We start from the raw sequence: 288,358 nt of genomic DNA, 5'->3' as shown, positions 1-288,358 counted from the left end.
AGCATGTATACCAGCCTTAGCTCATGGAGGAACCAGCAGGTCATGGTGCTACACAAACAACCCACTCTTTTCAATGCACACCTTGTAATGCTTTATTTCTCCCATTGGTGTGTCGCAGAGGAATTAGACACTTGTTGTGAGGTTTTACAACAAAGTATCATTTATTGATAGGGCTTACATCAGTTGGAGACCTTGTAATTATCTTAATTAAAAAAACAAACAAACATGGACAAACCAGAAGACAAACAAATAAGAAAAATAGACAGTGCTCCTTCTAGGAATAGTAAATATTAGAAACAACAAATGGTTGCCAGTGTCAGCTCACCTGGTGCTCCGGTAACCTCCACCGAGGTGTTACTGTCACACTATAGAAGCTAAAATAACCTTCATGTAACACAAGGCTCTGTTTAAACAAACATCCGGTAATGGAGAGCGCTAGATAATGACCCCAAGGGCTCACAGTAGTCTTGATATGTGTTAAATATAAAAAAAAACAACAACCCCCCCCCCCCCTGGCACTTAGGGCGGCTTCCCATGGACATATTTGCGTGTTTAGTTGCATGTGCAATACGCCAAGAATCAGACGCATTGATTTTAATGGGTTCATTCCAACTTCCATTTTTGCATACGCATTCAGCATGCACGAAAAAAACTTGCACCATGCTCTCTTTTAGTGCGCATTTGCACATCAAAGGCCCCATAGGAGTGCGCACCCGATACCCATCTAATTGCTCCTTACACTGCGCAATTTTGTGGGAAAAAAGAACACATTTGGAACTAATTGGGCTATGCAGCCTTTTAAAACACAGGGTGGGTGTTTTCTGTGCCCATATAAAGAGAGCGACATTCACAACGCAAATACGTCGCGTTAAGGTGTGCGTTTTTGTGCATACGGCCATGGGAAGCCGTCCTTAGGCTAACTTCACACAGGTGAGTGCGATATGGGGCCATAAATCCCCCATATCACGCTCCACACCATGAGAAATCCCAGAGGATGTGAGGTTTTTCATGTGAAAACAGCTTTGCAAAACTTCAAGGAAGAAGGGAACTGCCCGCCACGGCTGACAGGTGCGGCAGGAGAATGCAGAGTTTCTTTCATTGTTTTTATGGGAGATCTCGCATTGTGTGCACCCAGCACATGGTGCAATGCTGCCCACGCCCCATTGAAAGCAATAGGCGCTGCAATACCAGAGCACGCACAAGATTTGTTTCCCACATAGCATTGCATCGCATCCATGAGGGTAGCTGAGTGTACTCATCCCCGTCCTCTGCGATGTCCCATGGCGATCTAGTCCAGAAAGGACCTGACGCCGCCTTTTGCATCACGCTGGATACTGAAGGTAGCTGGGAGGCAGGAGATATCACCGGGGACCGCGGAGACCAGTCGCATGTGTGAAAGTCGAGGATTGCCCAGGAAATTTCAAATCTCCCTGCTCCTGGCTACCAAAGATAGCCGAAAGCCTGGAGATGCCACGGGGGGCTGTGGTGAGCGGTCCCTAGTCACATGATTGCCGTTATCCAATGGATAATGGCAATCACGTACAAGTTAAAAAAAGTTGAAATTTCATCTCCCCTCACCAATGCAATTGGTGAAAGGAGATGAAACGTCTTGCCAGAGGACTCTGCATTTGAACCCTAAAGTGCTCCTCCTCAATTGACCTTCCCCGGTTTCTGCGCATGCACCCGCCAGCAAAATGCCAGAAACATGTACAGGAGCCGGGGAGGGCCCGGGAAATTTAAAATCTCCTTACTCCTGGCTACCAAAGGTCACCAAGAGCCTGGAGCAGTGACTGGTGGCCTCGTTAAGAGGTCCCTGGTCGTGTGATAAAAAGGTAGCAATCTACCATTAGGCCGCTATCACAAGAACAAATGGGAATTGCGGATTCTGCATGCGTTTGATATGCGGTAATATGGATCAAATGCATTGGATTAAACAATTCCGCTCACAGTAGCGAGGCGGAATTGCATAATCACTCGCAGAAAACAGAATGCAGCATGTTCTATTTTACCGCGGCTATCTGCAACATAGATTTCATTGTGCTCCATGATCGCAGATACACCCACAGCCCATACGCAACTACAGTTATACACAGTACATTACACGGCTGTACACAGGGCCACGGCCGGACTCACAGCTGGAATCTGCTGCGGGCATCTGCAAGTGGATTCCACTTACGGCTGTGTGAGACCGGCGTTATTCAGCAAGCTAGCTGTAATACGTAATTTACAAGAAGCCCCGGCAATGGTCGCCTTCCTGCAGTGTCAGGAGCAGCTTGTTGAGCGCTTTTTGTGTGAGACCGTCGTACCTCAGCAAGCTTACAAAGCTTTACAGGGCGCCACCTTTTACAACTCATCCCTGCCGCTGAGGTCAAGAAATATCCCTCAAAAAGCATGGGTGGAGGAGGGATGCCTGATTTTATTGCCCTCTGTGCCCATCTCAACCAGCCTCCATAATTACCTGTCTTCAGAAATACCACACAGTTTACTATATCACTTTTATCTAAGACCCAGGAAATGCCAAAAGGGTCGTTGAGGGGGGATTCATTTTAGGGAGTCAATTTTTTTTCTACACAGGTGAGCAATGAGGCCTGGAATTTATTCAGTTGTGCCCTGAAATCCAGAAATGGGTGTACCCTCCATTATAGGCCTAGCTATGTGTTCTATAAGTAGATTGGGGCTACAATGGGTATGTTTCTGAACACGGGACAAATAAGGCTATCCATTTTGGGGTGAAAGTCTTCATTCATATGTGTGCTGTACAAAAAAAGCTGTTTTTAAATTGACACAATTGCCTAAAAATGAAAATCGTAATTTTTTCCTTCTGCTTTGCTTAGATTCATTCAAAAACTTAGGAGTCAAAATACGCAGTACACCCCTAGATGAATTCATTAAGGGGTCTAGTTTTCAAAATGGGGTAATTTGTGGGGATTCTCTGTCGTTTTGGCCACTCAAGGGCTCTACAAGTGTGCTATGGGGCCTAAAATGCCTTCAAGCCCAATGTCTGTTCTGAAAGCCACTGGCTGCTCCTTTCATTTTGTGCCCATTGTGCATATGGACATAAGATTAGGGCCACAATGTGTATGTTTCTAAACATGGGACAAAGAAGGATATCCATTTTGGAGTGTAAATCCTCATTTTCATGTGCATTATAGAAAAAAAACCTGCCTTTAAAATGACATACTTGCAAAAATATGAAATTTTAATTTTTCTCCTCTAAATTGCATTAACTCCTGAAAAAAAACTCTTCCGTTAAAATACTCATGACACCCCTCATTGAATACATTAAGGGGTGTAGTTTTTTAAAATAGGGTCATTTGTGGGGGTATTTATCATTCTGACACCGATAAGCCTTTACAATCTTGGCTTGGTGCAGGAAAACAAACTGTTCCTCAAAATGTTAATAATAAATGTTAATGTTGTACGTCATCTAAATGGTTAAAAAAAAAGAAAGTTTTTCAAATGTGCATTCAGAATAAAGTAAACAGATGGAAATATATATCTTATCAAAAATGTGTGCAATATGTTTGCACATATTTAAGATATTACAATTGAAAATGTGAAAAAATGACAATTTTTTCAAAATGTTCCCAATTTTGACGCTTTTAATAAATATACACAAATTCTATCGGTCTATTTTTACCACGTAAATGAAGTACAACATGTGGCAAATGTCAGAATCACTGGGATATGCAAAACCTTAACATAGTTATTCTATGTTAAAGTGACACATCAGATTTTCAAAATTTGGCTTGGTCATTAAGGCGCAAACAGGCTTGGTCACTAAGGAGTTAAAGGGAGTGTTCTTGAATTTTTTCTATTTGCTTGCCATGTTAAAAAATTCTAAATGAGGCTACACTTACCTGTTTCTTGTACCTGGGGCTCCAGCGCCACCCCTCTGTTCTCCCTGTAAGGCTGCCTGTCCACGGGCGCTGCCCGTGGAGGAGCCAGCTGACGGTTCTCCGCACTGAGCCTATCTGACAGATAGGCTGACCGCGGAGAATCGTGGCAAATTGCAGCATGCTGCGATTTGCTGCCCGCAAGCGGAGAATCGCTATGATTCTCCGCTCGTGGACAGGGAGGCTGCGCTTTTCATAGCAACACTAGGTAAAGCGTTCACTGCGTTCCCCGCGGCCGGATTATCGCCGTGGGGAATGCAATGAAAAATCGTCCGTGGACAGGCAGCCTAGGTGGTCCGTTTACAAGCTGCAGTCAGACCGCTTACAGAATATCACAGGTTGCTGCAGCCAATCACAGACCTTAGTGGTCAAACCCAAAGGGTGGTTCTTTTTGGCCCCCACAATACTATAATGGAGTGCAATGATGATTGCCATGGTAGCCCTGGACCTAGTGAACCCTCCCAAGGCTGCCATATTTTCATATCTTTACGTTTATTAAGCCCTGTCTGACTTTGCAGCTTATAATTAGACCTAGCGGGATCTAGGAAAGGATTCTTTAAAACATTTCTTTTTTATTGATTTTATTCAAAAAAATCTATTGTTTTTTTATGTTATCCCTGCAAATTGTCTATATACAGAACTCAAATAATAATCTTATAGAAACTGACCATTACATGGTTATTATCAAAAGTTTCATCTAAATTCTGAAGCAGTCTGTACAACTGGGCTTATGGTCCGAAAGGGTGCATCTTTCATTGGTTTAACAACCAGGTCACTGGCAACTCAATGGACCCTGGGGTCCTCGGTCATTCACGTCCAGAACGTTGACTACTCAAATGGTCTCTCAGCAACTCTGTTTCTCTATAGTGTCCTCATCGGCGTACACCAGCCGCTGACTATCACGGCTCTCTCTGTAACACATGGGGGCGTTCACCATTTCTTGACTTTCTGTGACCCACTTGCACTTTCAACTTTTCTTCATCTGTACAGAAGCTGCTGCGCAGACCTTTACAGCAGCCACTCTGTCACTATTTTCTGGGTCAGAAAATAGTAGGGAGGGAGTCTCCCTTTTTCCTCTCACAAATACACGTCAATCTTCACCCTTTTTAAGACTGCTTCCCAGCATGGGGATACAACCGTTGATGCTGCTCTCCAAGTCTCTTTCCAACCCCACCCTCTCCTACTCCCACTGAAAACCTGAGCGGTCGTCGCTGTAGCCTTGGGTCTTAGCTATAATGTATACATGCATGTTAAATTTAATTTTTTTTGCAGTACAAGAACCTATGTAACTTAATGTTTTCTCTGTACAGAAGTTGAGTAATACAAATGTTTGTGCTGCTGCCCTCTAGTGTCAGTTTTATGTAATCACATGTGTTTCAGCACCCTCTTGTAGAGATTTACTTATTTGTATGATGATGCTGTAACTGTAATCGTTTAAACTGGGTGATGTCAGCCCCCTATAGAGCCCAATCTACCATTACACTCAACAGGTACATTAATTTCCCAGCAGCACAAGGTATATACTGCTGCAGAGTAAATACACAAATTAAATAGGAAAGGGGGTTAAAAAAATATGTTCTCAATTTAAAAGCTGTGGAAACCTTCATGCATGAAATATTAATATACACATATCTTACTAAGTTCCTAAAGGAAAAAAAATAATGCACTTAATTGGAGGTTTTTGCATTGAATTTTCCTTCTCATACATTTAGAAAGCATCATACTTACTTTGCAGATGCAGGCTCTCCTACATTCAGGTTTCTGTCTGGGGAGCATTTTCAGCACTGATCAGCTGGTCTTTCTACTGAATGTACACAAGGTCAGCTCCATCTCCTTTCTTTCAGAGACCGTATAGCATAATTACACCAACTCAATTATCTTTCCTACCTCATCCTTCCTCTCAGTAGCTGCTGATCCATTCCCCTCAATGTTGATAAATGTAGAAAATTTCCCCAAAGTGAATTACAACTCACTGAAATAGTAGCTTTCTCTGTTCTCTGTTCTCTGTCCTCCTGATGTCCTTCAACATGCCCCCACAGCATGTTATATACAAAATTATATACTATGTAAATCTATTTTGACTTTTACTGGTTGCAGAGGAAATGTGCTCTGCAATTCTCATTTTGAGTTTCCTGGAAGTGCACATAATGTAACTGGCACAAATTACATAAAAATTAATAAATTTCATTTAATTTCAGGTGGAATTGCAGTTGATGAACCAGTGTATAACATATTTGGGATTTGTTTGTACAATCTCTCTGTACAGGTTACATCCTCTACGTCCACAACAAAAGCAGCCCTTTAAATTTAACCAATTAAGATTTGATATGTTGTGAGTACTATGTGTTAGTTTATTGTTAATTGTGGGTGCCTTTTTTGCCACAAATTTAATGCCGCTGTTTAGGATATGTGCAAGGGAATTGTTTAGTCTCAAAATGTGTAGATCATTATGTACAATCTTGGCAATAGCAGAAAAATTTCTAGAGTAAGGGGTGGAGAAAACCAGAGATGGATTATTCTTCAATGCAGTACTATTGTGTGACAAATAAAAATCCCTCAGTAACCCCATTGTAGGAACCTGTTAGTAATACCGTAGTTTTGGCTTCCTGTATATAATTGGATTGTTGTGAACACGCCCTTTAGCTCTGATAAATTCCCTAATTGGTAGATTGGAAATCACATGTTTTGGATGACAGCTTCTGGAATGTAACATAGAGTTGCCCGAGATGGCTTTCTTACACAGCTTGGTCTAGAAACTCAGTTTCTTGCCCATGTTGTGCGAATGTAAAGAGCAGGTTGTCCATGTTGTCATTTAGACAATGGAAGAAGACCTGGAATCCCAAATCATGATCATATCGTCTATATATCTTCCATACCACACAATGTTATCCAAAAAAAAAACATTGCAAGAAAAATATAGAAAACGGTCTTCTCACCATGCCATGTATAAATTAGCCAGAGACGGTGAAAAGGCCAAGCCCATAGGGCACCCACATATTTGTAAGTATGGGGCTTCTGAGCCCTATACTACTTTCCTAATAGACAAGGTCCTTTTAAGATTCCTGCCTACTTTTATGCCTAAAGTACCCTTCTTCCTAAATATAAACTAGGTTGTAACACTTCCAGCCTTTCGCCCTGATTCCTCTTCTGAAGGAGAGGAAAGGCTTTGCACTCTAGATTTATGAAGAAACCTTAAAGGGGTTGTCCCGTGGCAGCAAGTGGGGTTATACACTTCTGTATGGCCATATTAATGCACTTTGTAATATACATCGTGCATTAAATATTGGCCATACAGAAGTTATACACTTACCCCCTCCAGTGCTGGCGTCCCCTTCTCCATGGCGCCGACCAAAGCCGCCTTCTGCCTGGATTAGACGTGCTTGCGCTGTCTGCCCTCTTCTGTCTGGCTCCGGCGTGCTCGCGCCGCAGAGGTCTTCTGCGCATGCGCAGAAGACCTGTGCGGCGCGAGCATGCCGGAGCGGCCCCTTCAGCGCAAGCGCGTCTAATCCAGGGAGAAGGCAACTTTGGTCGGCGCCATGGAGAAGGGGACGCCAGCACCGGAGGGGGTAAGTATATAACTTCTGTATGGCCAATATTTAATGCACGGTGCATATTACAAAGTGCATTAATATGGCCATATAGAAGTGCTTAACCCCACTTGCTATCGCGGGACAACCCCTTTAAAGTTTATCTGGATCTTAGGATATTAGGCTGGATGAGAATCTCTTGATTCTGTTCTCTACTAAGAATAAGGGCCACAAGGGATCAAATTCTACACTAAGCGGATGGATTAAGGAGACCATCCGGATGCCATATGAGGCACAATGCCTAGAGCCACCCACCTTTGTTATAGCAGACTCAACACGTGTTCTGTCAACGATGTGGGCAGAAAGAAGCTTAGTTCCTTTGGAGAACATTTGCAAGGCAGTGTGAAGTTCACATCAGACTATTGTAATCATTATGGACTAAAAGTTGTTTTTCTGAAGGAGAGACCTTTGGTTGCTCAATGTTAAATGCAGTTCTGCAAGAGGCCCTTCCATGGGGGTTGATAGTTGCTAAATCTCCATCATTTCTGCTGCTGGGGAATGTAAGGAAAGCATTGATTATACTTATTAATTTGTTTTCCCTTAAGGTCTTTTTACAAGATAATTTTTCAAAGGACTGAAAGATTTAAAGATTTAGCCATCTATTTGCATAAAGATTTAATGGCTTTAATGTCCATTAACATTTTATCATCTTTATTTGCAAATAAATAGAACTCCATAAAATTTATTGCTACAATAAAAAGTGCACGATGCCCATGTTTACATGTAACGATTATCGCTCATTTTCGGCTGTTTGGATGAATTTTGAGCAATAACCGTTGCGTGTAAAAGGGCCTTTAGTCCCAACAGTGGCACAAGTTTCCCACCCTCTATTTTGTTATTGCACTAAATGGGTAGAGGGGTACTGCCCCTATATAGGAGTTGGAGACAGGGCTTGCCATTAGTTTATTGTTTATGTCATTAAAAATTCTATCTGTCCTGTCAGTTTACAGGGGCACCTTACCCTTTATTTGTGCTGCTGTTGGGACTAAGGGAAAATAGATTAACAATAGAGATAAGCGAACGTACTCGGTAAGGGCGATTTCGCAATCGAGCACCGCGATTTTCGAGTACTTCACTACTCGGGTGAAAAGTACTCGGCTGCGCTGTGAGGCGGGGGGGTTGCAGAGGGGAGTGGGGGGTAGCAGCGGGGAACAGGGGGGAGCCCTCTCTCTCTCTCCCCCCCACTCCCCGCTGCAACCCCCCGCTCACCCACAGCGCACCCGAGTACTTTTCACCCGAGTAGTGAAGTACTCGAAAATCGCGGTGCTCGATTGCGAAATCGCCCTTACCGAGTACGTTCGCTCATCTCTAATTAACAAGTATAATCAACGCTTGTCTGCTTACTGATCCAAGATAATTTTGGGAAAGGCAATGCTCCTATCATATTGTACAAAAATATCCATTTTAAATCCAAAATCTGATGTTGGGTTAATTCTAGAGATGAGCGAACGTACTCGGTTCGGGTGTTTTTGGACTCAAGCACCGCTTTTTCCGAGTAACTGACTACTCGGACGAAAAGATTCGGGGGACGCCCGGGGGGGGGGGGGGGAGGGGAGCGGGGGGTAGCAGTGGGGAGCAGGGGGGAGCTCTCTCCCCCCCCCCCACTCCCCTCTGCAACCCCCGGCGCCCCCCGAATCTTTTCGTCCGAGTAGTCAGTTACTCGAAAAAAGCGGTGCTCGAGTCCAAAAACACCCGAACCGAGTACGCTCGCTCATCTCTGGTTATTTCTAGAGATGAGCGAGCACCAAAATGCTCGGGTGCTCGTTACTCGGGACGAACTTTTCGCGATGCTCGAGGGTTCGTTTCGAGTAACGAACCCCATTGAAGTCAATGGGCTACCCGAGCATTTTTGTATTTCGCCGATGCTCGCTAAGGTTTCCTTGTGTGAAAATCTGGGCAATTCAAGAAAGTGATGGGAACGACACAGCAACGGATAGGGCAGGTGAGGGGCTACATGTTGGGCTGCATCTCAAGTTCACAGGTCCCACTATTAAGCCACAATACCGGCAAGAGTGGGCCCCCCCCCTCCCAACAACTTTTACTTCTGAAAAGCCCTCATTAGCATGGCATACCTTAGCTAAGCACCACACTACCTCCAACAAAGCACAATCACTGCCTGCATGACACTCCACTGCCACTTCTCCTGGGTTACATGCTGACCAACCGCCCCCCCTCCCCCCCACAGCGCACACCAAAGTGTCCCTGCGCAGCCTTCAGCTGCCCTCATGCCACACCACCCTCATGTCTATTTAGAAGTGCGTCTGCCATGAGGAGGAACCGCAGGCACACACTGCAGAGGGTTGGCACGGCTAGGCAGCGACCCTCTTTAAAAGGGGCGGGGCGATAGCCCACAATGCTGTACAGAAGCAATGAGAAATAGAATCCTGTGCCACCGTCATCAGGAGCTGCACACGTGGGCATAGCAATGGGGAACCTATGTGCCACACACTATTCATTCTGTCAAGGTGTCTCTGCATGCCCCAGTCAGACCGGGCTTTTTAATTCATAGACACAGGCAGGTACAACTCCCTATTGTGAAGTCCCTGTCGACCGACAGCATGGGTGGCTCCCTGGAACCCACCGGCGATACACAAAAATATCCCATTGCATTGCCCAACACAGCTGAGGTAGTAATGACGTGCTTAATGCAGGTGGGCTTCGGCCCACACTGCATGCCCCAGTCAGACTGGGGTTCTTTACAAGTGGACACATGCAGTTACAACTCCGTGTGGACCCACAGCATGGGTGGGTCCCAGGAAGCCACCGGCGGTACATAAATATATCCCATTGCATTGCCCATCACAGCTGAGGTAATGTCATGTTTAATGCAAGTGGGCTTCGGCCCACACTGCATGCCCCAGTCAGACTGGGGCTCTTTAGAAGTGGACACATGTAGTTACAACTCCGTGTGGACCCACGGCATGGGTGGCTCCCTGGAACCCAGCGGCGGTACATAAATATATCCCATTGCAGTGCCCAACACAGCTGATGTTACGTCAGCTGTAATGCAGGTGGGCAAAAAATTAATTGGATTACACTGTAGGCGAGGGCCCACAAAAATTGGTGTACCAACAGTACTAATGTACCTCAGAAAAATTGCCCATGCCCAACCAAGAGGGCAGGTGAAACCCATTAATCGCTTTGGTTAATGTGGCTTAAGTGGTAACTAGGCCTGGAGGCAGCCCAGTTTAACGAAAAATTGGTTCAAGTTAAAGTTTCAACGCTTTTAAGAGCATTGAAACGTATAAAAATTGTTTAGAAAAATTATATGAGTGAGCCTTGTGGCCCTAAGAAAAATTGCCCGTTCGGCGTGATTACGTGAGGTTTCAGGAGGAGGAGCAGGAGGAGGAGGAGGAATATTATACACAGATTGATGAAGCAGAAATGTCCCCGTTTTGGATGATGAGAGAGAACGATGCTTCCATCCGCGGGTGCATAATACGTATTGCTTAGGTATCGCTGCTGTCCGCTGGTGCAGAAGAGAAGTCTGGGGAAATCCAGGCTTTGTTCATCTTGATGAGTGTAAGCCTGTCGGCACTGTCGGTTGACAGGTAGGTACGCTTATCCGTGATGATTCCCCCAGCCACACTAAACACACTCTCTGACAAGACGCTAGCCGCAGGACAAGCAAGCACCTCCAGGGCATACAGCGCAAGTTCAGGCCACGTGTCCAGCTTCGACACCTAGTAGTTGTAGGGGGCAGAGGCGTCACGGAGGACGGTCGTGCGATCGGCTACGTACTCCCTCACCATCCTTTTACAGTGCTCCCGCCGACTCAGCCGTGAAAGGGGAGCGGTGACACAGTCTTGCTGGGGAGCCATAAAGCTGGCAAAGGCCTTGGAGAATGTTCCCCTGCCTGCGCTGTACATGCTGCATGATCTCTGCGCCTCCCCTGCTACCTGGCCCTCGGAACTGCGCCTTCTGCCACTAGCGCTGTCGGATGGGAAGTTTACCATCAGTTTGTCCACCAGCGCCCTGTGGTATTGCATCATTCTCGAACCCCTTTCCTCTTCGGGAATGAGAGTGCAAAGGCTCTCCTTATACCGTGGGTCGAGCAGTGTGTACACCCAGTAATCCGTAGTGGCCAGAATGCGTGTAACGCGAGGGTCACGAGAAAGGCATCCTAACATGAAGTCAGCCATGTGTGCCAGGGTACCTGTACGCAACACATGGCTGTCTTCACTAGGAAGATCACTTTCAGGATCCTCCTCCTCCTCCTCTTCCTCCTCCTCAGCCCATACACGCTGAAAGGATGACAGGCAAGCAGCATGGGTACCGTCAGCAGTGGGCCAAGCTGTCTCTTCCCCCTCCTCCTCATCCTCCTCATGCTCCTCCTCCTCCTCCTGAACGCGCTGAGATATAGACAGGAGGGTGCTCTGACTATCCAGCGACATACTGTCTTCCCCCGGCTCTGTTTCCGAGCGCAAAGCGTCTGCCTTTATGCTTTGCAGGGAACTTCTCAAGATGCATAGCAGAGGAATGGTGACGCTAATGATTGCAGCATCGCCGCTCACCACCTGGGTAGACTCCTCAAATTTTCCAAGGACCTGGCAGATGGCTGCCAACCAGGGCCACTCTTCTGTAAATAATTGAGGAGGCTGACTCACACTGCGCCGCGCAAGTTGTAGTTGGTATTCCACTATAGCTGTACGCTGCTCATAGAGTCTGGCCAACATGTGGAGCGTAGAGTTCCACTGTGTGGGCACGTCGCACAGCAGTCGGTGCACTGGCAGATTAAACCGATGTTGCAGTGTCCGCAGGGTGGCAGCGTGCGTGTGGGATTTGCGGAAATGTGCACAGAGCTGGCGCACCTTTCCGAGCAGGTATGACAAGTGGGGGTAGCTTTTCAGAAAGCGCTGAACCACCAAATTAAAGACATGGGCCAGGCATGGCACGTGCGTGAGGCTGCCGAGCTGCAGAGCCGCCACCAGCTTACGGCCGTTGTCACACACGACCATGCCCGGTTGGAGGCTCAGCGGCGCAAGCCAGCGGTCGGTCTGCTCTGTCAGACCCTGCAGCAGTTCGTGGGCCATGTGCCTCTTCTCTCCTAAGCTGAGTAGTTTCAGCACGGCCTGTTGACGCTTGCCCACCGCTGTGCTGCCACGCCGCGTTACACCGACTGCTGGCGACGTGCTGCTGACACATCTTGATTGCGAGACAGAGGTTGCGTTGGAGGAGGAGGAGGAGGAAGGTGCTTTAGTGGAGGAAGCATACACCGCCGCAGATACCACCACCGAGCTGTGGCCCGCAATTCTGGGGGTGGGTAGGACGTGAGCGGTCCCAGGCTCTGACTCTGTCCCAGCCTCCACTAAATTCACCCAATGTGCCGTCAGGGAGATATAGTGGCCCTGCCCGCCTGTGCTTGTCCACGTGTCTGTTGTTAAGTGGACCTTGGGAGTAACCGCGTTGGTGAGGGCGCGTACAATGTTGCGGGAGACGTGGTCGTGCAGGCCTGGGACGGCACATCGGGAAAAGTAGTGGCGACTGGGAACTGAGTAGCGCGGGGCCGCCGCCGCCATCATGCTTTTGAAAGCCTCCGTTTCCACAAGCCTATACGGCAGCATCTCTAGGCTGATCAATTTTGCAATGTGCACGTTTAACGCTTGAGCGTGCGGGTGCGTGGCGGCGTACTTGCGCGTGCGCTCAAACTGTGGCGCTAGCGACGTCTGGACGCTACGCTGAGAGACATTGCTGGATGGGGCCGAGGACAGCGGAGGTGAGGGTGTGGGTGCAGGCCAGGAGACGGTAGTGCCTGTGTCCTCAGAGGGGGGTTGGATCTCAGTGGCAGGTTGGGGCACAGGGGGAGAGGCAGTGGTGCAAACCGGAGGCGGTGAACGGGCATCGTCCCACCTTGTGGGGTGCTTGGCCATCATATGCCTGCGCATGCTGTTGGTGGTGCCTCCCCAGCTGATCTTGGCGCGACAAAGGTTGCACACCACTGTTCGTCGGTCGTCAGGCGTCTCTGTGAAAAACTGCCACACCGTAGAGCACCTTGACCTGTGCAGGGTGGCATGGCGCGAGGGGGCGCTTTGGGAAACAGTTGGTGGATTATTCGGTCTGGCCCTGCCTCTACCCCTGGCCACCACACTGGCTCGGCCTGTGCCCACACCCTGACTTGGGCCTCCGCGTCCTCGCCCGCGTCCACGTCCTATAGGCCTACCCCTACCCCTCAGCATGGTGTATTACCAGTGATTTGATTTCCCAGGCAGAAAAGAAAGTGGCGCAAGCCTGCAGCCAAAATACAATTTTTTCCCTTGTTTTTCAAAGGACAAGCCACACTGCGTGTATTCAATGAATACTACTAAGTTTAATAACTGTGTTGCGGCCCTGCAAAAGTGTCACAGAACTTTACTGTTGCAGAGTTATTAACTGTGGCAGAGCAGGTATTTCCCAGGCAGGAAAGAAATTGGCGCAAGGCTGCACTCAACCGTAGCTGGTTGCGTCTGATTTTTTTACGTTCTCCACGCAGCACACACGTACCCAGAGCCCTTAGGACTGACAGAGGCAGGGCAAATATACTTTTTTCCCTTTTGTTTAAAAGGAAAGGCCCACTGTGCCTATTCAATGACTAATATAACTGTGTTGCGGCGGTGCAAAAGTGTCACAGAACTTTACTGTTGCAGAGTTATTAACTGTGGCAGAGCAGGTATTTCCCAGGCAGGAAAGAAATTGGCGCAAGGCTGCACTCAACCGTAGCTGGTTGCGTCTGATTTTTCTACGTTCTCCACGCAGCACACACGTACCCAGAGCCCTTAGGACTGACAGAGGCAGGGCAAATATACTTTTTTCCCTTTTGTTTAAAAGGAAAGGCCCACTGTGCCTATTCAATGACTAATATAACTGTGTTGCAGCCCTGCAAAAGTGTCACAGAACTTTACTGTTGCAGAGTTATTAACTGTGGCAGAGCAGGTATTTCCCAGGCAGGAAAGAAATTGGCGCAAGGCTGCACTCAACCGTAGCTGGTTGCGTCTGATTTTTCTACGTTCTCCACGCAGCACACACGTACCCAGAGCCCTTAGGACTGACAGAGGCAGGGCAAATATAATTTTTTTCCTTTTGTTTAAAAGGAAAGGCCCACTGTGCCTATTCAATGACTAATAACTGTGTTGTGGCCCTGCCTACACAATTCTGTGCCTGTAGTATCAATGCAGGGTGCAATGCTCTGCACCGCCGATTTTGAGAAGAAAAAAAAAAAGCAACACAGCTAACAGCAACCTGCACAGTACTCCACACAGTTAAATGTGGCCCTAGAAAAGACCGTTGAGGTTCTTGAAGGCTACACTCACTCCTAACACTCTCCCTGCCTAAGCACCACTTTTGTCCCTAATGCTGGGTGCAATGCTCTGCACTGCCGATTTTGAGGAAAAAAAAAAATTTCTCCACTGCTAACAGCAGCCTGCACACACGTAGATGTGGCCCTAAGAAGGACCGTTGGGGTTCTTGAAGCCTACACTCACTACAAACACTCTCCCTACAGCAACTCCAATAGAACAGCACTTTCCCTCAGCTAACTCACAAGGCATGTGTGGCGAGCCGCGGGAGGGGCCGACTTTTATACTCGGGTGACATCTGATCGCCCCAGCCACTCACAGCAGGGGGGTGGTATAGGGCTTGAACGTCACAGGGGGAAGTTGTAATGCCTTCCCTGTCTTTCAATTGGCCAGAAAAGCGCGCTAACGTCTCAGAGAGGAAACTGAAAGTAACCGGAACACCGCGTGGTACTCGTTACGAGTAACGAGCATCCCGAACACCCTAATATTCGCACGAATATCAAGCTCGGACGAGTACGTTCGCTCATCTCTAGTTATTTCCTAATCTGTTATTCATGTTGTGATTACAAAGTTGCCATTTATGATCTTGTTTTGTTGGTCACTAGTTTATACGCCCACTCTTTTTCCTCTGTAGTTTACTGTCCCTTACAATCACCGTGCGGATGATGCCAGTAAAAACAACTCTGGTGCCAGATCTTGTCCTCACTTATCTTGCATCATCTACTCTGGTAAATAAAAGAGTATGATGACATTTATACAAGATGGGCTTGTAAAGTCACATAAATCTTCCCATGATGTCCCAATGCATACATGTTCTAAGCATACTTATTTATCAGATATAGTACACGAATGCATTTTTTATAGTAATGTCACTCAATGTCACTTGGAACCTGTATTTTTAAATAGCTAATAGATAGCTTCATAACCATACATTCATCTCCATACCAAACTATAGTTAAAGGGATTGTCTGAGATTCAGCTTCTTTATAAAACATAAGAAAGAGCTCATACTCTCCTCTACCTGCACTCCACTCATCACCTGCTGGGGCTTCATGCTGACGTATTGTATACAGGCTGCAATCAGCCTGTGACATCTTATAAACCAGCTGCTGCAGCCAATGACAAAGCTGAGGGATGATCACTGATCCCTGTTATTGGCTGCAGCAGCCTGTTTACGAGACAGCTCAGGCAGGTGATGAGTGGAGTGCAGGTAGAGGGAAGTATGAGCTGTTTATTATATTCTTTACACAAGGGCTACCAAGTCTTATAAAGAAGCTGAGTCTTGGGCAACCCCTTTATGGATAGTTGTGATGATTACTGGAGCCAGAATCAAATCCTTATACTTAAAGGGGCTGTCAACTTTGGACAATCTATTTTTGTTAGAAGCATTTCCCTATGCTAATGTGATCACAAGGTGAAACCAGCCATTAGCCAGCTGGAATTTGTGGCAAGCAGCAGGTGTCCAATTTCCTTCAGAGCTACCATAGGGTAACTGAAGTATAAAGGCCCATTTACACGGAGCGATGATCGCTCAAAGATCGCTAAAAGACAGTGTGAGTGACAGCTTTGAGCCATCATTTTACATAAACTATTAAGTAGCTACTCAGCTACTTAAAGGGGTTGTCTCGTGAAATCAAGTGGGGTTCAGCACTTCTGTATGGCCATATTAATGCACTTTGTAATATACATCGTGCATTAATTATGAGCCATACAGAAGTTATTCACTTACCTGCTCCGTTGCTAGCGTCTCCGTCGCCATGGATCCGTCTAAATTCGCTGTCTTCTGGCGCTTTTAGACGCGCTTGCGCAGTCCGGTCTTCTCCCTGGTGAATGGGGCCGCTCGTGCCGGAGAGCTGGTCCTCGTAGCTCCTCCCCGTCACGTGTGCCGATTCCAGCCAATCAGGAGGCTGGAATCGGCAATGGACCGCACAGAGCCCACGGTGCACCATGGGAGAAGACCCGCGGTGCATCGTGGGTGAAGATCCCGGCGGCCATCTTGGTAAAGGAAGAAAGAAGTCGCCGCAGCGCGGGGATTCGGGTAAGTAATAAACTTTTTTTTTTAACCCATCCCTTGGGTTTGTCTCGCGCCGAACGGGGGGCCTATTGAATAAAAAAAAAAACGTTTCGGCGTGAGACAACCTCTTTAATAGCAATTAAGTGTGCAAATGAAGCCTATAGCTGAAAACAGTTAATAGCCCGAGGGCTCTTATCTGCATTCAGTTCCTTTGTTCTCTGGCGAGAAACAATGCTATCAGCACTACCCGTGGAGAACGACTGATAAGACTGAACAACAATTTTTAGGTTGGCCTGAACTTAACAATCATCTAGCAGTGCATGAAAACTGCATGATGGCGGTGCTTTTAGACGCAACAATAATCGCTTAAACGATTGCTTTTTAGCGATTTTTGAGCGATCATCGCTCCGTGTAAATGGGCCTTAAATGGGCATCTTTCAGACAAACTTATTTTAACTCCATATTTGGTCCGTGTTTTGCTTACCATAATACGGAGCTCATCTAAATCTGCGTATCTATTCACATGGTTTTCTGTTTCACGACCAAAACGCACTGTGACCTATTTCTTACCTCCGGATTAGTATTATTTTCCATTGACAAATACTGATCAGTTTTTGCCCGATAGAAAATACTGTGACCGTGTATTTCCTGATGTTAGTTGCACCCGAGGTTCTCAGGTGCAATTCGCATACATGGTAAGTATGTATCTGGCCTAAGTAGAAGGAAACAATATTATTTTGATGGGTCTATTAATGCCTTTATTTTTGCTGTGTTTAGTACTCACTTAGCTCATTAAGGAGTGTAAACTTTTGAGCCGCATGTAATTGGATGGATCATTCCAAGTCTTGGTCTTTGAAGGGTCATGGAATATCGGAGCTGAGACCCCCTGCTGTATGGCAACAAGATTATTTTCCTGTTGTGACAAAGATATTTTAATCTTTTAAGAGTGTTAAGAAGAGCAAGTGACTCATACCCAAGGTAAGCAGCATCAAGTGTTACAGACATCTGCCTTGTTAAATTTGGACCCATGTTACACAGAGAGAACTTTATCAAATGCAATAACATCTTGTATCTCCAGTTATAAAGTAACCAAAAGCAGCAATCAATGCAGTCTTATATGCTGATTAACCTACATGTGCATATTCTTATTGGCAGGTAATTTTCACGGTTATTATATTTATATTTACTATGAATCAATGTTAACTCTTTCCAATCCACTGTCTGACGTCTAAAGACATTCTGATTGAAGGCTGTACAACTCCGATGTCAGAAGACGTCCGGCAGGGTATTCTTACTGTAGATTACTGGACGCTCAGTTGTCAGGAACCTCTCCAGCATGTCCCATACCGCAGTACTGGCTCTAGCCAGCAGATGGCGCCATTGTATAATGGCAGAAAGAGAAAGCCCCCTAGGAAACCCTGAATCCAAAATTGGATTGCAAAGGGTGAAAGCCTCCAAACAGCACTACTACTATTAACATCTTAGCTATTGCCAGTCATTTGTTAATAAATCAGTGGTCAATTATGAAAATCTAATAGAGTTGACCTCCACAACAGTAGTGGGGATTTTTTAAGCCCCGGCCAGAAGATGAAGAGGTAAAGCAGTGTCGGGACCCCGGGAGAAGTTGCGGCGGCACCCTGGACAGCGGAGAGCGCTTTTAAGGTGATGCTTATGTTTTTTTTAAATTTTTTTCTTTCAGCCAGGGCTTAGATTTGGCTTTGACAGTAGGATTTCCTACTGCCAAAGTTGCATTGCACCGCACGAAAATCGTGTTTTCGTGCGATGCGATGCAACAGAGAAAAGGCTCTATAGAGAAACATGGGTTGCAAAACCTCATGACTTGCGGGCATATCGCCGGACCCGTGAGGTTTTTGTGGCAGGTTTTTGCATGCTACAAAACATTGCATGTATGAAGGAACCCATAGGAAAGCATGGGCTTCTCATACATGCAATTTGTAGCATTGTAGCAACGTGCCTTTGTCGCCTGCGTGAAAGAGGCCTTAAGCTAGAAAAATCTTTCATTGCAGGAAAAAAATTGGTAGCGGGTTTCTTTCTTATCCTTGGAGAGCAGTGTTCATTTTGTCACTGCATTTTTTTGTATTAAAGCTTAAAATTTTAATAAGCTTGGTGCTTGTTGTTTTGAAAAGCAGAGCACAGCAATAGTAGTGGCCAGGCTGGGCGTTAGGCGTGCATGCACGCCTGAGGCCTTGGCCACCCGATATTAGGTAACAAATAGACTAGCAAGTGCCAGCCACCTCTGTTTGATAGTGTATTACCCTGATAGCGGATTGGCCTATTACCCTTGCAACCAGCTGTAAACAAGCATCCTGGAAAAGGGATATCTGGGGAATAGGCCAGTTTTGAAATAATAAACTTATGGGTGAGCACATTATTTTGATATTTTAAACACCATGAAAAGGGATTTTCAACATGGGAATACCCTTTTAAGCTTTCAGTGGTGTTAATACTTTGACTGCTGGAGAGCAGTGTATGAATGCCTTTGGGGAACTTCTGGCCTCACATTCCAGGAGTGGTAGCAGCAAGAATCGGAGGGTGTAGGGACTGTGTTAGGGTGTGATTTAGACCGGATGAACACGTCCGGATTTGCATTGCGGAATCTGGAGCGGGCGTTCACCTATGGATTCCGCAGCAAATACCACCTATAGCATGCTATGGAAAAGCACTTTTTCCTGCACATGAGCGGAAATCAATTGCAATTTTTCGTTTGTGGAGGAAAATATTACAGCATGCTCTATTTTTGTGCGGACTCTCCATGGACAGTTTCCATTGAACTCAATGGAAGCGGTCCGACCCGCGGCCCTTTTACCTAGTGACGGCACGAGTGAAACAGGGATTTAAAAAAAAACAAAAAAAAACTGTACTGCGTACAGTGAGCCGTGCAGACCATCCGCAGTACAGGAAAAGAAAGAAGCAGATCCATGTGGATGCTAGCCGAGCACGAGGTCGAATTCAGCTGTGGGATCCCACATTTGGAATTTGACCCATTCGCCGGCCTTATGCTGAGTTTGCAACCTGAGTGGAAGGTGACTGACAGACTGAGTTTGAGTGAGTGAGATAGATGACCGCTTGCAGTTGCACTCACTTCATGTACTGGGGAAACGTATATGTGACAGTTTCCCATTCAGGATCCTCCTCTATTATTGAGAATAGGGAGGGCTACAAAGATTAATTCTCATTCTGGAGGACTCATCAGTATCTCTCCTTTATACAAACAGCTCATAGATTGAATTACTGCTAGGAAGGTGCAACAGAAAATTGAGTCAGTAAATACAGGCACAGCTCCACCTGAATTCAATGGGAACAGTATCTGCATTACCAACTTGGGCTGCTGCAATGTGTAAAGAGCTTTCTGCTTTTTGCTCCATATTGGTGCTGTGCCAGTTCGCACCATGCCAATGGTCATATTGGATTGCAAAATGGTTGTTATAAGGCCCTCGTTTTCCCGATAGGTGATTGTCTTAGTCATGTATGCATATATTCTGTGGGTATACTATAAATGTCTTTGATTAGAATTCCTGTCCAAGTCAATTTATACAACTGTAGAAAAACCTTTAGATCAAACACAACCTGGTTTTGATACTGTACATTTGCTACTACCGTGTTTCCCTGAAAATAAGACCCTTTCATATAAATTTTTGCCCCAAGAGAGTCACTAGGTCTTATTTTCGGGGATGTCTTATTACACTTACCGCTGCTCTAGACAGTTCTGATGCACTGCCCAAAATCCTCGGCTGGTCATACAGCATCACTTCCTGGTTTTGGGATTCATAAATGCCGCCTACAAGAAACAATGGCTGTGATTGGTTCTTCGACAGCTGCTCAGCCAATCAATGCAGCACTGGATGTGATTGGTTTATCCAGTGCTGCATTAATTGTCTGAGTATCGGTGGCAGAACCAGTCAGCAGTCATTGAGTTGTGGAGGCGGGATTTATGAATTGGCTGAGCCGCGGCTAATCCCATCCATCGCATTGGTTCATCCAGCACTGCATTGATTAGCTGAGTAGTGGTCAAAGAACCAATCACAGCCATCGCTTCCTGGAGGTGGGATTTATGAATACTATAACCAGAAGTGATGTTGTATGAGCAACTGAAGACTGTGGGAACCGCGCCAAACCTCTACAGAGCAGCAGGAGAGACCTGGACCGAGCCTGCCAGGTAATGTATCCTTTTTTTTAATGTAGTGTAACTAGGGCTTATTTTTGGGATGGGGCTTAAAATTTAAGCATCCTCCCAAAATTATCCTAGGGCTTATTTTCAGGGCGGTCTTATTTTGGGGCAAACGGGGTATTAATTTTTGCCAAAGCCGAGGAAGATCCAGCCAGAAAGGGAAGCATGCTGTTTGTTGAATCCAATTCTAGACTATGCAAAATAAAATGTGTTAAGAAAACTTGGTGTACTACAGCAGTTGGTTTGGGATCCTGTCCTTAATCTGCTCTGTTTTACATATAAACTCTAGGAAAGTAAGCAGAATATATTTTAGACTAGAACTGATACGGTCCCAATAAAAGAGGATGCTATTTTAATTAAAAGCAATTTTGCAAAGGCCAGATATGCTGTGTGCCAGGATAAGTTAGTTCTTGACCTTGAGTGTATTAAGAGTAAATATCTCTGGCAGATCAGTGGGTGTAATTTCTCAGCACACTGCACATTCATGAGGTGTTAAATGCCTTTCTGGAGAGAACTAGACTTCATGGGGCAGGAGTTAGCATGACATAGAATTAAGCATTAGACATGGAGAATTAGTGTGAATAAAAATAAGAAGATCCACCTTTGAAACACTGGATTACACGGGAAAAGGAATATTCTAAAACAAGTAAAATCACTCAGGATTTAATGAAAGCAGACCTTTCACCATTTTAGGGGCCACTAAACCACTAGCATGCTGTTATGTAGCTGGAATTTAGCTTGCTAATGATGCAAGTGCAATGAAACGAGATGTACTGTCTTCGGTTTCAAATGTGCAATGCACTTATGGCTAATGCTGTGGCAGATAAGTAAGTTCAGACTACTTTTTCTATGTAATCCCCAGACTTTAACCGAGACATCTTAAGAAAACTAAACCCCAGCTGCACAATGGCATGCTAGTGATTTAGTGGCCCCTAAGGTGGTGAAAAAATGTCAAATGTTGCTCTATATAGTGTTAATCAGTAAAAAGAAATATGTGATTGCATTCCCTTAAAAGAGAATGTATCGCCTTATTTAACCAGGTATAACCAGATATTGACATATTTTTATCTTATCAGTTTTTATACTCACTTGAAAACAAAATCCTTACCCTAGAAGGAGTTGTCAGAAGCTAATTAAACTTTATATGTGTGATTGTAACGCTGTTAAGTAATTACAATATCAGAGCAAAAGGATAATTTATTGTGGAAAACTGAACACTTGGAGTGAGAGTCTAATATCCTGTTGGGCCATTCCTAGCTTGGATACAAGATGTGATACAGGTGGGCATGGAGGCATACAGGTTCCATATGGTATCTTGCAGCATATCAGTCCATATTTCCTGTAACTGAGCCTCTAGATTGTGCAAACTCGTAGGCTGTTGAAGTTGGCATTCCAAGTGGTCTCATACAGGTTCTATTGGCGATAAATCTGATGACCGGGCAGCCCACAGAAGTGTGACAATGTTGTTGGGACATTCCTGTAACACCCTTGTTGTGTGCGCAGAGCATTATCCTGATGGGAAATGCCTCTTGGAAGCCGCCATGAGAGGAACACATGTGGTTGTGGGATGTCCTGAACATACCGCTGAGCTGTTATTGTCCCTCGTACCACTACTAGAGGTGACAGAATGTTGTATGTGATGGCCCCCAAATCTATCACACTAACAGTGGGGGTAGTGTGCTGCTCCACAGCAAAGGCAGGATTGAGGCGCTCACCCCTAGGTCTCCAGACACAAACACAGCCGTCACCAATGCCCAAACTAAACCTGGATTCATTGCTGAAGACAACCCAGTTCCACTTCGTAGGCATCCAGTTTTGTTGTTTATGTCATCACTGCAAACAGATATGAAGGTGGGTGTCAAAGGCAGTATATGTAATGGGTGCTGTGAGACCAAACATCCTTTAACCAAGCATCTGAAAATGGTTCTGACAGACACAGGGGCCTGTAACGATGGTGCCACCTGTCACTGGATGATGGACAACGAAACAGTTGGAGCTGCTTATGCTTATCATAGATCAGATGATCTTCTCTATTGGTGGTCTGTTGAGCATCCTGAGCCTGGATCGGCTTGTGTGTGTGCCCTCATACATCTACTGGTCCCAACACCTTCTAACAGTCTGGTCAGAACAGCACAGGTGGTAGGCAATTTGTTGATACGACCATCCAGCTTCTTCCATTCCAATAATTCTCCCCTCTCAAACTCTGGTAACTGGGCTGAATCTCTTCGATTGCATCATAGAGGCATCTAGTGGCCAACAAGCTCTACACAAGCGGGAAAAGAGGTCCACTACACAAGGAGCCTCTGAGAGCCTTTTTATAGGCCAAGTGTGCAGTCACTTTTAGGGCCTCAGGTGGCAAGACTGTTCATCTAATCACATCACAACGCTAATTATTTGTATATCTGCCTGAGATGTAACTGCATGCTGAATTTTACAGCAAACTGAAAACTCCTTGATTCTTTTTGACCAACAGGGTATTTTATGATAGTAGATTATGATTTTTTAAATTCTATTTCCTGTACATGATTAGGGGTTGGCTGTTTGCCTGTACCTCTTTTACATTACTAGATTGACCCGATGTTTGCTACGCGAACATAAAATATTTCAAAAGTGGTGGTTGTAAACGTCTAAATCTGCTTTGTTAGGTGATTATTTAGAGTGTCACTTTGTATTTGGAGCAGATATCTAATATAAAAAAGCCTACAGGTCTCTTTCTGTTTGTCTGTCTTTCTCTCTGTTTGTCTGTCTTTCTGTCTGTCTGTCTCACTCTCTATCTGCCTCTATCTCTCTGTCGCTTTCATTGTCTCTCTCTCTCTGCCTGTTTCTGTCTGTCTGTCTCTCTCTCTTTCTGTCTCGGTATCGCTCTGTCTTTCTGTTTCTTTCATTCTCTGTCTCTCTATCGCTCTCTTTCTACCCCTGTCAGGGGTGACCTAAATTGTGCCAAAAATTGCAACAAAGTGCCGCAAATTGCACCTAAATTTTGGCACAATGTTTTAACGTAAGTAAGTCAACTAATAGGTGGTCTAAATTTAGACTAGACAGTCTTAAAATTTGTCAGATTTATCATTCAGCAGAGCCACTATGATAAATCTGGTGCATTTTAAGGATGTGCTCCCATGGGGTGGGAATGCTGCAAATTTTAGCATGAGCAAACTACATGGCAAATTTTGCACTCTTTCTGCATCCAAAATAAAGTCCACACCATTGGTGCGGAGTTTGACTCAAAATAAGCTGAGTTTCCACAGCTGATCTCAGCAGATACAGCGCTCCCTACACCTACCAATTCTTCATGCTGTCAGCGCGGCCCTTATCCAGCAAGTAGTAATAGTATTAGTAAATAAGCCCCATTGTCTGCAATGACAATGCTCTAGGCATACCATGTGACCTGTGCAGAGGTCATTGTACTGGAAAGGAGAGGAGCTGAGCTTTATCTATCACCTATTAGGGCTCCTACCCACTTGCGTTTTTTAAACGCAATTGTCAGCGGGACTTTCTAATGTTAAAAACGCATCGCAAGTTCGAGCTTTGTGATTTCTGTGTGATGCATTTTTAACATTAGAAAGTCCCATTGACAATCGCGTTAAAAAAAACGCAGCGATATTGCAGCGTGAAAAAAACGCAAGTGGGTAAGAGCCCTTATTAACGCATGATAAGTGCCCATCCAGTGCTGACTTTTATGCTGGTTGAACAATTTTCTGGATAAATCGTCTCGTGTAACGCAACCTATGTCACATTTATAGATAGCTAAATTAACAACACACAAACAGTAAGGGAGAAAAAGTAAGTGTACCTCTCTGTTAAAGGGACCTGTCACCAGCTACATGAACTTTGACTCACAGCTGAGACGGATGATCAGCTGATGAGCGGGGGGCCTGAGCAGTGGGGCCCCCCTCATCCATCAACTACTGATGACCTATCTGAAGAATAGGTCATCAGTGGAAAAGAGGGCAGACAACCCCTTTAATTACTACTCAAAGAGCAAATTGACAAAGCTGTTCTTCTTAAGAAAGATTGGTTAGTGTGAACTACGCCTTGATCCAAACTACTTTCAGAAAATATGTTATATTGATAAATGAAGCTGTTAATGCCTATAAAATGATTGCTGAAGACCTGGGTGTCATGTTCATCACGGACTGCTAACAAACCCCTGAGTCAGGACTGACGTGTTTGCTTGCTACACAGGTGGCTAGACGCAGGAGCAGACAGAAACACTCTGAACTCCACCGACTGAAGGCACCTCGCAAAGGAATACCCATCCCGAAAGGGACGACCCCAATACTTCCACGAGGACAGGTCCAAGGTCAGAGGGGAACCAGAGTACAGTAAAGCAGGAACTGACAACAAATAAAAGACGATAACACAGAATGCAAGACAGAGAGAAACACAGGACAAATCAGAACACAGGAGGCAGACAGACAGGAGAACTGAGCAAGCTTACTTGATCAAGAACACTGAAATATAACCGGCCACTCCCAGCCAGGAAGAGCTTATATAGGGAAAAGGGATAAGCTGATTGTCTGACAGAATAGTCAATCACCAGCCACTACCTCAGCTAACAGCTTTAGGACTAGTGATGAGCGAGCATACTGGCTAAGGTTCGGGTGCTGGCAGCGGGCAGGGAGCTGCGGGGGAGAGCGAGGAGGAACGGAGGGGAGATCTCTCTCTCCCTCTGTCCCCTCCCCCACTCCCCTTGCTGACTGCCGCTACTCACCGTTCCCCCGCGCCGGCACCCGAACCTTTTCTCTCGAGCGAGCAGGTACTCGCTAAGGGCAATGCTCGCTCGAGTAATTGCCCTTAGTGAGTATGCTCACTCATCTCTATTTAGGACTAATTAACCTGAACTAGTAAGCACAGGAGATATTAGCCCTAGCTAGTCAGGATAGAACCCACAATAGCAGAGGTTTGCAGGTAGCCACTTGACAGTGTGCTGATGTAACTTGACACTAGGTGTACTTAGTCCACAGTTAGAGAAATTAGCTACAAAAAGAGAAAATTCAATATGGTTGAAATCCTTCCTAAGGCTGCATTCAGACGAACGTATATCGGCTCGGTTTTCACGCCGAGCCGATATACGTTGTCTCTCTCTGCAGAGGAGGGAGGAAGGAAGAGCCAGGAGCAGGAACTGAGCTCCCGCCCCCTCTCTGCCTCCTCTCCGCCCCTCTGCAGTGCTTAACCCCACTTGCTATCGCGGGATAACCCCTTTAAGTATATATTGGTAACATCCGTTTCTCCTGTCCATGTGCATAACTGTTACCATTCGGCAGCTGCGGGTCCTCCCAGGGTGGCAGGGAGCTGGGTCCCGCGGTCGGGGTGCATCCCCCCGGCTGGCTGTCCGGCTGCCGGGGGCGCGGTTGGCTGGTCGGCGCAGTGCGCACACTCGTGGGTCCAGGCGGCGACGTGCGCATGCACGCCTGTGAGTGCAGCTCCATGCACAAGCCCCTCTCTATGGGATTCTGCTGGGAGGTAGTCGCCTCCCTCCCTGGCCGGAGGCTTCTGTTTATAAGGCTGGCAGTAAGGTCCATTCACCGCCAGTTATTGGTTTCTGTTCAGTGTACCAGCATCCTGCCTCTGTCAGTCTCCTGTTTGTCAGCTTTTGCTATTTCTGCCCGGTTATCCCATCTGCCTCGGTCTGCGGGCATTTCCTGTTGGTTTTCTTCATCTGCCCTTCTTGTCGGTATTCTACCATCTGTTCCATCTTGGTACGCCAGTCCCCCCTCTCAGTCCCTAGTGAGAGCTGGGACCGCCGCCCAGTTGCCTGCCCAGGGTTAGCCAGGAGTGGAGGCAAGTAGGCAGGGACAGGGGTTGCAGGTAAGTTCTAGGGCAACCCAGGCTGGCGTATTATCTGGTAGGATACTGTAACAATAACCTTACATTTATCAACATGAACTTCATTTGCCATTTTCTGCCCAAGCCCCCCGCTTATCTAGGTCCGTTTGTAGCAGTACATTGTCCTCCGTTGTAACGGGTGACCCCCAAGTTGAACTTTCAAGGGCCATGTCTATGCCACAGGCTAGCTTTAAACCCATCTTTAAATCTCTTTGCTGTCAACCAACATTCTTGAATTGAGAGTATAGTAATTGCTTTGGGTTATGGTAATTGGACAGTCACGCAGCATGGCCAGTCCAGCGAAGTTGATGGTGAAGGATCATTGCTTTAATGCTGGTGGTCTTTGCTTCTTGCAGAACGCTGATATTTGTCCATCTGTCTTACCAAGAAATTTGTAGGACTTTTTGAAGGCAACACTGATGGAATCATTCCAGGAGTTGAGAGTGACATTTGTACATGGTCCACGTTGTGCAGGTATATAACAAGATTGGAAGGACAGTAGCTTTATAAACAAGCATCTTGGTATCCCTACAAATGTTCCAATCCTCAAACATCCTCTGCTTCATTTGAAAAAAAGCTGCACTAGCAGAGCTCAGACGGTGTAGGCATCAATGTTAGCTTTTGTGGAGAAGTGGCTGCCAAGGTAGCGGAAATGGTCAACATTTTCCAGGTTTACACTATTAAGCTGTAGTTTTTGCATTGCAGAAGAACTGGTTGGTGCCTGCTGATAGAGCACTTTGGTTTTGTCGATGTTCAGTGAGAGGCCAAGCTTTTCGTGTGCTTCTGCAAAGATGTTTAAAGTAGCTTGTAGATCATCTTCTGAATGAACACAGACTACGTTATCATCAGCATATTGGAGTTCTATAACAAAGGTTGTTGTGACCTTGGTTTGACGTTTAGTCTGTTAACGTTAAATAATTTACCAACTGTCCGATAGATGATTTTCATGCCAGTGGGAAGCTTCCCATCAACAAGGAGCAGTATCATAGCTATAAAGATGGAAAATAAATTTGGGGCAATAACAAAACCCTGTTTGATGCCTGACTCCAGCTTAAATGGGTCACTTAGGGAGTCATTGCTGTCCAAGACCGTTGCCATCATGTCATCATGGAGGAGCTGCAGGATGTTCACGAATTTATTAGGGCATCCAATTTTTTGGAGGATGGTCCAAAGAGTATTGCGATTCACTGTGTTAAATGCGTTTGCGAGGTCAATGAAAGCCATGTACAATGGTTTGGTTTTGTTCCCTGCATTTTTCTTAGAGCTGTCATGCCATGAAGATCATATCCACTGTTCCTTTGGAAGGGCAGAAGCCATTCTGGGATTCCAGGAGGATGTCTTCTGAAATGGGTAGAAGATGGTTTGCAAGGCTTCTTGCAAGGATTTTCCTGCAGAAGACTTTAACATGCGATGCTTTGATCGCTCCTGCAGTATAACGTAATGCAATTTAACAAGCAGTCTATCATCCCCACGGGGATGACTTGATAGGCAGTCTGGTAAGGCAGCCTTGGGGCCTTTCATTAGGCCCCCGGCTGCCATGACACATGCACGGCTCACCTGATTTCACCACGGGGGGGCCGTGCAGGACCTCCGAACATCATTCGGGGCATTTAAATGGTTAATAGCCGCGATCGGCAGAACAGCCGATAGCGGCTATTGCCTGCGGGTGTCAGCTGTTATGACCAGCTGACGCCCGCACTGTATGAAGAGAGGTTCCCGCGCAACCTCTCTTCATAATACCCCGCCGCTCCATAATATACCAGTACGTCATGGAGCAGGAAGGGGTTAAAGTCCGCCAGGATTTTCTCAGTCGCCCACATTCTTTCAGCTGGTGTCCTGAGGTCCATTCTCTTTTAAGATTTCAGCAGGGATCCCATCAGGACCGCTGGCTTTGTTATTTTTTATTTGGCTGATGGCTTTGCTGACTTCTTCCAAGTTAGGCGGTGCTGCAAGCTCATCCCTGACTTGTTGTTGCGGGATTTGCAAGAGAGCCTCTTCAGTAACATTAGAACTGCTGGTTAAGGAGGTTATGATCATGCTCTTTCCAATGTAGTGCAATTAATTTTTTGTCCTTTAGAACCTTGGTTCCATCTGATGAACGTAGAGAGTGTATGCCATGATTTATTGCACCATCGATGACCTTTGTGGCTTTAAAGAAACCCCGTGCATCATGCTTATATGCAAAATGTTGAATTTCTTTTTTTCTATCCACCAGATGTTCTTGAGTTCTTTGGTCCTTCTTTAGACTTCAGCTTTTGCACTAGTGTAGATCTTTTTCTTAGCAACACAGTTGGTGTTTCTTTGCCATATTTGGAAGTCTTTCCTTTTCTTATCGATTAGTTGTTGGATCTCATTATCAGTCTTAATGTTTCCTAGTTTTGTATCCAGTGATTCCTTCACAGGCTGTAATAATGGTGATCTTCAGTTTTTTCCAATGTTATTTAACATTTTTAGGGTATTCCATGGGTAGATGATCCTTCAGTGTTGTTTGGAAAAGGGTTCGTTTAGAGGGCTCTTGATGGGCTTAGGTGTTCATTTCACATCTTATTTTTCCTCTTTGAAGTCTGCGTTTGGGGGCAATCTCGATGGCCATCATAGATGGAATTACCCTGTGGTCTGTCCAGCAAAAATCAGTGCCTGTCACGGCTCTTGTGAGAAGTACATTCCAGTGGTCTCTGGCACATATAATTTCATAGTCTAAGAGGTGCCAATGCTTTGACTGGGGGTGCTTCCATGATGTATTTAACTTGTTTTTGTGGCGGAAGAGTGTGTTGGTGATAACAAGGTTATATTCCACACATTTACTAAGAATTAGGATGCCATTCAAGTTGCTGTTTTCAACTCTATTTCTCCTATAATCCCTTGCCACAGGTTGAAGTCTCATCCAGCTCTTGCATTAAAATCACCCAGGAGGATAATTTTGTCTGCCTTGAGTATCTCCAATAGGATGGTGTCCAACTGACAGCAAAAGTTTTCTTTGAGGTCTTCGTCAGCATCTAAGGTTGGTGCATAAGTGCTTATGATAGTTGCCTGCTAGTTTTTCGCGAGATTAATTTGAAGAGTTGAGAGTTGTTTGTTGATGCCAATGGGTGCTTCAGACAGATACTTCATCAGGTCATTTTTAATTGCAAAGCCAACTCCGTGTATTCGTCACTCTTGTTCAGGCAGGCCCTTTCAAAAGAAGGTATAGCCTCCCTTTTCTTCCTTCAGCTGGCCCTCTCCCTCTCTCCGGGTGTCATGGAGTGCTGCTATATCGATGTTAAAACACCTTGGCTCCATTGCTACAATAGCAGTCCAGCACTTAGGGAGTTCATTGTCTACATTGTCCAATAGTGTCTAAATGTTCCATGTCCCAAAGTTCCCTTGGGTGGTGACCCATCTGGATGAGGTAGTCCAGTCCAGGAAGAGAGAGGCAGCATATGTTTAGGACACCTTTTCTAGCCCTCTCCCCATGTGGGGTGAGCAGAGTGGGTCCTAAATAGGGCTGCTTAGTCATGGATACAGCTGCTGAACTGCTCAGCTACCTTGGTCCCCAAGATAGAATGACTGAATCCATATCTACTGCCCATGTGTCAGTCTGTGACTAGGAGGTTCCAGATTTCACAGTCCTGCTCCCGTTGCCACTCGCTGATTGCCATGGGACTTTTTCATTTTCTCGGAAGACTTCTGTGTGTGAATTTGATTTATGTGTGGCAATCAGTGCACACCTGATGAACACACAGTTTTCACAGAATGAGGAAGAATAATGAAGACTGTGTGTGTGTTCCACAACAACACAAATATCAAATAGAAACACAAAATATCCCTAGCCATCCTCATAGACAGGCAAAACAAGAACTTTCTTAAACAGTAAACTCCACAAATACACCTTCTCTAGATACTCCACCAGATCCCATACAATACCATCTGCCCAAACACCTAAAAACCAAATTTTAGATGCTCAAACCAACTCCCTGAAATTACCAGGTGTGTCCACAGCTAATCTTAGAGCACTGGATGATGACAGGAATTCCAAAATATGCATTACTAAATTTCCAACAAATTCTCTTGAGAAATCTACCATTATTCCCAATGTTACCTCAGTTCATGCAACCATTATGTATGACATCCCAGCTCACCAAACTACACCCCAACAGCCTACTCCTATTTTGGGAACAAACAGGGGAAATTCTTCTTCTATTTCCCATTCTCCCAAAATACCCACTCAGCAATGTTTCTTTTTTTAGAACAAAGTGGGAAATCACTCCTCACCCAAAAAAAGGCAAAGACCAATGCAGCCTCCCAGAAAATCCTGACCAGTACGATACTCAATATCAATCATAAGCTATTTGTCTGAATATGTTGACCATCAATTGCAGTGCTTTGTCACCTATCTACCATCTTATCTAAAAGATACTGGATACCTCCTAACTATGGTCAAAGACATCACATGGAGGAGTTCCTACTTTTGGGCCTCCCTTGAAGTCAAAACATTTTATACCAACATCCCTCATGAGAAGGGAGTGCTGTCAGCTAAGCATTTCCTGAACCAAGACCCTTTGATGCCTACTCATTAAAGAAGCTTTATTTCAGATGCCATTAATTTTAATTAATAATTATTTTATTTAGAATAATAATTTTCATTTACAGACCAGAGGGACCGCAATAGGGACAACATTTGTGCCTAATTATGCAAATCTCTATATGGGTGCTTTTGAGGGAGATATTACTGACCTACACATTAGATTTTATAAGAGATTCATTGGTGACATTTTTATTATATGGAATGGTCCAGAATCAGACCTCCAAGATTTTATTACTGATCTTAATGTAAACAATTGGGGTTTGCCGTTTTTAGCGAATATCAATGGTAGTGAAATGGTCTTTTTGAATCAATAATTATATATATTTTATGGCCAGATATATACAGAAACCCATTTTAATGCTGTTGATGTGAAAAGTTACTTGGATTTTTCAAGTTGTCATGCAAAAAAATGGATATTAAATATTTAAACATTGTTTTAAGGAAAGGAGATATTCAAAAGAGTTAGTACATTCAGCCCTTTTGAGAGCCCAATCACAAGACCAGTGGGCCTGCAGAGGTCTGGAACTATTAAGGATTATTACTCCAGGACACTGTTTGTCACTTGCTGCAATACCCTACACTCCTTCTTAAAAACTGTTATCTTGAGACATTGGAAGATTTTACATGGGCACCCTCTTCTAATAAGTAACATTGCTACCCACCCCCAAGTAGTCTTTTTGAGAAATAGAACCCATAGAAACATCCTAGCTCCCTCCCGCCTTCACCAAAATAATACCCTACTACTGATGAGAACTCAGCCCACCTTGAGTGGACCGAATAAAGGCTTGTTTTGATGTGGAGTATGCAACTGTTAATGCTGTTTAAAGATTTGTCATGACAGGATAGAAATCTTTGTAGAAAATGAGAATGGCTTCAAATATGTGGGTCACCCAATAAAAGCCCTTAGAAGTAGAGCAAATAAACATTGCTCCAACATTGCAAATATTTTTTTACATATTAGGGTCTCTAAACACTTTTTAAACTATCACAACAACGATGCCTCCTTGATAAGCCTGACCTCGAAATCCCCTATGGTGAATTATCCAAACTATGCACAAAAGAGATGTTTTGGATTTTCCGCTTGACACTCTGACTCCAAAAGGGCTTGAGTGAAGTGCTTGAACATGTATACCCTTTCCATTTTCCTCCTTGCTCTTCTGATCAACAGTCTCTCTGGTGTATTAGATTCATAGTTGATATTCTCATATCACATTTTCAGGACATTTGTTTCAATGGCTGTTTTTATTCCTAATTTTATTTATTTTGTATTTCACACTCCACATGTTAGATTGTATACTGTATACTTAATATTTTACATTTCACAATGGCTACACAAGACACCTCTCTGTATAAGTGTTCGAATTTCAATTAACTTTTATTGATTATCTTAACCCCTTAGTGACGGAGCTTTTTTGCTTTTTTCCATTTTTGTTTTTTCCTACTCCCATTAAAAAAAATCGTAGCTCCTTTATTTATCAATCAACGTTGCTGTATGTGGGCTTGTTTTTTGCGGGATGAGTTGTATTTTTCAATGGCACTATTTATTGTACCATATAATGTACTGAAAAACTTTTTAAAAATTCTTAGCGGAGAGAAATGGAAAAAAAAAACGACATTCCACCATCTTTCGGTGCGTCCTGTTTCTACAGCGCACAAACTGCAACAAAAACGACCTGATATTTTTATTCTATGGGTCAGTATGATTACTACGATACCAAACTTATATAGTTTTTTTTTGCTGTAGTACTTGTATTTTTTTTTAAGATATTTAATTTTATTCAATTATTTTCTGCGGTCATTTTGTGCGCGCAATAACTTTTTTATTTTTCTGTCGACGTAGTTGTGCAAGGGCTCAATTTTTGTGGGATGTCCTGTAGTTTCCGATAGTATCAATTTGGAATACATATAACTTTTTGATCTCTTTTTATTGCATTTTTTTTCTGGAAGACAGGGTAACTAAAAAAGTGTATTTCTGGCATTCTTTATTTTTTTTTTCGGACGACGTTCACCGTGCAGGAAAAATAATGCACTACTTTGATAGATCGTACTTTTACGGACGCGGCGATACCAAATCCATATTTTTATTTTATGATTTAGATTTTGTTAGTAATTGATATGGCAAAAGGGGGGTGATTTAAACTTTTATAACTTTTTTTTTTTTTACAATTTAAAAAACTTTATTGATCTTTTTTCTTACTTTACTTTGAAGTCCCCCTGGGGGACTTTAACATGCGATGCTTTGATCACTCCTGCAGTATGACGTAATGCTATAGCATTACGTCATACTGCTTTTTTACAGGCAGTCTATCAAGCCACCCTGTGTGGATGGCTTGATAGGCAGTCTGCTAAGGCAGCCCTGGGGCCATTCATTAGGGCCCCGGCTGCCATGACACCTGCACGGCTCCCCTGATCTCACCGCGGGGGGGCCGTGCGGGACCCCCAAACAGCGTTCGGGGGATTTAAATGCCGCTGTCAGAATTGACAGCGACATTTAAAGGGTTAATAGCCGCGATCGGCCGAGCGCGGCTATTGCCCGCGGGTGTCAGCTGTAATAAACAGCTGGCGCCCGCGCTGTATGGAGGGAGATAGCGGCGCTACCTCCCTCCATACACTTCCTGCAACAGCAGGACGTAGTTTTAAGATAGCGCCGTCACTAAGGGGTTAATCTTCACTTTTAGTTTTATTATATTCTTATTTTCTTATATTATATTATAACATATTTTATTATTTTTAGGACTCTACTGTTTATATAATTCTGACATAACTATGTGTTTTAATAGTGTTACATTTTAGCATTTATTTTGATTGTATTTATTTTAGACACATATGGAATGAACAGAAACTTTGTGACCCAACTGAAACAATTTAGTATTTCCCGCTAAAATCAGTGCCTGTACACTAAATGTTATCCTTGTCATCATGACTACGGACACTTCCTGTCCCGGAGGAGCGTTGCACATTGTGGGGGAAATTACCCAGGACCCCAGCTTTTGTGATATTATTCTAGGTTCCGGTAGTTCATTATACATAATTTCCAGCAGGTAGGGTCCGTGCACTTCTGGTGGCCATATTCTTCTGGCTGCATGCTGTGATGCTCATAGGCCCAACGGCTCAAAAAACTTTCGATCGCACGTTTTAGCATGTATACAAACTTTCAGTCATTCTTTATATGTATGTGTACTGGTAACATGATCCATTTCATTATGTTTTGTGCTTGAGAAAATATGTCTTATGCCCCTAATTTTTTAAAACTATATCAATGCCCCTGGGATTGCTAGGGATCAGAGATGTGGCTCTTGCACACCACCTTCTAAATTGATTGAAGAATTGTGTTGCTGGTACAATATTTCAGCATTTGGGGTGTCCCACTTTTAAGTTTTGCCAAGGGTAACACTTCCTCTAAAACTGTCCCTGGTTGGAATCTTGAAAGAAGAATTTTCCGTATTATCACTTCTTATAGAGCATTTGATTCCCCCCCTAAATAGTGATAAAAGATAAGGAACCAGTTATTACATCAGGGGCAGAATGAATAAGCCACATATGGACAGTGATATGATCCATTCCCATGCAGAATATAATTGTTATTCTTCATACAAGACAAAAGTCCTAGTCACCTTGGGCATAGTCTGAAGGGCAATTTCTAAAACATGTCTAGTTCTTAATTTTAGACACTTAGTCTGTTCAAAAACAGTTTGAAAGAACCCTTGCTTTGTTGCATGGAGCCCACAAGACGTTTGCAATTATTGGAAATGGTAAAATGTGACATCCTTTGTTTGCAACAGAGAGTATGAAAAGTGATCAAGAGGAGATTAGGGTTTGACTTTGCTTCTACATGACCGGAGATATCTAATTCATAGGTCTAAAATGGGCAGCGCAATGGCTCAGTGGTTATCACTGTTGCGTTATAGTAGTAAGGTCGTGAATTTGAACTCTACCATTGCAACATTTGAGTAGAGTGTGCAATTTATTTCCATATTTGTGTTGGTTCCTCTGAGTAGTTTGGTTCTTCTCACAGTCTAAACACACTGATTGATTTCCTATGAAATTTGCCTTACATTGTTAGTACCACAGTAGACAAGGACTGGTAGTAGTAGATGTTGTTGAGGCTTCCTGGCTGCAAATAGGAAGTGGGGCCAAGGGGGCATCAAGACCTCAGCCCCAGTTCATGAGATTGTGCCTTTCGTACATGCCTCCTGTCATTCGTGGCTGGGTACAGATAATGGACTGCCTCTGTTCTGTTACTGCAGAAGTTCCTTTGGGACTTCTCTGTCAGGAATCGCTCGGTGTTCCTTGTCATTGCAGAAGTTCCCTTGGGAGTCATCTGTCAGGAGTCCCTCAATACTAAATGCCCCCTTCTTCTCTCCCCTGCTTCAATATTGCCTGTGCTGTATGGACTGATAGGCCAACAGACAGATGTTTCCCCCTTGACAGCCAATCAGCCATAATGGAAGTGTATTTATTTTGAGCCTGCCTCTACATGGATGCTGGTTATTTTCCTGCCTGAGGTGTTTTGTGTGGCAGAGGTTGTCTGCAGCTATGTACCTGTGATGATACTTTTACTGTGAGGTTTATTGACCTTTGCTTAGCACGGTTATATATATAGATAGCATCTCCATCTACTATATATCCTTTCTTATCCTCCAACTAGGGACAGATCCCCTAGGATCCAGGCATGGGGCCTTCCCTATCAGGACGATCACCCTGCTTTTAGGCAGGGCCTGCAAAGGCAAAGCTGTTTAGGGAGAATGTTTCCACTCCTATATTGGTGTTTCCCACATGTTGGTGTCTTATTTCATGTATATGTTGGTCCACTGCGAACATTAATCATCTCAAGGTTTGATGTGTTGGTGACCTCCATGAGGGTCGTCATACTAATGCCTACACGAACTTAACAGATGTGTTCTATGTATTGCCCTACAGAATATTATGGAGTAAATAAATAACAATAAAGCTGTAGTACAATGACGGATTTTCCAAGAAGTAACGATACAGGAGCCGAAAAAGTGGCAACCAGTATACATTTCAATTTCCCAAGTTTAGGCCTTCTCAATGGATGTAAATAGTGTGATAGAACATTCACTTTAATTTATGTGCATCCTGGGCAACAGCTGAGTAAGAAATGAAAGAGAGAGAGGTTACACCAGGGTTGTCGACTGTCCATAAATCCCTAAAGAGTCTGCAAAATAGGGGACTTTTTTTCACTGTCTGTAATAGAAAATTGATTTATCTGTGCATTTTTTCGAAGCTGGAGGATCTTGTGCATATTATTGCGATTGCAGTGATGATCATTTTACGGCTTACAGTAAATGCTGCTATTGTTTTGGTATTAGTGTCTGGACATATACCACTCATAAACTTTATGATTCCTTATGCTTTTCGAATGTGTCTCTAAAAATGTCGTGTGTTCATGATTTTTGGAAACATTGTTGAGAAATAAGAACAACCCTGCACCATACCAAACTGAATGTGTCTGCCTGGTCATTCATGGCTGATGCAATTCTCTTCATTAGAATCATTGAAAGTTATATTTTCTCATTATCCTGTCAGGGATACCTTGAAATGTCCTTTAGTAGTATTAATGTTTATTTCTTAAGATTCAGTTTCTTTATTTGCTCGAGATCAATGAGATACTGTGAGTTGTAGGTGCTTAAGCAGGGATAACAAGTGGCTCTTGAAATGTAATTGGACACTTGAGTTACTGTGTGACAACAATATCATCTTTCTTAAGAGACATCGATAGCTTTAATCACATTAGGAAGACAGTGATGTATACCCCAGCTCAGTTTTAGCTGCCTTCATGTAACTGACTACCCTATAAAAGACAGAATCTTGTATGTGGATAAAATGCTTTAAACAAGAAGCAAAGTACACAACTTTATGAAATGTGAATACTGGGAAGAAGCCACCGCCTGATGGCTTGGCCACCATTGCTAGGGGTATTGAGGAAAGCAACTGAAGCTTACTGGATATATTATGTAACACAGCTAATTAGTGTATGCATTTCTTTATTTATGGGTATACTATAAACCTATGGTAAATTATGCTTTTTAAATGATTCTTCTATACTTTGTAACAATAAGGTATAGTAGAAACTAAGGGCAGGCTTTTTCTACTATGTTAATTTTTTATACCCAACACAGTGCTTATTGTTTTTTTTACCGCAACCAAAAATTTGTGGCTGGAGAGAATTGCAGCTCTTTATATCGCATTTCCGTATTTTTCCTCCCCCTGCAGTAATTATCACTACACTGTAACGCCTCGGGCTCCTTCACGCGGGTTTATATGCGCACGCAATACACTGAAAACAGAGCCCATTGATTTTAATGTGTTTATTCACAAGCCTGTATTTTGTGAGCGCAATTGGGTTGCGCAAAAAAGAAAAAAAAGCGCAAGAAAAGAACACACATGGCATTCATAAGAAATTTGGCTGGGAGCATTGGTGCGTACTTTTTTGCGCATAACTTTTGGACGCAAAAAGTACAGTAAAAAAACGCGGTTGCGCACATAAATATGTAACTTTCATTCCTCAAAAAAGCACACAAATACACTTATGCTTGTGTGAAGGGGCCTACAGACACATGACTATAGTATAACTCCATTTTCAATTAAACTATAATAGACTTCGTATTGCCCTCTTCTACATTTCTTCATACCTAATCAATTGAACATTTAGTGTCTCTCATTCACACACCAACTCCTCATCTTGCTTTCTGTCAGTGTCTCCGATAGCTCATAGAATCCCATAGCTTTTGGTACTACTGTTACGCTGTGGACATTCAATCCTACCTCTTTGACCCAGATGTTACCTCTTTGCTATCCAAAGTTGAGGAGTGTCTAACAGCTATATTGTTCTTCTTCCTCCCCTGGTTTCAACATGGACAAAACTTAACTCATCATTATCTTTCCCCTATCTCACTCAAAATACCCACTGGACCTATCAATCAAGTCAATGGCTTCACACTTTCCCCAGTCTTGCAAGGCAACTTCCTTAGTATAATCTTTGATTCTGCCTTGCCTTCAAAGTTCACATACAAGTCTTCACCACCTCGTACTGCCTTCAAGTCAAAAACATCTCTCAAACATGTTTTTTCCTCAACTCCAAGTCAACAAAAAATACTAGTGTATGCCTTCATCATCTCCTGCTTATCCTACTGCAACACCCTTCTCTGCCCCTTCAATCCATCCTCAACATCCCTTCTATACATCTCTAACCTAATTTTCCAATACCTCATCACTCGTAGTCTCTAGTTCTTCCAAGACTTCTTTCTTTGATCTCTTCATCTGCTCCTCACAAAACAATCTCCATGATCTAGACCTAACTACCCAAAATGATCAGACTCTCCTCCTCTTATGAACCCATCAAAAATAAACTGAAACATCCCCCTCTTCCGAAAAGTCTACAACCTACAATAACGTTGCTACACTATACTACCTTGTTTCCTGAAAATAAGCCCTAGAATAATTTTTCAGGATTTTTGAGGATGCTTAACCCCTTAGTGACGAAGCCTGTTTGCGCCTTAGTGACGGAGCCAAATTTTGAAAATCTGACATGTGTCACTTAACATAGCATAACTCTGTAAAAGCTTTACATATCCAAGTGATTGTTTTTTCACCACATGTTGTACTTCATATAGGTGGAAAAATAGACTGATAGTATTTATGAATATTTATTAAAAGTGCCCATACTGGGAAAATGTTGAAAAAATTGTCATTTTTTTCACATTTTCAACTGTAATTACACAAATATGAGCAAACATACTGTAAAATTTTTGCTGAGGTATATATTTCCATCAGTTTACTTTATTCTGGATGCACATTTGAAAAACTTTTTATGTTTTTTTAACCATTTAGGAGACATACAAATTTAACATTACTTTTCAGCATTTTGAGGAACACTTTGTTTTCTTACACCAAGCCAAGATTGGAAAGGCTCATGAGTGTCAGAATAATAGATATCCCCACAAATGACCCTATTTTAAAAACCACACCCCTTAATGTATTGACTGAGGGGTGTCGTGAGTATTTTCACTCCACAGTTTTTTTTCAGGAATTAATTCAATTTAGAGGAGAAAAAGTAAAATTTCATATTTTTGCAAATATGTCATTTTAAAGACATATTTTTTTCCTATAGTTTACATGAAAATGAGGATTTACACACTAAAATGGATCCCCCTGTTTGTCCTGTGTTCAGATATATACCCCTTGTGGCCCTAATCCTATATCTGAGTGCACAACGGGGCCCAAAATGAAAGGAGTAGTCAGTGTCTTTCAGAACAGAAATTTTGCTTGAAGTCCTTTTAGGCCCCATTGCCCACTTGTAGAGCTCTTGAGCGCCCAAAACCATAGAGAACTCCCACAAATGACCCCATTTTGAAAACTAAACCCCTTAACAAATTTATTTAGGGGTGTACTGTATATTTTGACCCCACAGTTTTTGAATGAATTCAAGCAAAGCAAAAGGAAAAAAAATGTGATTTTCGTTTTTTTGGCAATTCAGTCATTTTAAAAACAGCTTTTTTTGTACAGCACACATATAAATGAAGACTTGCACCCCAAAATGGATACCCCTGTTTCTCCCGTCTTCAGAGACATAGCCATTGTGGCCCTAATCTTATGTCTGGATGCACAACGGGGCCCAAAATGAAAGGAGTAATCGGTGGCTTTCAGAACATAGATTTTGCTTGAAGTTCTTTTAGGCCCCATTGCCCACTTGTAGAGCTCTTGAGCGCCCAAAACCATAGAGAACCCCCATAAATGACCCCATTTTGAAAACTAAACCTCTTAACGAATTTATTTAGGGATGTACTGTATATTTCGACCCCACAGTTTTTGAATGAATTCAAGCAAAGCAAAAGGAAAAAATTGTGATTTTCGTTTTTTTTGGCAATTCTGTCATTTTAAAAACAGCTTTCTTTGTACAGCACACATATAAATGAAGACTTGCACCCCAAAATGGATACCCCTGTTTCTCCCGTGTTCAGAGACATACCCATTGTGGCCCTAATCTTATGTCTGGATGCACAACGGGGCCCAAAATGAAAGGAGTAATCGGTGGCTTTCAGAACATAGATTTTGCTTGAAGTCCTTTTAGGCCCCATTGCCCACTTGTAGAGCTCTTGAGCGCCCAAAACCATATAAAACCCCCACAAATGACCCCATTTTGAAAACTAGACCCCTTATCGAATTTATCTAGGGGTGTACTGCATATTTTGACCCCACAGTTTTTGAATGAATTCAAGCAAAGCAAAAGGAAAAAATTGTGTTTTTTTTCCCCGTTTTTTGGGGGAATTCTGTCATTTTAAAAACAGCTTTTTTTTGTACAACACACATATGAATGAAGACTTGCACCCGAAAATGGATTCCCCTGTTTGTCCTGTTTTTAGAAATATATCCATTGTGGCCCTAATCTTATGTCTGGATGCACAACGGGGCCCAAAATGAAAGGAGTAGTCGGTGGCTTTTAGAACATAAATTTTGCTTAAAGGCCTTTTAGGCCCCATTGCCCACTTGTAGAGCTCTAGAGCGGCCAAAACTATTGAGAACCCCCACAAATGACCGCATTTTGAAAATTAGACCCCTTAACGCGTTCATCTAGGAGTGTACTGTGTATTTTAACCCTACAATTTTTGAATAGATCTAAGCAAAGCAGTAGGAAAAAATTAAGATTTTCATTTTTTGGGCAATTGCGTCAATTTAAAAACAGGTTTTTTTGTACAGCACACATATAAATGAAGACTTTCACCCCAAAATGGATACTCCTGTTTTCCCGTGTTCAGAAACATACCCATTGTGGCCCTAATCTACTTACAGGACACATGGCTAGGCCTACAATGAAATGGATACCCGTTGGATTTCAGGGTACAAGTAAATAAATTCCAGGCCCAATTGCCCACTTATAGAGCCATTGAGCGACCAAAACGATATGTAACCCCCTCAAATGACCCCATTTTGAAAACTAGACCCCTTAACAAATTCATCTAGGGGTGGACTGTGTATTTTGACCCCACAGTATTTGAATGAATCTAAGCAAAGCAGAAGGAAAAAATTACAATTTTCAATTTTTTTGGCATTTTTTTAAATTTAAAAACAGTTTTTTTGTACAGTGTACATAGGAATGGAGGCGTTCACCCCAAAATGGATACCCCCGTTTGTCCTGTGTTTAGAAACATACCCATTGTGGCCCTAATCTACTTACAGGACCCATGGCATACGCATTACAGGTAGCAGTCTGAATAACGCCAGGCTCACACAGCCATAGGTGGAATCCGTTTGCGGAGGCCCGCAGCGGATCCCAGCTGTGACCCTGCATATGGCCGCGTAATCTACTGCGCATAACTGCGTACTTACACGAGCGGTCATGCGCAGTACACCTTTTTTTTGTTTGTATTTCCGTCGCCTAGCGATAATGCGGGTACCCACAGCCCGTACACAATGTAGTTACGTATGGGCTGCCGGTATATCCGCGACCATGGAGCACAATAGGCTCTATGTTGCGGATATCCGCAGTAAAATAGAACCTGCTGCGATCTCTTTTCTGCGAGAGGATTACACAATTCCAACCCACTAATGTGAGCAGAATTGTGTGATCCAATGTGATTTATCTGCGTATTACCGCGGATCAGATGCATGCGGAATCCGTAATTCCTATCCGGTCATGTGATACCGACCAAAGGTAGATCGCTACTTTTTTTTTTCGTGACCAGGGACCGCTCAACAAGGCCACCTGTTACTGCTCCAGGCTCTCGGCGACCATTGGTCGCTGAGAGCAAGGAGATTTTAAATTTTCTGGGCTCCTCGCCTCCTGCGCATGTGTCCGGTGTTTTGCCGGCAATCGCATGTGCAGAATTCGGGAAGGTTCATGAAGGAGGATTGCGTCGGGGTTCAAATACGGAGGCCTCCGGTAAAAAGTTTCATCTCCTCTCACCGATCGCATCGGTGAGGGGAGATGAAACTTCAAATTTTTTTTTTACTTTTACGTGACTGCCATTATCCATTGGTTAAGGGCGAACACGTGACCAGAAACCGCTCACTGCGGCCCCCTGTGAAATCTCCGGGTTCTTGGCTCAGTTTTGTAGCCAGGAGCAGGGAGAATTTAAATTATCCTAGCAATCTACAGCTTTTGCGCATGAGTCCGCCATTTTGACGACGGGCGTGTGCGCAGAAGCTGGGGTAAGGTCCACGGATAAATCCGGGGGCCTTATGTACGTACTTTCATCCTCCCTCACGGATATGATCTGTGGGGGGAGATAAAATGTAAGCTTTTTTAACTTTATTTAAACTTTTTAAAACGTTTTTACACTTTTTTTTACTTTACATGATCACTGTTATCCATTGGATAACAGTGATCACATGCTGGGTGACATCCCTCTGCTCCTGGCTACACATGGCAGCCAGGAGCAGAGGCATTTTGAATTTCCCGGGGCTCGAGCCCCTCTGTGGACGCGCCCGTTGGGCGCATGCGCAGAAAGGGACATCGGGTCCTGGGACACCGGGACATCGGGGAGGACCGAGGTGAGTATTTTCACCTCCCCTCATGGAACTTTTTGTAACTTTTATGCGATCGGCGCTATCGATTGGATAGCGCCGATCGCATTGCCGAGGGGGACTGCCCACAGCCTGGGATGACAGCTCCATACTGTCGGCTACCTGCAGGCACTGACAGCATGGAGCTGTCACGTCCAGAGCCTGAGGGGCATTAATCCTAAGAGGACGCATAATACTGGGTCCTCAAGACAGACATTCAGTAGCATTTCTGCCACGTGTAAACATACCATAAGTCAGCTTGAGGTATGCTGCGGTGTGCAGAGTGGCCCAGTAGTAAAAGTGACCCTCACAGTGGCCCCAGTAGTAATAGTGTCCCCTATATCAGCCTCAGTAGTAATAGTGACTCCTCCCACAGTGGTTTCAGTAGTAATAGAGTCCCATATATCGGCCCCAATAGTAATAGCACCTCCCTGAGACCGATATACTTATCTCCTCCTTTTTTTCAAAGAGCTACTGCTCCTTTGCCTGGATGATTCCTCCCTTTGCCTCTCCTGCAGAACCAAGAAGGAGAGGTTAGGTGAGGAGGAACCTGGGTGCACACGCTGCTATCAGTTTGTGCGCCTGCAGCAGTGCCACACACTGAGTGATTACACTTTCATGGTAATCAGAAAGTGGGACAAGAGCAGGACAAAAGGCTGACCCACTTAAGGAACCTGGGGACAGTGGGACACAGGGTCCCAAAGCGGGAATATCCCGCCTGGTCACCTTATAATAAGTAATGGGCATTTTTGACATTACAATACCATTACATATAAAATTCTGCAGAATATTTGCACCTTTGTAAGCCCACTTTAGCTTAATGTGTCTTACTTCAAAGGAAACTATCTCAAATCATTATCTGTCTTTCATTTGAGGCTTATTTCTGTACATACATAAAGGGTCAATGGCTCATAGGTTTTCAGTAGCAAGACATTTTTTCTGTGCTCAGTTGTTTAAGTGTCATAGGTTCATGGAAAAATACTGGGTATCACTGCAAGAGTCAGGACTGCTGCCAAAACGTGGAGAGCGGCTAAAGCTGTATTGCATCATGAATTGTGGTTTATTAGGACCAGGATGATGAATTTACTTTCTAGTGTTGCTGACCAGAGATAAGCAAAATAAAAGGATCAGCATAACCTATCCATCGTATTGTGAAAAAGTACTTACTGCTCTCCAGAGTTTTTCCAGAGGGTGTCCCACTCTCTGAAGGCCTGGAAAAATCAGCTATAACTCCAAGACTAATGTACACATTCTAATGAAATTTAGTCAAAATATAGTTTACTTAATGAAAATCAGGGCCCCCTCCTAACATGCTCATAACATGTGCTGGAAGTGCCTCCCGTTTGCGACTAGGCATGCCAAAACTCCATATTGCTGAACGTTCTGGTAAGCATCACTGCTGCAATTTCTTGCTTGATGTTCCTGGATGGTTCATGGCTTATTCCAGTAAACTTTTCCTTTTAGGAGGCCCCACAAGAAAAAGTCTGGTGTGGTCAAAGCTGGTGACCGCATGGCCAAAGTCCCATATAGAAATTATTCAATCCAGGAATTAAAAAAGAACATGATTCAAGAAATAGCTGCAGTGATGCTTACCAGAATGTTCAGCAATATGGAGCATGGGGTTCAGGTTTGCTTGACACATTCCATTTTTTCCTAATCTTCTTTTAATTTCTGATTGTAGAATTTTATATTCCATTGACTATACATGACTATAGGGGTGACCATGCTGCCTGAGCTACATTTAACAGTATTTAGAAATATGCTGCTTTACAGCAGCTTCATGGGCCGTTCACACAATGGACAGGAGGGGACCCATTGACTTGTATGGCAGACAGTTCTAGGCATGTTCTGTGACCTGTGTGAAGGTCATTGTGGATGAAGGTGTAGAAAATAGTCGCAGCTGATCACCTATTGTGAATGGTGAATCCTGAGGTGTTACCTTTCAGTGTAATCTTACTTGTGATGTTGATAGATCAGGAAGTATCAGCCTATTATTAGGCTATGTGCTGAAATGCAGGATTTTAGGATCTTTTTTTATATAGATTGTGACCGAAACCAAAAAGAATCACCAAAGATTACCCAGGAACGGTTAGGGCCCAGTATAACTTTACTTATAATAAACTTTAGCAAACAATTCTTCACAGAAATGCAGGTACAATTCTTCACAGTGAAAGTAGAACAGAGCTCAGAGATTAGGGAGGATACACAGGATGACACCAGTCCTAAAGTCCGCGTTATCTGTCAGCACTCTGGATGAGGAAAGGGGGTAGGGGTCACTCCGCAGACACTCTGGCAGCAGTTATTTACTTAAAGGCTTAGCTCTGACACCCCGCACGGGATACCTAACTTTGGACGGCCGCGCAGGAACACCTTTGCGGTTTAAATTTGGTACCTCTTTGATGAATCTCTCTATACATAATTACTTAGAAATGCTCTCTCTTACAGGTTTTTGGGACTCACTCCACTCACATCCAGATTCCAATCGCCACGGGATATTTTTCCTCTTCCTCCATCTTCACCACAAGGAAGCTGAAGGTGCTTCCATGTGGCTCTGTGTTAGAACTCTCTCAGTAGACAAGATGGAAGACCACCCTTCCCACTCTCAATCACTCCTATTTATACCGTCCCTAATACCACATGACATGACAAACTGATACATGTACCTGCAGGCAAGGATTTTATTGAAATTAACCTCTCAAGCACCGCAGCTGTGCAACACGCATACTGGATATGACAGAACAAGCTTTGCACAGTGCATCCACATAGGACAAACATGTATGATATTTATGGAGGAGACCAGGATGGTGTTCTGGGACATTACATAGCTGTCTCTTCAGTTCTTAAACTGAATACTATTGGCATTTGTACTTACTATATTTAAAGAAAAAAACTGCATTAATAATACTATTGTAATTGAACTTTTACTATCTGAATATATAAAGTTTCGATAAAAAAGGGACTAAAAAAAAAATGTTTAACTCAATAAATTTAATTTATATAATAGGTCATTTTCTGATGATACCTTCCCTTTAATGTGTGCATTAATGACATTCCTTTATCTTTAACCCTCTGAGCATCATTCCATATCCAAACATTCTTACTTTTTCCAATTCACCCACTAACTGGAGGCTTAAAGCTAGCTTTATTTCACTTCACTTTGGATTCTTCTAGTTGAAAAATGCTGTACATTAGACAGTAATCTGTTAATATTTTTAGGCCTGAGAAAACTACTTGAAGAATGCTTCAGTTATCTCTAAACAGAATCTAAAAAGACTAAATGGCCCTTTAATTAAAAATATCGCATTACATTTACCTAGACCAAAGGCAATTGTGGATTTTGTGTACAAACATCTGGGGAAAATATGGTAAAATAGTAGATGACCTAAAGCAAAAGTATATTCCTTTGATGCAAAAATCTATATAGCATGTATATAAATAGGCTTTTATGATGACAGGTAAATAAAATCCCCAACGTACAGAATAAATCGTTGTTGGATTCAATTTTAATGAATGTTTTCACATAGAAATGTTGTTGACATCTTGAACATACATCTCTTAGGTTCTCAGACTCAAATGTCTTCACACCTTCTATATTTTATCACATCCCATCACTGTGATGATTTATGTCATGTGATTCCATGTCAATTACTGGCTGTGAGCACAACCAGTGAAGTTAATTTTACAGACAGATTGTAAGGCGATGACATAAATGGATCCTTTTTAACCCTATTGGGAAGGGCAAGGTGTGAGAAGATGTTGCATGGCTTACACCTCCTCATGGTGGTATCTTATGTCGTCTGGCATCTGATTAAAATATATGACAAGTGTAAGAAGTGAAATGACACTTCTGGAAACCCTTTGAGTTAGGCTCCTTTTTCACGGAACGAGAATTTGTTCACACGAGAGAACAATGATGGAGTTTGTTCGTTCGCTTGTGCAGCCTGTTCGGAATTGCCTTTGTAAATTGTTGAGTCATTTACATTTTTTGGTACCAGTGAATGTGAATGACTAAACGATTGCTGTTCACACGCAACGACGTCCGAATGAGCAAACAATTATGTTTATGCCTGCATTCTGTGTAAAAGGGCCCTTAAAGATCTATTCTGGGACTTTAACTGTTGATGATCTGTCCCTGGGATAGGTCATCAGTAATTGATCAACATGGGTCTGTGCCTCGGGATTAGTTGATTGTTCAGCCCGCTGTCAGTGCATTAGGCCGGATGTTGTCATTGCTAGAAAGTGCCAAAAATGTAATAGCCAACTTCACTTCCATTAAAGTCAATAGGAGTGGATGCCTCCTATTACAATTTTTGGCTCCTTATTGCGATCAGGACTGGACTTTTGGCTCTGACCGCAGTGAGGATCTAGAAGTGTAATAGGAGACATCTGCTCCATTGATTTCAATGGGAGTGAGGCCAGCTATTACACTTTCACCGCTGACCAGCAGCGATGATATACAGCTCACTGCACTGACAGTGAGCCAAATGATCAACTGATCGGTCGGAATCCTGAGTGGCAGACACAGTTGCTCAACTATTAATGGAGTTTCCTGAGGATAGGTCATTAATAGCTAAAGTCCTGGAATATCACTTTAAATTAACACTGCTCAGATCCACTGTCAGTATCATAGGACATACATCCACAGTGCCACACACTTGTTTGGCTTTGGACCAAATCCTGAGTTAACACTTGAGGTACCCCGGTATTTTCCTTTTACCCGACCAATCAGGATGTGGGCTTCACTGTGAGGTTACTCAGAAAGTGGTCCCAGTAATGTGGCAGCTGATGCTACTTTGGACTGAGCCTCAGTACCTGAGGATGTGAACAGGAGCATAATCAGACAATCTGGGTCAAGGCAGGACGCACATTTCAGCAAGAGGAACAAGCTAGAGGTCGAGCCACAGAGAACAGGTACATCATGAAAAAGGTAGGCTAGAGGCAGGACAGACAGCAGACAGAAATGTTGTTAGTATAACAGGCTAGGGTCAGGAGTGGAAACTGGAATGTAGTCAGGGATAGCAAAAGTCAGAAACCAGGGGATCAGATCAACTAGTAGTATCATGAGTGAGACTAGAAGGACTATAATAATTCAGGTACCTTCCACAGGGGAAGAAACGATTCTGAAGGCCCATCCTCTATCTATAGCATATAGAATAGGTACACATCCACTTTTAATTGTATCACAAACTTGCAAGAATTATTGTCACTAAAAGCTAGGTTATTTGCAAAGGAATCCATAAGTGTAGACCCTAGTGGCAAGTGATTGGCTCCAAAGTCAACTCCACATGGGCTTATCTTCTAATTTTCCATTGGAATCCATTATCATGTCTATTGTGTTTTCATGACCTTAAAACACAGTTTATGAAAAACAAACTATTGTTACATTACCATAAGAGATCGCCATTTAGGATTAAAGATGAATGCTTTTTGGACCTTACAACAATAGAACAGAGCCTTTAAAAAAGCAAAAAAACTATTACAGGGTGTGGAAAATTGGGGGTCACTTGCCTACAGGAGCGCTGTTAGAGATGAGCGAGCACACTCATCCGAGCTTGATGCTCGTTCGAGCATTAGGGCGTTCGAGATGCTCGTTACTCGAGACGAGCACCACGCGGTACTCGAGTCAATTGCATTTGCTTCCCCGCATGTTTAGCGCCATTTTTTAGCCAATAGACATGCGGGGAAGGCATTACCACTTCCTGCTGTGAGGTGCCAGCCCTATCCCACCCCACAGTAGTGAGTGGCTGGGCCGATCAGGTGACCGCCGAGTACTTAAACTGGTCCCGCCCGCGACTCGCCTCAGACGCATGCTGGCAGAGGTTAGGGAAAGTGCTGCTGCTGATATAGGGAAAGTGTTAGAGTAGGATCCAGTCAAGAACCCCAACGGTCCTTCTTAGGGCTACTCACTCTTCACAGTGTGCATTACTGTTGTGGCTGGCTGGGAGCAGTAGTGCACCAATTTTTTTTTAAGCATCTCGGGCTGTGCAGGCCATTTCAGCTATAGCGTTCTTAGTCTGCAGTGTATTATGCAGAGTTTAGGGAAAGAGCTGCTGCTGATATAGGGAAAGTGTTAGAGTAGGATCCTGTCTTCAAGAACCCCAACAGTCCTTCTTAAGGATACATCTGACCGTGTGCATTATACTTGTGGCTTGCTGGGAGTTGTAGTGCATCCATTTTTGTATTACGCATCTAGGCCAGTTCCCAGCCTGTCAGTAATAGCGTTCTCAGGCTGCAGTGCCGTACAACCAGCTCTCAGCGTAAAACTGCTCTCTAACATCTCCTAGCCTACTGCAAGCGACTTCATTTATACCGTTCTGTGTCTGCAGTGCACTAGACACAGAGTGTTGGGGCACAGCCACTTTTATAGGGAAAGTTATATACTATAGAGTCCTGATCCTCCGTGCAATAACCCCAAAGCTCCTTCTTAGGGCTACATCTGACCGCATGCTTTATACTTGTGGCTTGCTGGGAGTAGTAGTGCATCAATTTTTGTATTATGCATCTAGGCCAATTCCCAGCCTGTCAGTAATAGCGTTCTCAGGCTGCAGTGCCATACAACCAGCTCTCAGCGTGAAACTGCTCTCTAACATCTCCTAGACTACTGCAAGCGACTTCATTTATACCGTTCTGTGTCTGCAGTGCATTAGACACTTGTCTCACCGCTAAACAGTACTGTAATATTTCCTGGGCCACTGCAGAGTATTTCAGCTCTGCCGCTGTGCAGAGCATCTCACAATACCCTTTGCTTGGTGGGGTTGAGATAGCCGCAGTTACCAGCACTATCCACATTCTTTAGAGTCTTCTCCCACTCCACACAGCCTCTATTATCTACAAGTCTCTGCGAGCAGTAAATTACCCCTAGGTATCAGCGCAAGACAGCGGGTTCCTTTTTTCAAGTCACAGCATAGAGCCTCCGCTATCTACAATTCTCTGTGTGCGGTGAATTAAGGCCCAGGTGTCAGTTCTGTACAGTGGGGTAATTTATTTGGGCCCTGCTCTATTCTTAATCTGCCATGATGAGGAGTAGGGGTAAGATTCGAGGACGTGGACGTCCAAGTGAGGGTGTGGGCACAGGCCGAGTTCCTGGTCATGGTGAATAATAGCTGGCTGCTGCGGGATTAGGAGAGAGGCAAGTTTCTGGGCTCCCCAGCTTCATATCACAATTTACGGGTCCGCGTAGTAGACCTTTATTACAAACAGAGCAGTGTGAGCAGGTCCTGTTGTGGATGGCAGAAAATGCATCCAGCAATGTATCGACCACCCAGTCTTCTACGCAGTCCACTACTCCTGGCCTAGGGACTGTAACTTTGAATCCTCTGCCTGCTCCTCCTCCTTCCTCCCAGCCTCCTCACTCCATGAAAATGACATATTCTGATGAGCAGGCAGACTCCCAGGAACTGTTCTCGGGTCCCTGCCATGAGTGGGAAAAAAAGGTTCCTCTCTCACCTGAGGAGTTTGTCGTGACCGATGCCCAACCTTTGGAAAGTTCCCGGAGTCCTGGTGATGAGGCTGGGGACTTCCGGCTACTGTTTCAAGAGCTTTTTGTGGATGAGGAGGTGAGACACAGTTGTCTATCAGTGAGGTAGTAGTAAGGGCAGTAAGTCCGAGGGAGGAGCGCACAGAGGATTCGGAGGAAGAGCTGCTGGACGATGAGGTGACTGACCCCACCTGGTTTGCTAAGCCTACTGAGGACAGGGCTTCAGAGGGGGAGGAAAGTGCAGCATCAGGACAGGTTGGAAGAGGCAGTGGAGTGGCCAGGGGTAGAGGCAGGGCCAGAGCGAAGAATCCCCCAACTATTTCCCAAAGCACCCCCTTGCGGCAAGCCTCCGTGCAGAGGGCCAGGTGTTCAAAGGTGTGCAACCTGTGTCGCACCAAGATCAGCCGGGGAGCCACCACTACCAGCCTCACCAGCATGCACAGGCATATGATGGCCAAGCACCCCAAAAGGTGGGACGAAGGGCATTCACCGCCTCCGGGTCATACCACTGCCTCTTCCCCTGTGCCCCAACCTGCCACACAGATCCAATCCCCCTCTCAGGACACAGGCACGAGTGCCTCCCGGCCTGCACCCACACCCTCACCTCCACCGTCCTCCACTCCATCCAGCAATGTCTCTCAGTGCAGCGTTCAGCTGTCGCTAACACAAGCGATGGAGAGAAAGCACAAATACGCCACCACCCACCCGCACGCACAAGCTTTAAACATGCACATTGCCAAATTAATCAGCCTCGAGATGCTGCCGTACAGGCTTGTGGAAATGGAAGCTTTCAAAAATATGATGGCGGTGGCGGTCCCACGCTACTCGGTCCCCAGTCGCCACTATTTTTCCCGGTGTGCCATCCCAGCCCTACACCAGCACGTCTCCTGCAACATAAATTGTGCCCTCACCAACGCGGTTACTGGGAAGGTCCACTTAACCACGGACACATGGACAAGTACTGGCGGGTAGGGCCACTATATCTCCCTGACGGCACATTGGGTGAATTTGGTGGAGGCTGAGACTGAGTCAGAGCCTGGGACCGCTCACGTCCTACCCACACCCAGAATAGCGGGTACTATCTCGGTGCTGGTATCTGCGGCGATTTATGCCACCTGGGCTGTAGAGGAGGAGGAGGAGGATCCTGAAAGTCATCTTCCTAGTGAGGACAGCGATGTGTTGCGTACTGGTACCCTGGCACACATGGCTGACCATGTTAGGCTGCCTTTCCCGTGACCCTCGTGTTAGACGCATTCTGGCCAACACGGATTACTGGGTGTACACCCTTCTCGACCCACGGTATAATGAGAACCTTTCCACTCTCATTCCCAAAGAGGAAAGGGATACAAGAGTGATGCAATACCACAGGGCCCTAGTGGAAAAAGTGATGCTAAAGATTCCATCTGACAGCGCTAGTGGCAGAAGACGCAGTTCCGAGGGCCAAGTAGCAGGGGAGGCGCAGGGATCAGGCAGCATGTCCAGCGTAGGCAGGGGAACACTCTCCAAGGCCTTTGCCAGCTTTATGGCTCCCCAGCAAGACTGTGTCACCACTCCCCATTCAAGGCTGAGTCGGAGGGAGCACTGTAAAAAGATGGTGAGGGAGTACGTAGCCGATCGTACCACCGTCCTCCGTAATGTCTCTGCTCCATGCAACTATTGGGTGTCAAAGCTGGACACGTAGCACGAACTTGTGCTGTACGCCCTGGAGGTTCTGGCCTGCCCTGCCGCTAGCGTCTTGTCAGAGAGGGTGTTTAGTGCAGCTGGGGGAATCATGATGGATAAGCATACCTGCCTGTCAACTGCCAGTGCCAACATGCTTACACTCATAAAGATGAACAAAGGCTGGATTTCCCCAGACTTCTCTTCTCTACCAGCGGAAAACAGCGGAACCTAATAATTATTTTCGCTGCAACAGGAGAAAAAAGCATTCTCTATCACCAGAAAAAAAGGGGAATTAGCTTTGTCAATCACTCTCGGATATTATTACTCCTCCTCCTCCTACTCCTCCTCCTAAAACAGCATGTCATCACGCTGAACTGCCAATTTTTCTGCAGGCCAAAAGGCTCTGTTTATACTTCTTTTAAAAGTTTCAAAAGTATTGATACTTTAACAGAAATCAATTTTTTCACAGGGCTGCCTCCAGGCTCTGTTACAAATTAAGCAACAGCGAGCTATATCTTTAAAAAATGTTTATGGTTTTCACCTGCCCTCGCTGTTGAGCAATTTTTTGGGGGTGCACTTGTACTCTTGGTACACCAATTTTTCTGGCCCTCGCCTATACTGTTATCTAACTAATTTTTCCGGCCTTCGCCTACACTCATGGTACACCAATGTTTCAGGGGTTCGCCTATACTCTTGCTACAGAAATGTTACAGGGGTCTGCCTATACCTTTGCTACAGAAATGTTACTGGGGTCTGCCTATACTTTTGCTACAGAAATATTACTGGGGTCCGCCTATACTTTTACTACAGAAATGTTACTGGGGTCTGCCTATACTTCTGCTACAGAAATGTTACAGGGGTCTGCCTATACTTCTGCTACAGGAATGTTACAGGGGTCTGCCTATACATCTGCTACAGAAATGTTACAGGGGTCTGCCTATACTTCTGCTACAGAAATGTTGCAGGGGTCTGCCTATACTTCTGCTACAGGAATATTACAGGGGTCTGCCTATACTTCTGCTACAAAAATGTTACAGGGGTCTGCCTATACTTCTGCTACAGAAATGTTACAGGGGTCTGCCTATACTTCTGCTACAGAAATGTTACAGGGGTCTGCCTATACTTCTGCTACAGGAATGTTACTGGGGTCTGCCTATACTTCTGCTACGGGAATGTTATTGGGGTCCGCCTATACTTTTACTACAGGAATGTTACTGGGGTCTGCCTATACTTCTGCTACAGGAATGTTACTGGGGTCTGCCTATACGTCTGCTACAGAAATGTTACTGGGGTCTGCCTATACTTCTGCTACAGGAATGTTACAGGGGTCTGCCTATACATCTACTACAGGAACGTTATAAGGGTCTGCCTATACTTCTACTACAGGAACGTTACTGGGGTCCGCCTATACTCTTGCTACAGAAATGTTAGAGGGGTCTGCCTATACTGTGGGTGCACAAAGACTTCCCATCGCGGTGTTTTACCTATCTGGCACAAATACACTGACTGACTAGTGTAGAAATGTGGGCCAAGGTCCTTGGTGGGGTGAAACTGCCATGTATGGGCGCTGTGAATTCTTTAGGCGTAATACCATCTTTAAGTTCCTTAGGCTCGCCTATGCTGTGGGTGCACAAAGACTTCCCATTGCAGTGTTTTACCGGTCTGGCACAAATGCATTGACTGACTAGGGTAGAAATGTGGGCCGAGGTCCTTGGCGGGGAGGAACTCTGCCATAGACGAGCCCAAGGAACTCGAAGACTCCCCATTGCGGTGTTGAGCTATGTGACACCTACACAGAATAAATTGTGTGGGGACACATGGATTTCCCATTGTTATGTAACTCGCGGCACCTTGGGTCACACAAGGTGGAGACTGGGACCGAGCCTGACCCTGGGCCCGCTCAAGTGCTTCCCACACATTGCTGCATTGTGGAGATGTGTGGAAGTGCTGGCACCTGAGTCCCCTTTATGCCCACGTTTGCGGCTCCTGACAATTTTGTGACGGAGGTGGCACGGGAGTGGAATGATGATTGAACGTCAATTTATCATCAATTCTCAACAGCATTGTGGGCTATCGCCCACACTTTCAAAGGGGGTCGCTGCCTAGCCCTGCCAACCCTCTGCAGTGTGTGCCTCCGGTTCCTCCTCATCCAGTACGCACTTAAAAATAGACATGAGGGTTGTGTGGCTATGAAGTGAGTGTGTGGCATGAGGGCAGCTGAACTCTGCGCAGGGAAACTTTTGTGTGTGCTGTGGATGCGGGGTCGTGCAGGGGGGGGGGGGTTGGACAGCAATGCCAGCATGTAACCGAGGAGAAGAGGCAGTGGTGTCACCCGCAGGCAGTGATTGTCCTTGGTTGTAGGTAGTGTGGTGCTTGGTTAAAGTGTGCCAGCACGTGTGCCTTGCTAGTGAGGGTTTGTCCCAAGTAAATTTTTAGGGGGGTGACGCCAGACTCTTGCCCCCATTTTGGCTTAATAGTGAGACCCTGGAGCCTCAGATGAAGCCATGCAGGCTGCCCATGCCCTTCCCTATCCGTTTTGTGTGGTGTTTCCATGACTTTCTGATGTTTTCTGGTGTTTGACAAGTCATCAGCTATGCGGAGCATCGGTCCCATACAAAAATGCTCGAGTTGCCCATTGACGTCATGGGGGTTCATTACTCGAAACAAGCTCTCGAGCATTACGAAAAGTTCAACTTGAGCAACGAGCACCCAAGCATTTTGGTGCTGGCTCATCTCTAATTGCTGTCCTTTCCCTCTGGAATGAGCACCACACATATAAAAAAACTCTTGGGGGACGTGGATTCTCTGGCATCTGCCTGCATTTATTCCCTATATACAGCAAAGTTCATTACAGCAACAAAGTCCATTTGTCTGTACCCCACCAGGGTGAGAGTCTAGGGTCGTCCTCCCTGTCAGACTCCAGGCCTACACTATGGGGAATGAGTCTAGGGTCGTTCTCCCTGTCAGACTCTAAGTCTCCACTGGTCCACAATGGACCTCTTGCTGCCCTTTCAGCCCTGCTGAGATATTGACTTCCCCCTGAGTGTGGCAGGAACTGATCCTTTTATCTTAATTCCTGCCACACCCACAGGTGTTTTCTCTCTCTGAGGCACCATAATGCCTGTCTATAGCTACAGGCTATTCTGTGTTCTACACTCCTACAATGATTACATATTGTACAGCCTGAGGCTAGGCCCACACAAGTGTAAGATTACCGCGTGTGATATGTGGTAATTCACAGGCAATCAAATACATTGCCTTACGCTGTTTCGCTCATATTTGCGTGTAAGAATTGGGTAATATGTGATTGCAAAAAAGAATGCAGCATGTTCTATTTTGCTGTGGATTACATGTGACAGCACCCATTGTTCTCTATGGGCGCCTAATAAACTCTGCCCATAGACAATTACATTGCGAAGTAACAGCGTGGGAAATTTAAACAAAAAAAAAAAGAAGATTGTGCATGACAGGGTATGTGAGATACGCTGTCATGCGCAGTACAATATTGCTGCCATGCACAGCGATAAGTTGGCTCACCACATTGGTAAAACCCAGTGTGACTAACACAGGGTTTTACATATATAGCCGAGTGAACCTGGCCTAACAAAAAATAAGACAAACACTATTATGACATCAAAATAAAATAATAAAACCTAGAAATAAAGACAATCACTATTGTGATATCATCATAAAAGAACGAAGATTGCAAACATTTGCAGCCCCTTCAAATTGAGACTGATGTGATCTCATCAGTATAGCCAGAGAATAAAGACAAACGTTATTGTGCTAGTATAGCAATAGGAAATAATAGTGTGAAATTGTCACAATAGAACCTAACTTATTAATGAAGACATAGGCTGCAGTGATATCAGTAACACAGAACACAATCCAAAAATAAAAATAGATACTGTGGTGTAAATCCGCCAGTCTACTCCATGAAAGGCAGGTGGTAGTGGGCAGGCTGGCTGTCTCTGATTCTCAGACAGGGTGTGGCTGCCTACTACTCTGCAGCTTGCAACTACTGGCCACTTCTCTTAATGTGAACCCCTTAGAGGCCTGTTTTGGGACTTAAGGATCAATTGATTTTCATCATCACATTGCAGGAGACATAGCTCGTTGACATAGCCATATGATGGCTTGTTTTTAGTGGGATGAGTTGAATTTTTAATGGCATCCCTCTGGGGTACATATAATGTGTTGTATAACTTTTACTACATTGTTGTGGGGTGGCAGATGGATTAAGTGTGCAGAAATGTCACCACTGTTTTGGGGGTTTATTTTTATAGTGTCCACTATTTGGTAAAAATAACATGATAATTTTCTTATTTGGAGCAGCATGATTACTGCGATACCAAGTTTAGGCCACCTTCACACAGGCAGATTTTTGCTGCGGAATTCACACCGGGCATCCGCACTGCAGATTCACAGCAAATGCTATGGAAAAATGCTTTTTCCTGCACATTTACAGAAACCAATTGCAATTTCCACAAGCAGAAGAAAAATCGCAACATGCTCCACTTTTGCTGGGATTCTGCGTGGATGACTTCCATTAACCCCTTAGTGACCGGGCTTTTTTGCTTTTTTCCATTTTTGTTTTTTTCTACTCCCTTTTAAAAAATCGTAGCTCTTTTATTTATCCATCGACGTCGCTGTATGAGGGCTTGTTTTTTGCGGGACGAGTTGTATTTTTCAATGGCACTATTTATTTTACCATATAATGTACTGAAAAACTTTTTTAAAATTCTTAGCGGAGAGAAATGGAAAAAAAACGACATTCCACCATCTTTCGGTGCGTCCTGTTTCTACGACGCACAAACTGCAACAAAAATGACCTGATATTTTTATTCTATGGGTCAGTACGATTACTACAATACCAAACTTATATGGTATTGTTTTTGCTGTAGTACTTGTATTTTTTTTTTAAGATATTTAATTTTTTTCAATTATTTTCTGCGGTCATTTTGTGCGCGCGATAACTTTTTAATTTTTCCGTCGACGTAGTTGAGCAAGGGCTCATTTTTTGCGGGAGTTTCCGATAGTATCAATTTGGAATACATACGACTTTTTGATCACTTTTTATTGCGTTTTTTCTGGGAGACAGGGTAAGTAAAAAAATGCATTTTTGGCGTTCTTTATTTTTTTTTCCGGACGACGTTCATCGTGCAGAAAAAATAACACACTACTTTGATAGATCGGACTTTTACGGACGCGGCGATATCAAATTCATATTTTTATTTTATGATTTAGATTTTTTAATAATAGATATGGCAAAAGGGGGGTGATTTAAACTTTTATAACTTTTTTTTTTTTACAATTTAAAAAACTTTATTGATCTTTTTTTTTTTACTTTACTTTGAAGTCCCCCTGGGGGACTTTAACATGCGATGCTTTCCGTCATACTGCTTTTTTACAGGCAGTCTATGAAGCCACCCTTTGTGGATGGCTTGATAGGCAGTCTGCTAAGGCAGCCCCGGGGCCATTCATTAGGCCCCCGGCTGCCATGACACCTGCACGGATCCCCTGATCTCACCACGGGGGGGGGGGGGGGGGCGTGTGGGATTTAAATGCCGCTGTCAGAATTGACAGCGGCATTTATAGGGTTAATAGCCGCGATCGGCCGAACGGCTAAGCGCAGCTATTGCCCGCGGGTATTAGCTGTAATAAACAGCTGACGCCCGCGCTGTATGGAGGGAGATAGCGGCGCTACCTCCCTCCATACACGTCCTGCAGCTGCAGGACGTAAAAACACTATAGGGTGGTCACTAAGGGGTTAAAGTCAATTATAGCTGTGCATCCCGCAGCCTGTCCACAATTAACATTGCAAACAGGTAGCGGATTCTGCGTCATCTCCTTGTGACAGCGCAGGGAAAAAAAATAATTACTCCGCATGTCTGACAGAAAGCCACCACCCTCGGGTGTTGATCCATCCGCAGTACAGATGAAGAGGCGAAATGACAGGTACGTGCGGACACTGCTGCTGTCAGGGTTGGTTTCCACAGCGGGCTCCCGCATGCGGAATCCAGCTCTGCAGTGTGCAAGCGGCCTTATAGAGCTTTTTTTATTTACTACTTTTGCACAATAAAAACATGTTTTTAAAGAAAAACTATTGAATTTGTATAGATTTATTTTAAGACCTACAGCATTTTTCTTCCGGTAATGGAGCTCTGTGAGGGCTTGTTTTTTGTAGGTAGAATTGTAGTTTTTATTGACACCATTTTGGGGGAGATGTGACCTTTGGATTGCTTTTTATTACATTTTCCAGAATACAAACAAAAGAAAAATAGCAATTCCGGCATTAAACTATTTCTACAATGTTCACCATAGAGATGAATAACAAAATGTTTTCCTTGTCTGTGTTGTTACGAACACAGTAACACCTATAATGTGTTTGTTTTTAAAATATGTTTTTGTATTTTATCCATTACAAACTGTTTTTGTGAGGAAAAATAATTTTTTTTAAACTGGATTTTTAAAAATTTAATTTAAACCTTATTGAATTTTTTTACATTATTTTTTAGTCTTTGAAGGGGACTTGAAGAAGCAATTTCTACAATAGTACACTGTATTACTTAATGTAGTGCATTCTACTAAGCCTATGCCAGCAGCCTATTAGATTCCACAGGAGGCGGGGCCTGATAGGCTGAGTTATAGAGCAGACATTGAAGCCTTTGTTAGGCTTCCAGCTGCCATGATATCCCATTGGTACTTTGTGATAGCATTGCAGGTTGCCGATGTGCTTACATGCTGCATTTGCTATCGATTGTGGCATATAAGGGGTTAAGCTGTCAGGATCTGAGGTTTCTCAACATCTGGTGGTTAGAGTGGGAGCCGGGCTGTCAGTAGTCAGCCAAACCACAGCATTAGGGCTTATTTACACGAGCGTATATCGGCCGGCGTTTTGCCGGCCGGCCAATATACGCTTCCATCTGATCGGCTCTCTGCTTCTCTCCTCCCCTCTGGATGGTTTGCAATGGGAGTGGGCAGGAGGGGTGCGGAGCTGAGCTCCCGCCCCTTGTCCATACCCAACAATTGGAGTGGACGGGGCAAAGCAGAGCTCAGCTCCGCCCTGTCCCACCCCCTCCCATTGAAAACACCGGAGTGGAAGAGAGAGGCAGAGAGTCGTTTAGGGGAAGGGAGGAGGGGAACTGCTTAGATGTAACCGTATATCGGCCGGACGTGACAACTCCGGCTGATATACGCTTGTGGGAATAGGCTCTTAAAAAGATGTGTGAGCAGGTTTAACGCCTATTAGTGAGGTCAGTAAAAAGGCGTACTGTGGTCTCTAATGGGTTATGGCCCTTCTGCAGAAAATGATTATTATTCAAAAAATAATTTAAACAAGCAAAATGAACGATAAACGTTCAGTGTAAATGCAGCCAACGATTGAACAATAAATTGCTTGCTTTTCATCATTAATTCTATGCAGGCATAAAAATAATCATTGACTCGTTCACTAATCATTTGGTTTAAATACTGATCGTTCAGTCCCTCTTAGGGCTTATTCACTTGGGCGTATATCGGCGGGCCTGCATGTCGGTGGCGGCAGCTGCATTGACTTCTAAGGACAATGCAAGCTGCAGGAAAAGGGAGGTGGGAAGGAGTTTAGCAGCGTGACTGCTAAACTCTGTCCCCCTTCTCTTCTCTTCTCCGCCCCTTGCCACTGTTTGCAATGAGAGGGTGGGACGAGGGTGGAGCTAAGCTCCACTCCACCCTTCCTACTGCAAACAGCGGCAAGGGGCGGAGAGGGGCAGGAGCTCAGCACACTAGCTGCTGCCCCATCCCGCCTCCTCCCCTTGCAGAGAGCCGGCGAGGGGGAGGGAATAAGAAGACAACTCGACGGCATATACACCGCCCTGTGCATCACATGGTTGCGTATATCGTCCGTCCGTTGTCACAGCCAGCCAATATACGCTCGTGTGAATATGCCCTTATACAGAGAATGTGAATGACTGAATGATTTCTTGTTTGATCAAGCCAACGATGTATTTGCCTGTATAAATATCTGCCTGTATAAACAGGTGAACAAGCAAACTCTGACATCACTCGCTTGTTCAAATGATAAATCGTTTGGTGTAAACGTACTTTACTTAACCCCTTAATGATACGGCCCTTTTTTTTCCATTTGCCTTTTTCCCTCCCCCCTTTTAAAACTTATAACTCCTTTATTTATCCATCGATGTCGCTGTATGAAGGCTTGTTTTTTACGGAACGAGTTGTATTTTTTAATAACACTATTTAATGTACCATATAATGTACTGAAAAACTTTAAAAAAATTCCAAGTAGAGTAATATGAAAAAAAAAACGACATTGCGACATCTTTCAGTGAGTCGTTTCTACGACACATAAACTGCAATGAAAATGACATGATAACTGTATTCTATGGGTCAGTACGATTACTACGATACCAAACTTGTATAGTTTTTTTTGCTGTACTACTGTTATTTTTTTTAATGACATTTAATTTTTTTTAATTATTTTCTGCCGCCATCTTCTGCACGCAATAACTTTTAAATTTTTGGTCAACGTAGTTGTGCAAGGGCTCATTTTTTGCAAGATGTCCTGTAGGTTACATTGGTATCATGTCAGAATACATACGACTTTTTGATCACTTTTTATTGCATTTTTTCTGGGAGACAGGGTGACTGAAAAAGTGCATTTTTGGTGTTCTTTATTTTTTTTTTCGGACGACGTTCACTGTGCGGGGTAAATAATGCACTACTTTGTTGGATCTGACTTTTACGGATGCGGCAATACCATATATGTATTTTTGTTTTATGATTTAGATTTTTTTCTTATAGATATGGCAATTACAATAAGTAAAACTTTATTGATCTGATTTTTACTTTTTTTATCCCCCTTAGGGGACCACAACATGCGATGCTTTGATCGCTCCTGCAGTATGATGTTATGCCATAGCATTACATCACACTGCAATCTGATAGGCAGTCTGTCAAGCCACCCCACCCCATTGTTTGATTGCTCAAAATTCGTTCCATTTGAATGGTATTTTAAGCAGCTTTTGAGAGGCTGCACAATGGGGTTTGTTTGCCTTGCGTACATAATGAGTACTCTGTTTATTCATTATGTACTCTGCCAGGAGGAGACAGTGAAATCCTGCCAGCCAGCTAACCATCTCCTAAACACACGTCCAGCTGAGCAAACAACTAGTGAAGGAAATACGGATGATTAAAAGCCATTATCTGTATGTGTCATTTTATTTAAAAATGTTCAATGTTCACTCAGTTGTGTGGTTATTTAAGCGATAATCATTGCGTGTAAAAGGGCCTTTAGTTAGTAAACTAGCTGAACCACAAAATGAGATGACTTTTCCACCAGTGGCATAATGTGAGCAGCTTTTTTTCTTTCCCAATGTTTGGCATGATAATTGTTTACTGCATTAAAGTATTTAATCAGCTTATCTCAAGCAGCTAAAGCGTAGAGACTTTGAGTTCCTTTGAGATGACCAATGGACCAATGAATACCAAGGGTGGTGATGATATTTGTCTGCTTCCATGCCTAGCCTTCATCTCTGCACCACCTGTTACCTGATTTCTTCCTGTAATCAGGATGACATTTGACTCTTTTTACAGAGGCATTGATATGTGGCATCTATTTACTCCCATGAGGACCATGAACCCAATGGAAATGTCTTACAAGAACATCATATAATCTGCCAGAAACTGCTATGATTTTTGGATGGACCCCATTGACTATAATTGAGCCTGCAGCGTTTTTTTCTTCCGGTAATTCCAACTGGAGCTGCGGCTAAACCTCCGACCAGAAGCTCCAGCGTAGATGTGAAACCAGCCTTACTGTCATTTTTATATATTTTATCAGTAAGCTGTAACCTGCTCTTTGTCAGCTATTGCACCCATCTCTTTCTCCAATAAAGGCAAGTGGCTCAAATACGTTTTTCACTTTGAGAAACCTTTCACACAGGACGGAATAGGCCACAAAACGCACATGGCATATTCCACACCAAAATCTGCAGGCTACCTGTGGATTTTGATGTGGAAATGAAAATGGCTTAAAACCTGCCTGCAATTCTGCATCAAAATCTGCGGATTACAGTGTGGAATTCCTGAGCTGCGGATTTGGCTGCGCCCTGTGACGTAATTCCCTCCTATGTGAAAGGTCCCTTAGAGTCGGCCCTGTAAAGTGAAAAGATTTAGTTTAATAATCATGCAATAATTTGCAATATCAAGTCTTTCCAAAGCATGTATTGAAAGATGAAACGCTGTATGGCATAACATGCAAATACTTTCCTGCTTGACTCAGTTGCAAAAACATCGCAGAGCTTCCAACAGCCTTGGTTACATAACTGTTTACGCGGTGTTGAATCATTAGTGCTGTTAGATGGGAATAATCTTCTATGTCAGATGACTCTGTAAACCCACTATTGCAGCATCATCAAAAGCTTTATTCTGAGGCCTCGTTCTGTAATCTTCATATGGATTTCTTATGACTTTAATATGGCAATATAAAACTTGTTTCCAAAACACCCCCTCGTCAGCACATTACAGACGAAAATATGATGCCCCCTTTCACACTCTCCCTATCTGTTTGCAGACAGGCTGTGCCAGACAGCAAATTAATGAAGTCTGCATGGCCACTATGAATAATTGCCTATGAAGGCGTGCCCACGGCACTTCTTCATTGGCTGCATGTCAAAATGCGATATAATGTCATACTGTGGTATTGTATATTGTATGAGTATTCAAATGGTTGCAAGTTCAAGTCGCCAATGGGGACCAAAGAAATGTAAAAATAAATTGAACATTTTTTTTAAATTATTGAAAAAAATTAAGGAAGTAGAAGTTTAAAAAAAAAAGCTTTTCCAATATTATTAATAATAAAAAAATAAAAGCATATTTGGTATCGGCACATCCATAAAAGTCTGATCTATCAAAGTAACAGTGAACATCCTTCATGGTGAACATCATCAGAAAAAAAGAAACAATGCCAAAATTAAGCTTTTTTGGTCATGCCGTCTTCAAGAAAAAATGTAATAAAAATAAATAAATGTAATCAAAAAGTCACACAAACTCCAAAATGGTAGCAATAGAAGCTACAGGATGTCTTGTGAAAAATGAGCTCTCATACAACTATAAAAACAGGAAAATAAAATAAGTTATGGCTGTTAGACTATTGCAACAGAAAATAATTACACTTTTTAAAAGTAGTACAGTAAAAGTAAAACTATATGAATTAATTTGGCATCACCGCAATTGTATTGTCCCACAGAATAAAGCTATCATGTTATTTTTGCTGCAATGTTACGCTATAGAAACAAGACCCCACAAAAGATGGTAGAATTGCATTTTTTTCCATTTCACTCCAGTAAATTATGTGGTACTTTAAATGGTATCATTGAAAAATACAATTAGTCCCACAAAAAACAAGTTCTCATGTAACTATGAAAAAAAAATGAAAATAATAATAAAAAAAGGACTGTGTCCTTGACCCTAAAAAGGCCGAGATTTTTTTATACCTTAGGGCTCAGTCAGACAGGCGATTTTATGTGAGCAAAAATGCATGCCTAAAAAAAGTTACATGATTGAAGAGGGCGCCACCCAGAAAAAATGCACTTGGCTGTATTTTTGCGCACATAAAGTGCGCTTCCCGCTATCAGAGGCAGCTCTCAGCTATTGAATGACAGCTGAGAGCTACCTCTGATTGGTCAAAGCGCTCAGCCAATCAGAGGCAGCCCTTTCAGCAGGCAGGGATTTTAAATCCATGTCTGCTGAAAGCACTTCAGAACAGTGCAGGGGGAAGACAGGTCTGGATGCGCCTGATCCCCGACATTTGCAAAGAGGTGAGTATATATATTTTTTTATTTTTTACACATTTTAGGAATAATTTTCAGGGAAGGGCTTATATTTAAAGCCCTTCCCCGAAAATCACTGCAGGGCTTGCAGGCAGCCCATTGCTTTCAGTGGAGCCAGCTGTAGCGCCGGCTCCATAGAATTCAATGGGAAAATATCGGGCTCCTGTGCCACAGCTGTGCCAGAGGATTACAATCTTCACTGTATGTTCTCAATTGGGTCAGCTGTCACATCCAGGGGTTCATATCCAAAAAAGACGGATGCCGCAGTTACCTGCGTTTGAAAATCCGCTGCCCTATATTTACCGCTGCGCATTTTTGTGCGCAGGTAAATATCGGGCATATGACTGCTGTCATTGAAAATAATTGGTTCTTAATACATGCGGATAGCGAACGCAGGTAACATGCACACATAAAAACGTCCATCCGACTGAGCCCTTAAAAGGCCAAAACAGTCATTTTGATCTTTAATGTATATCAGTTTTCTTTTAGGGTATAATCACTGAGGGCTCGGTCAGGTGAGCGTATATCTGGACGCTTTTTCTCGCGGAAAAAAAAAGCACAGCGTGCGAAAAAAAATCTGCATGATTACGTCCATTGCCACCCATATGTTCTGTCTTTGGTAGGTGAGGATTCTTGCCCACACATGGAAAAACACGTGGATATCCGTTTGTCTGACTGAGCCCTGAGAAAAAATTCTGTCAAGTTATTATCTTTATTTTGAAAAGTAAATGTATTACAATTTATATCAAATGTTTTAAAACATTAAATTAATGTATAATTAAATTACAAGCAAGCAAACTGAAGTATAAGATGGAAATGTTGAGATGGAAATGTTAACATAAAATTCCGGATTGCATTTTTCGTTGTAGTTAAAATTATTTGGTATTGTTACAAGAAAGATCATTACAAAATTTCATGCAAGAAGAGGTACAACAAAAGTTTACACAGGTGTAATATGCTAGCGCAAAAAAGAACGCAACATGGGCGACGTGTATACGCTCTGTTGTGAAATGATAGTGCGGGAAATATAAACAAAAACAAATGGTGGATTGCATATGACAGTGTGTGTGAGATACGCTGTCATGCGTAGTACAATATCGCTGACCTATACAGCAATAGGCCGAGTCACAACCGGCTGCACACTTAGGGCGGACACCCACTGGAGATATTTTCTATCTTGCGCTGCGAGAGCAAGTGAAAACACTCGCCTCGCAGCGCAAGAAAGACACCAGAATGAGACCGGGATATTGCCAGTCTTTTCAATGGGGCCAGCGGCAGCAGAGCTAGCCCCATTGAAAAGATATGGAGAATACCGCAGAAGTAAAGCATGCTATCCCATTGCTTTCAATGGGATCAGCGCTGCTGCCGGTCCCATTGAAAGCAGTGGTGTTTGGCATACCCTGCAGTATGATTTTCGAGAAAGGGCTTGAAATATGAATGAATAGCTAAGCATTATCTGTAATTGGCTGAGCTCTCAGCCAATAGCTAAGCACTAGTTGTTATTGGCTGAACGCTCAGCCAATCAGCACAGCCCTTTCCGGAGCAGGGATTTTTAAATCCCCGTCTGCTGAAAGTGCTGGATAGCAGTGTCGGGGAGCCAGCCGAAGGTCTCGTGTGAGCGGCGGATAGATGAGTACTTTTTAAAAAACTTTTTAACCACTTATGGATGATTTTCAGGGAAGGGCTTATATTTTTTTTTAAAAATCATACTGCAGGGTTTGCCAGAAACCACTGCTTTCAATGGGACCGGCAGCAGCGCCGATCCCATTGAAAGCAATGGAATAGCATGCTGCACTATCCCCGGTCCCCACGGGGATAAAGGAAACTCCTGCCACAGCTGTAACAGCTGTGGCAGAAGTCTGCTGTATTCTCCATATCTTTTTAATGGGGCTAGCGCTGTTGCCACTGGCCCCATTGAAAAGACTGGCGATATCCCAGCGTCATCCGTTTTTTTTTCTCGCACTGTGAAGCAAGAGTTTTCACTTGTTCTCGCAGCGCAGTGGAGAAAAAAATGCCAGTGGATATCTGCCCTTAGAGGGAGAAAGTTGTTCATCTACAGTTAGATGACATCCAGGGTTGTAAAAGACTTCACAATTTTCTATGAACGGATTCCAAACAGAGGATATTAGTGCAAATTTGTCTCCCAACCACCAGGAACCCAGCAATCCCAAGAACAGTGCACCCCAGATGCCTCATGTTAATGGAAGGGTGATGCACATATAAGTCCACAACACCATTCACTTCTATGAGATGCAGGGAGATTGATTCACTTGCTTATCTTCCTTTGTCTCATAGAACCAAATAAAGCAGTGGTTACACATGTCCACTTCCTCCTAACTCGAAGTGTGCTGTTCTTAGGATCACTGGAGATGCCGGCAGTCAGGCCCCAGTGATCAGAATTTTACCAGAGTAATACTATGGATAAAGAGATAGATGTTTTTAGTGGGAGAACCCCTTCAAGTAACTATAATTGTTCTCATTATTCATGAATTTGGGAGAGCTTAGGGCCCTTTTACATGCAACAATTATTGCTCAAAATTCATTTAAACAGCTGAAAGGGAGTAATAATCGTTACATGAAAACACGGGCAGTCATGCAGTATTCGTTCAATTGTCATTTAGCACTGCTTTTTAGCCGGCATAAAAACCATTGTTTGATCGCTCAAAATTCATTCCATATGAATTGATTTTTGAGCAGCTTTTGAATGGGTTTGTTTGCCTTGCATACATAATGAGTACACTGTTTACTCATTATGTACTCTGCCAGGAAAAGGCAATGGAATCCTGCCTGTCATGCGCAGTCCAATATCGCTGTCATATGCAGCAATATGCCAGGTCACCGCCGGCTGCACACTTAGAGAGAAAAAGTTGTTCATCTACAATTAGATAACGTCCAGGGTTGTAACAAACTTCACAATTTTCTATGAACTGATTCCAAACAGAGGATATTAGTGGAAATTTGTCTGCTAATACTCTGTTGGGTCTCTTTGCCCGTAAACCAAATCATATGTATCTCATGATCTCTCTAAATCTGTTTCTGGACCCTGCAGCAGAAAAAATGTAGGGCCCCACAATCTATCCCACAAGAAACCTACATCTCTGCTGTGCAGTCCATAAACTGCATGTCCATTGAGTAAACTAATAAATGCCTTTAGCTCATCTACAGTTATCAACCAATTTTGAACTTTCGCTCACCTGACTGCCAACAAGCACTAACTTACACAAATGCAATAATATTGCATATCTGGAAAACATAATGTTGAAGCGCTCTAGAGGTTCAATAAATGGTATTTGTTCAGTAAAACAGAACACAAGAATAACATTTTTTACTTATGTTTGGGGGTTTCTGAGATCAAGTCTCCTAGCTAAATCCTAGATGTGCCTTGAATCCGTCACTTTTTTAAGTCCAAGATCATAGGTTCTGGATTGGACACTGTTATTATTATTATTATTAATAATAATCCTTTCCAATTCCATTCGTATCCTGGTTTTCCTAGGGGGCTTACTCTTTTTCTGCCATTATACAACGGCGCTATCTGCTGGCCAAAGCCAGTACTGCATAAGGTGACACGTTCAATAGGCCCCAACAGCAGAGAGGCTGGCAATATACAGTAAGAGAACCCTGACGGACGTCTTCCAACATCGGAGCTGTACAGCCTTAAATCATAATGTCTTTAGACATCCGACAGTGGATTGGAAAGGGTTAATACTAGAGATGAGCCAGCCCAGGGTCAGGCTCGGTCCCAGCCTCCACCTTGTGTGACCCAAGGTGCCGTAAGTTACATAGCAATGGGAAATCCATGTGTCCCCACACAATTCATTCTGTGTAGATGTCAGATAGCTCAACACCGCATGGGGAAGTCTTTGAGTTTCTTGGGCTCGCCTATGCTGTCAGTGTACAAAGATGGTATTACACAGGAATAAATCAGAGTGCCCAAACATGGGAGAGTTTCACCCTGCCAAGGACCTTGGCCTCGGCCCACATTTCTGCCCTAGTCAGTCAGTGTATTTGTGCCAGATAGGTAAAACACGGCAAAGGGAAGTCTTTGTGCACCCATAGTATAGGCAGACCCCTATAACATTTCTGTAGCAGAAGTATAGACAGACGCCTGTAACATTCCTGTAGCAAAGGTATAGGCAGACCCCAGTAACATTTCTGTAGCAAAGGTATAGGCAGACCCCAGTAACATTTCTGTAGCAAAGGTATAGGCAGACCCCAGTAACATTTCTGTAGCAGAAGAATAGGCAGACCCCTGTAACATTCCTGTAGCAGAAGTATAGGAAGACCCCTGTAACATTCCTGTAGTAAAAGTATAGGTGGACGCCAGTAACATTTCTGTAGCAAAGGTATAGGCGGACCCCAGTAACATTTCTGTAGCAAAAGTATAGGCAGACCCCTGTAACATCCCTGTAGCAGAAGTATAGGCAGACCCCTGTAACATTTCTGTAGCAGAAGTATAGGCAGACCCCTGTAACATTCCTGTAGTAAAAGTATAGGCGGACCCCAGTCACATTTCTGTAGCAAAGGTATAGGCAGACCCCAGTAACATTTCTGTAGCAAAAGTATAGGCAGACCCCTGTAACATTTCTGTAGCAGAAGTATAGGCAGACCCCTGTAACATTTCTGTAGCAGAAGTATAGGCAGACCCCTGTAACATTTCTGTAGCAAGAGTATAGGCGAACCTCTGAAACATTGGTATACCATGAGTGTAGGCTCAGGCTGGAAAAATTAGTTAGATAACAGTATAGGCGAGGGCTAGAACAATTGGTGTACCAGGAGTACAAGTGTACCCCTGAAAAATTGCTCAACCGCGAGTAAGGTGAAACCCATAAACATTTTTTAAAGATACAGCTCGCTGTTGCTTAATTTGTAACAGAGCCTGGAGGCAGCCCTGAAAAAAAATTGGTTTCTGTTAAAGTATCAATACTTTTGAAACTTTTAAAAATTGTAAAAAAATTATAAACAGAGCCATTTTGGCCGCAGAAAAATTGGCAGTTCAGCGTGATGACATGCTGTTTTAGGAGGAGGAGTAGAAGGAGGAGGAATAATAATCTCCAAGAGTGATTGACAAAGCTAATTCCCCCTTTTTTTCCATTGATAGAGAATGCTTTTTTCTCCGATTGCAGCGAAAAGAATCATTAGGTTCCGCTGCTCTCCGCTGGTGGAGAAGAGAAGTCTGGGGAAATCTAGCCTTTGTTCATCTTTATGAATGTAAGCATGTCGGCACTGGCAGTTAACAGGCGGGTACGCTTATCCATGATGATTCCCTCAGCTGCACTAAACACCCTCTTTGACAAGACGTTAGCGGCAGGGCAGGACAGCACCTCCAGGCCATACAGCGCAAGTTCGTGCCACGTGTCCAGCTTTGACACCCAATAGTTGTATGGAGAAGAGGCATCACGGAGGATGGTGGTACGATCGGCTACGTACTCCCTCACCATCTTTTTACAGTGCTCCCTCCGACTCAGCCTTGACTGGGGAGTGGTGACACAGTCTTGCTGGGGAGCCATAAAGCTGGCAAAGGCCTTAGAGAGTGTTCCCCTGCCTGCGCTGGACAAGCTGCCTGATCCCGTGCGTCCCCTACTACTTGGCCCTCAGAACCGCATCTTCTGCCACTAGCGCTGTCAAATGGGAACTTTAGCATCACTTTTTCCACCAGGGCCCTGTGGTATTGCATCACTCTCGTACCCCTTTCCTCTTCAGGAATGAGAGTGGAAAGGTTCTACTTATACCTTGGGTCTAAAAGGGTGTACACCCAGTAATCCATGTGGGCCAGAATGCGTCTAATGTGAGGGTCATGGGAAAGGCAGCCTATCATGAAGACAGCCATGTGTGCCAGGGTACCAGTACGAAACACATCGCTGTCCTCACTATGAAGATGACTTTCAGGATCCTCTTCCTCTACAGCCCATACACACTGAACAGATGAGAGGCAAGCAGCATGGGTACCCTCTGCAATGTGCCCAGCTGTCTCTTCCCCCTCCTCCTCCTGCCTCCCCCTCCTCCTCCTCCTCCTCCTCCAAAATGCGCTGAGATATAGACATGAGGGTGGTCTGGCTATCAAATGACATACTGTCATCCCCGTCTCCTGTTCCAACTGCAAAGAGTCGGCCTTTATGCTTTGCAGCGAACTTCTCAGCAGGCAAAGCAGCGGGATGGTAACGCTAATGATTGCCGCATCTCCGCTCACCATCTGGGTAGACTCCTCAAAGTTTCTGAGGACCTGGCAGATATCTGCCATCCATGCCCACTCCTCAGTAAAGAATTGGGGAGGCTGGCTACCACTACGTCACCCATGTTGCAGGTGGTATTCCACTATTGCTCTACGCTGCTCGTACAGCCTGGCCAACATGTGCAGCGTAGAATTCCAGGTGTGGGCACGTCGCACAGCAGTCGGTGCTCTGGCAGTTGAAACCGATGTTGCAGGGTCCTCAAGGTGGCAGTGTCCGTGGTGGACTTGCGGAAATGTGCGCAGACGCGGTGCACCTTGCCGAGCAGGTCAGATAAGTGGGGGTAGTTTTTCAGAAACCGCTGAACCACCAGATTGAAGACGTGGGCCAGGCATGGCACGGGTGTGAGGCTGCTGAGCTGCACAGCCGCCACCAGGTTACGGCCATTGTCACACACGACCATGCCCGGTTGGAGGCTCAGCGGCGAAAGCCAGAGGTCGGTTTGCTCTGTCAGACCCTGCAACAGCTCAGGGGCCGTGTGCCTCTTGTCACCTAAGCTGATTAGTTTCAACACGGCTTGCTGACACTTGCCCACCGCTGTGCTGCTGCGCGCTACTGACTGCTGGTGACGTGCTCACACTTCTTAATTGAGAGGTAGAGGTGGCGGAGGAGGGGGAGGGTTTGGAGGAGGTGGCATAAAACGCCGCAGATACCAGCACCGAGGTAGGACCCGCTATTCTGGGTGGGTAGGATGGGAGCAGTCCCAGCCTCCACCAAAGTCACCCAATGTGCCGTCAGGGAGATATAGTGGCCCTGCCCGCCAGTACTTGTCCACGTGTCCGTGGGTAAGTGGACCTTTCCTGTAACCGCGTTGGTGAGGGCACGATTTATGTTGCGGGAGACGTGCTGGTGTAGGGCTGGGACAGCACACCGGGAAAAAGAGTGGCGACTGGGACCGAGTAACGTGGGACCGCCGCCGCTATCACGTTTTTGAAAGCCTCTGTTTCCACAAGCCTATACGGCAGCATCTCCAGGCTAATTAATTTGGCAATGTTCACGTTTAAAGCTTGTGCGTGCGGGTGGGTGGCGGCGAATTTGCACTTTCACTCCAACGCTTGTGTTAGTGACAGCTGAACGCTGTGAGAGATTGCTGGATGGAGTGGAGGACGATGGAGGTGAGGGTGTGGGTGCAGGCCGGGAGGCGCTCGTGCCTGTGTCCTGGGAGGGGGATTGGATCTGTGTGGCAGGTTGGGGCACAGGGGAAGAGGCAGTGGTGTGACCCGGAGGCGGTGAATGGCCTTTGTCCCACCTTGTGGGGTGCTTGGCCATCATATGCCTGCGCATGCTGGTGGTGGTGAGGCTGGTAGTGGTGACTCCCCGGCTGATCTTGGTGCGACACAGGTTGCACACCACTGTTCATCCGCGCTCTCACTAAAAAAATCCACACCTTAGAACACCTAGCATGGACGCTTGCCACGAGGGGGTGCTTTGGGAAACAGTTGGGGGATTCTTCACTCTGGCCCTGCCTCTACCCCTGGCCACTCCACTGCCTCGTCCAACCTGTCCTGCCACTGCACTTGCCTCCCCCTCTGAAGACCTGTCCTCAGTTGGCTAATCACAAAAGGTGGGGTCAGTCACCTCATCGCCCAGCTGCTCTTCCTCCGAATCCTCTGTGCGCTCCTCCCTCGGACTTACTGCCCTTACTACTATCTCACTGACAGACAACTGTGTCTTATCATCATACTCACCCACAAAAAGCTCTTGAGACAGTTGCCGGAAGTCCCCAGCTTCATCACCAGGACTCCGGGAACTTTCCAAAGGTTGGGCATCGGTCACGACAAACTCCTCAGGTGAGAGAGGAACCATTTTTTCCCACTCATGGCAAGGACCCGAGAACAGTTCCTGGGAGTCTGCCTGCTCATCAGAATATGTCATTTTCATGGAGTGAGGAGGCTGGGAGGAAGGAGGAGCAGCAGCCAGAGGATTCAGCGTTGCAGTCCCTAGGCTGGGAGTAGTGGACTGCGTAGAAGACTGGATGGTCGATACATTGCTGGACGCATTTTCTTCACTCCACGACAGGAACTGCTCACACTGCTCTGTTTGTAATAAAGGTCTACCACGCGGACCCGTAAATTGTGATATAAAGCTGGGGACCCAAGAAACTTGCCTCTCTCCTAATCCCGCAGCAGCCGGCTGTGATTCACCATGACCAGGAACTCGGCCTGTGCCCACACCCTCACATGGACGTCCGCGTCCACGTCCATGTCCTTGACCCTCACCCCTACTCCTCATCATGGCGGATTAAGAATAGAGCAGGGCCCAAATAAATTACCCCACTGTGCAGCACTGACAACTGGGCCTTAATTCACTGCACAGAGAGACTTGTATTGGGTGTCAAAGCTGCACAAGTTCGTGCCACGTGTCCAGCTTTGACACCCAATAGTTGTATGGAGAAGAGGCATCACGGAGGATGGTGGTACGATCGACTACGTACTCCCTCACCATCTTTTTACAATGCTCCCTCCGACTCAGCCTTGACTGGGGAGTGGTGACACAGTCTTGCTGGGGAGCCATAAAGCTGGCAAAGACCTTAGAGAGTGTTCCCCTGCCTGCGCTGGACAAGCTGCCTGAACCCATGCGTCCCCTACTACTTGGCCCTCAGAACTGCATCTTCTGCCACTAGCGCTGTCAAATGGGAACTTTAACATCACTTTTTCCACCAGGGCCCTGTGGTATTGCATCACTCTCGTACCCCTTTCCTCTTCAGGAATGAGAGTGGAAAGGTTCTACTTATACCTTGGGTCTAGAAGGGTGTACACCCAGTAATCCGTGTTGGCCAGAATGCGTCTAACGTGAGGGTCATGGGAAAGGCAGCCTAACATGAAGTCAGCCATGTGTGCCAGGGTACCAGTACAAAACACATCGCTGTCCTCACTATGAAGATGACTTTCAGGATCCTCCTCCTCTACAGCCCATACACACTGAACAGATGAGAGGCAAGCAGCATGGGTACCCTCTGCAATGTGCCCAGCTGTCTCTTCACCCTCCTCCTCCTGCTCCCCCCCCTCCTCCTCCTCAGACCCAAGAAACTTGCCTCTCTCCTAATCCCACAGCAGCCGGCTGTGATTCACCATGACCAGGAACTCGGCCTGTGCCCACACCCTCACTTGGACGTCCACGTCCATGTCCTCGACCCTCACCCCTACTCCTCATCATGGCGGATTAAGAATAGAGCAGGGCCCAAATAAATTACCCCACTGTACAACACTGACAACTGGGCCTTAATTCACCGCACAGAGAGACTTGTAGATAGCGGAGGCTCTATGCTGTGACTTCAAAAAAATTAACCCGCTGTCTTGCGCTGATACCTAGGGGTAATTTACTGCTCGCAGAGACTTGTAGATAATAGAGGCTGTGTGGAGTGGGAGAAGACTCTAAAGCCAGTGGATAGTGCTGGTAACTGTGGCTATCTCAACCCCACCAAGGAAAGGGTATTGTGAGATGCTCTGCACAGCGGCAGAGCTGAAATACTTTGCAGTGGCCCAGGTAATATTACAGTACTGTTAAGCAGTGAGACCTCTGTCTAATGCACTGCAGACACAGAACGGTATAACTGAAGTCGTTCGAAGTAGGCTATGAAATATTTGAGTGCAGTTTCACGGTGAGAGCTGGTTGTACGGCACTGCAGCCTGAGAAAACTATTATTGAAAGGCTGGGAACAGGCCTAGATGCGTAATACAAAAATGGATGCACTACAACTCCCAGCAAGCCACAAGTATAATGCACACGGTCAGATGTAGCCCTAAGAAGGACCATTGGGGTTCTTGAAGACAGGATCTTACTCTAACACTTTCACTATATCAGCAGCAGCTCTTTCCCTAAACTCTGCTTAATACACTGCAGACTGAGAACGCTATAGATCAGGGGTGTCAAACTCATTTTCACCAAGGGCTACATCAGCCTTATGGTTGCCTTCAAAGGGCCGATTCTAATTGTTAAGACGCACACTATTATACACATATACGCACAGACACACACTACTAAACACATATATGCACAGACACACACTACTAAACACATATATGCACAGACACACACTACTAAACACATATATGCACAGACGCACACTATTATACACAAATGCACAGACGCACACTATTATACACATATGCGGACAGACGCACACTATTATTACACATATCCACACAGATGCACACTATTATATACATATGCGCACAGACACACATTATATATATATATATATATATATATATATATATATATACACATACACACACACGAACACTTCTGTATACACATTTTTACACTTACTCGCATCCAATGTGGTCCCACTGGCAAGTATACTGGCTGCTCTCTTCTTGGGGCCCTCCTGCATACTTGGGCCCCTGATGTCTCCCCAGGCCTGCAGCCATGCATAGAGTTAGGGCCGGTGAGCGGAGGTCAGTGCTGACCAGGCTCTTACTCTGCATCTGCTCCTCCTCATTGTTGCTCTCCTTGCTGCAGAGATCATGTTCTCTGCACTCTTCTTCCCTCCTCCGCGGCTGTTGTCAGTCTGCTATAGGCACTCCTCTATTACTGTCTGCACTAGACAGAACAAGCCGAAAGAAGATCGCCTACTGACAGCAGCACGAGGGTAAGGGAAGTTTGTGCACAGCCGGTGGGCCACAGAAAATGAGGTGGCGGGCCGGATTTGGCCCGCGGGCCTTGTGTTTGACACCTGTGCTATAGATGAAATGGCCTGCACAGCCCGAGATGAAAAAAAAAAGGTGCACTACTGCTCCCAGCCAGCCACAACAGTAATGCACACGGTCAGATGTAGCCCTAAGAAGGATCGTTGGGGTTCTTGAAGACAGGACCTACGCTAACACTATCCCTGAATAAGCAGCAGCACTTTCCATAACCTCTGCCAGCGTGTGTCTGAGGCGAGCAGCGGGCGGGACCACTTTAAGTACACGTCGGTCACCTGATCTCGCCAGCCACTCACTGCAGGGGGGTGGGATAGGGCTGGCACGTCACAGCAGGAAGTGGTAATGCCTTCCCCCACATGTCTATTGGCTAGAAAATGACGCTACACATGCGGGGAAGAAAATGCAATTGACTCAAGTACCGCGTGGTGTTCGACTCGAGTAACGAGCATCTCGAGTCGAACACCCTTGTGATCTTGGACGTCATTATAACAGTGACAAATTCAAGGCACATTTAGGATTTAGAGGGATTCTTCATCTCAGAACCCCCCCCCCCCCCCCCCCCCGAAAGTAAGTACAAATGCCATTATTGTGTTCTGTTTTACTGAACAAATGCCTTCTATTGAACCTCTAAAATGCTGGAAACTTTGTTCTCTTTTAATTCTGTTTATTCCACAAAAGTAGTGGATGAAGGCAGTGCTGTGGATATCATCTATCTGGATTTCAGTAAAGCCTCTGATACAGTTCCACATAAAGAGCTCATAGATACGTTATTGAAAATTGAACTTAAGCCTTTGATAGTCCAGTGGATTTACAGTTGGTTGAAAGATAGATATCAGAGTGTTGTCAACGGTGTGTTCTGAACAGGGATGAGTTACAAGTGGTGATCTCAAGGATCTTTTCTGGGTCCCATTACTTTTAATATGCTCTTAAGTGACATAGGAGAACGTTTAATAGGTAAGATTTGTCTGTTTGCTGATGACTCAAAAAGTGTGTTATAGGCTTGATACTCCTTGTGGTGTCTTGAACATAGAGAACGATTTAGCTTTACTGCATAAAAGGTTAAAACAATGGAAACTGCAGTTAATGTTTCCATGTGTAAAACAACTTGGGGAAAGGTAATACTCGGACTGAGTATTGTTCTGGCTGTTCTGTGTTATCAAGAACTACACAAGAGAAGGATTTAGGGGTTCTGGTTTCTGACAAGCTCAAAATGAGTCAACAGTGCGGTCAGGCAGCAAAGAAAGCAAGCAGGATGCTCAGCTGCAAAGGTGTAACCAGTAGAGTGATTGTGATCCTGCTGTATAGAGCTCTGCTGAGATGACATCTGGAATACTGTGTTCAGTTCTGGAGACCTCATTTTCAGAAAGACATTGATAAAATAGAACGAGTCCAAAGATGGGATACAAAACTAGTGGAAGGTCTCAAGAACAAAACTTATCAGGAAAGACTTAAAAAGTCTATCCTGTAGGAAATGCCGCCCCATTGAAAGCAGTAGGATGCAGGCAACCCTCGCTGGGATTTTCGGGGAAGGACTTTAAACATAATCCCTTCCCTGAAAGTAACCCCTAGCTGCTGAAAAAAAAAATTACCTAGCAGTTCTCTCGGGACTCCAGTGCGTCTTCTTCCCGGCACGCTTCTGAATCATTTTTTCTTGACGGGGATTTAAAAATCCCTGTCTCCTGAAAGCACTGCCTCTGATTGGCTGAGCACTGTGACCAATCAAAGGCAGCACTCAGCCATTTATTTCATGCACTGCAAATACTACTTTTTTCCACATGATGTTCTCTCCTAAACTCCAAATGTTTTTTTACACATGATTCTGGCAATTTTTGACTATTCAGTTCCTTTGCTGCACTGTGAATTTTTTTCTCCAGTAGACTTCTTCTTTTAATAGTAAACCTTTGCTCCAGTTCAACTTAGCTCACTCAATATGATTGTTGCCATCTGTGTAACATCACTCATAAGTGTCTTAGTTGTGGAGTATTTTCAGGGATGATTAGCTGCAGTGGTAACATGTCTTGTTGGGCTATTATCACTCTTCAACTAAAAGTGAATACCAATGGGGGACCCAGCACTGGTGGGCTGAGAGTAGTAGGGGATCGGGAGAGGTGAACTTGGCTTTTTAGTCTTATTCCACTATTCTGAGCCTGTTTGAAAAAATATTTTCCTCCCTGCATAGCCTCTTTAAATGTGGGGGTAATGGTTATTATGTTTTCACTGTCACCTTGTTTAAACAGGCATTTATGAGAGACTGTTTATTCTGAATGGAGGCAGGTGGCCAGAAGAGATTTCCGGTGTGCTTTGCCTCCATTTAGTGAGTGATCATCACTCCTATGTGAAAGGAAATGGCAGGCAGATGTCAACTTAGACTTTATTTTTTTATAACATTAAATAATTAAACAAAAAAAAGGAAAACAGCATTTAGATTAATGGATTTAATTTTTTAGTAATAGATATGTAAGAGTCCTATATGAGACTTTCAGGGCCAGAGTCTGTACTAATCTTGATATCTCAAAGCCCTTTTCTCTGGGAATGGGTACAAGCCAGGGGTGCCTTCTATCCCTGTTTTTGTTTGAAGTGGCCATTGAACTCTTGGTGGTACGTGTTTGGCATGTTATCATACTGTATATAGGATGTGCAAAAAAGGAGCACCATCATGCCTTGTCACACTGCATTGCTTCTGTCATCATAGGACAATGTGTTGCTATATGTCTGGGGTTATAATATTTCCAGCAGACAATTGGGTTTTGGAGCTTTGTTCTAGTTCCTCCTTCTTATCACTTTACATTTGATTTGCTCCTGCTCTCTCTCAGACTTAAATATGCTCTTACTGAAATCAGACTGGTCCTTGGGGTTCCAGGGAGATTATTTTGCTTTTAGCAGCTCCAGGGAAGAGATTGGTATATCTACCCATAAGGTTTATCAAGTTATTGGTATTCTGTGGATCTCTTCGGGCCACCCAACACTGTACTCGTACAATCCACAACAACTCTTTCGATGGTGAAGATGACTGGTGGCAACCACTGCATCAAGTAGAACAAGTCAAGCATCTATGACCTTGGAGGTCTATCTTTGCAGAAAGTCCATTGTTGTATCCACTGCACCTGGACCTCTAGACTGACCCCCAGATGAGCAAGTATTTCAGCTTTTAATTTGCTGTAGTCCTTGGAATCCAGCAAGGGGAAATCACAATATGCTTTTTGTGGCTCCCCTGTCAAATGTTGAGCTAGCACTTCACTGATCCAGAGACAATGTTTCTGTCTGCAATTTTTTCAAAGACAGTTAAATATGATTCCACATTATCCTCAGTCATCTTCTCTAGCACAGTCTGCACTGTTGTTCTCACATTAGTACCAGATCTTTGCTCAGCTACAGACACAACTCGCTGCACAGTCACTGCTTTAGTAAGTGAAGTAATTTGCTTAGTTGTAAGACAGTTAGTCTCTTCATGCATCCTCTGCTATTGCAAATTGGACTGCACCAGCTGTTTAATCAGCTACTCCATTACAACATTTCTTTTTGCTGCTTTCAATCAGGACACTCTCTAGTTTGAAGTTTGCAGTTCTTCATGTAGTAGCCTCCAAAAATGTACTGCCCGCATCCTCCACCTTAATGTAAATGGAGCCCTCCATACAGTCTGTTAGGCAAGCAAACAAGCACACATCAGTAGAAGTAAAAGTTTATTTGTCCAGAGTTTATTGTTCATGAAAATACACATGAATAGACTTGCTTTAGCACCAAAAATCAGAACTTAAATATCCTTCAGTTTAGACTTTAACATAAGAAACTCAGCTTTCCAGGTTTAGCTCAGCCCAGCTTCCACATCACAGGGTTCTGTTCAGGGTTATGACTCTCACTGATCTTGCATCTTAGAGAAACACACACTCTCCTGCTCTTAGTCTATTTTCACACCTGGGGCTCTTGGTTTAGGTAAGAAACACCTGGAATGGAATATGAGAATGATCTCCATGTCTGAGTTCTTTATCACTCCTAAATTCCAGAGTCAAACTTCAGTTAAAAAAAAACAACCCAGTGATAAAGCCACTGACCGTGGAACTTCTGCAGAACCTATATCACTGAGACAAGAAGCCTCAGTGACACATACCTGCCATCCACTAATTAGCTACCTGACTATTCATGATATGTACAATTTAGGATGACAATTTTCTACTTGTAGATGCTTTTCTAAAATTAAAATAATTTGTAATAACACAGAAATTGCCTTCAAAACCTTGCTGGCATCTTCCACACTGGCACAAGACATTAGTAACAACTGTGACCTTTGTGGTACAACACTGCTATACGTATGCGAGAGCCAAGCCGAAGTAATGTAATTTGATATTGTCTGTCATAGACCCAAGATCAATTTCTTCTTGGCAAATCGTATAAGTAATTAGGCCAATAAATAGTAATATGTTTTATCAGAGTGGAGATATTAACTTACTGCTGTTTCTAAACAAATAAGAACTGTAATAAGTCTGCACTAGAGAGCAGAGACAGATCTAAATTAGCAAGTGGCTGTACTACGCAGATAAAGTAATAAGTACCGTCTAGGAATGCTAATGCTACGTGATTCATCTCTGAATACAGTGCAAACATCCAAGCTAAAAATATTTGTCCACTGTGAGAAGTGAAGAACAAAGATCTCAGATGAGTAATATAGCTGAAACTGTTATATAAAGGATATATATTTAAAGAGGTTGTACCATGAATAAATATGAATTTAACCTGTTGAATCATGGAAAACACTCCCCTGGTGTTCTTTTGATTCCATCTCAGAAAGTCTAACAAACGTATCCAGTGGTGGTCACACATGCTCAGTAGCTCAGTCCTGGATCTTTTTGTACATAGGCAATGCAGTGGTTTCTACTATTGTTAGAGCCTCTTGTGATACGGATGTCAGGTACTGGGTCCGGGCAGGGGGCAGTCCCTAATACTACCTGCAACTCCTGTCCCTACCTGCTTGCCCCCTTGGGCTAAGCCCCAGGGTAACAACTGGGCGGCGGTCCCTTCACTTACTAGGGAAGCGGGCACAGGACCGAATACAGAGAACACAGGAACAAAACGAACACAGAGGAGAGTCAGACAGTCCGAGTTGGCAACAGGAGGGTACGTGGTACAGAAGGGTCAGGCGAAGTCAAAGTCTGGGTCAAACAAATAGTCAAAACAGGAAGGCAGGCAATTCCAAAAGATGTGAGTGCAGCAGAGACCTAACTAACACTGGCACAGCAGAAAGACAAAAAGGCATTTAAATGCTGTCAGGGCTCCCGCCCCAGCAGCTGATTAGGGCATGGAGCCTGACAGCAACAGAATAAACTCACTGAGGCGCACGCAGCTCGCCCCAGGCCTGAAGGACAGGCGGAGACCAGGGACGCACACCTGGTCATCATGGTGACAAGGACGCGGTGCAGGGTGGCACCCGCCATGTTCCTAGCAACGTGTCGGCCGGGGGAAGTTACCAGGATCGGGGTTTCCCTGCGCCGCACAGCAGCAGCCTGGGTGACAGGAGTGGCGGCATGGACACAGAGGCCCTATGAGCTGCTGGTCCTGACAGTACCCCCCTTTCTATGGGGGAACACCGGACCTCCATGGCTCAGAGCAGGCTTGAAGGGGAAGGCCATGTGGAACAGTTGTACCAAACGTGGCGCATACACATCCCTAGTAGGAATCCACGTTTGGTCCTCTGGGCCAAAACCCTTCCAGTGCACCAAGCATTGCAATGCGCCTCTAACTCGACGGGCATCAATCAACCTTTCTACCTCGTACTCCAGTTTCCCCTGTACTAGTGTAGGAGAGGGCGGGTTCTGGGCGTGCAGAACTAGGGTTACTTATTTCTTCAGCAAACCCTTGTGAAAGACATCATGAATCTTCCATGATCGAGGAAGGGACAATCTGTAAGCCACAGAATTAACAACCTGAGAGATGGTAAATGGACCGACAAACCGGGTAGCCAGCTTTAAGGAAGGAACCTTCAGTTTCAAGTTTTTCGAAGCCAGTAACACCTGCTCCCCAACTACGAAGGGTGCAGAAATAGTGCACTTCTTATTAGCCTGATCAGGAAGTCTTACCTGGGAACTCTGAAGGTTCTTATGAACCTAGGCCCAAACCGTGCACAGTTCGTTGATGGCTGCATCCGCAGATGGAGTGTCTGAAACCGAGGGAGCAGAGAAAGTAAATCGGGGATGGAACCCATAATAACAAAAAAATGGCGAGACATGAGATGATGAATTGACATGATTATTAATGGCAAATTCAGTGAGAGGTAAGAAGTTAACCCGCCGGTACTGTTAATCTGAAACTAAAAGCTGTAAGTATTGAATTAATTCTTGATTAATTTGCTAAGTTTGACCGTTAGACTCAGGATGAAAAGCCAAAGAAAAAGACAAATCGATATTAAGGTTCCTGCAGAAAGCCCACCAGAAGCGAGCGACAAACTGTACTCCTCTATCCGAGACCACATCCTCTGGAAACCCATGTAACTAAACAACCTCCTTAACCCATTCCCGCTGCAGGGCGTAAGTTTACGTCCTGGCAGGCTGGTACTTCCTGGAACAGGACGTAAACTTACGTCCTGGAGATAGCGCGGGATCACATATGATCCCGCGCTATCCCGCAGTGCGAGCCAGCTATCAGTCACAGCCGTCGACTCGCTGCAACAGCAGGGGGGCATCGGAGATGCGCCCCCCGCTGTTAACCCCTTCCCTGCCGCGATCTAAGTAGATCGCGGCAGGGAAAGAGTTCACAGAGGGAGTGCGCTCCCTCTGTGTCTCCGGACGGCTCGCGCGATGTTATTGCGAGAGCCCGGCCTGTCGCCATGGTAACAGAATGCCAGACACTGGTGTCCTGTATTGCCTATGTCTATGATCGCTGTATAAGTGATAAGGCATGGCAGAGCAGTAGCTCGGCCATGCCTTATGACAGCGATCATCAGGGCAGTGGTCAAAGTCCCCCAGGGGGACACAAACAGTGTAAAAAAACAAAGATTTAAAAAAATGAATAAAAAAAATGTAAAAAAAGGGTAAAAAAATCCCATTTTTTTAATGCTTTTTCTCAGATTAGCATAAAAAAGGTAAAAAAAACCCAAACCCCACATACTTGGTATTGTCGCGTCCGTAACGATGTGTACAATAAAATGCACATGCTTTTGACTGTGCACGGAAAAAAAGCAAAAAAAAATGCAATAAAAGTGATCAAAAAAGCCGTATGTACCCCAAAATGGTACCAGTAAAAACTACAGCTCGTCTCGCAAAAAATAAGCCCTCACAGAGCTCCGTACATCAAAAATAAAAAAGTTACAGGACTTTGAATGCAGCGATTTAGAAAAAAAAAAGATTTCCAAAAAAAGGGTTTTTATTGTACAAAAGTGGAAAAACCAAAAAAAAAAATGTAAGAATTTTGGTATCATTGTAACCGTACCGACCCGCAGAAAAAATGGAATGTCTCATTTAGGGCGCCTACCCACTTGCGTTGCCGATTTTCGCGCGTGAAAAACGCGGCGTTTTTTGCGCGTTTTTTGCAGCCCTCCATTGACAATCATGGGTGCATTAAGAGAAAAATAAGGAGACATATGCAACTGACAGTTCCTATGTGAAAAAACCCCACGAAACGGAAAAAAAAACCCAGATGGACAAGAACACATTCTATACTAATTGCTCTTGAGAAAAAACGCAAAACATCACAGGAAAATAAAATCGCAAGTGGGTAGGCACCCTTATGCTGCATGATTAACGCTGTAAAAAAAAATTTAAAAAATCTATGGCAGAATTGATGCGTTTTCTCTCCCAGCTATCATAAAAAAAATAATTAAAGGTTTACAATATAGTTAATGTACCCAAAAATGACGCCGATAAAAACTACAGTTTTCCACGTAAAAAACAAGCCCTCATACGGCCTTGTCGACGGAAAAATAAAAAAGTTATGGCTTTTGATAAACGGAGAAGAAAGTCCGCCAAAAATTGTTGCGTCCTTAAGCCCAAAATAGGCCATGTCATGAAGGGGTTAATAAACATCTCAGATAATAATTTGGCGTTAGGTAGCTTGCACAGAGGAACGAAGTGTGACATTTTAGAGAACCGATCCACAATGACCCAAATGACCGTATTTCCCTGTGATGGCGGCAAATCAGTTATGAAGTCCATGGACAGATGTGAGCAAGGCCTGGATGGAATGGGCAAGAGGAGAAGAGGCCCCTCAGGATATCTCCTGACACTCTTCCTCCTGGCGCAAACCGGACAAGCAGTCACAAATGCCCGCACATCCTTAGCCATATGAGGCCATCAATAAATTCTGGAAAGTAGTTCCTGAGTTCCCTGGATACTGGGGTGACCAGCTAGGACCAAGGCATGTGTCTCCTCTAACACCTTCAACCTCAAAGGTAAGGGAACAAACAGTTTGCCTTTCGGTAGGGCTTCAGGGGCAGATTGCTGAGCAGCATGAATCAGAGGTGAGAGGTCAGAGGAGACTGCCGTGAGAACCACCCCGGGGTAGAGGATAGTCTTAGACTCAGTAGGTTCTGGGAAACTGAAACTCCTCGACAATGCATCAGCCTTAACATTTTTCGAGCCGGGTCAGAGAGTAACTAGAAAGTTAAAGCGTGAAAAGAACAAGGCCCAACGGGCTTGTTGAGCATTCAACCTCTTAGTTAAGTCTAAATAAATAAGATTCTTATGGTCTGTGAGCACCGTGATCTGGTGGCGAGCCCCTTCCAAGAAATGCCTGCACTCTTCAAAATCCCACTTAATAGCAAGTAATTACCGGTTGCCTATATTGTAGTTCTGTTCCGTAGATGAGAACTTTCTAGAAAAATAGGCACACGGTCTAAGATTCATGAGTGTGGAGGTACCTTTGGATAGTACCGCTGCCACTCCAAACTCAGAGGCATCTACTTCCACCACAAATGGACAGAAAAGGTCTAGTTGGAAGAGGGCGAGCGCTAAAGAAAAAGCAGCCTTTAGGGCAGCGAACGCCACTAGCGCATCGGAAGACCAGGTACTCACATCCACCCCCTTTCGGGTGACATCCGTTAAAGCCTTAGCCACTACAGAGAAGTTCTTAATGAACTTGCAATAGTAGTTTGCGAACTCAAGGAAGTATTGCAGAGCTTTCGTGGTTACTGGCTGAGCCCACTCCATGACGGCCTTCACCTTCCCAGGATGGTGTAATAATATACCCTAAGAACGATATCTTCTGAACACTGAAAACACATTTTTCGATTTTAGTGAATAATTTGTTTGCCCTTAAGCGAGTCAGCATGGTCTGAACATGTGCACGGTGTTTTCCCAGTCGGAGGAGAAAATCAGAATGTCGTCCAGGTATACTACGATGAAGACGCCCATGATGTCCTGAAAAACGGAATTTATGTACCATTGAAAAATAGTGGTGCGTTACATAAACCAAAGGGCATTACAAGGTACTCAAAGTGGCCCATCGGCGTATTAAATGCCGTCTTCCACTCATCCCCTTCCCAAATATAAATGTGATTGTAAGCTCCCCTCAGGTCAAGTTGAGAAAACCACTGACCCCCGGCCACCTGGTTGAGGAGGTCAGGAATGAGCGGAAGTGCATATTAATTTCTGACAGTTATCTTATTTAGCTCTCTGTAGTCAATACAGGGTCTGAGATCCCCGTCCTTCTTCTCGACAAAGAAAAACCCGCCACCCACTGGAGACTCTGAGGGTCAGATGTGCCCCTTGGCCAAACTGTCCTGGATATAGTCCTTCATGGACTCCCTCTCCGGGACTGTAACGTTGTAGATGCGGCCCTTAGGACGTTTGGCACCAGGTATCAAATCAATCTTACAGTCCCATTCCCTATGAGGAGGCAAAACTTAAAGGGGTTCTGACATGAATAATGTTTTTATGCTTTAGCAGCCATTGTTCCCTGGTCTGCCTAATGGACACAGGGAACCCACGATTTAATGGCTGTTAAAGCATAAAAACATGATACTTACCTTGTCTCCTGTTGTTGTAGACATCAGGGGGGGGGGGGGGGTCATCTCCCGGCAGGCGCTATTCTTCTGCTTTTTCCTCCACGAGCCGCACCACTCCGGGATCGCGCGCATGCGCAGTGGAGAGGTGCCCTCTGACAGGAGTCAGGACAGGCTGCGTCTCCACTGCGCACGCACAGAATCTTGGAGTTCAGCCAGGACGGACGGGCCGCCCACAGCAAGCACTGCTTGTGACGTGCTTGCTGTGGGCGGCCCGTCCGTTCATCTCGGAAGTGGCTGACGGACATGCCACAGAAAAAGATGCCGGCTGGAAGGGACATGCCTGGCGATCGGTCCTGGCCAGCAAGGTGAGTACAATTTTTTTAGTCAGAACCCCTTTCAGATAATTGTTTAGAGAAGACGTCAGAAAACTCAGAGAGGTAATCTGGTAACTCAATCCCCTCGCAGGTGGAGATATCCACCTCCACTGGACGCATAATTAAGGAGACATGATTGCCATGGGTTCAGCGGAGGGAGGAGAAACGGTCGGGCTTTCCGAGGAGGTGGATGGACAGACCGAACTGGTCTGAGTGGATTGTCTGGCCCTTAGGGGGCAATCAGCCTGAATTGCTAGAGACATGGCTTGCTCCAGGGTCTTGGGCTCAGGCTGCCCTACCAATAGGACCTTAAGGGCCTCCGGCAGGCCGTCCAAGAATAAATCCTTGAGAGCGGCATCATTCCACTTGGATTCAGGGCAGTCCTGATCCTGGTTAGTAGTTTAGAAACCTCGAAGGCCACCCAGTCGTGTTTGTCATTAAGTTGGCCTAGGGTAGAAAAGAAGGTGTTAAGAGATTGTCGTGTGAGAGAGTCAGATGGCAATGAGAAGGCCAAATTTTGAAGATCTCCCCTCAGGCAGGTAATCACGATTCCCACTCTCTGGTACTCAGTGCCGGAGGAGTGGGGTCGAAGGTTAAAAAATAGCTTGCAGCCCTCTCTGAACGCAAAAAACTGGCTTCTCTCCCTGGAAAAAAAATCAGGAAGCGTAGCCTGTGGTTCCGACACAGTCCTTAGAACGGGAGGGGGTGGCACAGAGCCTGTAGACACCGCCTGTTCCTCAAGCTGTAGATGGGTGGTTAGGTCCTGAACCAGGTTCGTCAGGGCCTGGACCTGGTTAGCTAAGGCCACCATGGCCTCCATAGATGGAGTCAAAGTTGCCAGTCAGATGCAAGGGTCTGACCTTCTTTCGGCCAGTGTTACTGTCAGGGACTGCGTCCGGGCAGTGGGGCAGTCCCTAATACTACCCGCAACCCCTGTCCCTACCTGCTTGGCCCCCTGGGCTGTGCCCCAGGGTGACAACTGAGCGGCGGTCCCTGCACTTACTAGGGAAGCGGGCATGGGAGCGAATACAGACAATACAGGAACAAAACTAACACAGAGGAGAGTCAGACAGTCCGAGTCGGCAACAGTTACATGGTACAGAAGGGTCAGGCGAGGGTGAAGTCTGGGTCAAAAGACGTGAGTGCAGCAGAGACCTAACTAACACTGGCACAGCAGAAAGACACAGAGGCGTTTAAATGCTGTCAGGGCTTCCGCCCCAGCAGCTGATTGGGGCATGGAGCCTGACAGCAACAGAATAGACTCACCGAGGCGCTGGGGAGCCCGTCCTCAGCCCTGCAGGAAGGCGGAACCCAATGACACCCACCTGGTCATCATGGTTAGAAAGAGGCGGCACAGGCGGCACCCGCCGCATCCCTAGCCACGCAGTGGCGAGGAAGAATGCGGTGGCTGAGAGAAGTTACCAGGACCGGGGTTCCCCTGCGCCGCACAGCAGCAGACTGGGTGACAGGGCCGGCGGCGCGGACACGGAGGCCCCTGAGCCGCTGGTCCTGACAGCAGAGTGTTAAGGCAGCAGAAATGCAGTCCTATGCTCTCGCTCAAGACCTAAAGTTTGCGAGTTCAATCCCCCATTGTACAGATAGCTGGCTTGAGGCCTTACACCCTTCCGAGGTTGGTAAAATGAGTACCCAGCTTGGTGGGGGGTAATAAATAAATTATTTGAAAGCACTGCGGAATAAGTTGGTGCGATACAAGACTTATTTTATTTGTATAGAGCTGCAAATTAATCAATGCACTGGAAGTGGCTTTTTTTATCAGCACTCAAAACATTACATAGACTTTCTAAGAGCGAATCAAAAGAACAGAAAGGGACACCATAACAAGTATGAAACAGCAACATCTACACAAGTGCCTTTTTTAACTATTCCTTTTGAAAACGTGTCATATTTTGTGTGATTTAACAGCTTTTGACAATAGTAGCAGCTTTTGTTTCAGGACTTCTGTTACCCCTCTTGTTAAAAACAAGCAACTGGGTGCCAGAACACTCCTTCTGGTCCTGGGTTGGACTAGTCAACTAGAGTATCAAAGAATCCCCCAGTAGGCCCAGGCTCTGGAATAATAACAACGGTTGTTTAAATCAAAAAGATAACTATACTCCAGCAGATGATAACCCTATTTGGAGGCAATCTTTTGACATTAGGGTCTAGTTCATAAATAACCTTAATACCTCATAAATACCTCCTTTCTCATCATTAGTTCAGGGTACTGCTCCCTCCCTCCTCTTGTAGCCTTGGCTCTTCAAGTTGGCTGCTGTGCATAAACATAAGCCTATCACAAGCTCTCCAGGAAGTTGGTGCAGGAAGAACGATTTATATTACAGCAAGGGTAGAATAATTATACAGAACATATACTAAAGCAACAGTCAGAAAAAGAAGATCATTCCATAATTACCCACATGTAATGAGCAAGCTAGTAAGGCAAGTCTGGAGATGTAAATGCTGTATATTGAAAAGGATAACACTAAAAGGATAAACAAAACTGGAGATAAACTTTAAAGCTTCCTAAAGGATAAGTGTTTATTATGGACTATTTCATTGTACCTATACAAAACTATTCAGAATCAATAAGACTGATGGGTTAGTTATTGGGAGGAAAAAAAAAAAAAAAAAAAAATATATATATATATATATATATATATATATATATATATCTGGTGTGGATTGTTTCAGAGATATAAATGAGCAAGTAATAGCTGCACTGTGCATCCCCCTCACAACTCCCCTTCTCCCTGTGTACTTGTACCAGCAGCTGATCCTTCTATCTTACTTATAGTGAGACTTTTCATGAACAGGGTCTGGTCCTGTCTCTCCTGTTGCTTGATACTATTATGGCTTGGATATAATTCCCTACTATCCAATCAAGTTTTAGGGTAGTTTATGGAACGACTTAGGAATTTGGCAAGTAGTTACAGGGGTCAGGTGACATTTATCAAGGTCTCTGGGGAGAGCAAGCACTCACTTTAAAGAGACAAGGAGAAGCCTCGAGAGGGAGTTTGTCTCTGGACCCAAGACAACTGTGAACTAACCATGCCTGAACCAGCAAAACCTGGTAGGACACTCTCATCTGCATGCACTGATGTCTGACTGGAGAGAGCTGAAGAAGGAATAGAATATTTCAGGATGCTGTAAATAAATATCTGCCCGCAGAGAGCAACCTAACATCTTGATTTACTGCAAAATGCAACATCTAGTTAGTAGTTAGGGTTAGCTATAGTGCGGGTTTGCTCCAACAAACCTGGATGTAGCAGATTATTTTTGGATTAGTATTATAAATTAGGTTGCTGATTACACCTTAGATTATAGTTTCTGTTAATATAATATATATGAGGGCCGTTTTTCCAAAATGAGTCAGGTGGCAAGGAATTGTTTTGCAGAAAAACAAAAAAAATGTAACTTATTTACAAAAAAAAGTGCTATAATGAAATAAGGCAGCACAGCAGCTCATTTTGTTAATACGTGTGTTTTATTATTAATATTAAAGTCACAGATGCTGTAGTTGGTTTACCATATTCATAGTTCATGGGTTATTTTTCATCCTGCAGTCACAGGCGATTTCTTCATCAGCTTCCACCTCGTTTTTATCATCACAGCATTAAATAAAATTGTTATACAACGGGAAATAACTGACTTTGCTTAAATATCGCCTTGTAGACATGTAAACAGAAGCAAAGGAATTGGTACTCTATCATTAGGTGCAAGGTCTTAAAAACGGACTTGACTCATTTATATATGAAGAAGTGAAGGACTGTATAGATTTCATATACATAACATATAATCGGGATTCATTGGTTTCCTTTATTTATACTAGAGCTCTATATAGACCATTTTTTATAGTAAAGCTCTATATAGATTCTCATTTTGTAAAATATACCATATACAATATTTACCAGTGCAAGCTTCTGATACATGGTGTGCCAAAAAGATGACACGCACCAGACAACATCTATCTGACCACATTTACCCCAAATTTATTATGTCACATGGCATTTTGATACATTTGGCATAGTTTATGGAATGTAATTTATTCATACATCTTAACAAATGTATATAATATTATATATATAGAGGATATTTAGTGCTCAGGACAACTTTAAGCCATGTATCCAAAGTTAAAGGCCACTTATTAAAGGTATAAACCCATATATTATGAGTTTACCATATATGTAAGAACGTGCCTACTCCTATTGTACTATAGTGTATATCGCATCAGCATTTTTTTCAATAGTGAATAAAAATCTCTACTGTGAACTGCAGACGTAGCAAATCAATTATTCTATTAAGAATAAAAAGGTTAAAACTTGAATAAAATCTAATAAAAACAGCACTAAGTGTTCTTCTTGAATGCACATGCAATGTAAATCCATTTTATTACATTTGATATAATTAATTTGTAGCTGATTTAGTGGATTCTGGGAATTCCCAATATAAATTACATACGTGGAATACATATTTTACAACAACGTAAAAACTTAAATTGGGGACATCTGTTAATTATACTCTACTTCTAATTTTTTTTTTACTTTTTGGAACTGTGATCAACTCACCAACTTCCAAACTACAAAAAAATGATGGAATAGGTAGCATTTTGTCTGCAGATAGCAGATCTGTATTTAGTGATGGGATAGTAAAGATAGTTGCTTTCAGTATGTAATCTTCCATCAAACATTCATAGAGTATTAATATCTGTACATGATTGATGGGTGCTAAGAACCTGAAACTGAAACCGTTCATAAAGCCAGTGCCGCCTTTGGTATTTTGGTCTGATGTGATATTTTTCCAGAACTGGTCTCCAAGTTCTAACATGATCAAACAAACTGTCTTTTTTTAAATGTAACACAGCACTAAGCAGCGCACATGGTCTGTTATATGCAGCCACATTATCCAGTATACAGTCATTGAGGGAAAAAAACCTAATTCGAAAGAGAGCCCAATAATACTGCTGCTTAAGTATTGGACTAACTATAATCCCAGCTGGCGCATAATGTGCATATCAGTCTGCTAATGCGCTTATACAGATATTGATGGTAAGAATGAGTTAGAATGAATACTTTGCATAATTTCTGACCATTTTTATGTAAATTATACATAAATCTGTCAGGTTGGAACAACTATGTCCCCTCCAACAAGCCCCAACTACTTTTTTCCAAAAGTGGCATAAAAGTAAAGACACAAATTTTTGCACAATTAAGGGTTTACACCAAAATTTGCAACTTTTTTCATTTGATAATCCCCCTTTTTTGTACGTCAAAGCATTGGCCAAATTAGAGAGCTTATGGATGCCCCTCCAGCATGCAGCACCTTCTATAGGGCACATGTCTCAGCAACTCCCTAAGTAGTCACCTATCTTGTGCATATTCAGCTTGCTCACCTTCTCTTCTGCAGACGTGCAAATGACACAATTCATCTCCATCATTTTCATCCATTCACTGTGCAGAGGATGGTGGCTGCCTATCTATCCTCAGTGCTGGAGAATGAGTACGAGAATTTGGTATGCAATTTTTATTTTTAAATTGCTATGTCTAGGCACTCGCTTAATTATTGTCTGTAGAGATGAGCGAACGTACTCGCTAAGGCAAACTACTCGAGCGAGTAGTGCCTTATGCCAGTACCTGCCCGCCCGTCTCAAAAGATTCGGGTGCGGGAGGGGGGGGGAGCGGTGGAGGGAGGCGGGGAGGAACGGGAGGGAAGATCTCTCTCTCACTCTCTCCCCCCCTTTACCCCCTGCTCACTCCCGCAACTCCCCACTCTCCCCCGCCGGCACCCGAATCTTTTGAGATGAGCGGGCAGGTACTCGCATAAGGCACTACTCGCTCGAGTAGTTTGCCTCAGCGAGTACGCTCGCTCATCTCTACTGTATAATTAGACATACACCTGCCTGGCATACCTCTCGACAAAAAGTAGGCTGCGTTGTTGAGCTCTAATGCACAGACTGGACTCCTCCACCCAGTCAAATTGCATGAAAAAGCACATGTGCGTTTTGAAAAAATGTCACTGACCCTCAGAATGCCAGAAAAGAAAAAAAACACCAACCAAAGGTGTTGCATGTCATACATTTTATACTTTACTATAAGTTTTAAGGTAACATCTGAATGGAAAATAGTACTGTTCAAGCATTGCTAAAACACAACAAAAAAACTGTTCTTGAAACTGTGTCTGTGTGCCATTTCTGTCTTCTTTTTCTTGGGTAACAATTAGTGACTACTATTGTCAGCTAACGCTCATGGGGATCACAACCTCACCCCATTGCTTGGCTACCACACTTGTGTTACATTGTCTAGGGTTAGAAAAACATGGTTGCTTTTTTCAAAAACAGCACCACACCTGTCCGTAGGTTGAGGCTTTCTACAGCATCTCAGGTTCATTGAAGCAGATGGGGTTAAGCTGCCATATTTCAAACAACCTGTAGACAGGTGTGAAATTGTTTTTGGAAGACAGTAGGCATGTTTCTCTAATTCTGGACAACCTCTTTACAGTGGGAGTGAAAAAAAATGGTTCAAAGCGCAATGACTCAAAAAAATGGGGATGATAGTAAGATATGAAGATTTTATTATATGAGGAGTTAAACCAGCAGAACAAACGCGTTTCAAGGAACCTAAAAACTCACCATAGACATCCAGGATGTTATGCCCCAGCAATTACTGAAGAAGAGGCTTTTGCTTGAAATGCGTTGGGCCTGCTGGTCTTCATATCTTACCATCATCCCCATTTTTTGCAGATGTTGTGCCTTGAGTCATTTTTCTTTCACTACCATTGTGTACTTCTTGTCCTGTCTTGTACAGGTACACATCTGGCCAGTAGCACCTCCTATGTACACTTGTACCACTATTCATCAACGAACTGTACGCATCATCCATGGAGTAGCTCCACCAATTTCCTTTCACCCTAAAGTGGCTCGGTAGTCTTCATTCAGAAATAAAATCTATGATTGTCTTGACCTTAGGTCTCTGTTTTTAATTCTAAACCCCTCTTTCAAATTCGATAGGTTGGACTCTCTTAATATCCAATGTTCCCTCAGAAGTTGAGCCAATAATTGTACTTTTTGGTTTGGATGACCCTACTGTTGCAGTGAAATGTGCTTCATATAACTCAAAGGAAAAACATCTTGCACAACTGGAATTTCCTACCCAAAAATATAATATAGAAAAGGAGAGACATGTATATTGCAATTATAAATAGGATGTTACACTGCAGATAACAGCATGATGAAAGAAAAAGTACCGTAGAGTGTTATTGTTAATGATATGATCTCATAGCATCAACATTAGAAAATATTCTTTCCATCACATGAGCAGATCAATTACCCACTTTGGAATGACAATTGTCCTCGAACATATCTGAGGGCTCTTCGGTTACAATAATTATGGCACTAAGAAGAGACACATTCTCCTGCAAGGACGTGAATACGGTTCTCTACATACTTGACTCAGTACATTGGTGATTGACATTAACAATGTCAGTTAGCCATTGACAATCTGTAATGGAAGCTCTCATAAAGCCAGGACACTAACTGATAACTTTAACTAGATATATAGGGTGATCTTGGGATGCTCAAGACACTGGAATTTCAAGGTAACATACTGTAAAATTGCACATCACGTACAACCTACATCTTGTACAACCCTACATAATAACGGTTCGTTCAATCACTTAGGCAAAATCCCAAAACTGATTAAAGGACATTGCATGTAACCAAGATGCATGACTTCATGATTCTATAGATCAAAATTACTTCTGCTTTTTTGTATCTTGTCAGAATTTCATACATTTCCTAGGACAAATTCTACAGAATATTAGTTGAGTACTAATTGCCTCCATAACATCCATCAACATGCCTTGCAATGGGGGGTGTCCATTTTTGTTCATATAGAGCTCAAGTGTTTGGAAATGCACCTCCTAAGCTCCTGAACATTTAACAAATATATATGTTAGGGCAGGGGCATCTTACTCCATATATAACGACTGTGCTGCCTGCCACATGTTATTTCATAAATTTTGCTGTCCACTAAATTGACAAATGTAGAGTGGACAGAAAGAGCATCTCCCACAGGGATGAGAGCCAGTACATTTGAACTGGGGTAGTTGTCTATGTAGGGCAAAAGGACTGAAAAACAGGCTACGCACTAGATGATCACATAAATTCTGACCTCTTCTGAATGTAATGCTTGGGTAGTGGGGAATAGCCCCTTCTAGATTCGAATCTGAGGTTAAAATTGGCCAATATGTCTTCATGAGCTATACGACCTGATGAGTATAGTCGATGTAGGTTCCTTTATAACGGATCACTTATTTTAATTGTGCTGGGTTACTCCTGGTCATAAGTAACCATGAACGATCCTCAGTTTTAGCTCTTTTATATGCTTCCATTAAACATTTAACCTTGATGAAATCTTGAAATTTATGGTTAAGAAAGCATTGACCCTGACTACAGTTCCTTGTTCATAAACTATAATATACAAATATAAGTTCTGTATGTACATTAAATACTTACTTTTATGTATTGACATGGTTTATGGATTAGTCTACTAGCAATATCATACATTTAACCCTTTCCAATCTACTGTCTGACGTCTAAAGACATTGTGATTTAAGGCTGTACCGCTCCGATGTTGGAAGACGTTCGTCTGGGTTCTCTTACTGTATATTGCCAGCCTCTCTGCTGTCGGAGCCTATCCAACGTGTCACCTCATGCAGTACTGGCTTTAGCCAGCATATAGCGCCGTTGTATAACGGCAGAAAAAGAGTAAGCCCCCTAGGAAAACCAGGATACTAATTGGATTGGAAAGGGTTAAAGTCCATTTAAGTCCTAAAAATTCGGACATGTTCCCCAAGTAATCCACCATATAACACTTTCAGAAGTCCCAACCACAGGCAAAGATATGGGGAGATTTTTGGTGTGGTGTTCACACTGTAGATCTACATTATATGTGTCTATTGTCACTAGTGACTTTTTAACTTTACTAAAAATACTGCTCTGTAGAGTTAAAGGGATTATGTCATTAAGACAACCCCTTTCCATAGGCCCTAATTGAGCATTTAGACATCACGCAGGGGTTTCCTGCTTGGGAACCCTCTCTCCTCATAAGACAGACTGGTTCTAGCCTGTCCATGGTATATGGTTGGCCATTCATTTCAAGGCAGATGTGAATCCTGTAGAGAAAATGCATAGTCGGATAGACTCTTCCCAGGCAATAACACCTGATGACCAAGAGTTCCTGGAGCAGGACTTGCATCAATCACCTAATAACTTGGTGGCTGTATTTTGAGTAGAGGAGGTCTTCATGAGACAACCCCTTTAAATAAATGTAGTTTTAACTCACTGACCCTGTTAAACCAGGGACATTTTTGGCAACCACAGTGCTCCTTCCATGTCACAGGCCGACACCGTAATAGCTAAAACAGCCCTACAGGGTGAAGATCCATCAAACAACTCCCTATATCTTAGCTTGCTGAAACACTGTCAACATAATAACCTGTGTGTGTGCGGGGGAATGGATGTTGGGTTTAAGTGAAATCACACGTGAGGTTTAAGGCTTGAGTTAGACTTTAATAGGCTACAATGTAGCAGATCATTAGTTATCTGCCAGGCATACTATTTATGTTCAATAGGGTTATTGATATGTGTTAATGGTCTTAACATTTCCAAGTTATTGAATGCCAATGGCTCATTAAGCATGCACAGTGAGAACATGTTCTAATAATGAATTACAGATCTGTTACACAGCCTTTAGCAGCCGAGACGGACATAAACTACCATGTAAGTAATAGTAGTTATATATCTTGCAGACTATCACTTCTCTCTGGGCTAACTAGCTGAAGACAGAACTATCATATCCTGTAGTGTACAATTATACGGAATGGAATAACTTATACAAGATAAATGTTCCCTGTCCCCAGCTCAGTCTATCACTTAACCTGGATTGTGTAGAACAGTGTTCCCCAACTCCAGTCCTCGGAGCCCCCAACAGGTCATGTTTTTAGGATTTCCTCAGTGTTGCACAGGTGATGTAATTATTGTTGGTGCCTCAGACATTGCCACAGGTGTTCTTACCATAGGATATCCTAAAAACATGACCTGTTGGTGGTCCCTGAGGACTGGAGTTGGGGACCCCTGGTGTAGGTAGTGCTATACTTTAGGTAATATGGTAGGAAAAACAATTTGGATATACCTATACTTTTGCAATTGACTAAATCCTTCTAGTTGTGATGACTTTCTGAATGAAAGGACTGTGAATTAATGCATTTTCTTTGAAGTTGCTGTTCAGTTTCTGAAAAAAGGTTGTCTTTTCTTCCCATAAATAGCGCCATTCTTGTCCCTTTAATGTTTTGAAATTTGGGACTCATAGGTTAAAAAGGCAAGCATGTTCATCTTTTGCTGCTCATACTTAGGGATGCACTGGGGCTTCCATCTTGAAATTCTTGGGTATCCCAGCAGTCGGACCTCTGCTGATGAGCAGCTTATCCCCTATAGCAGGCCTGCACAACATAGGACCCGTGGGCCACAAGCGCCCCTGCAGAGGACTCTGACATGACTATAGCTACAAATTGAGCCACTAAAAACCTATCTGTGGCCCCAAGAGGTTTGCCGATTTTAATTTTGGCCCCTACCTACTGCTAAGTTGTGCAGTCCTGATCTTATACTGTAGGTAGGGGATGACTTACTGTGGTGGGAATACACCTTTAAGTTCTGGACTGGTTGATATGCACCCAATAATACTTACCGTAGAAATAACCTTGCTTAAGGGCCCTTGTACATGGAACGATTATTGCTCAAAAAAATTGGGGCAGTGCTTCAGGTGGAGTAACCAGAACAGTGTAGCATAAGGATGTGGCCCTCTCCAGAAGCCCCGCCCACTCCCCCTTAGGTCTGAACAGGCATTCTTCCATCCTAGGATGGGTTATCATAGTTTGCATGGACGGCAGACCTTTTATGCCATTCTTGTACCACCCCTTTAAAATGTATTGCTTAACCTGAATGGAGAAAATCTGCACACATCCTGAGAAATCTGTTGATGGGCGCTGTTTATTGCAATGGTCTCCGAAGTGCACCAGTTTGTATAGGTCAGTAGCTTAAAATGTTGCATGACATAAGAAAGAAGAAATTGCTTTTTTCTGTATTAATAAGTGACGCAGCTCATACCCATAGCCTATGTCTTTGTATTATAACTTAGCTGCCTTGAACTGAATGGGCTAAGCTACAATATCAGACAGTTTTTGGAGAAGGCCCATCTTTCTAATCCTATTCAACCCGTTTGAATGTCACGAAATTAAGTTATTATTTTTTTGCTGTGATAGAAGACGTGTCGAATGTCATATCACACTCCAAGTAAATGTGCTATGTCATAATATAGCCAAGTGCCCTTTATACAGAATGCTAATGGATCTCTGCACATTATGGAGGTAATCATTATAGTAGCACAACTGTAATATATTAGCCTAACTGTATGGCAACATATCAAATATCACTTATACATGGAAGAGTTGAAATTCCTAGGTGGTAATCGCAGCTGAATATTAAATTTTATCTCCCATGGGCGCAATTTATTAAATGTGCTTTACTTATTTTGTAGGCTGGTTGTAAAGTCGGGTTACTTTCAAAAGTATTTCTGTGTCCAGATGGTTGGGGGCTGTACAGAATTTCAGCAGGGGCTGCAAATAGCCCCCTACTTACAGACTATACACCCCTGCTTTATGTTATAAGGACAGGTTAACTATGATATGAAAATACTGTAGAAGTAGTGAAAAGGAGGGAGAGCGGGTCAAAGTTAATAGATTACAAAAAGTATATATATATATATACAGAATTGATCATCATAGTTGAATTTCTCTTCTACTTGTCCTTAGAAAGTGTAGAAGGTTAGTAGCTACACATCATGTGCTGTTTTAGTAGGCTGGTGTTAAAAGATGTGTTCCCAGATGGCAAGCAGCTGTGTGACTACTACATGGATGTTCCGAGGTGCAGACGTGACCTTCTGTGCTTATAGCTTTTACAGACGCCATGGCATATTACCCAAAGACAGTTAAAGGTTAATTAGGCTGTAATTTTTTTGTCATGGTAAATGTAAGAGAAGGTTTATAATGATCTCCATTTGTGACATAATTGATAGTCAGATAGATAGATAGATATGAGATAGATAGATGGATAGATAGATATGAGATAGATAGATATTAGATAGATATGAGATAGATATTAGATAGATAGATATTAGATAGATAGATAGAAAGATATGTGATATGAATAGATAGATAGATATTAGATAGATATGAGATAGTTATGAGGTAGATAGATTGGTAATGTTATTGGGTTATATTCTGTGTTTTGTTACTTATAGTCAATCACCTACTTGACCATTTATGATGTAATATTATCTTATGAGTAAACTTTGTATCCTTTGAGTAGCCTCAATTTTCATTAAACCTGCAGTTGTCCTAAGCTTGGTACCTTACAAAGTAGATATCCCCAAATGACACTACACTTGAGTATAAGTCCATAATTAGTGGTGCAGATATTGTGGGGTTTTTAATTAATAGTGAATAAAATGGTAGGATATTTGTCAAAGATTCTCGTCTGCTTTGCTATGTTAAAATAAGGTTCCGATTACATCCCGTAGTTTGGGTACATTTTAGGCTCCGTTTACACTTATTTCTGCTTGTTCTGCACAGGCGTTCTGTCATAGATGTCGGAAAAAATAGCTCATCAGGCTGCATTATTTTTCCAGTACAATGATGTAATCCCTGGATGGAACCAAACAGAACCCGTTATAGTCAATGGGTTCCATCAGGTGCTGCTGGGATCTGGGCTTTTGACAGATCCAACAACCATTTTATTTTCTTTCTTTTGTTTCATAATATAAAAGAAGAAGAGAAATATGAATATAATCTAACAAATTTTACTCAGATCAACCCTTTAACTACCGGAGTTCAGACATTATATTTGCCATAGAGGCTGGGCATGGTTTTGCTATAGTGGCATTGTGGAAAAGGGTCCTACAATGTTATAGGGGTCACCTACAGCTGCTACTTAATGCATGCATATTTGTACAGCTGCAGTTAAGGCTGGCTGTCTAAGGGCGATGCGGTATCCCTCGTCGAAGCTCTGCCACGGGAGCTGCTGCCGAATTTCCGCTGGTCAGCCCTATCTAATAGATAGGCTGACTGCGATGATTCTCCGCTCGTGTTTCTAGTCTAAGAATCACACCAGAAATGGGCTGCAATTTGAGTAAATAGAAACCATTCAGCACATGTGTATTTCCAGAGATGGTTACATCGCTTTATCTACATTACTTAAAGGGATTATCCAGGCAGCGGCCACCAGGATGCGACTGGGTTATAGTGTAAGTGCTGTTCTGACCCTTCTGTAGCGGCCAGCGCTCATAATTGCAAGCACACCTCTCATTGAAATCAATGGGACCCTAGCCTGCAATTACAAGTGCAGCTTCCATTGATTTCAATGAGAACTGCGCTTGTGTAGTGGCCCAGAGTTAGTAGGGCTCCTCCATCAACGTCTTGTCTGTGGCATGCATTTAATTTATGTGTATTGGATGGTTGCGGGACTGAGAGGGTTAATGTCTGGTAGGTCTAGTCCTGTCTGGTAAATGTATCGTTTTGTGTGTATCATTTGTGATCATGTAATCATGCTATGTATATGTGTTTGCAAGAGTGCAATTGAAGTTAGTCCAATACGGGAGTTGAATAAGTCAGTTGAATAAGGGAGTCCACTAAGGCAGTCTGGTAAGGGACTCCATTAAGGGAGTCTATTAAGGGAGTCTAGTGAGTGAAGTCAGTCAGAAAAGGAGAGAAGTCTGGCAGAGAGTCTGTGAGATCGGCGGGTGTGTGGAGAAGTATGGAAGAAGCCGAGAGACTTCTTTACACTCAGCCTGCCCGCTATACAGGGGTCGGAGCAGTGCTTCCGCTCCGACTCCGGTGTACCCCATTGGCTGCTACTGGTATAACCCCTTTAAGATCTCCATCCAGCAGAGCCTTGTCCAGCGTTCTTGTACCAATATATACTATACACACAAAGATGTCAACAGCTGTCTCAAGTCTTGAATATCTCAAATAGAAGAATTAGGGTGCCAATAGAGGACTCACAAAGAAACGCATGTACTACAGTAATACTGTATGGGAAATGCCTGGAATCCAAGTGCTTCAGAGTTTTCTTACATTATATGAACGGTGTGAGGTAAACAGTGGGTGTGTTGTGGGAAGCGACGGAAGTTAATATATCTCCTCATCTGCTGGCTCAGCACTAAGATGAATTTGAGAAGCATGTATTATGAGGCTTTATGCCCAAGACGTCTTTATACGAATATCTTCCTCATCAGGCTGGCCATGATGGCCAAGGTTTATAATCTAAGTCTATAAATAAGACTGAGATATCCCAGTTCAAGGGCCCACTGATGTTAATTACGGACATGTCTCTATAATAAAACGTGGAATTTGCTTGTTGCTTCTTGTTAGCGTGAGGTTACAAGGCTGCATTCGCATGATTTTATAGGGACGTGGCCGGGATACTCGTACAGTGATCTAGATTATATCAGATTACTAATGAATATTCAACAATATTGAAATCATCAGTACTTTTTGATGATCAGAAGCTTGATGATTCTGCGTTAAAAATGGAGGTGAAAAATGCTTATTTACTACTCTAGTGACCAGGACGTTATTATTTCAGGACTGGGTCATATTTATTGGACTTAGTGGTCACTACGACGGTCTAATCCAGATGATAATAGCAGGCTATTAAGTGTACCTGACCTAATTCCATCACAAAAACTACCTTTAGTCGTCATGTCCACGGGCGGGTCAGATTCCACATGTGGGAGCCTGCAGTGGAATCCCACCCTGCCCGAGGGCTCTGCGTACCTGTACTGCGGATGTGTGCCAGCACGCCAGTGCACATGCGCAATACAGTTTATTTTTTGAACTACTGCTTTCCGCGGATTGACATTGTGAGCGGGCCGCGGATCGGAGGACTTCCACTGACTTCAATGGAATCCGTCTGCACGGAATCTGTGCTAAAATGGAGCATGCTGCAATTTATTTTACACGTGCGGAATTTGGAAAACAAATCTGCATGTGTAAATTGAAGTGCGGATGCCCATGCTTCCCTATAGGCGGCTTCAACTGCGGATCTTCCGCGTGGGTGCCCTGTGTGGATTCCGCAAATTAAATCTGCTCGTGGACATGAGACCTTATCAATCTCCAAGTGTGTAACAGGATTACAGTGGGCACACTATTTGCCCCCCTTTGATTTTACAAGTGTAGAAATATTCAAACCACATTGTCTTAGGCTGGTGTCACATGAGGATAAGCAGGGGCGTAACTATAGAGGGTGCAGGGGATGCGGTTGCATCCGGGCCCAGGAGCCTTAGGGGGCCCATAAGGCCTCTCCTCTCCATATAGGGAGCTCAATACTATGAATAAGGCATTATAGTTGGGGGCCCTGTTACAGGTTTTGCATTGGGGCCCAGAAGCTTCAGGTTATGTCTCTGTGGAGCATGGTTTAGGTATGGGTACGGGTGCAGAAACAGATAGGGGGGGGGCAGCTCACGTTTTGCATCAGGGCCCCTGAGCCTTTAGTTACGCCCCTGAGGATAAGCACATTTACACAGGCATTTGTGCCATGTATTTCCATGTGTGTGTTTTACGGTACTTTTTTCATGCGCAAAAAAGCATGCAACCATGCTCCCATTCATTGAAATGAGTAATGAAGTTAATTAGTTCACTATGTGCTTTTTATGTATGTAAATGTGCAGGAAAATAGAGCATACTACATATTTATTGCGTGAATGAAATGCACATTCAAAATACGCTGACGTGACAAACCTATTGAACTCAATGGGTTCTATTCACTGTATAATGCTCACGTAAATTTTCTGCGTGCACAACAGTGCGCAAATATATTCACGTGACACAGGCCTTTGGCCCCTCAAGAACAGCGGGCCTCGGCATCATGCAGTTTTTTATGATGTTCATACACACTATGATTTTCTCTTTATTTGCATCCCATCCCCTAGTTCAAGTAGCATCATCCCAACGTAGCCCAGAGCTGGGGGTCATATTCTGTGACTACTTTTTGCTCCATGGGTAGAGTCTCTCCGTGCTGTTCTCTCCTATCTGAATTATTGTCTGTGACCACTGATTGGTTCAGTGAACAGACTCCTTGATCACTGAGAGAGTAAGTGATGTCATTAGCTGGACAGATGCAGGCAGGGTATCATTTGGGGCAGAAAGGGGCGTTATACAGGAAAATTAATGCAATCAGTATTTTATCAGTTTAAAAACTTCAAAAATTGCCTGATTGAGAAAACCTATTTTGAAATAAATTGTTGGGAAATTCTGAGTTACTAGAAGGATTTCCCATTCAGGACCTTTATCTATAATCCATAGTGGAGCGCAACTACAAAGAGTGTCTTGTGCTTGGTAAGAATTAGAATATGTACATTCCATAGTCAGACCTTTGACTTGAGGATGACTGTGTAATGCTTATCTCTCTTTTGGTGGCACGTACGTGAAATTGAACACTTGCTGGCACATTCCCCCATGGATTACAAGTGATCACTAAAGGTCTCAGCAGCACAACACATATAAGATCAACTTACGGTTGGGAGACCATTCTAAAAAAAAAGTGGACAACCCCTTTGAAAAAAATGTAACACTTTAAAGGGTTGTTTTTCCAAATACAGTACCATTCCTGTCCATGGATTGTGTCTGTTATTCACTTAAATGGAGCTGATCTGCAAAAGTAGTGCTGTTTCCTGAAAAAAGCAGACCTTCTTCTGTATATTTATTTATCTTTGTTAATTTTTGTGGGAGCAAGAAATCTTCGAAGAGGTAATCTTTTATCACTATCGTTACTTTCAGCTTGGCATCTTTTTTCTTAGGCTGGCCATATACTAGTGATTTTGGAAGGATAAAAAGGGCAATTTAGACCATTTTTTGCTGACCATAGTCACACAAATGAATTACAGATGCCAACCAGAGACACTACAACAAATAGTGGAAGCACACCTTCCTATCTGCAGAACATGGTACACTTCTCAAGGTTGCAACCCTCCAGGACTCCACTGTAATTAAAGTAAAGTAAAGGATAGGGCAACAAGAGTGCTAAAAAATTGTAAAACAGAAAGGTAGATACCAATTGCGACAATTCTGCAACCTTGTTTTCAAGGGGCACAAGAACCACACAAAGAAGTGGGTATGGATATCAAAATTGGACAGTATGTCTCTATGGAGAGAAGTAGGTAAGGTAAAGGCTACGGGTGCAAGCACCAAGTCATGACTAACTCTTAGAGTGACGTTTTCTTGGCAGACTGTTTTTGCGGGGTGGTTTACCATTGCCTTCCCCAGTCATCTTTTACTCTCACCCCCTCCCCCCTTCCAGCAAGCTGGGTACTCATTTTACCGACCTCAGAAGGATGGAAGGCTGAGTCAACCCTGAGCCAGCTGCCTGACCCAAGTGGGGATTGAACCGGCAACCTTCAGGTCGTGAGCTAGGGCTTAGGACTGCATTTCTGTGGCATTAACACTCTGTGCCATACGAGGCTCTTAGAGAGAAGTAAACGGGCCAATTAAGGATATAAATATATATAGAAACAGGAAACGCCAAATGCAGGGAAAGAAGGAAAGCGGTTAAATAGGCTGAGGGAGGATGGGCAAAAGACAAGATGTAGAGTATGACAGTAGAAACACAAGAACAACATAAAAGTGTGTATACAAAGTATATATTTGCCAACCAGAGGTAGACATCTGTCGAAAAGTTGATGTGCAGTGTTGGATTTTTTAGGTTGTTAAGGTTCTGCGGTTATAAAGTTGTTCATGCTGGACAGATCATTGCGGATATTGATGATTGATGTGTTACTTTAACTTATATACGGATGGATAGTATGTTTTCTCAGTAGGTCGAAATCCGTAATAAAGGCTGGGTAGGTGGAAGTGACAGGAGGAAGCAGATTGATGGAAGTACACATCTTGTCTGAAAGTAATACTGGAGTGTGTGTTAATCTGAGACCCTGCCAGGCTGTTTTGTTTTCAGCTTGTTTTCATCTTGAATCTGCTGATCTATCACTTAACGGCTTCTCTTAAAATTTCTCTCCTTCATTGCCAGCGATCAGATGGATCTGCTGGACTAAGTGAGAGCATGTTTTCAAAAGGTTCTCCAGCTAATAAAAGACCATAAAAAGTGGGTAGTTAATTATGCTGAAAGTAGTCTTTCAACATTCATTAATGTCAGTGCTGCTGACCAGGAATCTTTAAGAGCAATAATCACACATAACACCAAGCAGAAAATATAGAATTTACTACTTTTTTGTTGTTTTTCATATTTGACTTGTTTCAGAGTGACTTTTATTTCTGTTGAAGCTAAATGACAATCTAGTAACACAATTACAACTCCAAATGGAGTTATCAACCAGAACTGGAGACAGAACTTGTATAGTCATAATCATGCAGTGAGACATACCTTGAGACATTACTACCAAATAGCCAAGGAGATTTGGCATTCAAGCCTCCAGTTAAAGCATGGTGGCATAACTTATGGGATCTATATGATGATTGCTTTGGCAGTCACCATACTGCCTTTAAAACAGACATAAACATAGAATCATAGAATGGCAGAGTTAGAAGGGACCTCCAGGGTCATCGGGTCCAACCCCCTGCTCAGTGCAGGATTCACTAAATCATCCGAGACAGATATTTGTACAGCCTTTGTTTGAACACTTCCATTGAAGGAGAACTCACCACCTCCCGTGGTAACCTGTTCCACTCATTGATCACCCTCACTGTCAGAAAGTTTTTTCTAATATCTGTGCCTTCCCCCTTTTAGTTTCATGCCATTGCTTCTAGTCTTTCCTTGTGCAAATGAGATTAGGGCTGATCCCTCTGCACTGTGACAGCCCTTCAGATATTTGTAGACCGCTATTAAGTCTCCTCTCAGCCTTCTTTTTTGCAGGCTAAACATTCCCAGATCCTTTAACTGTTCCTCATAGGACATGATTTGCAGACCGCTCACCATCTTGGTAACTCTTCTCTGAACTTGCTCCAGTTTGTCTATGTCTTTTTTAAAGTCGGGTGCCCAGAACTGGACACAGTATTCCAGATGAGGTCTGACCATGGCCGAGTAGAGGGGATAATGACCTCACGTGATCTAGACTTTATGCTTCACTTAATACATCCCAAAATTGTTTGCCTTTTTTGCTACTTCATCAGACTGTTGACTCATGTTCAGTCTGTGATCTATTAGTATACGCAAGTCTTTTTCGCATGTGCTGCTGCTTAACTCAATTCCTCCAATTCTGTATGTGCTTTTTTCATTTTTCCTGCCCAGATGTAGGATTTTGCATTTCTCCTTGCTAAATACCATTCTGTTAGCCGCCCCCCACTGTTCAAGCTTTTCTAGATCTTTTTAAATCCTCTTTCTTTTTTCTCTAGTGTTAGCCATCGCTTTTAGATTTGTGTCATTGGCAAACTTGATAAGTTTTCCCTCAATTCCCTAATCTAGATCATTAAAAAATGTTGAACAACACTGGGCCTAGGGCAGAGCCTTGTGGTACCCCACTTGATACATTCTTCCACTTGGATGTGCAGCCATTTATGACCATTCTTTGAGTATGATCACTCAGCCAGTTGTGAATCCACCTAACAGTTGCCTTGTCAATCCCATATTTTGTCATTTTTTTCAATAAGTATGGTATGAGATACTTTGTCAAATGCTTTACTAAGGTCACGATAAACTATATCCACCGCATTTGCCTGATTAACCCAGTTGGTGATTCTCACATAGAAGGAAATTCAATTAGTCTTGCATGACTTGTTTGTTACAAACCCATGCTGGCTCTCGTTAATTACTCCATTCTCATCCAAATACTTGCATACATGCTGTTTAATAATTTGCTCAAAGATTTTTCCAAGTATGTCTATTCTCCTGGGAATGTCTGTGAGACCCCCCCCCCCCCCCCCAAAAAAAAACAGAAACCCTATAGAGTGCTACCATTGATGTTTCAGTATTAACAGCAAAGACAGGTCTTTGTCCTTGATGCTTGTATGCGGTAGTAGTGGGTGCATATTTACATACTAATGGTGTCATGACAGCTCTTTGACCACTTCTAGGGATAAAAAGGGGAACAGCGGCTGGCACCTTTAGTTTTCTGATAATCAGTAGTCATGTGAATTAGTTATGCTACAAGCGTACTACTTTAATGAATGATAGCGTGGCCTATATTTTAAGGGGCTGGGACATACTGTATGGGTGCTCCTACACGGGATGATCTGTTGGGCAACTGATGCCTGATAGGTCGCCCCAGTGATAATTGTTCCTGTGCTTTTACACAGGAACACGCATCACTGAATGAATGGATGTAGTGTGGGCCAGAGATCGTTCCGGCTGGCCAGCCTTCATTTACAGTAAGCAAGCAGTCGTTCATAAGTGAACGACTGCCTGTTTACATGAAAAATACATTATTTAGTTTTCTGCATGCAGAAACTGAGCAACAGACAATTCAACAGCTTTTCATTCGTGCTTCAGTTGGTGCATGTATTTACACCGAACCATTATCATTCAGATTCTTGCTGGATCGTGGGAACCCAAAGGATAATTGTTCCATCTAAAAGCACCTTATGTCTAAAAAATTTTAAAGAGGGCACTGTAACTACTATAAAACCTTAAGTACTTTTAATAATAAAGAAGAATAGTGTTGAGTGAACCAAAACAGTAGAACCCTGTTTCAGGTCAAGCTGTGCTAAAAGTTTGGTTTGGTGCACACTCGAATTTTGGGAAATTCCTCTCAGCCAAAGCACTAGAAGGAGATGAAGACTTCTTCTTCATCTCTTTCCTTTTTTTCAATCTTTTTCCTCGTCCTCCTCTTCCTTTCCCTGCATCCTCTACAACTTCCTTTTCTTCTTCTTTCATCTTCTTCTTGCTATTCCTTTTCCCTCTTCCTCTTCTTATTCATTTTTCTATTCCTTTTCCTTACTCCTCTTCCTTTTTCTTTTCTTTTTCTTCTTCCTAGCATATTCCTTTTCCCCTTTGTTCTCTTACTATTCCTTTTATCTTTCTTTTCCTCTGGCTTTTTTCTTTTTTTCATATTTTTCCTCCTCTTCTTTTTCATCTTCTTTTCTCTTCTTCCTCATTTCTCTTCCTATTCCTCTTCCGTTCCTTCTTCCTTTTTGCTGTTCCTTCTTCTTTCTTTTACACAGGGCTTGTATGGCTCATACACAGTGTTACACACTTGTTTGGGCGGCATTTGATTCGAATTGAGTTCAAACTAATTTGAATAAAACCAAACTTCCTGACGAAATTTGGCTTACTGCCCAAACCAACATTTTCTAAAGCTCGCTCAACATTAAAGAAGGGCAATGATAAAATCTAAGGCTGCTTTATGGCTCAGTTGGGGATTTCCATCTCTCTGCTCTGTCTTTAGAGTAAAAAAAATTGTAATGAAATTTGAAAAAAATCGATTCGTTTTTTTCCCCCATTGATTTCAGTAGGGTTTCAAAAAGCAGAAGGGCTTCCGTTTGCTTATATTCTGTCAGGTTTCTGTATTTTTGGATGGAGTGTTACTTTTCTATCTTCCAAAAAATGGAAACTTGATGGAATGGAAGCAAATGGAAGCCTTTCTTTTTGCTTTCCATTTTTTTTTCAAACTCCATAAAGATCAATTTTTTCTATTTTACATCAGTTCCAATCTTCCAAAAATGAAACAGGGAGATGAAAAGTCTAAACTGAGCCTTAACACAGGTGTGAAAGCAGCCTAACTAGTATATTGAAAAATGCTGTATGCAAGAAATAATTTGGGTTGTTTTTTTCAAACTGTTTTATCTCTTTTATGTAGCCGCTAAAAAGGGAGCTGGGCCAGCAAAGAAACCTGCGAAGCCTGCTGCAAAACCAGCTGCGGCACCTGCTCCAACTGAAGAACCAAAAGAAGAGGCACCGCCAGCTGAGGCTCCACCTGCTGAGGCTCCACCAGCTGAAGCTCCACCGGCTGAGGCTCCTGCTCCTGCGCAGTCCCCAGTTCCAGAAGAGGAGCAAAAGGGTAAGATAGAACATATGAAATTCATGCTAATATCATTAGTGGAACTGAGCAAATAAATTAAATCATTTGGACTGTATGGAAATTTTATATACATTGCACTATATTTCCAGATTGATCCTGAACTTTTTAGCCATAACATCAGACCGACTTTTTCCCATTCTTGTTTTTATCACTATAAAGCTTTGAACAGTATATAAAGCTTTGCTGCATGTAGACTAATTCTCTGAGATATGATAGAAGTCGCTAAAATTGAAGGATTGTGATAGTACAAACAAAGGTTTTTAATCTATATGACTTTAGAGTAGCACATTAAAATAATTGTTCTAAGACCAACTTTATAACCTATGTACAGAATAGGTATTAAATGTCTGATCGCTGCAAGTTCTCAATGCCGACATAGAAGACGGACATAACCAAGCGAGCGCTATACTCGGCTAACTCCATTAGTCCCTTAGAATTTAAATGGAGCAGCAGCAATTGCTTTATTCAAAGTCCTCCTGACTCAATGGTAAGCAGCATAAGGGGGAACACTGTTCTAGTGATTGTGAGGGTCCACAGTGGTAGGGTCCTCAGTGATCATAGATTTATTATCTCACCTACGGCTCCTTTACCCTTTGCAATCCAATTTTCGATTCAGGGTTTCCTAGGGGGTTTTCTCTTTCTACCATTATACAATGGCGCCATCTGCTGGCTAGAGCCAGTACTGCGATATGTGACATGCTGGAGAGGCCCCTGACAACAGAGCAGCCAGTAATCTACAGTAAGAATACCCTGCCGGACGTCTTCTGACATTGGAGCTGTACAGCTTTCAATCAGAATGTCTTCAGTTGTCAGACAGTAGATTGGAAAGGGTTAAGATTGTCCTTTGAAAGTCATCTAAACTAAAACTTTTCAGTCTAATTATTTTTAGCATATAATATTTTGCAAATATTTTATATACGGTGAAAGATGCCATGATAGCTTTAGATCAGGAATGTTGTGAGGCTTTACGGAGACCTAAGGTACCTCATGATTTCAATAGAACATCTTCTGCTGCCCTAAATCTAACACTTGCTGCTAGGTAGCTCCAATATTGTGCTTGCTGTACCCTTGCTGCACCCAGTACTGTGCCTTCCCAGTGTTTTATACAATTTGCTTACTGCCGTTGTCTCCAATATAGTGTCTATTGCCTTCCCAATACTGTGTCTGCTGTTTTGTCTCAATTTTGTGTCTACTGTACTGGCTTCTAAATACTGTGCCTGCTGTTGTATCCCCCGAATTCTTTACCGGCTGTTGTACCCCCCAAATTCTTTACCTGTTGTTGTACGCCCCCCCAAAACTGTGCGTGCTTCTGTACCTGCTGCCATGCCTCCATGTGTCTGTTGCTAAGCCCCTGAATATTGGACCTACTCCTGTGCCTGTCAGTGCTATGGAGTAGGTCTATACTGTCTGTCCCATGTACTTACCTAGAAATGTTCTCACACTGTCCAGCGATCCAAGAAGTAATGATTGATACTTTCTACTCTTGAAATTGTGAAGTAAAACACTTTTTATACAATCCAATGGCATTTGCATCCTAAAGATGTAATTGAATGTGGTGATTACTGGCACATCTGGGGCACTGGGCGAAATCTCTGGACCAAGTGCTCCTGATGCATAAATGTCAGTGCTTCAGACTATAACTCCTGATCACAGAGGATAAAATAGTCCAAAATCCTAAAGCTAGGCTTTCTTTCATTAAAGACAAAGATTCAGTTCGCTGCCCTAGTGTTGCCTCCAAACACTCTGATTGGCACCCAACATCAGGGGCATATGCCACACCTAGCTAAACCTCTTCAGGGAGTGTACTGTTGCCTAGTATTAGACAGTCTTCCATAGAAAACAGGCAAAGAAAGACTAGCGATCTCATTCACTAGTTTCTTATGTCTACTTTATACTGCAAAAATGGGAAAAATCTCACACTTTATTAGATAAGTATAAACTTTTTGATGTTTAGACTACATAGAATATAAAATGAAACTGCCATCCCCTTAATTTAATATCATTAGAAAGCTTTCTAAAGAAAATCTCCATGAAGCAGCACTATTTATTTCATTTATCTATATTGCTACTAATGTAAAGAAATGTATTGGTCTATTTGGAAGGTACTCTGTGAGTAAATTGTAGCCATGAGTGTGGCACCACTATGGGGATTACACGTTTTACTTAAAGGAGATGTGCGAGTAATAGAATGTCTGTTCAAGTAGCTCCCCATGGTCTAACATAACGAGCATATACTCAACTCTCCCCGATCCCGTTGTGTTCCACGCCGGTACTCAATCCTCCAGGTCTGTGTTTTTTTACAGGCTGCAGTCCCGCCTTATTTACGGGACATCACAGGCGCTGCAGCCAAAAATAGAGCTCATTGATCAAGCACTAAGCTCTGTTATTGGCTACCACACCTGTGACATCCTGCAAGAAGGCCGGGGAAGCCTGTAAACGTGATGTCAAAGGGGAGACCTTGAATGACGGTGCAGGACATAACGGGAGCGGGAAAAGGGGAGTATATGCTTATTTGTTATGTTAGAGCATGGGGACCTGCTTGTACAGACATTCTATAACTCGGACAACCTCTGTAATGTTCAAGTAATTTTGTAATTATTCATATTGATAAAATAAGTGCCTCTTCTCGCTGGGAAACACAATTTAATTTCTTTACCTTGCACAACTATTAGGGTCAATGTTATAGGAAGAGATTTAACCTATTAGCATGTTTTGAGGTACGAGAGGAAACCAAAGACCTTAGAGGAAAATGTAGAGAGAATATACAAACTATAAATATTATCCCGGTCAGATTTGAACAAAGTAACCAAAAGTTGACCTTCCAAATTTTTGTGCCTGCAAAAAGATCCAACAGCACAGATTGACCAATATTTTAGCTTCAAGTTAAGAAACTGTCACAGAATAAGGCCCCATTCAAACAGCAGTACTCTCGTCAGTACTTTGCATCAGTATTTGTAAGCCGAATCCAGGAGTGGGTCCAAATACAGAAGTGGTGCAAATCTTTCTAGTATATTTTTCCTCTCTGCAGTTTCCATTACTGGTTTTAGCTCACAGATACTGATGCAAAATATTGACCAGATATTGTACATAAAGAATGTCCTTTGTCCCCTAGACTTTTATATGTAGTATGGAGCGTCGGTCTTAAAATTCCTGTTAGGTATAATAGGAATCACATGACAAGACTCTATACGGTTTTATAATGCCCAACATCACTCTTGCAACCTGATGTTAACTGACGGAGGGTCAACCATGGACTCAATTGCCTCCGCACCCCAATCCTTACCCCACAAATCTCTTATTTATAATACCTAATTCCACTGCAGATTATTCCTGAATACAGCTGATAAAATATCCGTTATTACAATCTTGAACCTTATATCAGTCCTGATTAATATGATCTCTAGTTTATAACTGGAGGCAGTTTTTCAAGAAAGCTAATAGCATTTAAACATCTACTGATAATTATGTGAGATATTTGTTTTTACATCTGAATATCTTATTGTAGGCAGTTTTGATGTTGTTTTCATTGAAATCCATTTGTTCTATCTGATTGCACAGCTACTGCATGTTGTGTGTATTGTGTCTTTTTTGTTTTTCAGAGTATGTTCCGTAAAAGTTTGTCCTTGTCTTTTTGTTTTTGCAGTGGTGTGTCATTTTGTCTTTTTTTGGTTATATGGTTTGTGTCTTTTGTAAGTATCATGTCACAAAATGAACCACATTAAAGCCTTCCTCTACTGCCATGGCACTAGTGCAATAAGTATCGTTTACTGTATTTCATCCCTGCCCTCGTCCGGTTCAAACTGTGCTTAGCAACCACTTGACTTTATGTCTGGTTGACTAATATTCCAGTAAATGCAACTACACAAAGTATTCACAGATATGATCACAGTAACTTATGTCTGCTATATAATGGACCGTTGGACTGTTCATACTACGCAGACTTTTTAAAGTCCCTTCCGCTCACAGGAAATATGAAAAGCGGAGGCTTACTTATAAGGAATGCAGAGATAGCAGTCACATTCATGCATTGGTGTTTGAGAAGACCCGAAAACCTTTTTTTTTTGCAATCTATGAAGATTAAATAAATGGCATATGGCAGACTATAGACCTTGTTACAGATTTTGCATCGAAGTCCAAAATCTTCAAGTTATGCCTCAGGTCAGACTGATTTGGAATTAAGACAAGAGGAACAAGGTATGGGAAAAAGAAAGGAAGCTATGAACTATCTGTTTATGAAGAGAGCAGTGTGGAAGAGACATCCAAGAAGAACAATACAGATATTTTATCAATATCATGATGTTTTGTTTAGTTGTGACCAATTTTCATCTGGAAGGTAGACCCTGGACCTGGAGTCATGCAGTCATTTTGAGATGGGCATTATGAAGCTGAAGCCAAGAGATGTACAAGTGCCAAACCATACAACGTGTGCACCCTGAATCTACATCTAGCATTATAACCACAATCTCCATCTAAAGTGACAAGGATATCATGGAGGTGTTGTTCTATGTGTTTTTGCAATGGTATCCCGTATAATTTCTATATGTTGATTTATTTTCATTATATGAACAGTAAATGTCTGTAATTGTGATGTTAGTAATAAGAGTCTTCTAACCTTTCTAAAAACACTCAGGCTGTATTCTACTGAACTCGTTACTGATTTTACTATACTCCTCATTTATAGTTGATGTCCTAGGGATGATCTTATATTCCATACATATTGGGGGAGATTTACTATGCTTAATGCTCTAGAATACAAGCTTTGTACCACATTTATGTATTGTCTTTTAGACACTTTCTGTGCCTCAAAGGGCATGGCCTAGCTGAAAAGCGTGTGGTACAATGGAAAAAAAAGCCATGGCTTAAATGTGCCAGTGTGCTCCAAAACTGTGAACATTTTTACCCAAAATTTTGGCACAAAGTGAGCAGCCAAGTGCCTAGATACTTTCCAAATTTGGGATCCAAAATTAACCATTGTGACAAATTTGGCAAATTTTTGGATCACCTAACCATTATGCCATACCATCACAAACATCACCATCTGACTCCCATTGTAAAAAGCCTAATTACCACATAACCTATGTCTCTAATTGGCATCCCTTTGAAAAGCATAATCAATTACACATTCCAGAACAGTAAACAAAACGTATACCAATGTGTGCTGCTCGAAAATATTCCAAAAAGGACATATTCTCAATACTTTCAGCATTTACACTAGAATCATTTCCTGTTGCATGCGATATACATACAGCCATACAATACAAGTGATGTGAACAAAGTCTTAGTTTCTTATGCAATGTTCAATATTGAAGCTCCATTTAGTTCAAGATGCCCAGCTACCAGACTTCCTGTCTGAGTGACCACCATCTGAATACTAAAATGTTTAGACTCTATTTGCTGTACAATAGAATGCCTATCCATGTTACCCATGCTTGTTTTGATCCCTCTCACTGGGACTAAGCATTATGAAAAGTTTGTGAAATATAGCAATCACTGAATATATTGGCCTTTAAAAATTTACATGTATTGTAAAGGTATCCAAAATGAAGGCAAGTCAATGCCCCAAAATAACATATATTATCATACTAGCCTCTCGTTACAGAAAGTATTCTTATGCAGATTAGAATCATATCTGTAATCTGTATCGCTGGTGGCTTGCCAACTTGGGTCTAGGCAAAAGTGCCATGCAGACATCACCTGATCCGATGGATTGCTATTTGAGAAGATGATATTTCTTGAACTGGCTTTGTTCCCATATACTAGTGGGGAATATGCTTAACTCACATCAATAGGTTGCATAAAAGAGCAACTACAAGGAGTGTCTCTCATTGGAGGATCCAGCACATCCTTGCATTGCATAGATAACCCACTGATTTCAATGGGCATCAGGTACTGTTGCATTTCCCTTATGGTGGCACTGAAGTGAAGTTTATTTTTGTTGTCAGGGTCACCTTTAGATTACAGCTGCTCACCGAGATCCTAAAAATGTTACATTCCGTGATCAATTTGTTTTAAACTAGCCATTTTGATTAAAGAGGATTGTCCAAAAAGGACAATGTACAGTAGGTGAAAATAGAGATTTGTCCTTATAGGGGTTGTCCCATCAGACACAACACTTTTCAGCACTCTAATCAGCCTGGGTTCCCATTTCCAGTAAACTAGTAGTACATGATGGTCATTTTGATGAATCGCTGCCCCTATAATACAAGGCTCCAAGTCCACCAGAACAAGAGCCACCCTATAAGAGTGGCTCTCTGTTTATGGCAAATTGCGGGACCCAGGTCTATGATGTTCATAGGCACAAACCCTCTATGGCTTAAGCCTCATCTCATGTGGTGAAAATATGTTTCTGTTATACAAGATTGCCTATCCACTATCTTTGTAGCACAACTAGTTTACTGTATTGTACTGATAAGAGAGTGGAACTGAAAGTTACTTAAGACCCATTATTATATTACGCTGCTCACACATAGTAGGTCATTTTCTTCCATTCATGGGTCAAGGCATTGATCTTATATAGTAATTGGATTATTAAGCTCTACAGAGCAAAAATATTGTTTTGGCCTCAATATAATGATTCTTGGCTGGAAAAAGACACACACAGCTTGATTGGAAATATTGATCAACACCCTCAAACTATGTGAGACATATCCAATGGCCAAGTCTGCTATCACTTTAGAATAAATCATGTACGATATGTAAATAAATGGATGTTGTGTCAGTGTGATATGTAATATTGGATATAGGAGCATGTTATTGTCATTGTACATGTTTGTATACTCTCTGTGGAATTCTGTGTTGTCCGTATAGTCTGTCTATATTAGACTGGCATTGCTTTGTGATCTGTTACGTATGTTGAGTTATAAAGAATACTCTACATGTGGTGTGTACATTTTCATGCATGTAAGTGTTGACTGTACTATATGTATTGTCCCAGATGTTTGTAGTTGGTTTTTGTATGTTTTTGCATGTTCCGTTTTTCCATTCATCATCTGACATCGAAGAATCGAGCTGTTACCAATTTTGGAGTTACAGCTGAAGAGCCATTTTGCATGTGGCATGGAAGACCCGGGTTGGAGACTCATCATGTCAGAAAACCACTGACTTTTCATTGCATCACAGCAATGAAGCATTGTTTGCAAAGTTTCTTGTTCATGGTTGGTGTAGCGCACGGTACACAACTGGGTGAATAATGCCTATCTATTCTTTACATTTTTTCTGAGCATACATTTTAATTTTTTGACTTTCAGAGTATTTTGATGAAGATTTGGCACAGGATGGTAAGTCTTCAACATTTAGAGATATAAGCAGTCATCAGAATAGATATACGACACATCACTATGAGTTGAAGAAAACCAAGATACTTTTAATCCATTAAAGAAGACTGGATTAGTCACATCTCAATCTGAAATGTTTTTGAAATCAACAGGTGAAGACAAAGTAGTTTATCACAGCATGAAATGCATGATGGGTTATGATACACGGCTGAGCAACTATTTTCCAATGGTTGTAATAGGAACACTGGAACACATAGAACATCAGAGTACCAGAATTATTTATCATCGATCGGTGGGGCATGCTGTCTACATGACTTTTTGTTTGATGACTATGTGTTTGGCTGGTTCAGCCTCCATATACAATAGAGCAAGTAGTATTTGTTGATTTTCCTTTTTTATGAGTGTCCATTTTCATTTAATTTACAGAGGACTACTTTGAAGACACATCTCATTATGGTAAGTTCTTCAAATCTGGACGACGAACGACAGAGAAAAGAGAAAATGTTCGTCTTGCATGAGTGTCATTCAAAGGAACTTAAAAAGAATAGAAATACCCAATAATGCGTCCTAAATACCAATAGTCACAACATTTAGTTAGGACTTTGACTAAGAACTCCTAATAAAAAAGTTGAAATACAGTAGAAGAAAACGTAATCTGTTGCCAAGTTAAAAATTGAATCACTGTTTTATTAATATGGATTTGCCTTAATATTTATTTCTATTGGTCCTTGGATAATGTCTTAAATGAAGATCACATCTACTTTTGATGAACCACCATGAAGAACATTTTAAAGATTTTGGGGTAGACCTTTGATACTAATATTTTTATCATGCTGTTTAAAGAATTTATAATTCTCCCCTATCAACTATTTTGTGCCCATAAATATACCACTCTGTTTCCATTAGCATCAGGACTTCAGTTTTTAACCGAAGCGAATCTTGGCCGACCTTATTGACTAATAGGATCAACTGGTATTAGCTCTTTCAACCTACTTAATAAGTCATTAAAATGTAGCTCTTTAAATACTACGTTTTCACAAACAGTATTGTACGTACAACTTCTGTGTCCTTTAGATCTCTTCTGTAAATCTAATATATTATTTTACATCAACCTCCCTATGAAGAGTGCTTATATTTCACTAGCCAATTTGCTGTTTCTCTTTTCACTTTTTCCTCCAGTGTGAAAAACTCCAGTTGCTCAAAAAAGTTAATATCAGCTAACAGCAATACATTATATTGGATAGTTTGTATCTTTGCTTAGCACTTTGAGTGCACAAAGGTGTAACGTTCATAATGGAACAGTCAAGGTGCTGCTTTCTGCCAATCCACTTTGTAGTGTGGTAATGGTCTGTCTCTGTGTAGCCCAACTCATTACCTGTAAAACAATCAATGAACCATGCATAGATATTTCATATACACCCAGGATAACCCAGATCACAACCACAAATCAGCATATGATGATTACTTGGATATCTCCATGTAAATACTTATTATCTGCTGTGGTTAGTAAGCTATGAAGCATTGTTTAGCTCGATCTTTGTCAATAGAGACGTGTACTGTATATCCTATTGCATTCAAAGCACTAACTAGATGAAAATCAGGATCATTTAGTCTACTTGTTGGCAACAACCAAAGACTTTATCATACAAGGTAAACATTAAAAACAAACCATAATCTGAAGCAAAGGAAGAAATGAGAATATTGGGCAAAAAAATGCTACATATAGCATAAGGTGAGTATATAGCCATTTAAAATGCTTACATTAGTGCATTATTTGACTTCAAGCATGTCTTTTCTGTTTTGATTAAAGATGCTCCGGAAGCAGATGTTGACTTATCTACTTTGGAAGGATTATTTGTGAAGAAACCACACAATATAACAGTGCAAACAGGTAGGTACAAAGAACAATTTCTATTGTTATATGCACCGAGTCTACTTCCTGGGTACCTTAAAAGTGTTTGAAAGGTTTAATGAAGAAAGTCAAAATATGCTTTCTGTGAAATTTTAAAATTTTAAGTTGAAGCCTGGAGAAAAAACAGCACAAAGAAAATTAAGCCTTGTGTCCATGGGCGGGTCGGATTCTGTATGCGGGAGCCCGCAGCGGAATCCTACCCTGCTTGTGGCTGAGAACACATAATTAATTACCCATCTGGACCCAGTGTAGTCTCCGTCGTCCCATCCGGATCTTCTTACTTTTTCACTGCAGATGCATGCGGAAGTGCTGTCCGGAACGCCACGCATATGCGCAGTACTTTTTTTTTCTCTAAACTCTTGCTTTCCTGCGCTATCTGCGGCCCGTCCGTATTGTCAGCTACAGGGGGTCGGCGCATCGGACGGCTTCCATTTACTTCAATGGAAGCCATCCATGCGGGATCCGCAGCAAAATGGAGCATGCTGCGATCTGTTTTTTGGATCGAAAGGTCTGCAGAACAAATCCGCATGCTTTAATGCATTTGCGGACGCCCATGTATTCCGGGCGGCTTGATTTGCGGATCTTCCACATGGGTGAGCCAATGCAGATTCCACAAATCAGATCCGCCCATGGACATTGGGCCTTATAGTTAGGGAGCATGTTGTTTTGGAAAAGTTATTCACTAATCTCTTTTCACAGCGCTGACAATGCTGTGACTTCCAGCTTGCGCTCGCTGGTCCGGGTTGATGTCAGCACAGCAGCCACAAACCATTTGAAGCGCCAGGCGGTGCGTGTGCAGTTTCATTCTGCGCTGGTCACCGAGGCAGTTACATCTCCCTCTGCTGCCTGCGCTGATGGGCTGGCTGGGTTGTCTTTCAGTCCAGTCAGCATATCAGCTTACATGTTAAGGTATTTAAACCGGTCCGTTAGTACAATGGCTGCTGACTATACATCTAGTATAGTGGCCATTTTACTGTGCTAGTTAATCCTGTGTCTCAGGTTCAGAGATCCTGTGTTCAGTATATTAGATACAGCCAGCTTAGTATCTTCAGCTATTAAGTCTCTGTGGTGTAGTGTTTAGTATCAGGTATCGTCAGTACGCCTCGGACTGCTTTTTGGTCTCTCTCCCACAGTGGTGTCAACCTTTTCGGGACAGGTGCTCAACTTGAAGACCGTTCCAGTTTGGGTGCTTCTGGCAAACTAATTAGTGTATTTCTCCCATCCCTGCCGCATTCTATTATAGTACTCTTAGGTAGCTCTGAAAAACACTGATCATTGATTTGACTCTCAGAGGTGACATCACAATAGTAAAGAAGATAAAAAGCATTATTGGAAATTGACACAAATAAATATAATTTCAAGTTGAAAATGAAATCGACCTGCTTACTAATACTTTATACAACGGTGTATAGCGAAACTAGTGAAGTACCATGTTAGGGCTCAGTCACACGGGCGCATCTGGGCGCCAATGCGCCCGTGTTACTGCACGAAAAAGACGGCCGCACTGCATTGCGGACGACTCTCCGCACCGCCGGAAGAAAGAACACATGACCGGCTCCATTGCCGGTCATGTGTTCTTTCTTCTGGCAGTGGGGAGAGTCGTCCGCACCTGCAGTGCGGCCGTCTTTTTCGTGCAGTAACACGGGCGCATCGGCGCCCGGATGCGCCCGTGTGACTGAGCCCTAAGCCAGAAAAATGTATGTGATGCTAAACAATCTTGTATAAGAAGCTAAAAGTATTATAGTCAAAAAAGTATCACCTTAATAATTCTTTTTGTCTTTTTTTATACAACAATATACAATGGGAGAAGATCTCGAAAACATCCCTAAATTGTTACTACATTTGTTCCTTAGCATACACTAGTAATGGGTTTTAGTATAACCACTAAATATTGACAATATTGTATGAAAATATCGTATGTTAACACCATAATTCTATGGAAAACCGGTGATTTGTTCTGATGTCATCTCAAAGTAGAAAAAATTGGTGGACTAAACTCAAATAAGCAGAATAATAATAATAAAGCAAGTCCTTACATGTAATATTCAAAAGGAGCAACTGCAAAACTGTTCTTGCTCTTTTTGTAATGCTGAAAAAGTTAATCAAAGCAGTTTGTACTTTCACCAAGAATATCTAACAATAGAAATAGACTAAATAGACAGCTAGTTTGAAGTCATTTGGGGCACTAGTCTAAACTGGAGATGTTCACTGGTAGCTCCATATCCCCCATTCTCAATTATCTTGTTGAGTGAAGGGAGAAAGTTGTAACAGCGGCTGGCAGATCACTTTTTCTCACCTTGCGTAACAGGGAAGGAGGCAGCTAGTTAATATTTAGTAGCTCACCTGATACCCTGCAGGAGGATATGGATGTGCCTGCACCTCTGGCACCTTTCCTGCAGGGGAAGGTCAGGGGTGCTTGTGTGGGCTGCTGGTCATCTCCACTGTTCTTTCCCTTACACCACTTATACTGTTCTTTCACTATGGTCAGACTGTCAGAGGCTCCTGGGAGGCAACAGGTTGGGAAATTTTGGGGCAAAAGATATTGAAACTCTGCTCCTGCCTGGTATTTAGCAGCAAAAGGAGGAGGTTGAGCAGAGAACATGGACTTACTGACTGCTGGAGTGGCCTTTTAACTGAATACTGCTGTGGACTCCTCCAACTTTGGTGCTTTATCTAGAATATTCTCTACCATAGCAACTATACCCCTAACTATGATAGTTTGAAAAAGTTATATACTCTAGAGTGTTTTTTGAAATCAGTCTTTTGAAAAGTTTGCAAGTAACTACTGAGCACATTGAGTTCATCAATATTTCTGGGATGCCTTGCATGCACAGTGTTAGGGTGTGCTACTGGGATCTGTTGTTCTACATGGCTTTCCAGCAGTGCAGACCCATGGGTGGTTATTGGTTGAGCTGGCTGGGTGTGGATTTCTCCAGCGAGCCAGTCATTACCCATCTGCTGCTCATATATATTAGCTCCTCTGCTAGCGCCTGCTGGGCTTTCCTCTATTTGTTTAGTGTGGTCAGTGTAAACAGTGTCCTGTTTCTGCGTGTCTGTGCAGGTTGCTGAACATGATGTGTGGACAGTCCTGTTCAGGGTGCATGGTGTTCGGCGTTGTATGCAAATCCCTGGCATGTTGGCGTGAGCTGTGTTCAGTCGTACCGTGTTTTGTTTGTTTCTAGGTCTAGGTAGGTCCCCAGGTTCCAGCACGAGGCCGTCCCTGTTTGGGATGATCGCCCCGCATGCAAGCAGGTTTCATGTGGACATTGCCTTGTCAGAGTAGGGATCTGCAAGACAAAGAGGACCCTTGAAGTTGGCTCGCGGGCTTAGGTGTCTTGGTCAAAATACGAACCAATACCTCGTAATCCATCTTTTGTGTGCATGGCAGTCTTTGGTTTATGCCTATCTGCGAGTATATAGTCCTTCTCAGCCCTGCAGTTCTGTCTGAGTTTTTGGTGACTGCGAAGTATGTTTCTTAGTGTCCAAATTCTGTCTGATTCAATATGCCATCTAAATTCTGTTTGAATTCCTGAGTTTGGTCATTTGAATGACATGGCAGAATGTACATGTTTAAGGTGTGAGGTATCTGTGTCGTTTGGGCCCCTCCTCTGTGTGTGCGTTGTGTCTGTCCATGAGTCCAGTTTTCCGTGTTCCGTTTGAGTTCCTGAGTTCTTGTGTGAACTGGACTTAACAGAATGTACACGTATAAAGCTATACAAAGCAGAGAAGAAATGATTCAGTTTAGATAACACTAATTAAAGATGGATATAGAAAGAAGAATTGTATTAGGATAAGAAGGATATAGAACAAAGGACTGTATTAAGAGAAGAAAGATATAAAGGCAAGGATTATATATACGGAAGGTTAGAGACTGAAGATTACAGGAAGGATAGAGAAAGAGGAACTATTATACAAAGAAAAGAAAGTAAATCGAATAGTTTGGCAACAGATCTGTGTGTTGTGCCTTGTTTTATTCCCTCTCCTTATCTGTCATACGTGTACATCTGTATTAGGCCCATATGGATAAGTCCCCTTCCACATTTTGTTAGTCTGTTGTGTATGTCTGCTTGTGAAACTTGTTGTCTTTTGCTTGGTGTTTCTTGTGCGCATTAGCACAGTATTTCTGGTTCGGAACTAGCGTGTCATGATGATCCGCCTTGTCTTTTGCAGCAGACCCCTGTGTGTTTGGTACTGGTATCTCTGTAGGCCTCTTTAAGGGGAAGCTACTATTACGGTTTGCTGGCTGGGATCTGTGATTCTACATGGGTTTCCAGCAGTGCAGCCCCCACAGATGGGGGTTGATTGAGCTGGCTGGGTGTGGATTCCTTCCTCCAGCCAGCCAGTCCCCCGGGTCTCAAGCCCTTGTGTGTTGGGTGCCTGTGCGCTTGTCCTTAAGAAGTTAGACTTGATAGGAAATTCTATGTAGAAGATGGGGAGCTGGGATAAGCCTGTGCGGGATTGAAAAGAAAGAGCCATACTTTTTCTACATGCGCTGTGAATGATTATTCAAAACAGCCTGATAGAACTGTGTTATTAGTTTAGTCACCATGTGTTTGCCTTTAATGGCTCTCTCCCACGAGCGTATGTGTAATACGCTGCATTGGTTCACCACCCTGGGAGCCAAGGGTGAGCCGGCTATCACTGTGCAGTGTCATTTTCTTTCTTTTTTTTAGAAAATTCCCCGCTCTGTCTCATAGCAGCATTGCATATGGATTGCGTATGGACTGCATTACATACGCTATCCATAGAAAACAATGGGTCTGTTCATGCATGATGTTCGGTAAAATATAGCATGCCGCAATCTTTTTCATGAGCGTATCTACATGTAATGATTACACATTTATGTGAATGGATCAAAGAAAATCAGTGTACTTTCATTGACTTCATTTACAGCATAATACGCTTGCATGCATCGCTTGCGTAATGTACGATGAAATAAAGACCCGTGTGACTGAGCCCTAATTGTGACCAAGGCTGGGATCACATTTGCCTTGGAACCTCCAGAGGTTTTGTCACAGATCTGACATACAATATCAGAAAAAAAAGCACTGTATGCAGAGCTTTTTCTTCTGGTAACATGCCGGTTGGTGAGAAGAAACTGAATGGACCGCATTATAGTCAATGGGGTTCATTCAACCCTGTTCGGTTTCCTCATAGGACAGACCTGTTCGGCTTGGGGATTTCCCCCTTCCAGCTCCTGAATAGAATAGGAAAATGGAATCCCCGCCACAGATGTGAAGGCAACCTTAAACAAGAACCAGACCACATTTTACTGGTAATCAATGCAGGCATTCAGGTGTTTCCAAAGGGTTCACATTCTTTTTCTTGCAACTGTAATTGTAGGTGTGTTCATCATTGTACTCTTGGATTAGTCTCAGAGTAACCTGTGACATAGCAGAGTGAATCATGTGACCTTCTGGAGTGCAGAGTGTTCATGCTCCAGCAGATGCAATGATATACAGCCTGAGCAGCAGCCAGATCACACATCATGTGACCAGAAATGTAAAGAAAATGGATCCTAGACAAAAAGCACTTATTGCAACCATTTTATCCATTAATACCTACAATCTGAAGGAGTTAATGAGTAATCAGGTCAGTGGTGACATTGGTGTGATTGACATTGAATTAAAACAGAAGACAAGTGTGTATACATTAATAAGTACTGTGAGAAAACAAAGCCACACTTTCAGGACGATATGTTTTAGGTAAGTAGGAAATTTCAGTAATAAAGGCTTTTTTGGTAAATAAAAAAACTTTGATTATGACAGGCACAGGAATAAAGATACAGTACAACCTGAAGTGCATGAAGATACAAGACAGCAGGGATGTTCAATGCACAGAAGTAGTCTGATCACAATACGGGGCCATTTCATAGTGCTGAACAATTACAAGGACCAGACAATTAAACCAATTCAAGAACTAAAAACAGACAGGGCAAATGTAAAACAGAAGACATGTGTTTGGTATCGCCACAACCATTTTCTAAACAATTGTTACAAGGCTTGTATAAAGAGTCTAACATTGACTTACACGAAACTGCCTTCCAATATGTGGTGCTGCAGAGGTATTGTTCCATCGCCCTTATTTGCTCATCCATAATAATTCATACAATGAATCGATCATACTTTTTTATTCTGCAAAGCAAACACTGAAAAATCAAATGCAAAAATACTGTTTTTGTTCCTTTCACATAATAAGAAAAATAAAAAATAAAGGTGTAAAGGGTGATCAAAAAGTCATGTACCCCAAAGTGGTACCAATTAAAATTAACAAGACCTCATATGGCGATGTTGATGGAAAAATAAAAAGCTTACAGCTTTGAAGGAATGAAAATCACCCAAAAATAATCATCTTGATCCTCAGGGCTTATTTACATGAGCGTATATCGGCTGGCGTTTTCACGGTCAGCCAATATACGTTTTGATCTGAGCAGTACCCCCGTTCCCTCCCACTCACCAGCTCTGTGCCTCTCTACTCCCCTCCGAGTGGTTTGCAATAGGAGCAGGTGGGCCAGGGGTGGAGCTAGGCGCCCAACCCCTCACCGCCCCTTGTCCACAGTCAGCAGTGGGAGTGGGTGGGACAGAGCTGAGCTTAGCTCCGCCCCCATCTGCATCCATTGCAAACGCCGGAGAAGAGGAGATAGGCAGAGAGCTGGTGAGGGGAAAGGAAGGGGGGAACTGCTCAGATGCAAGCGTATATCAGCCGACTGTGAAAACGCTGGCCAATATACGCTCGTGTAAATAAGCCCTCAAGGTGTTAACTTTTATACATGCGACTAAAGAATCATCACACTAAGAACGGGTCTTATACTTTCTTGACTTCTACATCATTGTTGTTTCTGCATCCATTGCTATGCTGCACAATTGTTTGTGCAGGATGAATTGAATCCGAGTATGCCTTGTGGAGTGTGCTCCATTAACGATGAACAGCCAGAGCACGTGCTCTGTAAATGCTTCTGGCAATGAGGAACAGCCAGAGCATGTGTTCTGCATTCTGAGCATGCTCAAAGTACAATGATAGATATGCCTTGTATTGCATACATTAGGTAAAACATTAATAATAATAATAATAATCTTTATTTGTATAGCGCCAACATATTCCGCAGCGCTTACATAGAGAGGGGGGAATACAGAAAGACAAAATACAAACATTACAGAACCACGGTTACATATAGTAATCAGTTGATGGAAACAATAGGGGGGAGGGTCCTGCTCCAACGAGCTTACATACTACAAGTAATGGGGTGATACAGAGGGTAAAGGGGCTGGAGATGTGCACAGTATGGCGAGGTGGAGAGTGAGCGATGCTATACACATAGACAATGGTCAGACATTTAGCCGTGTGACGGCAGAAACGGTGTGACTGCAGGAGCGGTTTATGATGGCTAGCAGGGATTGCAGTCAGTAGGTCAGGGAGCATGTTATCAGGCGGAGTACAGAGAGGTTTGTTTAGGGAATGCGGTATGCCTCCCTGAAGAGGTGCGTTTTTAGAGCACGCCTGAAATTCTGCGAGTCCTGGATTGCTCGGGTAGCTTTTGGTAGTGCGTTCCAGAGGATCGGTGCTGCTCTGGAGAGCATTATCGGTGCAACATTAGAAGAAGAAAACCACTACATTTTTTTATCGTAATTTCTTTTAACCTCTGTTTTTTTCACAATTTTTGCACAGGGAAAGATATTGCTATACAGATCACCGTAAACGGTACCAGACTTACTGCAAAGCCAATAGTGAAATGGTTTAAAGGAAAATGGCTAGAACTGGGAAGCAAAAGTGGAACTCGATACAAGTTCGAGGAAAGTTTGGATGAAGCCAAAAAGGTACGATTGCCTTTTCTCTCCCACAAAGGAATATTGCTGATTATAAAGTAATACATTCGCTTTAAGTAACCAATAAACGGAGAGCCCGCCCTCGAATATCATTTGGCTTTTCTTACATCTGAATAGGATCTAAATTCTAGGATGATTATAAGTATTCTCTAATTATGCATGTTGCCCCGTGAGCGTTTTATTCTGCGGCGTTTCAGAATACCCTTCGAAGTTTGATTCAGAGCTGACTCCAAGTCTAGGGGGCGCTCTGTGCTGTCCTCTCCGAGGTCACTGCATGAAGAACGATAACTCTATACACATAAGGGGGGAAAGCTGTCAGTCTTCATGCAGTGAGCAGGGAAAGGCCAATTGTGAATACAATATAGTTTTATGAGGTTTCCAAATCATTGCATTGTTTTTCTTAACATTTATTTACATTTAACACAGCTTCCCAACTTTTTGGGGATTGGGGGTTGTATAATTTTGGCATTGTTGCAATTGTTCTGGCCTGCAAAAAATATATCATGTCATTTATACCACAAGGTGAAGATCATAGGGAAAAAAATGGCAAAATTGATGTTTTTCCACCCCTTACACAATACATTAACTATTTCAAAAGCGAGTAAATTCACCTCTGATATCTACGGAATATACAAAAAATGTCAGGCTCTATAATGGGAACGCTCTCAGTATTGCTCAAAACATCATCATGCGTAACCATTTCAATATATCTTGCACCCTCTAGTGGCAAAAACTTTGTAAAGCAGTTGTTTGCTCAGAGTGTTCTGAAGTTTAGTAAGTAAGGACACCCTTCACACAGGCGTATGCACGAAATAGACATATATCACCTCCAATGAGTATAATTCATTATAGTTCTCCAGTTTGTCCCCAAAAAATTATTAGCAGCCTGCGATTTTTTAAAATAATTTCTCCAGAAAAAAGAAAAAATGAGATTGTACAAAGCTGAAAAACGGTAGCGTGCACGATCCCTTAATGGTACAGTGTTTACTCATGTTTTCTGTGGCATTTTTTGTAGCTGCTCTTCAGCCAATTCAAAGTCTACAATGAGATATGAAAAAGTTGACATACACAACCGTTTGGTGATTTTGTAGCATTTTTGAGATCATTGCATTTTTTATCAACATGCAGCATGCTCTCGGGGGTTCGTGGTTTTTCTAGCATTTCTCTCAGTTTGCTTCTTCGCAGCACTTCAAAAAAACCATAAAGTGCTTAAAAGGCATAGCTTTTTTAACATAAATTTTAAAATGCAGAAAAAACTATATATTTAGGAGTTTTAGGCCACCTTTACACTTGGCGTCTTCACTGCGGTCTTTCTGCAGCGGAAAGTTCACACCAAATCCACAGTGGCCAAATATGCACCTAAATGCGTTTTAGTGCAACGTATTTGGGCAGTGACGACTTTGATTTGTGCGTGTATCTGCGCAGAGTACTGTAGTTTTTAGTGCACGCAGGGCATGTTCATATGCATGCGTGACACTTCCCCACCCTGATTTAAAAGGCTATTTAACCTAATGAGGTCCAAATGTGTTTTTTTCCCCTGTGTATGCATATGTCCCTGCGTATTGCATGCTCATTTGCGCACCTCTCATAGACTTCTATGGGGCCCTTTGCTGCACAAATATACCGGAAAATAGAGCAGGTCCTATTTTTTGTGCCCTCAAAACAAGAAATTGAGACTGAACCTATTGAAATCAATGTCCATCTGATGAGGCCCTTATGGGAAGGCCTGGTGATTCCTTCTCTTTTGTTATACTGTGTATTTTTATGTTTCCGCTTTCATTGTAACAATCTTCTATTTATTATACACCGTGTCTCCTGTCGGGCGTTACATTGTAACGTTATATTTATGTTCTCTTGTAAATACGCTGGCAATAGCAGTCCCAGTTGTAGGGAAAATAGAGACTGATCTGGTTTTCTCTAGTGATTGCAGGAACTCTAGATGGCCATACACATGACAAACAGTAGCCGTTAGTTCAATGCTCATATGAGCATGCATGACTGTTCTGAATGGGGAGAGAGGAGGGTCCTTTTGCATGGACTGATAAATCGTTCAGGTTCCTGCATCCAGCTGGTACTTGAATGATTATTGTTCCGTGTAAACACATGCACTAACTGGATGACGAATAAATATGTGTTCACTTCTGATTCGTCATTCAGTCTCTGCATGCAAAAAACTGAAGGACAGATCAGCCCATGTAAATATGTAGTCTTTCACTTATGGAGGACTGCCTGTGTATTGTGAATGGAGGTGGGCACGCTGAAATGATTCCCGACCCGCTCCTCCTCCATTCACTGAGCTATTCTCATTCCTGTGTAAAAACATAAGAATGATTAGCGTTGGGATGACCTGTCAGACATTAATATTGCACACTTGTACTGCAAGCTCGCTATAACATCATGCATTTTTGTTAGCCATTAAAGGGTATCATATCTACAAGGTTACTTGGTTTCTCTTACAGAGAACAATCACATTTTGCTCTACTGGCTAACACGGTTTATTTTTGTATCACGCCTCAGTTAAGTACTAGAGATGAGCGAACGCGTTCGTCCGAGCTTGCTATTCGTGCGAATATTAGGGTGTTCGGGATGTTCGTTATTCGTAACGAACACCATGCGGTGTTCTGGTAAATTAAACTTTCTTCCCTGAGACGTTAGCGCTTTTTTTTGGCCAATATAAAGACAGGGAAGGCATTACAACTTCCCCCTGCAACGTTTAAGCCCTATACCACCCCCCTGCTGTGAGTGGCTGGGGAGATAAGGTGTCCGCCTGATATGAAAGTCTGCCCCTCCCGCTGCTCGCTATGGATGCATTCTATATGCGCTCAATGGGGCCAGCGGCAGCAGCGCTGACCCCATTGAGAACATATAGAAGACAAATCCTTCTTCTCTGGCACAGCTGTAACAGCTGTAGCAGAGAAGAACGATGTTTGCCCATTGAATTCAATGGAACCGGCAATACAGCCGACTCCACTGAATGCAATGGGCTGCCGGCGATCGCAGGATGAATGGTCGGAAAGGGGTTAAATATATAACCCCTTTCCTGCAATTCATCCAGAAATGTGTTACACTAAAAATATATACCGGCGTATAAGGCGACCGGGCGTATAAGACGACCCCCCAACTGTCACCTTATACGCCGGCAATACAGTGGAGCAAAGAATAAAAAGCATTACTTACGTTTTTAGATGATCTGCGGCGCTCCTGCAGGCTGTCACTCCCTCCTGGTCCACGGCAGACAAGCTTTCTCCACGAAAGACTTTAAATCCCTGCCTCCAGAAGCACATGTGCCTTCAGCCAATCACAGCCAATGACAATGATGTCATTGAATGGCTGTGATTGGCTGTGTTTCTGGAGGCGGGGATTTCAAGCCTTGAAATCCCCGCCTCCAGAAACACAGCCAATCACAGCCATTCAATGACATCATTGTCATTGGCTGTGATTGGCTGAAGGCACATGTGCTTCTGGAGGCAGGGATTTAAAGTCTTTCGTGGAGAAAGCTTGTCTGCCGTGGACCAGGAGGGAGTGACAGCCTGCAGGAGCGCCGCAGATCATCTAAAAACGTAAGTAATGCTTTTTATTCTTTGCTCCACTGTATTGCCGGCGTATAAGGTGACAGTTGGGGGGTCGTCTTATACGCCCGGTCGCCTTATACGCCGGTATATATTTTTAGTGTAACACATTTCTGGATGAATTGCAGGAAAGGGGTTATATATTTAACCCCTTTCCGACCATTCATCCTGCGATCGCCGGCAGCCCATTGCATTCAGTGGAGTCGGCTGTATTGCCGGTTCCATTGAATTCAATGGGCAAACATCGTTCTTCTCTGCTACAGCTGTTACAGCTGTGCCAGAGGAGGACGATCTTTATGCTGACAGTGGGGGGGGGGGGGCACTCTTGCCGCTATTGTGGCTTAATAGTGGGACCTGTGAACTTGAGATGCAGCCCACCATGTAGCCCCTCGCCTGCCCTATCCGTCACTGTGTCATTCCCATCACTTTCCTGAATTGCCCAGATTTTCACACATGAAAACCTTAGCGAGCATCGGCGAAATACAAAAATGTTCCGGTCGCCCATTGACTTCAATGGGGTTCGTTGTTCGAAACGAACCCTCGAGCATCACGGGAAGTTCGTTACGAATAACGAACACCCGAACATTTTGGTGTTCGCTCATCTCTATTAAGTACTTTTTTACTTAATGGGGACACCCCTTTAAATTCAAGGGTTCAATTACTTTCTCTCATCTGCACTATTGTGCTCAATAAAAGGCATGAACTGTTGTGTTGCCCGTCGTGATTGGCCAGGCCATAAAATCGCCCCAACTTTTGCAAAATGGGATTGGGACAACCCAACCCGATTTTTAGCAGAAAATTGTGCAGATGCCTCTTCAATGAATGTGGCTCAGTGGTTAGAACTGTAGCCTTGCAGTGCTGGAGTCCTAGGTTCAAATCTCGTCAAGAACAGCATCTAAACTCCAGCACTTTGAGCCTGTATTGCTAACAACTAAGGCCAACACACTTGTTCTTTCATCACCAGAGGAGTAGAAGAACAAGAAATAATATACACAAAGAGAACATAAAACCCAACACAAATGTTGACCTTGGACAGATTTGAACCTTGAACTCCCAGCAAGGCAGCAGTGCTAACAACTGAGCCACTACACTTGTGTGTTCTTCTCCAGAGGAGGATTATTATTACTGCACTTCTATTGATCTGTCTATGAGCCAGCATACATCAGTGATGTAGAGGATGAAAACACTCACGATCAATTGCAACCAGTAGCAAAATATCCAGATATATACTTAGGCTCTGTCCAATAGGGGCTCACAATCTATGTTTGTCTATCAGTATGTTTTTTTTGAGTGTTGGAAGAAGCCAGTGTACCCAGCACAGCTCATTGACTTTTCTCTCTGGCTCCTGCACCAGCACTAAGGGGAACAGGAAACCCTTCTTTTTATACTCAGCCATGTAGAGCTGTTATCCACGTCAATCAGAGGCAGTGGACTTGTTCATAGGGAATACTGGGGGCAGCAAGCACAGTCCAGGTATACCCACTTAACTGTAACTATCCTATGTCGTATGCAAACCAAAGGTTAACAAACTTGATTTATGGAGGCATATAGAGCTAATGGGTACACATTACGAAGGGGTTATTCATGAGTAATATAGTCAAGCCTCTAGTTTTGTTGGGAATTCGTCTGAAAGCAATCGGCCAAACTTGAAACCAATGAAACTAGAGGCAATTATTTACATAGGAATAAATGTAAACCAAATGAATTCATTCTAGACATTCCAATTTTCAGGGGGAGCCTTGAACTAGAAGCTCTCCTGTGAAAATAAGCCATAGCTACACTATATGAAAACAAAAAAAAATACTCACCTCGTAGGCAGCTCCCCCGTCCCTCTCGCGGCTCTCCAGGCACTCCAGCAGGCTTCCATGTCAGCTTCAGCACTCAAACACCATTCTCTTCCTGATGTCTGTTGAATACCCCGCCTCCAGGAAGAGAATGCTATGATTGGCTCAGGACCGCAACCTGAGCCATTCACAGCCGGCGCTTGACGAGCCAATCACAGCCATTCAATGAATGACATCATTGAATGGCTGTGATTGGCTCATCAATTGCTGGCTGTGATTGGCTGAGCCATGGCACTCCTGAGCCAATTACAGCATTCTCTTCCTGGAGGCGGGTTTTTTAACGCACGTTACCAGGAAGAAAATGGTGTTTCAATGCTGAAGCCAACACAGAAGCCTGCCAGAGCGCTTGTAGAGCCGCGAGAGGGATGGGGACACCACCTGCAAGGCAAAGTGGGGCGTTGGCAAAACCAGAAGCAGCCAGCAAAACTCGAGGCGAAATCCTGGCTAGAAGAATCGGCAAAACTTGAAATAGGCGAAAGGAGAAGACAATGAAAGTAGAGGTTTGACTGAACTAACAGTTTACAAGAGATAAACCTAGTTACAGGTTCTCTTTAAATAAATGGGGCATATCAGCATTACCAGGCAGAGCCACTACCATGGAGGGCTGAAGTCAGCTGATTGGTAGGAGTGCTTGAATTTAGGCCCCTATCAATCTGACATTGATGAAATATGCTAATGATAAGCAATCAGTTTTGGAGACCTAAATAGATAACTCTTCTAATTTAGCTTTCAGAGTAGGCATTTGCATGAGGGACAGGATCAATTTGTAACAATATATAAATTGCTGAAACATAAAATAGTCTCAGATGCTATCAATTGTAAATTCCTTTTAAAATACAAGAGGCGCTTCCCTTGCTGGTGAGAAAAAAAAGTTCAATCTCCAGAGACAACAAGGCTTCTTTACTGCAAGAGTGGTGAAGCTGTAGAATAGTCGAATTCAGGAGCCGTTCACAGTAGAAACATTTGAAGGCTTCAAGAAAGGCTTAAATGGGTATTCCCACCTGAGATTTCATTGCATATCCACAGCATATGGCATGAAAGTTTGATAGATGTGGCTCCCACCTCTGGGACCTACGCTCACTGCCCAGTCCGACTGAATGTGGTGGCTGGAAGTGGTAGAGACTTACGGAAACATCTGAGTGGGCAATTATGTGTTGTTTCAGTAATTCTTATAGAAATGAATGGAAATCACACAAATAGTAGTACAGCGAGCTATGTTATCCACAGCACCTGAGTTACAGAAACAGTTTCGCTACACTGTTGTCCTAACTATCATTGACTTCTGTGGAAGTTATTAAAACAGCATGTCGCGGGCAATGTGGCTATTTATGTATGTCCTTACCACCGTCAGCCGCTGCATTTAGCTGGTCCGGGGAAAGTGGAATAAATGTGGTGCCAGAGACAAAACCTGCTTCTATCAGAAGTTCATGGCATACCTTGCCGATATGCCATGCAAAGCTCAGATGGCAATACCCCTTCAAGTGAATTCTTGAAACAAAATAACATAATATTTATATAACTATATACCATGCTTGTATGAATGTTGATCTGGTTGCCACATGAATTCTGATTTTGTTTTTCTTTTTGGAGTAGATTGGCTTATGTGTACAGTAGGTTTTCATTGCTTCAACCTGGGGAGTAACTATAGGGGATGCGGTTGCTCCCCGGGCCCAGGAGCCTTAGGGGCTCATAAGGCCTCTCTTCCCCATATAGGGAGCCCAGTACTATGAATAAAGCATTGTATTTGGGGGCCCTGTTACAGATTTTGCATTGGGGCCCAGAAGCTTGAACTTACGCCTCTGCTTCGATCAATAGGGTTAAAGGGGTTGTCCCGCGCCTAAACAGTAAAATTTTTTTTTTGCCCAGTCCCCCAGGTACTCCAAAGAAATACTGCTGCCATGTGTTATTTAAAAAAAAAAAAATCTCTTACCTGAATCCCCGTTCAGCATCTTTAAAAAGTCTTCTGTTCAAGATGGCGCCGCTGGTCTTCTCCCACGGTGCACCGCGGGTCTTCTCCCATGGTGCACCATGGATGTTCTTCTGCAGTCTGCGTTGCACTGCCGATTACAGCCACCCCATTGGCTGATCGGCACCACGTGACGGAGGCGGAGCTACGTGATGACGTGGAGAAGAGGGAGGAGCCAGGATGCAGCTCGTGAGCCCGGGCCATCCAGAAGAGGAATCGTCTCTGCGCAAGTGCGACTGTTCCTGCGACCAGAGGAGAAGTTTGGTCGGCGCCATGGAAACGGGGACGCCAGCACAGGGGGGGACCCCCTGTAGGTAAGTAAATAACTTCTGTATAGCCAATATTTAATGCACGATGTATATTACAAAGTGCATTAATATGGCCATACAGAAGTGTTTAACCCCACTTGCTTTCGCGGGACAACCCCTTTAAGTAAAGTTTTAAGATTTGCGCTTCTCCTTTTTTCACCCACATTGTTCTTCCACTCCTTGTTGAACTTCGTGAACATATGTCAGAATACGTAACAATAAGTAACACTTGCTTTGTAAATATATGGATGTTATGGAATAAAATTATGGGTTATGATTGTCCTCAAGCTTTGCTATGGGGATTTTCTCAAAACACCACAGAAAGCATGTAGAACAATATCAAGAACAAGACCAGCTCCTCTACTCAGGACCTTATATCTAGAGTGCTGGGGAATAACCGAGGTATGAAACTTAGAAATGTAATATTGCATACTATGTTTCTACAGCTATACAATTTTGTACTGAAAATTTTCAAAGCAGTCAAGGCTGATAATGGAACTTACCGATGTGAAGTAAGCTCCCCCGACACCCGTGAAAACTGCACCTTTACTGTTGCAGTTGAAGGTAAGAATATACTTTAATAGTGATATTTCATAAGACTACTATTTACAGATATATAAGACATGCATTTGTAACTACCTTGCTTCCCCGAAAATAAGCCAGTGTCTTATATTAATTTTTGCTCCAAAAGATTTCACTTTTTTACATGTATAGCTGCCTGGACACTATTTAAATTGACATTTTTTTTATTAATTGTAACTTGGGCTTAATTTTGGAGCAGGGCTTATATTTCAAGCATTCTCAAAAATCCTGAAAAATCATGCTAGGGCTTATTTTCAGAGGGAATGTCCTTTTTTCAGGAAAACAGGGTAATAGGGGTTTCAGATGCTACTAAAGCTGCTATATGATACAGTGCCAGAATACAGCAAGGTCTCAGTATCAACTCATTGCAGGTTATTAGGCTGAGCTGGATGGACTTATCTTCATTTTTCAGGCTTTTTTTGCTTTTTAGGTAGTTACTTTTATGTGATTCCACAAAACATTAGAGTGTATGTTTATAAATTCAAATCTATAGGTTATATACATGAATATAGTTTGCAGCCTTAGGTCTTAGTCACACGGGCGTTTTTTCACGCGATTTGCGCATCGCATGACGGATGCGCATGCGCAAATCGCGTGACCGGCGCCGAAAAATCGGCCCAAAAATCGCCCGAAAATCTGCTCCTAGCCGCGTTTCATTAGAAATGGGCCGGAGCTGTCCAGCGCATTGCATTCAATGGAGACGGCAATACAGCGGCTCCATTGAATGCAAGCGCTGCGGGCGAGTGTGGGATGAATTGTCGGGAAGGGGTTAAATATATAACCCCTTCCCTGCAATGCATCCTGAAAAGTGAAAAAATAAAAAAAATGTATGTACTTACCTGCTCCCGGCAGCTGTAGATCCCGGCGGCCGGCCTACAGTGGGTGTGAAGGGGGTGTGACTCAGGCTTGCCCCTGATTGGCTCAGCACTGAGCCAATCAGAAGCAAGTCTCAGTCACACCCATTCATGAATTCATGAATGGGTGTGACTGAGATCAGCCTCTGATTGGCTCAGGCTGAGCCAATCAGGGGCAAGCCTGAGTCACACCCCCTTCACACCCACTGCAGGACGGCCGCGGGGATCTCAGGCTGCCGGGAGCAGGTGAGTACATCCTTTTTTTTTATTTTTTCACTTTTCAGGATGCATTGCAGGGAAGAGGTTATATATTTAACCCCTTCCCGACAATTAACCCCGCGCACGCCGGCAGCCCATTGCTTTCAATGGAGCGGCTGTATTGCCGCTCCATTGAATTCAATGGGCAAACATCGTTCTTCTCTGCCACAGCTGTTCCAGCTGTGGCAGAGAAGAATGATTTGTCTTCTATATGTTCTCAATGGGGTCGGCGCTGCTGCCGCCGGTCCCATTGAGCGCATATAGAGAAGAGAACAGGAATCGCAGATCGCAGATAGGTGCGATCTGCGATTTCTGTTCTCTAATTTATCGGACGAGCGCATAAAAAGCGCTCATGTGTCCGATACCATTGCAAAGCAATGGTTTTAAAAAATCGCCGGACGCATGCGCATGCGCAAATCGCGGCAATAAACGCCCGTGTGACTGAGCCCTTACAAACTGTTACTATGTATATTTGAAAGGACGCCAAGAAGAAAAATGTTCATATACGCTAAATTCATACAAATATAAGCCTTTATTAAGTGTCAAAAGTTTAAAAACATTTTGACTTCCTATGCACGGGTGAGCGTGATATAAGGCCGCGAAACTCGGTCCGCGCTCGTGAACCTGCGATGTACATGTGGATGCGAAGCATTATTCTGGCAAAAACGCATCTGATCACTTCTGTGAGGTTTTGATCCTCCGGCACGGCTTTCAGACGCAACAAAGGATCAGCAAGTGTTTTCCATTGTTTTCATTGGGAAACCTCACATTGCACTCTCGTGTACATCGCATGCCATGCAATGTGTTTTCCCGTCCCATTGAAAACAATGGATGATGTGTTCCAAGGAACACACAAAGATAGTGCATGTTGCGATTTTTTAAGGAATGGAGTTCATATTCGTGCGAGATTTGTGCGTCTTGCAATACATAAATCTTGTGCGTCTTTCTCGGCCGTGTGAAAGTGGCCTTTGGTTGAAGTTTTCTGTTGCACTTTATCTGTTTTTAAGGCCACTTTCACAAGCTGAGAAAACCGCATTAGGTGCGAGATGCACAAATCTCGCACGAATATAAACCTCATTCTTTTGAATGGAGTCACACACATTTCATGGGTTAAGTATTGCTTTCATTCTTAATAATTCATTTGCAGTTGCATTTCATTAGCATTCTGGTTTTCTACCAGGTGATGCATTATATTTTGTGATGTTCTATTTTAGTTATATGGAGTTTGTTACAATGTTATAGGAATCCTTGTTAAGGTGAACTCTTTTTAAATGTTTTTAACCTTTTGCTAGTTAGTAAAGGCTTAGATTTGTATAAATTTAGCATTTGTGCACATTTTTCTTTTTTGATATTCTTATTATCTTGTGCTGCCAGTATACAATAGATTATGTGATCTCTATTATTATAGTAATTCTTATATAGAATTATAGTAGAAACGGAATAGAAATATACCCCACAGGTGATACACCAAAACAGAATTCCCACTTGATAGAAGGGGCAGGAAAATTAAATAAGAAACCACCAGGTGCATGGTATCAGAGTATGCCACATTATAATCCACAATCAAGCAAAAGAATAGATGAAAGCAATCCTAGTCGTATCCAAAGGTATTTAAATTATCTGCCTCCAACAGAGCTTTAACCCTTTCCAATTCAATTTGTATCCTGGTTTTCCTAGGGGACTTACTCTTTTTCTGCTGTTATACAACGGCACTATCTGCTGGCTAAAGCCAGTACTGCATGAGGTGACACGTTGGATAGACTCCGACAGCAGAGAGGCTGGCAATATACAGTAAGAGAACCTCGACGGACGTCTTCCAACATTGGAGCTGTACAACCTTAAATCATAATGTCTTCAGAGGTCAGACAGTGGATTGGAAAGGGTTAAGCAGTCACTCTGGTCAGACATACCTCATGTAGCACACCACATAAAAAAGAAAAACTAGGACAGAAAAAGTGGAAACGTGATGGACCCATTATCATTATATATAAATATAATAAAATAGAAATAAAAATCCAGGACAGGGCTGCTTAGGAGGGTGAAAATACCAATGACCTAGAGAAATATACCAAATAAATTAGCTAATCACTTAAGTGAAGAGAAGCCCATTAGAAGAACATATATGACTAACCCACTGAGTATCTAAGAAAGTAAAGAGGAATTTTCAGTAGAAGGTCAATAGTCTGGAGTTACTAGATACAGGCAATTATCCAATATATAGGTATATGAAACATTCACAATTAAACATGTACAGCTCATATGAACAACTTGATGCGTTTCAGGGATGTTACATTATCCCCTTTATCAAGAGTATTTTCTTGGATACTGAGGGGGTTAGCCATATACGTCCTTCTAATGGATGCACTCTCACTTAAATGAGCACCTAATTTGTTTGGTATATTTCTGTAGGTCATTGGTATGTTCACCCTCCTGAGCACCCCTGCCCTGGCTTTTGATTTTTATATTGAACTAGCTGATATACCCGACTTTGTCCAAGTTAATTTGGTACAGGTATTTATTTACCTGTTGTTCACACGGAAAATTTTATGAAGTCGTGGTTACTTAATAGAAACTAAGGAATAAAATATGCATACACATAGCGGAGCGTTAGATTCTCCTCAGACTGCATGTACCGATGTCCCTCTGCAGAATGTGCCACCCCTCTCACTCTCCTCACTTTTCACCCTTAAAGGTAACACCCCATTTATTCAAATTTACCCCCAGACTGGATGTTGCAGCTCCTTCTTAGCCTTAAAGGCATGCTCCATCCCTGCAGTCCATGGCTTCCTTATGTACTTTACAGCCTTTCAGTATATGCAAACAGAGGTCAGTTAGCTTCTCCTCAGCATATACACGTAGAGGTGAGGTAGATTCTGCTCAGTATACAAATAATTTCCGCAGGCTTTTTGGTTTCTGGGAAAAGAACTATCTCATGAATATTGAAGTTGGGATATTAGGTACATTACATAGGGGGACACTTACTTTTGCATTTGGAATTGAATAATCAAGTTGCGACCGCTTTACTTTTCCTATTTAGGACCTAAACAAAGCTTGTGCCAAATATCAGGTTTTTACGACACTGCAAAGTTAGAGAACTAGATTAGGTACATAACATTGGGAATAGATGATAATGGGTCCATCAGGTTTTTTCTTTATAATGAATACTACAGCAGACTACACAGTTTTGCCATCAGGAGCATCAAAAATGTGAAAAGTCTCAGACTCATTTGTTCCTATGTCTAAAAATGACATAATGGGACACTGAAGGTAGAATCTATTGCAATATAAAATTGACTGTATATTGATCCTCTTTATACATCACATGGCCAGGCATTTTACATAGGGTGCCTTTGTAGCCATTCCTGTTATGACATTTTTTAATGTAAGAAACCTCATCTTTTATTGCAGATGCCGGTGATGATGGAAACATTTTGAAAGCTTTTAAGAGGGCGTAAGTTTCCAGTGGTTTCTTATATTCATTCTTATCTATCCCAAGTAACAGCAATGTATAAAGGAGTTGTTGTAACTCTTTACCTCTACTACCACTTTATTTCAACATTTTTATCTTGTAACTGTCTGTATCGCTAACATTTTTTTTTTTTTTGATGTATTCACTTTTAGACCAAGTGGAGAAGGAAAACGAAGTCAAGATGCCGGGGAACTTGATTTCAGCTCTATCCTCAAGAAAACGTAACTAAAAATTAATATGTATTAACCCCCAAAGTATGTAGGAATATAAGGTTGTTAGAGCACTCCATAGAGTGGAAGGGAATTGTATTATTGGCAATTAGCAAATATAAAAATATCATCAGATTGACTCTGATTCATACAGTAATGTTATATTAGAGAAATCCAGCAGAAACATATATAAAAGCACAGTTCAAAATGGATAGGTCATCAATAGTAGCGTATTTTACCTGGAAAACCTCTTTAAAAGACTTGTGGTGGACTTTAAGTTTTTGGCCTCTTTAACAGTTGCTATTCCCGTTACCTAATGTTTGAAACCGTAAAAAAATTATAACTCTTTTAAAGTCTCAGTAGTTTACTTTCAGAACTAAGAGGTTCTCTTATGAAGTCAATTCCTGTCAGTATGTCCAAAGGGCAAATGGACATTATAAGTCAGGTTTTCCATTCTATGAGAGTGACTTCTTCTCTGGTGAACATCAAGGTCATGCACACATTTTGGGGCATTTTTTTTTTACTTAAATGCCCCAAATTTGGGCTAAAAATCATTATTGCAAAAGTGTTTCATGAAACATTTTGCACCGTTTGGTTTCTACAGCGTCTATATATCACTGTATACAGTAGCTGCCAACAGACTTTCCCTACAGATTTGTCAGTGTGCTGGACTGGCAGCCTGGTTTTCAGCCCTTATCACTGCTCCCCTGAGCATTCTTATCGGCTGAATTATGACCAGAACAAAGATAAAATTGCTTGAGATCATAAATTAACTGATAAGAACGTTCAGGAGAAGAGAGCAGAGGGAAACTAAAGCCCCATTTACGCACAACGATTATCGCTCAAAATTTGTTCAAATAATGGCATATGAGCGATCATCGTTGCGTGTAAATGCTACCATCATTTACTTTTCAGCTGAATAATGATTCTAAGGTGAGCTTAAAATTCATCCATTAGCCGGAGAGTAAATAACACAGACCGCATGCTGTGTTCTGCATGGGAGTTGGAGATTACATTGTATTCAGCCAACAGTCCATGCGAGAACAAAGGAGCTGTGTGCAGAGCTCAGACCGCCTGCTGTGTTCAGCAAACAGCTCCCAGAGGCTCATTTACATACAAATGAAGCTGATCAAGTGCTAATAGACATTAGTGTCCATTAGCACTTCATGCCAAATGATCGCTAAAACTGTCATTCTTTTAATCGTTTGAAAAATTGCCTTTGCGTGTAAATGGGCTTTAAGAGCCTTATTACATTGGCTGATAATCGCTCAGATTCTCTCTGGATCGTGGGAATCTGAACGATAATCTTTCAGTGTAAATGCTGCCAGCATCTGAATAATGTATAACAACGCTGGTCTACATCAGATTTGCTGACCGCATGATAATATTTGATCTTTGTAGATTTCTATGTGCTGAATTCAAATATCACATTAATTTATTCTAGTCAGGTCCAGTTTTCCCAGAAATCGCTGATATTGTTTTTGATAAACAGACTGTTCATTATGTGTCTATTGAACATGTACAACATATCTATATGATTGACATATGAAATAAATGAGCTAGAACAGTGTTTTTCAACTCCGGTCCTCTCTGCCCCCCAACAAGTCATGTATTCAGGATTTCCTCAGTGTTGCACAGTTGATGTAATTATTATCAGTGCCTTAGACATTGCCACAGGAGTTCTTACTATAGGATATCCTGAAAACATGACCTGTTAGGGTGTCTTTAGGACTTGAGTTGGGAAACACTGAGCTAGAATTATAAGGCTGAATCAGGCCTCGGTCACACGGACGTTTTTTGGTCCGATTTGCAGATGCGCTTGCAATCTGCAGATATGTAGACCCAATGCATTGCAATGGGAGCGGGCACATGTCCGTTTTTAATATGGATGTGCGATAAATTATAGGACACAATGATTCGCAGAACGCGCCTATCTGCGTTCTGCGCAAATCGGTGTTCTATATATGTGCTCAATGGGGCCGGCGGCAGCAGCGCCGACCCTATTGAGAACATATACTAAAGATCGTTCTCCTCTTCCACAGCTGTAACAGCTGTGGCAGAGAAGAACGATGTTCGCCCATTAAATTCAATGGAGCCGGCAATACAGCTGGCTCCATTGAAAGCAATGGGCTGCCGGCAAGCGCTGTATGAATTTTCGGGGAAGGGCTTAAAATATAAGCCCTTCCCTGAAAACCATCCTGGAAATGTGTAAAAATACAAAAGAAAGTATACTCACCTTTTTGCTGCAGCCGGAGTTCAGCCGCGTCTGGCCGGCAGTTCACCTGAACTGCTTTCTGTAGTATTCAGTATGCAGGAATTTAAAATCCCCGCCTGCTGAATGGGCTGCCTCTGATTTGTCACAGCCCTCAGCCAATCAGAGGCAGCTCTCTCTCACCAATTCATGAATTCATGAATGGGTGAGTGAGTGCTGCCTCTGATTGGCTGAGCGCAGGGACCAATCAGATGCAGCTCTCAGCTATTGAATGACAATTTTAATACTACAATACTGAATACTACAGAAAGCAGTTCAGGAGGACTGCCGGCCAGATGCGGCTGAACTCCGGCTGCAGCAAAAAGGTGAGTATACATTTTTTTTTACTTTTACACATTTTCAGGGTGCTTTTCAGGGAAGGGCTTATATTTTAAGCCATTCCCCGAAAATTCATCCCGCGCTTGCCGGCAGCCCACTGCTTTCATTGGAGCCGGCTCTATTGCCGGCTCCATTGAATTCATTGGGCGAACATCGTACTCCTCTGCCACAGCTGTGGCAGAGGATAGCGGGCAGCGCTTGTTTGATCGGGCCCTTTCGCTGAAAACGCTGCTAGGTGCAGATTTTTCGGTGAATTGTCGGCCTCGGTCACGCGATTTGCGGATGCGCATCTGTTATGCGATCCGCAAATCGCACGAAAAAATGCCTGTGTGACTGAGTCCTCGAAGAGATATCCATCATTGATCCTTTCAAACTAAATTAAATAAATGGAGAGCTAGAACTGATAATTAGTGTTGAACTCTTTTATGATTCCTACATATGAATAAAGGAGATGTTATACATTATTCCTATTGCAATATAATTACTTCAATAGAAAGTTAACATCCAATTAACTCAATAGGTAGTTATTCTTGTGAAAGAAGATGCCAGGTAAGAATACAATAAACTGGACAATATAAATAGTCCTACAAAGTAGAAGCCTGTAGATTTAGGTCACAGCCTGCATTGAGTGTCAACATGAAAGAGATACCAAGTGTACCCAGAAGAAATCAGAGGTAAATGCTTTGCAACACTTTTCGCTTTACATGACTAGATACCATATACTATGTTTTATGGTTATAAGCTCATTGCTACACAAAAAAATGCCCCCAAAGGTGTTTATAGCCTTTAAGCCATCAATTTATTACATGGAATATGCAATACTGCATTGATTTAGGTTTTGGCCAGATGGCTTACCCAGCAAAATTATCTGTTTGTGAGAAGAGCCATAAATAGAGCCACTCGTGTTCTTAAATAGTGTTTAATATTCCAGTTTATGGGTCCACTGCATAGAACCTTCTATTAGCTAGAGAAGATAGAGCCACTTTTTCAGTGGTTGAGTTCATGTATTACATGATTGACCATTCATGTGATTGGTGGCCATTTAATACTATGTGTATAACTTGGCCCACTACTTCCCCAGGGATTTCTGAAACCATGCCCATAGCGAGTCTTGCCAACGTAATCTAAAAAGCAGTTAATAAAACTGATTCTTTAATACCTGTTTTTGTCTATTTTTATGTTAGTCAAAAAGAAAAGAAAGAAAAAGAGGTAGCGGTTAAAAAACCAGTGGTTAAAAAAACTGAAGAAGATGACCCTATGGCAAATATCCCTCCACATGTCTTGGAAATCTTGAGGAATGCAAAACCAAGCGAGTATGAAAAAATTGCCTTCCAGCATGGTATTACTGATCTCAGAGGAATGCTGAAACATCTCAAGAAAAAGAGAGTTGAAGTAGCAAAACCCGACGGTATGTGTGAAGTTTGCTTCTGAGTGTGGGGATATTATTGCTGTATTTGCTTCTTGTTAAAAAATTATAAACTAAGCTAATTCCAATGTCTGTTACCCAATGAAATCATAAAACTTATAACTAGAGATAAGCGAGCGTACTCGTCCGAGCTTGATGCTCGTTCGAGTATTAGGGTACTCGAGATGCTCATTACTCGAGACGAGCACCACGCGGTGTTCGAGTCACTTCCATTTTCTTCCCAGAAAAGTTTGCGCCATTTTCTGGCTAATAGAAAGACAGGGAAGGCATTACAACTTCCTCCTGTGAAGTTCCAGCCCTATTCCACCCCCCTGCAGTGAGTGGCTGCGGAGATCAGGTGACACCCGAGTATGTAAACTGGGGCCGGCCGCGGCTCGCCACAGATGCACGCTGAGAGACATTAGGGAAAGTGCCGTCCTGCTGTAGCTGCTATAGGGAGAGTGTTAGGCTGTTATCTTTGTCTTCAGGAACCCCAATGGTCCTTCTTAGGGCCACATCTGACCGTGTGCAGTACTGTTGAGGCTGCTTTTAGCAGTTTTGCACATTTTTTTTTTTTTGTATATCGGGCGTGCAGACGATAGCGTCCTCAGTCTGCAGTCATTTTACTGAGTATAGGGGCAGTACTGGTGAGGCAGGGACAGTGGTACAGGGAAAGAGATATGCTGGCTATATAGGCAGTGGGCTTTTTCAAAAAAATTGGAAAAAAAAATCTTTGGGCTGCCTGTGACCGTGTTCAGTTTACTGCGTGTCTGCTGGGGGTAGTAGTCGCTCATTAATACCCTAGACTGCTACTACTACTGAAATGGAACTAATACTGTGCTCCCCCTATACTGCTGCTTTGGAATTGTTACTGGGGCCTGTCTTGACTGCTACTATTACTGAAATGGGCGGTTGGGCAGCATGTTACCCAGGAGAAGTGGCAGCGGAGTGTCATGCAGGCAGTGATTGTGCTTTGTTGGAGGTAGTGTGGTGCTTAGCTAAGGTATGCCTTGCTAATGAGGGTTTTTCAGAAGTAAAAATTGTTGGGGGGGGGGGGGGGGCAATCTTGCCGCTATTGTGGCTTAATAGTGGGACCTGGGAACTTGAGATGCAGCCCAACATGTAGCCCCTCGCCTGCCCTATCCGTTTCTGTGTCGTTCCCATCACTTTCTTGAATTTCCCAGATTTTCACAAATGAAAACCTTAGCGGAGCATAGGTCCCATACAAAAATGCTCGGGTCGCCCATTGACTTCAATGGGGTTCATTACTCGAAACAAACCCTCGAGCATCGCGGGAAGTTCGACTCGAGTAACGAGCACCCGAGCATTTTGGTGCTCGCTCATCTCTACTTATAACCCTTTTAAAGTCTTCAGTAGTTATGAAGAAAATTCCGGTCAGTATACTCAAAGGGCAAATGGACATTGCAGGTCAGCTTTCCCATTCTGTAGAGTGACTTCTTCTCTGGTGAACATCAAGGTCATGGACACATTTTGGGACAATGTTTGGGGCATTAATAGATAATAACTATAATATTCCATTCCCTTGACAATATACTGTATGTCCTAGTGACTTTGTGGTTCCTTTGCAAAGTGGTTTCACATTCATGGTAGAATCTCCTCAAGCGCCCAAGTATACCTTAAGGGTCTTATAGGTATCTGGTGTTAAACATCATGAAAATGTTTTTCTTATATATTAGAATTGTAATGATATATTTCATAGATCAGTCTTTAATTTACTGATCTTTTTTTTACTTAGGTTTTATTTATTGACTCATGTACCAAACCATGTTGTATTCTGTAAATATATGGGTTTGGATATGCACAGGAGCTAAAACAATTTTTTAAATATTTGCAATATCTTAACATGATTGACTGAAATTCTTGTTTAATTCTGCAGCTTTTACGAGGAAGCTTGATAACTGCTATACTGTAGACAAACATCAGAAGCTTAAAATGCATGTTGAGCTCTCAAACCCTGATCTTACAGTGAAATGGATGAAAAATGGGCAAGTGATAAAACCCAGTGCCAAGTAAGTGAAAATAAATCAAATTGATTTGGGAACGTTTTGTGAAATGTTTGCATTAATTTTTCTTCGGCCCTGCATATAGTATAGTCTTCAAATGCCTTCAGGGTACATCCATCTCAATGGAAAAATTAGCAGCAGATTCAACGCAGAATTTGTGGGGAAGTCCGTGGTAGATTCCTGACAAAATCTGCATGAATTACATATGGATTTTGCTGTGCATTCTTCTGCATATTTCAGCCCATGAAATCTGCAATGATAATCCACGTTTTAAATTAATATGCTGTGGATGGGTTTCCTATATGACACATATGTAGTTGACCCTAATTTTATATACAGGGGATTCCCATTATGTGCACAACACCCTGATTGTAGACCTCTCCAAACCTTGTCCATGTGCAATTACGCTGTGCTGCGCTGAGCGAGTTTGTGCGTACATTTGTGTAACGCTGCCCTAATACTTATATTCTTCCTATTCGCAGATATGTGTTTGAGAATATTGGCTTGAAGAGAATTCTCACTATCAATAAATGTTCTCTGGCCGATGATGCAGAATATGCTTGTGTAGTTGGTGATGAGAGATGTACTACAGAGCTTATGGTTCAAGGTAAATTAAATCTCAAACATGTACATATTTATGCAAAGCAATTTCATGTCTTTACTCCTTTAAGGACAAAACAGGATGTGTTCCCTCCCAAGAAATTTTCTTTGTCCCCCTCCCCCCTTGGTATTCTGACTTATTTGTGATAAAGAAAAACATACAGCAAACCTGTACCCAAGGGGTTTGCATCCCACGGCAATAAATCTTTAAGAGTCATGGAGTCATTAGGTGATCACAGGCAATTAGAGATGAGCGAGCACCAAAATGCTCGGGTGCTCGTTGCTCAAGACTAGCTTTCCGCGATACTCGAGGGTTCGTTTCGAGTAACGAACCCCATTGAAGTCAATGGGCGACTCGAGCATTTTTGTATATCGCCGATGCTCGCTAAGGTTTTCATTTGTGCAAATCTTCAAAACCTACGAAAGTGATGGAAACGACACAGAAACGGATAGGGCAGGCGAGGGGCAACATGCTGGGCTGCATCTCAGGTTCCCAGGTCTCACTATTAAGCCACAATAGCGGTAAGAGTACCCCCCCCCCCCCCCAACAAATTTTACTTCGGACAAACCCTCATTAGCAAGGCACACCTTAGCTAAGCACCACACTACCTCCAACTAAGCACAAGCACTGCCTGCGGGACACACCCTTGCCTCTTCTCCTGGGTTACATGCTGCCCAACCCCCCCGCACGACCCTGCGTCCGCAGCGCACACAAAAGTGTCCCTGCGCAGCCTTCAGCTGCCCTCATGCCACACGCTCACTTCATAGCTACACCACCCTCAAGTCTATTTCCAAAGCTGAGGTTACGTGAGAGGAAATACATATTGGCTGCGGCCCACAGGCCATGCCCTAGACATTCGTGGTTTTTTAAAAAGTAACAGGCAGGTACAACTCCGCTATGGCAAGTCTGTGTGCACCCACAGCATGGGTGGCTAGCAGGAACACACAGACGGTACATCAAGAAATCCCATTGCAGTGCCCCGGATAGCTGAGGTTACATGAGAGGAAATACATGTTGGCCTCGGCCCACAATCCATGCCCTAGTCTGTCGGGGGTTTTTTTGGGGGCCAGATAGGTAGAACACCGCGATGGGAAGACTTAGTGCACCCGTAGTATACACAGACCCCTGTAATATTCCTGTAGCAAAGGTATAAGCTGAGCCCAGTAACAGTTATATGGCAGAAGTCTAGGGAGACCCCAGTAACATTTCTGTAGTAACAGTATAGACAGACCCCAGTAACATTTCATTAGCAGAAGTATAGGCAGACCCCTGTAACATTTATGTGGCAGAAGTATAGGCAGACCCCAGTATCAGTTTTGTAGCAGCAGTATAGGCAGACCCCAGCACCATTTCTGTAGTAGAAGTATAGGCAGCCCCCTATAAAATTTACGTGGCAGCAGTATAGGCAGACCCCAGTAACATTTTTGTAGCAGAAGTATACGCAGACCCCTGTAACATTTCTGTAGTAACACTATAGACAGATTGCAGTAACATTTCTGTAGCAGAAGTATAGGCAGACCCCTGTAACATTAACGTGGCAGCAGTATTGGCAGATCCCAGTAACATCCTTGTGGCAGCAGTATAGGCAAACCCCTGTAAAATTAACGTGGCAGCAGTATAGATAGACCCCAGTAACATCCTTGTGGCAGCAGTATAGGAAGACCCCTGTAACTTTCTTGTAGCAGAAGTATAGGCAGGCAGACCCCAGTAAAATTTCTGTAGTAATAGTATAGGCCAACCTCTGAAACATTGGGATACCACTACGCCCATGTTGGAGTTGGTATTCCACTATTGCTCTACCAGTCGGCTGAATGCTTCAGCTAGGAATAATGGAATAGGACCCCGGTTCTATTTTGTTGGTTTTCGGAACTGGGGCCATGATTAAGAGGGACGACCGGGGGCATTCGTATTGTGCCGCTAGAGGTGAAATTCTTGGACCGGCGCAAGACGGACCAAAGCGAAAGCATTTGCCAAGAATGTTCTCATTGTTGGAGGAGGAGGAGGGGGAGGGTTTAGAGGAGATGGCATAGACCGCAGCAGATACCAGAACCGAGGAAGGACCCTCAATGCTGGGTGTGGTTAGGACGTGTGCGGTCCCAGGCTCAGCCTTGGTCCCAGCCTCCACCAAATTCACCCAATGTGCCGTCAGGGAGATATAGTGGCCCTGCCCACCAGTACTTGTCCACGTGTCCATGGTTAAGTGGACCTTCCCAGTAACCGCGCTGGTGAGGGCACAATTGATGTTGGGGGAGACGTGTTGGTGTAGGGCTGGGACGGCACACCAGGAAAAATAGTGGCAACTGGGGACCAAGTAGCGTGGGACCGCCGCCGCCATAATGTTTTTGAAAGCCTCTGTTTCCACAAGCCTGTACGGCAGCACCTCCCGGCTGATCAATTTGGCAATGTGCACATTTAAAGCTTGAGCGTGCGGGTGCGTGGCGGCATATTTGCGCTTGCACTCCAACACTTGCGCTAGCGACAGCTGGACGCTGCGCTGAGAGACATTACTGGATGGGGCCGAGGACAGCGGAGGTGAGGGTATGGGTGCAGGCCGCGAGGCGCTTGTGCCTGTGTCCTGAGAGGGGTGTTGGATCTGAGTGGCTGGTTGGGGCACAGGGGGAGAGGCAGTGGTGCGAGCCGGAGGTGGTGAACGGCCTTTGTCCCACCTTGTGGGGTGCTTGGCCATCATATGCCTGCGCATGCTGGTGGTGGTGAGGCTGGTAGTGGTGGCGACACAGGTTGCACACCACTGTTCGTCGGTCATCCGCGCTCCCACTGAAAAACATCCACACCTTTGAAGACCTAGGCCTCTGCAGGGTGGCTTGGCGTGAGGGGGTGCTTTGGGAAACAGTTGAGGGAGTCTTCGCTCTGGCCCTGCCTCTACCCCTGCCCACCCCACTGCCTCTTCCAACCTGTCCTGCTGCTGCACTTGCCTCCCCCTCTGAAGACCTGTCCTCAGTTGGCTTAGCAAACCAGGTGGGGTCAGTCACCTCATTGTCCAGCGGCTCTTCCTCCGAATCCTCTGTGTGCTCCTCCCTCGGACTTACTGCCCTTGCTACTACCTCACAGATAGACAACTGTGTCTCATCGTCATCGACCTTCTCACCCACTGAAAGCTCTTGAGACAGTTGCCGGAAGTCCCCAGCCTCATCACCCGGACCCCGGGAGCTTTACAAAGGTTGGGCATTGGTCACTACAAACTCCTCAGGTGGGAGAGGAACCATTTTTTCCCAATCAAGGCAGGGGGCCGAGAACAGTTCCTGGGAGTCTGCCTGCTCATCAGAATGTGTCATTTTCATGGAGTGAGGAGTCTGGGAGGAAGGAGCAGCAGCAGCCAGAGGATTCAGAGTTGCAGCAGTGGATGGCGTAGAAGACTGGGTGGTCGATACATCGCTGGATGCATTTTCTGCTATCCACGACAGGACCTGCTCACACTGCTCATTTTGTAATAAAGGTCTACCATGTGGACCCATAAATTGTGATATGAAGCTGGGGACCCCAGAAACTTGCCTCTCTCCTAATCCCGCAGCAGCCGGCTGTGATTCACCTGGACCAGGAACTCGGCCTGTGCCCACACCCTCACTTGGACCTCCGCGTCCTCGTCCGCGTCCATGGCCACATCCTCTAGGCTGGTCTACCCCTCAGCATGGTGTTTTTCGAATACAGCAGACACAGAGCGGTGTAAAAAATTAGGCAATTATTGGCCTGCACTTGGAGGCTGATAGCGGTAATGTAACGCACACTGTAGGCTGAAAAAAGTATATGCTAGGCTGCAGAAAGGCCTAGCTGGCTAATAGTGAGCCACTACAACTCCCAGCAGCCACGCAGTAAACTGCACACGCTCACAGGTAGCCCTAAGGAAGATTTTTTTTCAGCTTTTCTTTTTGAAAAAGCCAACAGCCTAGATAGTGTGTATATGTCTTTCCCTCTATCAGTGGCTGTGGCCATACGCTGTGCGTGAAGTTGACGGGACACACAGAGCGGTGTAAAAAATTAGGCAATTATTGGCCTGCACTTCGAGACTGACAGCAGTTCTGTTACGCACACTGCAGGCCCAAAATATTATACGCTGGCCTTCAGCAAGGCCTAGCTGGCTAATAATGAGCCACTACAACTCCCAGCAGCCACAACAGTAATACACATGGTCACAGGTAGCCCTAAGCAGGAGCTTTTTTGGGGTACTCGTTGACAGGATTCTACACTAGCACTGTCCCTGCCGCCTCAGTACTGCCCCTATACTCTGTATAATTGGCTGCAGACTGAGAAAGCAATAGTCTGCAGAGCCCTAGATGAAAAAAAAAAATTGTGCAAAACTGCTCCCAGCAGTCACAACAGTAATGCACGCGGTAAGATGTGGCCCTAAGAAGGACCGTTGGGGTTCTTGAAGATGCTAACAACCTAACACTCTCCCTATAGCAGGAACAGCACTCTCCCTAATCTCTGCCAGTGTGTGTCTGAGGCGAGCAGCGGGCGGGACTGATTTAAATACTCGGCGGTCACTTGATCTCACCAGCCACTCACTACAGGGGGGTGGGATAGGGCTGGAACGTCACAGGAGGAAGTTGTAATGCCTTCCCTGCATGTCTATTGGCCAGAAAATGGCACAAAACATGCAGGGAAGGAAATGGAATTGACTCGAGTACCGCGTGGTGCTCGTCTCGAGTAACGAGCATCTCGAGTACCCTAATAATCGAGCGAGCATCAAGCTCGGACGAGTACGTTCGCTCATCTCTACAGGCAATATATATTTAATTATGTAAAATAAAACATTACTTTTAATAGGTTCATTTTTAAGTATGTTCTCATGTGTCATTAGTACAAAGCTACTTAAGCAGAGCACTCACCCTTACAAGAGTGACCCCACTATCCAACCTCACTTTACCAATTCCTATTATTCCTTATAATCGATAAGTATAGGAGAGGGGGAGAAAAATGAAAAGCAACTATAGGGTGGTGATAATGGTCCTGTAGCTGCCCTAATCAGGGGACCACAGGGAGTAATCTATCAAAGTCTGGAATATATGTAAAACAGATTTCATATAGCAAGAAGGTTAAAATTAATAGAAAATATAGAAACGTAACCAGGTTCCAACACATTTCCCTAAGTACTTTTGTGGGTTCATCAGGTAACCAAAAAGGGAACAACCAGGATTCAAAAATCATCCCCGACAGATGTCTGTCCAGTCTTTGTTTAAAGACCTCCATTGAAGTAGAACTCACCACCTCCCGTGGTAACCTGCTCCACTCATTCATCACCCTCACAATCAAAAAGTTTCTAATATCTAATCTTTGTCTCCTCCCTTTCAGTTTAATCCCATTGCTTCTAGTCTTTCCTTGTGCAGATGAGAATAGGACTGATCCCTCTGCACTGTGACAGCCCTTCAGATATTTGTAGACAGCTGTTAAGTCTCCTCTCAGCCTTCTTTTTTTGCAAGGTAAACATTCCCAGATCCTTTAACCGTTCTCTATAGATCTAGATCATGTTCTGCAGCTCTCTACCCATCTCTGTAGTTCTTCTCTGTGCTTGCTCCAGTTTATCAACGCCTTTTTAAAATTGGAGTGCCCAGATCTGCAGACAATATTCTAGATGAGGTCTCATCAAGGAACAGTAAAGGGGTATAATTACTTACCGTGATCTAGTCTCTATGCTTCTCTATACATCCCAGAATTGTGTTTGCCTTTTTGGCTGCTGCATCACATTGTTAATTCATGTTCAGTCTGTGATCTATTAGTATACCCGAGTCTTTTTCACATGTGCTGCTGCTTAGCCCAATTCCTCCCATTCAGTATGTGCTTTTTTCATTTTTCTTTCCCAGATGTACGGCTCTCCCTGTTAAATACTGTTCTATTAGTCACTGCCCACTGTTCTAGCTTGTCTCGGTTTTTTTTTTTAATCCAATCTCTTCTCTTGTTTTAGCAATTCCTTCTAGCTTTGTGTCATTGGCAAATTTGATCAGTTTCTCCTCCATTACCTCATCTAGATCATTTCTAAAAATGTTGAACAACATTGGTACCCCACTTGTGACATTTTTCTAATTGGATGTGCAGTTATCTATGACCACTCTTTCGTGATGCCAATGACAACATAGTTCTCTTACAGTGTTAGGAGTTCCAATTCTCCTTGTTTATTTCCCCTGCTCTCTGCATTTGTGTAGAAACATTTTAGTTTGTGATCGATGTCTCTTACTCCTCTACTTTTCTCTAAAAGCACAAATAATTGATTGTATTCATTAGTGCTCTTTCCCACAAGCACATATCGGCCGGACATTTTCACGACCGGACGATATGTGCTGTGATCTGATGTATTGGATTCCAATGCATCAGATCACATGGGCGTATTCCTGTGATTTAAAAACACCCGGCCAAGCCAATGTAGCGCTGGGCGTTTTTACATCGGGCCAAAAAGATAGTCCTGGAACTATATTTTGGGCCTGAATATGTCGGCCGCTGCATGGGCTCCTATGGGAGTCCATGGCAGCGGCCATAGGTGGGAGGGAGTTTAGCAGCATAACTGCTAAACTCCCTCTCTCTCTTCTCCTTCCCCCATGCAGGCTCACCTCTCGTCACCTCCCCGCTCATTCTGTACAATGGGAGGTGGCAGGATGGGGCGGAGCTAAGCGCCGGATCCCCCCTGTCTCCTCCCATTGATGGCTATGGACAAGGGGCGAGACATGGGTGCAGCTAAGCATCCGCCCTCTCTCCGCCCCTTGTCCATAGCCATCAGTTGGAGGAGGCAGAGCGGACCGTCGCTTAGCTCCGCCCCATCCCACCCCCTCCCATTGCAAAGAACGAGCTGGGAGGAGACGAGAGGTGAGCCTGCGATGGGGAGGGAGGGGAAATGGGTGATGGCCTGGTGAGCTCGGTGCATATGCGCTAGCCTCAACAGGCCTTATGAACGGGCGCACAAACGTTTGATTTGTGCACCCGTTCACCAGTTTTTTTCTCCCCCAACGTAGCGTATACCGTCCACCCGTGAAAACAGCGGCCGATACACGCTCATGAGAATAAAGCCTTAGTTGTACATTTTTGTCTGGCCTTTCACTTGCCTTCCCATATTGTTCTAGTTTAAAGCTCTACTGATGACTGTACCAAGGCACCTGCCAAATATATCTTTTCCTGTATTTGTAAGTTACAACCCATCTCCAGCAAAGAGTCCATCATATAGGCAAATCACTCCATGGTCTAGAAATCCGAATTCTTGAAGACGACATATATATTGTTGGGAATTGTTCCCTAATTGGTTCCTTGATGAACGCATAAATTACTGGGGGAAACATTTTGGAACCTGGTTTACTGTCTATATATTTTATTATTTTTACCTTGCTGTGCAATATGCGCTCTGTTTTACACTTTTTCCAGACTTTCAGAGATTATTGCCTATGGCCTCTTTATCAGAACAGCTGTTTTTTGTTTTCCTCTGCACTTCTATATTTATCTATTAACCCTTGTAGGGAACAATAGGTGGCTTGTAGGGTGAGGTGGGAGGTCTGAGTTGCCCATGTCAGGGCGAATGCTCCACTTAGGTAGCTTTGTATTAGGAACACTCAGGACATTCTTTCCTCTATCTTTCAATGAATCTATTAAAGGTTAAAGGGAATCTGTCACCTTGGAACAGCACCACAAACATAACATAAAAGTTATGGTGCTCTTCCGGGAGAAAATGGGGAACTGAGGTATGTATTTTTAATTCTCAACTGCTCCCCGATTCCCATGATGTCCGCCACTGAAGTACACATGCAGTCTAAAAATCTGATTTGTTTCAGACCTCTATGTGCACTTTGTCTTATAGACGTCTATACTGTGCATGATCTTTAAAGTGGGACACTGCAGGAACTGGGGAAATGATGAGTATGAAAATACATCTTCCAGCTCTCCATGCATTATTTAGTTTGTGGTGATGTTCCGAGGTGAAAGGTTCCCTTTAAGTTTTATTATTCATAATTAAAGGTATATTGCCTGTGAACACTTATTTTTGACATGGAAATGTGGATAGGATTGCAGACATAAATGATGCATATATAAAAAAGTTGAAAAACAATTGAATTGACTAATTTACTAAAGATCTTAGACGTCTTCAGCAGGATTTGATGGTATAATGCTGCAGAGCAAGCAGACAAGAAAAACCTGAGATCTTAGAAACTACAGGGCTTTAAGTGAAAGGTTTTGGCATTAGGAGATTACTAGCCCTATCCTTTACAAGAACTGAATTTTCACTTTTTTGAAAAATACACTTTAAAGAAATGACAAAAAAACAATATATGGAGACCATCTGTCCATCATCATAGTACCCAACCACTATGTAGAACATGTTGTGAGTGTTAAAAGTTTTGTTTTTTCCTTTGCTTCCTTAGAGCCCCCTGTGACAATTGATAAACCCCTTGAGGACCAACAAGTATTTGTAGGTGATAAAGTGGAATTAGAAGTGGAAGTTTCAGAAGAAGGGGCCCATGTTGTTTGGTAATTCTCAGATTTTATTTTCCTTTTTACAACTTGCTTGACAAACTGTAAGTGTATCTCTGATGTATTGAAATCGCTTTGTGATTTCTGAAGGACGAAAGATGGTGTAGAGCTGACTCGTGATGAAATGACCAAGTATCGTTTCAGAAAAGATGGCAGAAAACACATTTTGATCATTAATGAAGCCAATAAGGAAGACACTGGACGATATGGAGTGGAAACTACTGGTGGACAATGTGAAGCAGACCTTGTAGTAGAAGGTAGTATTAAGCAGAACACCTCAGTTTATGAATTCTTGATTGTATTTGTTTCTAAGCTAAAGCTCATTTATGTTATACTTGCAGATAAGAAGCTAGAAGTTCTGCAGGGAATTGCTGACTTGACAGTGAAAGCAGCTGAACAAGCTGTCTTTAAGTGTGAAGTTTCTGATGAGAAAGTGACTGGCAGATGGCTTAAAAATGGAGTGGAAATCCGACCCAGCAAACGCTACACAATGACCCACAAGGGCAGGTAAAAAGCTCTTTGTACTTAATAACATTTTATTTACACTTATGTTCATTATGTCACCAAATTTAAGCATTTGCCCCCAATTTAGCCCAGAACCAAGTCTCATTTTGTAAGGGGGTCAGAAAAGTTAACTATCCGAAGTAAGGAAAGTTATCATGGTTAAGAATAATATGTTTTCGCCATGAAATAGTGAATAGATACTGCAGTGAGGGATAAGTAATGTATAGCTGCAGGGAATTGGTTATAAGAATGTAAATAATAAATGATATTTATTGTATAGATGATATATGATTAGATAGAGTGTAAAAGGACAAAGCTAGTAGTACTATTAATTACTGGGCAAATGCTATATTTGCTGGAATATTTGCCCGGGCAGCTTTAGTATGAGAGTAATATGTAGATACATGACAGATATTTGTAAGATAATTAATGATGTAATCTCAGTGTATAGCAATTATGCTTAATAGTGTAACATAGAGATTGTAATAATATTTGTCATGGTGTGTGTGGATCAGTGTGGGAAGCCCTGAACCCAGTCACAATGACAATTGGTGAATACTCTGCAGCCAGTCATCATGCTAGGTGGAGCGTGTGCGCGTGTGAGTGAATCAGAGAACATGCAGTGCCACGCAGGGTATAGCCTGAGTGAGATATGAAAGCTAGGGTATAGCATTCACGTGGGTCTTGTTGTTATTGTTGAGGAGAGTGTCATGACTAATGTGGATGTGCTGCGGAGCTAGTGTTGTGCTGCCACAGAAGAAAAGTGCACCAAGATAAGTAAGTGGGCAAAGCAAGATTGGAAGCCTGTTTGAGGGGTTAAAGAACCTCCCGTCTGGAACAGAGGGGGATCTGGACAGTCAAAAGTGGCCTGGTTTAGCATTTCAGCTCTTTTTCATTCACTTTAATGGGAGAGAGTTGCAATACCGAGGTGGCCCACTGCTGAATGGACAACATTATGAGCTTTCTGGACAGCTGACAACAGCTCTTATGAGCTGATTGGTATGGATCACGAGTGGAAGACCCATGGCAGTCTGCTATGAACGACCTATCTTAAGTATAGGTAATCGATAGTGTTTACCAGGAAAGTCCCTTTAAAGAATATTTTAAAACAATTACCAGTAGAATGGAGCCATGCTTTGTAAAGATTGATTTCCTCTCTCCAGTCCAAAAAGGGAATTTTATCTGATCAACAAGTTCATTATTATGTCCCTACAGAATCCATAAATTGGTGATTGATGATGTCAGACCAGAAGATGAAGCTGACTATACTTTTGTTCCTGATGGATATGCATTATCTCTTTCTGCCAAACTCAACTTCCTTGGTAAAGTAATACATTACATCAATAGAAGCCATTTTTAAAATCCTTTAAATTTACATTTTGTAATTCTTATATTGTCATAGTATAGGTTGCTAAGGAGTTTATGATGAAAATTAAAGTAAAAAAAAATACATTTTTGATCAAATTATCAATTTGTATTACTAATATTAATCTGAAAATATCATAAAGACAGTCAATATTTAAACCATTACACAAATATGTATATTTTTCTTTTTATTCCAGAGGTCAAAATTGAATATGTTCCACTGAAAGGTAAGACCTTTACAAAAATACTGCATTCTCTTTGATGTAGTATAGACATGTAGAGATGAAGAATAGGTACCTGCAGGAAAATAAGAATCCATAGTAAGGTTCATTTGGCTTTAACTCTGGTCTGGTCTTCTTCGCTCTAAGAACTCAAAGTGAGAATATCTTAGCTTATTTAAAGGAAAAAAGGCTTACAAAATAACATACAGTATATACCTTCCTAACATGTAAATATTGATGTTTAGGCTCTGTTCACATCTGCCATAAAGGAAGACACAATGCTGTTCCTGATTTGTCATATGACTGACTTCAAAGGCACACAACAGACTCTATTGAATTATAATGGGTTTAGTTTCAGTACTATTATCCTTCCTACAACGTTTGACAACAAGAATATTTACTTTTGCTACCAAAGGGGATGAACTGCCAACAATGGTAGAGTGAACATGGTCTTAACCAGGACCCACAAAAACCCTCCAAGATTGTTAGGTTTCAAAATATCAATCAACAAAACTAGTTGAAAGTTAGGTCAGTAAAATAATGCCATGTCCTCCAATTATTTTAGTTACAGGGCATACAACTGTTTTGCCCATTGTGTATATGGCTATTCACTGAGGCAGTCAACGTCTATATGACTATTTAACTTAGACCCTTCACAGTTATAGACAATTAAAATACAAAACTTTATTAAACTTGATTAAAATAATTACTAGGTCAACAAAAGTAGACAAACAGAAAAAGAGACCCCAAGCATATATCCCTCACAGCTCACTGTATTGGTGGAGCCGGATAGGTCACTATTCGTGTAGGGATATTGCTTGTATCGGCTTGCCTCGTGCAGATTTGTTGTGGCAACCAAAAGTCAATGGATACTTTAGACTGGATTTATCTAGACAGAAAGGGTTGGTGTATGAAGTCCACAACAACTCTGTTATTTGAAAAAATGAAGCAAGTCAGATAAATAGTAAAATTCCTTCTGATCCAAAAACTGCCAGTAAGGAAGCAGAGATTAACTAATACTCTGCTCAAAGGGTGTGAGGTAGCCAGACTAGCAGACAGGCCTGTCTGGTTACTCAAAAAAACTAGTTCAAATCATTCTCTCATCTCTGTATGCCTACTACTGCGCATGTTCGTGATGACGTATGAGCTGTGACACACACGCCCACTGTGAGGTTTTAGCAAATAAGTCGGGTACAATCACGGAGTGGTTATTATACCTTCTCCCCGCACGATCGGACTACATCTAGGGTAGACGTCAGGCATAATCACGGCATTGCAGCTATTATAATCACGTGACCACTCTCATGACGTGCAATGTTTTTGCCTGTGCCTGTGCTTTGTCATGAGATGAAGGATAGCCTTTTGTGCGCAGGCGCTTTACGCCCACTGGGTTAGACAACAGCATAGTCATGTGACATGTAGTCATGTTATCACTCCCTCATTCCTTTCATAATGTCGCATATTTTAATTGTCTATAACTGTGAAAAGTCTTGTGTATATGGCTAAATTTAAAGAGATTGTATCATAATGACTGTAAAGGCCCTTTTACACACAAAGATAATCTTTCAAACGACTAAAAGATTGAAAGATTTAGCAATCAATTTGCATAAAGTGTTAATGGCCATTAACACTTTATCATCTTCATTTGCATATAAAAGTGCCTCCATGAGTTGTTTGCAGAGCCCAGCGTGTGTTCAAACAGCTGATGGCATATTCCATTGTTCTCCTTGAGTTTGCCCGCAGATTGCATTGTTCTCTCCTGGCTAGTGTAAACATGCCATGGGGAGAACAGCCTGCAGTCTATTGAAAGATAAATTTGCTTTCTTTATCTCTCAGTGGATGAAGGATGGATTTAAAATTAACCTTAAAATCATTGCCCAAACGAAAAGTGCAGGACGCCCGCATTCACATGTAACAATTACCACTCATTTTCGACCGTTTGAACAAAGTTTGAGCGATAATCGTTTTGTGTAAAAGGGCCTTAACAAATACATCTGCTTTTGCTGTTTTCACTTTGGCAAATGACAATATAATCCTAATTTCCCCAGCACTAATTGATGACATCCCTGGTTACCTCGGACAGTGAAAGCATTAATCGTACCATCCCTAGTGGTCAAGAGCAGTAAATAAATGAGTGGTCTAGAGTAGTTTAGTACACTGCCTGCTCTGAAAGTGGCAAGACTCCTTCCCTTTACTACTCTATTTGTGAATTTAGACTGTTCAGAAACAAAAATGTAATGGGAACTCCTCTTTACAAATGATCACAGAACATAAAGGCGGTACAGATGACTCTACTTCTTTCACAATTGTTTAACAAACACTTGATAGTTATAAGCAACACTGGGTGGCACAACATACTTGGTGGACTGGACCATAAGGAACATTAGAATTTGTGCTTGAAAAAGGGGCATTGTGAGCTCTGAAACAGGTTGCATTATACACATCTAACGTTCAAGTCAGACCTTTATATGTTTTGTTGGAAAAATAAAAACATGTCTTTTTGGAACATTCTTTTCTGGATTGTTCCATTCCATTTACAACAATGACAGAACCTTTACAAGCGCAGAGATCTCTCCTTTTTCCACATTCTATTCCTATTGCTCTTTCACTCACATCTTTCATGGTGCAGGCTCATTAAAGTCCCTAGCTGCATTCCAATTACTGGAAGTCCTATGGGTTGTAAGTAGAGATGAGCGAGCATACATGCTAAGGACAATTACTCGATTGAGCATTGCCCTTAGCAAGTACCTGCCCGCTCGGAAAAAAAGATTCAGCTGCCGGCGGCGGGCAGGGAGCTGCAGGGAAGAGCGTGAAGGAACGGAGGGGAGATCTCTCTCTCCCTCTCTCCCCCCGCTACCGCCTGCTCACCGTCGCAACTCACCTGTCACCTGCGCAGGCAGCCAAACCTTTTCTTCCGAGCGGGGAGATACTCGCTAAGGACAATGCTCGCTCGAGCAATTGTCCTTAGCGAGTATGCTCGCTCATCTCTAGTTGTAAGGCACTCGGAAGCACTACAATGGACGGGGATTCAGGTGCTAGCGGGTAAGGACCCCTACCAGGGTCTTCCCCGCGGGCACAAGATAAGTTCCCTTCCTGTATACTTACGTGTTCACAATCATTTGCACACTCACCCATTCTGTTATAGGCGCTGTCCCAAACCATACACTAATTTAGTGATTGCAGAACTCAACAATTTTTATCATTCATTCACAAAAGAGAATAATATGGCAATTTACGAATTCTAAAGAATAACACACACAATGTTTTAAAGCATACCTGAGGTTTCAGAAATTTTCCAAAAGCAGCCATGGTTCTCATTGACCGCCGCTTTACTGCTGTTTGCAACTAGTTTGACCTCTATTACTTCACCTTTCTATACATATTTTTCTGCTGCTTTCTGTTTGCAATCCGCAGATGGGGGGCACGTCCTAAGTCAACTATTCTGCCAGTACTGTACTGGCCAGCACTTCTTCCTCCACACTTCCCATACTGCCTTGTATAGTCCTGCTCCAAACAGCTACAAGGCAGTATATGAATGCCCACCCCTCTGTGGCATGTAATAACTAAAATGGTCCCCATGTTACTAAACAAGCCAAATGCCTAATGACAGGTAGTGGATTGCAAAGGTGCTGGAATGGAGACCCCTAATGGCAGCCACTTCAAACTTGGTTTGGATTGGTAAAACAAAAATATTTAATGCAAGTATATTATAAACTTGATGATACACACATAGGCTTTTAGATGAGCATAAGTTGTGTTAATAGTTAGTGTCCATTTAAATAATGGATGCGTGTTTCTATGGCTTCCAAATAACCATGTCCGTATTTTCTCAAGAACCACCCAAAATCCATCTTGACTGTTCTGGAGGAGCACCTCTTAACACCATAATAGTTGTGGCTGGAAACAAGTTACGTTTTGATGTCCCAATAACTGGAGAACCTGCACCAACTGTCACTTGGTTTCAGGAAGATAAGGTAAGATCCCATTGCTTGTGTGTATAACTAGTAGATGAGGAAAGTTATTGGGAACCTTAGTTTTCCACTGCTTGCTCTAAGACAATATTTATTAACAAGCTCGACTAATATTACTAGCAGGATAGGTTTTGAAGTTAGCTATTATATATAATATAGGAAGGAGCTTTTTACTAGAAAAAAAGATACAATTTTCCCACTTCTATGATTCAGCCAGAAGGAAAAGTATTAAATATTTTGCCTCTTGTATAGGCCAAATATTTTACATGTCCAATTGTAGATATTAAGCAGTGAGAGATACTTTATTATAAGGAGCTAAAACTTGTATTAAAGGGGTTGTCTCATGAAAGCAAGTGGGTCTATACACTTCTGTATGGCCATATTAATGCACTTTGTAATGTACATCGTGCATTAATTATGAGCCATACAGAAGTTATTCACTTACCTTCCCTGCGCTGGCGTCCCCGTCCCCATGGATCCGTCTAAAATCGCCTCTTCTGGCGATTTTAGACGCGCTTGCGCTGTGTGATCTTCTTGTGAATGGGGCCGCTAGTGCCGGAGAGCTGGTCCTCGTAGCTCCGCCCCGTCACGTGTGCCGATTCCAGCCAATCAGGAGGCTGGAATCGGCAATGGACCGCACAGAGCCCACGGTGCACCATGGAAGACCCGCGGTGCATCGTGGGTGAAGATCCCGGCGGCCATCTTAGTAAGGTAAGTAAGAAGTCGCCGCAGAGCAGGGATTCGGGTAAGTACTATATTTTTTTTTTTTAACCCATCCCTTGTGTTTGTCTCGCGCCGAACGGGGGGCCTATTGAAAAAAAACAAAACCCGTTTCGGCGTAAGACAACTCCTTTAAGGTAAAGCTGAAAAAGAGAGAGCCGATGTCTATACTGACACAAGTATAAAAAGACATCAAGAAAACTCACTAACATAAGAAGGCCCAAATCCTCATTCCACTGCATAAACCGCATAAAACTACGTCAATGAGATAGAATAACACCTAGGTATCAAACCTTATCCTTCAGAGATTATAGCATTATATATCTAAGAGGCTCTTTGTTAGTTCTGAAATGACCTCATCCTCATCTCATATTGCACTAGGCAGATACAAGTTCAGTACTCCAGCCATTACACTAGAAGCTATTGAGCCATCCTTGTTGAAAAAATCCTCCTAGAATGCTTTTCCTATGCGTTTCAGCAGCCCTATTCATCGCTTCCTCCTCCGGGGCATTAATAATTTAACATAAGAAGATAAGAGGACAGATAAAATAATAAACACACCCAGCCTTGATGGTAGATTGGGTGTCAGATTATAACAATTCGAGGCCTCACTGGATGCTGAGTTATATAGTTCATAACTAGAGATGAGCGAGTATACTCGCTAAAGGCAATTGCTTGAGCGAGCATTGCCTTTAGCGAGTACCTGCCCGCTCGAGACGGACGGTTTGGGTGTCGGCAGCGGGCAGGGAGCTGCGGGGGAGAGCTGGGCAGAAAGGAGGGGAGATCTCTCTCTCCCTCTCTCCCCCCCGCTCCCTCCTGCTGACTGCCGCTACTCACCGCTCCCCCGCACCGGCACCCGAACCTTCTGTCTCGAGCTATTGCCTTTAGCGAGTATACTCGCTCATCTCTATTCATAACCACGCCTCCATCCTAGACCTAACCTACTTGCTCCAGTTGCATTGGAGTGAATCAGTGAATTTATAGGCTATCATAGGAGAAGTGGGCAGATCTCTTTTTTTTTCTGTGATTCTTTATTATAAGAAGAGTTTAACTGAGATGGAAAATTTGGTTAAACCCATCTGCAATACATTTTTAAAAAGGTTGCTTCAGGTTTGACGACTGTACAGCGAGTTTAGTTTGTCATACGTACACACTACTGTATTTTTGATCATATATGGCACTATTATATAATATGTGTATATAATATGAAAACTGCCAAGCAAAATTGCATTTGTATTATAAAGAATTTTGCTCCAAAGACAACACTCTTGTGATGTTAAGAGATAGACAATAGCAATAAAATGTTTGTGGGTAAAGCACCACACAACTTTTGGTGATATAAAAATGGTATGCTCAGATTTTCACATGGATCACAAGCATGACCCTACAGTAATTGGCTATGATCTGTCATGACAAAACCCACTGTTTTGGTGGGAGATACTACTGAAGAATGAAATAAATAACTGATTTGTAAAACTAATTACTGTTATATATTTTCTACTAATATTTAAATATATTCTAATTTTCTACAGGAGTTTACTGAAATCGATGGAAGAGTGCGTATTGAGCCAAAACCTGATTTAAGCAGCTTTGTCATAGAAGGAGCAAAACGAGAGGATGAAGGCAACTATAAAATTGTTGTGACCAATCCTTCTGGAGAAGATCAAGCCTTGCTATATGTCAAAGTTGTAGGTAAGTAAAGACACACTGTAATGTTACTCTTACATTAAGGTATTATTACATTGCCAAATAGTTATTTATAATCCTTAAATACTAAAAGTCACCAAAAATGGACTACTGGATTGAAATCTTATTAAAAAATGTAACAATCGAAAGAAAAATTGAGATTTGACTTGATGTTGATCCAGAGGAAGGCAAAAAAACTAAATCTGGTAGAAGACAATTTTTCTCATTTTAGGGGAAGAAAATCCTTCCCAAACTCCAATCTGGCAATTAGAATAAATCCCAAGATCACTGATCCTATTGAAGCAATCAGTGACCATAACATTTAATATTTTAATGCTCAAGAAAGACATCTAGGACCCTCTTGAACTGTTTTAGCGAGTTTGCCATCACCCCGTTCCTCAGGCAGAGAGTTCCATAGTCTCACTGTTCTGCAAGTAAAGAAACCCTTCTATGTTGGTGTAGAAACCTTATTTCCTCTAGACATAAAGAATGCCTCTCTGTTACAGTCACAGTCCTGGGTATAAATAGATGATGTGAGAGATCTCTATAATGTCGTCTGATATATTTATACATAGTTATTAGGTCGCCCCTCAGTTGTATTTTTTCTAAAAGAAATAACCCCGATTTCGATAATCTCTCTGGGTATTGTAGTCCACCCGTTCCATTTTTAACTTAGTTGCCCGTCTTTGAACCCACTTAAGCTCTGATATGTCCTTCTTGAGTACCAGTGCCCCAAACTGAACACAATATTCCATATCTGACCAGTGATTTATAAAGAGGAAGAACAATGTTCTGGTCCTGTGCTCCTAGACTTCTTTTTATGCTCCCCATGATCCTATTTGCCTTGGCAGCAGCTGCCTGACACTACTTGTTCAAGTTGAGTTTACAGTTAATTAAAATCTGCAAGTCCTTTTCTATCTCGGTTTTTCCCAATGTTGTCCCATTTAGTGTGTAATAGTGACATGTATTTCACTGCCCATGTGCATAACCTTACATTTATCCGTGTTAAATCTCATTTGCCACTTTTGTGCCCAAGCACTCAGCTTATCCAAATCCATTTGCAACTGTATACTGCTCTATCTTGTGTTAATTACTTTGCATAGTTTTGTACGATCAGCAAATATTGATATTTTACTGTAAAATTCCTCCACTACATCATTAATAAATATATTAAATAGAATAAGACCAAATACCAACCCTTGTGGTACCCCACTAGTAACGAGGACCCAATCAGAGTATGTGCCATTTATAACCACCTTCTGCTTTCTATCACTGACCAGTTACTTACCCACTTACACACATTCTCCCTCAGACCAAGCATTCTCATTTTATATACCAACTTTTTATGAGGCACAGTATCAAACGCTTTGGAAAATTCAAGATCTACAAGATCCAATAAATCTCCCTGGTCCAGTCTAGAACTTACATCCTCATAGAAGCTGATTAGATTGGTTTGACAGGAACGACCCCCCAAAACCCATACTGATACGGTGTTTTACAGCTATTTTCATTGAGGTCTTCCACGATACCATTTCTTAGAAACACTTCAAACATGTTACCCACAATAGAAGTAAGACTTACCAGCCTGTAATTTCCAGGTTCACTTTTTGACTCCTTTTTGAATATTGGCACCATGTTTGCTATGCGCCAATCCATTGGAACAGACAGCGTCACTAAAGAGTCCTTAAATATAAGAAACAAGGGTCTATCTATCTCATTACTTAATTCCCTTAGTACTCAGGGGTGTATGCCATTGGAACTCAGCGATTTGTCTATTTTATTCTTTTTAAGGCTGCTCTGCATGTCTTCCCTCGGCCTCTCCTGTCCCCCAGCTAGCTGCTTGATCACCCTCCCCCTTGACTTTTGCCCCAAACTCCTTTCCAGGTTGTCAGTGGATCTCAGTGTTGCAAGCTGCGCATTTAGATCCAGGATCTGGGCTTCCAAATTTGCAACACGCTCACATCTCGTACAGTAGTGTGTACCCATGACCAGCTGGTCAAGGACTTCATACACGGCACAAGATGTACACTGAATGGCATTGTCAATCATGAAGGTTATTATAAATGGGGATGGCGCAGGTACAAATCAAGTGATATATTTCTTTTTTATTTCAGATGTTCCTGATCCTCCAGAAAATATAACTATTGTTGGTGTTGGGGAGGACTGGGCTGATGTTGTCTGGGAGCCTCCAAAATATAATGGTGGACAAGACATCCTAGGTAAGAAGTTTGAATATTTCACTACTGTATATCAGTTCAAGCACATCTTTAAGAAGAGATGAATGATGATAATCACGAATAAAAAAAAGTTCACACTAAAAAGCTATCATTCACGGTAAAGATTAATTGCATTGTATTGATCACCACCTGAAGACCAATATGTTATTAGGTTGTCAAAGATGAACAGTTTCAATAGTTCAGCTGTAATGTGTGTCTTCACGGGAACAAAGAAGTAGTGCAATCTAAACTACTTTTTCATGTGGTAAATGTATTTTCTTAAAGGGGTTGTCCCATGAAAAATATTATTAAATCCAGCCCATAATTATAAACGTTTTTGTATTTACACTTTCTATCCCCAGATGTACCAGGACTGATGTTAGAATAGCGCCACCTGCTGCTTCTATTCTGTGTCCACAAGGTGGTCACACATGTATAGTCCTGCTTCTGTCTCTTCTTCACTAGGTATGTGGAGGGATCCCTAATGTGATGAGCAGCTGCTTCTGAAGTTGCTTGGTCTTCTTTGATGTGAGAAGAGAGGTTTAGCAAGTGATAAGTGAGACAAATGTACTGCAGAGAAGCAGTGTGAGTGTGACCACCTTGAAACATTTACTGAGTTCGGACAGAGAAAGGCTCTTCAACAGAAACAGCAGGCAGTACTATTTTAACATTGGTTCTTGTATATCTGGGGAAAGAAATGTTTTAGGGGAAATCCAAAAAATGTTTACAATTAGGAGCTGCATTTAACTATAAACAATGTTTCTCAGAGGACAACTTCTTTAAAACTGCTGTACCACCATTAAGACTGCCTGTCCACGGCGATAATCCAGCTGCGGGGAAGGCAATGCACTCTTTCCATAGCGTTGCTATGGAAAGCGCAGCCCCCCTGTCCCCAGGCGGAGAACCATATCGATTCTCCACTCGCGGGCGGCAAATCGAAGCATGCTGTGAATTGGCGTGATTCTTTGCAGTCAGCCTATCTGTCAGATTGGCTGACAGCGGAGATCCATCTGCTGGCTCCTGCTTCCGTGCGGCGGCTCCTGTGGCGGAGATCCGCGCAGGATACCGCAATGCCTGTGGACAGGAAGCCTTAAAAGGGATTATACCAAGATATCAAGTTTTCCCTCTATCCACAGGACAGGGCATAACTTGCTGATCGGTGGGAGTCTCACCGCTGTGACCATCGCAGATCTTGAAAATGGGGGTTCCGTATACCCTGTCAGGAGGAGACGGAATGGAGCACTGGTTGCACAAGTAAACTGGCTCTCAATTTAGTTTAAATGGGACTGACGAATTACCCGAGTGGCAAGTCCTTGGGTAAATCCGCTAGCCCATTGAAATGAATGGAGTGCCGACCACGTATACTCAGCCAATGCTCGATTCATTCTGACATCACTGCGGGGGTAAAAATGACCTTTGCAGTGACAGGCAGAGGGAGGCACAAAACCCTTGTTCTTGAGATCGATGAGGGTCTCCGCAGTGAGACCCTCACTAATCAGCAAATTATACCCTATGCAGTGATAGGGGATAGCTTGAAATCTTGGTACAACCCATTTAAATATCATATTTATTGTATATATTAAAAAGTATACATCTCTATAGATCAAAAAAAGTGAACAATGTTTTCCAAGCTGTATGCAATTTGCACATCCTTCTAATGAGCTGAGTTCTTGTGCATGCACATGCTCAATCGCTCTCCCCACAGCCAGTTTCATTACAAAACAGCCAATAGAAATGGCTTTTTACTCTTTTTGCCACGGAAGAAGCAGAGTCTCTGCACTAACATAGTTGAAAACACTACTTCTGCAGGGGAGTAAAAGGGATGTATTGTCAGTTGCCAGAGGGAGAAGGAGGCTGATTCAGGCCAGAGCCTGATCTCAGCTGCATAGATTAACAGAAGCAAGCAAACAAATTATGAAAAGGACTTTTTTTCAATGCTAGAAGCACTGTAAATAGCTATAAAACATCTTTTAGGACTTTTGGTATGAAGATGATTCATGAGATAACCCATGTGTTTTTTATTACATTCTTTAGGATATCTTATAGAAAGAAAAAAGAAAGGCAGCCAGCGTTGGATGAAGATGAACTTTGAAGTCTTCAATGACATTAAATATCAATCAACAAATATGATTGAAGGAGTCTTGTATGAAATTAGAATCTTTGCTGTCAATGCCATTGGCATTTCTAGAGAAGCCAATACAACCCAGCCATTCATGCCTATTGGTAAGTAAGGACTTTTTTTAACTTCATGTTGGCAGGTTCAGTCTGGCATTCCTTGAGGCCCCCAGAACACATAAATCTTAGGTCTTGATCTACACAAAACATGATCATATCTGCTTTTAATTGTATCATGATCTTTTTTGTTATCCTCACACACATAGAATAATATATATTTTCGATAAGGTCAAACCCATGAGAGAGAAACCCTAGTGGGGAGTGATTGTCCCCGAAGTCAGTTCCAATGGGGTTGTCTTTTACTAGACCTCTGAAGCTTATTATAAAACACAGGCCCTCTTGATGCTCTCCTGGTGCCCTGGTGTGTCAATCTGACACTATCGGCAGGTACCCTTTAGGGCTATCAGAATTCATGTAAAACTATAAGGGACAATTAAAAGCCACCATTTGAAAAATGTACACTTATTTCTAATTTTAAAGATAAACCAATAATAAACAGTACTATCTTTCAGCTCCAACCAGTGAACCTCTACACTTGACGGTTGAGGATGTTACAGACACAACCTGCACTTTGAAATGGAGACCACCAGATCGTATTGGAGCTGGAGGAATTGATGGTTATCTCATTGAGTACTGCATAGAGGGAAGTAAGTATGAGTAACATTTTCAATATATGACAGGCTCTTAGCTTAGCTATAGGGGTGGGGAGATGGTAGCAGTGGTATTATAAATGGGAGGTGAGATGCCCTGTTACAGAATTTGCATGGAGATTAGAAGCCTCTGATACTCTGATTTACTGTATAAGGAAGAATTATGCTTAAACTTAATAGTCACAAGTGTTTATAGAAATTCTAAAACATTCCAGAAATCTTTTAGAATGAATTGTTGTAATTATTCTATTAATTATTGCAATCATACTATATTTTTATAATGCTACTAGAAATATAATTATTTATCATATTATATCTTTGATATTTTCTGTAAAATGAGTGACTATCATATTTTCCTATTATTGACTACTTTATTAACAATCTACATTTATTTTAGCTGACAAGTGGATTGAGAGCAACGTGGAGCTTGTGGAAAGATGTGGGTACACTGCGAAGGGCCTTCCCACTGGGGAAAAACTTTTCTTTCGAGTGGTAGCTGTCAATATAGCAGGCAAGAGTGAACCAGCAGTTCTTGGCCAGGCAGTTACAATCCGGGAGATTGTGCGTAAGTTGCTTTTTATGAATTCGATGAAATGGTCTTAAATCTGTCTAATGAGAGTTACAAAAACACTGCAGGAAAAACTGATACACTCACACAAGCGCAACTCTCTCCATTCACTCATATGAGAGTTACAGAAACAGTTGAGCTGCTGTGCTCAGCTGTTTCCATAACCCCCTTATAAGTGAAGGGAGAGAGCCATAGACATATGCAGCCATCTCTCCATTTGTTCTTCATTCTCTGCCTGGATGGGCAGACCAGCAGATCTGGGGTCGGAGACCCCTGTTTTCCATACAGATGCAGATCCTAGATATGGACCCACATATTTCAGACATTTATGGCATATCTTGTGCTTATGCCAAAAATATTAAATTTTGAAGCACCCCTTTAACTCTCACATGCCTGATTAAAAGAATTTTTCAGCATTTTTGTATGAAACTATTTTCAAGTGATGTAAAAAGCAAGCAAATAAACCCATATAAGTCAAATTATTATCATATCTGTTAAATACAGGATCGATAGACATATTAATGATATGCAAATGATGGAAAAATGGAAACAGAGTATTCAAAGCATCTCAGTTTATTCAGTATTGAGTATGAGTACCACACGCAGAAATACCCACACTTACATGCCTTGGCATGCTATTAGTGAGGTTATTAATGTTTGTCTGAGCTATGTTCTGCCATTGTGAATGCGCTGCTAGCAGCTCCTATGAAATTGTCGACCAATGACGTCTCAGATGTGCTCGATGGAAGACAAGTCTAGACACACTGCAGGCCATAGTAGCATGTTTAGGCCATGCAGGCTGCTCACAGTTGCATGAGCAACATGTGGCCTGGCATTGTCCTGTTAAAAAATGACTCTGAGAACACTTCAGAGAAATGGCCATACTACTGCTTCCATGACCAAATCAACATAACACTGAGTTGTTAGTGTACCTGGAATGAGGGGTCCAGCTACTGTACATTATGCCACACCACAACCTCCAGAGTTTGACCAGTGTGACATTCCTTCTTGAAGGTCTCCTCATGGCGTTGCCCATATAGTTTTTGCCGACCAATCTCCAGCTATTGTTGCATCCGAGACAAAAGCAAAATTAATCACTGAAGGATACACCTCCATTCCAACCATTGTCGTCTTGCTCTGCACCATGCTAGCATCTGAGAGCGATGGCGTGAGGTTAATGGAACACCTGTCACCGGATGTCTGGCTTGTGGCCCAGTGTCATGTAAATGCCTTCTGGCGGCTTATGTAGACACTGTTTGATCCCCTAGGCTTGGGATGTGACCTCCAACTTCACTCACAGAATAGAATAAATTCTTACACGCCGTTCTTCTAATCTGTCAATTCATCCTTGCAGAGGTTCCCCTCTGTGCACCTCTTGCTGTCATTGGAGTACATCATTATGTTCCCAATCACTGGGACACGCAACATTGAACAGTGCTGACATCTTGGCCTACGCGCATAGCGATCTGTCAGAGTGATAAACCAAGGTCTTTCAGTTCAAGCATTATGTCTCAATTTGCAACATGTAGCAAAAGTCGGCATATCGATGAACAGGAGGCATCACACAATCATACCACAAGACTTTTTTCGATTTTTGAGGTTTTCATGTGGTTGAAAAAACTTGCTTTTGATTGGCCTTTTATACCATTGAAGCTTCTCCCACATGTCACAGATTGAAGTTAGGTGCTTCAAAATGTGATCATTTCTATGCTTTAGAAACATCTCCAGCTTTCTTGATTTGCATAACCTCACAACTTGTCCTTCTTGGTATTTCAATTTCAATGTTGAGGATAGCATATGAAGCCTCTTTGTTATTCCAGACATAAGATGAGGGGGCAGTGTCAACTTATCAAAACTATTTAATAGCATTGCTGTAACAACATGTGTGCCGTAACAGTGAATTTTAAGAACATCCAATTCCAGCTACTTATGTAAAAATATGATGTACTATGAAAACTTAAAAAAAAAAAACAGCCAATCTAAGTAGGGGTTTGGTTCCTTTGGGGAGGCTCCCAACTTGAATAATAAGTACATGTACATACATTATTTAGAATAAGCTACTCATTAGTCACATACATTTTACTTTATATTGACAATTGATCACTTGATGATTTTTTGGGGCATTAAAGCATTTTCTCTTAAATTTTGTGTCTCATGGGCATCCTGTTGATAAAATATCTAAATAGTCTCCATTTGGAATATTCTTTGATTTTTCATTACAGAATCACCAAAGATTCGATTACCAAGACAACTACGGCAAACGTTTATTAAGAAAGTTGGAGAACAGGTCAACCTTGTTATCCCCTTCCAGGTATGATGAATTGATCAGTGAGCAGAATGTAGTTAAGATGTGTGATGCCACACTGAAATTCCAATGGCCTAATGTTATGTACAGGTGCATTGTTTCTCTGAAGAGAACAAACTTACACTATGACCAAAAGTATGTGGACACCCTAATTAAGTTCAGGTGTTTCAGTCACACCTGTTGCAAACAGGTACATGACATCAAGCACATAGCCATGGACTCTAAAGACAAATAGTAATAGTACTATGGGTCATTCTGAGGAGCACAGTAACGTTAAAAGTGGTAGTGTCATAGGATGTCAGGTGTGCCACAAGCTGGGCTAAATTTCTGAGCTTCCAGTTTTTCTCCAGTTAACTGTAAGTGCCATTATTATGAAGCTGAGGTATCTAAGAGTAGCAGCCACAAAGTGGTAGACCATACAATCTCACAGAGTGGGGCCACTGAGTGCCGAAGTGCATGTTGTGCAAAATACATCTATCCTCTGTTGCATCTTCAGTTTCAAACTGACTCTGGAAGTGTCATCAACACAAGAATTGTAGTGTAAGAGCAAAGGATGGCAGCAGAATATGGTGCAAATTCATGCACCCATAAGGATGCTTCTTTATTCCTCAGATATCATAGACAGAAAGCGACATTTCGACCCTTCACATGGGTCTTTGTCTGCTGATTCTCTAAGATTTGAAATCAACACAAGAATTGTGTCACTGTATGGAGCCTCATGAAATGGGTTTCCAAACCTATGATAATTATGCACAATGCCAAGTGTCTGTGGGAATGGCGTAAAACATGGCTTCACTGGAGTCTGGAACAGTGAAAATGTGCTCTGTAGAGTGTTGAATCACATTCCCTATCGAGCAGTGTGATGGAATACAGCATTAAGGTCTGTTAGATGCATGAAGAGCGCTATGTAATTAATTTATTGTGCCTACTGTATAATTTGGTGGAAGAGGGATAATAGTCTCGGGCTGTTTTCAGCATTTACCTCCTTATTTCCGATTCCAATTAACAATTTTAGACAATTGCATGCATCCAACTTTGTATCAACAGTTTGGGGAAGGCCCCTTGCTATTCCAGCCTGACAGTGTCTGGTTTGACAAGTTTAGTTGGATTAACTCGAGTTGTTGAAAGGAGCCCTGACCTCAACCCCGCTGAACACCTATTGAACAAATCAAAATGCCAATTGTGAGACCAGACCTTGTTTAACGTCAGTACCTGACCTCACAAATGCTCTCTCCCATAAATGGGCACAAATTCCCACAAACACATTCCAACGTTTTCTGGATGGGGGGCCCAACTCCATATTAACGCTCAGGGTTTTGGAATGGAATGTTCGCCAAACAGATATTGCAGGTGTGATGTCCAGGTGTTCACAAACTTGTGTCCTAATAGTAGAGGAATGCCATTTTTGTGCAAATTTGAATACACTAGTAGTGTTAATTTGCTAAATTTATCAGAATGGAAAAATGTGTTAAAATTTAAGGATGTCTTAATTTAGGGCTTTTTCTCACTCATTCTTACAATTGTGTCTAGTTCAGAAATATCCTTTGGTCATGTAGTATGCACAGCATGTTTGAGAGCCACAGTCTTGTGAAGGTCATTGTAAAAATGTTTATCCTTATTTTTCAAGGTTAAATTTCAAGTATGTTTTGATCTTATCATAATATCCAACCTATTTTCAGTTTCTTCAGAGATGTTTGACAGTGGTTTCCAGAATTTGTTGATATTGTTACTTTCGGCAGGAATTCTCTTGCCCTATTGTCATCTCCTCTCTACTAGTTTGCTGTTGGGGTAATTGCTATGCTATCTCAGGATTATTTCGAGAGGAGCATCTGATTGGCTAGCCCGTCTTTCTTGACTTCTGCAATGTGTTGCTGGCTATAGCGTAAATTACTGTATGTGCATTTAAATCTAGTATCCCTTCTTTGCTTCTAGTATCTTGTTCCAAGTCTAGTTTTGTTTCTAGTCAATCAGCTGTCCAGTTTTTTATAATTTATCTTTACTCTAAGTCCTGGGGGTATCTGAGTACTGAGAAACACTGTTGGCACCCAGGAAAGTTAAAAATCTTTGTACATTTAAAAAAAAAAGGAAAACTAAAAATTTGCATTATTATTAGTATTTACAGTCTGAACTCAGTACTTAGTTGAAATACCTTTGGCAGTGATTACAGCCTCCGGTCTTCTTGGGTATGTTGCCAAAAGGTTTGCACACCAGGATTTGGGGATTTTCTGCCATTCTTCTGTGCAGATCCTCTTAAGCCCTGTCAGGTTGGATGGGGGCTGTCTGGCATTCTCCAGTACTAAAGTGTTTTCTTTATTTTTACAAGGTGCAGGAGCTCTCAGAGCCCTGGGTGTGAGCAGTGATTACAACAGTATTGCAGGACAACAGATTGAGTGGTGATGGCATCTAGTAGTGTATAACTGAGATGTCAATGGGATGAACTGAGCGAGCAGCGCTGAGATCTCCCTTATGCGCATGCTCACCAAGGGCTGCTACATGCAGACTCAGTGAGAGGAATAACGGAAAATACTGGAGGTACTGCGCCTACTCAAACAAGGTGCAAAAAGCTACTGGAGGATGTCTAGAATGGCAGCAGTACGTAAATAGAGGCATTGGATACTAGTGAAAAGTGGAGAAAAAGTAAAAAATAGTACACTTTTGCAACCTATTTTGGAAGGTTAATATTTTGACATGTACTACACACCAATGTAATCTTGGAAATACCCCTTTAAATTCTTGATTAATTTGTTACACTGTAATGCCTGTTTTTATTTATCCATGTACGCTCTTAATTGTAAAGTGCCACAGAATAAGCTAGCGCTATGTAAATTAAGATTATTATGTCCACATTTGGAATTGAGAATCAATGCTACTGTCCCCTCACTCTACTCCCAGCTATTCATTGCATTTGGACAGTGTTATAGTAAAATGTATTTAGAGATGAAAAAAAACTGAAAAGATTAACGTATATGGGGGAATATGAAAATGCAATTTCTGGAGCTCTAAGATTGTAGGTTGCTGTGTCATAAATGCAGAGAACCATTAATACTTCTGTTATCACAGGGAAAACCTAGACCAGTAGTCACCTGGACAAAAGATGGCCAACCACTGGATCCAAGGCAAGTCAGCATCAGAACTTCCGAGTCAGACACTATTATATTTATACGATCATCGGAACGACCTCATTCAGGAAAATATGACCTCTCTGTGCAAATTGAGAACATGGTTGATTGTGCAACAGTGAACATTCGTATTGTGGGTGAGTACATCCGCCTTATACCATTAAATTATCTTGAAGCCTGTTCACAATAGCATATTCCCTCTGTTCATAGATAGTCTCTTCTATATATTATTCTCGGTAGAGATATCCTGTATTCCAGCTCCTTGTGTTATGGTTACCACTTAATATTTTTAAAAGACTTTATGGAGGATACTATTGAAGATACTGATCTTGCTTTAACAAAGACCCAATTCACACAGCTATATGTGTGTTATACTCAAGAAACTTGGGTGCTATGCCTATTGGACAGTATACAGACACTCGATCATGCACTATATGATCTCCATGGATCCTGAAATTGCATATTCTATTCTTGTCCATGGATGAAAGTGGGACATGTAGCAATTTTTTTTACCAGTGTGAAAAATTATCTATCTGAATCGCCTCATGGTCAATAATGGGACTATGTGCTGTCTGTGAAATACACCCACAGCACATCGCCCGGAAATACAGTGGTGTGAATGGGACTAAACCTGGAGAAAAAGTAGGCTAAAATATAACCATAAATATGTGCTATTGTGTCTTCTATAATCTATGCAGTATATATTTTTAAATAGTATATGTCATGTCCAACCTGAGTGTAATTCACACCACACCCAGGACAACCACAAATAGCAGAGGAGTACACACTAATGGACAATGAAACAAACTTAACAGTAAATGGGACTTGCGAGCAGACATTCAACAATGACTGACAAATGCCAAAACACTTACCTAGAATACCAACACGCATAAGCAGATTAAATAGTACATACGAGCTATTGGTTTGTATTTTTGCCAAGATACTTAAGCTGACAAGCCCACGACAAGGGTCCTCGTTGTCTCATGAGTCCACACTCTAACAAGACAACCGAACCCCAGGAGTCCTGCCTACAAGTGGGACAATCATCTTAATAGGGATGGCCCCACGTTAGAACCTAGGAGCATGGCTCGCCATAACTGCTAAACGGCATACAAGCAGAGCAAGAGACTGTTCACACTAAGAGACGAGGGAATTACAACCAAGGGAATCCCACCTAGAACCTCATGCCTGCAGCAACACCAAGCAAAACATGCAAGACTCCAAACACCAGGGTTTGAGAGAAGTAAAGAGAAAGCTAAATGACCAGCTCCCTCTAGCAAGAAGTGCTGGCATTTATGTGCAGCACACCGGTGGGGATTGGCTCACTGAAGCCATACACACCCAGCCAGCTCAATTACCCCACACCTGTGAAACTGTGCTCCTGGAAACCCATAGAACTACAGGTCCCAAGAGCACAACATGACAGTATATATGTCATGATATACTAGAACTTTCCTAACAGTAACGTATGTATTAAATACTGGTGATCCCATTATTATACATTGAGGTTCTAGGTCATCACCCAAAATGGCTACATGCCTTACATATTATTAACCATTCAATTATACCCCTTCTTCCCATAGAGACAAATCCCTAATAGAATTATTATTTATTAGATTTTCAAAGTATTGTATTGTGTGAAAGGCCTCTCTATTTTACACTGTTGCAGTAATCCCCTCTCATATTACTGAGGCAGAAAGCTTTCATAAAAACTCTGGTTTAAGTGATTTACTTGTACATTGTACATAAAATGTATCAAAAGGGGCATCTTGGGCAAGGTAGCACAGACAAGAAACTAATGTGCAATGTATTTTAGTTTTTCCCTTCTCTCTGCTGGCTTCTGTCATGTGCATTTTCTGTCTACTTAGCAGGCAGTCTTTTCCGACTATGCCAGGTACTGCCTATCACCTTGCCTCCCCCAGATTCAACCTCACCTTTGTGTTAGGCTGCATTCATAGCCATCTTGCACCATGTGCGGCCTGTGAGTTGTAGGTTAGACACCCTTGATCTAGGCCATTCTGACCAAGCTGTTAGAAGATGGTAGAAGCAGTGGTTATGAAAAGGTATGCACACACAATGGACAAGCTCCGGACAGCCCAAACAGACCACCAATGGAGAGGATTGTCTGATCCGCTGACAGACATGAGCAGCTCCAACTGTTTCATTGTCCACTATCCATACACAAGTGGCACCTTCATTACAGAACCCTTTCACAACCTGAATCATTTCCAGTCACTTAGCCGAAGGAAATTTGGTTAGATGGCGCTTATTACGTGTCCTGCCATTAACACCCCACCACAGTTATCTTTGTTTCAGGGCTTTGATGAACAAGAAACCTAGACTGCCATGGGCTGAAACTTCATTATTTTTAGCAAGTAATCCAGGTTCTGTGTGGAAGCCTATGATGGTCATGTTCGAGCATGGAGGCCACTTGATAAGCACCTCAATCTTGCCTTTGCTGTAGAGCAACATACTGCCCCAACTGGTTGCCGCACTTTCTTGGCCTTACTGGTCGGCAAATTTATCGCCATTCAAGCATTCATGGTACCAGCTGGGATACCAGCTTTGGTAGCCTACAAGTGTGCAGAGTGTAAACACTCAGTTGCAACATCTGTGAGCAAATGTGCTGCATGATAACAACGTAAGCCTCCATACCCAACTGTATCTCATCATGTATTCAGGCTAGAGGCTGCCCATAGGTTACTAGAGCCTGCTTTGAATTCTACAGTTTTCCCCAATAAACTTATACTTTTCCTCTAATATTGTTATTCGATATACTGAATGAGTGACAGATTGAATGTCAAAATTGACCCTACAGGAAATGGAATTGTCGTAAAACAAATTCTCAACACAGTACAGACACATATATCATTATAACTACAGAAGAAAGCACTTAAAAAAAAAAAGAAAACATTATAAGAAAAAGAACAGGGCAAAAGTAAAATATTGTACACAAATTATAAGTTTTTATTTCGGGCTAACACTGTATATCCCATTCTGCTGACAATACTGTATGTTATATGTGGAAAGGTATCTTAGTTTCAAGAGCAACTTATACGTATTGGCTTCTTGTTGTTGCTGACTGGGACTGGGTTGTGTCAATGTCAGAGGCACTAATTCCTCTTTTGGCACACACTATGGTCAAGGGTCTCTTAACCTTTTTCGGCCAGGAATCCAGAGTATATCTGGAAGGCATTTGTGGTTTATATCCCTTGTTTACAGGCAATTAGGTTTTATTTAAATATTAGACTTATAAATGTTATATTTTATAGGCAGAAATATAATAGTGAGAAATGTGGGTACAAATAGAGGTGAACAAAACTGATGGAGTATTGGGAACAACTTGTTTAGTAAGTCCTACTAACTTTCTATATGGCCCCCCCAGAAGGACACTATGCTGTATGTGAGTGATCTCGGGGTGCTTACTTTTTATAGTAATCTATAATGCCCTCGGAGTTTGTTAGAATATCTGCTAGATCTGCTGATTTCCATTTGTTCCGGAACAAAACATCTCTGGTATTGCTGAATATATTTCAGTCTAAATGTATGCAGACGGTCTGACTAGCATGTTCATGTCTGTCTTCATATTGCTGACTGATGTAAGAACAACTTTTAAAGTTCACAGGGGAAGAATATCTGTAAAGATCAGGTTTCCTTATCTGAACTATATTTAACTAATCCTAGTGGATGATATCCAGTTATGGTTGCCTAACCCCAGCTCCAGCAAGCTGTAGAATGTGTGAGGTTTATTTTAATACATCCCAATTCAGATTTTAAAACGTACATTTACCAGCCTTTAGTTCTGAAAACGATCTTATGCGTCCGGGAGGAGTGATGTTTCCAGTGTGGTCCATTATGTATGTTGAGTTATTGGTATAGATTTTATTACTTTGTTTGCAATGTAAATTAGTGTAAGATGTGGATTTCATAGGTGGAAAAAGCTCATGCACATGTGTTACATGGTCAACCATTCCACGTGTAATACTACATCTTGCCTGCAGCGGCCACTGTAGGAAAATGTATGGCCAGTTACAACTTTCTTCTTCAATATCAATTCATCATCAAGCGTTTCATATGTCAGACCTTCAAGGATCAGCTGATCACCCAGCCAACGTCATCTTGATGAGACAACCCCTTTAATATAGCCAGATGCACAGCTTGAATACTTGTGGCCCCAATGACAAATTTGTACCAGGATCTATCACGTCACATACCATTTTGTGCAATGACTTAACACTGTATAGAATTGCCCTACGTATAAAAGTGAAGTATTAATCCTTGTGGCAAGATATCTCTTACCTTACCTTCAAGAAGCACCGTCATCTCTCATCTGACCTTTTACAACAGTGTTGCTCTCTCATGAAGTAGAGGGTCCTTTGGGACCTTCAGATGCCATGGCTCTGGTGCAACTCTAGTCTCCTCATTTTTCCATTAAACACCTAATAGAAATATAGCCAATAAAAATATTAAATGGCATAAACCTGATGATCATGCTGTAGATAAAATTAACTTAGGTGTCGTTCGTACTTACTGGAGCCACCTTCGTGTTTAGATTGTGTTGTTGTTGTTAGCCATTGAGTCGTTAACGATCCTCAGCGACCCTAAAGGCTCCCTCCCTCCATTTTTTCCGGTTTTGCAGTGCTTCTTTCAGTTGGCTGATTTCCATGCGAGTATCAGCTTTGACAGTATCAAGCTTAGATTGTACAGCATGTATTTTGGTGGATTGAAACATTATGCCATTAGAATATTTATTTTCTTCTTGCAGTTTAAACCTTTAAAGGGGATGTGTCATTAGAAAATGACCTATTATAGAAATTACATTTTTGTGTTCCATATTTTTTTAAAGAATTTTTGGTGATTTTCTTTTTACTTTTTGGTTACAATCTGATTTAAAAAGAAAATCCAAAAATCCTGCATTTTTCACACTTACCACAGAGCCTAATAATAGGCTGATGCTTCCTGATCTGTAGATACAGCTTTGCAGCAATAATCTCACTAACATCACAGGCAGGATTACACTGAAAGAGACACCTGTATGTAGATAACACAGGATCTATCATTCAGAATTGGCAAGAAACTGTCTACTCTCCTCCCTGCAAAATGACCTCTGCCCAGGTCACAGAACATGCCTAGAACAGTCTCCGATGCAAGTCAATGGGTCCACTCTATTTACTTGCCCAAGCTGCTCTAAAGCATAACTCTAAATACTGTTAAATTTAGCTTGGGAAAGATGGCCACCCCATAGTCATCTATAGGCAGCAGAACAAAAAAAATTTAGAATCAGAAAATAAAAGCAGATTCGAAAAATGGAAAATGTTTCTCTACCTGGTTTTAATTAATACAAATATTCCCTTTATTGACCAGGATTGCTGTTTCTTTGGTGCAGATCCATACTAAAATCTGCAGCATATGTTGCTCTGCAGATTTTGGTGTGGATCCACATCAAAATCTACGTCAAAATCTGCACCAATTAATGCAGATTTAGACATGGCACATGTTTAACCCTTTCCATTGAAGGGGTGAAGTCTGCTGCAGAGCTGCATGAAAATCTGCATTAAAATCTCCATCAGTCCCAAACAGGTCCACACAGGACCTCAGGCAAGCAGCCCTTCAGCTTCACTGAGCTATCACTTCGCCTCTGAGTCTAGCAGGAACTGCCTCATTTGTAACTCACCTCCTGCCACACCCATAGTGTTAACCCTCTGGTTTCTTTTTGCAGGTATCAGAATGCCTGTCTAGTAGCCTCTGCAGGCCATTCTGATACTACATTCCTACAAAGCTTACAGTGAAAGTTTGTACTGTGAAGTCAGAAAGGGCTAAAATTACATTTTCAACTTTAAAAGATTAAGATTCAATTGATTATATAATTGGTTTATGTCCATTATATGATTAAAGGGTTTATCCTATGGGTAAAAGGGTAAAAATGGCTTATATATGAGAGTCTGACTTCACAATAATCAGCATAAAAATTATGCAGTGTTTTTTTGGCCTCTTATGTATGAGAGGTAATGCTACGTTTATGTTAATGCAGTTTACACTCAATAAAAATGTATTTAAAAAATAATAATAACCCAGTGTTTGCTGCTGCACTATTGATCCATCTCCTCAGTGACTATCATGAGGGTAAGCTGCAGCACTGGTCACAGCCACATGGATGAAAGGGGGTGCTATCATTGATACTACAATGAAGGAATCTTGTCTCTCAGTCCTTTCTGCTGACCCTGGGTGTTGGATACCCACTGATCACACATTGTTGGCCTATTCTAATATTCCAGAAAAGCTCTCTCACAGGAATTATGCTGTACTTGCTGTAGCACAGGTATCAATTGAAGTCATATTACTAATGCTACTGATTTCACTCTCCACATATGTCTGTGTTACACAGATAAACCTGGTCCTCCACAAGCTGTGACAGTCAAAGAGGTTTGGGGATTTAACGCTCTGATAGAATGGCAGCCACCCAAGGACAGTGGAAACTCAGAAATTACAGGTTACACTGTTCAAAAAGCTGACAAAAAGGCGATGGTGAGATGGTTTTCATTTTTTAATATTGTGAAGTTTGGATATTGATATCAGTCCCTTTCTGCCTATGCCATCCTCATTGAACCCCATAGCGTGGGCATAAGTAGAGGGGGTGCAGAGGGTGCGGTCGCACCTGAGCCCTGGAGGGCCCATAAAGTCTCTTTTCCCCATACTTCAAACCAATACTATCAATGAAGCTTTATAGTTGGGGGCCCAGTTCCAGATTTTGCACTGGGGCTCAGCAGCTTCAAGTTACGCCTCTGCCCCCATAGTATTGTAGTTATGTATCAAGGAACTAATGCAAATGTTATTATATTTCTTTTTTCTCTTTCCAGGAATGGTTCACTGTATATGAACACAATCGCCAGCCACGCTGCACAGTCTCTGACCTGATCATGGGAAATGAATATTTCTTTAGAATATTCAGCGAGAACATTGTTGGCCTGAGCGATTCTCCAGGCGTTTCTAAGAACACAGCCGTCATAGAGAAAACTGGTGGGTACAATATAAGAGACAATGTGGAATATTTAGCAAATTTAATTATGGCCATCATTGTTCTTCTTGGTAAATTGTTAAAGCTCATGGAGTGATAGTTGTGACCCATTGCCGTCCTATTCACGCGCTAATAATGTCACACCTGTTAAACCAGCATGCATTCATTAAAAGTCCAGCATGCAGTACAATATAGATATTTTATTATAACATACTCCATCTATTTCTACAGAAAAATATGAATAATGGGACTACAAGTATAGGCTAGCAAATATGATACTGACCTATGGAAGGAAGCGTTTTAAAGAAGTTGTACTTTTTGTTAGAAGGGTCTCCCAAGAAGACCCAAAGGAGGAATGCATACATAATGTCCATTGAAATTAGTGGGAAGTCTGTGTAATGAATGGATGTGCATTGTTCTCCAGAGCAAGAGAAACTCCATATAGCTGCTCTTTGTTCTGGATGAGGGTCGTCTATTAAAGGGGATGGCTAATCACAGACAACCCCTTGTAGATAAAAGTATAAGAGCTGCCATAATGATCAGCTGATTGCAATTAGGTCTAGCTCCTAATGGAGAATATTTGGTTGGTTGTATATCTGCCCCATAGCAGTTGCTGTAGGGAAAAATAGTGTTATACAGTGGCCCCATTTAGATGAGCTGCTCTCCGCTCTATAGATGCCCATACACATTAGATGATAGTCAGCTGCACGACCAACTGAGTATCAAATTTGTATGGGGCGGTCCCGACCTGGTGTTCAAATGGGAGTCTGGCAATGGCTTACTCACCTCTCCCTATTGAGAGTATGCATGTAAATGAAGAAGTTGGAAGGAATAGCTGTTGGTCAATGAGCATTCGGCCCGCAGGTTTCTAAGGTGTATAGATAGCATTATTCAAAGAAGAGGTCCCTCCTTTATGATGTCCATAAGGGCATGTGGATAGGGTTTGGCATGACCCTTTAAACTATAGTTTCTCTAATAAGGTATTTGAAAATGGGTTTTGTAAACCAGACAACTTCTTTACTATTTTAATGTGCAGATTTGTGTTCAAATGTTTCCACTACTTAAGGAGTTCAAACTGTTAAAACTTACTAGTAGATATATCAGAGTCATGTAGTCCGAGAGCTGAATTGTAAACTCGAGTACACATTAAATTTTTCTTACTGTTCTTCAAAGGTTTAATCTACAAACCCCGTGATTACAACGAAATGGATGTAAACGAGGCTCCTAAGTTCCTTACTCCTCTCATAGACCGTGTCGTAGTGGCTGGATATAGCACAGCCTTGAATTGTGCTGTAAGAGGTCATCCAAAGGTACGCAGCTGTCTCTTGTGAAAACCCTACTGTAGACGTTTGTACAGTAAAGAACACTAAACTAATTCAGTTCTCCATACTGTAAATGAGAAACTAAGCTTTTATGAGATGCAGCAGAACCTAATTTTTAAAGGTGTTATCCCACTTCTAGCTGTTTTTGCTGCAAGAAGTAGAAAGGTCTGTATGTTCTGTTAGGGTCCAGGTTGGTACTACAGCTGAGTCCATAACACTTCTATAGGACTCAGCCTGCAGTAACAACCCCAGGCACTATGCAATGTACGGACTTGGTTGTCCCACTTCTAGCAAAACAGCTAGAAGTGGGACAGCCCCTGTAAGAGCTATACCCTTTAAATTAATCATCTGTATTTATTTTAGCCTAGAGTTATTTGGATGAAAAATAAAATGGAGATTAGAGATGATCCCAAATTCCTTATGAAACATAATCAAGGAGTCCTCACTTTGAACATCCGCAAGCCGAGCCCCTTTGATGGTGGAACCTACACTTGCAAAGCTGTCAATGAGTTGGGAGAAGCTCAGGTGGACTGCAAACTGGAAGTTAGAGGTAATATTTTGTAGTTTGATTTGGAAATGCAGCACTAGAGATGAGGAGTTAAACACTGATCAGTTCCACCTCAACATGACTCTCAGGCTACAGAATCTGCGTCACGAGGTGACTCATCTATAATGAATGTTACAGCTGGAAATAGTACAGAATCAGTAGCTGAAGTTCTGAGCACAACAGTGTACATATAAACTACATGGTCAAAATAACATTGTATCAAGATGTGGAATTTGTTTCAGCACTTGGCAGTCATCTTCTCTGGGCTTGTGGAGACTACCCCGTTTCCCTGAAAATAAGCCCTACCCTGATTTTTCAGGATTTTCAGGGGCAGCTTGATATATAAGCCTGAAAATAAGCCCTTCCTGCGTTATATAAAAAAAGCAATACATTACCTAGCAGGCTCTGTCCGCATCCCTCCCGCTGGATCCTGGAGCTTTGGCAGGCTTCCTGCAGTCCTCGGTCGCCCATAGAAGATTGATTCATAAATCCCGCCTCAAGTAAGCGATGGCTCTGATTGTTTCTTGATCGCTGCTCAGCCAAGCAATGCAGCGCTCAATGAACCAATGCGATGGCTGTGATTGGTTCATCCAGCACTGCATTGATTGGCTGGGCAGCACTCGAGAACAAATCACAGCCATTGCGTTGTGGAAGCGGGATTTATGAATTGGCCAATCAATGCCGTGGCTCAGCCAATTCATAAATCCCGCCTCTACAACGCGATGATTGGTCGGCGAGCGCTGCTCAACATTGATTGGGTCATTTATAAAGCGAACTTCTGTAGGCGACCGAGGACTGCTGAAGCTCTGGAGAGCAGAGGAAAGGACACGGACTGAGCCTTCTATGTAAGTATAATAAGTATGAATATAAGGCAGGGTCTTATTTTTGGGGAAACACAGTACTATGTTGATGTTAATCTGTCAATATTGCTGCTTCCTAGCAACATTTAGGGCTCCTCCACAAGAGCGTATTGGATGAGGGGGTGAATTCCGCACAGGAAATTGGTACGGGTTTGGAGGCAGGCTGATCTTAAGGTTTAGGAAGTGGACTAATGTAATAATAGAATATGTAGACTATATTACCCGCAGAGATGATGATTCAATTTGAGGTTAATCAGTTTGGAAAAAAGACGGCTTATGGGTGACCAATCACTACTGTATGTTGAAATATAACTAAGATCAATACAGACATTGTCTAATCATTTTTTTTATGTTCAAGACTGTATCCGTAACCAGAGGGCTTCCTCTACATTGGATATGGCATGTCTGAAAAAATGATATTAGGGACATTGTTCTCCCCCAGAAGCACCATTCCCTCTAGAGCTATTTACAGTGATGAATCATTTAATTAATCTGTAATGTTTGTTTTCTCTCTTGTTCCCTCAGTTCCCCAATAAATACATCTTGGTCTTTCTGACGAGAAGTTAAATATAGTAAGTAGCACATATGATCTCACACTTGGTGTAACTAACATGGGGCCTCCATACAACTGCTTGTAATGTTCATGTGTTTCTATTATCCTACAGCTTTTCTTCTCAAAGCAGTTGTACCTAGTGTTTTATCTCTTTTGTTTTCAAGTCCACAAGGTTTTCCCCTTGGATGGAGAGAGGGAAAACAATAGTAGTTAAAAGGAAATTAATTTCTTTGATATGGGCATTTATTATTACAGTTCCACTCAACAGGACTTTTGAAAGCAATTAGGTAGTCCAAACACATTAGGTAGCTGTCTGCTTGTTTGTCCGCCAGCTATCTCACCCAACACCCCCATACATAGGCACACTCAGCTTGGCAAAGCATGCGTGCGTTGTCTGGCAGCGCCTTTCCCCCCTTTCTACATTTTCAACTCTGGCAGTGGCTTATCTTCTGAAAAAAATTGATGAGATGGTTGAAGTCCAGCTGCTTGGTTGTTGTCTCCACTGAGATCTGTCATCAGAGGAGAGTCAGGAGGCCACTATTAGATGATTTGTTACATCTGCTGAAATTGGTGAATTTGACCCTATGTATAAGTAATAGGTATCACCACATTTATGCCCAATGTCCACGGGTGGATTTGAATTGTGGAATCAGCACGGGGCACCCGCATGGAAGATCCGCAGTTCAAGCCGCCCATGGGGAACCATGGGTGTCCGCACTTGAATTTACACATGTGGATTTGTTTTCGGGATTTCGCATGCGGAAAACAAATCACAGCATGCTCCATTTTAGTGCCATGTCTGTGCGGACAGCTTCTATTGAAGTCAATGGAAGCTGGATGGGCTGCGAATTCCACAGCAAATCAGGAGTCTGAAAAAAAAAAGTATTGCGCATGTGCGCTGGCGTGCTGGTGGGCGCGTCCGCACACACCCGCACTACAGAAAAAAAGAAGACCCCGACAGGTAAGCAGAGTCCTCGGCCGTGGCCAGGGTTGGATTATGCTGCGGGCTTACGCATGCAGAATCCGACACGCCTATGGACGTGAGGCCTTAAAGGAAATGTATACTCAGAAAATGACCTATTATGTAAATCAGATTTTTGTGTTGAACATATTTGTAAGCATTTTCTTTTGTTCAATTTCGAAAAATTCAAAAACCGTGCATTTTCCACACTGATCACAGAGCCTAAGCCCCGCCTCACCCTGGACGACTGTCATGTGCGTAAGCGCCTGACAGCCGATCCAATGACTATCGCTCCTGTGCTTTACACAGGAGCTGTATTCATCCAAGTGAATGGAGGTGGAACAGTTTGGGGATCATTCTGGACGTTGCTCAAACATTGAGTGGCTCTTGTTTACACTCAGCGGAAAAGGAACGACTAGTGACAACAGAGAAACTTCTTGCTTCACAGTTGCCATCTTACTAACAACACAGACAGGATTACAATGAAACGTAAACACCTATATGTAAGATAACCCAGGATCCACCATTCACCATAGTTGGCGAACTGTGATTATCTTAACTCCCCATGCAAAATGACCTTGAGCACAGGTCACAGAGCATGTCTAGAACAGTTTCCCATACAAGTCAAAGGGTCAGCTCCAGTTCATTGTGGGCCTTCTGTTAGAAAATAGTCTTTGCATTGCCTTGTATTGTGTGGTAGCCATTTTTCTGTCTAGGTTGTGTATCTGGAAATGTTATGCATGCCTTTAAAGCTTACTGTTCATTAATATGTTTCTTTACATTTTTGTCTCCAGTATTTGTAATAGGAAGAATAGCACAGTCTGCAATACTATTCTTGCTATTAAAAATATTAGAACCCAATTTATAGACCCAATTATGAATCAATGCATCCAGATATATTGGAAAATTAATTCAGCATAGACCTCTTGTTTCTGAATAGAAAACAAGGTGCAAAAACAGAACTTAGGAGGGTTTCACATGGCTCAATATGAGTCAGTTAATGAGTGCCAATTAACGAGATTGATACTCGCTTAAATGACCTTTGTACGGGCTAATGCCGACTGTATGACGGAGGAATGATTATTAAAACGGTTGTTTGCACCCCCCCCCCCCCCCCCATACACTTTGATCAGCACAATCCCTGTTTACATCTCTTACTCATTTTGCTTTTTTATGCATTGCAACTCAGGGCTTGGAGTTCCGTGCCGAGCTTTAACTTCAGAATCATGAGGAAAAGAAGAAAAAGTGTCGTCTCCATCGTCTCTTGTCCAGTCGTGTCATTTACGTTATATCATTGCTGTTGTAGTTTGTGTATTTTTACTTGAGAACCTCTTGTGATTGGCCAAGAAAATGCTTCTCTGTTCTATCAACTGGTCATCGGGGTTTCGTTTCTTGTAACAATCTGTCGCTTAGCCGGTCTGCTGCTCTCATATAACACATATGCAGCAGCTTTGATTTGAAGCTGTTTTCTGTGTATCTGTTTGCATCTCCCTGTACTTATGACATGTACTGTTATACAGATAGTTCATAGATCAACCAGCCAACTACAGCCAACAAGAGGCAAAGATTACTATGAAGAGTATAAGAGAATATCAGTACAGGATATGTTATATGTACTGTACCATATGTTTGACAAAAAATTCAATTTAAGCTAGGAGAAAGGGCATGTGTTTTAAGGAAGAAGAAGGTGAATATATATTTGTACTACTTAGACTTGCAATGAAAACGTTGTGTTACTCATCTGATCTGTGTAGGGTAGTGGTCATAAAATGTCTAATGAGTGGGCTGAGATAGGATGAAGACTTGGCAAACACTTGGTGCAAATGTCACTATAGAGTCAAACCATTATACTAGGTCTAGGAAATGATCTAACTGACCATTTAGACCATTAAAGCTATCAAGTCTATCAACCCCTTTGACAGACGCCAAGATTGTCAGTCTAGGTTTTTTATTGCGTTTTTCTCGGGTATATCAAGTTCTTCCTAGCTTATGAGGCTGGAGAAGTTACCAAGTGTATATTTAAATACCCTATGAAAACCAATGTACCAAATTAATTTTGACATTTATTGGATATGAGGTATAAGGCGTTAAAACGTAAACCAGGAGATGATTCTGGATGAGTATTTTGGGATGTAATAATAGGTGGACACTTGGAGAAATACTGGTTTAGGGGGAGGGCAAATCAACTGTCTCCAACAAACGCTCAACTAGTTAAAGGGGTTATCCGGTTTTGAAAAACACATTTGCAAATATGCTATTAGGAAATTCTGATTTTAAAGGATACTGCGTGATGCTTATCTGAAGAGGACAACCCTTTTAACTACTGTATTCAGGAGTTTAATCTATCATTATGAAGACATTGGATGAGAATAAAAAGTTTTGTCCTAACATATTGAATGTAAAAGTACGGTATAATTAAGTTATCGACTGATTATTCTTGTGAAGATCTGGATAAGGTTAATATATTAAAGTATTATAGCAACACACTGTATATAAAGTAATTAAAATGCTTGGCTAATCTGAGAGTCTTTGCACTTTTGATAAATATTCTCCATTCATGCTGTATGTAACAAGATGACTTCTTCTGGTTCGGCATATCTTAGGAAGTGACCCCATTTTAAGTGTTTTGTGTTCAAGATCACAACATTCAAGGGCAACAGGGTTAATAGTTTGTGTCTTTTTGACTTGTGTGGAACAAGGAACATAGTTAAGAATCCATAAATGGTATCTGCAACCATATTATGAAAGCAATTATTTCCTCTCTCAACTCCATGGAGCTCTAAATAGAGTTATGATTTAGTCTGGATGCCTAGGCTGATTGTAGTTTCATTATTTAGCACTGTTCAGAACTTGGTAGCATTGTTTGGTTTCCATTGTGTGTTGTGGCATCAATGAATGTAAGAACTATTGCCTAATATTGCAACATTTTGAACATAATTGTAGTGTTTGTTTGCTTGCGATCATTATGCTATCTGGTGGGAATCACCGTCTATTAATGATGAAAGTTGTGGAAACTTTTGCTGAGATCTGGTCTGCAATTTCTCAGATGGAGTAACAATAGTGTTTTAATTCAGCATTATTATTGTTATCTGTTAAACAAAATGTAGCATTATTATTGTTATCTGTGAAATAAAAATTGAAAAATGAAGTCTGGACTGTTTACTTACGTCAGATTTAGGGGGCATGCAAAGGCAATTATGGAAGAAAAAATATAATGGGAAAATTTGGTTGAAGCATTTTGTGTACAATACAAGCAATAGGAACAATTATTTCTTCCTTCTCACAGAGCTTAAAAGTAAATGAAAATGTCACACATGGAAAATTGGAACAATATCTCTACACTGCCACCTATTGGAAGGCAACATTCCTGCAAGTCAATGTCAGACTTTTTAAACAATCCTTAGTTTGTTCCATCTTTCATTGGCATATTTCCCAGAGAAGCATGGATGGCCTTATAAGTCTCCTCACACCTTATAGGTGCTCTTCTTAAGGCTGGATTTACACAGGCGTCTGAGTTTTTACGTTCGCCTGCCTGCGATGTAAAAAGGCGTGAATGGGCCCACACATCTAACGTTTGTGCACCCGTTCAGATGGTCCTGGCCTGGCGCATATACGCCGAAGCTACAATGCTGTTGGGTGGGGGGAGACAGTTTAGCTCTGCTAAGCTGTCTCCCCCCTTCCCTCCCCCTCGCCGTCTCTTGGCAAGGGGAGGAGCGGGGCGGGAGTTAGTGTGATAAGTTCCTGCCCTCTCTCCGCCCCTTGTTGCAGCCAGCAATGGGAGGAAGTGGGATGGGGCGGAGCTAAGCTCTACCCTGTACCGCCCCTTCCCATTGCAAACAGCTTTCAAGGGGCGGAGAAGAGCAGGGAAGGGGGTTGGAAGTTTAGCAGTCCCATTGCTAAACTCCCTCCCACCTCCCTTCTCTGGCAGCTGTCATAGGCTCCCATAGGAGTCTATGCAACCGCCGCTCGCATAAAAGCGTCCGGCCGAAATGCACTATCTTGGCCAGCTTGGCGCTTTTACGTAGTGGAAATACGCCCGTGTGCACTGATGCATTGTAAACCAATGTATCAGAGGGCAGCGTATATCGGCTGTGTGAATTCAGCCTAAAGAGAAATGATACCCTTCCTGACCCCCATGAGGACTGGAGCACACTAGTCCTTTTAATAGGTGTTTGGTGCCCTCCTTTAATCCTAAGGACCCTATTGCACCTTTTCAAATTTCTCCATCTGAGAAATTTGTAATTGAACTCCCTTAAATCAAAGCTTCTACATCATGAGGATTATGTCTGAGACTTCCGGTGCTGGAGAGCACCAAGTCCTCTTTGAAATTCAAAAACATTGGGAGCCTATGCTTAATGCCCTCATCAGCTCTTGACATCTCTAAAAGAGAGACATAACATTACAGCATTTTCCACTTCAAAATCATGAATTACTGATATTGCTGTTCTACAAAATCAGTTGCTATTAGAAAATCTTTCGTTTCGCTTACATCCACTGGCATGAGGAACATAGGGTCTTTCAAAAACAGAGGCATTGCCAGTGACACCCAGTAGATGGCACATCCATAAGAAAGGTAAGTGAACGGTGGAGTTATCCATTGTGACATATATATGGCTGGAAGACATTACCACAGGCTTGCTGTGAGAATACATCATATTACCAGTTAATTATTGTTATTGAGAGAATTAAAGAAAATTTGGAACAATTTAGAAGACATTTAGTATATAAAGCAAGCTAGTGTGATACAAATTTTTTTACATGTCCTATGCAATGTGATTTTCTCATGGATTTTACTAATATATGTATCTCAAATTCCTCACCACAGACGTGGCCAAAGCTATACAGATTGCTCAAGGCCAGTTAGTAGCAAAAAGCACTTTTTATTCACGAGTAAAAATAACAAAATAGTTGCAAATATTGTCAGGAAAGATATAAATATATAGAATACTGTACAAAAGTTTTAGACAGGTGTGGTAACAATATTGTGAAGTAAGAATGCTTTCAAAATTAAAAGTGTCAATTAACAAAACGCAAATTAAATAAACAAATTAATATTTGGTGCATCAATCTTTCTAGATACACTTACACACAGTTTTTGAAGGAACTCAGCAGGGAGTTTGTTCTAAACATCTTGGAGAACTAACTACAGATCTTCTGTGTTTGCAGGCTTGCTTAAATGCTTCTGTCTCTTTGTGGTATCCCTGACAGACTGAATGATGTTGAGATCTTTGGGGACTATATCATCACTTCCAGGACTCGTTGTTCTTATTTACAATGAGAATAGTTCTTAATGACATTGGCTGCATGTTTGGGGTTGTTGTCCTGCTGCAGAATAAATTTGGAGCCAATCAGACGCCTCCCTGATGGTATTGCATGATGGATATTTGCCTGTACTTTTCAGCATTGAGGACACCTTTAATCCTGACCAAATTCCCAACTTCATTTGGTGAAATGCAGCCAAAAACTTGCAAGGAACCTCAACCTTGTTTTACTGTTGGCTGCAGACACTCCTTATTGTACGGCTCTCCAGCCCTTCAGCAAGCAAACGACCTTCTGTTACAGCTAAAGATTTGAAATTATGACTAATCCGTCCAGAGTATCTGCTGCCATTTTTCTGCACCTCAATTTCTATGTTTTCATGCATAGTTGAGTCTCTTGGCCTTGTTTCTATGTTGAAAGAATAGCTTTTTGGCTACAATTCTTCCATGAAGACCACTTCTCGCCAAACTTCTCTGAACAGTAGATGGATATACCTGGTCCAACTGGTTTCTGTCAGTTCTGAGCTAATGGCACTGCTGGACATCTGATTTCGAAGGGAATAAAGCATGATGTGTCTTTCATTTGCTGCACGAAGTTTCCTTGGCCGACCATTGCATCTTTGGTGCTCAACACTGCCAATTTCTTTGTGCTTCTTCAAAAGAGCTTGAACAGCACATCATGAGACCCCAGTCTGCTTTGAAATCTTTGCCTGGGAGATGCCTTGCTGATACAGTATAGCCACCTTGTGTCTTGTTGCTGTGCTGAGTCTTGTCATAGGTGTAGGACCTATAACTGAAAATTGTCTTCCACAACCTCACCTTTACAAGAGAGTTTGGCTGTTCCTCACCCAGTTTTAAGCCTCCTACCCAGCTGTTTATGTTTCAGTTAATGACTGTATTTAAACCTATATATAAAAATAATGATCATTATCCCCAGTTTGGTATAATTGGTAAATCCTACATCTGACAATAATCCTACAAAATCCCTTACTTTATACAAGCATATCTAGAAGAATTGATGCTGTTTTAAAGGCAAAGGTTGGTCATGCCAAATATTGATTCAATTGAGATTTCACTTTTGTTCATTCACTTAGCATTTAAATTGACAAAAATAAGCTATTAACACTATTTCTGAAAGCATTCTTATTGTGCAGCAATTTTTCCACACTTTCCTAAAACATTTGCACAGTACTGTGCATGTATATAAAAAAAGCCCTTTTGAAATGTTGTTATACATGGGGCAGATATTTACTAAACCTATCTAAAGTTAGGCAGTGTAAACTTAGACTAGACAGTCTAAAAATATGCCACATTACTCATTCATGGTGGCCCATGGTGGATGATAAATTTGGTGCATTTTTGTCTAACTTTACACCATCTATTCATTAGATTACTTTATGGTAACACTTTGATGCAATTTTGGCATATGCTATCACATTTAATTCATGCCCTTTCCAGCTAAACCACACCCATTTTGAGAAGGGTCACATCCCCTTGTCGCATGAGGTGCAGAAAGTGCCTAAAACATGATAAACATGGAGCCAGAATTTACAGTAGCTTAGACAATCTCCTCCATTGGTTAAATTCCACATGTTCTTACAAATATTTATCTAGTTTTTAATATCTATTGCCAAAACTTTTGAAAATTGGGGTGACCAGTTGACATTGCCAGATCAGGCACACATTGTCTCCTGCAGTAGCCACTACAGGGCAAGCACATTACTATACTGTGCCAAAATGAATGGGTGACCATGCAATAAAACACATGGCCAGACTGGGCTCACCAGCAGGATGCACTCTTATTTAGAATTCCTCCACAATGGCTAGTAGTGGGGTGCTTGAGAGGGTTCCCCCTCTATGACATCAATATGTTCAATTATAGACTTACTGTATAGAACGTGGTTGTTCTGCTGAACCAACCCTTATAAAGCCATGTTTTGGATATTGGATAAACTTTTCTTTAACTTTCTAATATCTGAATCAATAATTCCTATTTTCGTAGTTAAATGTCTTCCTTTTGAATTTGCTGTGTATTTTGAATTTTGCATGAAGTCCTAACTCGTATGCCATTAAATGGTGACTGCATTGAAAAAATATTCTGAAGTTATAAAAATATCATTTTTTTTTATTACGAACTATTTCAAGAGTTTTAACAAAACTTTATCAATAAACAGAGTCAAGCATCAAACACAAGACTTAACAAATTTAAAACAGTCACTACTGTATATAAATGGTAAAGTACAAAATGCACTTCGAAATTCTGAATTATAATTAAAATATCTGGTTTTAACATTTTTCTCTTTCTGGTGTTTCTTCTACTCTTAAACCTAATTCCTACTCTATAATTTCACATTACAGAAGTGTGGCACAATGATTTCATGCAATCATTGTATATCCAGTGAGTAAACAGTTAATCTGCTGAATAGCTGACCCTATCTTCAGCTCCTAACATGATATCTCTCCTACCCTCCGCCAAAGAGCTATCACTGCTTGCAGCTGTTCTTCACTGTTCGTGGGCTGCTAGGATAACTACACCGACGGAACATTTAAATCCCCCTGTAATCATATTACGCTCATTGCAACTTTTTATACTTTTGCACTATAAATTGAATACCTGGAAAATTAAAAAAATGTGTAGCTTCATCTGATGACTCATTAACCCCTCACTCACCTTGTGTCATCATAAATATAACAAATGCTCAAAAAATGTAGAATAAGAACAAAAATACAGATTGGTGGAGTCTGACATGTTTGCCGGAGTGTGGATAAATATGACAAAGGTAGGAGTCATAGAAACATAGAAAAACGACATCAGAAAAACACCACATCACTATCTAGTCTGCCATTATATTGGCATTAGCTGCTACTTTGTAGAAAGTGTACTGTAGGTCATTTAGGGTTATACTATAGAGAAGGCAAAGGGACATCTGCCCATTGGCCTCCACCATCAACACCCTCCGCATCCGGGTTACTTTGGTATTTTCTAGACAAGACTCATGAATTTGAAAAGCTTTCGGGAATCTTAAAGCAATGTAAAGCTTATAATTTAGCAAAAAAAAATTATGCACATTGTACTAATATTGTTTGGAGTGCTGATGCCCCCTCTAACTGCATCTGTTTGTGTATTAAAAAGTTTGCCAAGTGGTCTCCACTAACCTTATTCCGACTCTGTGTGGAAAAGGAGCCCAAACAAACTATACGATAAAAACTTTTTATTGAACTTTTCATTAGCTTTATGTTGTTACATTGTTGTGCTAGCATGAGGAAAAAGTGTTGGAGAGGTAAATGATATGAGTTGCTACAATGTCAAAATCACACAGTGAGGGTGGCTTCACACGAATGTGTTTTTGTGCATGCTTACGCCCGCATGAAAACACGCGTCTATTACAACCAATGCATTCCCTATGGTGTGTGCACATGTCTGTGTTTTACAGGTGTGCGCCTGTAAAGATAGGACATGCACGCACCATAGGGAATGCACGCATTGCCTTCAATGAAGCTGCGGCTGCTGCCGGCGGCTCCATTAAAGGGAATGGTCTGCCGTCACCCCTTGTTTTTCAGGGAAGAGCTTTATATATAATGTCTTCCCTGAAAAACAACCATTTTAGTGTAAAAAAGAAAAGAAAAATACTTACCTGTCCACCGCTGCTGTGTTCCCCGCGGGGATGAAGAACAGATCTGCCACAGGCGTCAGATGTTTCCTTCATCCCCGCAGGGAATAAAGAATTCCCTACCGCAGCCGTCACAAATGACAGCTGTGCTAGAGAATCCAGCTGCTGGCACCCATTAATTGTTTTTCAGGGAAGGGCTTTAAATATAAGTTCTTCCCTGAAAAACAAGGCAAACTACTGTCCCGGGCTCAGCAATGAAGTTCTTTCAGCAGCCAGGGAATTAAAATCCTTGTCTGCTGAAAGAGCTGCTTCTGATTGGCTGAGGGGCTCAGCCAATCACAGGCAGCTCTTTCTGAATGAAAGTTTCCTCACTCAGAGGTAATATACAAAATCCATGCAGAAGTAGTCATTTGTCAGAAACGAACCCAGCACTACAGTGCAATAGTACTAATCACTGAGCAACCATGTTGCTCACAAATCAGTTATGTTCTCTCTAAGAACTACTACAGGGCAATTCAAAAAGAATGGTGTAAAAGTAAAGCTGATTTATTCATACATGAATAACATGAAAAGATAGAAGAACTCTTCAAGTGTTTAATGCACCTTACCTAAAGTGACCAGATTTTCCCAGGGTCAAAGCGGGACAGAGGGGTGTGACCAGGGGATGGGGCTTATCACAACCTATTATTTTACCTACGTCGTTATAAAAAGTACAGGGCAATTTAAAAAAGACAGGGAGAAAATTCCGCAGCATTTCTGCATCCCCAAAACAATCAAAATCCATACCATTGCTGCAGATTTCTAGTCAAAATGGTTTTTTGATGTGCAATTGTTGCAGAATTTGCGCTGGAAATTTCTGCGGCAGACATTCCACAGTATTTACACCCCATGTAAACATACCCTAAGTCAGCTTGAGGTATGCTGCCATATGCAGAGTGGCCTCAGAAGTAATAGTGTCTTCCACAGTGGCCCCAGAATAAATACTACCGGTATTACTACTGGGGCTAATATAGGGGACTATATCCCTCATACAGCTCCCTTTGGTCTACTGACATACCAGGACTGAACTATCCAGGCCACATTACAGGCTATCATAGGGCAGCAATTTGCTGCTACACTGGTCACTAGTTCCTCCATGCCTGACGCTCAACTTAGTCCCTCTCAGAATCAGCTATAGTTTCACCCCAGAGCTGGTGTCTTCTACATTGCCCTATCCTCCTTGCCCCCTTCCTCTCCCCCCCTCCACACACACAGAAGGGCTGAGGTTTCTCACAACCCACACAGACCTTCCAGAGCTGTAGATACTTTTAAGCCTCTATTGCCTTAGTAACTCTCAGCTTTTGCCACACAGTGTCACTTATTTCCCCTGCCACCTCACTGTCTTTGCTCCGGTGGCCATACACTAGACTTTCTACGCCATACTACACCAGCGCCTTTACCCTCGGGAAAGTCTACAGAACTGCAGGAATGCCCACCGAATCTCTCCATTGTAGACAAACCGTGACATCCTGCAGCCTGTGGACATCCTTATAATTGACAAGCACAGGTCTAAAAGGTACATAAGCCAATAAAAGGTCTACCAGGGCAGCCCCTTATATCCACTTCAATTGCCCCTCCTATCAACATTCAGGCACTTCATTTTCAGCTTCCCAATTGAAACGCTAACATCAGCATCAGACTCCTTCGCCAGAGCAGCACCTCCTTCTGTCAGCTGACAACTGCAGTACCACCATCCTTCCTGGCAGCTACCCTGACTGGACATGGCTGCGTACAATGGTCTGCCAGCCCATGCATCCTTGGACCTCAAGATGTGGAACCGGTGAAAGTACATCACAAAATATTTATATGCACGACATTCACGGTACAAATATATACAAGGCAACAGCAACACAATGAACCAATGCCTTAAAGTGCTATAAATAATCTCAAGGGGGGGGGGGGGAATATAATGTTTACTCTTCCATAAGAGTTGAGGAAGTTAAGTGCATGGATGGTATCAATCACATCATCAGGTTTCTGCAGGTTCTTCACCATCATATGATTTAGGGCTGATTAACACAGGCAATAAAAGCGCATGTGTTCTGTGTATTTGCACGACGCGCTGAACTCGGGCGATGTATTAACCCATTCTTTCCAGTGGGTTCATTTAAATGGGTATTTTTCCTCTCGCATTGCTGTGAGATGGAAAAACTAAAGCATAATTCATTTTTCAAGATCACTGAAAACTCGCCCATAATTTGCTACAGATTAATTAAAAATTGCATCGCACTCACATAAAACTCAAATTGACATGTGAGTTTCATGAGACTGTGATGCAGTTTTTATTTGTTTCCCATTGAAACAACATGCGATTTTCACACTCATGAAAATCGTATCTACCGCAATGAGAATTTCTCATGAAAACGCATCGCACTCGGATAGAAATCACAGATTTAAGAGTATGATATCGATCCAGGAAACTCAGACTGATATCATATTCGCCCTTTAACTAGAGATAGCATGACTCCCCAAACACACCAGTACAGATACCACAATTAATTAAAAAAAAGGTTATGATTAGTGATGAGTGAGCATACTCGCTAAGGGCGATTGCTCGTGCCTTAGCCAGTACCTGCCCGCTCGAGAGAAAAGGTTCGGGTGCCCCCCCCACTGACTGCCGCAACTCACCGCTCCCCCGCGCCGGCACCCGAACCTTTTCGGGTGGGCAGGTACTTGCTAAGGCACGAGCAATCGCCCTTAGCGAGTATGCTCGCTCATCTCTAGTTATGATTAGAGATGAGCGAACGTACTCGGTAAGGCCGATTTCGCAATCGAGCACCGCGATTTTCGAGTACTTCACTACTCGGGTGAAAAGATTCGGGGGTCGCCGGGGGGCGTGGCGTGGCGTGGTGGAGCGGGGGGTAGCAGTGCGGAACAGGGGGGAGCTCTCTCTCTCTCCCTCTCTCTCCCTCTCCCCCCCACTCCCCTCTGCAACCCCCCGCTCACCCACGGCGCCCCCCGAATCTTTTCACCCGAGTAGTGAAGTACTCGAAAATCGCAGTGCTCGATTGTGAAATTGGCCTTACCGAGTACGTTCGCTCATCTCTAGTTATGATGCATTTTATTTTATATAAACTGACTTCCTCATATTTATCCATTATTGAATCCTGACTTTTACATTTTCAAACTAGAGGATAATCCAATAGCTACTAAAAATGTGAAGCCCCTCACTCCAGAAGAGATGATTTAAGGGGGCTGTGTAGATTAGAGAACTTTTTTCAAATACCTATTAGGCCGCTTTCAGACAAGTGTAACAAGTCCCTTATATGGATCCATATTACAGATGACATTACAACCGTATGGCATCACAATTTCATCACTATTTGATCTGTTTTTGCCTCTGTGTATTTTATTCTCTACTGGCCAAATACTCATCCGTATTTTTACAACAAAGAAAAAGATAGCAATACGGACAAAAGACACAAAAATAGGCCATGTTGCGTTTGTAAAAGATGGCAATAAATATATCGCCGTGTGAATAGATATATAGACTTAGGTTAGCTCAGTATAACAGTCCACAAAACATGGATCAAATTCAGAGCTAAAATACACTCATCTGAAAATGGCCTTCAAGGGAATGTATCATCAGAAAATGTCCTATTATATAAATCACATTTTTGCATTAAACATATTTATAAGAATTTTTGGTGATTTTTTAAAAAGTTTCAGCAACAAACCTGGTTTAAAAAAAAAAATCCTAATATCTAGCATTCTTCACACTGACCACAAAGCCTAATAATAGACCGATACTTCCTGATATCTGTAGAGAAAACTTTGCAGCAGTGATCTCCCTAGTGGCCCTTTTACATGGGACGATGATCGTTCAGAATTGTTCAAACTCCCACGGGAATTTGAATGATAGTTGGCCCAGGTAAATGCATGCAGCAACTGAACAACTGAACGAGAGTTGTTCAGCCATTCAGTTTCTGCACGCAGAAAATTGAACGACACGCCATTCAGTGTAAACTGCTTACAGTGAATAGAGGCCAGCAGGGGGAGAATGCTTCCCGGCCTGCTCCACTTCCATTACGGCAGCACTGTTAGCAAAGCCAGCGATACCTGTTCCTGTGTAACAGCACAGGAGCGAGCATTTCTGGGATGAGTGTTGGCATCGTTTGCCTGACAGTTTGTCCCGTATAAAAGGACCTTAACATCACAGACAAGATTAAATTAAAAAGCAATTCATTGATTAGATTCCTAAAACTTAACTTTTATTAATAATTAACTAAAAAAATATATTCGGGCTCACAAACACACAACCATGTGAAAAAGGAACGAAAACAAAAAATACCACCCGTATCTGGATGTCACAGCTTTATAATTGCTGTGAAACCACCGGATTGTACACTGTAGGATCAACAGACAGAACTACACAAGTAACTTGTGTGCTGTCTATTAGACTATGTTGTCCCTTGTATACCAGTAGGGTGCGGAATACAAGAGGAATAAGCAGTAGATCAGAGGACCTGTGTCTTTAATATAGACACCTGGTTCTTGTATCTCTGTATGTCTTGTAGTATCCTATCCCCAATGTTGCCTTTGATATATTCAGAGGGTAACAGAGCTCATGTTGGAGGTTTTTCGTCTGCTCACATCTAGGCAACTGGGGGATTACAAAAATCTTTTATCCTGCTGTTATCTTGGTACTAGGGATAGACCACTACAGTGTCATGGTGGTTTAGCACTGTTTCAACTGCACTGATGATTCTACCTTGTTCAGATTCAACATAGATTCTAGGTTCTCAGTTCAGGTTCTAGGTTCAAGTTCTAGGTTCTAGATTTAGTTTTTATTTTTTAATTGAGAAGTAACACCTATATGTAAATAACATAGAATCCCCCATTCACAATAGATAATCAACTGTGACTATCTACTCTCCCTTCTGTACAATGACCTCTGCAGAGGTCACAGAACATGCTTAGAACAGTCTCCCATACAAGTCAATGTGTCCCCTCCTGTCCATTGTGTGACTGGCCCATGAAGCTGCTGTAAAGCATCTCTAAATACTGTTAACTGTAGCTCAGAATATATGGCCGCCTCCGTAGTCATGTATAGACAACAGAATTAAAAAAATCTATAATAATCTATAACGACTTTGTTCCCCATAAGAAGTGCCATGGCTTTACTGCCAGTCAGTGGCAATGCCATATTCTTGTGGAGCTCTACCCATGACAGATATTTTGGATAATTTTGCACCTTCCATAAATAATGAGAAGCAATGAGAGAGGGTCCTGCACACCGGGGCTTACATGAGACTAATGACAGGAAGATGAAGTACAAGTACTAAGAGGTTAGAATAGTACTGAATAACGAGACTAGTGCTAGTAATTGCAGGTACAGCTCTCACTGATTTTAATGGGAGTTGTGCTTGCATTTACCAGTGCCGGTCACTATATAATCTGACCAATCTGCTTTCGCTCAGTATGTTACATCGCTGACGACAGACCCCAAAACAGCTGATTGGCTGGGGTCCCGAGTGGCAGAACCTAGCTGGTCAACTATTGATGATCTATCCTGAGGATAGGTCATCAATAGAAATTGTCCAGAAAACCCCTTTTAGAATGAGATGTATTCTTTGATAGCATCTGCTTCTATGGAAGGACGTTTACAGTAAATATTGTTTATGTGCATCTAAATCATATTCAATTAACTTTTCTCACCATGTAAAGTAGTTTATAGACAAGTAATAACCTGGAATAGAGCCGATGTTTCTTAATAGGAGAAAAAGAAACGGTTGTGGGCGTCATTCTGCTGCATCTCCATTAGAGGGCAGCATATCTCAAGTGTACAATCACACCATGTAATGCGCACGTTTACTGTGTGCTATGTTTGGGTGGTTTCACATCTGCGTTTGAGGTTTTGCTTTTCTGCTCCATCCGGGGAGCAGGAAAGGTGAATCTCTGTGGACAAACGGACGGAATCTCTGGACGGAACTGAGAAGCACTGGACGGACCCTATATAATAGGGGCTGTCTGCATTCCGACCAGCTGGTCAGCTTTTATTCTGATATTATGAGATGGATCTGCGTTGGAATCTCCAGCTGGAGGTTCCCATGCAGATGTGAGACCGGCCTTATGTACAGTATTTCACCACAAGGTGCCTTAATTTAAAAATAAAACTTTTACATCTTGGTCAGCGGATTTAATGATCAGTTCAGTAGATCAGCCAACGTCTGGTCAAAAATAATTTCTGAATGGAGGAAACAAAATGTCTAACATAAGTTATCTGAAGAAATAAACAACATTTATTCTTTTTTTTCTACTTTTATGTTACTGTCCAATACTACATATTGACATGTGAAACTTAGAGAGGAGGGTGTTTGGCTGACATGTGCCAGGGCGTCACGAACAAGCTATTCTGCTTTGACCAAAGTACAGTATGCCTTTTTACTGCAGTCACTAATTGGGCTTTATTCTGGTGCATACAGCTTTTTACAGCACTGCATCAAGGGTTCTAACAGCAGGGACTGAAGAAACCGCTGATCCCCGCTGTTTAACCCTTTACATGCCACAGTCAATACAACCACAGAATATAACAGGCTTACAGAGGGAGGGTCTCCCTCTGTCATTTATTGGTATATTATTACTAGAGATGAGCGAGCACCAAAATGCTCGGGTGCTCGTTACTCAGGACGAAAATTTCGCGATGCTCGAGGATTCGTTTCGAGTAACGAACCCCATTGAAGTCAATGGGCGACTCGAGCATTTTTGTATTTCGACGATGCTCGCTAAGGTTTCCATTTGTGAAAATCTGGGCAATTCAAGAAAGTGATGGGAACGACACAGCAACGGATAGGGCAGGGGAGGGGCTACATGTTGGGCTGCATCTCAAGTTCCCAGGTCCCACTATTAAGCCACAATAGCGGCAAGAGTGCCCCCCCCAACAATTTTTACTTCTAAAAAGCCCTCATTAGCAATGCATACCTTAGCTAAGCACCACACTACCTCCAACAAAGCACAATCACTGCCTGCATGACATTCCGCTGCCACTTCTCCTGGGTTACATGCTGCCCAACCCTGCACGACCCAGTGTCCACAGCGCACACCAAATTGTCCCTGCGCAGCCTTCAGCTGCACTCATGCCACACCACCATCATGTCTATTTATAAGTGCGTCTGCCATGAGGAGGAACCGCAGGCACACACTGCAGAGGGTTGGCACGGCTAGGCAGTGACCCTCTTTAAAAGGGGTGGGGCGATAGCCCACAATGCTGTACAGAAGCAATGAGAAATCCAATCCTGTGCCACCTCCATCAGGAGCTGCACACGTGGGCATAGCAATGGGGAACCTATGTGCCACACACTATTCATTCTGTCAAGGTGTCTGCATGCCCCAGTCAGACCGTGATTTTTTATAAATAGTCACAGGCAGGTACAACTCCGCAATGGGAATTCCGTGTGCACCCACAGCATGGGTGGCTCCCTGGAACCCACCGGCTGTACATAAATGTATCCCATTGCAGTGCCCTGGACAGCAGAGCTAACGTCAGATTAAATGCAGGTGGGCTTCGGCCCACACTGCATGCCCCAACCTGACCGGGGTTTTTAATTCATAGACACAGGCAGGTACAACTCCCTATTGTGAAGTCCCTGTGGACCGACAGCATGGGTGGGTGCCAGGAAGCCACCGGCGGTACATACATATATCCCATTGCAGTGCCCAGCACAGCTGAGGTAATGTCATGTTTAATGCAGGTGGGCTTCGGCCCACACTGCATGCCCCAATCAGACTGGGGTTCTTTAGAAGTGGACACATGCAGTTACAACTCCGTGTGGACCGACAGCATGGGTGGGTGCCAGGAAGCCACCGGTGGTACATAAATATATCCCATTGCAGTGCCCAGCACAGTTGAGGTAATGTCATGTGTAATGCAGGTGGGCTTCGGCCCACACTGCATGCCCCAGTCAGACTGGGGTTCTTTAGAAGTGGACACATGCAGTTACAACTCCGTGTGGACCGACAGCATGGGTGGCTCCCTGGAACCCACCGGCGGTACATAAATATATCCCATTGCAGTGCCCAGCACAGCTGAGGTAATGTCATGTTTAATGCAGGTGGGCTTCGGCCCACACTGCATGCCCCAGTCAGACTGGGGTTCTTTAGAAGTGGACACATGCAGTTACAACTCCGTGTGGACCGACAGCATGGGTGGCTCCCTGGAACCCACCGGCGGTACATAAATATATCCCATTGCAGTGCCCAGCACAGCTGAGGTAATGTCATGTTTAATGCAGGTGGGCTTCGGCCCACACTGCATGCCCCAGTCAGACCGGGGTTTTTAATACATAGACACAGGCAGGTAAAACTCCCTAATGTAAAGTCCGTGTGGACCGATACCATGGGTGGCTCCCTGGAACCCACTGGCGGTACAAAAATATATCCCATTGCAGTGCCCTGGACAGCAGAGCTAATGTCTGATTAAATACAGGTGGGTTTCGGCCCAAACTGCATGCCGCAGTCAGGCTCGAGTTTTTTATAAGTATACACAGGCAGGTACATCTCCGTAATGGGAAGTCCATGTGGACCGACAGCATGGGTGGGTGCCAGGAAGCCACCGGCGGTACATAAATATATCCCATGGCAGTGCCCAGCACAGCTGATGTAATGTCAGCTTTAATGCAGGTGGGCAAAAAATTAATTGGATTACACTGTAGGCGAGGGCCCCCAAAAATTGGTGTACCAACAGTACTAATGTACCTCAGAAAAATTGCCCATGCCCAACCAAGAGGGCAGGTGAAACCCATTAATCGCTTTGGTTAATGTGGCTTAATTTGTAACTAGGCCTGTAGGCAGCCCAGTTAAAATAAAAATTGGTTCAGGTGCAAGTTTCAACGCTTTAATGAGCATTGAAACTTATAAAAATTGTTTACAAAAATTATATGACTGAGCCTTGTGGGCCTAAGAAAAATTGCCCGTTCGGCGTGATTACGTGAGGTTTCAGGAGGAGGAGCAGGAGGAGGAGGATGAATATAATACACAGATTGATGAAGCTAAAAGGTCCCCGTTTTTTATGGTGATAGAGAACGATGCTTCCATCCGCAGGTGCAGCCTACATATTGTTTAGGTATCGCTGCTGTCCGCTGGTGGAGACGAAAAGTCTGGGGAAATCCAGGCTTTGTTCATCTTTATGAGTGTAAGCCTGTCGGCACTGTCGGTTGACAGGCGGGTACGCTTATCCGTGATGATTTCCCCAGCCGCACTAAACACCCTCTCTGACAAGACGCTAGCCGCAGGACAAGCAAGCACCTCCAGGGCATACAGTGCGAGTTCAGGCCACGTGTCCAGCTTCAACACCCAGTAGTTGTAGGGGGCAGAGGCGTCACGGAGCACGGTCGTGCGATTGGCTACGTACTCCCTCACCATCCTTTTACAGTGCTCTCGCCGACTCAGCCTTGACTGGGGAGCGGTGACACAGTCTTGCTGGGGAGCCATAAAGCTGTCAAAGGCCTTAGGGAGTGTTCCCCTGCCTGTGCTGTACATGCTGCCTGATCTCCGCGCCTCCCCTGCTACCTGGCCCTCGGAACTGCGCCTTCTGCCACTAGCGCAGTCGGATGGGAATTTTACCATCAGCTTGTCCGCCAGGGTCCTGTGGTATAGCATCACTCTCGAACCCCTTTCCTCTTCGGATATGAGAGTGGAAAGGTACTTCTTATACCGTGGGTCGAGCAGTGTGTACACCCAGTAATCCGTAATGGCCAGAATGCGTGTAACGCGAGGGTCACGAGAAAGGCATCCTAACATGAAGTCAGCCATGTGTGCCAGGGTACCTGTACGCAACACATGGCTGTCCTCACTAGGAAGATCACTTTCAGGATCCTCCTCCTCCTCATCCTCAGGCCATACACGCTGAAAGGATGACAGGCAAGCAGCATGGGTACCCTCAGCAGTGGGCCAAGCTGTCTCTTCCCCCTCCTCCTCATGCTCCTCCACCTCCTCCTCCTCAACGCGCTGAGATATAGACAGGAGGGTGCTCTGACTATCCAGCGTCATACTGTCTTCCCCCACCTCCGTTTCTGAGCGCAAAGCGTCTGCCTTTATGCTTTGCAGGGAACTTCTCAAGAGGCATAGCAGAGGAATGGTGACGCTAATGATTGCAGCATCGCCGCTCACCATCTGGATAGACTCCTCAAAGTTTCCAAGGACCTGGCAGATGTCTGCCAACCAGGCCCACTCTTCTGTAAAGAATTGAGGAGGCTGACTCCCACTGCGCCGCCCATGTTGGAGTTGGTATTCCACTATAGCTCTACGCTGCTCATAGAGCCTGGCCAACATATGGAGCGTAGAGTTCCACCGTGTGGGCACGTCGCACAGCAGTCGGTGCACTGGCAGATTAAACCGATGTTGCAGGGTGCGCAGGGTGGCAGCGTCCGTGTGGGACTTGCGGAAATGTGCGCAGAGCCGGCGCACCTTTCCGAGCAGGTCTGACAAGCGTGGGTAGCTTTTCAGAAAGCGCTGAACCACCAAATTAAAGACGTGGGCCAGGCATGGCACGTGCGTGAGGCTGCCGAGCTGCAGAGCCGCCACCAGGTTATGGCCGTTGTCACACACGACCATGCCTGGTTGGAGGCTCAGCGGCGCAAGCCAGCCGTCGGTCTGCTCTGTCAGACCCTGCAGCAGTTCGTGGGCCGTGTGCCTCTTCTCTCCTAAGCTGAGTAGTTTCAGCACGGCCTGCTGACGCTTGCCCACCGCTGTGCTGCCACGCCGCGCGACACAGACTGCTGGCGACGTGCTGCTGCTGACACATCTTGATTGCGAGACAGAGGTTGCATAGGAGGAGGAGGGTGGTTTTGTGGAGGAAGCATATACCGCCGCAGATACCACCACCGAGCTGGGGCCCGCAATTCTGGGGGTGGGTAGGACGTGAGCGGTCCCAGGCTCTGACTCTGTCCCAGCCTCCACTAAATTCACCCAATGTGCCGTCAGGGAGATATAGTGGTGCTGCCCGCCTGTGCTTGTCCACGTGTCCGTTGTTAAGTGGACCTTGGCAGTAACCGCGTTGGTGAGGGCGCGTACAATGTTGCGGGAGACATGGTCGTGCAGGGCTGGGACGGCACATCGGGAAAAGTAGTGGCGACTGGGAACCGAGTAGGGCAGGGCCTCCGCCGCCGCCATCATGCTTTTGAAAGCCTCCGTTTCCACAAGCCTATACGGCAGCATCTCCAGGCTGATCAATTTGGCTATGTGCACGTTTAACGCTTGAGCGTGCGGATGCGTGGCGGCGTACTTGCGTTTGCGCTCCAACACTTGCGCTAGCGATGGCTGGACGGTGCGCTGAGAGACATTGGTGGATGGGGCCGAGGACAGCGGAGGTGAGGGTGTGGGTGCAGGCCAGGAGACGATAGTGCCTGTGTCCTGAGAGGGGGGTTGGATCTCAGTGGCAGGTTGGGGCACAGGGGGAGAGGCAGTGGTACAAACCGGAGGCGGTGAACGGCCTGCGTCCCACCTTGTGGGGTGCTTGGCCATCATATGTCTGCGCATGCTGGTGGTGGTGAGGCTGGTGGTGGTGGCTCCCCGGCTGATCTTGGCGCGACAAAGGTTGCACACCACTGTTCGTCGGTCGTCTGCACTCTCAGTGAAAAACTGCTAGACCTTTGAGCACCTCGGCCTCTGCAGGGTGGCATGGCGCGAGGGGGCGCTTTGGGAAACAGTTGGTGGATTATTCGGTCTGGCCCTGCCTCTACCCCTGGCCACCGCACTGCCTCTTGCAACCTGCCCTGCTGCTGCCCTTGCCTCCCCCTCTAAAGACCTGTCCTCCGTAGGCGTAGCAAACCAGGTGGGGTCAGTCACCTCATCGTCCTGCTGCTCTTCCTCCGAATCCTCTGTGTGCTCCTCCCTCGGACTTACTCCAATTACTACTACCTGAGTGATAGACAACTGTGTCTCATCGTCATCGTCCTCCTCACCCACTGAAAGCTCTTGAGACAGTTGCCGGAAGTCCCCAGCCTCATCCCCCGGACCCTGGGAACTTTCCAAAGGTTGGGCATCGGTCACGACAAACTCCTCCGGTGGGAGAGGAACCATTGCTGCCCATTCTGGGCAGGGGCCCGAGAACAGTTCCTGGGAGTCTGCCTGCTCCTCAGAATGTGTCATTGTAATGGAGTGAGGGGGCTGGGAGGAAGGAGGAGCAGCAGCCAGAGGATTCAGAGTTGCAGCAGTGAACGGCGTAGAAGTCTGGGTGGTCGATAGATTGCTGGATGCACTTTCTGCCATCCACGACAGGACCTGCTCACACTGCTCATTTTCTAATAAAGGTCTACCGCGTGGACCCATTAATTGTGAGATGAATGTGGGGACGCCAGAAACGTGCCTCTCTCCTAATCCCGCAGCAGTCGGCTGCGATACACCTGGATCAGGAGCTCAGCCTGTGCCCACACCCTGACTTGGGCCTCCGCGTCCTCGCCCGCGTCCACGTCCTCTAGGCCTACCCCTACCCCTCAGCATGGTGTATTACCAGTAGTGCAGAAACAGAACTCTGTAATTAAATGTGCCGCTTATTGGCCTGTGGTTGGAGGCTGACTTCGCTTACGGAACGCACAGCAGAGCCAGGAAAGAATTTTGCGCAAGCCTGCTGTAACACTTAGCTGGCTGCGTATTAATTAGGACTGCTACCCCGAGCAGAGATGCAGTACACTGAGGACGGTCACAGGCAGCCCAAATAGATTTTTTTCCCCAAATTTTTTGGAAAAAGCCCACTGCCTATATAGACAGTATATCTCTTTCACCTTTTTCACTGTCCCTGCCTCAGCACTACTGGCCCTATACTATGTAAAATTACTGCAGACTGTTTCCCTCTGGACAGGATGACAGCAGTGATGTAACGGGCAACGCAGAGCCAGGAAAGAATTTTGCGCAAGCCTGCTGTAACACTTAGCTGGCTGCGTATTAATTAGGACTACTACCCCCAGCAGAGACGCAGTACACTGAGGGCGGTCACAGGCAGCCCAAATAGATTTTTTTTCCCAAATTATTTGGAAAAAGCTCACTGCCTATATAGACAGTATATCTTTTTCACCTTTTTCACTATCCCTGCCTCACCACTACTGGCCCTATACTATGTAAAATTACTGCAGACTGAGGACGCAATGCTCTGCACGGCCGATATACAAAAAAAAAAAAAAAAGTGCAACACTGCTAAAAGCAGCCTCAACAGTACTGCACACGGTCAGATGTGGCCCTAAGAAGGACCGTTGGGGTTCTTGAAGCCTAAAATCACTCCTAACACTCTCCCTATAGCAGCTCCAGCATCAGCAGCACTTTCCCTGAGCTATGTCAGAATGCATATGTGGCGAGCCGCGGGAGGGGCCGATTTATATACTCGGGTGACACCTGATCTCACCAGCCACTCACTGCAGGGGGGTGGTATAGGGCTTGAACGTCGCAGGGGGAAGTTGTAATGCCTTCCCTGTCTTTCTATTGGCCAGAAAAGCGCGCTAACGTCTCAGAGATGAAAGTGAAAGTAACTCGAACATCGCGTGGTGCTCGTCTCTAGTAACGAGCATCTCGAACACGCTAATACTCGAACGAGTATCAAGCTCGGACGAGTACATTCGCTCATCTCTAATTATTACCAATGAATGACAGGAGCAATCAAACCATCGCATGTTCATGTCCCCTCTGGGAACTAAGAAAAAAAGTAAAAAGAAGATCAATAAACTTTTACTAATTATTAAAAAAAATATAAAAGTAAAAAAAAAAAAAACTTTTGCCATATTTATAATAAAAGAATCTAAATAATAAAAGAAAAATACATATTTGGTATCACTGCGTGTAAAAGTCTGATCTATGAAGGTAATGCATTATTTACCCTGCATGATGAACATCGTCAGAAAAAAAAACCCGTCAGAATTGCGCTTTTTTTTGGTCACCTTGTCTCCAAGAAATAATGTAATGAAAAGCAATCAAAAAGTCGTATGTATTGCAGAATGGTACCAACGGAAACTACAGGATGTCCCACACAACTATGGCGACGAAAAAAGTAAAAAAAGTTATAGCTGTCAGTAAATGGCAGCAGAAAATAATTAAAAAAAATTAAATATCTTTGAAAAAAAATAAAACTAGTACAGCAAAAAAAAAAAAAAGATATAAATTCGGTATTGTAGTATTCGTACTGACCCATAGAATAAAGTTATCATATAATTTTTGTAGCAGTGTGTACGCTGTAGAAATAAGATGTACCCAAAGACGGTGGAATTTAGGTTTTTTTCCATTTCACTCCACTAAGAATTTTTTAAAAGTTTTTCAGTACATTATATGGTATATTATATAGTCCCATTGATAAATACTAGAGATGAGCGAACGCGTTCGTCCGAGCTTGATATTCGTGCGAATATTAGGGTGTTCGGGATGTTCGTTATTCGTAACGAACACCATGCGGTGTTCTGGTTACTTTCACTTCCTTCCCTGAGACGTTTGCGCGCTTTTCTGGCCAATTGAAAGACAGGGAAGGCATTACAACTTCCCCCTGCAACCTTTAAGCCCTATACCACCCCCCTGCTGTGAGTGGCTGGCGAGATCAGGTGTTCGCCTAATATAAAAGTCGGCCCCTCCCGCGGCTCGCCTCAGATGCGGTGTGAGTTAGATGAGGGACAGTGCTGTTTATACCGGAGCTGCTGTAGGGAAAGAATTGGTAGTTAGTGTAGGCTTCAAGACCCCCCAAAGGTCCTTATTAGGGCCACTGATAGCTGTGTGTTGGCTGCTGTTAGCAGTGGCATTTTTTTTTTTCTCAAAATCGCCTCTGCAGACCGTTGCACCTGGCATTAGGGACAGAAGTGCTGCATAGGCAGGGAGAGTGTTAGGAGTGAGTGTAGCCTTCAAGAACCTCAACGGTCCTTTCTAGGGCCATATTTATCCGTGTGCAGTACTGTCCAGGCTGCTGTTGGCTGTGCTGCATTTTTTTGGGGCTTCTCAAAATCGCCTCTGCAGAGCATTCCACCCTCCATTGATACTGCAGGGAAAGAATTGTATAGGCAGGGCCACAACACAGTTATTATTCATAGAATATACGCAGTGCTGCCTTTTGGTGGGAAAAAACTGAAAACAAATCTATTTGTCCAGCCTCTGTCCGTCCTAACGCCTGTGGACACGTGTGAGCTGCGTGAAAAACATTGCTAAATCATACGCACCCAGCTACGCTTTACTGCTGGCTTCGCCATTTGCTTTCCTTAATTGGGAAAAAAAATACCTGCTCTGCCAGAGTTATAATAACTCTGCTACCCTCACGTTCTGTGACACATAAGCAGGGACACAGCACAGTTATTACACTTCTCATGTTCATTGAATATACGCAGTGCTGCCTTTTGGTGGGAAAAAACTGAAAACAAATCTATTTGTCCAGCCTCTGTCCGTCCTAACGCCTGTGGACACGTGTGAGCTGCGTGAAAAACATTGCTAAATCATACGCACCCAGCTACGCTTTACTGCTGGCTTCGCCATTTGCTTTCCTTAATTGGGAAAAAAAATTCCTGCTCTGCCAGAGTTATAATAACTCTGCTACCCTCACGTTCTGTGACACATAAGCAGGGACACAGCACAGTTATTACACTTCTCATGTTCATTGAATATACGCAGTGCTGCCTTTTGGTGGGAAAAAACTGAAAACAAATCTATTTGTCCAGCCTCTGTCCGTCCTTACGGGCGGTGGAGACGTGTGAGCTGCGTGAAGAACAGTGCTAAATCATACGCACCCAGCTACGCTTTACTGCTGGCTTCGCCATTTGCTTTCCTTAATTGGGAAAAAAAATACCTGCTCTGCCAGAGTTATAATAACTCTGCTACCCTCACGTTCTGTGACACATAAGCAGGGACACAGCACAGTTATTAAACTTAGATTATTCATTCACTAGAGGCAGTGGGGCCTTTCGTTTTCCAAAAAGGGCAAAAATTATATTTGGCCTGCAGTCTTGCGCCAATTTATTTCCTGCCTGTGAAATCAAATCACTGGTAATACAGCATGCTGAGGGGTAGGGGTAGGCCTAGAGGACGTGGACGCGGCCGAGGACGCGGAGGGCCAAGTCAGGGTGTGGGCACAGGCCGAGCTCCTGATCCCGGTGTGTCGCAGCCGACTGCTGCGCGATTAGGAGAGAGGCACGTTTCTGGCGTCCCCACATTCATCGCCCAATTAATGGGTCCACACGGGAGACGGTTATTAGAAAATGAGCAGTGTGAGCAGGTCCTGTCCTGGATGGCAGAAAGTGCTTCGAGCAACCTATCGTCAACACGCAGTTCTGCGCCGTCCACTGCTGCAAATCCGAATCCTCTGTCTGCTGCTCCTCCTTCCTCCCAGCCTCCTCACTCCACTACAATGACACCTGCTCAGGAGCGGGAACACTCCCAGGAACTGTTCTCGGGCCCCTGCTCAGATTGGGCAGCAGCGGTTCCTCTCCCACCAGAGGAGTTTATAGTCACTGATGCCCAACCATTCGAAAGTTCCCGGGGTCCGGGGGATGAGGCTGGGGACTTCCGCCAACTGTCTCAACAACTTTCTGTGGGTGAGGAGGACGATGACGATCATACACAGTTGTCTTGCAGTGAGGTAGTAGTAAGGGCAGTAAGTCCGAGGGAGCAGCGCACAGAGGATTCGGAGGAAGAGCAGCAGGACGATGAGGTGACTGACCCCACCTGGTGTGCAACGCTTACTCAGGAGGACAGGTCTTCAGAGGGGGAGTCAAGGGCATCAGCAGGGCAGGTTGCAAGAGGCAGTGCGGTGGCCAGGGCCAGGGGTAGAGGCAGGGCCAGACCGAATAATCCACCAAGTGTTTCCCAAAGCGCCCCCTCGCGCCATGCCACCCTGCAGAGGCCAAGGTGCTCTAAGGTCTGGCAGTTTTTCACAGAGACGCCTGACGACCGACGAACAGTGGTGTGCAACCTTTGTTGCGCAAAGCTCAGCCGGGGAGCCAACACCAACAGCCTCACCACCACCACCATGCGCAGGCATATGATGGCCAAGCACCCCACAAGGTGGGACGAAGGCCGTTCACCGCCTCCGGTTTGCACCCCTGCCTCTCCCCCTGTGCCCCAACCTGCCACTGAGATGCAACCCCCCTCTCAGGACACAGGCACGACCGTCTCATGGCCTGCACCCACACCCTCACCTCCGCTGTCCTCGGCCCCATCCACCAATGTCTCGCACCGCACAGTCCAGCCGTCGCTAGCGCAACTGTTGGAGCGCAAGCGCAAGTACGCCGCCACGCACCCGCACGCTCAAACGTTAACCGTCCGCATCGCAAAATTCATCAGCCTTGAGATGCTGCCGTATAGGGTTGTGGAAACGGAGTCCTTCAAAAGTATCATGGAGGCGGCGGCCCCGCGCTACTCAGTTCCCAGTCGCCACTACTTTTCCCGATGTGCCGTCCCAGCCCTGCACGACCACGTCTCCCGCAACATTGTACGCGCCCTCACCAACGCGGTTACTGCCACGGTCCACTTAACTACAGACACGTGGACAAGCACAGGCGGGCAGGGCCACTACATCTCCCTGACGGCACATTGGGTGAATTTAGTGGAGGCTGGGACCGAGTCAGAGCCTGGGACCGCTCACGTCCTACCCACCCCCAGAATTGCGGGCCCCAGCTCGGTGCTGGTATCTGCGGAGGTGTATGCTTCCTCCACTAAAGCACCCTCCTCCTCCTCCTCCTCCTCCTCCTCTGTCTCGCAATCAAGATGTGTTAGCAGCAGCATGTCGCCAGCAGTCGGTGTCGCGCGGCGTGGCAGCACAGCGGTGGGCAAGCGTCAGCAGGCCGTGCTGAAACTACTCAGCTTAGGAGAGAAGAGGCACACGGCCCACGAACTGCTGCAGGGTCTGACACAGCAGACCGACCGCTGGCTTGCGCCGCTGAGCCTCCAACCGGGCATGGTCGTGTGTGACAACGGCCGTAACCTGGTGGCGGCTCTGCAGCTCGGCAGCCTCACGCACGTGCCATGCCTGGCCCACGTCTTTAATTTGGTGGTTCAGCGCTTTCTGAAAAGCTACCCACGCTTGTCAGACCTGCTCGTAAAGGCGCGCCGGCTCTGCGCACATTTCCGCAAGTCCCACACGGACGCTGCCACCCTGCGCACCCTGCAACATCACTTTAAGCTGCCAGTGCACCGACTGCTGTGCGACGTGCCCACACGGTGGAACTCTACGCTCCACATGTTGGCCAGGCTCTATGAACAACGGAGAGCTATAGTCGAATACCAACTCCAACATGGGCGGCGCAGTGGGAGTCAGCCTCCTCAATTCCTTTCAGAAGAGTGGGCCTGGTTGGCAGACATCTGCCATGTCCTTGGTAATTTTGAGGAGTCTACCCAGGTGGTGAGCGGCGATGCTACAATCATTAGCGTCACCATTCCTCTGCTATGCATCTTGAGAAATTCCCTGCAAACCATAAAGGCAGGTGCTTTGCGCTCGGAAACGGGGGCGGGGGAAGACAGTATGCCGCTGGATAGTCAGGGCACCCTCCTGTCTATTTCTCAGCGCGTACAGGAGGAGGAGGAGGAGCATGAGGAGGATGAGGAGGAGGGGGAAGAGACAGCTTGGGCCGCTGCTGACGGTACACCGGCTGATTGCCTGTCATCCTTTCAGCGTGTATGGCCTGAGGAGGAGGAGGAGGAGGAGGAGGAGGAGGATCCTGAAAGTGATCTTCCTAGTGAGGACAGCCATGTGTTGCGTACTGGTACCCTGGCACACATGGCTGACTTCATGTTAGGATGCCTTTCTCGTGACCCTCGCGTTGCACGCATTCTGGCCACGACGGATTACTGGGTGTACACACTGCTCGATCCACGGTATAAGGAGAACCTGCCCACTCTGATTCCCGAAGAGGAAAGGGGTTCGAGAGTGTTGCTATACCACAGGACCCTTGCGGACAAGCTGATGGTAAAATTCCCAGCCGACAGCGCTAGTGGCAGAAGGCGCAGTACCGAGGGCAAGGTAGCAGGGGATGTGCGTAGATCGAGCAGCATGTACATCCCAGGCAGTGCAACAGTCTTTAAGGGCCTGGCCAGCTTTATGGCTCCCCACCAAGACTGTGTCACCGCTCCCCAGTCACGGCTGAGTCGGCGGGAGCACTGTAAAAGGATGGTGAGGGAGTACGTAGCGGATCGCACGACCATCCTTGGTGACGCCTCTGCCCCCTACAACTACTGGGTGTCGAAGCTGGACACGTGGCCTGAACTCGCGCTGTATGCCCTGGAGGTGCTTGCTTGTCCTGCGGCTAGCGTCTTGTCGGAGAGGGTGTTTAGTGCGGCTGGGGGAATCATCACAGATAAGCGTAGCCGCTTGTCAACCGACAGTGCCGACAGGCTAACACTCATCAAGATGAACAAAGGCTGGATTTCCCCAGACTTCTGTTCTCCACCAGCGGACAGCAGCGATACGTAAGCAATACGTAGGCTGCACCCGCGGATGGAAGCTACGTTCTCTCTCACCATCCAAAACGGGGACATTTCTGCTTCATCAATCTGTGTCTAATATTCCTCCTCCTCCTCCTCCTGCTCCTCCTCCTGAAACCTCACGTAATCACGCTGAACGGGCAATTTTTCTTAGGGCCACAAGGCTCAGTCAAATAATTTTTCAGAACAATTTTTAAAAGTTTCAATGCGCTTAAAAGCATTGGAACTTTAACTTGAACCAATTTTTCGTTACACTGGGCTGCCTCCAGGCCTAGTTACCACTTAAGCCACATTAACCAAAGCGATTAATGTGTTTCACCTGCCCTCTTGGCTGGCCATGGCCAATTTTTGGGATGTACATTAGTACTGTTGATACAGCAATTTTTGTGGGCCCTCGCCTACAGTGTAATCAAATTAATTTTTAGCCCACCTGCATTACAGCTGACGTAACCTCAGCTGTGTTGGGCAATGCAATGGGATATTTCTATGTACCGCCGGTGGCTTCCTGGCACCCACCCAGGCAGTGGGTCCACAGGGAGTTTAACCTACATGTGTCCACTTGTAAAGAACCGCAGTCTGACTGGGGCATGCAGTGTGGGCCGAAGCCCACCTGCATTAAGCACGACATTACTACCTCAGCTGTGTTGGGCAATGCATTGGGATATTTTTGTGTACCGCCGGTGGGTTCCAGGGAGCCACCCATGCTGTAGGTGCACACGGAGTTTTTAATACATCTGTACACTTATAAAGAACCCCAGTCAGACTGGGGCATGCAGTGTGGGCCGAAGCCCACCTGTATTACGCACAACATTACTACCTCAGCTGTGTTGGGCAATGCAATGGGATATTTTTGTGTACCGCCGGTGGCTTCCTGGCACCCACCCATGCTGTAGGTGCACACGGAGTTTTTACTACATCTGTACACTTATAAAGAACCCCAGTCAGACTGGGGCATGCAGTGTGGGCCGAAGCCCACCTGCATTAAGCACGACATTACTACCTCAGCTGTGTTGGGCAATGCAATGGGATATTTCTGTGTACCACCGGTGGGTTCCAGGGAGCCACCCATGCTGTGGGTCGACAGGGACTTCACAATAGGGAGTTGTACCTGCCTGTGTCTATGAATTAAAAAGCCCGGTCTGACTGGGGCATGCAGACACCTTGACAGAATGAATAGTGTGTGGCACATAGGTTCCCCATTGCTATGCCCACATGTGCAGCTCCTGATGGCGGTGGCACAGGATTCTATTTCTCATTGCTTCTGTACAGCATTGTGGGCTATCGCCCCGCCCCTATTAAAGAGGGTCGCTACCTAGCCGTGCCAACCCTGTGCAGTGTGTGCCTGCGGTCCCTCGTCGTGGCAGACGCACTTCTAAATAGACATGAGGGTGGTGTGGCATGAGGGCAGCTGAAGGCTGCGCAGGGACAGTTTGGTGTGCGCTGTGGGGGGGAGGGGGGGCGGTTGGGCAGCATGTAACACAGGAGAAGTGTCAGTGGAGTGTCATGCAGGCAGTGATTGTGCTTTGTTGGAGGTAGTGTGGTGCTTAGCAAAGGTATGCCATGCTAATGAGGGCTTTTCAGAAGTAAAAGTTGTTGGGGGGGGGGGGCCCACTCTTGCCGCTATTGTGGCTTAATAGTGGGACCTGTGAACTTGAGATGCAGCCCAACATGTAGCCCCTCGCCTGCCCTATCCGTCACTGTGTCATTCCCATCACTTTCTTGAATTGCCCAGATTTTCACACATGAAAACCTTAGCGAGCATCGGCGAAATACAAAAATGTTCTGGTCGCCCATTGACTTCAATGGGGTTCGTTGTTCGAAACGAACCCTCGAGCATCACGGGAAGTTCGTTCCGAATAACGAACACCCGAACATTTTGGTGTTCGCTCATCTCTAATAAATACAACTCGTCTTGCAAAAAACAAGCTTGCAGACAGCTACATCAATGAATAAATAAAAGAGTTATGATTTTTTAAAAGGAGGGGAGGAAGAAACGAAAATAGAAAAAAAGGGGACAGTCCTTAAGGGGTTAAAAATACAACTTGTCTTTCAAAAAACAAATCCACATATGGCTATGTCGCCAAAAAAAATTATGGCTCTAGGATTGCAACAACAAAAAAAAGTAATAAAATTTGTTGGTCATTAGGGCATAAAATGGATTAACAACCCAGGGAGTACCAAAGGATCAAATGGCTGTCTAGTGCTAATATCTGTTAGATGCCTTTGTATTTTATAGACACAAGCAATTTATTTTTACGTCACATAGAAAATACATTATAGTTTCAAATATGTTGGAAAGTAAAAGCAAAGAATATTCCTACTTTCCTTTCACTCTGTTATCACCTGATTTCCACCTACAATTGATACATTTCTTCACTGTAGTGTTAAAGGGGTTGTCTCGCGGCAGCAAGTGGGGTTAAGCACTTCTGTATGGCCACATTAACGCACTTTGTAATGTACATCGTGCATTAAATATGAGCCATACAGAAGTTATTCACTTACCTGCTCCGTTGCTAGCGTCCCCGTCGCCATGGATCCGTCTAATTCTGATGTCTTCTTGCTTTTTTAGACGCGCTTGCGCTGTGCGGTCTTCTTCCTGGTGAATGAGGCCGCTCGTGCCGGAGAGCTGGTCCTCGTAGCTCCGCCCCGTCACGTGTGCCGATTGCAGCCAATCAGGAGGCTGGAATCGGCAATGGACCGCACAGAGCTCACGGTGCACCATGGGAGAAGACCCGCGGTGCATCGTGGGTGAAGATCCCGGCGGCCATCTTGGTGAAGGAAGGAAGACGTCGCAGAGCGGGGATTCGGGTAAGTAATAAATTTTTTTTTTTTTAACACATCCTTTGGGGTTGTCCTGCGCCGAACGGGGGGCCTATGGAAAAACAAAAAACCCGTTTCGGCGCGAGACAACCCCTTTAAGTCAAACCCAAATGACAATGTAACATTTATGACAATATGTGCAGTACATTGCTTTGCTGTGGACTTTTAATTGATGGCCTATAGTCTTTTGTGATTTTCAGCAGGGAACTGGATTCTTGATACGCAATCAGTTTGGCACCAGTCTATCTCATTGTTCTTCATCTTCAATCCCTACAAAGAGGTATGGGGTTTTCTAGTGGCATAGCTATAGGGGTCACAGCAGTCACAATTGCAACTGGGCCCACTTCCTCTTACCACACTATGTTTTCCATCATACTTGCAGACAGGCTGCTGTGTAACTCTGAAGATAGGATCTAAGGTCAGTAGGTAATGCCCCAGAGCCCTGGCCATCCAGTGGTGCTGTCACATGAAACTTCCATCACACCACTCAGCAACAACAGGTGGCAGTATCATAGCTCAACTTCTCTCTTGAGTCTCTAGTGCTCAGAACAACATACTGTACGAAGCGTCGGAAAAAAGATGAGTCAGGCCTCGAAAAGCTACTGTGCGATGTGACTGACCAACATGACAGAAGTTTAACGTGACTGTCCTGCTGGCCAGGGCTCTATTACTATAAGTAGCAGCACTGGCAGCATTATTACTATAAGGGGCAACAATGCGGCATTAATACTATAAGGGGCCCCATTGGGGTACTATCATATTAGGAACCACAGTGAGGGTAATATTCCTATAAATTACCACAATGGGGACACATTGTGTGGTGACACTATCATTTCATGTGCCCATAGAGGAGGCACCAGCAACATGTGTGGACACTATTACTATCTGTGGTCACAGAGAGGGCACTATTACTATGTGGGGCCATAGAGAGAAGTCTTTTACTATGGGGAGGCACGGAAAATCTAATTAAAGGTAACAGCTGGATGTGGAGAGTGTGCAGAGCTGAGATGTGACTAGAAGTTTTTATGGCGATCTCGGAGCGGATAGAGAAGAAACAAAGCTACAAACATCTAGAGCAGAGATCAAGTCAGGAATGATGCCAGAGTGTTAAGTCCAGTTCACACAAGAACTCAGGAACTCTGACGGAACACAGAAAACTGCAAACTGGACTCAAGGACAGACATAGACACAAACACAGAAGAGGGGCCCAAACGACACACATACCTCCAGTTTGGACGTGTGCATTCTGTAATGTCATTCACACTCATGAACTGGCGAAACTCTGGCGGAACTCGTAAAAAGTTGACATAACTCACAGACAGACATAACACACTGACTGACAAACACCCAAAACATGACCAAGCATACCCGCACGCATAAACATATGTAAATAGATAAGATGCGAGGTATTGGTTCATATTTTGACCAAGATACTTAAGCCCATGAACCCAATTCACGGGTCCTCGTTGTCTCATGGGTCGCTACTTTAACGAGACAACTTCCACATGAAACCTGCCTACATGCAGGGTGATCATCCCAACAAGGATGGCCCCATGCTGGAACCTAGGGACCTACCTAGACCTACATGACAAACTAAACACAGCAGGACTGAACACAGCTCACTCCAACATGCCAGGGATTTGCATACAACACAGCACACCATGCACCCTGAACTGGACTGTTCACACCACATGTCCGACAGATGCCCCGACACGTAGAAACATGACAATGTTCACACTGAACAAACAGAGGAAAGCCTAGCAGCCTCTAGCAGAGGAGCTGGTATATACAAGCAGCAGACTGGTGGTGATTGGCTGGCTGGAGAAATCCCCACCCAGCCAGCTCAATGAATGTCTGTGCTGCTGGAAACCCATGTAGAACAACAGATCCTAGCAGCACACCCTAACACAAAGATTGCCAGAGAGAGAAATAGAGTTATCAGGATGCCAGCAAGCAAGAGAATGAGACAAAGTTGTATACAAAGGACAGGATGGGGTTCAACTATAAGCAGGGCCATATTTATAACATGGCACCACAGTGCAGATACCTAGGGCTACTAGAAGGACAGGCGGTACTTTACAGAGAAATTACATTTCCATGTGCACCACTGTAATTGTCTCTCTCTATTACTTAAAAGTAGAGAGGTATGAACACCCTACTAAGAAAAAGGTGGTGTGTAAGGTACCTTTGTTTTGCACTTCATATCAGACGTTTGGTGCAATAGGCTGGAGAGATGATTTAGTGAATCCTGCATTGAGCGGTGGGGTTGGACCCGATGACCCTGGAGGTCCCTTCCAACTCTACTATTCTATAATTCTCTGTCATGGTAGAGCAGCAGCTGACCATAGACACAAATTTACCACTACCTATAAGCCAGTTTTCACATAGCCAAGAAAATTGCGTGAGATTTGTGCATTGCAAGACGTACAAATCTTGCACAAATGTGAACCCAATTCTTTTGGATGGGGTCATACACATGAGCCCTTTTCCCCATATCACAGCGCCGGAAAAAATTGTGGCATTGTTAGGGGACTGGGGACCGGGTAACTGGGAGTCCCTGAACTTCCCGCCCTCCCCACGTCCCTACCTACTTGCTCCCCTTGGCTAGGCCCTATGGTGTCAACTGGGCGACAGTCCCTAGACTCCCTAGGGATGCAGGGCAGAGTCAGACACACAGACAAATACACGAAACAAACAAGCACAAAGGCAGGTCAGGCAATCCGGGTCGGCAGCGGGAGAGAATGCGGTACAAGGAGTCAGGGGAAGGCAAAGTCAGGTCCAGAGCAAGCAAGTCAAAGCAGGAGATCAATACAAGGAAACGCCGACGTAGCTGGAGACCAAACATACACTGGCAAATACTGGCAGGAACTGAGACGTTTAAATGCTGTCAGAACTCCCGCCCCAGCAGCTGATTGGGGCAAGGAGCCTGACAGCCCCCGGCGCCTGCTAAGGACAGGCAGGCGCACCTGGAGTCATGGCAACAGGAATGCGGCGCAGGACGGCACCCGCCACGTCCCCAGCAACCCGACTAACTAGGCGCACGCCCTCTGCACACGGGAACGCACGCCTGGAGGCGGCGTACCGGATCACGGCGGCCAGGAGAGGTCACAAAGGCTGGGGCTCCCCTGTGCTGCACCACCACAGCTCGGGTACTAGGACCGGTAGTGTGGGCACGGAGACCCCGAGAGCCGCAGGATCTGACAGGCATGTCCTATCTTTGGGTGTTCCCTTAGAACGCCTCCTATCACCCAATGTTTTCAATGGTGCCTGCACAGCATCGTACGATGTGTGAGGTGCACACGAGTGCAATGCAATGCACAGTTTACCCATTGAAAACAATAAGAAACACTCCACCATTGCAAAAATGCCACGCATCCTTGGGGACATCCCATGTTGGCAAGCGCAATATCGGGCTGAGTTTCATGGCCCGATATCACACTCACCCATGTGAAATTAGCCTTTCTGAGCAACCTCCTGTCATTGTTGCGAAATGATGAATTCCAGCGTATCCAAACAGACTTCCCATGGCAGAGCATGGCGGGAGCTTGTAGTTTCACAACAGCTGGTGGACCGCAGGTTACACATCGCTGCTCTTTGGTGATATAGAATGTCTCTACTCCCCACAGACAAATATCAAAAGTATAATGCCATTTCAAACTTCAATGCCATGTGTGAAGCCAGCACAAAAAGCGCACATTCACACGTCACTGTTTTGTCACAGTTTTGCTGCAATTTTCACAAAACAGCTTAAATAACACAACGGTTTTGCAAAAAATTGTGGCAAACACCACAATATGAAAATATACTCTAAGGCACAGGTGTCAAACACAAGGCCCGCGGGCCGAATCCAGCCTGCCGCCTCATTTTCTGTGGCCCGCCGGCTATGCCGTAAGTTCCCTCACCTACGTGCTGCTGTCAGTGGGTGATCTTCTATAGGTTTGTACTGTCTAGTGCAGACAGTAATAGAGGAGTGCCGATAGCAGACTGACATCGGCCGCGGAGGAAGGAAGAAGAGTGCAGAGAACATGATCTCTGCAGCGAGGAGAGCGACGCTGAGGAGGAGCAGCTGCAGGGTGAGAGCCTGGTCAGCGCTGACCTCCTCTCACCGGCTCTAACTCTATTCATGGCTGCAGGCCTGGGAGACATCAGGGGCCCAAGAAGGACTGAGAGCAGCCAGTACACCTGCCAGTGGATGCAGGTAAGTATAAAAATGTGTATAAAAAGGCAGAAGTGTCCTTGTATGCATGTGTCTGTATATATATATATATATATATATATGTGTGTGCGCGTCTGTGTGCATGTATGTGTAATAATAGTGTGTATCTGTGTTACATGTGTATAATGTGCGTCTGTGCATGTATGTGTATAATGGTGTGCGTCTGTTTGCATGTATGTGTATATTATTGTGCGTCAGTGCGTATATGTGAGTGTGTGTACATATATATATATATATATATATATATATATATATATAATAGTGTGCGCCACTGGTCGCTATGGGGGACCTTATTACCAATCGGGCCGCTGTGGGGTTCACTTTTACTATACTGTCTTACAATTAACAATTAGAATCGGCCCTTTGAAGGCAACCAGAAGGCTGATGTAGCCCTGCTCTAAGGGCTCATTCACAGCTGTGTCTGTTGTAGTGTCCGGCATGTTACTGAGGTTCCCAGTAACATGCCGGACACTAAAACAGAAACCTGATGGACTCCGCTATAGTTAATGTGGTTCATCTGACATTATTGGAGTTCCGCATATGCCAGATACGGTAATGTTGGTCATTTCTTTTTTCTGCTCTTATAATGAAGCAGAAAAATGAAAATTTATAACAGCAGAAAGCATTATTTTGAAAGATACCTAAGCGGTCTATATGTGATTAGCGTAAAGTGACTACCAATACTACCAATTAGGGCAGGGCGATAACTCGAATTAATTTGATTAATTCCTTGTTTTAACCCCTCACTATTCTCTTTTTCATTTTATATATCTTTATTCATGTAGTCGGAGCTGACTCTCGGACACTTTATGGATCAGCCCGTTCCATGCCGTTCTGTTTTGACCTGCTTCTTCCAGCATGTTGTTCTTGGGTTTGATAATATCATGCCAGCTCGTTCTTTGGTGGCCAGTTCTTCTTTTGGTGCTGACTCTAAGCCTTATCGATGTTTCTAATGAATTAGCTTGCATTGTGTGGCCAAAGTATGAGAATCTTTGTTTTGATATTCTGCCCCCCAATGAATACTTTGATTCATGATCTTGGCGGCCCATATGAGTTTTCTCCAGCATCATTTGAAAAGACATCAATCTTCCTCCAGTCTGTTTTCTTCAGTGTCCAACTTTTGCAGCTGTAAGTTGTGATTGGGAAAATGATTGCGTTGACTTTCCGGCATTTCATTGCAATGCTTATGTCTTTGTTTTTCCAGATTTTATTCAAACTTAAATTGTGCTGCGACCCAGTGTGATTTGTTGTTTTATTTCAGGTCCTGATTCTCCAATGCAGTCTACTTTCGCTCCAAGGAAGATTAAGTTTTGATTTTGATCTTTTCTGTACTGTTACCAGCTGTTGTTGTAACACCCCAATACACTTACAATTGGTATGGCCGGAAGCCTTTTGTTGTCACGGTGACGCCACACTCTCTTTGGACATTCCGGGTGATGATGACGCAGAAATAACTGAGACCAGTCCAGTATAGTTTAGTAAACTGAAGTGAGCAGTTTTACTAACTTTGGTATCGGTAAACAACAGGTTAACTTTGTCTCAGGTGAACAAGGATGCAATATAAGACAGGCAAGATACAGTAAGATTGGTTTGATGATTCTTTGATTTTTAACGCTCTCTCTATTACTTAAGCTGAAGGCCGATTTACTATACAATTTTCCCCACTAGTGAAGTTAGATGAACAGATTTGAGTTTAATTTAATTAAAGGTGTTCTTGTGAAGCAGAGAGACTATTGACATTATGCTGATCCTGGCTTTGATTTCACCGGGTAGCTTAACTCACTGTTTGATGAAGATGCCCCTCTGAAAGGGTCTTCTGGAACTCTGCTGTAGAATCACAAGGGAGTGGGTTGTCGCCACACTCGACCTTGACTGAAGATAACTCGCTAAACACCTCCTTGACGACTAACTGCAACCTCTCCTCACACGCTCCTTGCTGAGTCTGCTAACTGCTCTCTGTCACTTCCTTTTATCACCTCGCTCACTACCTGCCCACTTGCATAGGGACTTGTATGTTTGTTTCCCACCCTTGGGGCTCTGCACCAGTGAGATTAAACCTGACTGTCAGCCAATGAGAGGCCAGCTGATGTCAGTGATGAGCTCTAGCTTAGAGCAGAAGGATCTCCCCTCAGATGGCACCTTCTGTATCCAGGGACGGCACACAGACAGGTGAGAGACGACAAGTGTGCTGCTAGTGTTCTGTAGTACCCTCTGGACCACTACATTGTCATGTTTTTTTTCACTTCCGTCTTTAACTATTAGTTGCTCAAGATCTTCCTCACTTTCTGCCACCAAGTTGTATCATCTGCATATCTGAAATTGTTGATGTTTCTGCCACCGATCTCGACTCTGATGTTGGATTCATCTAAAGCACATTGCCTCAAGATCACAGCCTTGGCGTATGCCTTTACTGATTCGGAACTATTCTGTGTTACCGTTGGACGTCCTGACCGTAGCCTCTTGGTTCACATATAGTGACTATAAGAGTTGCCACAGATGGCTCGGAACTCCCATTTCCCTTAGGCATGGCCATAACTTGTCAATGGTTTGTGCATCAAGGAGTTCCCGTTCCACTATTGCCATCATGCATTTTCGTAAGCTCTTCAGTAGGATTTCGCTTGCATGTGATTAGGGCTATCATGCAATAGTTTGAGCATTCTCTCTGTTTGCCTCTTTTGGGAAGTGGCACTAAAACTGGCCTTGTCTAATCTTTTGGTTATGATTTGGTTTCCCAAATCTTGCGAGAGAGTGCTGTTAGCGTCTCGACTGGCAAGGGCTCGAGCAGCTCAGCAGGTATGCAATCGATTCCAGGGGCTTTCTGATTTGATATCTGATTCAGTGCTAACTCAACTTCATCCTCCAGGATATCAGGTTCTAAATCTGTTAGTTCTGTTAGTTTATGGTTGATGCTTTCTGCGATAGTTTGCGTAAACAGTTCTTCTGTTTATTCCCACCATCTAGGCTTGATTTGTTCTGGATCATGTATTTCCTGATCACAGATTGAGGTTGCATTGGGTGATGCAAAAGCCTTTTTAACATACATGTGTCATTTTTTTGTTTGCTTCTTTCAATTACAAGCAACATGCATTCCAAAACCGTTCCTTGTCTTTCCTCTCTTTGCGCTGAAACTAGGCATTTAGCCACTGGAAATCATCCCTGTTTCCAGTACGTTTTGCTTCTCGTCACACGCCAGTGACTCCGATGGTGTTTACTGATTGCTAGGTTGTTGTTCTGGTTGCTTTTTTGCATGGTATATTTTCGTTTGCTGTTTCAAATGTAATGTTTTTAATTTCCTCCCATAGCTCGTCTGGCTTTTTTTCAAAGGTATTAAGCAATTTGAAATATTTTTTTTCTTCTACTACGTAAGTGAGAGGCACCGAGTCAGTCTTGAACTTCAATGCTGCTGCTGTTTTTCTGTGATTGCAGAAATGCAGTTTGACTTTGGCAACAAGCAGTTGGTGGTCTGAAGCACAATCTGGCCTGGGTACATTTTTGCTGCTAGAACTAAACTTTTCCACTTTTAGGGGCACAAGAAGTAATCAATGCGATTGCAGTAAACTGTGTTAGAAAACATCCAAGTGTACAAGTGACGTTTTGGTTGTGCGAACAATGTGTTCATAATCATTACCTGTTGTTTTTTTTTTGGTTATGAGCCTCATTTCCTTCTCCTAAGCTGAATTTCCCTACTATTGGTGTTTCTTCTTTTGTGCCAATTTTTGAATTGACATCGCTAATGATTTAAACAATGTCCTTTTTTAGGGTTTACTGCAAAGTTTCTTGGACATCAGCATAACATTTTTTGATTCGTCCATCTGTTGTGTCAGTAGTAGGAACATAAATTCGTATTACAGATATGGCACAACGTTTTCCATTGATGCGTATGGTCATGATTCTATCACTTATGGCATGGAAACCATAGATAGATTTACTAATCTTTTTGTTCACAATGGAGGTACCACCATTCCTTCAGATGTTTTCATTTCCTTAGTAGTAAACTGTGAAATTGCCACTGGTAAGGTATCCATGGCCTGTGAAGCTCACTGATCCCCTGAAGGTCGATGTTTAATTGTTGCATCTTGTTCTTTATAATGTCTAATTTGCCAATGTTCATTTCATGTACATTCAATGTTCAAATTTTATGCATTTTAGTAAAGCGCTGGGATCTCTTTCACTGGATTGGACGAAAAAAATTGGATGAAATGTCCTGAAACGGGTTTCCCCTGTCCGTGTCACAAGTTCCTGAGTTAGGTGAAACATGCCATTGCTCTTCCCCAGTAACATTGTAGGTGCTTTCCAGCCCGGGGTCCACCTTCCAGCACCATATCTTCAAATGTGTTTTTGAGTGAATCCATGAAGTATTTTGGTGGTATATAGCGGAGTAGGTCACAATGTCTTTTGCTACTCCTCCCCATTTTTCCAGGCTTGGGACTGGTACATAGCTGTGTTAAGAACGCTGTGATTAGTTGAATACACAGCCATGTGGCGAGGTTACACAACTACCGTATATACTTTTTTTTGTGCTGAAAAAGCCCCCCCTTGGCTTATACTCGAGTCAGGAAAGGGTGAAAAAAAAACCCCTGCATACTCACCTCCCAGCCGGCATCTGTGTCTCCGACGGCGGTGCAGCAAGCTGCTTGAATTTCTGTGTTCCCGGCGGCAGTGCGGCAAGCTGCTTGAATTCTCCCTGCTGTCATCTCCCACCATCCTCTCTGTTCGGCTCTGTCATCCCCCTGCCGTCAGGCTGTGATTGGCTGTGAATGATCGAGCGCTGGCTCGATCTAATCACAGCGCTTACTTACACAGCGCTGATGGCGGGGGATTTGAAAGCCGAGCAGAGAGATGACAGGGGGGAGAATTCTAAAGCAGCTTGTGCTCGGCTTTCAAATCTGCCTGCTCGGCTTCCAAATTCCCCGCCATCAGTGCTGTGTAAGTAAGCACTGTGATTGGATCGAGCACCGGCCAATCATAGCCAACGCTCGATCATTCACAGCCAATCACAGCCTGCCGGCAGGGGATGACAGAGCCGAGCAGAGAGGACAGCAGGGAGAATTCAAGCAGCTTGTCGCACTGCCGTCGGGAACACAGAAATTCAAGCAGCTTGCCGTCGGGAACACAGACGCCGGGTGGGAGGTGAGTATGGAGGGTTTTTTTTTACCTAGTATATACTCGAGTATAGCTAGGCTTATACTTGAATCAATAAGTTTTCCCAGTTTTTTGTGGTAAAACTTATTGACTCGGCTTATACTCGGGTCGGCTAATACCCGAGGATATAGGGTATTTTCATTAAAATTGGGAAATTGAAAATAGCCCCATGCTCTGTGGGGATGTGTCTGGAGTACAGGAATACAATTTGCAGTGGAGACCAGGTATGTGAGCAATGTCTAGTGCACTGATGATGACTAGGGGAAAGATGTTAGAGTCAAGCACAGCTCTGAGACTTGGCCAATCAGCACCATGCTTCTATACTGCACTTCCCCCCGGTTCATCAGTGCACAGTCAACCGAAGTTGAGCACCACAGTGATGAATGGGTCTGACTGAGGATGGCACAAGGTGGGCTGTATAGAGGAGGACAGTACATGAGGGGGCTATGGAGAACAGTACATGGAGGACCATGGAGGAGGACAGTACAGGGGGCTGCAGAGGAGGACAGTACAGGGGAGCTGTGGAAGACAGAATGGAGTGGCTGAAGCATCAGGCACCTGCACATATGAAGCTGAAGAGAATACGCCTCACATCACTTTGCATGCTCATACCGATGGAAATGAGATCTGGACTTATCTGCAGTGTTATAACTTCCTTTAATAGATAGTGCAGAAAGCTAAACCCAGGTATATAACAGCAGGCTGATGGTTTATTAGCCCCAAAGGTGATGACATGTTGCCTTTAAAATATGTTGATTATGAATGGCTAAATTCAATGAATGGCTGAGCGCTGCCTCTGATTGGCTGAGCGCAGGGACCAATCACAGGCAGCGCTCAGCTGTCATTCAATGGCTGAGTGCTGCCTCTGATTGGTCACAGTGCTCAGTCAATCAGAGACAGCCCTTTCAGCAGGCGGGGTTTTTAAAGGGACAGAAGGACAAGCGGCTGGACGCGCCTCAGCCCCGGTAGCGGCGAAGAGGTGACTGATGAGGGGACTCCGCGCGGAGATGAAGAAATCCTCGGCCACAACTGTGGCAGAGGATCGCGATCTTCTCTGTATGTTGTTAATGGGGCTGCTGCTGCCTGCCCCATTGACCACAAGGTGAAACCCCTGGATGTGACAGCATCCAAGGGTTTCACATCCAAGGACTGTGAAATAGCAGGCTGCGCACTCTATGTGCGAATTTTGAGCACAGCCAAGTGAGTTTTTTTCAGCGTGACGGACGCTTTGGTCACGCAAATTTTTGTGCGCATGCGTTTTCAACAAAAAATGCTTTTTATTCCATTGTTTTCTAGTGCAAGATTAACAAAATCTGCAATTCTGACATGTTTTTTATATTTAGTGGCACTTACCGTGTAGTATAAATAATATGTTCAATTAATTCTGTTGCCACTATGATTATATCAATACCAAATGTATAGAATTTTTTGTTTCTTACAACTTTTTCACACTTTAAAAAAAAAATAAAAATAAATAATATATATATATATTTTTTTTGTTGTTTATCGCTGCATCCAAAGATCCCTAACATTTTTCTTTTTTTGTCAACGCTGCTGTGTAAGGTTTTTTTTTGTGTGGGATGAATTGTACTTTCGAATAGTTCCATTTTTAACAGATCCATGCCACATCTTGATTACTTTCTATTCCATTTTTTGCAAGGCGCGAAAACTACCTATTTTCGCCATATTTTTTGTACTTTTTTTGTCATGACGTGCATTGCGCGGGTTAAATATTGTACTCACTTTTTTCTCGGAGTCATTGTGAATGCAACAATATCACATGCAGGATTTTTATTATTTATTTTTTTTACATAGTGAAGGGTTAGGCCTCATGTCCACGGGGAAAATCAGGCCCGCTACGGATTCTACATGTAGAATCTGCAGCGGGTCCCTCCTGCCCCGCGGACATGAGCGCTGAAAGTAGGAATTTAAAAGAATTTACCCATCCGGAGCGGTTCGGGAAAGTCTTCTGTTCCTCACGGCCGGATCTTCTTTTTCGGCCGGCGGATGAACTCGTCACGGCTGCCGACGTGCCGCGCGCATGCGCCGGGCACATCCGCCGAGCCGAAGCAAAAAAGATGCGGCCGTGAGGAAGAGAAGACCTTCCCGGTCCGCTCCGGATGGGTAAATTCTTTTAAATTCCTGTTTTAGGTCTCCCGCGGATCCGGACGGCTTCCATAGGCTTCAATAGAAGCCCGCGGGAGCCGTCCCCGCGGGAGACCCGCATGAAAATGGAGCATGGTCCAGATTTTTTCATGCTCCATTTTTTTTTTAAATCACTTTTATTGACCATCCGCGGGTATTTTATCTACCCGCGGGTGGTCAATGCATCCCTATGGGGTGCGGATCCGCGCGCAGGAGAAGAGTTAAAATCCGCTGCGGATTTTAATTCTTCTTTTGCCCGTGGACATGAGGCCTTATGGTTGGGTTTTGATGTTTTTATTTTTATGATTTGTTTTACTATTTTGTAATATTATTTTACTTTAGTTTTGTTCCACTAGCAGACTTGATTATTAGCATCTTTTAGCACTCTCCCAATACACTACTGTACATCTGCATTAGAAACCGATGAAACTCAACCAGAGGCTGAGCCTCATAGGCCACTGTTGCTGGCAGACCCGGAGACTATATCACATTGCGGGGGTCTGATGGGTGACAGAGGGAGCCTGTTCCCTCTGTCAGTCTTTTCCATGCCGCAGCGTGTAAGGTGTTAAACTCCAGGGATTTGTGGGGGTTTTCGGGCCCCAATGTAAGAGCAAGTTCACAGCTGTTATCCAACAGTTAAGCACCTGCTCACGCCAGCACGGTAGCCCTGCACCAGGTTTCTAAGGATGGCGCTGCCAAATAAATGACCCTTAACGGCTGCTGTCAGAAGCCATATGGGTGGTCATTTTATTGGTTTAGGAATTGCCATGCATGCATTTCCCTTTATCTAAAAAACAAAAAAAAAGTTTTTTTTGGTATTCTTTTAGCTTTATTACCAAAAAAGGACTAGAAAATGAAGATTAAAATTGAGAAAGTTTTGGGGGGAAAAGTTGAGAGTTTAGTTTTAGGCCAGATCACCCAGCTCTTCCTATATATAGATAGAGAAAAACAGCCAACTTCACATTTGCTATTCTTAAATACTCCATAAAGTGCTCCTTACAAAATACCTAAGAGTCATGGTGACATTGTGAGATATAAACCTCTTACCAAAAGAGTTTGAGGAAATGAAACTTTATTTACTGATTGCGCTATTTTCCGAAATGGCTTTCAAATACGAACAAGAGAAAGCAAAGAGGAGGCATCAGATTTGGAGACACTGATATGATGAGACGTGACCTACTAAAGTATCCAAATTACTAATTCTACCGGACTAAAAAAAGCAACCCTGCTGCCAGTCACAGATTAGAGATAAAACTGTGGATTACCTCTGATGATCCCGGCAGCCAGTCTCAGTTTATTCAATTCTCCTAAGTATTAAAATATTCCAATGCACTGATATCAATTCATACCATAGAATTAGATTAATCTCACTGATTATCAAGTAACATTTCACTAGGCTAATGGTCAGGTGATAACAAACTGCTATATGTCAGCAATAGGCTCACGCACATAGCAGAGCAAAGCACAGGATGCAGTGCGGGAGCACACACAGTCCCTGCGAGGTGTTAGGCTCCACAATAAAGTAGATTTAGCTTCTCGAGGACACAGTCAATTGTTGCTTCTTTTTTTTCATTTTCATCCTTTTAACCCCATCTTCAAAAAATCATAACTTCATTTGTTTGTTGACATTGGCCCATGAGGGCTTATTTTTAATGGGTTGAGTTGTGTTTTTCAGTGGTATCTGTAACATACCATATAACATGGAAAAACTTTAAAAATTCTGAGTGGGGTGAAATGGAAAAAACACAATTCTTAGGTCTGTACGGCACCATTCTGCTTTGTCTTATGGAGGCTCAGTTCGGTCAAGACTTGCCATTTTTTGCTCCCTAAATGGGGCAGGAAAACAAACCCCCCTAGAGCTGATGTGAACAAGTCCTAACTTTATTCTGTGTGTCAGTGTGTGATTATGGTGACACCAAACTTAACCCCTAATGACCGCCCATACGTCTTTTGATGGCGACTGTTAAGGAGCTTTATTCTGCAGTGCTGTCTTTTGACGGCGCTGCATTGGAAACCTGGCCCAAGTCTCCCATGCTAGGGGAAAAGGGGTGCTTAGCTGTCGGATGACAACCAGGCACTTGATTCTAACACCGGAGACCAAAGAAACCTTGGATCCCCAGTGTTTATCCCTTTACACGCAGCAGCATGTAAAAGGCTGACAGATGGAGGAGGTGTAGTTGCCTGGAGTTGGGGGTACCTTTGCAGTGTGTGTACTTGTTTCATGTGTATCTGTGTTGGTTTGTGCTCTGTGTTGGTATTACCAATCTTTACTAATGGAAAAGTTGGGGAGAAGTAAAAGGAGGAGGAGGGAGAGGTGGTTGGCGGAAAAGGACATGTGAGCAGATGGCCAAAGCCCTGGTGATTCTGCCTGAGCAGACCCTCGGGCTATCCCATAGGATGTGTCCCCTAGGGGGGACTGGAGCTTGTAGCGCGGAGCCTTCTAGAGGAGTTGGTGGTTACGATTGCACATTCCTCTACTTAACTACTGCATCAAGGGACATAACCAAGTGTGGTTGGAGTTTTCAAAAGAAAGGACAATAACAAGTAAGCAAGAAGAACGAGTAGTATGTTTTCCCCTCCATGCCAGGAGTGTATCCCTAGGGACAGTACCTCAGATAACTGAGACTGAGGATGGCTAAAATGTCAGGAAAGAAATTCCTAGAAACATGTGGGTTGAAGAAGTGCGTCAGAGGGAAATTTGCAAGAAGTGTTATGCCTAAGATTGTGACCGCATTTTGTTCTTGGAAAGTGGTTGTTCGATAGGTAAAAGGCACAGGCATCACATAACCTACAAGTAAAGAACTCATTTAACAAGGCTCCAAATCTTGGGTCCTGTACGTGATTGGACAGGTCGCTGCTTTGGATGCACCTGGTAGAGATGGTAGAGCCATCCATGACACAACAGCCGTTTATTCCTTGCTGTCTCCAAAGGGCTAACCCAGCACACTACAGAGGCTCCTTCTGTCATCCATCGGACCCCCACAATGTTATTGGGGGGTCCCAATGGGTTGATATGGCACCTGGAGGATTGAATATGGCTGAGACTCATAGGCTATCTAATGCAATACTATACTAATAATAGTGTATTAGAAGAATGATAAAAGATGCTCAAAATCAAGTACCATGGTGGAAGAAAAATAAGAAAGTTTAAAATTAGTAAACAAAAATAATAAAAAAACATCAAAACTCCACCTTTCTCCCTTAAGGCTTCCTACTCACGTTTGAATGTGATATCCCACTATGAAACTCGGCCCAATATCGCGCTCGTGAACGTGCGATGTACCAGCGGATGCGGGGCCTTTTTTTTGTCAAAAACACCTTCCATCACTTCTGTGACGTTGCAATCCTCTGGTGCGCTTTCCAGCCACATCGGAGGATTGGCATGTGTTTCCTATTGTTTTCAATGGGAAACCTCACATCACACCTTATGTGCACATTGCATGCCGTGTAATGTGTTTATCTATCCAACTGAAAACAATGGGCGATGCGTTCCGAGGAATATGCAAAGCTAGAGCATGTAGTAATTTTTTCCTACGCCGCATTTATATTTTTCAGTTGACAGAGCTGTATCAGACCTGTTTTTTGTGATAAAAGTTTTAGGTTTTTTTGGTAATATTTTGAGGTACATACAACTTTTTAACTAATTTATACTCATGTTTTTGGGTTTTGAGAGGATTAGAAAACTGCATTTTATCATTATTTTTACCGTGCTAAATTAAAAAACATAATATTTTATTGTGCAGGTTGTTGCGGATGTGGGGATACCAATTATGTGTCGTTTTTCTTGTTCTTTTTATTTTTTCACTACTGATTTTTTTCCGTAAATCGTTTAGATGCCAAAGTCAGCTATGACTTCTCCTCATTTCACTCCTTTTCTGGTGAAAACCCCATATGTTACAATCAGAGAGCAGATATACTCTGTAAGTGATGTGGGGGTGATAACGACACGGAGATCTTCACAGATGAACACACACTGAAACTGACAGCTGTAAATTCAGTATTACCGGCTTAACTTCAAATGGCTGTAACTCCACTTCTGTAAAAGCTGCGGGCATGCATTTGATGTCCTTTTAAAGCCAAGAATCTTAGCCCTGAGAAAACCTGAACTACAGCAATTTAAATAAGAATGAACTCTACTCATCCAAAACAATAATGTCCTTTCCCTTCAGAATGAAAAGAGCTCATCCTAAACTGCTGGGGGCTTAAATGTTCTGTTTTGATGTCACATTCACAACTTTCAACACCCAGTAAGAAATGTGGAGAACATCTGCAGGATACTATAAAGTTTGGTTGTCCTAAAGAAATTTCAAGTTCTTTAGCAACTACAGTCCCTCTTCACTGCTTGACACAGGACCCTTCAGGTCGTTTGCTCCTAATCTTTCTTCAGGCCCTGTTGCTTTTTGTTCTGTCAAAATGATGGACGGTTTGTGGAACCCACTGAGGTTTGTCAGGTGTGAGTGCTATCCATCATACAAGTGACATATTGGAATCACAACACAAGTGTGAACAGCCTAAGTTGTAAGGCCTATTTGTTTGTCTAAGGAGGTATTTTAGCATTTCCACCACTGGCACTTTTTCAGCTCCCACCCTAATGATGGGGCTTAGCATGCTATCCAGTAAGAGATTCTTTTGACCTTTTTGCTCGCTTGTCAGACCATTTTAGCTAGACAAGTCATGGCTCACTGATAAACAATCTTACATCCTCATCTTTCTTTACTTCATGCCTTACATTGCATCTCAGATATGTAATGCAGAGTATAATGATTGCATCAACGTTATTCTTTTCTATTCAGTTTTCTACAAGTCCAGGTCTCAAGGAAGACACATATAAAGGGTCTGCCAAGGGCTAAACATGCTACAGATGACTTTATTCCATCATGAATGGATCACAATGGATCTTGGCAATGTGTAATATATTAAATAATCCACCAATAAGGGCAGAGATACACGAGTGTTTGCACTGCATATTTGCACATGATCAAGGTTTGAAGAGCAACATAATCAGCGTTTTGCACGTGTCTGCATGTTACTGTAATTTTTGCACACGCACGGTCGGTTCATACGCATGCGTGACACACCCTTTCCATGGAATTTAATGGCTATTTAAGCCTAATAAGGTCCAGCTGTCTTCTTTTCCTGCGTTTAGTGCAGTGTTTCACCCTTCCCTTTGTGTATTTGCGCACCTGCCACCGATATCTATGCAGGAAAATAGAGCATGTCCTTTTCTTGGGTGCGCTTATGAGGATGAACCCATTGAAATTAATGGGTTCCAGTCTCTGTGCTTAGCGAGTGTAGATTTTGCTTGCGCGAAAATGGCCATGTGACGTCACCCTGAAACAGATATAAATTACTTACGCGTAATAGAATCACTAGCCTCAGCAGCGAGCTTTTAAAAGTTCATCTCTATCAAATATGAAGAAAAAGAATACAACCCCTAGAACAGTAATCTTCAGAAAAAAAGTTTTAGGGTATGTTTACATGTGGCAAGAGCCTCATGTGGCGCAGAACGTTAAGTCAGCAGAAATGCAGTCCTAAGCTCTCGCTCACGACCTGAGGGTTGTGGGTTCAAGATTGACTCAGCCTTCCATCTTTCTGAGGTCAGTAAAATGAGTACCCAACTTGCTGGGGGTAAAAGATGACTGGGGAAGGCAATGGCAAAAACAGTCTACCAAAAAAAGTCACAATGTGACGACACCCAAGGAGTCAGTCATGACTCAGTGCTTGCACCAGGGGACTTCACCTACCTTACATATGGCAGAAATGCTGTGGAATGTCTGCTGGGCACTTTTGCATCACCTGACCAGAGGCGCTGCACTCAGTACAGGCCAGGTGCCCATTGAGAAAGTGCTGACAGGCGAAGTCTTCGGAGGTGAGCAGTGGGTTTTCTGAAATCAGCTGCAGGTACGCAGCTTATTTCCAGTCAAATTCCGCAGCAATAGTGAGGATTTTAACTCTTTTGGCTGCAGAAATGCTGCAGAAATTGTCACAGAATTTACCCTGCAGACATGAAAACCTACCTTTAAAGGCGTTTTCTATGTCTAAACTATTGTCGACTTATCCTCATGACAAGTTATATGCTGGTTATACAATAAACAGAGAAGATAAGCGAATACACTGTTGTGTAGTTTTATATGTTCGCAGGATGTGCCTAATACTCAACCTTGTGACTTAGCCTGGTATCTATTTTCCACACGTGCAAATTGTGATGGTAATTGAGGTTGGCTGCACTTGCTATACAAAAAAGGAAAAAAAACTTTCTGCCTTCAATAGCTAAACCTACAAATCCTTCCGAGTGATACAGTCCACATGCTCTCCTTTTCTTGTTTTGGGTTGCACCACTTCCTTTTCTGCACTATCCACTATCCTGAGGATAGGTCATCAATAATTTTGAGCTGGAAAACCCAGAGCAGTCATTCAAAACAGCTGACAAAACCATAAAATTATTTCTGCCCCTTTGGATACACAGATGTAGCAAATATTAACTTGACATTTAAAGGGCTACTCCAGAGATTTTTTTTCATACTGTAACTACTCCTCCAGTATATATAAGTGCGTTGGTGATACCATGGTTAGTTATTCCTTTCGATTAAATGCTTTTAGTCTCTTTCTTCTCATATGGTTACGTGATCACACTTCTAACAGTCTCAGATTCCCTTAGGTTTATGTGTTCAATTTGTAGTCAGTTTCTTAGTATGTGTCATGCTATTACATGGACCCTACCACAGAAACTGCCCAGAGGGGAATACAGACACTCCTATAACAGTTACTGATGATGATCACACAGCTCCTGTCACACAGTTATCATATAAAATATCACGGCTCATGTTCCTGACTGTATACTTATGGTGTGTAGCATTTTAAGGTTATTTAAGTGACTATAGAATGTAATATAAGTATTATGTAAGTATTTAAGTGACTATAGAATGAGCGATGAGATCGCAGGGAGCCGTGCGGGTTTCATGAGGCCTTCTGAAAGACCCTAGAGCTGCCCTTAGCAGACTGCCTATCAAGCCGTCTCCATGGGGTGGCTTGATAGACTGGAAGTTAGATTGCAGTATGATAAGCTTGTGGCTTCAGAATAAGGAGGTTTCCAAAGGCTCCCTAAAGTCTCAAGCTTATGAAGGTCCTGGGATAGTTGCCCTTCTTGTGTCCTCACCATAATCTTGGTCAATTAATACATTATAAGACATACAGTAGTTGTGTATGATAAGGAGAATTTAGTAGTATTAACCTCTTAAGGACATGGCCTTTTTTCCCATTTTCAGTTTTTCCTCCACCCTATTACAGAATCATAACTCTTTTATTTATCCATCGCCGTCGCTGTCTGAGGCCTCGTTCACACGAGCGCTGTTTTGCATGCACCTATGTGTGCACAAAACAGCGCGTCTATTAGAACCATTGGTTCCCAATGGTATGCTCACATGTCCGTCTTTTGCAGGCGTGCAAATTTGTGCACCTGCAAAAGATAGGACATCAGTTACGTTTGTGTGGGCAAACAAACAATGGACCCACACGAACGTGACCAAGGATTCAAACGACACTCACTCGCCACGCATACCTGTACACATAAGCAGATGTTATAGCTATAAAAGTACGAGGTATTGGTTCGTATATTGGACAAAATACTTAAGCCCGCAAGCCGCGATCAAGGCTCCTAGTTGTTTTGTGGGTCCCTACACTAGCAAGACAACTGACCCCAAGCTGCAGGGAGAATGGCAGGACCCTACCTAAGAAGCAAGGCGATCACCTCGATAAAGGCGGCCCCGCGCTGGAACCTCGGTCCTGACTATCCCTCAAGGGTTAATGCACAGAACTAGAACAGACTGGCACACAGAACACAAATCACACAGCAACACACTAGGGTAAACATGCCAGACACACAATCACATAGAACAGGACAGTTCACTCCTCATTTCCAGCCACCTGTTCAGACATACAGAATATGATGCTGTTCACACCATATACACAGAACAGGGCTATACACACCTAATCTCTGGCCACCTGCACAGACATACAGAGCATGACATTGTTCACACCATATACACAAAACAGGGCTATCCCCACCTAATGTCTGGCCACCTGCACAAACAATGGACTAGCCCCTGTTCACGCTATCCACAGAACACATGTAAGAGCATGCAAAACCAACAAACCCTAGAGTGAAGGGAAACTAGCTTCCTCTTGCAGAGGGAGGATATTTACTTGCAACCAGACCAGTGGTGATTGGCTAGCAGGAGAACACAACACCCAGCAAGCTCAATCATTCCACAACTGTGAGGTTGTGCTGCTAGAAACCTATGTGGTACAATAGATCCCAGCCAGCACAACCCTAACAACATCCATGCACCAGGAAGGTCCTTGCTCGCGTAAATATTCCCCGTGGTCACAGTGTTCAGTAACAAGAGGACTCCCCACGGGGAGTAAAAAATCCCCTGTTACAGCTGTGGCAGAGGACTGCAATGTTCTCCCACTGCTGCGGCACGGCTTGATGCTTGGCTCCCCAGCACTGTACTGTAGCATTCTCAGCAGGTCGGGATTTAAAATCCCCCCCCCCTGAAAGGGCTGTGTCTGATTGGCTGAGTGCTCAGCCAATGAATGGCTGAGCACTGCCTGTAATTGGCTGACCACTCAGGCAAACAAAAACAGCCCTTTCAGGAGGCGAGGATTTTAAATCCCTGCCTGCTGAAAGAGTTTCAGTACAGTGTCGGGGAGCCAAGCATGAAGACTCGCCAAGCCCCGACAGGGTTGACTTCATCCCATTGCTTTCAATGGGCCGCCAGCAGCAGCAGCGGCCCCATTGAAAGCAATGGGAGAACATTGCGGTTCTCTGCCACAGCTGTGACAGGGGGTTCTTTACTCCCGGTGGGGAGTCCCCTTGTTACTGAAGTGATAAAGGGACTCCTCGCGGGGAATATTCACGCGCAGCAAGGACCTTCCTGGCGTGCAGAAGTCCTATCTTTTGCAGGTACGCAAATTTGCATGCCTGCGAAAGACGGACATGTGAACACACCATGGTTCTAACAGACGCGCTGTTTTGTGTGCACATAGATTCGTGCAAAACAATGTTCGAATGAACGAGGCCTGAGGGCTTGTTTTTTGCGGGACAAGTTGCATTTTTCAATGGTTCTATTTAACCCTTTCCAGTCCAATGTCGGGCCTGCCCCGACATCATAATTTCCCTCGACAGCTCCGATGTCGGGGCAGGCCTGACACTGCAGTGCAGGAGTGGATCTGCACCCGATTGTCAGACACATCGGATGCAGATGCACTCCTGCACTGGTCCTCATCGAGTACCCCCGAAGAGAAGGCATAAAGGATTTTTAACCCTTTCTGCCTTCTCATTTACACATTACATAGTGCTCAATAAGCGCTATGTAATGCATAGAGATTCCGGCCCGCGATCATGTGACCGCCGGTGTTACCTGACCCCCGGCGGTCACATGAACGCCGAGTCGGGAGCCTGCACTGTGGGAGGACCTGCTTACCTGACCGGCGTCTTGCACATTCTCCTTCTGTCTCCGGGCCGGGCGATCATGTGACCGCCAGGTGCCACCTAACCCTCAGCGGTCACATGATCGCCGAGTCGGGAGGCAGAAGGAGAATGCGGAAGATGCCGGACAGGTAAGCAGGTCCCTCCCTGCACCCTCCTGAACTCTGTCAGTTCAGGAGGGTGCAGGGAAAATGCATTTTTTCTCACCCATTCTCCCCAGCTCCAATTTATTGGAGCTGGGGAGAATGGGTGAGAAAAAATAAATGGTTTGGAAAGGGTTAATGCACAATATCATGTGCAGTAAAACTTCTAAAAATTCTAAGTCGAGTGAAATGGAAAAAAATGAAATTCCATCAACTTTGGTTGTGTCTTGTTTCTACACAATGCCTGATGACTAGAGATGAGCGAGCACCAAAATGCTCGGGTGCTCGTTACTCGGGACGAAATTATCGCGATGCTCGAGGGTTCGTTTCGAGTAACGAACCCCATTGAAGTCAATGGGCGACTCGAGCATTTTTGTATATCGCCGATGCTCGCTAAGGTTTCCATTTGTGAAAATCTGGGCAATTCAACAAAGTGATGGGAACGACACAGTAACGGATAGGGCAGGCGAGGGGCTACATGTTGGGCTGCATCTCAAGTTCCCAGGTCCCACTATTAAGCCACAATAGCGGCAAGAGTGGGCCCCCCCCCCAACAACTTTTACTTCTGAAAAACCCTCATTAGCAATGGATACCTCAGCTAAGCACCACACTACCTCCAACAAAGCACAATCACTGCCTGCATGACACTCTGCTGCCACTTCTCCTGGATTACATGCTGCCCAACCCCCCCTCCCCCCGCACGACGCAGTGTCCACAGCGCACACCACAGTGTCCCTGCGCAGCCTTCAGCTGCACTCATGCCACACCACCCTCATGTCTATTTATAAGTGCGTCTGCCAGAGGAACCGCAGGCACACACTGCAGAGGGTTGGCACGGCTAGGCAGCGACCCTCTTTAAAAGGGGCAGGGCGATAGCCCACAATGCTGTACAGAAGCAATGAGAAATATAATCCTGTGCCACCGCCATCAGGAGCTGCACACGTGGGCATAGCAATGGGGAACATATGTGCCACACACTATTCATTCTGTCAAGGTGTCTGCATGCCCCAGTCAGACCGCGGTTTTTTATAAATAGTCACAGGCAGGTACAACTCCGCAATGGGAAATCTGTGTGCACCCACAGCATGGGTGGCTCCCTGGAACCCACCGGCTGTACATAAATGTATCCCATTGCAGTGCCCAGCACAGCTGAGGTAATGTCAGGTTTAATGCAGGTGGTCTTCGGCCCACACTGCATGCCCCACTCAGACTGGGGTTCTTTAGAAGTGGACACATGCAGTTACAACTCCGTGTGGACCGACAGCATAGGTGGGTCCCAGGAAACCACCGGCGGTACACAAATATATCCCATTGCAGTGCCCAGCACAGCTGAGGTAACGTCAGGTTTAATGCAGGTGGTCTTCGGCCCACACTGCATGCCCCAGTCAGACTGGGGTTCTTTAGAAGTGGACACATGCAGTTACAACTCTGTGTGGACCGACAGCATGGGTGGGTCCCAGGAAGCCACCGGTGGTACATAAATTTATCCCATTGCATTGCCCATCACAGCTGAGATAACGTCCGATTAAATGCAGGTGGTCTTCGGCCCACACTGCATGCCCCAGTCTGACCGGGGTTTTTAATACATAGACACTGGCAGGTACAAATCCCTAATGTGAAGTCCCTGTGGACCCACAGCATGGTGGCTCCCTGGAACCCACCGGCGGTACATAAATATATCCCATTGCAGTGCCCATCACAGCTGAGGTAATGTCATGTTTAATGCAAGTGGGCTTCGGCCCACACTGCATGCCCCAGTCAGACTGGGGCTCTTTAGAAGTGGACACATGTAGTTACAACTCCGTGTGGACCCACGGCATGGGTGGCTCCCTGGAACCCACCGGCGGTACATAAATATATCCCATTGCAGTGCCCAACACAGCTGATGTAACGTCAGCTGTAAAGCAGGTGGGCAAAAAATTAATTGGATTACACTGTAGGCGAGGGCCCCAAAAAATTGGTGTACCAACAGTACTAATGTCCCTCAGAAAAATTGCCCATGCCCAACCAAGAGGGCAGGTGAAACCCATTAATCGCTTTGGTTAATGTGGCTTAATTGGTAACTAGGCCTGGAGGCAGCCCAGTTAAAATAAAAATTGGTTCAGGTGCAAGTTTCAACGCTTTAATGAGCATTGAAACGTATAAAAATTGTTTAGAAAAATTATATGACTGAGCCTTGTAGGCCTAAGAAAAATTGCCCGTTCGGCGTGATTATGTGAGGTTTCAGGAGGAGGAGCAGGAGGAGGAGGAGGAATATTATACACAGATTGATGAAGCAAAAATGTCCCCGTTTTTGATGGTGATAGAGAACGATGCTTCCATCCGCGGGTGCAGCCTACGTATTGCTTAGGTATTGCTGCTGTCCGCTGGTGGAGAAGAGAAGTCTGGGGAAATCCAGGCTTTGTTCATCTTGATGAGTGTAAGCCTGTCGGCACTGTCGGTTGACAGGCGGGTACGCTTATCCGTGATGATTCCCCCAGCCGCACTAAACACCCTCTCTGACAAGACGCTAGCCGCAGGACAAGCAAGCACCTTCAGGGCATACAGCGCGAGTTCAGGCCACGTGTCCAGCTTCGACACCCAGTAGTTGTAGGGGGCAGAGGCGTCACCGAGGACGGTCGTGCGATCGGTTACGTACTTCCTCACCATCCTTTTACAGTGCTCCTGCCAACTCAGCCTTGACTGGGGAGCGGTGACACAGTCTTGCTGGGGAGCCAGAAAGCTGTCAAAGGCCTTGGAGAATGTTCCCCTGCCTGCGCTGTACATGCTGCCTGATCTCTGCGCCTCCCCTGCTACCTGGCCCTCGGAACTGCGCCTTCTGCCACTAGCGCTGTCGGATGGGAAGTTTACCATCAGTTTTTCCACCAGCGCCCTGTGGTATAGCATCATTCTGGAACCCCTTTCCTCTTCGGGAATGAGAGTGGAAAGGTTCTCCTTATACCGTGGGTCGAGCAGTGTGTACACCCAGTAATCCGTAGTGGCCAGAATGCATGTAACGCGAGGGTCACGAGAAAGGCATCCTAACATGAAGTCAGCCATGTGTGCCAGGGTACCTGTACGCAACACATGGCTGTCCTCACTAGGAAGATCACTTTCAGGATCCTCCTCCTCCTCCTCAGGCCATACACGCTGAAAGGATGACAGGCAAGCAGCATGTGTACCCTCAGCAGTGGGCCAAGCTGTCTCTTCCCCCTCCTCCTCATGCTCCTCCCCCTCCTCCTCCTCCTCAACGCGCTGAGATATAGACATGAGGGTGCTCTGACTATCCAGCGACATACTGTCTTCCCACGCCTCCGTTTCCGAGTGCAAAGCGTCTGCCTTTATGCTTTGCAGGGAACTTCTCAAGAGGCATAGCAGAGGAATGGTGACGCTAATGATTGCAGCATCCCCGCTCACCATCTGGGTAGACTCCTCAAAGTTTCCAAGGACCTGGCAGATGTCTGCCAACCAGGCCCACTCTTCTGTAAAGAATTGAGGAGGCTGACTCCCACTACGCTGCCCATGTTGGAGTTGGTATTCCACTATAGCTCTACGCTGCTCATAGAGCCTGGCCAACATGTGGAGCGTAGAGTTCCACCGTGTGGGCACGTCGCACAGCAGTCGGTGCACTGGCAGATTAAACCGATGTTGCAGGGTCCGCAGGGTGGCAGCGTCCGTCTTGGAGTTGCGGAAATGTGCGCTGACCCGGCGCACCTTTCCGAGCAGGTATGACAAGTGTGGGTAACTTTTCAGAAAGCGCTGAACCACCAAATTAAAGACATGGGCCAGGCATGGCACGTGCATGAGGCTGCCGAGCTGCAGAGCCGCCACCAGGTTACGGCCGTTGTCACACACGACCATGCCTGGTTGGAGACTCAGCGGCGCAAGCCAGCGGCCGGTCTGCTCTGTCAGATCCTGCAGCAGTTCGTGGGCCGTGTGCCTCTTCTCTCCTAAGCTGAGTAGTTTCAGCACGGCCTGCTGACGCTTGCCCACCGCTGTGCTGCCACGCCGCGCGACACCGACTGCTGGCGACGTGCTGCTGCTGGACACATCTTGATTGCGAGACAGAGGTTGCGTTGGAGGAGGAGGAGGAGGAGGGTGGTTTAGTGGAGGAAGCATACACCGCCGCAGATACCAGCACCGAGCTGGGGCCCGCAATTCTGGGGATGGGTAGGACATGAGCGGTCCCAGGCTCTGACTCGGTCCCAGCCTCCACTAAATTCACCCAATGTGCCGTCAGGGAGATATAGTGGCCCTGCCCGCCTGTGCTTGTCCACGTGTCTGTTGTTAAGTGGACCTTGGCAGTAACCGCGTTGGTGAGGGCGCGTACAATGTTGCGGGAGACGTGGTCGTGCAGGGCTGGGACGGCACATCGGGAAAAGTAGTGGCAACTGGGAATCGAGTAGCGCGGGGCCGCCGCCGCCATCATGCTTTTGAAAGCCTCCGTTTCCACAAGCCTATACGGCAGCATCTCCAGGCTGATCAATTTGGCAATGTGCATGTTTAACACTTGAGCGTGCGGGTGCGTGGCGGCGTACTTGTGCTTGCGCTCAAACAGTGGCGCGAGCGACGTCTGGACACTGCGCTGAGAGACATTGCTGGATGGGGCCGAGGACAGCGGAGGTGAGGGTGTGGGTGCAGGCCAGGAGACGGTAGTGCCTGTGTCCTCAGAGGGGGGTTGGATCTCAGTGGCAGGTTGGGGCACAGGGGGAGAGGCAGTGGTGCAAACCGGAGGCGGTGAACGGCCTTCGTCCCACCTTGTGGGGTGCTTGGCCATCATATGCCTGCGCATGCTGGTGGTGGTGGCTCCCCAGCTGATCTTGGCGCGACAAAGGTTGCACACCACTGTTCGTCGGTCGTCAGGCGTTTCTGTGAAAAACTGCCACACCGTAGAGCACCTCGACCTCTGCAGGGTGGCATGGCGCGAGGGGGCGCTTTGGGAAACGGTGGATTATTCGGTCTGGCCCTGCCTCTACCCCTGGCCACCGCACTGGCTCGGCCTGTGCCCACACCCTGACTGGGGCCTCCGCGTCCTCGCCCGCGTCCACGTCCTCTAGGCCTACCCCTACCCCTCAGCATGGTGTATTACCAGTAGTGCAGAAACAGAATGCTGTAATTAAATGTGCCGCTTATTGGCCTGTGGTTGGAGGCTGACTTCGCTTACCGAACGCACAGCAGAGCCAGGAAATAATTTTGCGCAAGCCTGCTGTAACACTTAGCTGGCTGCGTATGAATTAGGAGGACAACAACTCCCAACACAGACCCAGTACACTGAGGACAGTCACAGGCAGCCCAAATAGATTTTTTTTCCCAAATGTTTTTGGAAAGGCCCACTGCCTATATTCAATAAATATATGTCTTCTGTCCCTGCCTCACCACTACTGGCCCTGGAGTATGTAAAATAACTGCAGACTGTTGCACTGTGGACTGGAATACAGCGGTGATGTAACAGCCAACACAGAGCCAGGAAATAATTTTGCGCAAGCCTGCTGTAACACTTAGCTGGCTGCGTATGAATTAGGAGGACAACTACACCCAGCACAGACCCAGTACACTGAGGACAGTCACAGGCAGCCCAAATAGATTTTTTTTCCCAAATGTTTTTGTAAAGGCCCACTGCCTATATTCAATAAATATATGTCTTCTGTCCCTGCCTCACCACCACTACTGGCCCTGGAGTATGTATAATTACTGCAGGGCGCAATGCTCTGCACGGCCGATATACAAAAAAAAAAAATGTGTAACACTGCAAAAAGCAGCCTCCACACTACTGCACACGGTTAGATGTGGCCCTAAGAAGGACCGTTGGGGTTCTTGAAGCCTAAAATACTCCTAACACTCTCCCTATAGCAGCTCCGGCACCAACAGCACTTTCCCTCCTCTATGTCAGAACGCATCTGTGGCGAGCCGCGGGAGGGGCCGATTTATATACTCGGGTGACACCTGATCTCGCCAGCCACTCACTGCAGGGGGGTGGTATAGGGCTTGAACGTCGCAGGGGGAAGTTGTAATGCCTTCCCTGTCTTTCTATTGGCCAGAAAAGCGCGCTAACGTCTCAGAGATGAAAGTGAAAGTAACTCGAACATCGCGTGGTACTCGTTACGAGTAACGAGCATCTCGAACACGCTAATACTCGAACGAGTATCAAGCTGGGACGAGTACGTTCGCTCATCTCTACTGATGACCTGATAACTTTATTCACTGGGTCAGTAGGATTAGTACTATACCAAATTTATATATTTTTTCTTTTGCTGTACTGCTTTTGTAATTTTTTTTCCAAAGATTTTTAATTTAATTTAAATTATTTTTTGCCGCCATCTTCTGACAGACATAACTTTTTTATTTCTCCGTCGACATAGGTGTACGAGGGCTAATTTTTTGCGGAATGTTGTGTATTTTCTTTTGTTATGATTTTGGAATACATATGACTTTTTGATCACCTTGTATTACATTTTTTCCTTCTAGACAGGGTGACCAAAAAAGCGAAATTCTGGCGCTGTTAATTTTTTTCTGACGAGGTTCATCTTTAAAAAGTGTTACTTTGGTAGATCAGACTTTTACAGATGCAGCAATATCAAATATGTTTTTTTGATTTTATTATTTAGATTTTATTATAAATATGGCAAAGGGTTTTTGATTTTTATTACCTTTTACTGTTTTAAATAATTCATGAAACATTTTTACATTTTTTGCGATTATTTGATTGCTCCTGCAGTATGATGTAATGCCATAACATTACAATATACCGCGATCTGACAGGCAATCTACCAAGCCAGGCCTGTGGCAGCTCTGGGGGCTTTCTGAAGGCTCACGGCTGCATTTGCAATTGTGCGGGACCCCCGAACATCGGTCAGCTTATCGGAACTCTTGCGGGCGGGTGTTGGCTGTTATAAACAGCCAGCAGCCGCATTGTATGGAGCAGGATCAACCTGCGATCCCCCTCCATACATACCCCGAACCTGCAGGACGTAACGGTATGTCCTGTAGCATTAATGGGTAAAAAAATGTGAACAGTTCCAAAACATTTTATAGGGAAAACATACAGGAGTTAGGAATGAATACGTAAAATTTGTGAAATATATTATTAATAGCATGTAGGGGCTCCAACATATAATGTTAATTCTACCACGGTGATACAGAAAAGTATATATTGTAGGGTTTATTTACAGACCCTGATTTCTGCAGGTCTGCAGAACATAAATCCATCGGAGTGAGAAAGCAGTATATTATGTTACACTACAAGAGACTAGTGTATTATTGCAGACTGTTCTGCATAATCTTGGCTCACTGCTGAGAGCACAGTGGGAGATATGGCCTGAATGTTTTATGTCAGAGTTGGATTATAGCAAAAATACAATTAATTTTTGTATTCGCAGCTAGATAGAGTATAATTATGTTCATCTATCCTTAAAGTGGTTGTGTGATCTAGAAAACTTTTTTTCTTAGAATGAAGCTGGTTTGAAGATCAGCTGTTCACTGAAGGCCCTGCTTCTGATACTCCTGACCATTGGCTAATATTGCCAAGAAAATTCCTACCATGGCCTTTGCAGGGAAAATGTAGTATTGCATTAATAAGTTTGCAAGCCAACTGAAACTGGGTGTTAGGTCTTACCGGTGCTGAACTGGTAGTGTAGTGGCCGTGCCGGTTACTGGAGAGTAGTCAAGGTAGCCAGGAGTCATTCTCGGGAAGACATGGTATGCAGTATAATGGGATGAGATGGAAGCATAGTCAAATCTGAAGCATGCTCAGGCTTTTATAGAATGTCCCAATTAGTAGCAGCGTGGAGCCAAGACAGGGAGACATGAAGTGGACTTAACAGGAGCAAAGAAACATAGGGCAAGGCTGGGTTTCAGCAAGGAATTGTCCAAAACCTGGATGGCCCAGGGAAGAGAGCTGCTAACTCGAGCGTTAGAGGCCCCAGTTCCAGTCCTGACACTGAACTTTGGACTGGCCCGTGCCCTATCATCAGGCCAATGCAAACCAGTGGAGGTGGTACAGCTGTAACAAAATCATACCAGTTATGGTTGGTGTCTCGTGGGGTCAAATGAGATGGCACATATTGGCATTAAAACAGATCTTTTACTGAAGATACACTTGGAAACAGCTATGTACAAGTAGTTACTGTATAATGGGAATAATGAACTGTCTTATTGGTTTGGTACTGGCTCAGTGCTAGTCCTTCTTCACATGGGCGTGTTCTAGTCCCGTTATGCGGCTTGGATTATTTCGGCCGCATAACGGCAAAAAACAAAACCATTGATCTAAACACTTCCAGCAAACTAGGGTGTCACTCAGCCAATGGCTCAGCACTCTTAAAGTGACCATCTGGTTTTGGGACAAAATTCTGTCTCAGGACAGGGAGTATATTACCTGCAGTTTTTCTCTGCTGTTTCTTCTATCCATCGGTTCTGGGTCTTATCTTCAGACTACCTAATCCCCACAGTAGTATTAGACTACCAAAGCACTATACCTGCTCTCTGATTGGCTAGCACTGAACACATGAGCAGCCATTGCGAATCAGAGAGCAGTGCACAGTGTGCATTAGGTAGTTAGAAAATTGTACAGCGGAAAATGGGACCTGGGATCAGCAGATCAGAGAAGAACAACTACAGGTAATAATCCCCCTTTCCCCTCCTGTCCCAGGACAGACTTTTGTCCTGAAAGCAAAGGGTTGCTTTAAGGGTAGTTCTCCACAATACTGGCTATGTCTCCTCTCTCTTGCTCTCTACTTCTTCTCTGCTCAGCACACCAGTTCAGTGACATGCACTCACTGCACAACTGTGCTTGTCTGTACAATGCCTTATCAACACAACTCTTGGGAACCAAACTCTTAAAGCACATTACCCATGAAACAATGTCTATACTCACACAGTCACTCCTGCGAAAACACTGAGCAAGCACTCTCAAATCTGCAATATCGTCACCTTTTATCAAAATGTCAGCACCACTTGGTGAATAATTTCTAAATACATTTTAAAAATGAAACAACTTTAAAAACTTTGAAGGGGATCAACATTTCTTCATCTAGTTGACTTGCCTGTGCAAGCCCTTATACTCTAAACCTGCTTGAGCTGCTCTTACAGTCCTTACAGGTTGCCAAGCCAGTTCTGCTAGAGTGAACCTTTGGGCCTCATATCCACGGGCGGGTTAGAATTGCGGGACAGTTCAAGCCACACATCGGGAAACATGGGCGTCCACACTTGAATTAAAGCAGGCAGACTTGATTTGCGGATCTTTGGATGCGTAAATCAAATCGCAGCATGCTGCATTTCAGTGCAGTTCCCGCATGGACGCCTTCCATTGAAGTAAATGGAAGCCATCCAATCCATGGGAAAACAGGAGTCTAAAAAAAGCACTGTGCATGTGCGCCGGCGAACTGGCCGGCAAGTCCACATACGTTCGCAGTACAAACCCGGACAGGTATGCAGGGTGGCTGGCTGCCGGCAGGGTTGGATTCCGCTGTGGGCTTCAGTATGCGGAATCCGACCCGCCTGTGGACATGAGGCCTTAGAGAGGGGTCTTACATGGTAGATGCTCCTCTATGATGCCCATATTACCTTACAGGGGTTGTCTTATTTGCTGTCATTTGAAATTCATAGTACGTTGTATACGAAGTATTATTTGCAGTGTCATACAAGATACTTCTATGATACATGCACACAGCTATGTAAAAAATCCCATAGGCACAGGTCATGTAATTACATAGAAAACTCAGAGCTGTATTTATATCAGATAACTAAATATATATAAATCCAGTACTAGAAGAAAGTCACTTACGGCACTCACCGATACTTTTAATATGCAGTCACTTTATTCCGTAGGTTTAGGTGAAAAAAACCAAATGCAACAAAGACAGCTGTTTCGTATGAAAAACGCTTTTTCTAAAGTGTGTTTTCAAGTGAAACAGCTGTGTTTGTTGTAATTATTTTTTTACCTAAACCTACGGAATAAAGTGACCGCATATTAAAAGTATCAGTGTGTGCCACAAATGACCTTCTTATAGTATGGGATGTGACTGGATCTATGCGGATTGCTGAGCACTATCATGTTTTCAGACCTCGAGCTCCAATTCAAGTGAAAGGCTAAATTGAAACAGTGCCGACATAAAAAAAAATCTTTTTGGTGGACCAAATGTATGTGAACACAACTTCCATTTAGTACATGTTAGTATTTCAGCTATATTGAGTTTTTTCAGGGGCATAAATGTAGGCTCATATCCATGTGGTCTTCATAGAAAAACATTAGGTTCACAAGGATTCTTACTAAAGAGATAAGATGGTTCTGTGATGAGATGGCGCCATTTAATAAATCCATACATCAAGTTTGTGCCCTATTAGATTTGCTCTGGATAACTGTAGGTGCTGTCATTGGGTAGTAGAATTGTCTGTCCTCAGTTATAAACCTGACAATGGGGTTCCAAAACTGAATCTAGATGTTCGTCAGGAGCTACATTAAGTGGGAGTCCATGGAGATCAACATGAGCAATACTAAAGATCATCTGACGTGGTGTAATCCACATCCAACTAGGTTTCAGTGCTGTAATAACACAATATCTCGAATGCTAAGCATACAATGATATTCTAGAGAGCTGTGAACTAAAGGTCCATTTACTCACACAGATGATCGCTCAAAATTCGTCAGATAGGTACTAATAGGCTAAATCAGCTCTTTAGTTATTCAATGCATGTATTTAGAGAACAGCGGGTGGTATGTTCTCTAAATACATTGCTATTGTTCTCCAGCAGGACAGCAGAATGTTATCAGTGTTGCCCACGGAGAACTCAGTGTATGGTCTCTCTTATCAGGGACGATGAATTTCATGCTGACCTGAAATCAGCGATGGACAAAAAGTGCACGGTAAGTGCACAATGGGCACACATTTACACACAATGATTAGCGCTCAAAAGATGGCTTTTGAGTGAATTTTGAGCAATAGTTATTGTGTGTAAAAGGACCTTTACAGTCTGGGAAAGGTCATTCCCTAATTCATCAAGACAATGCTCCCATGCACAATACAAGCCCAAGCCTGCACAGTATCTTGATGGAATCTCCAAACAACACCTTTGGATTTAATTGGATTTCAATATGGACCTCATTGTCCTCCACCAGCTCCCATCCTCATCAATGCTTTTGTGCCTGAATGCATGAAGCCCTTTGAACAAGTTCTACAGTCTAGAGTTGTAGAATATTATCAGCAAAGCTGGGGCCAAGTCTCTATGAGGACAGCTTCACATGACCATATGTGCACATACTCTCGCCACAGTGCAGCATATTTACACATGAACAAGGTTTGAAGAGGTAGATTTGCACGCGTGTCTGCCCATACTACCATACTTTTTGCGCGCATATGGTCAGTTCACACGCATGGATGACACACCCTTTCCATGGAATACATGTGCACAAAATGAATCCATTGAATTCTTTGAAGAGGTGAAATTTTCAGATATAAATTGACACCTGCATTTAAAATCTTGACCACAGATCAGTTTAGAGGGGTTGTCTGAGTTATTTCACTCTTCCTGGCACAGGTAAGAAGGGGTTCCCACGAGGGGGTGTACAAGTATGTGTTATAGATAGGTTCGGAAGCCAGCCTCGCACTGCAAACACCCATCCCCACTGTTAACTCCTTACATGCTCTGATCATGTAATAGGTCAACAGAGGTGCTATCTCTATGACATCATTGGACCTCCGACTTGTAATCACAGAAGGCCAATGGGTTGTCATGGCAATATGGACCAGAATGTTCGGGTCTGCCATTGCCTGTGATCGCTATCATAAGCGATAATGCATTGCAGAACAGGTGTACTGCAGTGTATTATCAGAGTTATCATAGAATCTCAGGTTCAAGTCCCCTACAGAACATAAAAAATGTTTAAAAAAAAGTCTCTTGTTTAAAAAAAAAACAACAAAAAAAAACAAACACTTTTGGTATTGTCGCTGTCATAATAACTAGAGATGAGCGAACGTACTCGTAATGAGTACTTACGCACCCGAGTACCGCCATTTTCGAGTACTTCAGTACTCGCGCGTAAAGATTCGGGGGGCGGGGAGAGGCGCGGCGGTGCGGGGGGTAGCAGCGGGGAACAGGGGGGAGCCCTCTCTCTCTCCCCTCCACTCCCCACTGCTACCCCCCGTGCCGCCACGGCGCCCCCCGAATCTTTACGCGCGAGTACTGCTGTACTCGAAAATGGCGGTGCTCGGGTGCGTATGTACTCGTAACGAGTACGTTCGCTCATCTCTAATAATAACCCATACAATAAACTGGACACACTCTTTATCCTGCAGGCAAGCACTATAAAGCAAAAAAGCAAAAGAAAGCAGTGCCAAAATGCTTTTTTGTTCATTTTGCCTCCCCAATATATGCAATGTAGGTGATCAAAAGAGACATATGAACAACAAAATAGTACCAATAAAAACTACAGCTCATCATGCAAAAAAATAAGCCCTCACAGAGCTCTGTTGATGAAAGAAAACTTATGGGACTTTGAATGCAGTTGTGCAAAAAAAAGAATTTCCCCCCAATTTTTTTTGCAGAAAAGTAGAACAAGAACAACCTAAAATATATATATATAGAATATAGGCTGCATGATTAACATTCTAAAGCTCTTCACGCTAAAAACAAGCCCTCATACGTCCATATTGATAGGGTAAAAAAAGGTATGGGTTTTGAAAAATGAAGATGAAAATGCTCAAAAAATCATTGCTGCCTTAGGGACAAAACAAGTCATGTCACTAAGGGGTTAACAGCATCTTAATGGGTCCCCCACGGTGAAAAATAACAAAGCAGCTCATACTCACCTCTCCCATGAAGTCCTCTGCTAGTAGCTCTAGGTCTCCCAGCTGACATAATATTTACAAGCTGCAGTTAGCCGGTGCCATCCTGTAAATAGGCTGCTGAGCACCGTCATTGGCTGCAGCAGCAGGTGTATGGGACATCACACACAGACTGCATCCTATAAAAATGTCATCAGCTGGGAGACCTGGAGCTACTAGCAGTGTACTTAAAGAGAGTGGGGGGAGGGGAATATGAGCTGCTTTGTTATTTTTCACCGTGGGGGACCCATTAAGATGCAGTTTACATAACTGGGACACAGCTGTGACAGCTGTGGCAAGGGATTCCTTCATCCCTGCAGGAAGTCCCTTCATCACTGAACAACATGCCCCTGTCACAGTGTTCAGTGATGAGGGGACTCCCCATGGGGATCAAGGAATCCCCTGCCACAGCTGTCACAGATCACGCTCCTCTGCCACTGCTGCGACAGCTGTGGCAGAGGATTCCTTCATCCCCGTGGGGAGTCCCCTCATCACTGAACACTTTGACATTGCTGTCACAGTGTTCAGTGATGAGAGGACTCCCTTCGGGCATGATGGAATCCCCTGCCACAGCTGTCACAGCAGCGTCAGAGGAGCGCGATCTTTCCCCATTGCTTTCAATAAGGCTGATGCTGCTGCCAATAGCCCCATTGACAACAGGGTGAGGCCCCTGGATGTGACAGCATCCACAGGTTTCCTATCCAAGGAATCCCCTGCTGCAGCTGTCACAGCTGCAGCAGGGGATAGCGATCCTCTCCCATTGCTTTCAATGGGGCCGTACTATTTATGTGCAAATTTTATTATCATGTGACTGCACAACAAGTGCGAATTAAAAACGCGTCCAAAGCTTCGGTCACGCAATTTTTATACATGCGTTCTGCGTTTTGTTTTTTCACGCACCTATTCATGCATAAAAAAAACGTTCATCTGACTGAGCCCTTATACGGACCTGCAGTCTGGATTTTAAATTCACATATCAATTTATGCTGTATGTAAAAGTATATTGATTTGTATGAAAACCTTAAGATGCTTGGCACATATTTTGTAAACTTGTAAGTAAGGTGATATTTGCATCACATTTTCAAATATATCCCTGTCCACTAAAAAATTGAGGATACAACTGAATGTCTACTACATGCTGCTTTTGATTGAGCCAGTTTATTTTTTGTAATTGGCAAATTTAAGCTTGGTTTTGGTCAAGTGTCTATAAAGTTAGCTTGGTTCTCTTATCATATCTATGTAGTAGGCTTGACTCTGGTACTGTGTCCATATAGTAAGCTTGGTTCTGTTTCCGTATCTATGTATGTAGTAAGCTCAGTGCTGTTACCATATTTATAGAGTAAGCTCGGTTCTGTTGCCATATGCAGGTAACTGTGGCAGAGAAGGCTCTGTCTGAGGTGTCTGTCAGCAGCCTTTTTCATCTCCTCGAGAACCATGCACACACCTGCATGTTGGGAGAGATAGCTGATGGCATAACAAACATTGGGTCAACAACTATTTAAGGCTGGGGTTATGCAGTGTTTTACAGCTCTGCACTCCGTCATGTGCAGTACACCTGTTGCTTTTTTGTTTAGATTTATGTATCTGCGTATGGGCGTATGCATATACCTGCCGATAGAGAACATTGAGCTCTATAAAGCGTATATACTTGGCAAAATAGAACATGTTGCGTTTTTTTTGTATTTGCATTTTATGAAATTCCGACACACTAATGTGAGCGGGACTGCATAAGGAAATGTAATTGATTACCTGCAGGTTAGCGCGTATCACACGGGTGTACAACGCCTGTGTAATACGTGGTATTCATATGCCCTTGTGAGCCTGGCCTGAAGTGTATGGGCAGCAGATTTAGTCTGACTCACAAACAGGGGGAGTTAGCTCTTAAAGTGCCTAGGGCAGCATGAACCTATATACGGCCCTACTCATTTGTGAATTTTCTACCTGTTTCCCCCAAAATAAGACAGGGTCTTGTTTCTTTTTTTGCTCCAAAAGATTTTACTTTTTTACATGTATAGGTGCTCGCTCGGACATTATTGAAATCGACTTTTTTAAAATTAACTGTAACTGGGGCTTAATTTTGGAGTAGGGCTTATAGTTCAAGCATCCTCAAAAATCCTGAAAAATCATTCAGCATCCTCAAAAATCCTAAAAAATCATGCTAGAGATTGTTTTTGGGGTAGGTCTTTTTTTCAGGGAAATACATATACACAAAACAAAATAGAGTCTAAAATGTTGACATTTATTTAGCTGACAGAAGAAAATTTGGCCATCGTAATAACAGCAGCAGAGAACTTTCTGAGGTTTGTTCATCTCTGTTTACTCAATCAAGTTAGCATTTAATTAAATATGTCAAGGTTCTTAATATAATTTGTTTACTCATTACATCTGCTGTTGAAATATCTCGTCTGGTAATGCAACATGTTCCTGATGGATTACTGTAGTGCAAAGCATTATTAGCCAGAACACCAAGACACAGGCTGTTCCTGGAGTACTGGATGACAATCATAGCTGGGTCCATATCAGAAATTCCGCTTTCTGCTGAAAATGTCATTTTAAAAATAGAATGAATTATAATGCAAAATAATTAGAAGCATAGTAATGTGCAAAAGGAGTGAAAGAGGTTTTAACTTTGGACAATCCCTTCTTGTTTTAACTCATTGAGAACACAGCCATTTTTTTTTGCCCTCGCTGCTTCTAAAAAACCCTAACATTTTTATTTCCCAGTCGACACAGTTATATGAGAGCTTATTTTTTTGCATGATAAGTTCCATTTTTCAACTGTGTAATTTAATGCACTGCATAACGCTGAAAATGTTTTTTAAAAAATGTTCCAAGAAGTGTGAAATTAAAAAAACGCAATTGCACCATTTTTTTGGTTGGGTCTTGTCTTTAGGGCTTATTCCGACATGCGTATATCGTCCGGATTTTCACGCCCGGCCAATATACACTGTCCCTCTCTACAGGAGAAGGAGGCGGGCCGGGCCGAGAGCAGTGCACTGAGCTCCCGCCCCCTCTCCACCTCTTGCCACTGTTTGGAATGGCACTTGAACTAGCAATCACATATACAATATATTGCAATACTTCAGTATCTCTAAATAATAGTCAGATATCAGCTCTACATAGTGATATTGATTTCAGTGTAGTTACCTCCAGTGATCACAGGTGGTGTTGTCTCTGATTGTGTCATTATCTCCATTTTCTTCTCTATTCAGGCTCAGATCATCATGATGACTTCTCCCAGCCACTACTTGTCTCTGCAAAATATTACACATAGAAATTTTTGGCTTCTTGCTTTTCCATTAGACTCCCTATGTTTTCCAAGGATATATATATAGGAAAGGCAGCACACAGGATCTTCATCCAAACATCAAGCGGAATCAGGTTAAAATAACCTCCCAGACTTTATTGAATAAAAGAATGGCATTTCCAACAGCGAAGTTTCGGCCAATAGTACTATGGTCTTTGTCAAGCTAGACAATAAAGTCTGGGAGGTTATTTTAACCTGATTCCGCTTGATGTTTGGATGAAGATCCTGCGTGCTGCCTTTCCTATATATATATCCTTGGTGTATTGGATTCTGGGTATCCGAATCCGGAGCAAGGCGTGCACGGCGAGTACTCCTGTGATTTATTGGAGTGTATCATTATATACGTGGTGCTGCTGTGAACTGTGGTTTATTACCTATGTTTTCCACATCTCTACACAATCCATAATGCCCTATACAGTAAGTACTTTTAGTGCACTCCACACAGTAAAAGTATTTTGCTGAAATGTTGTTAAAATTAGTCATTAATTTCTCATTTTAATTAATGGGCTGTTTTGATATTAGAACTTTATTTTTGTCTCTGTTCCTGAATGTTCTCTGCTATTATGATATGTTTACAAATGAAATTCTAGATTCTAAATATTTTTATACATAGAAGCAAAAACAACAAAAAGTTTTAAAAAATGTTGAAAATTAGGAAAAACCATTACATGTGAACATTTTTCTATAACCATGATACAGAATATTTGATAATCTAGCACTTACCAAGTCGAAGGATATCAGACTACAGGACTTGTTTTCCCTCTCTGTACAATCTCTGCAACAGTCTTGGGCTCACTCCGATCCTCCGACTTTATTCTCTCCTTTGTCCTTTCATTGTCTTGCAGCCCACCAATCTGCTTCTGAGTGGCTATCTAGGCCCAGACCTCCACCCAACCTAACAGCAGGTCTGACAGTTACTCATGTGCTTACTGCTTACAATCAAAGGCACCAAACACACGGTTAAATTGATGCACCCAAATGTTTACAATCAAGTCAGACACAGGACGCCACCAACTGATACTTTCTCCTCCTGTGTGTGCTGTAATAGGAGTGCTGTTACGGTTGTCATCAACCAAAGCAGGAATGCTGACACCGTTGAAAGAATGGCTCACCAGCTCCTACTACAACACACTAGAAGGTGCCCAGACTCCTTATGCACATGGCAATCACAGCACTATACAGTAGTAGTTATCATCATCATCACATTTCAATTACATAATATATGGTATAATGCTTACAATGTAGAACACAACACAGTTCAGCTTTCTAAAGGAGCAAGTATGAACTGCAGTTTAACGTCTTATATAATACTTCTTACATAAATCGGTCATGCCTACAGAGATGTAGCATTAAGTTTCTAGATCCCAATGCAAAATATATAACAGGGCTACCACTTACTTCTTACTATATGCCATTTATAATACTGGTATCTAATTATTTGGTAGAGGTCTTTGAGGAGCCCTCAGTACCAGGGCACCTCGTATAGCTACACCCTTGCATACTTCTGTGTCTACTACTTTAATGGAACTTATGCACTGTAAATAAGTAGGGGATATTCTTTCATTTAAATTGCATTCTTTAATGATAAAGTTTTGTCATAATGATCGTCCTGTTTGAGTCACTAACAGACATCTAACCGGATACAAGTTGCAGGCTCTTTTCAGAAAGTCTCTTTCTTTCATTATACATATCTGGCACAATAATTGTTTATGCTCCTTAAAAGACATAGATCTGCATATCCCAAATAACTAAAAGATACAGAGTGTGAGTTCCTTTAGAGATGACCTATGGGGCTAGTGAATACCAAAGGTGATGATATTTGGCTGCCAACCTCCTCAGTTTTTAGCTCCATGCCACCTGTTACCTGATTTCTTCCTGTAACCAGAGTGACATCTGATTCCTTTTTGAAGGTGATACTGATATGACTGCACGGTTGTTATAAAGCCAAGTGAACCTGATGAGGATTTTCCTGGCTTTATTTTTATTGAGGGCTACAGTCTTTCATCACGATTATTTTAGTTTGAATGATTTATAGACTAAACCTTTTTGCAGGATTTTACATTCATTAGCTATCCTTGGAATTAGTTAGATCTGTAATTAGTAGTTGCTAAAATAAGGGGGTAGAAGATATATGGAAATTGCAGTGTCAGGTGTTTCAGTGAAAATGTTGTGGCACTCTAGGAAGTGTCTCTGCTCCTTGGGACCCAGGACTGCCAACAATCCCCCAAAATATCTTTAATAGTAATAATCTGACTTAAAAGGATAAATGAAGAGATGATTTCCAAAGCGACTTATATCCATTTTCCATAGAAATTAAGGCAAGAGTGATTACGTACTTTTCATGATCCCTACAGTGTCATTAGCAACATACTAGAGCTAAATATCATTCAATATATTCACTGCAAAAATCATGTTTTATTACAACCTTTCCAAAGTCACACCACAGGAAACCTGTTTTGTGGAAAATGTCATTTGTTGAATTTAAGTAACTTTGGAAATCACTTCTCCAGTTGTTAATGATAATCATTAGAGCTATGATTTTAAAATGCTCCGAAAGACCATTTCAGAGATTAGATAGAATACATTTAGAGATTCATAGACTCATAGAATGGTAGAGTTGGAAGGGACCTCCAGGGTCATCGGGTCCAACCCCCTGCTCAGTGCAGGGTTATTAAATCATACCAGACAGATATTTGTCCAGCCTTTGTTTGAACACATCCATTGAGGGAGAACTCACCACCTCCTATGGTAACCTGTTCCACTCATTAATCACCTTCACTGTCAGAAAGTTTTTTCTGATATCTAATTTGTGTCTCCTCCCTTTCATTTTCATCCCATTGCTTCTAGTCTTTCCTTGTGCAAATGAGAATAGGGCTGATTCCTCTGCACTGTGACAACCCTTCCGATATTTGCAGACTGCTATTAAGTCTCCTCTCAGCCTTCTTTTCTGCAAGCTAAACATTCCTAGATCATTTAACTGTTCTTCATAGGACATGATTTGCAGACCGCTCACCATCTTGGTAACTCTTCTCTGAAGTTGCTCCAGTTTGTCTATGTCTTTTTTAAAGTGGGGTGCCCAGAACTGGACACAGTATTCCAGATGATGTCTGACTAAGGAAGAGTAGAGGCTGGATAATTACCTCACGTGATCTAGACTCTATGCTTCTCTTAATACATCCCAGAATTGTGTTTGCCTTTTTGGCTGCTGCATCACATTGTTGACTCATGTTCAATCAATGATCTATTAGCATACCCATCTGTTTCACATGTTCTGCTGCTTAGCCGAATTCCTTCTATTCTGTATGTGCTTTTTTACATTTTTCTTGCCCAGGTGTAGGACTTTGCATTTCTCCTTGTTAAATACCATTCTGTTAGTCGCCGCCCCCTGTTCAAGCTTTTCTAAAGCTTTTTGAATACTCTCTTCCCTAGTGTTAGCTATCCCTCCTAGCTTTGTGTCAACAGCAAATTTGATCAGTTTCCCATCAATTACCTCCTCCAGATCATTTATAAATATGTTGAACAACACTGGACCTAGGACAGAGCCTTGCGGTACCCCACTTGATACATTCTTCCACTTGGATATGCAGCCATTTATGACCACTCTTCAAGTATGATCACTCAGCCAGTTGTGAATGCACCTAACAGTTGCCTTTTTAATCCCTTATATTGTCATTTTTTCAATAAGAATGGTATGAGATACTTTGTCAAATACTTTACTAAAGTCAAAATATACTATATCCACCATTTCTCTGATCAACCCAGTCAGTGATTCTGTCATAGAAGGAAATTATATTAGCCTGGCATGAGTTGTTTGTTACAAACCCATGCTGGCTTCGGTTAAATACTCAATTTTTATCCAAATACTTGCATACTTGTTGTTTAATAATTTATTCAAAGATCTTTACCAGTATAGAAGTAAGGCTCACAGGCCTGTAGTTTCCTGGATCCACCTTCTTCCCTTTTTTGAAGATAGGTACAACATTTGCCCCTTTCCAATCTTTTGGGACTTCTCCTCTTCTCCAGGAATGTTTAAAGATTATGGCGAGTAGTTCAGCAATTACTTCCGCTGCTTTCTTTAGTATTTTAAGATGTTATTCATCTGGACCTTGAGACTTGAATTCATTTAAGTTAGCTAAGTGTTCCCTTGCCATCTCTCTGCTTATAGATAGCCTGCATTCTTTTATTCCCCCAATTGCTCAGGGTAAATCAGTTGACATTCTGAGAGAAAACATACAAAATAGGAATTTAAAAGTTCGTCCTTCTCAACATCATTCCTAACCAATTCACCATGTTCATCTTGTAAGCATCCAATAGCATCTTTGACTTTTCTTTTGCTTTTGACATACCCCCAAAATCCTTTTTTATTGTTTTTGGCCTCTGTTGCAAGCCTCAATTCATTATTAGCTTTAGCTTTTCTGACACTTGCCCTACAGTTTCTGAAGACTGCATTATATTCTTCTTTACATATTCCTCTCTCTTTCCATTTGATAAACATATTTTTGTTCCTTTTTAACAAGTGTGCAAGTTCTGTGTTCATCCATCCTAATCTCTTTAAATGCTTCCCATTCTTCCTTCCTTAAGGGATTAACAACGATTGTGCTTTGAGAATCTCATTTTGCAATATTTCCCAACCTTCTTGGACATTTTTGCCCTTAAGAACATCCATCCATTGAATTCTCCCTACCCTCTTTCTGAGTTCATTTAAATCTACCTTTCTGAAATCCAACCTTGAGGTCTGAGTTTTCTCACGCCTTCCTCCCCTTTTTATCCAAAATTCAAGGATAGTATGATCCCTGCCTCCTAAGGTCCCAGCCACCCTTACTTTCTCAACCATTCCCTCCTTGTTGGTAAGAATTAGGTCCAAGATAGCCGATCTCTTTGTTTTTGTTTTCTACCTTTTGGAACATAAAGTTGTCAGCAAGAGCGGATAAGAACTTCTTGGAACCATTACTTTTACATTAGAGAGATTCCCAACAAATGTCTGGATAGTTAAAATCTCCCATGATCACTATTTCAGTCTTTTTTTGAGAGCTTGGCCATCTGATGTAGAAAGAGTTCATCAATATCTTCTGCTTGTCCAGGTTGCCTATAGTATATGCCTACAATGGTGCCCTTTCTGTTGTTCTCTCCTTGTATTCTTTCCCAAACAGTTTCTACAGAACTACCATGCTCTGAAGCTTGAATCTCTGTGGAGATCAATGTTTTCCTAACATATAATGCAATACCTCCGCTTTTTTTAGGTCTGTTTCTAATAAATAAGTTGTATCCTTCAAGCCTTGTATTCCAATCATGTGTATCATTCCACCAAGTTTCCGTGATGCCTATGACATTATATTTCTCTTCATGTGTTAGGAGCTCCAATTCTCCTTGCATGTTTCCCACGCTCTGTGCATTTGTGTAAAAACATTTTAGTTTGTGATCAGTGTCTCTTGCTTCCCTACTTTTCTACTGAATTTTTTAGTCTTTGTTCTTTCTTTCCACTTCTAATAACAAGGTTCTCAAATGTATTAATTAGGTATATATTTTTACCTGGCTTTTCACTTCCCTTCCCATATTACTCTAGTTTAAAGCTCTCCTAATGAGTGAAGCAAGGCGTCCCCCAAATATATGCTTACCTGTTTTATAAGGTACAACCCATCTCTAGCAAGCAGTCCATCATACAGGTAATTCACTCCATGGTCTAGAAATCCAAATTTTTGCTGATGGCACTATCGACATAGCCAGTTGTTCATCTCTAGAATCCTATTCCATCTTCTTATTCCATGGCCATTCACTGAGAGGATGGATGAGAAGACCACATGTGCTCCTAGTTCCTTCACTTTCTTTCCAAGGTCTTCAAAGTCTCTGCAGATAGTTGCAAGGTTCTTTTTTGCAGTGTCATTTGTCCCTTCATGTATTAGTAGGAATGGATGGTGTTCTGTAGGACTGAAGAGTCTTGACAGCCTATCAGATACATCTCTCATTTGTGCACCTGGAAGACAGCACACCTCTCGTGAGGTTATGTCAGTATGTTCATACTCCAACCATCCCACAGTCATCAGAGAAAGTAGAGAGAGCAAATGATGTATTGAAAAATAAGATAGCTAAAATCTTTGAGCAAAAAAAACTTACTAGTGTACAAGCTCTACCTTTAGCTTTCGTGATGAGGAACATAGGGAATGCATGGGCTTTTACTGTTGGAATTTTGTTTTTTCTTTCCACAGGAGTTACATGCACGATATATGTTCCAAAAGCAATTGATTAATTTGCAAGGCAAAGTTTTCTCTTCTTCACTAGATCCACAGGAGACAACAGGAATTCACCTGGAGATTGGGTGGTGATAAGAGGATATGTGAGAATACATTTAGAAGCCCAATTTGACGGCCCATATGAAGTAGTCCTAACCATAGCTAGGGTCAAAAATGGTATGGTTTCTCTTTAGAGAGAGCACTTTAACGGCATGAGGAAATTTATAAGGTCCTGCGTGCTCCTCTTGGAAATGAATGCATTATTCCATCTTCCCATTTGCATACATTTCCCAAAGGAGCAAGCATGGCCTTATAAGTCTCCTCACTAGGTGCTCTTCCTGAGAAGAAGCTATACCGTTCCTGACCCATGTCGTAGATCTCTCCCCTAGCCAAGCCAGGAGCCCACTGCACACTGATGAGGGGCAAAAACACCAAAACAGTCTGTCTGTACATGGTTATCTTTCCCTTCTGGGAAGTCTCTGGCTTTGGCTTATATTCCCAGTCATTGTTACAAGCCTTGTTAAAAGATCTGACATTGACTTGCAGGAATGCTGCCTTTTAATAAGCGGTGCTATAGAGGCATTGTCCCATCTTCCTATTTGACTACAGCTACTTGGTTAAAAATAGAAGGAAAACCTAACTGGATATATGCTTCCCAATGTAAGAAGATCAACTTTCAGGTGAATGGAGAATGGCAAAATAACTATTTGGCATCTATATCAAGAAACTGAGAAGAAGCTGAATACCACTGACTGATGGATCTGCCCTCATGTACTTGCAAACCATAAAGAAATCCTTTTAATTAGTCTCTCAATATCAATATTAATATGAATTGGTTGTTGAAATAAACATAAGTAGAGATACAATGTTGAAATAGTCATAAATTACACTGCTCGCAATGCTCCCTCAGATGTAGGAACATACTCAGAAATCACTGGCATTAGAATTCCCATAGCCATAGTAAGAGAGCGTACATTATAACTGTCTAACATACATGTGGGAAAGACTATTTGTGAAATACCATACAAATTTTTTCTATTGAATATAAAGGAGAAAATACTATATAACATCCAAATATTATTTGGTCTCCACACACTTGTTCTAGAAAGCATATCGTCAACACAATACAATACAGAAGAATACACAGTACAGCTGGTATAGCAGTGCAACATTATGCTAATAACCCTTTAGGGTGGTCTGGTAGAATATCCTACAGCTTCCATAAAGAGAACACTTGTATTTGCATTTTTTCCAATTATCTCTCCACCAGTTCCATAAATAAACTAAAGAGTTTGTTTTGTCTTAATTTAAAAAAAAACAAAACAAAACAGCTGATGTCATTGTTTGCTTTGCCACCCTGAAAAAGTGGCAAGATAAGGGCAGCTGGCCAGTCATGGGTAGTGTTGCTCGTCTTAGCTGGGCGATAAAATCTCGAAGATTTTCACCAAATCAAACCAGGTAAGTCCAAACTGATTTTTGGCAAAAATCGCTGAAAAATCAAAATTCCCATAATGATAATGTCAGAAAATTAGTCTTCCATCTTGCATATGGACAGTAGTTTCATTTGACGCTTCCATCTCATGACCTAACCATATACAATATAGGCACAATTTAACAAATGGTCATTTTACAGTTGAACACAAGATAGAGAAGCTGCATCATGTTTATATGCCTATATTTCTGCTGCTGTCCATGTATATATCAGCAAAGTAGACAGGCACACTTTGGTGTGGGGAATATTGCAGTTCTCTGTTTGTGGCATCAGACTTCATTCAAAGTTGCCAGTAATGCCACTACAAATTATTTGCAGGCCTTACAAAGCTTGTAGTAGGGGGAGGGGAATTCAATTATACTGCATCAAACAAGGACACTTGACAAATATACAAGCTATACTCTGTGGCCTTCTGTTCTCATATCGTGCCATCCAGGGATTGCATCTTATTTAGTTGGCAGTGCTTCTTTTTTGTTAAAAGGGTTGTCCCGCGAAAGCAAGTGGTGTTAAGCACTTCTGTATGGCCATATTATTGCACTTTGTAATATACATCGTGCATTAAATATTGGCCATACAGAAGTTATACACTTACCCCCTCCAGTGTTGGCGTCCCCGTCTCCATGGCGCCGACTGAAGCCTTCTTTTGCCTGGATTAAAAACGCTTGCACAGTCTGCCCTCTTCTGTCCGGCTCCGGCGTGCTCGCGCCGCAGAGGTCTTCTGCGCATGCGCAGAAGACCTGTGCGGCGCGAGCACGCCGGAGCGGCCCCTTCAGCGCAAGCGCGTCTAATCCAGGCAGAAGAAGGCTTCGGTCGGCGCCATGGCGACGGGGACGCCAACACTAGAGGGGGTAAGTGTATAATAGAGATGAGCGAGCATACTCGTCCGAGCTTGATACTCATTCGAGTATTAGGGTGTTCGAGATGCTCGTTACTCGAGACGAGCACCACGCGATGTTCGAGTTACTTTCATTTTCTTCCCTGAGAAATTTGCACGCTTTTCTGGCCAATAGAAAGACAGGGAAGGCATTACAACTTCCCCCTGCAACGTTCATGCCCTATACCACCCCCTGCAGTGAGTGGCTGGCGAGATTAGGTGTCACCCGAGTATTAAAATCTGCCCTCCCGCGGCTCGCCACAGATGCCTTCTGACATAAATCAGGGAAAGTGCTGCTGCTGGTGCTGCTGCTATAGGGAGAGCGTTAGGAGTTATTTTAGGCTTCAAGAACCCCAACGGTCCTTCTTAGGCCATAGAAATCGCAGATCGCACCTATGAGCGATCTGCGATTCCTGTTCTCTTCTCTATATGCGCTCAATGGGGCCGGCGGCAGCAGCGCCGACCCCATTGAGAACATATAGAAGACAAATCATTCTTCTCTGCCACAGCTGTAACAGCTGTGGCAGAGAAGAACGATGTTTGCCCATTGAATTCAATGGAGCCGACAATACAGCAGGTTCCACTGAAAGCAATGGGCTGCCGGCGATCGCGGGATGAATTGTCGGGAAGGGCTTAAATATATAAGCCCTTCCCTGCAATTCATCCAGAAATGTGTTACAATAAAAATATATACCGTATATACCGGCGTATAAGGCGACGGGGCGTATAAGACGACCCCCCAACTGTCACCTTATACGCCGGGAATACAGTGGAGCAAAGAATAAAAATCATTACTCACTTCTCCTGGCGTTCTGCGGTGCTGCTGCAGGCTGTCGCTCCCTCCTGGTCCCCGGCAGAGCATTGCTTTCTGGACACAGGGCTTGAAATCCCCGCCTCCAGAAAACACACGTGCCTTCAGCCAATCACAGCCAATGACAATGATGTCATTGAATGGCCGGGGACCAGGAGGGAGCGACAGCCTGCAGCAGCGCCGCAGAACGCCAGGAAAAGTGAGTAATGATTTTTATTCTTTGCTCCGCTGTATTCCTGGCGTATAAGGTGACAGTTGAGGGGTCGTCTTATACGCCCCGTCGCCTTATACGCCGGTATATATTTTTATTGTAACACATTTCTGGATGAATTGCAGGGAAGGGCTTATATATTTAAGCCCTTCCCGACAATTCATCCTGCGATCGCCGGCAGCCCATTGCTTTCTGTGGAACCTGCTGTATTGCCGGCTCCATTGAATTCAATGGGCTAACATCGTTACAGCTATGGCAGAGGAGAACGATCTTTACGCTGACAGTGCGGGGGGTGGGGCACTCTTGCCGCTATTGTGGCTTAATAGTGGGACCTGTGAACTTGAGATGCAGCCCAACATGTAGCCCCTCGCCTGCCCTATCCGTTGCTGTGTCGTTCCCATCACTTTCTTGAATTGCCCAGATTTTCACAAACGAAAACCTTAGCGAGCATCGGCGATATACAAAAATGCTCGGGCCGCCCATTGACTTCAATGGGGTTCGTTACTCGAAACGAACCCTCGAGCATTGCGAAAATTTCGTCCCGAGTAACGAGCACCCGAGCATTTTGGTGCTCGCTCATCTCTAGTCAAGAATTATATGATGTCTTTAACAAAATGCAGTCCGGGGTTGAAGTGTATTAATAATTGTTGTTTTAACCCATTTAGATCTTGTTTAGATTAATTTTTCAAAACATAACATTTTGTAACAATTCCAGTATTGTAGTAACACGAAAAACCTACCGGAATATGGTAAGACACCAACATGCAAAAATCAGCAGAGGGAAAGACGGCAGGATTATGAGATTTACTTTACAAGTCTAGGAATAAGGTGTGAGTCAAGTTCATACATGATTTAAGGCTGCAGGTTTTTCATAGGGTATGCTGTGTCATCGGGCTTTGGTCTCAGTAAAGACGAGGAGCTTCAGATTAAGCCAACATTATCACACAGTGGGTGCAACATACCAGACTTTCTTGGTCCTTCCTTCTAGGAGGGTAACATCCAAAATATTCTACACTACGTAATCCTGTTCTTAGGATATGTTGCAGTCTCCTAGACCTCGAAGACTTAGCGAACGCCATTGAAAATATTCTTTATTAGGGGGTGTTTACTGAGTCCAGATGTAGTTGTACTCTTATTTTTATGTTCTCAGCTTCCAGCGAATGTGTCAGAGGAGCAGGCAGAGAATAACTGTCCATGGAAGATATTTGATGAAAGTGCAAGCAATAAATGTTGATTATGCCCATAATAGTTTAAATTTAAATCCTTATGTTGATCTCAGTTGTAAAAAAGAGACAATAGGATTTGCTGTAAATGAAAATCCAGCTGCTTCACTCACTATAGCAGGTGCCAATTTAACCTATGGGTTTCAAAGCTGTAAGGTTCTTGATTATAATAGTCAATGGCAAGGCATGCAAAATTTAAAAAGACCAATGCAATTGTAGTAAGCACTAAAAGTCATATACAACTTTGAAAATATCCATTCTACAAAGACATGGGTTTGGAGATAAATTCGAATTGATATGTATTAAGGTGAACTGTAATGTATACATGTTCATATTCCAAAGAACAAAAAAGTTTTGAAAAAATATAAGGTTTATTTAACTATTAAAGATTTTTATTCAGTTTTTCAACAGTACAAAAAAAAACACTTTCATAAAGTCTGTAGCTGACATATCCAATCTATTGAAATACAGCCAAAGAATCCGTTGCATATTAGGATTAAAATTAACTATGCATATAGATAGAAAGGAATCTAGAATGAGGCAGAAAATTTAAAAAAAATAAAATAAATAAGAACAAGGAGAAGGGATTGAGTGCAGATGTTATATTCATTATTAGAGAACATGTCTTGGTTTGAGGCCCAGAAGATATTTTCTATGTCCAAGAACCAGCCAGAATCTTGTCCAACTATACCCAATTTTACCGTAAGAGATCGTCAACGTCTCCCTCATCTAGGAAATTTGTGGAGCCATGGGTTCCACCATAAATGAAAGGCAGATAACTGACCTTGTCTAGCGTGAAACAAGCTTTCAAGTAAACAGTGTTTGGATACCGTAACTGTCAGAGAGTCTAAAGATGGAGACGTGGTGGATCTCCAGATTCTTGCAATCAGGAGGGCTGCTCACAGGAAAACTTGGCAAATTATTCTCCCGACGTTGGATGGATAGTTGTCAATGTCTAAGGGTTATTAAGGCCAAGGCAGGGTCTCTTAGAACAGGGCTGCCAGTTACCTCCGATACCAATTAGAATATAGAAGATCACCAAAGAGGGGTAATAGTACCATCTATTTAATTTATGGAAAAGTTATTGGAGATTGGCTCATGAGGATGCTCTTAAGGACCATTTTATGGCCTTGTACTATTGTTCGGTTAAGAAATTTCTGCCCAGATACTTTTCCCAATTTAGTAAATGTACTTATTCGGAGAACACTGTGTTACGTGTGCTGCCTGGATCTGTAGTTCTAAGCTTCCTAGCAGCACAGACCTCACAGGGTTAATTGATTGAGCTGGCTGGGTGTGGTACTTACTGCTAGCCAATCAATTAACCCTGTGAGGTCTGTGCTGCTAGGAAGCTTAGAACTACAGATCCCGGCAGCACACGTAACACACTGCATCTTCAAACGGTCCTTCTTAGGGCTACTCCTCATCGTGTACATTACAGTTGTGGCTGGCTGGGAGCAGTAGTGCACCATTTTTTTTTATAGCATCTATCCCTCTGCAGAGCATTACAGCTATAGCATTCTTAGTCTGCAGTACATTAGGCAGAGTTGAGGGAAAGAGCTGCTTATATAGGGAAAGTGTTAGAGTAGGATCCTGTCTTCAAGAACCCCAATGGTCCTTCTTGGGGCTACTCCTTATTGTGTGCATTACAGTTGTGGCTGGCTGGGAGCAGTAGTGCACCCTTTTTTTTTACGCATCTAGGCCTGTGCACAGCCTTTCAGTTATAGCGTTCTCAGTCTGCAGTGCATTACACCGAGGTCTCACTGTGAACACAGTACTCCAATATTTCCTAGGCTACTGCAAACCATTTCAGTTATACCGTTCTAAGTCTGCAGTGCATTAGACCGAGGTCTCACCGCGAAACAGTACTGTAATATTTCCTGGGCCACTGCAAACTATTTCAGTTATACCATTCTATGTCAGCAGTGCATTAGACTGAGGTCTCACCGCGAAACAGTACTCTAATATTTCCTAGGCCACTGCAAACTATTTCTGCCACTGTGCAGAGTGTATCACAATACCCTTTCATTGGGGGGGGTTGAGATAGCCGCAGTTACTAACACTATCCACTGGCTTTAGAGTCTTCTCCCACTCCATACAGCCTCTCTTATCTACAAGTCTCTGTGAGCTGTAAATGACCCCTAGGTATCGGCGCAAGACAACGGGTTTATTTTTTTAAGTCACAGCATAGAGCCTCTGCTATCTAGAAGTCTCTGTGCAGTGAATTAGCCACAGTTGTCAGTGCTGTACAGTGGGGTAATTTATTTGGGCCCTGCTCTATCCTTAATCCGCCATGATGAGGAGTAGGGGTAAGGGTCGAAGACGTGGACGTGGGCATCCAAGTGAGGGTGTGGGCACAGGCCGAGTTCCTGGGCAGGGTGAATCACTGCTGGCTGCTGCGGGATTAGGAGAGAGGCAAGTTTCTGGGCTCCCCAGATTCATATCACAATTTGCGGGTCCGCGTGGTAGACCTTTATTACAAACAGAGCAGTGTGAGCAGGTCCTGTTGTGGATGGCAGAAAACACGTCCAGCAATGTATCGACTACCCAGCATTCTACGCAGTCCACTACCCCTGGCCTTGGGACTGCAACTCTGAATCCTCTGGCTGCTCCTCCTTCCTCCCAGCCTCCTCACTCCATGAAAATGACATATTCTGAGCAGATAGACTCCCAGGAACTGTTCTCGGGTCCCTGCCCTGAGTGGGAAAAAATGATTCCTCTCTCACCTGAGGAGTTTGTCATGACCGATGCCCAACCTTTGGAAAGTTCCTGGAATCCGGGTGATGAGGCTGGGGACTTCCGGCAATTGCCTCAAGAGCTTTTTGTGGATGAGGATGATGAGACACAGTTGTCAGTCAGTGAGGTAGTAGTAAGGGCAGTAAGTCCGAGGAAGAAGAGCACAGAGGATTCAGAGGAAGAGCAGCTGGACGATGAGGTGACTGACCCCACCTGGCTTGCTAAGCCTACTGAGGACAGGGCTTCAGAGGGGGAGGAAAGTGCAACAGCAGGACAGGTTGGAAGAGGCAGTGGAGTGGCCAGGGGTAGAGGCAGGGCCAGAGCGAAGAATCCCCCAACTGTTTCCCAAAGCACCCCCTCGCGGCAAGCCTCTGTACAGAGGGCTAGAGGTTCAAAGGTGTGGATGTTTTTTAGTGAGTGAGTGGACGACTGACGAACTGTGGTGTGCAACCTGTGTCGCACCAAGATCAGCTAGGGGAGCCACCACTACTAGCCTCACCACCTCCAGCATGCGCAGGCATATGATGGCCAAGCACCCAACAAGGTGGGACGAAGGCCACTCACCGCCTCCAGGTCACACCACTGCCTCTTCCCCTGTGCCACAACCTGCCACACAGATTCAATCCGCCTCCCAGGATGCAGGCAAAAGCTCCTCCCGGCCTGCACCCACACCCTTACCTCCACAGTCCTCCACTTCATCCAGCAATGTCTCTCAGTGTAGCATTCAGCTGTCGCTAACACAAGCGTTGGAGCGAAAGCGGAAATACACCGCCACCCACCCGCATGCACAAGCTTTAAGCGTGCACATTGCCAAATTAGTCACACTGGAGATGCTGCCATACAGGCTTGTGGAAACTAAGGCTTTCAAAAACATGATGGCAGTAGCGGTCCTGACTACTCGGTCCCAAGTCGCCACTATTTTTCCCAGTGTGCTGTCCCTGCCCCACACCAGCACATCTCCCGCAACATAAATCGTGCCCTCACCAACGCGGTTACTGGGAAGGTCCACTTAACCACGGACACGTGGACAAGTACTGGCGGGCAGGGCCACTACATTGGGTGAACTTGGTGGAGGCTGGGACCAAGTCAGTCAGAGCCTGGGAACGCTCACATCCTACCCACCCAGAATAGCAGGTCCTACCTCGGTGCTGGTATCTGCGGCATTTTATGCCACCTCCTCCACCTCTGCCACCTTCACCTCTCAATTAAGAAGTGTGAGCTTGTCACTAGCAGTCGGTAGCGTGCGGTGCGGCAGCACAGCGGTTGGGCAAGCGTCAGCAAGCCGTGCTGAAACTAATCAGCTTAGGTGACAAGAGACAAATGACCCCCAAGCTGTTGCAGGGTCTGACAGAGCAGACCGACCTCTTTCGCTGCTGAGCCTCCAACCGGGCATGGTCGGGTGTGACAACGGCCGTAACCTGGTGGCGGCTCTGCAGCTCGGCAGCCTCACATACATGCCATGCCTGACCCACGTCTTCAATCTGGTGGTTCAGCGGTTTCTGACAATCTACCCCCACTCGTCTGACCTGCTCGGCAAGGTGCGCCGCGTCTGCGCACATTTCCGCAAGTCCACCATGGACGCTGCCACCTTGAGGACCCTGCAACGTCTGTTTCAGCTACCAGAACACCGACTGCTGTGCGACATGCCCACACGCTGGAATTCTACACTGCACATGTTGGCCAGGCTGTGCAAGCAGCGTAGAGGAATAGTAGAATACCAGCTGCAACATTGGCAGCGGAGTGGTAATCAGCCTCCGCAATTCTTTACTGAGGAGTGGGCATGGATGGCAGACATCTGCCAGGTCTTCGGAAACTTTGAGGAGTCTACCCAAATGGTGAGCGGCGATGCAGCCATCATTAGCGTTACCATCCCGCTGCTTAGCCTGCTGAGAAGTTCACAGCTAAGCATAAAGGCCGATGCTTTGCGGTTGGAACAGGAGATTGGGGATGACAGTATGTCGCTTGATAGCCAGACCATCCTCATGTTATATCTCAGCGCGTTTTGGAGGAGGAGGGGGAGGGGGAGGAGGTGGAAGATACAGCTGGCCACACTGCAGATGCATTCTGTCCAACATGGATTACTGGGTGTACACCCTTCTAGACCCATGGTATAAGGTGAACCTTTCCACTCTCATTCCCAAAGAAGAAAGGGGTACGAGAATGATGCAATACCACAGGGCCCTGGTGGAAAAAGTGATGCTAAAGTTCCCATCTCACAGCGCTAGCAGCAGAAGACATAGTTCCGAGGGCCAACCAGCAGGGGAGGCACGGGGATCAGGCAGCATGTCCAGCTCAGGCATGGGAACACTTTCCAAGGCCTTTGCCAGTTTTATGGCTCCCCAGCAAGACTGTGTCACCACTCCCCAGTCAAGGCTGAGTTGGAGGGAGCACTGTAAAAAGACGGTGAGGGAGTATGTAGCCGATCGTACCACCATCCTCCGTGATGCCTCTGCTCCATACAACTATTGGGTGTCAAAGCTGGATACATGGCACGAACTTGCGCTGTACGCTCTGGAGGTGCTGGCCTGCCCTGCCGCTAGCATCTTGTCAGAGAGGGTGTTTTATTGTCGCTGGGGAAATCATCACGGATAAGCGTACCCGCCTGTCAACTGCCAGCGCCGACATGCTTACACTCATAAAGGTGAACAAAGGCTGGATTTCCCCTGACTTCTCTTGTTCACCGGCGGAAAGCAGTGGAAACTAATGATTCTTTTTGCTGCAGCAGAAGAAAAATGCATCCTCTATCACCACAATAAAAGGGGGAATTAGTTTCGTAAATCATTCTCGGATATTATTATTCCTCCTCCTCCCCCTTCTAAAACAGCATGTCATCACACTGAACTGCCAATTCTTCTGCGGTCCAAAAGGCTCTATTTAAAAGTTTTTTACAATTTTTAAAAGTTTGAAAAGTTTTTATACTTTAACTGAAGCCAATTTTTTCGGAGGGCCATCTCCAGACTCTGTTACAAATTAAGCAACAGCGAGCTGTATCTTTAAAAAATGTTTATGGGTTTCACCTGCCCTCGCGGTTGAGCAATTTTTCAGGGGTACACTTGTACTCTTGGTACACCATTTTTTCAGGCTCTTGCCTATACTGTTATCTAACTAATTTTTCCGGCCTTCGCCTACACTCTTGGTAACCAAATTTTTTCAGGTGTTCACCTATACTCTTGGTACACCAATGCTTCAAGGGTTCGCCTACACTCTTCCTACAGAAAGGTTACAGGGGTGCTCCTATACTCTTGCTAGATAAATGTTACTGGTGTCCGCCTATACACTTGCTTCTGAAAGGTTTGAGGTGTTCGCCTATATTCTTGCTACAGAAATGTTACTGGGGTCCGCCTATACACTGGCTACTGAAAAGTTTGAGGGGTTCGCCTATACTCTTGCAACAGAAAAGTTTCAGTGGTCTGCCTAAACTGTGGGTGCACAAAAGTTTCCCATAGCAGTGTTCAGCTGCCTGACACATACGCAGAAGGAAGTGTATGGGGAGTTGGGGACACATGGATTTCCCATAGCTATAAGTCACAGCACCTTGGGTCACACAAGGTAGAGGCTAGGACCGAGCCTGACCCAGGGCCCGCTCACGTACTTCCCACACAGAGGATTGCGGGTCCTACCTCGGTAATGGTTTCTCTGGCTTATTATGCCACCTCCTTCTCCTGCTTGAGGTCTGGGGATCAGTGCTGGGCAACATGTATTTGCTCGCGTGTTACCACAGTTATCTGAGACAGTGGTTTGGGCCAAACAAAAGGAGTGTTACTGCATTAATGATACGTTTACAGCAGTACTAGCATCTGAGTCCGCTTTAGGCCCACGATTACTGAGGGTGTGGGCAGAGGCTGAGGTTCTGGGGGGGAAGAATTAACTGCACCAGGTTTGGTCTGTGGATCTTCTTTGGGGTTCATCCAGTCTTTGGAGCGATGAAAGCAACCATAACTGATTTAATGAAACGTTCATAGCTATACTAGCATCCGAGTCCGCTTTATGCCCATGATTACTGAGGGTGTGAGCCGAGGCCGAGGTCCTTAGCGAGGTGAAACTGCCATGTTTGGGCGCTCTGATTTCTTTATGTGTAATACCGGCTTTGAGTTTCATGGGCTCGCCTATGCTGTGGGTGCACAAAGACTTCCCATTGTGTTGTTTTACCAGTTTGGCACAAATACACTGACTGACTTGGCTAGGGTGCAGACAGCTTTCCCATTGCGGTGTTTTACCTATCTGGCAGAAATACACTGACTGACTAGGGCAGAAGTATGGGCCGAGGTCCTGGGCGGAGTGAAATTGCCATGTTTGGGTGCTCTTGTTTCTTTATGTGTAATACCGTCTTTGAGTTTCATGGGCTCGCCTATGCTGTGGGTGCACAAAGGCTTTCCCATTGCATTGTTCAGCTATCTGACACATACATAGAATGAATTGGGCAGAAATGGGGGCCAAGGCCGAAGTCCTTGGCAGGGTGAAACTCTGCCATGTTTGGGCACTCTCTTTTCTTCCTGTTTAATACTGTCCCTGGGTTCCAGGGGCCCGCCTATACTGTGGGTGCACAAAGGCTTTCCCATTGCGTTGTTCAGCTATCTGACATATACAAAGAATGAATTGGGCAGAAATGTGGGCTGAGGCCAAGGTCCTGGGTGGGGTGAAACTCTGCCATGTTTGGGCACTGTGATTTCTTTATGTGTAATACCGTCTTTGAATTTCATGGGCTCGCCTATGCTGTGGGTGCATAAAGACTTCCCATTGCGTTGTTTTAGCTATCTGGCACAAAAACACTGAATGACTTGGGTAAGGTGCAGATTGGCACCTCTTCCTCCTGCTTAAGATCTGGGGATCAGCGTTGGTCGACATGTATTTGATATAGTGTTACCACAGTTATCTGAGACACTGGTTTAGACCAATCAAAAGGAGCGTAAGGAGACGTTCACAGCTGTACTAGCATCCAAGTCCGCTTTATGCCCATGATTGCTGAGGGTGTGGGCAGAGACCAAAGTCCGGGGGGGTGGGGGGGTGCCACTGTGCCAGGTTTGGCCTGTGGATCTTCTTTGGGATTCATCCAGTCTTTGAAGCGATGAAAGCTACTGTAACTGATTTAATGAGACGTTCACAGCTGTACTAGTATCCGAGTCTGCTTTATGCCCATGATTACTGAGGGTGTGATCCGAGGCCGAGGTCCTTGGTGGGATGAAACTCTGCCATGTTTAGGCACTCTGATTTCTTTATGTGTAATACCGTCTTTGAGTTTCATGGGCTCGCCTATGCTGTGGGTGCACAAAGACTTCCCATTGCGTTGTTTTAGCTATCTGGCACAAATACACTGACTGACTTGGCTAGGGTGCAGATGGATTTCCCATTGCGGTGTTTTAGCTATCTGGCAGAAATACACAGAATGACTAGGGCAGAAGTGTGGGCTGAGGTCCTTGGCGGGGTGAAACTCTGCCTTGTGTGGGCACTCTGATTTCTTCTAGTGTAATACTGTCTTTGAGTTTCATGGGCTCGCCTATGCTGTGGGTGCACAAAGATTTCCCATTGCAGTGTTTTACCTGTCTGGCACAAATACACTGACTGACGTGGGTAGGGCGCAGAAGGCTTTCCCATTGCAGTGTTCAGCTATCTGACACCTACACAGAATGAATTGTGTGGGGACACATGGATTTCCCATTGCTATGTAACTCGCAGCAACTTGGGTCACACAAGGTGGAGGCTGGGACCAAGCCTGACCCTTGGCCCGCTCACGTGCTTCCCACACAGAGTATTGCGGGTCCTACTTCGGTCATGGTTTCTCGGGCTTATTATGCAACCTCCTCCTCCTGCTTGGAATCTGAGGATCAGTAATCCGAGATACTGGATTGGAGCATACACAGGAAGCGTTAGTGATTTCATGAGACCCTTTCACAGGGTCACTGTATACCTGTGGTGCCTACTTTTGCGACACCTCCTGCTTCAAACCAATCTTTGGTGTTAGTATGTGCTGCTGCATTGTGGAGATGTGTAGAAGTGCTGGCACCTGAGTCCCCTTTATGCCCAAGTTTGCGGCTCCTGACAATTTTGTGACGGAGATGGCACGGGATTGGAATGATTGTACGTCAATTTATCATCAATTGTCATCAGCATTGTGGGCTATCGCCCACACTTTCAAAGAGGATTGCTGCCTGGCCCAGCCAGCCCTCTGCAGTGTGTGTCTCCGCCTTCTCCTCATCGCAGATGCACTTATAAATCGACATGAGGGTGGTGTGGTTATGAAGTGAGCATGTGGCATGAGGCCAGCTGAACGCTGCGCAGGGAAAATTTTGGGTGCGCTGTGGACGCAGAGTCGTGCGGGGGGTTGGACAGCAATGCCAGCATGTAACCCAGGAGAAGAGGCAGTGGTGTCACCCGCAGGCTGTGATTGTCCTTGGTTGTAGCTAATGTGGTGCTTAGCTAAGATGTGCCAGCACGTGTGCCTTGCTAATGAGGGTCTGTCCCAAGTAAATAGTTAGGGGGGTGACCGCTAGGCTCTTGCCCCCATTTTGGCTTAATAGTGGATCTGAGAGCCTCAGATGCAGCCATGCATGCTGCCCCTGCCTTTCCTTATCTATTTCTGTAGTGTTACCTTGACTTTCTGATGCTTTTAGGTGTTTCACAAATCATCCCTCCTGCCGGCGGCTCCATTGAAGACAATGGTCTGCCGGCACCCCTGAATTGTTTTTCAGGGAAGAGCTTTACATATAAGCTCTTCCCTGAAAAACGAGCATTTAAGTGTAAAAAAAAAATACTTACCTGTCCGCCGCTGCCATGTCCCCGCGGGGATGAAAAACACATCTGCTGCATGCTCTTTTTTTATCAGCTTATTGTATATTTGATGTTCATATTGTGAGACTCCTATTATCTTTGAGCTAATTATGGTAGACAATTTATATCATACTAAATGTCTTGTATGTAGGTATTGTTAGCCTTCTGTGACGTCTTTGACCTCTTATATTAGAGACAGTATGGATTTTTTACAAAGGATTGACAATGTATCAGTTGATAAAAAATGTTAGTCAGGATTGATATTGAAGCTTTGTATATCTTCTTCACGCTTCTTTGTTGCTCGCCTCTTCCTTCCTGTCTGATCATTTTTGTCCAGGTCTTGAAAATAGGGTACAACAGGACGACAAGAGGAGGTTTCTCATCAGGTCTTCTATCCAATTTTTGCTAGGAAGGGACTGATCCCTCTGGTCACAATAGGGATAGTCTGGCCCCTCTTTCATTTTATGTTTAATATATACATTGTTATGGGCCATTGTTATATTAATTGTTATAATAAAGGTAAAGTTTTTAATGATAGTCCTTCTTAAAAAACCCATTCTACAACATAGCATCTACGGTGGTCCAGGGGGCCCCATGGATCCCAAGACAATATATGAGGGGGATAAACTCCCTCTCACCGCAACTAAGGGAAGTACTCAGAGCCAGGGGCACATTTGCCCAGAAAACGGGTTTGATTTCCGTTCCGGGACCACTGACCCCACTGACAGCCAATCCCCAGTTCCAGGCCTTTGAAAGAGGGGACCCGGTCCTGTCCCTACCCAACACCCCAATACCACGAGTGAGAGATGTAGCCACACAGACAGGAGTGAGACCCCTGAGAGATTTCTATGGGGAAACCAGACCCCCACCGGGGGCTTGGCTGAAATATTTTCAAGTAAGGGGGTGTGTGGAGTCCCTGACGCCCAGGGGTTGTGGTACCTTGCCATTGACGCAGTTTGAAACTGCCTGCATGACGGCGTCTCCCGTGAAGCACGGGATCTCGCTGATATACAAACTGTTGGTGGCCCGCGGGACAGAGGATGACCCCCCCCCCCCAATTATGTGGCACAGTGGGAAAGGGAAAAGGGAGTAACATTCACCAGTGCAGATTGGAAGAGGGCTTTCCTCATGTGTCACAAGAGCACCAAATTTGGTAGAGTACAAGAACAGAACTATAAAATGTTATCACGCTGGTATAGGACACCGTCGAGGCTGCATCAAATGGACGCCCAGGTACCTGCTGCATGCTGGAGATGCCAGAGTAGAATAGGAACAATGCTTCACATCTGGTGGGATTGTCCCCAAGTAGCTGAACTATGGAAAAACGTAGAACTGCTTTATAACAACATGACCAGATCGACGGTGTCCCTCACAGCAAAAATGGCCCTTCTGCTAATGCTCCCAGGGTCCATGGCAAGGATCAACTCAGGGCTCTTGAGATTGGTTGTTCTGGCGGTTAGGATGTCTGTCCCGGGCCTATGGCGCTCCACGAACCCCCCCACAAGGATCATGTGGACAGAAAAACTCAATACACTTATGAGGTACGAAATGGAGGGAGCGGAGGAGGAGAAGGATCGTAAAAGGTCCGGTGATCTCTGGGGCCCGTGGATCGCCATGAGAGCATCAAAACACTTTGAAAGCTGGTTGAATACAGGTACCCTGGTTCCTTAGGGGCCCCCAGAAGCCCACAAGCAAGACCTCCCCCCTCCCCTTCACCTTTCTACCCCAACCTTCCTCCCCACCTCCCATCCCCCTAGTTAGATACATGCCTATTTCTATTAATGCATCATAACGTTGTATTCCCTTCTCATTTTGTTCCTATTCTCCGTTTCTTGTTTTTTTTTTTTTTCTTCTCTTTGTTTTTCTTAAGAAAAGTGTGTATTCTGCAAAAGTCTGCGAAGCATGTCATGGAGAACTAGCGTGGTCACGCTAGGACTGAATAGTAACTGCAGACCACCATAGTGTAATAATGTCTTATTGTTTATTGAAAATGATTAATAAAAAATGATTGAAACTAAAAAACCCATTCTGATGTTTGGTCTGAACATTAACTTGAACCCTGTTATACTTCATGGAGTTGTTTTTATCTGATTCAATGATTAGATACTGTATGTACATTAACAAGCAGGTATACAAATTCCAATTCTAATTCTATCCGTTCAGCTGTGTTCAACTCTTGGATACTTTGTAGGCCAGTCTTCTCCATGTCCTTCTTCATGGTGTACAGCCAATATGTCTTTTGTCTTCTCTGTTTCCTTTTACCTCTGACCATTCCAAGTAGAATCTCTTTTTTCAGCAAATTCGCCCTCATCATGTGTCCAAAGTAAGTCAGCCTTGTGTCTCGTGATCTTTCCTTCTGGGGACACCTCTAGGTTGATACACTCCAGGACAGCTTTGTTGGTGACCCTAGCTGTCCAGGGGATTCATGGAAGTTTTTTCTAGCATCACAGCTTGAAAGTTTCAATTTTTGTTCTGTTTGCTATGTTCACATCTCACAGCCATATGTTCCAATCGGGAAAACGATGGCTGGGATTAACCTTCACTTGATGGTGACTGAGAGATCCTTGTACTTCTATATTATATCCATGCCCATCATCGCCATACACCACAGTGCTAATTAACGTGTTATCTCACATGTTGAGCTGCTGCTATGGTTGATGAGGGACCCAGGTATTAAAGGGGTGGTCTCGCGAAACCAAGTGGGGTTATACACTTCCGTATGGCCATATTAATGCACTTTGTAATATACATCGTGCATTAAATATGAGCCATACAGAAGTTATTCACTTACCTGCTCCGTTGCTAGCGTCCTCGTCTCCATGGTTCCGTCTAAATTCGCTGGCAGCTTGCTTTTTTAGACGCGCTTGCGCAGTCCGGTCTTCTCCTTTCAGCACGAGCCGCTTCAGTGTGCTCCCCGCTACAGCTCTTCTGCGCATGCGCAGATGAGCTGTCACTGCTCGGGAGCGCGCTGGAGCGGCCATTCTGTACCATCCTCTGTTAGAGGAAGGTGCAGAGCCGCCCAGCTGTCCGGAGAAGCCGCCCAGCTGTCCTGCCGTCCAGCTGTCCTGCCGTCCAGGTAAGTGATGGGCCGGGGGGGCTGCCGCTGCGCCGAGGGGGGGGGCTGTCGTCGCTGTCGCTGCGATGGGGGGGGGGGGGGCTGTCGCTGCGCCGGGGGGGGGCTGCCGCTGCGATGGGGGGGCTGTCGCTAGGCCGGGGGGGGCTGCCGCTGCGATGGGGGGGCTGTCGCTAGGCCGGGGGGGGCTGTCGCTGCGATGGGGGGGCTGTCGCTAGGCCGGGGGAACTAGCGCTGGGCCAGGGGGGTAAGTGATGGGTCGGGGGTGATGTTCACTGACAGGTGAAGGCCCCGGAGCCCAGCGCTGGGCTCCGGGGCCTTCACCTGGGCTCCGGAACCTAGCGCTGGGCTTCGGAACCTAGCGCTGGGCTCCGGAACCTAGCGCTGGGCTCCGGGGCCTTCACCTGGGCTGAGGGTCTAGCGCTGGGGAGCCGGGAGCGTAGCGCTGGGGAGCCGGGGGCTAGTGCCGGTTACCTGCTGCCTGGCGGTGGGTGACTGGTCGGCGGCTGCGGGGCGTCTGGTCGGCGGCTGCGGGGCGTCTGGTCGGCGGCTGCGGGGCGTCCGGTTGCCATGGAGACACAGCTGGCAGCGTCTCGGGAGCGCGCACGTCGGGCTGCAGCGAGCGACGGGGAAAGAGCCGGCGGCCATCTTGGGGAAACTTTTATAAGTTGCTGAAACGCTGGAACGGTAAGTACAAACCAGCTAGGAAAGTCATTTAGAGGGGTAATTAGTAATGTATGTTTAATTAGGGGGACTGGGCAAAAAAAAAATCACTGCTTCCTCGAGACATCTCCTTTAACCACTTTGATTTCCTCTTTGTTGACCTTTATATGGACTTCTTTGTAGGCACTGGTCATGATCTTTGTCTTCTTGATGTTCAGGTAAAGTCCCATCTTTTCAATGTACATTAACAAGCAGATATACAGTAATATGCAAAACTTTTACACAGGTGTGGAAAAAATGCTGCAAGTAAGAATGTCTTTGAAAATAGAAGTGTAAATAATTGTTTTTGTCAATTAACGACATATAAAGTGACTGTACAAAAGGGAAATCTAAATCAATATTTAGTGTGACCACCCTTTGCCTTCTTATCAGCATCAATTTGTCTATGTACACTTGCACACAGTTTTTAAAGGAAGTTGGCAGGAAGGTTGTTCCAAACATTTTAGAGAACTAACCACAGATCTTCTGTAAAGTGGTATAATAAGAGATGTAAAATGTGTGACACTGATGATGATGTTGTTTTATACTACATTTATTGTTGAGTAACGTTTAAGGTATGTGCCCTTTGTATGCTGGGTGGGAGAGCCTGTAGCCTGCTCTATGTGCAGAATTCTCTGCTCCTCCTGTAACCGGGGGAAGTATTTAAGAGCAGTTCCCGCTCTCAGGGTTGGTTGGGAAGAAAGCACTGAAAGTGGAAGCACACGAGCAAGGCTCGGAGTTCAGCAGAGAAGCTGAGGACTGATATCTTTGAGACAGAAAGGAATTGGAAGCAACACATGCAATCTTCACGCAAGAAGAATTACCAGCATCACTTGACTTCACCTGCAATAAATTGTTCCATTGCCTCCAGCAACGTGGAGAATGAGTCTTCCTCTACCAGCATTACACCTCTGGACTCTGACTATAACCAGGATGCAGCCCAGGAAGAGGTATGCACCACAAGCATCAGTCTGGTAGTCAGAAAATTGGATTAGGCAATGGAGGAGGAACCAGAGAAGTCATACGAAGACGCTGAAATTCGACCGGACTCTGGCAGGCCCCCCCAGGTCTAAACTATCCCAGCAGGACCCCCAGCCAGCTGACACCAACTCTGCCATCCTGGTCATTAGCCTCCCCAGCTTTCATTTCTGTAGATGCAGCCTTGCTCAAGTCCTTGTGTCTCTTTATATAATTCTGAACTGGCTTGATGATGTTGAGATCAGGGTTTTGTGAGGGTCACTTCCAGGACTCCTTGTTCTTCTGTACACTGAAGATAGCTCTTAATGACACTGGCTGTATGTTTGGAGTCGTTGTCCTGCTGCTGAATAAATTTGGAGTCAATGAGATGCCTTCTATTTTTGAAAAACATGCTTTCTTTGCAACATTTTTCCACACCTGCCTAAAACTTTTACAAAATACTGTAAGTGGGCACTGTGCGCAAATACATATTCTCTAATGTAAGCCTAGTACAATATTTAGGTATGCAGGGGTTCTGTCCACTATTGCTAATAAATCATTAAAGCATCCTATCATCACTCCCCATTTACTTTCACCAGTGTCATATGCTCATCTGCACAATGCTGAAACTGAGATAAAGCTGATTAGAATAAATCTGAGATGTCAAGTTAGAAAGTGATTATGAGCAAGATTAGTTTGGGATTAGAATGTCCGTCTCACACACATGCCTATTAACATAGTATTAATAGTCTATTAGATCATTATACTTTCAACAACCTTTTGCAAGTTACCATCTGCTGACCTCATGTTGTTTATACGTTTTTTTTAAATTAATAATGGAATAGCATTATATATGCACATATGTAAATAATGGTGATTTTTAACACCTACAACATTGTTTATACATTTATATTACATTATATTATAATAGAACATTTTATTACAATAAAACCATTACAATGAACTGTATTTTGTAAAATATCACATTCTTATATCAAGCTGTAATAAGGGGCAGAGGAGCTCTTTTTTACTGTTGTCTTTATACAAAGAGACATTGAGCAATGAAAATGAAACAAATAACCTTTTGACATTTACTTGACCGATTGCTGAATCTTTTATGATTGCTGGATCAAAGTTCCTGTGACACAAGGAAAGGTCTGCCGCTTAGCTTTTTCCGGAGGCTTCATGGACAGTTTGACAAAATGGCATAGCAATTTCCTAGTGCAAATGCTACATCATCCAAGTGAATGGCAGAGTTTGACCTCAACCTTTCCTAGAGATTAGTGTAGCTTTCAAATCATAGGCAAAAGTCCTTAGTTACGCAAAAGTTGCAAAATTTGTTTAAAGAACCTCTCTAGGTAAAACTGAGAATCAAAAAGCCCTTTTACATGCAACGATTATCGCTCAAAATTCATTCAAACGGCCGAAAGTGAACGATAACCGATACACATAAATGCGGGTAGTCGTGCACTATTCATTCAATTGTCTTTTATTGCTGGTTTTTAGCCAGCATTAAAACCATCGTTTGATCACTCAAAATTCGTTCCATTCGAATGGAATTTTGAGTGGCTGCACAATGGGTTTTGTTTGCCTTGCATACATAATGAGTACACTGTTTACTCATTATGTACTCTGCTGGGTGGAGACAATAGAATCTTGCTGGGCAGATAACCATCATATAAATACATGCCCAGCTGAGCAAGCAACTCATGGAGGAAATGCAGATGATTAAAAGCCATTATTTGTATGATAAACGTTGTGTAAAAGGGCCTTAAGTAAGTGTTTCTCAACTCGTTTTTAGGATTTTGAGAAACACTGATATAGGATATTTAGTGCAGGGATTAAGAGTAGAGATGAGCGAGCACCAAAATGCTCGGGTGCTCGTTACTCGGGACGAAATTTTCGCAATGCTCGAGGGTTCGTTTCGAGTAACGAACCCCATTGAAGTCAATGGGCGACCCGAGCATTTTTGTGTATCGCCGATGCTCACTAAGGTTTTCGTTTGTGAAGATCTGGGCAATTCAAGAAAGTGATGGGAACGACACAGCAACGGATAGGGCAGGCGAGAGGCTACATGTTGGGCTGCATGTCAAGTTCCCAGGTCCCACTATTAAGCCACAATAGCGGCAAGAATGCCCCCCCCCCCGCACTGTCAGCGTAAAGACCGTTCTCCTCTGCCATAGCTGTAACAGCTGTGGCAGAGAAGAACGATGTTTGCCCATTGAATTCAATGGAGCCAGCAATACAGCCGCCTCCATTGAAAGCAATGGGCTGCCGGAGTGCGCGGGGATGAATTGTCGGGAAGGGCTTAAATATATAAGCCCTTCCCTGCAATTCATCCAGAAATGTGTTACAATAAAAATATATACCGGCATATAAGGCGACGGGGCGTATAAGACGACCCCCCAACTGTCACCTTATACGCCGGCGATACAGTGGAGCAAAGAATTAAAATCATTACTCACTTCTTCTGACGTTCTGCGGTGCTCCTGCAGGCTGTCGCTCCCTCCTGGTTCCCGGCAGAGCATTGCTTTCTGGACGCAGGGCTTGAAATCCCCGCCTCCAGAAACACAGCCAATCACAGCCATTCAATGACATCATTGTCATTGGCTGTGATTGGCTGAAGGCACGTGGCTGCTGAATACTACTCACAGCTATTTAGAGCAGTTCAGGAGAACTGCAGCCTGCCGCGCTCCGTCTGCCGGGACCAGGTAAGTATATATATATTTTTTATTTTTACACATTTTTGGATGAATTGCAGGGAAGGGCTTATATATTTAAGCCCTTCCCGACAATTCATCCTGCGATCGCCGGCAGCCCATTGCTTTCAATGGAGGCGGCTGTATTGCTGGCTCCATTGAATTCAATGGGCAAACATCGTTCTTCTCTGCCACAGCTGTTACAGCTGTGGCAGAGAAGAATGATTTGTCTTCTATATGTTCTCAATGGGGTCGGCGCTGCTGCCGCCGGCCCCATTGAGCGCATATAGAGAAGAGAACAGAAATCGCAGATCGCACATAGGTGCAATCTGTGATTTCTATGGCCTAAGGCCTTAGGGTGCCTACCCACTAGCGTTTTTTTTCCCTGCAGGGGTCTATGGGACTTGTAATGTTAAAATCACGATTTCACGGTAAATTGTGATTTTGCGCGATCGCGATTTTAACATAGACCACTGCAGAGAAAAAAATGCTGCGAATTTCGCAGGGAAAAAAACGCTAGTGGGTAGGCACCCTTAGTCAGACGGGCGTTTTTTCACGCGATTTGCGGATCGCATGACGGATGCGCATCCGCAAATCGCGTGACCGGTGCCCGAAAATCGCCCGAAAATCTGCTCCTAGCCGTGTTTCATTAGAAACGGGCTGGAGCTGTCCGAAAGCAATGCGCTACGGGCGAGTGTGGGATGAATTGTCGGGAAGGGCTTAAATATATAAGCCCTTCCCTGCAATTCATCCAGAAAAGTGTTAAAATAAAATATATATACATACTCACCTGCTCCCGGCAGCCGGCCTGCAGTGGGTGTGAAGGGGGTGTGAGTCAGACCTGCCCCCTGATTGGCTCAGCGCTGAGCCAATCAGGGGGCAGGTCTGACTCACACCCCCTTCACACCCACTGCAGGCCGGCTGCGCGGAACTCCGGCTGCCGGGAGCAGGTGAGCATATATATATATATTTTATTTTAACACTTTTCTGGATGAATTGCAGGGAAGGGCTTATATATTTAAGCCCTTCCCGACAATTCATAGCAGCTCCGGCATCAACACCACTTTCCCTCCTCTATGTCAGAATGCATCTGTGGCGAGCCGCGGGAGGGGCAGATTTTAATACTCGGGTGACACCTAATCTCGCCAGCCACTCACTGCAGGGGGGTGGTATAGGGCTTGAACGTCGCAGGGGGAAGCTGGAATGCCTTCCCTGTCTTTCTATTGGCCAGAAAAGCGCGCAAATTTCTCAGGGAAGAAAATGAAAGTGACTCAAACATCGCGTGGTACTCGTCACGAGTAACGAGCATCTCGAACACCCTAATACTCGAACGAGTATCACGCTCAGACGAGTATGCTCGCTCATCTCTAATTAAGAGGCCTTGCATGGCACAGGGGGTTCAAAGCAGTCTAAATAGATCACTGCCACTCAAGACCTTCACTAGGTATAACACATTGGTTTTGTCTGCAGTGTTCCTTTCAGATGATATAGAAAACGGTATATATCATTGCAAGCAGGTCACCAATCAACCTGCCATTCATGGCCCAAGTTCACATTTAATCTAGAAGTTAGATTTTTAACAATATAGAGACAATTCTTGCACTTCTTGTTTGCAAAGATACAAGATATGAGAGTGACCTTTGAGTCTCAGCAGGGGGAGCCATATAAAAATGAAGATGACTAAGTAAGGAAAAGTAATGACACCACCTATGAGCACAGCTAATTTCTTCTTGGCAAAAATATATAAATGATTTGGCAGGTAATAGTGATGGGTTATTAAGGAACAAAACAACCCTTATCTTATGTTGGTCTTCATTGCCAGCGCAATACATAAATGTAATATGAAGAAGGCAGGTGTGTGAAAATAACTGGCATAAGGCACAACCTTACAAATAAAGGCGGTTTTACAAGATGGAGAGATTCAAATCTTCTTTATTAAATAGTAATATATAACAGTAAGTAATAGCAAATTTTTTGTACATTTTCTTATTTTTAATTTTTGCCCTTTTTTTCCATTTTTGCTTTCCTTCTGCCCCCCCCCCCACACACACACACACACACACATACATATATTTCACTTCCTATTTTATCAATTGTAATGATGCATTTACACAGAAGAATTAGGCCTGCAAAAGGATGGGTTGGATTCCGCATGCAGGATCCTGCAGCTAAATCTGACCCTGTGCCTGGTCGGTGCCCCCCGCGTACCTGTTAACAGTCTAATTAATCTGTGCTGCACATGCTAGGCAATGACATGGCTCCCACAACCTTTCCACAATGATGATTGCGGAAGGGCTATGAGTCACACAGCTTCCATTAACTTCAATGGAAGCCGCCCACGCGGAGTCCGCACAGAATCAAAGCGTGCTGCGATTTCTCCTCTGCAAGCGGAAAATCGAGATCGATTTCCCCTCATGTAGAGGAAATCGCGTTTTGCCATAGCATGCTATGGGTGGTATTTGCTACAGAATCCGGAGGCGGATGCCCGCTCCAGATACCCCAATGCAAATTGCCGGTATGCAGGCGGCCTCGCTGGTCAAAAAAGTCACTTAATGTATGAATTTGAACTATATCATTCAGTGTACACATGGCCAACAATTGAAAGATGAACGATAATTTGTTTGCTTATCGTTCATCATTCATTTAGAAAAATAAACAATTTATCTTTGTGTTTAAACTGACCACCCGACGAACAAGCAAACTGTGTCATTGTTTGCTCTTTGGCTCAGGAGAGCGATTTCTCGCTATGTGTAAAAGTACCTTAAGTTCTTACTACAGCTTGACTGAAGAAGAGGCTTTGCACCTCAAAATTTTATGCTGGCTTATTACTATTCAATAGAGAAGATTTGAACCTTTCCTTGAACCGTTAAAACGCCTTTATTTGGAAGGTTACACCTTGTGCCAATTATTTTCACACTTCTATTATCTTTGCATCACCTCATGCCAACTGCTAGTAATGGGCACCATAGGTATACACCTGGTGGGCAGCATCTGCACCTATCCATCTCTTCCTATTTATTCATCCCTATGGTCTCACTATAGCCTTCAAATTTTAGGCACCACATCAGGTTGCTCCACCCATCTTCTCTGTCATGTTACACCAGTCCTCCATAGATGTAATTATAGGGCATAGAGTGTACTATATATACAGGGCTAGGACTGGGGGTAGCCAGATTCAGTAGAGGGTGCTCACACAATGTCCTCCCCTCTTGGTTCACAGTAGGTTGCTACTGTGCATACAGAAAGATGCCAGTGCAAGGGGGTCTCTTGTCTGTACTTGCACAGATCCTAGGGATGTATATTGGATTTTTATTATGGGAACATTAGGGCTGATACTTATTGGGAGACACAGCGGCTAGTATTTTTACGATGGCGTTGTAGCTGGCATTCACAGTGGGGAACTTTCTAGCTGGTACTCAATGGAGGATTTTACTTGCCTTTCATGTGTATGCGGTTGCTGGTACTTTTAACACACCGTGGTATAGCATTGTTACTGACATTACTATGGAGCACTAAGGCTAGCACTGTTTTGAGGGCACTACTGCGGATACTGTAATGAGAACACTAGGGTTATCATTTGGTATGGAGGCATTGTGGTCTACTCTTGGAGTGTTGAGTGTGGACTATTATTAAAACTAATTTATACCTGATATGGGGAATAATAATTTCTTCTGCAGGCCATAGAAATATAATAAGAGTTCTACTATTGATTGTAAACATTTCTTAAAGGAGCTATCTAGACTTTAAGAACTGATGGTCCATCCTCAGGATAGGCCATTAATATATATAAGGTGGTTTGACCCTCATGATCCCTGCCAATTAGGTGATTGAAGGGGCCGGAGAGCTCGTGCAAGCCTCTTTAATGCTTACATCTGGATACAATCTTGTCAGTGCTTAGAATGCCATATTTTGTAGCACTACAAGCTTGTCTCATTGAAGTGAATGGGACAAGCCTATAGTACTTATAACTACCACTATAAAAATTACAGTATTCTGAGCACTGGCGGGAACATACTCAAGTGTAAGCATTGAAGAGGCTGCAGGGCTGACATGGGCATTGCAGACCCTGGTAGCTGATCAACGGGAGTCTTGAGCGGCAGACCCCTACTAATCGGATATTGATGGTCTAACCTCAAGATAGGCCATCACATTTTTAAAGGCTTAGAAACTCCTCTAAATTACTAAAAATGTCATCATTAGATAGTTGACTGTGAAGACTGGGGTCTCAAGATGTTATTGTATACTTTCCCTACAATCACTTTTATAGGAGATATTGTGGATAAAATAAATGCACAGTGCATGAAAGAAATGTTGTGTCAACGTCATTAACAGGTCGTGTGACTGTGTGATCATCACCCAATATAAAAACTACAGGCAGTCAGTAGCACAAACCTTTCAAGCAGAAATCAATGAGGCAAGCATGCAAAAGCCCAAAGGAAAGTGAACCACCAGTCCTTGTGAAATCCAATATAGAGAGTTAAGGGCAGCAAATTTTGGCGCAGTATCCAATTTTCTTTTATTCTTCTGTTGACAAACTGTTGACAAAGACTCCAAGCGAGACGAAACGTTACTGCTTTTATCTGTCGCAGAGGAATAAAAGAAAATCGAATACTGCACCAAAATTTGCTACCATTACCTATCTATATTGTGTGATCATCACCATGACCAAGACTGATGTTTCATCTTATGAAAGTAAAGAATGAATGGCCTCTTGAAATGCTACAAGCAGAAATCTTGAAAAACATGAAGAGTTAATATATAGAGATGAGCGAACGTACTCGTCCGAGCTTGATGCTCGGGCGAATATTAGGGTGTTCGGGATGTTCGTTATTCGTAACGAACACCACACGATGTTCGGATGTTCGGGTTACTTTAACTTTCTTCCCTGAGAAATCATTTCTATATGCGCTCAATGGGGCCGGCGGCAGCAGCGCCAACCCCATTGAGAACATATAGAAGACAAATCCTTCTTCTCTGCCACAGCTGTAACAGCTGTGACAGAGAAGAACGATGTTTGCCCATTGAATTCAATGGAGCCGTCAATACAGCCGACTCCACTGAATGCAATGGGCTGCCAGCGATCGCGGGATGAATTGTCGGAAAGGGGTTAAATATATAAGCCCTTTCCTGCAATTCATCCAGAAATGTGTAAAAATAAAATATATATATATACTCACCTGGTGCCGACAGACGGAGTTCAGCGCGGCAGGCTGCAGTTCTCCTGAACTGCTCTGAACAGCTGTTAGTAGTATTCAGCAGCCGGGGATTTAAAATCCCCGCCTGCTGAATAAGATGCCTCTGAATGGTCACAGCCTGACCAATCAGAGGCCAGCCCTCACTCACACCCATTCATGAATTCATGAATGGGTGAGTGAGGGCTGCCTCTGATTGGCTCAGGGGCACTCTCCTGCCCCTGAGCCAATCAGAGGCAGCCCTCACTCACCCATTCATGAATTCATGAATGGGTGTGAGTGAGGGCTGGCCTCTGATTGGTCAGGCTGTGACCATTCAGAGGCATCTTATTCAGCAGGCGGGGATTTTAAATCCCCGGCTGCTGAATACTACTAACAGCTGTTCAGAGCAGTTCAGGAGAACTGCAGCCTGCCGCGCTGAACTCCGTCTGTCGGCACCAGGTGAGTATATATATATTTTTTATTTTTACACATTTCTGGATGAATTGCAGGAAAGGGCTTATATATTTAACCCCTTTCCGACAATTCATCCCGCGATCGCCGGCAGCCCATTGCATTCAGTGGAGTCGTCTGTATTGACGGCTCCATTGAATTCAATGGGCTAACATCGTTCTTCTCTGCCACAGCTGTTACAGCTGTGGCAGAGGAGAACTTGCTGTGTCGTTCCCATCATTTTCTTGAATTGCCAAGATTTTCACACATGAAAACCTTAGCGAGCATCGGCGAAATACAAAAATGTTCCGGTCGCCCATTGACTTCAATGGGGTTCGTTATTCGAAACGAACACCCGAACATCGCGGGAAGTTCGTTTCGAATAACGCGAACCCGAACATTTTGGTGTTCGCTCATCTTTATTAATATACATAAAATTCATTAAAAACGAAAAAAGCTGCAAAGCATTTTGTTATACAATGAGTAAACGTTTTGCATTGAATCTTGGATACAAGACTTTCCCATTCAATGACTATAAGAGAGATCTTAAAGGGGTTGTCCTGTACTTTTACTACGGTAGCAGAAAGCGCTATCAGCATTGCAGCTGCCCAATTTGTGACTACAAGTACAGCTCCATTGAATTCAATGAGACTGCAATACCAAACTGAGCAACTGCAATACAGAGAGTGCTTTTGCTTCCTAGCTGTCTGCACTGACAGCAGGCCCGACAATGATCTCATGGGAGAGGATCCTGATCTGTGGGCCCCAGCTAATTAACTATTGATGACTAGAGATGAGCGAGCACCAAAATGCTCGGGTGCTCGTTACTCGAGACGAACTTTTCGCGATGCTCGAGGGTTCGTTTCGAGTAACGAACCCCATTGAAGTCAATGGGCGACCAGAGCATTTTTGTATATCGCTGATGCTCGCTAAGGTTTTCATTTGTGAAAATCTGGGAAATTCAAGAAAGTGATGGGAACGACACAGCAACGGATAGGGCAGGCGAGGGGCAACATGCTGGGCTGCATCTCAAGTTCCCAGGTCCCACTATTAAGCCACAATAGCGGCAAGAGTGCCCCCCCCTCCCAACAATTTTTACTTCTGAAAAACCCTCATTAGCAAGGCATACCTTAGCTAAGCACCACACTACCTGCAACAAAGCACAATCACTGCCTGCATGACACTCCACTGCCACTTCTCCTGGGCTACATGCTGCCCAACCCCCCCCCCGCACGACCCAGTGCCACAGCGCACACCAAAGTGTCCCTGCGCAGCCTTCAGCTGCACTCATGCCACACGCTGGCCTCATAGCCACACCACCCTCATGTCTATTTATAAGTGCGTTTGCCATGAGGAGGAACCGCAGGCACACACTGCAGAGGGTTGGCACGGCCAGGCAGCGACCCTCTTTAAAAGGGGCGGGGTGATAGCCCACAATGCTGTACAGAAGCAATGAGAAATCCAATCCTGTGCCACCTCCATCAGGAGCTGCACACGTGGGCATAGCAATGAGGAACCCATGTGCCACACACTATTCATTCTGTCAAGGTGTCTGCATGCCCCAGTCAGACCGGGTTTTTTTTATAAATAGTCACAGGCAGGTACAACTCTGCAATGGAAATTCCGTGTGCACCCACAGCATGGGTGGCTCCCTGGAACCCACCGGCTGTACATAAATGTATCCCATTGCAGTGCCCTGGACAGCAGAGCTAACGTCAGATTAAATGCAGGTGGGCTTCGGCCCACACTGCATGCCCCAGTCACACTGGGGTTTTTTATAAGTAGACACAGGCAGGTACAACTCCCTATTGTGAAGTCCCTGTGGACCCACAGCATGGGTGGCTCCCTGGAACCCACCAGCGGTACATAAATAAATCCCACTGCAGTGCCCAGCACAGCTGAGGTTACGTCAGGTTTAATGCAGGTGGGCTTCGGCCCACACTGCATGCCCCAGTCAGACTGGGGTTCTTTAGAAGTGGACACATGCAGTTACAACTCCGTGTGGACCGACAGCATGGGTGGGTCCCAGGAAGCCACCGGCGGTACATAAATATATCCCATTGCATTGCCCATCACAGCTGAGGTAACGTCCGATTAAATGCAGGTGGTCTTCGGCCCACACTGCATGCCCCAGTCTGACCGGGGTTTTTAATACATAGACACTGGCAGGTACAAATCCCTAATGTGAAGTCCCTGTGGACCCACAGCATGGGTGGCTCCCTGGAACCCATCGGCGGTACATAAATGTATCCCATTGCAGTGCCCTGCTCAGCAGAGCTAACGTCACATACAATACAGGTGGGCTTTGGCCCACAGTGCATGCCCCAGTCAGAGTCGTAATATGTACCTTAACAGTAACCGCGTTGGTGGGAATGTGGTGGCGACTGCGGACCTAGTAGCGCGGTTATATTTAGTCGGTTTTCGGAATGTGGCCAGGATTAAGTGGGCCGTGGCGGGGGGATGGTGGGGGGGCTCTCTTGTAGTGTCGGTAAAGGTGAAATTCTTGGACTGCCACCAGACGGACCAATGCAAAGGTATTTGCCAAGAATGTTTTCATTGTTGGAGGAGGAGAGGGATGTTTTTGAGGCACTACGTGTCCTCTCCACGTGTCCGTGGTTATATGCACCTTAACAGTAACCGCGTTGGTGGGAAATGGCCTCGCCACCATCATGTCTTTGGGAAGCCTCCGTTTCCACACCCCAGTGACATAGCATTAGCAGCGGTATAGCTAGAGCCCAGAATTAGTAACATTTCAGCGGTAGCATTAGGGACAGGCCCCAGTAACATATCACTAGCGGCATTAAAGGGGGAACACAGTATTAGTTCCATTTCAGTAGTAGTAGCAGTCCAGACAGGCCCCAGTAACAATTCCGAAGCAGCAGTATAGGGGGAGCACAGTATTAGTTCCATTTCAGTAGTAGTAGCAGTCAAGACAGGCCACAGTAACATTCCCATTGCAGCAGTTTAGGGAGATAACAGTCTCTTTCACATTTCAGTAGTAGCAGTATAGACAAGGCTCCAGTTACATTTATGTAGCAAAAGTGTAGGCCAACCCCACACACCTTGCTGTACCATGAGTGCAGGCGAAGCCCATAAAAATTACTAGGATTACACTGTAGGCGAGGGCCCAAATAAATTGGTGTACCAACAGTACTAATGTACCTCAGAAAAATTGCCCATGCCCAACCAAGAGGGCAGGTGAAACCCATTAATCGCTTTGGTTAATGTGGCTTAATTTGTAACTAGGCCTGTAGGCAGCCCAGTTAAAATAAAAATTGGTTCAGGTGCAAGTTTCAACGCTTTAATGAGCATTGAAACGTATAAACATTGTTTACAAGAGTTATATGACTGAGCCTTGTGGGCCTAAGAAAAATTGCCCGTTCGGCGTGATTACGTGAGGTTTCAGGAGGAGGAGCAGGAGGATGAATATAATACACAGATTGATGAAGCTAAAAGGTCCCCGTTTTTGATGGTGATAGAGAACGATGCTTCCATCCGCGGGTGCAGCCTACGTATTATTTAGGTACCGCTGCTGTCCGCTGGTGGAGAAGAGAAGTCTGGGGAAATCCAGGCTTTGTTCATCTTTATGAGTGTAAGCCTGTCGGCACTGTCGGTTGACAGGCGGGTACGCTTATCTGTGATG

The 288,358-nt window shown here is 43.8% G+C and overlaps 1 protein-coding gene and 1 long non-coding RNA gene across 3 annotated transcripts; one reads left to right on the top strand and one right to left on the bottom strand.

Moving 5' to 3' along the window:
* Nucleotides 1-78,472: 78,472 nt before the first annotated feature.
* LOC136632721 (uncharacterized) lies at nucleotides 78,473-90,563 on the bottom strand. The gene is made up of 3 exons (XR_010793191.1): nucleotides 90,405-90,563; nucleotides 80,785-80,864; nucleotides 78,473-78,657 (listed from the first exon to the last, which is right to left on the bottom strand). It is a non-coding gene; the product is annotated as an uncharacterized lncRNA (long non-coding RNA).
* On the top strand, nucleotides 87,877-186,139 carry LOC136632720 (myosin-binding protein C, fast-type-like). 2 transcript variants are annotated; one of them, XM_066607797.1, is made up of 31 exons: nucleotides 87,877-88,085; nucleotides 106,864-107,064; nucleotides 114,333-114,362; nucleotides 114,786-114,815; nucleotides 116,170-116,250; nucleotides 123,937-124,085; nucleotides 132,228-132,345; nucleotides 136,884-136,926; nucleotides 137,097-137,165; nucleotides 140,928-141,151; nucleotides 143,046-143,178; nucleotides 143,655-143,779; nucleotides 152,125-152,230; nucleotides 152,324-152,490; nucleotides 152,575-152,740; nucleotides 153,953-154,059; nucleotides 154,300-154,329; nucleotides 158,158-158,297; nucleotides 160,547-160,706; nucleotides 162,815-162,919; nucleotides 164,951-165,139; nucleotides 165,604-165,738; nucleotides 166,139-166,306; nucleotides 168,532-168,620; nucleotides 171,675-171,870; nucleotides 178,119-178,258; nucleotides 178,591-178,750; nucleotides 179,922-180,058; nucleotides 180,434-180,620; nucleotides 182,003-182,049; nucleotides 184,181-186,139. In XM_066607797.1, the coding sequence occupies exons 1-30, from the start codon at nucleotides 88,064-88,066 to the stop codon at nucleotides 182,011-182,013; spliced, it is 3,618 nt and encodes a 1,205-aa protein (XP_066463894.1). In that variant the 5' UTR covers nucleotides 87,877-88,063; the 3' UTR covers nucleotides 182,014-182,049; nucleotides 184,181-186,139. The 2 variants fall into 2 exon arrangements, with proteins under 2 accessions (XP_066463894.1, XP_066463895.1); XM_066607798.1 differs by lacking the exon at nucleotides 114,333-114,362.
* Nucleotides 186,140-288,358: the final 102,219 nt, after the last annotated feature.

The sequence above is a fragment of the Eleutherodactylus coqui genome, chromosome 6 (assembly GCF_035609145.1).
Source record: "Eleutherodactylus coqui strain aEleCoq1 chromosome 6, aEleCoq1.hap1, whole genome shotgun sequence".
Taxonomy (NCBI): Eukaryota; Metazoa; Chordata; class Amphibia; order Anura; family Eleutherodactylidae; genus Eleutherodactylus; species Eleutherodactylus coqui.
Note: the sequence above shows the minus strand (reverse complement) of the source record. Positions and strands in the feature narration are given on the sequence as shown.

Excerpts from the sequence above, each read along its gene's own strand:
- LOC136632720 (XM_066607797.1), top strand. The coding sequence starts at position 88,064 with ATGCCTGAACCAGCAAAACCTG. Across the intron at positions 114,363-114,785 it reads TGAAGATTTGGCACAGGATG|AGGACTACTTTGAAGACACA; the intron begins GTAAGTCTTCAA and ends TTTAATTTACAG. Across the intron at positions 168,621-171,674 it reads ACCTTGTTATCCCCTTCCAG|GGAAAACCTAGACCAGTAGT; the intron begins GTATGATGAATT and ends CTGTTATCACAG.